Raw genomic sequence first — 277,524 nt, forward strand, 5'->3', positions numbered from 1 at the left:
GAAGCAGCACAGAGTAGCGAGCAAGCCTGCTGGTCACTGCCGCATGACCTGGCTCTACAGAGAGTGGAGATGTGTGCTGGGGGCCTCCTCGCCATCACTGCCCTCCCCGTGCAGCCCCGCATCACCAGGGCAGAGCAGGGTGGGCAGCAGCAGCAAGGAGACCCCCAGCACAGATCTCTGCTCCCTGTGGAGCTGAGTCATGCAGCAGGGCAGCAGCATACAGCTGTTTCCCTGCAAGCCCAGCTCCAAAACTCTGACATTTTGCAAAACATTTCCAAAATGTTTTGGAAGCCTCGTTTCATTTCAGAAATGTTTCTAAGCCTTCCATTTTGATTCAGATACAGTGTTTTGGGTGCTGAAACAAAATGGCTGCTGAAATTTTGTACAGCCCTAATGCTATCATGAAACATGAGCAGTGATGTGAGATGAGTATGAAATTTTTGCAAAACTATGTGTGTATACATCTATTACAGGGGGGCTTTCTCAGGGCCAATTTGCCTTTGGCCCATCCACCTGTTTCTGGGCCAACCACCTGCCTTCTCGTCTGCCATGCGTTGTTGTTATCTAATTCATGATCTTAATTAGGAGGAAGGCTGCCTATTTCCTGCCCCGATGCCAGGGGGTGCTATCTGTGGCTCTGTTCCTCCCCTACACTGAAGCCCAAGCCTTGCAGATAACATTCACTGTTGTCAACATCACCAGCCCCACTCTAGGTCCCAGAATCCTCCAGTTTGAACATCACCTGGATCCCTCAACTCAGGCGGCCTACTCCACCTTCATTCTAAGCTACATAGCTCCCTGAGCTGTTCCCCCTTACAGGTGTGGTCTCCCCCAGGACCTTTGGCTACACTGGCCCTGGCCCACCTCCAGGCCAGTCAGAACCCCAGGCCTCAACTCTGGGCATCCCTCGTGGTGGGCCCCTGGCCCTTTGACCCTTCTGGTCCTGGCCCCAGCACTGACCAGTAGAAAGATTTCAAGACAGGTTCTGAGTCTATAGCCCCACTTTCTCTCTTGGGTCCACCTTCCAGACCCTACTAGGGGGCAACCCCCCTGGTTGTGGGAGCTGGGGTTATTAAGGCACCCCAACCCACCTGTCACCGGGGTGATAACTGGTCTGGCGTTTCCTAGGGGCTCCCATACCACTGGGAGCCCCACCAGGCCACCCACTCCCAGCAGGTTGCAGTTTTAGGTCATGCCCAGGACCAGGAGCCTCGAAACCATCCCCTACAGCTCCTGCACTTACTTCCAGGATGATACATGAAGACTTTCAGCCAGGCAATGTTACTGCCTGCCTGCCAGCAGCAAAATGCTCTGTTTATATACGTGGTCAAAAATCTAAAATGGCCACCACAATCAAGCACCTGCTGGCTGCTTGGCTCTGGTCTTAAAGTGGCAGGCACCAACAGTGCCCTGCTACAACATCTGAGGGATTTTTGTTTTGTTTTTCTTTTTTAACACTGGTTGTTTTAGCTACTTTTCAGAAATGTGCTAGACCTCACAGAGAATTCTGGTTGATAAAGTATTACTCTGAATGTGAAGGACAGGACACATGAGAAATTCCATTGAATATGTATTTGTGCACAGTTTTGAATGTGAAAGTACCAAATATTTAGAAATATGTAAAACCTGGGTGCCTAAGGTTGGGTAGCTAAAAAAAAAAACATGCTGCAAATCCCAAATTTTCTCATGAATAGCTGAAGTGGGATGGACTGATAACCTGATCGAGATTGAGTTTTTAATTGGGGAGGAAGATATTTGAGTTGAGAGGTTGTATGCCAGTTAAAGGTTAGAGTTTTAATCTTGAATATTAATAAATGTTGTGAAGTACTGCATGTCCTAACATTCTAAAATCCAAATAAAAATATAAGCATCACTCCATATCTGCTTCCCCCCATGACACACATACATTTTTCCCTAGGTTAGTAGTATGGCAGAACTAACACATCTATGAAGGAAGAAGAGGGATTCTGTTCTGCTCATGGGTCATCATCATCAGTTTTGTAAGCTAAAATCTAATTGCATAATCCTTGTTATTGGCAATGATCTCAAAGAAAATATGAACTCTAGTTTTAAAATTCTAGACTGAGCTGTAAGGATGGAGGTTAGAAAAAACATCTTTGATTTATAAAGTGAGTAAAATTGACTTGGAAGTCGTTAAGAGAGATTATCAGTACTCACAATGTTATATTTATAGTTGCTTTTCTGACTGCAGCTTCAGTTTAAGCAACAGCCATTGAGGATATGACTATGGGAAAATTGGCTATAGGGTGAATTATGCACCCTGAGCCAAAGGTGAGAGTGAGAGTCAAGGTCAACTATCTGACAGTTGTGCCCATAGCGAAGAGGATTATTGTGATTAGAATGCTCATAAAAAGAGTGAACACTATATTTTGGAAGTTCCTTAGCTTTTAATTTCAGTATGCCTTTTTCTGTTTTCTTTATCACATATAGCTTCTTTCTTAAAACTATTAGTAATACCTCTAATCAGAAACATGTCAAATAACACCACAAATTACATATTTGATCATATAGGTTTAGATCCAGGATTATTATATTAATATACCATTTTCTTTACCTCACATTTTATGATAAATCCAGGATTCTAATTGAAAATTTTACAAAACAACTTACTGTTTGTGGACTTTCAGAGCAGGGGTTGAATTTTGAAGGCCATTTCATCTCTCTATACCTGTCTTGAAACTGGTCGTAGTTTCGTCTCGCTAGCTAGGACTCCTGCAGGGGATCTTGACATCAGAGAGACAAACTAGCGAAATCATAATTAGCCCCAAGCTTGTTTGGTGTAAATTGTAAACAATATATCAAGTTGACTAATTGTAATGAGTCTAAGTACCAGACACTGAACCTTAGGGATTGGCGCGACTTGTCGCCACATTAGCTGTTGATAGTGCATCTGAGCAAGGAGTCCTGTAAAGCGTGCAAGGCAGAAATCCCAGCACTTGAACCCTGCACTGCTAAGGGCCATTTATCAATGCCTTCTAAGGACAGAAATCAGGTGCCTCCAATTCTCTAGTGTCTCTGCAAGCAGAGCAAGTCAGCTACAGAATTTCTCACATTAATCTGTGCAGTTTAGAAGCCCATTTCAAATGTAAACTGGTTGAAAGTTATGTTCAAGGAAATTATATACATTATTTTACCATGACAAAGTATCCAGCAATAAAAGATCTTTCAGTCTAAAAGGATATTTTTTTATAGGGATAACCCAAAATAAAGTCTGCTACTTCTTAATCCATTATATAGAATCGTCCTGTATCTTGTTCAGTTACTTTAAAATCCTTAATATCTGTAATGTTCATTATTATTTACCAGATAGAATTTCCCTCAGTTTAACTAAGCAGTGTTATTATGCTAGTGCCAAAAAGGGCCATATAATTTGGTAACAAACAAAAAATGAAGTTCTCAGAACATTTTTTGCCTGACAGGGTGCGTTTACACGTACATTAAGGCACTTTTCTTAATGAGCATTACATTTAGTACTGCCAATATGAGGTACCAAAGAAATGTGCATTAGGGTGCCTTAATGTGCAGTAACAAATGTGAAAGGTTTTTAAATGACACTTAATGTGCAATAGCCTGTGCATTAGCATAATTACACTTTTTTTATGTGACACTTTACTATGCAGTAAAATAGACTACTGCACATTAAAGTACATGTGTAGACATGCCCACTGACATGTAACAACCACAGGAACAGATATATCTCTTTTTGGGGAGTCACATGTTTCAAAGACATAATGTATATGATGTGAAAAATAACAAGCCAGTTGTCTGTCCAGTCCATTTAGTCCAACTATTGAAAAGGTATAGTTAGGGTAGGGGCAGAGGGCCGGTCGCTTACTGAGTTTTGGAAAGCCAGTGCAGGCTGCATGGGTGGCCCTGCCCCTTGACAGGTGCCACACACCCTGATCACCATTTTGGGACCAGAAGACCTTTCCCCTAACCTTTGTCACCAGAAGTTCCTCCCCTTGCCCCGCAAAATTACTTCTTTCAGTAAGGGGTTTTACCATCTCTGAACAAGAAAAATATCAAATTATATTCCAAAAATCAAATGTACTACAACATTCATTAATTTCATTTCAAAAAATATTTTTGTCCTGATTTACATGTGTTTATGTAGTGTACACAGAGGTGATAGTATAATAGCTTACAATGAAGCCTTACTCTTGTATATTCTGGGAGGGTGGGTATAGGTTTGTGGGGGGAGGGTGTGTATGTGTGGGATTTGTGGGGTGGTGGATAGGTATGGGGGCTATGTGTATGGGTGTGTGGGTGGGTATGGGTTTTGTGGGGAGCTGTGAGTGCGTGGGGGGAGGGTAGCTGGGGAGGGCTATGGCTTGCATGGAGGGGGAAGGTTTGCCCACAGCCTGCCCCACAACCCCCATGGCAGGCAGAGACCCTGCCAGTGCTCCTGCAAGCCCAGGCTCAGTGCTGCTGCCACTCTTGGCCCCGGGGCACTGGCTCTGTGCTCCCACTCGCTGCCACTTGCCCCTGTCTGTCACTGCTAGCCTTCTCCTGCTACTTCCCCATTCGCCCTAACTCCCCAGCCACTCCAGCACCATGTCCCAGCTGCTCCTGCAGTCCAAGCACTGCAGCTAGGAACCACATAATGCTAGAGTGCGGCAGGTGTTGGGGGAGTAGGGAAATGGCTGGCAGGTGGGGGGAAGAGGTAGCGAGCAGGCATGTGGAGAGCAGTGACAGCTGGGCGGAAGCACTGGGCCCATGCCGGTGAACCAGGGCCAGTGCTGGCAGGGTCCAGAGCAGGGCAGCAGGAGTGCAGGGCCAGGCTACCAAGGGCTCTATGGAGATGGATCAGCTCCCTCTTCTCCCTGCTTGAGCAGAGCAGCCCGGACCCTGCACTCCTGCTGCCCTGCTCTGGGCCCCGCAGTGTGGGCCCCGTGCTCCCACCTGGCTGTCTCTGCATTCTGCATGCCCGCTCACTGCCCCTTCCCCCCACCTTCCACAGCCATTTCCTTGCTCCCCCTGCCTGCCCACCCACCAGCCGCCCGGCATCACCTGGTTCCCAGCTGCAGCGCTGGGACTGCAGGAACTGGCCCAGTCAGCCCTGAGGACTGGGGCAATCACCTGCAGTCATTCCCTGCCTCCCCTCCTTCTTATCTATATTTCCCTCAGTGTGGGGAGGCAGGAACAGTCCCAGGCCAGAAGCCTCCAGCAGCCCCTGCTAGGCAGAGACTTCCAGCTGGGGCTCAGGGTGGTGGGGGAGGGCTAGGGGGTGGGGGCAGGGCTAGGCTGGGCTGGACTTGCTGTTGTGGCTGTTTATTTCTGCTGCCAGCTCCCCTGGGTCCTACTTTCCCTGGCCCATGTCATCTTTGACAGGCAGCCAGGGGCAGATAAATATTAATTTTCTAAATATTTTAGAGGCCCTGTAGACCAGATAGAATAGTCTGGTGGGCTGGGTCCAGCCCGTGGGCTGTATTTTGCCTGCCCCTGATTTAAGGGAACTTTCCAAGCTTCCTGGTAGACCATTTTAATTAACCTTCTCTCAGCTCTTGGCAACATCCATCTAGTTGGGGAGAATAACAAATGTTGGAAATCTCTTGTTTGTTAGTATGTAGAGACAGTATTAAGATGCTTTGCAGAAATCATTACACCAGCAATTTCCTATGAAACAGGTATGCTGGGAGCATTTGCCAGTTTCTCATTGTGCTGTTCTGCTACTGACCACAGCTACGTCTTCAGGAACTCTAACCGTTGTCTAATGTAAAAATGCTGCTGGCTTTGAAACATCCAGGAAGAGCCTTTATTTTTTTTTCTATACAGTAACTGTGCTCTGCTCAGAGCATTGCTACAGTAATCATATCTAGAAGAATCACAGGAGAAGCAGAAAAATCCAATTATTCATCTGTTTTAAACAGCTTCCTGGGTGCCAGCCCAGCCTATGTGAACAGTCTTCATTGATCTTTTTGAAGCACATTTCAGGTGGATGAGATGCCTGTGATCCTCAGTGTTGGAGGGTTGGTGCTGTTGGCCAGCACCATTTCAAAAGTTAGTTCAACAGAGGTAGATTATGGCTGCCTAACAGATGCACTGATTTAGTTTCTTATCCCAGGCAGCCTCCATCAGCAGTACTCCTGCGCAGCTCCAGACAAAATTTAAAGCTGATTTACAACTATTTCAGGCTACACCAGAAGCCTGCTACTTTCACTCCTGTGGCATTTTTAACTAGTTCAGTCTAAAACACTTTGTGGCACAAAAATTTAATGGTGCCATTTTTACAGACTTTTGTATTCAGCAATGCAAAAATGTTACAAAAACTTTGAGAAAGATAGCTGACTTCTCTGCACTATATGGCCAGCAATAAATGTGTTTAGGTAGTCTAATTTAATAGAGTGAGACCAACTGGCAGTCAGTAAAGGAATTTTGGGTAGCAGAGACAATCAAAATTCGAATTTATACAGTTTTCACAGGTATTTGAGACACTATAGCAAATAATTTCCATCATCCAGGGAACACAAACTACCATACTCCTGGCCACTAGCTTCTGTAAGGAGTAATGAATGACACAAGGTTAATCGTTTTTTTTTAAAGAGAATGTAGGTAAAACACTCATGATTGATTAACAAGCCATATGTTTTCTAATATGGTTCTATTTTTAAATGCTAGTAAATGAAAATGGTAGCTTTTTAGAGGACATCTACTCTCTCTTTAGGTTCAGCTTAATATTGGCTGTTTAATGATTAGTAAATATTTGTATTGCACCAATCAGTGACGGTCTCCCATGATCCATTCAAATTCTGCTTCTGCATAGGGAGAACAAAGGAAGAACTGAGGGAGCATGAAAGAGAAGACAAGCTTTGTCCACTCCCTGCAAAAGGCAGGGAGTCATGTATCACAAATGCATCCACATTTAAACTCAGCAAAAGGGCAGAGCTCTAATTATATGGTAAAGGAACCCACTCTCCAGAACTTGTGAACCATCCCTGCCTAGCTTGGTTTTTGCAGGAGATGAACCCAAGTGGGTTTCAGAGCTCTCTCTATTTCTTTGTATATATTACTGTAAAACCAACTTAGTTAAGAACCATTTAAATTTTGGACCAGAAGCTGTACGAACATTTTTCATCTCTTTTGTAGGAGCCGGCCACTTACCGAGACCACTTACCATCTAATTTATTTAAAAGGATAAAGTTTAATTTAGAAACAAGGGGAAAAATAACTTTTCAGTAAAAATAATTGAAAATGAAAGAGCCTGCCAAAATAGGTGGCCAAATTCACAGCTTTGTAATACAAAGAAGAATAGAAGGAATTTTATAAGTTTTGGTAACAGACTACAAATGGCTGTAATTTTTAGCATTAGCTTGGTGCTCTATCCCATAATATCCAGGGTAAAATAAAGAGAGAATCTTTTCCTGGGTCTCCTAAAACAGGGATCAGCAACCAAGGGCCCACAAGCCAGATCCAGCTCACCAAGCAACGTCATCTGATCCATGAAGCCTAGATATTGGTAGCATTTTGGCAGCTGTGGCATTCTGCAGAATTCAGCATCAGCCAGGTTCTATGAGCATCAGTGGCAGTTTAATACCTGGGAGAGACAGCAATGGCCATGGCTGGGATGGAAGCATTGACCCACCTCAGACATTGGGGAAGAGAGAGTGAAGAACTGAGTTTAGCAGTTCACGAGACTATCAGAAGATACAAATAAAGTGAATTAGAGGAATGGAAGTGATGGAATAACTTTAAGCAAACCCAGGTACTTGAGAGAAGTTTAAATCCAAATAGCCAAATCAGTGGGTACAAGGTTGGCCACAGTTTAAGTCTATCACTTACGTATATGCCATAACAAAGCTTCCCAACTTTGGTTATGCTAGTCCCTAGACATATATAAAAGACCTATGTATGTGTGAGTATGCATGACCTGAGAGTCTGGGCACCTATACACACCAGAACATGCAGAAAGTTTGCATTACAGATGTACCCTAGCAAACTTTAAATACAGACTCAACTCTAGGGAGTAATAAGATTACTCTGAAGGTTTCATAGCACTCTACTTATGTGGCTTTGAAGTTCAGTGTAATAATATTTAAACAAAAATGGAGAGTCATTTTTCACGTTCAAATTCTGTCAGTGGATCATAGAATCATAGAAGTAGGGTCAGAAGGGACCTTGTAGATCTTCAAGTCCGACCCCTTCCCTGGGCAGGAGGAAAACTGGGCTCAAATGACCCCAGCCAGGTAGGCATCTAGCCTCTTCTTAAAGACCCCCAGGGTAGGAGCCAGCACCACTTCCCTTGGAAGTTGGTTCCAGATTCTAGCCGCCCTTACTGTGAAGTAGTTCTTATGGATGTCTAATCTAAACCTAACCTCCAACAACCTGTGGCCATTATTACTTGTTATCCCGGGGGGCGCTAGGGGAAACAAGGTCTCCCCCAAATCCTTCTGGTCCCCCCAGTGAGTTTATAGGCGGTCACCAGGTCCCCCCTCAGCCTTCTCTTGTGAAGGCCGAACAGGTTCAGGTCCCATAGCCTCTCATTGTAGGGTCTGCCCTGCTGTCCCTGGATCATGTGGGTGGCCCTCCTCTGGACCCTCTCAATGTTGTCCACATCCCTCTTGAAGTGGGGTGGCCAGAACTGGACACAGTACTCCAGCTGTGGCCTGACCAGTGTTGCGTAGAGAGGGAGGATCACCTCCTTAGCCCTACTTGAGATGCACCTGTGGGTGCACGATAAGGTCCAGTTAGCCCTGCTGACCGTGAACTTGCACTGTCGGCCCATGTTCATCTTGGAGTCAATGATGACTCCAAGATCCCTTTCTGACTCCGTGCTCTCAAGAAGGGAGTTTCCCATCTTATAAGTGTGCTGCTGGTTACTACTGCCCAAGTGCAGCACCCTGCACTTGTCCGTATTGAAACGCATCCTGTTTTTGTTAGCCCACCCCTGCAACCTATCCAGGTCTTGCTGCAGTCTTTCCCTCCCTACTAGCATGCCCACCTCACCCCAAATTTTGGTATCATCAGCAAATTTAAACAGGTTGCTTTTCACCCCATTGTCCAAATCGCTGATAAAGAATTTGAACAGCGCGGGCCCAAGGACCGAGCCCTGGGGGACTCCGCTGCCCACTTCCCCCCAGGTTGAATATGACCCAGATAAATGCTTGCAGTCCTTTGAGATCATTGGGAACTGCACATGTACAAACAGCCAATGATAACCTTGACTGGTATGGTGTAACTAGTATAAGACAAAGCGGTATATATACCCATAGTATCTACTTTAGTAATGATAATAACTTTCATTTTTTCATCATTTTTATTTTTTTAACAATACTCAGTCACATGTGAAATTTTTTTTTTAAAAGCCCGGGGAAAGATCTGACTGTTGGATCAGAATGAAATGAAACAATGATTATGTCAGGCTTGCTTTAAAAGACTAAAGTAGGTTAAACTCTGGAAAAAGTGTTAATACAGACTTGTAGAAAATCTGCAAGAAAAGGAGTATTCCCAAAAGTTTGTCTTACTGTTCAAATATATGCTTGGGGAAAAGTCAGCTTCCCATTCAACACCTAGTATTTTGTGAATACTTTCTAAAAATATGCACAATGAGTTTCAAAGTCTGTGTGTGTGTGTGTGTGTGTGTGTATAATATCAAATTCAACATGCTCAGGACAGATTATAAGTGAGATATTCCCAGCTGCTTTCCTTCTCTCTATGGTATGCTCATGTATTCCAAGAAGCAAACATGGTGTTTATTATAACACTTTTATAACACTTTAATATAGAATCTATAAACATTAAGCAACCAGGGTATACCTACTAACTTGTGGAAAAAGGCAGATCCTCTAAGCCAATGGTTTTCAAATGGAGGTGTGGACCCATTTGGAAATTTTGAATGTGGGTGTGGACCCCTGTGGGTAGTCACATACTTTTGATTGATCATGGTCATCTTTTGCGGACCCCCAGGGGTCCACAGACCACAGATTGAAAACCACTGCTCTAAGCCACATTGTGTGATATAAAATTATATAAATTACACATCCACAGATGATCATAAAGCAGCCTAGACTGGTATAGTTTCAGTCAAGAAACAAGGAGAAGGCATGTTGCTTTAACTAACACTTCCTATACCTTCACATTAGTTACCCTTTTTTCTATCTCTTTCAGCCCCTCAGAAAAAGTTATATAGCTTTAGACACCCTTAATAGTTCTTATTTCCACAGGCTACAGTACCACTTGAAATACATGCCAGTCCAGGTTTGAGAAAACTTTTTGGTGGGTGCATCTACACGTTTAATTAGTGTGATGCAATAAACTCTGGCACAGTTCATGCCAGAGTTAACAGCTCCTGGGCACAGCATTTATACAAGCAGCAGTTTGAGCCAGGGTCATGTAGCCCCGGGCTGGTACCAGGCTCAGGGGTTCAACCTCAGGCCCTGGGTTGTAGCACTGGATGCCAGAGGGGCTGGCTGAGGCATGAGTGCCCCCAAAGAGGGTAGCCACGTGGCTAAGCATCAGGCGGGGGTCTGGGCTGACAATCTACACCCGGGTCAATGTTTATACATGAGTTTAGGTGCAGTTATTTTCACCACTGTAAGTACTATCTTACAGTGGAAAAAATTAGTTTGCTGTGATCTAATAGCATCGCATGTGATGCTGTGATGCTTTACACTGCAGCAAATTAGTTGACTGTGCAGTTAAGCACATGTAGATGTACCCAGTAATAGTTTGCACTACAGAATGTATTTTATGATGCAAAAATGCAAATAGAAATGAAAAATTCTGCACTGAGTCACTGAGGCAGTGCTAACTTTTCAACAATAATATTACCAAAATAAATAAGTTGAGTCCCTGTTCACTTCTGAATTAAAGGACTATGAAAAAAGATATGTTTTAAATGTATGCTTCATAATTACAAGAAGTGCTCAGCCACCATATAATAAACAAGAATAAAGGTGTATAGTGTCCAATTTCCTTTATGAAAGTTAACCTACAAATTATATATTTAGGAGTTTTATATTCCAGAAACAGCTGAGGATAGTTATAATAAAAAACAAGATAAATATTAAAATCAAATTGTATGTAATAAGCAACAAACAACAAATTCACCCAACTTTGCCCCCAAAATTAAATCCACCTGGTAAAAACCTGCCCAAACAAAAAGTTCTTACAACATTTCCTGAAAATGCCTAGGATCAGCCTCTGGTGAGCAACAAAGGAGAAGGCGTGCCCGAGCTGAGGTGTGGCAAACCGAGAATAACTGACACATTTTGGACAAAAATATTTGGTGCGCAGATGGTATTTTCAGGAGCTTGCCCTTGGCTGACCTTAGGGATTGCAGTGGAACATAAAAGAGGAGGTAGTCCCTTAGGTATGTAGGGCCAGGTTGTTTAGGGCCTTATAGATCATGACTAGCACCTTGAATTGTGCCCAGTTTATTGGAAGCCATTGCAGACTGGAGTTTTTAGCTGAACGTGAGAGAGGGTTTGAACAAAAAGGCAGCTGTGTGTTTCTTAAGAAATGAAGTGCAGATTTTGAAAATTTCACTGAATGGCTGTGTTGTAATTTGCATCTGCAAAACCTCTAGGGCAGTGGTTTTCAACCCTGAGGGGTCTGCAAAGAATGTCTAGCGGGTCTATGAAAGGTGGCTGTAAAGATGGAAGCCCTGCCAGAAGGGGAAGCTCTGCAGGTGCTGGTGCTGCTCCTGCAGCTACTCCCCAAGACTGCCTGAGCACCAGCAGCAGGCAGCCCAGAACTAGCAGGCAGAGTGCAGCTGGGTAGCTCTACCTCAGTCCTGCTGTTGCTTCACATGGGGCCCAGAAACACTGCAGCTCTGCAGCCCCTCTGCTTCCCTGGTGATATCAATCTACAAACTGGGACAGGCGTGTGTGTGTGTGTGTGTGTGTGTGTGTGTGTGTGTGTGTGTGTGTGTGTGTGTGTGTGTGTGTGTGTGAGAGAGAGAGAGAGAGAGAGAGAGAGAGAGGTTCGTTATATACACAATATCTTTCCAAAGGGGTCCACAGCCCCATTCAAAATATTTTAGGGGTCCCCAAATGAAAAAAGGTTGAAAACCACTGCTCTAGGGTGCATGTGATACTTGACCTGACCTGATGAGTGTGTATGGGCAAATGAGGTGGCACAAAAGTCAATGTGCAGTTGCGTGTAGCCACTTCCAAAACATTGGACCCAATTTTCATCAAATGTTTAGAACAGACTCCATCTTCAGCAGTCAAATGAAAAAATGGAGAATGCCACAAAGTATCAAGGGAGTTAGATAGAAAATTAAAAATTATCAAGAATGTAATCATTTCCTAGTCGCATCTTCTATCCAAGAAAGCATGAACCAAACTAAGTCATGTCTGTTTAGGGTGCTCAACTGGCAGTAACCATCACTGGTTTTTTAGCATCAGGTATTTGTTACTGTAAGTGCTCCAATTCAGATAACAAAAAAAAAAAAAAAAAATGTTTTTTATTCTTTTTTACTCAAAAAACAGATACCATATCTCATTATGTATGAGAATTCAATTCTCAGTACCTTCTGATAATCCCTATTTACAACTCTTTATGGCCAGCCAAAAGATTTTATAATACTGAACTTCATAAAGAGATTAATTCAATCTACAAATATGTGAGTATTTTAGTAATTAAATCCACACGTTTTGCACAGCTATGAAAAATTATTTCATAATTCAATGCATTTGTACTGCAAAGAATTGATTCTAAGCAACTCTTCCTAAATATATAGATTGTGTTTCCCAAATGTATTCAGCCATGTGATGTTTAGTACTAGCTCATTCATATCAGATGAAGTGTGACTGGAAATAAAGCTGGATCTTTTTAAGAAGAAATTGTTCTTTGCTCTATATTTCCAAGCTAAAATAGCCAAGTTCATTGTATTTTTTTGTTTACAATTCATTACTGTCCTTCTTGCTTCTAAGTAAAACTTAATGTAAAGACAATTAATAAAGAAGAAGGAATCATAATACCCTATACTAACTAAATTCAGACTTACGGCTACTCACAGGAGAAATACATGACAGATCTATTGTTCTGTATTAGCAGGATATTGTCCCAGTATATGAACACATGCAAACTTTGAAGGCTTTGAATATTTAAGGCAAGACACTAGTGGCTCATCCCAGTGGGAACCACAGAAAAGGGGAACCTGATTAAATTTAATGTCATTGTCACTTTTTTTTCCATTGCTAAGAATTATATAGGTAGCCATAGCTACCACACTGTTCAGACACCATGACCACAATATTCTCCCTCAGAGGTTGGCGTCAAGGCTGAATTATTCACTTCAAGAATGTGATTCATTACTGGATGTGATTCTTACAGATTAAAAGATTCATCAGTGTATAAAATACATATACATATTCTGGGATCCCATTTAAAAATAATCTATTATTATGAACTTGCTGGGCATAAAAACAGAAAGTTACTCACTTCCTTTAAAATAAATTAGGCTCAAAGGACTCTCCTGTTCTGTTCATAAAACTTCAAAATAATGCAGAAACACAATCACCTCTTGCAGTTTTCCATGTAATAAAAGCTGTGGTTGAAAATTTAGTTAAGTGTGAAGGGTCATTTATGTATCTGTTCTTGAAATTAAGTAAAACATTCAAAATGTTTTCTAAAAGTAGACTTTTGAAAAGCTTTTGCCTGCTTTCAATAACTTGTCTATTGTTTCATGCCTTTAAATGGAAACTTACATACGTTCTACTGTTGAAAAGAAAATGTATGCAATAACAAAAGCACTAGTGAAACACAGTTAACTCCCAGCTACAGCAAACTTCCCTCACATTGTAATTTAACTGTTCCAAAGTAGGATAGACTAATTAGACTCATTTCCATCCCAAATAACTTCTGTGAGCATGCCTCATTTACCACTCACTGAGATACATGAATAAAGAAACGTCTCTATCTACCAAGGATCTACCCAGTATAAAATTGCGGGTATCTCACATTTGAGAATAAACTCTGTGCGTGTGTGTGTGAGTTTTTAGTTCCACCTCCCCTTCCCCATCATCTCCTACCCCCTTACAGGGATGCTACTAGACAGTTGTACAGTTTTCCTGTTTGTTATTTTCCCCCTAAAAAGTACAGCTGGCATGTTTAAAATGTTCTAGCTTATATATGGTTTGAGAAGCTTATAATGGTGTTGTACTCACTTAAGATTCCTACATAAATACACGTGATATCACTTTAGGATTTTCTTAGTTCTCCAGGTACTACAGTGAAAAGATCCAGGTGCACTTATGGGGATAGTTAAGGAGAAACATGGTGCATGTAAATGTACAAGATATGTGTCAGGAGCACAGATGGAAGAAGGGCACATGACCAGAGCATTGCCCTGCCATATATACTTAGCCAATGCCAATTAGAAAATCTAAAAGGCTACTCTAATTTGTGCTAGGAGTTGAACTGGCCTCTTTAGCCATGTATGTCCATTTCTGACTCCAGTTTTGCAGTTTATACTGTTTGTCTACACTCAAGGTTCAAGCTTGAAATTTTAAAAAATCCTAAATAACGTTTTTAACCTTATAGACTTGCATGTATAGCACAGCAGTCTCCTCAAAAAGGACAGCCTGACAGCACAGACACTTGTATTGGCCAGTGTCACTGAGAGATATCTACTCTCTAAAGTATCCTGGGATTTTTAATATCCTCACAGAGCACCTGACTTAAGGTTTCTTTGAAGGTTTCATTGCCATATGTGTAAACTGCATGGCATTTGATTTATCTGCCTCAAAAAAGATAAAGGGCTCAGATAGAGGGATAAAGAGTCATCCCCTCTACAACCCTGAGTGGTTCTAGAGATATTGTGCAGGTAAAACTTAAGCTATCGGTTTTGGCCGTAGCTTGGTTCAGGTAATCAGCAAGATGACACAACAACAAAAGGTTACAACCAACAAAATGTAAAGTGATACAGTTAAGGGTCTAGCTGGCCAAGAGGAATTGAAATGAGTTATAGGATGTTTTATTTCTATATTGCCACTTCAGATCTGGTCTACATCTGAAGTGATGCAGGCAAAATTGCCTTAGCATAAGTGCAACAAGAACTCAGTTAAATATTACCATTTAACTGCAGTCTGGGTGATGCATGAGAAATTAGTTTGGTTTCTGACCATATCCCATTCCACACACCAAACAGTGAGCTGCTTAACAGCCTTAGCAAAAAGGCCAATATTAAAATAGTTATGATGAAGACTGAACTTCTTTCTCCACACCTAAACACTTTGCTCAGGAATGAGAAATTTTGCTAGTGTTTTAACAGCTCTGTAGATAAACAAGAAGACAACAACCTTTGTGTCAGGCATTGTGGCAACTTTCCCTCATTCAAATTAGGTTAATATTTTTTAAAGTATTTAATGATTATACAAGTTTTTTGAGACATCTAGGACTCACTAGCCAAAAATACTTGATCACTCACAGCATCATCTGCAGTTAGTAGAACATCCACTCATTATTTTGGAAAATCAGGCCTGAAGTTTTTAGCGTGGCATCCAAAGTCAGTGGTTTCCAAAATATTCATTTCCAGTTCACTTTAATTAAAGAAATAAACGTAAGGAAAGTGTGCTGAGTTCTCAGAGATTGCAGCATACTAAACCATAGTATTACCAAGCAGAGGAGAATAACATATTTTTCTATTCCTTAGCAAGCTCTCCTCCTCATTCTCCAATTGAATTATTTCTGTGCAGTTTTGAACACGTGAGCTCCATCATAAATCTTTAGCATTCATAAGAAAAGGGTAAGCACATCAGGATTCCTCTCTGAAGTCAAGAAGTTTCCCTAAAAATACCTGTAAGCATTTTGTCAATAGTTACTCAATTAAAGACAATAAACCTACCAGGTTTCCAAGGGTCGCTTACATTGTCTTCTTCAGAGTTACTACTAATGAATACTGTAAATTGGTAAGGATTTCATGGATTCAACATTCTTTTTGCAACAAGGAGAGATTTAACAAAGCAAAACTTACAATGCAAAATCAGTGTACCTAATGGTACACTATATACCCTCAGGTCTGTATTTTTAGATGTTACTGTAATTTCCCAATTATAATCACAGTTTACAATGTCACCAGCAGTACAAAACCCAAACTGCACAAAGAGCATCACAGCTGCCCACTTGCTTGCCCTGCAAAAAGAACAAATATTTTCCCTAAAGCAATCAACAGTAAAATGAGTCAACGTCCCCTTATTTTCAGTAAGAGTTTTGTGCTTTATAGGTATAAAAAAAAAATCCAGTTTTTCAACTGGTAACTCCTATTTTCAAACTTTCCCAGGTTTGTTTGGGTTTTTTTGTCTATCTGATTTGAGAGAGTCTCTCTTTTGTGGGAGTCAAGGGATGAATTTGTGCCCTATTTCAAGTAAATGGGATTTGGTCATAATCCTCAGAACGAGCAGGTTTTGGCACCAAAAACTTGATTCAAAGTCCACGGGAAAGACCACATGAAGAGGGCATCCACATAAAGCTTTCTGAAAGTGTAGAAACCTGCCCTGCTTTGCAAAGGAAGTCTGGCATCTAGTGGACATTCAGCTGCTATATCACTTTACTCTGTTGTAGAGAAAAGTGAAAAAATATATAAAACAAAAATTAGTAGTAGTATTTCAAATCTGATTTAACCTTCAGATTCATATTCAGTAAGCTTGATTTCAATACCCATTATCATCTGTGAAATTAAACCTCAACTGGTAGTAAAAATGAATAATGAATCTTAAATGAGAAAGGAGTCCTTTGCAATCAGAAGGAAATGTAAGCCTACATTTAATTCTTTCAAAAAGTCATGAGGACAGGTAAAGAGAAATTTTGGTAGAAGAACTATGAGTAAAAATATTTTTGATGTCAAAAAATCCACTCTGGGGAGATTTTTAAATCCCTTTTCAATATTAAAAAAGAAAACCCAAAGAAACAAACTCACAAGTTATATTAGTTTTCTGCAATACCAGTTCTTACAAGGAATATAAAGCAACAGTATAAACAGAACATAAGGGGATTCTTCAGTAACTGATAAGAAAGAAAGTAATACAGATTAATGTACAATAACACTGAAATATTATTGGAGGAAAGCAGAGCCTCATCATTCTAAAAATGCAGTGCAAATTTGCCATCAAGAGTATTATATTCAGTTTAGAGGTAATTACAGAATTGTTATTTTGAACTACATTCTGAATGTAATACATGGGGAAAAATCTGTTCCTAATGATCTTGAATCTAACTAATTTATATTTGGCTTTGAGAAGAGTGAATACACATTGCACTTACTTTACATAGATGTTCAGAAAGGATAGGCAGAGGACAAAAGGAGGAGTTGTATTTTATGTAAAAGAGCTGTATGATTGCTCAGAGCTCCAATATGAAATTGGAGATATGCCTATTGAAAGTCTCTGGGTTAGGATCAGAGGGGAAAGCAATGAAGGTGATGTTGTGGTGGATGTGTGCTATAGAACACTGGACCAGGATGATGAGGTGGATGAGACTCTCTTCAAACAGCTAGCACAAGTTTCCTGATCATAGGCCCTGGTTCACATGGGGGACTTGAATCACTCTGATATCTTCTGGGAGGACAATACAGCAGCGCACAGGCAATCCAGGAATATTTTGGAAAGTGTTGGAGACATCTTCCTGTTGCAAGTGTTGGCGTGGCCAACTAGGGGCCATACTCTTCTTGACCTGCTGCTCACAAACAGGGAAGAATTGGTGAGGAATGTAGTCTAGTAGGTGGCAACTTGGGCAGCAGAGACCACAAGATGACTGAGTTCAGAATTCAGAGGAAAGGAAGGTAGGAGAGTAGGAGAGTAAGGACCCTGGACTTCAGAAAAAACAACTTCAACTCAGTCATGGAACTAATAAGCAGGATTCCCTGGGAGGCCAGTCTAAGGGAGAAAGATGTCCAGGAGACCTGGTTGTACATTAAAGAACCCTTACTAAGGGTGCAGGAATGAACCATCCTGATATGCAGGAAGACCAGCAGTTGTTGCAGAAGACCAGCTTAGCTTAGCAGGGGACTCTTCAGGGAGCTAAAACACAAAAAGGAAGCTTACAAGAAGTGGAAACGTGAACAAGCAACTAAGGAAGAGTATACGAATATTGCTTGGGCATGCAGGAATGAAATCAGGAAAGACAAAGCACAACTGGAGTTGCAGGACATGAAGAGTAACAAGAAGGGTTTATTTCTACAAGTATGGCAGCAATAAGAGGAAGATCAGGTAAAGTGTGGGTCCCTTACTGAGTAGGAAAGGTAACCTAATGACAGATGATGCAGAAAAGGCTAAAGTCCTCACTGCCTTTTTCACTTCAGTCTTCACAGGTAAGGTCAGCTTCCAGACTACTGCACTCGGCAGCACAGTTAAGGGAGGAGGTGAGCAGCTGATAATTGTAAAAGTACAGATTAAGGACTATTTAGAAAAGCTGGTCGTATACAAGTCCATTGGGCTGGACACAATACACCTGAGAGTGTTGAAGGTCTGATGTGACTGCAGTCACTAGCCATTATCTTTGAAAACTTGTGGCAATTGGGAGAGGTGCCAAATGATTGGAAAAGGGCAAATATAGTGCCCATCTTTAAGAAAGGGAAGAAAGAGGATCAGGGGAACTACAGAATGGTCAGCCTCACCTCAGTCCTGGGAAAAATCATGAAACTAGTCCTCAAGGTATCCATTTGTAAGTACTTGGAGACAAAGATGATTAGGAACCATCAGTATGGATTTACCAAGGGCAAGGCATGTTTGACAAACCTGATTGTCTTCTATGATGAGATGACTGACTCTGTGGACATGGGGAGACCAGTGGGCATGATATATCTTGACTTTAGCAAGGTTTTTGATACAGTCTCCCACAACATTCTTGCAAGTAAATTACTTAGCTTAGAGACCCAGTCAGATTAATGGACTCTAAGGTGAATAGAAAACTGGGTGGATCATCAGGCTCAGATGGTAGTAATCAATGGTTTGATGTCTAGTTGGCAGCCAGTATCAAGTGGAGTGCCCCAGGGGTCAGTCCTGGGGCATTCCAATATCTTCATCAACAACCTAGAAGATGGGATGAAGTAAACTACAGCAAGTTTGCAGATGACACCAAGCTAGAAGATACATTGGGAAGGGGAGTGATACAGATGTTCTCTCTGCAGTCACCCCCTCTGCCCTGCTCCTTGTGCCTTCCCAAAAATGTGGTGATCCCATTCTGGGTTAGGTGTGGGGAGCAGCAGTTGTTCCAGTCCTACCATTCCCAGGGCAACTGGAAGATTGGGCCAAAGCCTCTGTTCACTTCTCATGCTGAGGACTCTGATGTAAGTAGTGGACAGGGGGCTTGTGACACTGTTGATTCTGCTCAATTCCCTATGCTGAGAATCCAGCAGGCAAAAGTGAGCAACTGCTCCCCACCCTCCCCATCCTGGCTTATGGGTGTGGGAGGAGCAGCTGTACTTAACACCTTCTTCAGACCAGGAAACTGGAGAAATTCTCCCAGGATTAACTTCTACCAGGTGAGAAATGTATTACTTTTTCTCTGAAGCTGCCATTTTTGTTCCAGGAGTAACTGTGTGACTGCCTACACATTTGTGGTCTCTACCAGGAGACTTGTGATTCTCCCAGCAGAAATGTAATGCTTGTATATGGCCTTATTCATGCTGGGTGCATCTACAGGTGCAATTAGCCATGACTAGATTTACTGCACATAAAGCTAAAGTACAGTAAGTAATTTTTGTCAGGTGTCTACACATGCAAAGATCTGGCACTTAATTTAGTGCCAGATCCCTCCAGCCCTGCTCTAGTTGGCTACACCCTCAAGCCTGAGGTATGTGGGACACCTGTTTGGGGTGGGCAAGGCCACCGCTGGGGAGGCCATCCTGGAGGTGTGCAGCACTAGAGCCATGCAAAGCTTTGGGTGCTGGTTTGATTCAGAGGAGATTCAGCTCAATTTGGCAGCCGAATCTCCAAATCCAAATTGAATCAGGAGACCAATTAAAAGGTCCAAATCAATTAGAAGCTCTTTGAATCAATTTAGAAAAGATTCAGAGAGCTTCGGAGATTTGGGCGATCCCCACTTGCTGCCACACGTAGCTGAACCCAGACTCTGTGCTGGTAGTAGGGGGCAGGGGAGGGGAAGCTGGGGAAGGGGATCCCTGCCAGGCCCCATCCCCTGACCCTCGCCCACTCTCCCAGCCCCCAATATGGCTGCCCCACCCAGCCCCAGCTCCCAGCTCTTTAAAAAAAAGCCCCCACTCATTGGCTGCTACCAGGCAGGGGGGGCGATCCCCTCTGCCCCCTGCTGCATGAGGGGCTCTGCCAAAAGCTCTCCGGCCCCTGCCCACTCTCCCAGCCCTGCCATGGATGCCCTATCCACCCCAACTCCCAGCACCTCCTGCTGCTTTGGGAGTTCAGCCCCACACCACTGCCCTAACTGCAGCCCCGTGATCAGGAGGTGCATCACCGCGGCACCAGGAGGGGGTGTGGTGAGCAGTGGCAAGGAGGTTTTTGGCATGGCTTCTCCCCTCTCTGCCACACCAGATCGCGGGGGACAAGCAGGACACCAGGGAACAGTGGTGACCTGGCATGGCAGGAAGCCGAGGAATCATGCAGAAAACCTCCTTGCTGCTTCTTCCTCCGCCCCCCACCCCCCACTGCCATGGCGATGTGCCTCCTGCACATAGGGCTGCAGTGAGGGTAGAAGCATGGGGCTGCACCCCCAAAGCAGTAGCAGGTACTGCAGGCACATCACCAGGGCATTGCGGAGGGGGGGGGGGGGAGAGGTCACAGCGGCAAGGAATCCCCACATGGCCCCACTGTCCCCCGCTCCAGAGGCCCTGGGGGAAGAAGCAGGGCAGGAGCTTGAGCCTGCAACCTGCACCTGCACCTGCCTCAGGTGCAGATCTGGAGGGCTTGGGTCCCCCCTGCCCCACAGGAGTGTGCACAGCAGTGAGGAACCAGCCCTCCCCCTCCCCCAGATGAGCCACCCACAGCCCTGTCCTGCTCCTGGCTGGGGCCCTGCAGCTGCATATTGTGGCCCTGGGTCCCAAAGCCCACCCAGCTGGGTAACAGCCTTGGCCTGCCCCTGCCCTGGGTACAGATCTGGGAGACGCAGCTCCCCCCTTGCCTCCTGGGAGTGCATGCAGCAGTGGGGAACCACCCCACCTGAGCCCACAATGGGGGAAAGCAGGGGCAGGGGGCCACAGACCTGTGTCCATACCCCTGGTAGATGGGGACCCCCTCTAGCAGGGCTGCGGGAGCAGGGGCTTTGGGTGGGAGGCAAGAGGCACCAGCAAGGCTGTGGGGGCTGTGAGTGAGGAGTGAGGGGCAGCAGCATAGCTGGGGGGAGCTGTGTGGGGGCCTTTAATTTTAATCATGGATTTTGGGGGTGTTAGCAGAGAATTTGGGGGGAGGGGGTTTATCAGGGAAAACCAGGATCCCTGCTCATCAGGCCTGTGGCAGAGCACAGCTTGTGCCTGTCACTTTACAGGGTCTAAGCAAGGAATAAGCAACCTTCAGATGGGAGCAGGCCCAATCAGGTGGTCACATGTTAGGCAGGAGGCTTCTTGATTGGTGGAGAGGCTGGGAGTCTGGGTATAAGGCTAGGCCCCAGAACAGAGCTGGCAGTTGCTGCAGGAGCAACATCATCCAGTCAGCTGCTGCTCCCAGAACAACTTGGAGTTTCAGGGTAGGAGCTATGGCAATGGAGGAGGTTCCTGGTCCTGGGTCATGACCTAAAGCTACACAATCTGCTGGGGAGGATAGTGTGGTGGGGATGCCTGTGGCAGGGCAGTCTCCAGGAAGTGCCTGTGCCTCCCTTGTGAAGGGCAAGTATGGGGTTCCAGAAAGCCTCATCCCCTCCTGCCTTACAGGTGACCCTGTGGTAGGGAAAGATTAGGGAAGCACATCCTGACAAAAAAATATAGGGCCAATGCCAACTGAGTAGAGCTTGAGGCATGGTCCAGGTGGGGAGAATGGGGCCTGAAACAGGGTCCAGGCCCACTGAGTGAGGCCTGAGGCCCAAGGCACATTAACACCAGAAGTCCTAGTGTGAGGGCATTGGAAGGTAGAAGCCCCATTGAGGGGAGCATGACAGCCCAGCTAAGGGGCTGGGGAGCAATGATGAATATGGATGCCATCTGCGAGGTATGGGACACGGTATAAGGGGAGGTTCGGAGCTGTATATTTGCCCTTCCCATCAGGGCAATTAAATGGGCAGCCTCCCACTTGGGAACAACTTAAGTTGCATCAAAGGGAAGGCAAGTGGGCAGACTGCCCTACACAAGTGGGTGGCGCAACATCTTCTTGGGATGGCCCACTTGTTACAAAGCCCTACACTGGGTACCTGGACCCTCCCCAGGCCCATTTTAATTGGTGCCTTGGCCAGACTCACTCCCTTGTTGAGTGTGCCTTCGGCCACCTCAAAGGCCACTGGTAGTCCCCCATGGCCTGCCTCAAAATGGCCGAGAACAACTTCCCCTGGTACATCATAGCAGTATGCGTGCTGCACAATACTTGTGAGGTCAGGAGAGAGTTGTTCCAAGAGGTCTGGGCAGAGGAAGCATGCCAAGCAGAGGTGGTCTGGTGGCAGAAGCACAACCTGCAGGAGTAGTGCCAATGGCGTTGCCCACCCCCCCCCCCCCCCAACCTGGTGAGGCCCCAAGTGAGCCACATACCTGCCAGTGGGGCCCTAGGCACCAGATGCAGGAAGCTCTAGTGGACCATCTCTTGGAGTAGTCCCCACTCTAGCCCACCTTTCCCCACTGTCCACACACCCAGTACCCACCCCCCAGCACCACTCTCAGGCCAGGCACATGTTTGAAACAAGAAAGCTTTATTCCCTTCACAATACCCACCCCCATCTCTAAACCTCACCCTCCCTCCCCTACAAATAGAGCCCTTCCACCACCCTCCCCACCCACCAACAATAAAAAACACTCTCCCCAGTATCAACACTATTTATAAGAGTCTCAGTGCCTTTCTGTGAGTTCCAGAGTTGGGGACCATGGGGTGGGGGTGCCTAGAGGGCAGAGCCTGAGGGATGGTGGCTAGCACCCTGGACTCAGGCCACTCCCCCCAGGTCTGGGGGCTACAGCAACTATGGCAAATGGCAGGCTTGTCTGGGGCCATGGTTGATGGCACTCCTCCAGGGTGGGCAGCTACCTGAGTGCAGGGCATGCATCCCCTTGAAATGCCACTCCTGGCACCTCCAGGTTCTCAGGTGTGAGGCATTGGGGCTAGTGGTGGGTCTGGGCCGTGGCAGGAGACCCAGGGTAGGGGCTGGCCATGGATTCCTGTGGGCTGGAGTCACCTCAGGACCTCTTCCCAGGCTCAGGCTGTGAGGCAATGCCTGCTGCGGGGCAATGGGCAGTTGCCAGGAGACCACTCAGGCCAGAGAAAGGGGCCGGGCAGTGGGGGGCATACATGTAACTGCCAGGCCCAGGACAGTGTCCAGGGTCTTGCAGTCATCTGTGGCCTCCACTGCCTGGTACTAGATAGCAATCTGCTCATGCAGGAGTCGCAGGCACTTTTACTCCAGGGCCAAAAGCTTGGTCCTGAGGGCAACATTCTCCTGGCACCAGACTTAAGCCCACTCCCCCTGCTCCTTGGCACCACCACCAGCTGCTGGAACAGGAGGGTCTTGTCTTGTGTGCATCACTGGAGCAGCTGGCGTGTGCAAAGGGCTCCAGCGCTAGGTGTTGGTGACCCTAAAGTGGCATTCCTGGTGGGGCCAGTGAGCTCTCCCCCACATCCAAATGTTGGTCCTGCAGAGGGCCTTTTGTGAAAGTTTGCAAATTTCAGAGATAAGATGCTCTGCACCAGAGGCTTTGCACTGCCCAGCCTCAGATCACAGGTTGGCCGTGCATGGGTGCCCAAGGACCATGGTAAGTCAGGCCAGGCAGGCTCAGGCCCAGGTGGCCACTGGTCAAGCCGCCCACCCTCACTCGCTCCTCTGGGGCCAGTGGTCTGTTGGGTGCTGGCCGCAGGTATCCTGCCTCTGCCATCCCCTTTCTAGGGTGGAACAGGCCAGGCTGATGGCAACACCTGGTGCTGTGGCTTCAGACCCCACTCCCCACCACCATGTGCAGGCCATCTGCTCTGCTGCACTGCCTCCTAGTCCATGGTGCCTGGGCTTAGTGGACATGGGGCTCCTGGACAACTGAGATGAGGAGCTGGCCGTGCCCCTGCCCTCTTCTCTAGGGAGGCGCCACAGGGCCAGACCCCTGGCGTACCACCGCTGCATCCCAAGCATGCCCCTGATGTATCTGCCCCAGGCAGTGCATAAGCTCTTTTTGCAGGCTGAGGGGTGCTCAAGCCACTATGCCATGCTACTGCTGATCCTCCTGGTGACCCAGGCATACCTGCACTCCTGCTTTTGGACCCTGAGCTATGATGGCGTGGGAGACAAGCCTAGGCTGCCCTACAACCTCCACCTGGAGGGCTATCTGTGGCAGTGCTACACATCACTGCACAGCACTGCTGAGCAAGACATTACCCTCCCCCCATTGCAGGACTTACCATGCGTCCAGGGTGGGCAAGGCTGGTAGCTTAGCACAGGGCTCTCTGTTGGCGATGGCATCCAGCTGTGCCTGGTGTCCACAGCCCATGGTGCACAGCAGGACACCACCCAGCCAGCCCCCCTCCCTTCCTGGGGAGGAGCTAATGCTGCTGACGGCTAGCGCTCTCATGGCTACCCATTCCTTGTGGTAGGGTCTAGGGCTGCAGAACTGGCAAGGCATCCATTGGCCAGGCCTTCCCAAGCTGCTAGTGGATGCAGCAGCTGGGGAGGTACTCAGTGCCCGTGGCTCCTCCTCCAGTGACATGTCACTGGAGGGGCCAGACCAGGGCGGGGGCTTGGGCAGGCTTCCCCTGATGTTGAACACTGCAGGGGTGCAACCTGGGTCCCAGGGCACCAAAATGTGCTTCATAAAGTGCATGGTCTTGTGGGCACGACTGCACCAATGATTGTGGTCGGTCACTGCCACTCACTGTGCCCGCAAGGCCTTGACCTTTGTGCAGCACTACCGTGCTAACTGGGAGTGCCCTTGATCCTGCATGCTGCCTGACAGGGCCTCATAAGTGGGTTTGAGTGCCCACCCTGCTCGAACTGCTGCAGCACCTCTGCATTGCCCCAGAGCACCACAAGGTCACCTATATCCTCCTGGGTCTAGCTGTGGCTCTGGGTGATCGGTAGAGGCATGCATATGTGGGTGGAGCCAGCCTCAACAGGGAAGAGAAGGATGACATGCTCATACTACGCTGGCTGTCTGGGCCCCTACATAGCTGTCCCTGTGTTGCCAGCCCTGGACAGCTGCCAGCAGTGCACAGTGCAGGGGCACAGCATGCGACTGGGAGCTGAGCAACAGAGGCAATGCACCACAGCACCTGCAAGCACAGGACAGACTATGGGAGGTGAGCAGAAGGAGGTGCTGGCCTTGCTACTAGAGACAATCAGCCAGCAGCCCTGGAGCAACATCAGGGCTAGGCAGTGGGGTGGGCAGCAAGCTTCAGCCTTTTGTAACACCCACCTGTGGCCAAGCAGCAGCTCTGGGTAGGTAATAGGACAGGCAGAGGCAGCCTCTTTCGTGTCCAGGGGACACACAGGGCCTACTGTGCTCCTAGGGAGTGAACAGGTTCTTCCAGTATCCTGTGCAGTGTGCCCCAGGGTATAAAATGGCTGCAGGCTTTTATAGCCTGCAGCTAGGGGCTGCCACAGAGGCAGCCCAACCCTAGGGCAGGAGAGGCTCCCAGCCAGGAGCCCTGGGGCTGGCCTCAGGCTGGCTCCCTAGTGTCATGGCAGACCCAGCACTAAACTTAGTTCTGGGTCATGTCTACATGTGCATTACTGCACTTTAATGAATTGTAACTAAATCTGATAGCTGCATTTGCAGGTATCAAATTTAGTCATGATCAGCCATTTTTACTGTGCAGTAAAGGCACACACATGTAGAAGTGCACCCATACCAAGCAGTAAACTAGGCTAAGGAACAATAACATGCCTCATGTAGATGCACCCACTAAGTAGTACTTTGCCATTAAATCTGTCTATTGAAAACAACAGGACTACTCTGGGATTTGGGTGCGAATTAAGATGTGTGGAAGTAGAAAATGTGCGCCTTAGTGTATATAAACTACTTCAATATATTTATTAGTTAAATTAACTTTTTACTAAGACGCTGCTTCACAACTTTTTAGAATTAAGTTACAGCTAAGTGAATTTTCCCCAAATCAGTTTAGTCTGCATGCTATTATAATTGATGCATCAAGGTCTCTTGGAGGCCTTCTACTTAGAAAAATATGATTTCATAGTTATTAGGGGTGGAAGGGACCTTAAAGATCATTGGGTCCAGCTCCCCTGCACTTGGGCAGGAAAGACTGCTGGGATCAGATGACCCCAGCAAGATGGGTGTCAAGATGGTTTTTGAAGATCGCCAGGGGAGAGGCTTTCTGGCACCCCATCTTTACCTTTCACTGGGGAGGCACAGGTGGGGCATTTTCTGGAGGCTGCCCCACCACAAGCAGCCCCACCACACTATCCTCCCCAGCAGGGTGTAGTTTTAGGTCCTGCCCCAGGACCAGGTACCGCCTCATCCCCATAGTTCCTACCCTGACCTCCAGGTATTCTAGGAGCTGCAGGCTGAGTTATATTGTTCCTCTGACTCCTTAGCTGTAACTGCCAGCTCTGCTCCTAGGGCCTGGGTTTATACTGAGGCTACCCAGCCCCCCTCCAATCTGGTGGCCCCCTTTCAGTCATGTGACCAACTAATTGGGCCTAACCACACCTGACAGCTGCTCCACAGCCTGCTCAAGCCCCTTAAAGTGGCAGGCACCAAAGGTGCCCTGCCACACACTGGCATAAATGGATACATCATAACATATTATCGTTAACACGTGTAGAGTAAAGAACAATGAGCCATTAAGTTAACTGTCTTCCATCAGCTGCCTTAACAGCAATAGCACAGCTGCTACACTGTGGAGCAGGAATGATTGAAGGGGTCACTGGTGGGATGAGCACCTCTGGGCATTGTCCACCTATGATGGGGGCAATCAACTGTACAATAGCAAAGACATCTGGGAGTAATGGCCCATTAAGCTAATGGGACTCCCGGTACCCCAGGCATACCAGATCTTCCTGAAGGATTCTGGTGACTCATAAGTATTAAATAATGCTGAATGAGGGACTGGTTTGCAGGCTTTTTAGAGCCTAGCTAAGCTAGAATATTGGTCTGATATCTAGACTAATGGGAGACTAGGTGCTGCAAGAAGAAAGGATAAGAATCTGTACTTGTTTTCCATTTTTTTTTCCTTCAAACCTATGGTCTGTTTTGTTTGCATCTTTCATTCTATGTAACAAATCTTTTTGCTGTTTGTCTCCTTACTGATTCCCAGTAGAAAGAGTGATTTATGAATGAGTGATATTCTAGGTTGACTGTCCCCACAAAGAGGAGGACCTACAATTTCTCTTTCATAGTCTGGAAGTGGGGGCCACTTGGGACCATCAGAGATTGCTCACTGTAGCTGCAGAATCTTGTGTAAGGGAAACTGAGATGCTGGGATAAGCTATCTCCAGGCAACCTCAGTATGTTACTTTGGGCAAGTAGCAGAACAGAGGAGAGAAAATCAGGGCTTCAGCAGATCCCTGCAGATGTTTGTGGTCGATATATCAATGTGAATTTAACTGCAGTTGTTATTGCCCCTTTTCTGTATGAGGTGTGGGGTGTAATGCAATAACCAGAGAAAGTTTACAATGTGTTCAAGGTTAATGTTGCTTTAATTACCATAACTTGCATTTTAATTGTGCAGACTTAAAGTTGCTATTAATATAGAATCTGATTGTTTCCCTCACATGGTGCAATTTGTGGGAGGGTCTAGGTTGAGGGAAACTCCTTAGGGTTCACCTGCAGTGTTCCTTCTGAATTGCTCCATTGAAATAGTGGAGTTTGAAGAACACGTGTATTTTTTTTTAGTAATGAGCTTAGGAGCTAGGTGTAAGAAGGCAAGGGAAGTGGGGAGTTCTACAAGGAAACAAAGAAAGAAAAAGAATATTTAAGATAATACTGTTTTCCTTTTTCCAAAAAAATTCCATACTCAGAATTAGAGGGATGTAAGCAACTCTTCCTGGGTTTCTTTACCATTATCATGATGGAAAAGTTATGGGGCTGGGCCATAAGCCTGCCCTTACCATTCCACACGAAAACAGAAATTGCTCAGATGTCTTGTGCTTCTATTTTAGCGTTGTCACTAATGTCCACATCTACCTGCTTGATGAAAGCCAAGTTCTTTTTGTTTTTCATAACTACGTACCTACCTAATTTACAGAGGCTGCTTCTGGATTTCAGGGTCCTGGTGCAGTGTTAGGTGCCATTTTCTCAGTGGAGCACAGCAGACCTCCCCACACCTCAAATTGCCCGAGGGGCCCTGGAAGCGCTGCCCCTCCCCAGAGATTGATGGGGGGGGGGCACTTCCGGGGCCCCTTGGGCAATCAGACATGTGGGGGGACCTGCCACATTGTGCTGCAAAAATCTCCCCCCTTTTCCCCCCTCTCCTTTGCCTTCATGCTTCAGGATGCCAGGGCTTCCCACCTCTGTTTGAAGCTCCCTTCCCCCCCCCACCCGCCCATTTTCTTGCTTGTCCATGGTCCTCATGATTTTTTTTGGGGACTGGGATTTTTCATGGGGGACCTACCAAATTCATGATTTCCATAACAATTGTAAAATCTTAAATTTGGTAGATCCCTATTGATATCACTGTTCCCAAGACTCCCCTTGGAGGAGGATTCCTACCGCAGACTGGGGCTGGTAAAATTCTATAACAGTAAGGCCAGCTTGGGCTACAAGGCAAATGCAGGTGGCCCACTTACTCCGTGTAGATCACTGAACCCAGAACACTCCATGAAGTCCTGAAAAAGTGCCCCTAAAAAATATTGTTGTAGAGATGGCTACCCACAATCCTGCAAAGATGAGTTAAAAACCATACATTCAGAATCTTCTTTTCACTAATGTCTTACTCTTGTTTTTTGTTTTTAGAGAACATCACAAATTATATTTAGCATTTAAAAGGTCACAGTGCAGACTCAGGGGAAGCAGCACTTCATTACACATACATAAATAATAAAGGCCATCTGAGTATGCTCAGGAGTTTTATTTTCCCCCTCCCCCTCAATTGCATACAACTTACTTTTAAATGTTTCTATTAACTTGGCATAGTCACTATTTCTAGTTAAAGATTAGGTTTTAAATTTCAGCTGTTTAAAGGGTTAAACAAACTGTATTTTAGATTTTTTTTAATACGGATAAAATATCCCTATACTTACTAAAGATAACTGAATAAAATGGTCTCCCTTTTAAAATAAAAAAAATACCATATTTACTTGAATCCAAGATGAGGGGTTTTTCCACATTTTAACATGGAGGGTAGGGAAGACTCTTGTTTGGATTCTAGTACAAGGTGGAGGTGGGAGCAGGTGGTTGTTGTGACTCTGACTCTGGCCCTGATCCAGGGGGGTAACCCTTCAGCCTCTGTCTTCCTATTGCTTAGGGTCCAACACAGCTCCAGGCCCATTCTAGCCTAAGACATGAAGCACAGGGTAGCTCCAAGCCCTGGCCAGCCCATGACTAGTTACTAATGTTGCTGTTTGGCTGGGCTGGGGCCAGAGTCAGAGCCAGGGCCAGGAATTGGCTCTGTGCCCCAGGTCAGAACAGGGGTAGAGTCACATCAGATGATAAACCATGAGAGGGAGGTGCAGAGGCTACAATGAGGGGCAGAGTCTTTAGGGGCAGATAAAGACAGAGGCAGAGGGTGAAGAAGGTGCAGGAGGCAGCAGATACAGGCATTGGAGTATGCAAGTGCTGGGGAGAAGACAACAGGGGAGACTAGCCTCCCCCATCCCCTATGCCTGTCCCCCTGCTGCTGTTTTCCCTGCTGTAGCTGTTTTGGGGGGGGGGTGGAATTTAAGATGACCCCTCAATAATTAGATTCTATACATGGAAAATTATAACAAATTGATAATTTTTCCATGTATAGAATCTAATTACTGGGGAGTCATCTTAAATTCAAAGTCATCTTGGATTCAGGTGAATACAGTAAATCATAATTGGACAGACACCAAACAGGAAAGGAAATGTTTTCAGAAAACCAGGTGTCTGAAAATATTTAAATGCAATCTTAACAATAGAACACCCTATCATGTAAATCTATAATACTACCTCAATGAATTGAAAAAGCTTGTAATATCAAACAATTAGTCATACAAATCTAAGTTTAAGCACGGGAGCTTTTCTTAATCTCAAAGTATTTAGGATAACTTCCCAAAATCAATGCTAGATTATAGATTTTGGCATCACGTAGTCAGCATTCATAGGTTCATAGAAAGGTGTGGCTGGAAGGGACCTCTGGAGGTCATCTAGTCTAACCCCTGGCCTGAGGCAGGATCACCCCTATCCAAAACATCCCAAGCAAATCCTTGTCCAGCCAAACACTAAAGCTAAACAGCTAACCCTGTCATACAACCACAAAACATAGCATCCTAACCTGCCGTAGGTAAAGCATTGGGACAGTGGTGGCCAATGTCCTGCTGCTGCACAGGTTATTCAAATGTACTTGAGAGATCCAAGGAAGAGAGCCATTCCTCTGTGCTGCCAAGGAAGGGAAAACCCTCATGCCCATATCAATCTAACCAGGTAAAATTTCTTCTTGACACCAAAAGTGGAGCTCATCCTCCTGCTCAGTGCAAACAATTACGATGTCATAGGGATCACGGAGACCTGGTGGGACTCCACCCATGACTGGACCACAGGGATAGATGGCTATACCCTGTACAGGAGGGATCGTGTAGAGAAAAGGGGCGGGGGTGTAGCTCTCTATGTTAAGGAAAGCTACGTGTCCCTGCAAGCCGATATTGGCGACCAGGGTGGACGGCTGGAGACCCTCTGGGTTAAAATCCGTGGGGAACACGGCACAGGGGACACAATGGTGGGAGTCTATTACAGACCTCCCACCCAAAGTCCTGAGCTAGACCAGGAGTTTGCCCAGGAACTGGCTGAGGCAGCTTGCTCCAGGACCATGGTTGTCATGGGTGACTTCAATTACCCAGACATCTCGTGGGAGGATCGCTCAGCAAAATCTGAGCGGTCGCAGAGCTTCCTCTCGTGCGTGGATGACCTCTACCTGACTCAAGAAGTCTATGGGCCAACGAGAGGCAAAGCGCTGCTCGACCTGGTGCTGGCTACTGGGGAGGACCTAGTCGGTGACCTAGTGATTGATGGGAAGCTGGGTGACAGCGACCACGAGCTGATCACCTTCACCATCCGCCGAAAAGCTGGCAAGTCGGTCAGCAACACGCAAGTCCTTGACTTCAGGAAAGCCGACTTTGACAAGCTCAGGAGGCTTGTCAGTGAGGCCCTAAGGGACTGTGACCGCAGGGAGAGGGGAGTTCAAGAAGAGTGGTCGCTCCTCAAGGGAGCAATCCTCAATGCACAAACTAAGTCTATTCCATCTCGGAGGAAAGGCAGCAAGAGGGCACAGCAGCCCCCCTGGCTCTCCAGGGACCTAGCAGACCTCCTGAGGCTAAAAAGAAAGGCCTACAAAGGATGGAGGATGGGAGTCACCTCCAAGGAGGATTATTCTGCACTGGTCCGGTCCTGTAGGGAGCTGACCAGGAAAGCCAAGGCTGCAACTGAACTCCAGCTAGCTTTGAGCATCAAGGACAATAAAAAGTCCTTTTTCAGATACGTGGGGAGCCGGAGGAAAAGCAGGGGCAACGTTGGACCCCTGCTGAACCAGATGAGGCAACTGACAACTGACACCCAGGAAAAAGCTAACCTATTAAATAGGTACTTTGCGTCGGTCTTTCATCAGCCCCATGGGACGCCTGTGCCTGCTACAGGGCCGGGAAGTCCGGGTGAGGGTGATCCCCTGCCCTCCATTAATGCTGACTTTGTGAAGGAACATCTTGAGAAGCTGGATACCTTCAAGTCAGCCGGCCCTGACAATCTTCACCCCAGGGTACTCAAGGAGCTGGCGAGCATCATAGCCCAGCCTCTAGCGCGGATCTTTGAAAACTCTTGGCGCTCTGGTGTAGTGCCCGAAGACTGGAAGAAGGCCAACGTGGTGCCTATCTTCAAGAAAGGGAGGAAAGTGGATCCGGCTAACTATAGGCCCATCAGCCTGACTTCTATCCCGGGGAAGATCTTAGAAAAGTTTATTAAGGAGGCCATCCTTAATGGACTGGCCGACGCCAACATCTTAAGGGATAGCCAGCACGGGTTTGTTGCGGGTAGGTCTTGCTTGACCAATCTCATTTCCTTCTACGACCAGGTGACCTATCACCTGGACAAGGGAGATGAGATTGATGTCATATATCTTGACTTCAAAAAAGCCTTCGATCTGGTGTCCCATGATCGTCTCTTGGAGAAACTGGCCAATTGTCGCCTTGAGTCCCCCAAGATCCACTGGCTGGAAAATTGGCTCCGGGGTCGGACCCAGAGGATAGTAATTGATGGAAGTCACTCATCGTGGTGTCCTGTGACCAGTGGGGTCCCCCAGGGCTCTGTCCTTGGACCCATACTGTTCAACATCTTCATTAACGATGTGGACACTGGAGTCAGAAGCGGACTGGCCAAGTTCGCCGATGACACCAAACTTTGGGGCAAAGCATCCACGCCAGAAGACAGGCGGGTGATCCAGGCTGACCTGGACAGGCTCAGCAAGTGGGCGGATGAGAATCTGATGGTGTTCAACGCCGATAAATGCAAGGTTCTCCACCTTGGGAAGAAAAACCCGCAGCATCCTTATAGGCTCGGCAGTGCTATGTTGGTTAGCACTATGGAAGAAAGAGACTTGGGGGTCATCATTGACCACAAGATGAACATGAGCCTGCAATGCGATGCTGCGGCTAGTAAAGCGACCAAAATGCTGGCTTGCATCCATAGATGCTTCTCAAGCAAATCCCGGGACGTCATTCTCCCCCTGTACTCGGCCTTAGTGAGGCCGCAGCTGGAGTACTGCGTCCAGTTTTGGGCTCCATAATTCAAAAAGGATGTGGAGAAGCTTGAGAGAGTCCAGAGAAGAGCCACGCGCATGATCAGGGGTCAGGGAAGCAGACCCTACAATGACAGGCTGAGAGCCCTGGGGCTCTTTAGCCTGGAAAAGTGCAGGCTCAGGGGTGATCTGATGGCCACCTACAAGTTTATCAGGGGTGATCACCAGTATCTAGGGGAACGTTTGTTCACCAGAGCGCCCCAAGGGATGACGAGGACGAATGGTCACAAACTACTACAAGATCGTTTCAGGCTGGACATAAGGAAGAATTTCTTTACTGTCCGAGCCCCCAAGGTCTGGAACAGCCTGCCGCCGGAGGTTGTTCAAGCGCCTTCATTGAACACCTTCAAGATGAAACTGGATGCTTATCTTGCTGGGATCCTATGACCCCAGCTGACGTCCTGCCCTTTGGGCGGGGGGCTGGACTCAATGATCTTCCGAGGTCCCTTCCAGCCCTAATGTCTATGAAATCTATGACCCTGAATGAAGGGGCAAGACCCTCTAGTTTTTAGTCCCAGCAGGAGCACTGGCACACCCCAGGCAAAATCCCCAGAAGACAATGGTCTGTTTTTAGAAGTGTGATAATTCTTTCCTAGACAGAAAAATACTGTTGTGTTCCAAGTACAACATGAAGAAACAAGAACTCTTTGATTCTAACTCTGCTTCTCTTAGTCTCCCTAAATAAGTCACTCAATCTATTTCATGCCATTGTCCCATTTTTAAATAGTGGGAAAATATATCCACTCACCAGGACAAGGTGAATCATTTTGGAACCTGGGTAGTTCAGAATGGACCATCACATTTTTTCTTGTAATTAATGCATTTATATGCTGGCAGTGTATTTTAAAATGCTTTGCATCTGCCTATTTAAGAGTCTAGGCCTTGTGGTAAAGTCGCAATGGGTAAATAGCTGTACTGATATAGATAATTGCAGGATTATGGTCTAAAATAGGAAATCCTGTTTCCTGTGACCAGTGAGAGGCAGCAGGAGAGTTTGTGTGGGACTTGTCTATGGTGAGGAAAATTCACTCCTTGTTTATTGAGGATTGATAATTTGTGTCTGATAGTTTCTTTGATTGCAGTTGGTAGAGCTAGAGGGGTCTATACAGTGAGTGTGACAGAGAGCTTGCTGGTAAGGGACTGAGGGCCTGATCCCTGCCTTTGACCTCAGCTGAGCCTTATTTGAGAGTGGGGCTAACTCAAAAAAAAAGGCTTTAAAGGTGGGTGGCAACCATTGGGAATCAATATGCAAATGAGGTGTCCATGGGACTTTGGTATCATAGGAGTGTTTTGCTCTCAAGAGGGGAAGACGTAGGTAAATCCTGTGATCCACGAGGACCTTGCTGAGGGAAGAAGAGCATCTCACTAGTGGGTGCAGATAGAAGTGACAATAATCGCCCAATCTTGCCAAAGCAGTTTATAGCTGTGGCCAAACACAAGAGCACAGCTGCAGAAAGCTTAAAAATGGCCATTTGGGTGAAAATCTGACCTCTCATTGCATGAGGTATCAGATAAAGACATTTCAAAATAACGTCTTTTGTAACTTGTGTCTGCAGAACACCCAGCCTGCCACTGTTTTCACAGTGGGAGTGGGAAAGGGAGCAGAGGGAGTTCAGTCTGGGGGGTTTTCCACGCCCCCACAAGGGGGGGGCGTGTATTGGAGCCCCATCCTAGGTGGGAGGGGGGCTCCAATTCACCCACTCCACCCTTAAGTATCAGATGGGGAGCCCCAAGAATGAACTCCCTCTACTGCAGGGGTGAGCAATTATTTCGGGCGGAGGGCCACTTGCTGAGATTTGGCAAGCCATGGAGGGCCATGTGAGAGGCAGCCGGGGCAGATAAATATTAATTTTCTTAATTTTGGGGGGGCACCGTGGGCCAGATAGAATGGCCTGGCGGGCTGCATCTGGCCCCTGGGCCGCATTTTGCTCACCACTGCTCTACTGCCTTTCCCCCACTTCCATTCTGAAAACAGGAAGCCCTGGCAGAGAGCCCTGGCTATTGCTATGGGAATCTGACTGCAGGCTCCCAAGTCTCTACAGGTTTCAGATGCTCTCCTGTCTTTAGGTGGAAGGTACCCTGTGAGGAGACTCACACAGCTTCAGTCACCAAATTTAACTGGTGTGGGAAGATGGACAATATTTCAGGCACCTCACTGAGTCCTTTATCAGAACAGTGACCTACAGCCTGAAGTGTTTGAGTGGCAGGGGGCAGGGCACTAAGGTTATGCTGGATCATCCACTGTACCTCTGAGTCTGAGTAGAAGGGATGATCCTTATTGGCTGTCAGGATAACAGTAAAGTCCCTTAGGGATTACCTGGTAGCCAGACCCGGGGTTGTCAGACTCAGCAAATATAACAAGCATGTGGTGAACATTTTGAGACCTGTCAAAATCTGAAGTGGTTAAGAACTGATTGTGAAAACCCTGTGTGCAGTTTTTCTTCAACCAAGGTGTAGCTTCCTGAAAGACTTGGAAGTTGACACAGTCAAGGAACGTGGAAAATGAGTTGAAATAGTAATGTATTAAAAAGGAACAGGAATAATACCTGGCAGTGTACCCATGTGTCAGTCTGTGGTTGAAAAGTTCAAAGAATAATTTATGTATAAAGACATAGGTGACTGATAACTGGTGATAATTGGGGGGCACAATTTAAAGGTTCTGGTGGTATACAACAGGGTTCAGGGCAGGTACTCAAGAGACAAAGGAGTTTTGATTTCTATTCTAGAGCTACTTTTAATGTCATGTTTTATGATACTGTGTAATAGCAGGTGGAGACTGTTCTAAAACAGAGCTACACATGAAGAAAACTGTGGGAAAGGGTGTGTGAGGCATGGGGTGTGTGGGCCAGGTGGGTCACAGAGTGTATGGGTCTTTCCAGAGCTTGGCCCGTGCCCCAGTGGTGCGGGACTGGTCCAGACTCACCAGAGCTTGACTGCTGATGGCTCGGATCAGCCCCGTGCCATGGGGGCTATGCACTAAGTTCTGGTATGCCTGGACCATCCCTGTCCCATTGGGGGCCCCCCAATCCTCCAGCTGTATTTGGCTTTGGTGAGGCTGCAGCTGGAGTACTGCATCCAATTCTGGGCTCCACAATTTTAAAAGGACGTGGAAAAGCTTGAGAGAGTCCAGAGGAGACCATGCGTATGACCAGAGGGAAGGAGAACAGGCCCTATGATGAGAGGCCGCGAGCCATGGGATTCTTCATCTTGAAAAAGAGCAGGCTCAGGGAGGGACCTGGTGGCTGCCTATAAGTATAGAAGGGGTGTGCATCAGGAGCTGGGGGAATGCCTGTTCACCAGAGCACCCCAAGGGATGACAAGGTCAAATGGTCACAAACACCTCCAAGACCGTTTCAGGCTGGACATAAGCAAAAACTTCTTTACTGTCTGAGTCCCCAAGGCCTGAAATAGACTCCCTCCAGAGGTGGTGCAAGCACCTACTCTGGACTCTTTTAAGAAACATTTGGATGTCTGTCTTGCTGGGATCCTTTGACCCTAGCTGACTTCCTGCCCCTGGGGCAGGGGGCTGGACTCGATGATCTCCTGAGGTCCCTTCCAGCCCTAATGTCTATGAAATCTATTAAATGATGCAGGGCCAATTCGAGCTTGCCAGAGCTCAGCCCCTGGCCCTGATGTCAAAGGTTCGGTTCCCCAACCCTGGCCTGCCAACCCCTGCTCCCCCATCCCATAGACTTACCTACATGCAGCTGCAGGAGCTTCTCCCACCACCCTGCCTGGTTGTATTGCCAGCTGTGTGTGTGTACACACACACACACATGCATGTGGCACCCCTGCCCTACAGTCTTGGATTGTCATGCATCCAAAGGTGCATCTCAAGCCGGTCCAGAGAGGTGATACTCCCCCTCTATGCGACTTTGGTCAGGCCGCAGCTGGAGTGCTGTGTCCAGTATTGGGTGCTGCACTTCAAAAGGGATGTGGCCAGCCTGGAGAGGGTTCAGAGGAGGGCCACCCGCTTGATGAGAGGGCAGCAGGACAGGCCCTACGAGGAGAGACTGAAGGACCTGAACCTGTTCAGCCTCAGCAAGAGGAGGTTGAGGGGGAACCTTGTGGCTGCCTACAAGCTCATCAGGGAGGATCAACAGCAAATAAGCAGAGCCCTTTTCTCCCCAGCACCACCTGGGGTGACGAGGAACAATGGTCATAAGCTGATGGGAATAGGTTGGAGATCAGAAGGCAATATTTTACAGTTAGGGTGGCCAAAATCTGGAACCAACTTCCCAGGGAGGTGGTCCTTGCCCCTACCTTGGGCAAATTCAAGAGGAGGTTGGATGATCACCTGTCTGGGGTCTTGTGAACCCAGCATTAATTCCTGCCTGTGGCAGGGGGTCAGGCTAGATGATCTGTTCAGGTCCCTCCTGACCCTAGCTACTATGAAACTATGGAGCAATCAAGTTCTGGAACCGCCTTCCAGTGGAAATAGTTCACCACATTCTTGTTATATTCCCAGGATAGGTCTGACAATCAGGTAATCCCTAAAGCTTTCTTGTGCTTTTAGGATAGAGCTTGGTACATTTATGAAAGGATTATTTGGAACCTCTCTAAGAGTAACAGAAGGTTGGTGCAGAAGTTCCTTTCCAATCCTATGTTCCAAACTGTTCTAATCAGATTGATATTTTAGCCTCAGATATGCTTACTATTCAACATGTATTGTTAAGGAACAGCCTTGAAGATAGAGCAGTAAATAGTTTTCTGTCAGGTATCACAAACAGAAGATATATTGCATGAAGATAATTTTTCATCAGTCAACTTACTAGGCTAGTTCAGACTAGTATATATTCATTTTATAGAGCATCAAGGATGTATTATCACAGGGTGTGGTTCAGTAGGTAGATGAAGTGCCATTTTTGTAGGTACTAACTTACTGAAAGCAATAAAGACTGAATTTATTTTTTCACTGGACTGAATCCATTATTTAAACAATGACTTCAGGATAGTTGCTATGTATGGTATAATTACTTTAAGGCATGGTATGATCAGATGCAATTTTTGCACTTCTTTTCAGGAAAATTTTGGTGATTTTGTTTTAATTAAACCATACATGAATGTCAACATGTTTGTAAAATAATCTGATTTACATTCACAATAGAAAAATACTTCATGGAAATGGGTGGGTTTTTAGTCCATTGGATGAGTCTGCCTTAGTTGTCTGCAGCAGTAATTATGGTTTTCAGTTAACAGAAAAGTGAATCAAGAGTCTAGCATCAGCTTTCCATATGCAGTCCCTATTTGCATGCCCAAGTCCCACAGGTATATGCACAAATATCTACATTGGGTATTATATAAATGCTATATATGATTATTAATACATTTTGCAAGTAATATATTAGAAAAACTGTGAGTACAGGTTTTGTAATTTCAAGTCTCTGTACATGATATGGCAGTTGTTAATGGGCTATAACAGGCCAAAGGAGAACCAAACATGAATTGTATATTCAAGAAAAAAATCCTAGGATAACAAATACAGTTGGTATTATGAAAATAACTTCACTCTGAGGTTATTTTTAGACAAAAAGAGGAAATTTAAAATAAAACCCATTTTGTTTTCCAAAACTAGTTCTAGTCTCCTGTTCTTGCCAAGGGGTATTCTTTTTTAACTTTTCTTTTTCTTTTTTATTGTCTCCTGACTAGAATACACTGCCAGTTAAACAGACAGTGGAGATCTCCTTTGGGTAAGAAAGAAAAGTCAGGTCTGGGACAGTTCCAACCTGAAGACCTACTTTGTAATCACAGTACAGTTTACACATCAAAATGTTTTGGATACTCCTGTATTAAGGTACAGTGAGGTTGCTACAGCAACATCATGTACTACATATGACTCGCATCACTAATCCAACTGTAGATGTGTGAGGTTGTTTAAACATTTTATAATATTTCTTTTTTTGATTTATGATCAAGTACAAACCTATCTGCAGCTGACAGCTTGTCTTGTTGCTTACAATTTATAACAAACCAGAAACACCTCCCACTAATGCTGTACAATATTTGGGGGCACGCCCCAACAGATGTGCTCTGAGAGTCTGGGACAAAGACCCTGTGGGTTTTACACCACAATGCTAACTGCAGCAAATGTTTTCAAACTGGTGTTAACTAGATTTTTTTCTCACTCTCTCTTACTGTATAATTATGTAGAATGCTGTACATGTGCAAAGCACCAAACCATAGAAAAGACATGATGTAAAGACAAAAGAATGGTAATTGGAAGAAAATAGACTTTTTAGCATTGACTGTAGACACATGTGGTCTTCTGTCATTTAATGATAAACAACACTTTTGTTAATATACTGTCTACCACTTACTAAAAACATACTGAGCAGCACACTTTTGATTATAATAAATAACAACTCCAACAAACAATGGCAAAGAAAATTGAACAAAGTAAAAATGTCCATATAGACTCCCATCAAGAGACTGTAGAGTTTTAGTATTTTTGTATGTTATGCAATACTACAGAAGATTAACATTTGTTTAGTCATAGAAAAATATCTCTATTACGAATGTATTAAAATTATCCCTGCTTCCACTGAAGTCCAACTGATTTCCATGGGAGCAGGAAAAGATTTAATGTGAACGTTGCTCATGTTTAGATTTTCTTTTGATCTCTTTCAATATACTTAATCCCCTTCCCTTTATTACCTGCCCTCTAAATCCATTTTAAATTTAAGATAGTGATTATGCACCAGACACCTCAATGTCTCAGTTGTACCAAACATCTTCCAGTGGATGCACCAAAATTGAATTCATAGCTAAAGGCCCCTCTACATGTGCAGTTAAAGGTGTGATGGGATCTAATGCATGATCCACACAATCGTGCCTCTTGCCATGCCAAATGTGCATATTAGGAGGGGTGATTGTGAATCAGACCCCACTGCACCTTATTGTTAGTGCAGGGAGAGCCCAATCCCAAGCTCTCCCTGCACTGTAAGACCAGAACGTAGTTGTCCTTTAAGTGACCCTGCAGCCAGTAAAGTAGATCAGCAGTAGGCAGTGTGAATAATCTTGAGTTGCCGTGTATAGTGATAAGTGCCATGTGCAATGGAGTTCTGTGTGTGACTGAGAGTCTGTGTGAGACGCAGGAGAGAAGAGGTGTGAAGGAGTATGTGTGCATGTATGTGGTGCATGGGTGTCTGGTGCTTCTTGAGTCTGTGGGGGGGGAGAGGGGAGTTGTCCCTTGGCGGCCGATCCCACTATTGCTAGCAGTCCCGCTCCCCAGCCGGTGCTCACAGGGTGGGTACTGATGCTCCCACTTGCTCTCCTGTCCACTGGCTGAACAAGGAGTGCAGCCTGACAGGGGGTACACTGGCACTTTCAGGGGGTGAATGTGCACCACTGTACACCCCATATGTGTCGCCCCTGATGTGGTGAATCCTTGTATGTCTATGGGCCTGTGAGGTGGTGAGGGTACGAGTGAGTGCAGAGAGAGAAAGGTTGAGTGCCTGGGAGGCAGATATTTGAGATCTTTCACCACTGATGTGCTTGTAGGATTAAGAAAGACAAACTGCTCCTTTCCCTTTCTGTGTTAGTCTGTGTACCCCTGTCATTGTGTATTGTATTGTGTATAGAGTTATAGTATAGAGTTATAGTATAGGATAATAAGATAGCTGATAGTGTTATGGTTAGTTGTTGTTATTAATAAACCTAGCATGTGTAAACTTAATTTGTGTGTCTTGCCTCACGATTAGTCGGGGTCCAGGTGCTGTATGACAGATGACAGTGTCTGGGTCCTTCCTCACTCTCTGCCCACCCATCATCTGGGGTGGTGTCACTAATTATCAAGTGGTTTACTAATTTGTCCCCAACAGCACCATCAAGAAGCAAAATCCCATGGCTGGGAACCTGTGACAGGAGAGTGCCCCAGGGGTGGCTGTGACACCCCCTGGTGGCTATGTGGCTTCTGCTCCACTTAGCTCTCTGGGATGCCTTCGCTTTTTCTCTTGGCTGCCATGCCTTGCTGGAACTATTTTCTATTGTAGAGGGGAGGCTGCCCCAGGCTCCTTCAGTTCTAATCAGAACATAAATGCCAGCCCACTAGCTGTGCAACAAAAAACTTTCCCTACGCTAAGTCAGTAACTTCCTCACAAGCTATAAGTCATCCTCAGCTCTATATCTGCATCTCTCAAGGACAGTCTGGGTGCCAGTCAGTCCCTTTCTGCAGCCATCCTGCTTGGGAGTTCTTCCCCCTCCTGCCTGCAGGGCCAAACTGCCCACTCTAACTCAGGCCCTGGGTTTATATGCCTCAAGGCCCCACGCCCTTTCTATCATGTGGCTCCCCAGCTACATGCAGGAGTTTCCCCCTTTTAATTAAGGCCAGCCTGTGCCCCTGCTACTGCAACCCCACACAGACAGCCTGGCCTGCAGTATCCTCTCAAAATAACAGGAGCCTTCTGGCACTCTGTTACAGAGTGCCTTCAGCTGATGGGGGTCCTAGCCATGGGGGAGCCCCATGTACCCCAATGGCTGGAGAACTGCAGCTGCTGCAATCTCTCATCTCCAGGGTTGCACCATGCACCCCTGCAGCTGGGAGTCCTGTCAGCTGGGAGTTCCCAGGCTCAGGGCTGCACATGCCCCCCCCCAAGCTTTCCTGATTTAATAGCAGACTGTTTGCATGTGTCAGTGGCATAATGTGTGTTAAATGACTTTGGGACACAGCAAAATAAAACATCTCTGAGGTGGTTTAATTTGCTGCTGAGGGAAGCATCGAGCCCTGTGCATCTCAGGGGTTGTGCAGGCAGCCCCTGGAGGCAACCAGGTGACAGCCTGTGCAGGCAGGCTCCACTGAAGGGAGAGAAAAAAAGCACTGAGCCTGATCTTTTTTTTTTCCCCTCCCTGCAGCCTGCCTGCCTGAGCTGCGTGGGGGCCCAGTGCTTCTCTCCACAACTGTGGTGCCCTCCAGGACCGCTCAGGCTGGGTGCTTGTGGACAAGTGCTGCCTGGGGGGTGCCACTGCTGCTGCTTTGGAGGGAAGCACCAGCCCCCGCAGTTCAGAGTCTTGGCCTGCCAGCAGCTTGCCCTCCCCTCCCCTCCCCTCCCCACCACCAGAGAAGCAGGTAGGGGTTGGGGCCCAACCCTTGTGTACATGCCAGGGGGGTTTACTTTGCCCTAAATTGGAGCAGTGTTTTTAAAGACCTATTGCTTCAATTTAGGGAGAATTAAACTGAAGTAAACCCCTGTGGCATGTACAAAAGCTCTAACTATTAGACCTGGCCAAGCCAGGAAAGATACAAGCTCAGTCTTTAACACTGGGCTAATAGTTGGTGCCATGATGCTGCAGTATTATTCCCAACCCACCCATACATACTAATTAGGACAGGGGTGGGCAACTACTTTGGGTGGAGGGCCTCATACCCAGTTTTGGCAAGCTGTCGAGGGCCATATGGGTAGCCCCGCCCCTTAACAGGTGCCTTGCCCCCGGTCACCATCTTGGGACCAATGTCCCAGGACCAGCACCAGTGGGGCCCAGAGCAGGGCGCAGGCTGGCAAGTGTCTGTAGAGCTAGGCTGGGCTACACCAGCAGGGAGAGCGGGGAGCTGGCCCGGTTCTATAGAGCTCCTGCCAGCCGGGACCCTGGACTCCTGCTGCTCTGCTCTGGGCCCTGCTGGGACTGGCCCTGGCCCTGGCCCTGTGCTCCTGCACCTGCTCACTCCCTGTGCCCCCTCAGCCCCGCAGTACAGGTCAGGGGAAGCGCACAGCCCTGCCCCCCTGCTCCGCAGCAGGGAAGGAGCTGATGCACAGCATGGGGGAAAAGTGGCCCTTCGCCCACCCCGTGGCTGGCACACCCTGCTGCAGCTGCTCGCAGCCCATGCAGAGCTGTCCTGAACAGGCGCAGGCAGCCCCAGGTGGGCTGCGAGCGGCTGCAGCAGGGAGTGCCGGCCACGAGGCGGGCTGCTTTTCCCCACGCTCCACACCAGCTTGTCCACTGCCCTCCCCCACCCTTACCTGAGATTCCAGTGCTGGTGCAGCCATGTGGTCCCAGACCAGAAGCCCCTGCTGGGGCTTCCAACTGGCGGGGTGGGGCCAGGCTGGCCGAGCTGTTGCAGGAGCCCACTGGGCTTCCCCTGGGTCCCACTGCCACTGGGTCCTGTAATCCTTGACAGGAACCAAGAACAGCTACATTTTAATTTTCAAAAATGTTTTAGGGGACCTGCAGGCCAGATAGAATGGCCTCATGGGCCATATTTTGCTCACCCCTGAATTAGAAGGTAACAGTTGCAGCCTTTCTGGAACCATTTCAAAAGGGGAACGTAGAATATACATGTGCCCCTACCCTAGCACACGGATGGGAAACATGGGGCCTGCGGGCCAGATCTGGCGAGCCAGGGACTGCATTTCCCCACTACCCCTGCCTATGGTGTGTGCCGGTCTCTGCACCAGCAGAGCAGTGCAGGGGGCTGCTCTGGAGCAGCTGGGAACATGGGATGGGGCAGCTTGCTCCGGAGCCAGCCGCGACCTGTCGCCTGCATACTCCGGGCAGGGGCACGCGAGCAGGGGATCATGGCTGTGCCCCGGCTCCTTGCCACAGTGACAGCCTGCCAGAGCCGCGATCCCCTGCATGTGTGCCCCAGCCCAGAGCGTGCAGGCGACAAGTCGCGGCTCTGGAGTGAGCTGCTCTGCCCCGTGCTCCCAGCAGCTCTGGAGCAGGCTGAGGGCCCTGCGGGGACCAGCAAACGCCATGCGGGCAGGGGCGGCTGGGGGGTGCAGTCCCTGACCACCTGGTGACTCCCCATCCCTGCCCTAGCACATACAACCCTCTAGCAACAGGAGTTGAGAGCAACTTGCCTTTTCTCCAGGAAGAACAGGTGGCCATTAACACCTGGAAGAGAAACTGTGCTCAACTTGTTTGCCAGAAATTCACTCTTGTTCTAATGATGATAATACTTGATAGTTACATAGTCCTTAGTTTTTACAGTACTTTGAACTTGCAATCTACTGCAGGATTTTCTAGACTACAGTTAACTGCTGTTCACATTTTTCTAAGCCCCAACATGTTCTGTGTGGCTGAGTCTCCACGAGCTTATTTTTCCCTCCTTGGCTTAATTCTTGAATTTTTATTTTTTCTTACATATTTCCTCCTTTCTCCCCTATATTTCAAAATTATATTACCATTATCTACAGCCTCAAACCTGTATGGATGGTACAGCCTGACTCACTGAGTCACAACTATGGAATTATCTGTGCTGCCAGATGAGGTACTTATTTGTTTCCTCCAGATCCTCCAGTTTAGTTTCTTGTATACCTCTCTTAACTTCTGCCCTCCTTCAGTTCTTTACACGTTTTCAACTTCTTACCTTGCCTTAGTGTCTGTTCTGTTCTATAACATGCTTAGCACCACAAGCACTCTAATATTAAGCAACACAACTAACATCTTTACCCTATGTCCCCGTCATCTTCTCTCTAGTGAAGAAGCACGTGCAGTGGAGTCTTTTCCTTGGGATTTTAAAAAATAATATAAATTTGTACATATACTACAACAATAGAACCTACATTTTCTCACAGTATCGGGTTCCTAGCCCTACTGTGAATATGATGGTTTTTAGAATTAACCAGGTTTATAGAAAGCCACAGAAAACAGCTGGAATACCTCTCCAGTCTAATGCAGCTGTTTGTTGTAGCTTTCATTTTAAAGGGTACTACTTCTTTCATCAGCTGCATATGACCACTGATGAGCCCCAGGGGACTGGAAAAGCAGTGCCCTTTAAAATAAAAGGCACAGAAATCAGATGAGTAGTTGATCCTTAATTTGGCAAACTGCTGCAATTTAAGCAGGTTTGGAACAATCTGGATTAGAGGGCTTTTGGTTTTATTGTGTATCTTTGTTAGGGCCCTTCCAGATAGTCAGGTAAAGGCATGATAGGATCTAATGTGCAATCCACACATTCATAAATCCTGCCATGCAATACGTGCATGGCAGGAGGCATGATTGTGGAATCCAATGGGATCCAGCATCAGATCCTATCATGCCCTATTGCCAGTGCAGAGGCAGCCCAGGATCACCATCCTGGGTTCCCCCTGCACTGGAAAGTAGTAAGCTCCTGCAGCTGCAAGTCCCACAGCTAACAGGACTCACAGCCATGGCAGCACCCCACAGCTACCAGGCAGAGAGTCCTGAAGCTGAGGGGACTCTCTGCCCCAGCAGCCATGGGGCACTGCCAGAGCTGAGATTCCTGTCAGCTGCAGGACTCCCAGCTGTGGCAGCATATGGTGCACCCCTGCAGCTGGGAGCCCTGTCAGCTGAGGAAGCTCCCAGCTGCATGGGTATAGACAGTCAAATTAAAGCTGGATAGAAACCAGCTATAAAGTTATTATATATTTTCCAGCTCTAACTTGATAACTGGTTCGAACTTTTTGTGGTGTGATAGGTACTTTGCATGTATGGCTGGTCTAAATTAATTGTGCAATTAACCAGTTAATTGTGTAATACATGTAACATGTAGGGGGGGGTCTTAGAAGACAAGTCAAAGAATTGTCTTACATTTACAGGAGATTTGTGAATATGGAAAGTTTCATTGTCGGAGAAGTCAGCTTGTTGACCACTGTCTTCATTTTGGAGCTTTAGATTACTATAAGAAGGTGTGGATTTGAACACCTTAAAGATAGAGACCTTGAACTTGGTTCATATTCCAGTGTGGGGAGTGGAAGACAGGTCTGGGCTGAAGATCTACTGCATACTCTGTACCAGCTAGAGTTTCCTAAGGGCTGAAGACTTATTATTATTATTATTATTATTAATATCTGTAATCCAGGCAAAAACTACCAAAAACATTAATACTCGAGGCTAAGTCATTGTTCACCAAAAAAGGATAGAGTCCTCCAGCTGGCTAGAGATGGTAGAGAGCATCACTGCTATGACCCTGCAGGATAAGCATGGCATCCTGGAGTACTCTGAAGCTATGGACTGAACGATGCAAACTGAATGTGTACTGTCACTCTTTTTGGTCAGAGCATTCAGACAACATTCAGGGTACCCTCTTGGCAGAAGGGGTCTCCTGTTAGGGTGAGAAACTGATGAGTATGGTATTTCTTTAATGCAGTCTTATTTTCAAAATCTTGTTTCCTTCAACCCAGGATGAACCAAACAAGAAATCGTTTCTATACTCTACATTCAAATCTCATTTCAGGCAGTACAGTGACCAGTAGGCTAGGAATAGACATTAAAAAAGCCTGGGCCTAAATTATTTCAATCTGTGCAAAGCTTGAACTGATTTGAAGGTGGATAGACATTCCCTTTTCATTCCAGAAATGCAGGGACATGCCTACAGTGGCTCAGGCTAGAAGCCAGGGGGTGCTAGAGCAGCCCTCCCTTCCTTTCCACAGAGCTGAGCTGAGGTGGCAGGGGCGACGCGTAGGGGGTGCATGCAGGTGCATGTGCACCCCCTGCAAAATGGCACCGGTAACACTGTCGGCAACACCTGCGGGCAGTTGCCACTCACCACCCACGGCGGCATCAGCGAGCGGTCTGCGATTCCCACTGGCTGCTGCCGACACTGCCGGCTGTGGGTGGTCGCCAACCCAAGGTTGGCACTCGCCACCTGCCTCCCCCCACCATCGCCGTCAGTGCTGGCGGTGGCTGCAGGAGCTCCCCTGCTTACTGCCACCGTGCTCCCACTGCCACTGTGCCCCCCAGCTACCAGGGGCATGCACTGTTCATGTGAGGTGGGGAGTGGCCAGGCCCCCAGCAGGCCACTATGATTAGAGAGGGTTCCCCCCCACCCTGAGCAGCCCAGCAGGGAAAGTTTATCACACCTAATTCAGTGTTTATAACTCCATTAAGAAAACAACAGAAGGACATTACCAGCTACCTGTTGATTCTACCTTTGTCTCATGTGCCACTGCTAAGAGGTAGCCAGCATGTGCTCTGCTAGCTAATGCTAAGAGGTGTCGTGAGGGATGGGGGAACTCCTGCTTAGCAGAGAGTGGGGTGGGGAGACGGGTAGCAAAAGCCAGGCACATGACTGCAGTCTCTGCCAAAGGCAGGATGCAGAGGGGAGGGGCCAGCCCTGCTGTGGAGCAGAGAGCCTGGATCAGCCCAGAGAGCGTGCCGGGATGCTGGAGGAGTCTGATTTAATTTAAACCAGCAAGACGTCTGGCACAGGCATAGCATAAATCAGTTTGAGCCAAATCAGTTAAGTCTGATGCTACACTCAACCAGCTTTATCTCAAACCAGTTTCAGCCATTTTCAAACTGGTTTATATGCACTGAACATCTGTTCTATTACAGTTTTAAACCAGTTTTTGATCACTTAAACTGGTTTATGTGTAATGTCTGTCCCAAGCCGTAATGTCCCTTTTTTAATATTCTCACCCAGCCACATCACTGGTGCTCTTCTTGCTGTGTACTGCCTTTTCTGTTTCTGACTTCTTCTCTTCACAGATACACGCAGTGCCACTAAAACAAAACACTGTCCCACATTCATATTCAGTCCCCAGTAAAGCCCCATCATTCATGCAGGTCAGCTTGTGTTCTTGGCAGTGGTTCTTATCGCTTCAACAGTATTTCACAAAAAAGAAACAGTAACTGCTTCTAGTATTAATCTGAATGAAGGGTAGCTATCATGGCCACCAGCTTCAACAGGGTCTCATCCAACTATCTTCCTCAGTGTCCTCAACCAAAGCAGACTGTACTACCAGTGCCAATTCTTTAAAATAATTTTTTCTGCTCACTGACAATTTCTTGTCTTGCTTGAGTTCAGCACCTGACACCACACTATCTGACCAGTTCGACCATTAGCTACATATTGATATTGAAAAGGACCTGAGAGCAACTTGATCCTTTTGGAAACTAGTAAAGGGCCTAGTGTTGTCTGTACACTTGCCCGGAACTACTCTTTCCTTCAGGAATGCCTCAGACCAGTTTAACATTTCACTCTAGACTGACTTTTTTGGGAGTGAGACAACAGTACCATGCAATTGGCAGTGTTGAATGCTGCAGAAAGGATCAGCAAGGTATCTGCCCTTTATCCACTGATAACAGAAATAATCCATCCATAGTTTTGGTTCTAGCTCCATGCTCCAGTTTTAACTTCCTTATCTGATTTTTCTTCTTTCTGCCAACTCCTTACTTTTCCCCAGTTGCCCATATTTTCATGCTACATATTATCATTTCTCCACTCTTTCCTATTCCTCACTCCATTTCCAATCACTTTTCTTTGCTTCATCAAAGTTTCCAGCAAACCTGTTTGCTTTCTCTAGCCCAACTCAGCTGTCTTCAGTAGGGTTTTCCCAGACATGTCCTCTTTTTTGGACCCCTGTCCTGCATCTGGGCGGGTTTTTTAAATAAGAGCAAATGTCCAGGTTTTCTGCTCTCCTGGACTGGCTGGGAGCAGTGGGCAAGGTGGTTGGCTATTGGGGATCACCTGCTCCCCGTGCGGGTTCCAGCAAGCCAGGTAAACAGACGGAGAGAGAGAGCGTGCTTGCGTGCATGCAATGTAGGACCTGCTTGGGCAGGAGGGCTGGGAGGGCAGGGGTCTGCAGGTCAGGAGTGAGAGGCACCAGCAGTTCTGGGGGGCAGAGGCTGTGGGTCAGGAGTGAGAGGCACCGGCAAGGCTGGCAAGAGAGCAGAGGATGTAGGTCAGGTGTGAGGGGCACTGGCAGGACTGGGGAGGCAGGAAGCTTCAGTTTGGGAGTGAAGAGTACTGCCAGGACTGGAAGTGGGGAAGGATGCTGTGGCTCAGGAGTGAAGGGCACGGGGGACAGGATGGGTGACTGTGGGTTGGGTGTGCAGGGCACCAACAGTGCCTGGGGGCTGTGAGTCAAAAGTGAGGGGCACCAGCAAGGGATGGGGAATAGGGTACTGCGGTTTGGGAGTGAGGGGCACTGGCAGGGCTGGGATCAGTGGGTCTGGAGTGAAAGGCAGCAACAGGGCTGGGGGGGGGGTGCCTTATCAGAGAGGCACAACAGAATGGGCAGGAGCAGGGCACCGGCATGTCACTGCTCCCCCACCCCTCCCCCCCGCATCATATTCCCACTGCCCACCTCCCCCAGTCCCCACAGGTGTCCTCTGTTTTGGACCTCGAAATATGGTAACCCCTAATCACATAATCTAAAAATATTATTTCGTGGTATTCTCTACAAGTTTCCAAATATCTTTTTCATTAGGCCTGAACTATCTATTTTACCCTAACATATGCTCTTTTCATCCTACTTGTTTTGTATTCCCCCCTTAGGGTAAAAAATGTCCTTTTCACTTCATTATTTATTTTCAGTATTTATCAGAGGTTGGCTTGTTTTGTCTCATCTTTATCTTAGATATTTTACTAGTGTTGTTTTCGGAGGCAGTATATCTTTATTGAAGCCTTCTCTGTTTTGTGTAGGTTAAGAGGTGCTGATGAAACTTTGAAAGCAATATGGTATTACTTGTACTTTTATGGTGCTATGGCAAGTCTCGCTTTCAACATCAGGGCATTTCCATAGCTAAGCTAGGGGTGGAATAGCAGAAAAAATGGCTGAAGGTTTAGTAGGTGCACAAAGAGAATGGATTTGCTACTGAGTGGGCTTGTATAGCAACCACAGACATTCTGAAGATCTGACACTTAAGGAAAAACTCCCCCTCCACCCTTTACTCCTATTCAAATAGGGGATGGGGTGCAAATGCTGGAACTAGAAGGTTCTGCAGAAGTTTTGGAAAGACAGTTGGGGAGTGGCAGTTGTCTCCGGATTGACTAATATAATTATTTATTTAGCACTAACAGTGTGTTGTAAAAGGCACAAAGAAAAAGCAAATAGTTTTATGATGAGAAGAATTGCTGTCAAGGGGCCACTTCCGAAGTACAGAAAAAGACAGCGTGGACTCATGAAGCAGATAGAAACTTATTTGTACCAAGGTAGCTGTCCCATCCATATATTTTGTTTTGTTTGTTGCAATTTTGTTTGTTATTTGTCTTTGATTAGAAAACAGAAGGAAAGACAGATATAACTTTGTGCATATGAGAAATTTTTGGTAATATTTGACTCCTGCAGCATTTCCAGTTTTCGGATTGCTCTGTATCTGATAGGCACAATGCTCAGTAACCAGTCAGTCTCCAGACACGCTGGCACCAGGCAACAATGAAGGGGATAATTAACCTAACAAGTTACTTACTGCTGAGGTTTTGTTTATATACCATCTGCCCATTGCTCTTTGTCCAGTTAGACTGTAAACTGTTTGGTGCAGAGACTTGGGGTTTAAGTCTCTGTGAATCCTAGAAATTGAACTTCTGACTATAGGTTTGCATTTGCAGTTTGCAAAAGAATGGAGGCTTGACCCTGATTAGGGCCTATTACAATGTACCTGTTAAATAAAATAAATATTAATATTGTGGGTGGTAGGTATTATGTTATAATCCAGTTCCCTGTGATAGTGCCAGCTTGTGGGTGTAATTACTCCTATTGATCTTTCTTGCACACAGCCTTCTGATGAACTCTCACTGTAGTGTTGAGGCACTAAGTGTGGACTAAAACAAAGACAAGGCTCCTCTTCTGAGGGTTACTAACGTCTTTATTAGTTTCCTTATTTCAGAAGAATGTAGTAATGCCAACTCTCATGAAACAGTCACAAGACTTCCGATTTTCAAATCAAAATAACCCTAGCTCATGATCTCAGGATACAACCCTCAAATCTCAGAATTTTGTTTCTGGTGCATGTAGAGAGCACCCAGCTGGTAAGTCTATGGAGGGGAAGAAGGGGCAGGGGCAAAGGGAAGGGGTGGGAGGGCAGACTGAGGCCCCCACAGCAAGGGACGGAGTGGGGCAGAGGCTGGGGTGAATGGCGCCCCGGGGCTAGGGCCGGTCATGCAGCAGGCAGCTCATCCAGAGTGGGAGGGGGGCACAGCTCCCCACTGTAGCACACACCCCTGGGGGAGTCATGAGGGGCACATGGCCCCCAGATTTGTGTGCAGGGTCGAGGCAGGTTCCCCATGCTGTGGGCTGGGGCTTTGCACCCTGCTGCCTTGCCCCAGGAGCTGTGCAACACCATTGCTGCCCACCAGGTGGGCAGGGAACGCAGGGAGCACTGGCTGCGTGACACGTCCCCAGCTCACCTGGCAGCTCCCAGGGCAAAGGAAGCAGGGCGCAGAGCCCTGAGCCCACAGCAGGCAGCCTGCCTCTGTCACGCAGGGAGCACGTGACCCCCATGCCTCCTCCAGGGATGCATGCTGCTGTGGGGAGCTGCGCCCACCTGCACCTCTGGATGACCTGCCCCAGCCCCAGGGCCCCCTTCTCCTGCCCCACTCCCATCCGAGCCCCTTCTCCTGCCTCCCATCCGAGCCCCTTCTGCTCCACTCCCTCCCTCATCGTGGGGGTCTCAATCTTCCCCCTCCCACTGCCCCTTCCACTCCACCTTCCAGCTGGGTGCTGCCTGTGTGTCTGTATCTATGTGCGTGTCTGTTCCTCAGTTCCAAGCCACAGCCCCCGCTCCCCCAGCCCCGCTGCTGCCTCTCACTTCTGACTCACAGTACCCCACATCCTGCCAGGGTGTGCTCCCTCCCCGGGCTCCAAACCCACCCCCCCCCCCACACACACACCCACAGCCTCCCACACCTCCACAAATAACACCCCGCCTCCACACACACTTCACATATAGCATCTCACGATTTACATGCCAATCTCTTAATTTTTTTTTTTAAGTTTGTCTCATGATTTTTGGCACAGTGGGGTTGTCAGTACTGAGAATGTGTGTTTTCTGCAGCTGGATTCCAAATTAAAGGAGTAGCTGTGGCTAAATTGCCTGAATTTTCTAGGCTACAGGAGCAATTATCTGTCTTTTTAGGTACCTGGGGCAGTTAGTCAATGCTGACATTCTCAAAACCACCACTTAATTGCATTTAACTCTGTAAGCTCCTAAATTTTCACCAGCTGTCATGCAAAAATATTTGAGAACATGTGGCGCTCGGAAGAGGTTCCTGAAGATTGGAAGAAGGCCAATGTAGTGCCCATCTTCATGAAAGGGAGAAAGGAAGATCCAGGGAACTACAGGCCAATCGGTTTGACCTCAATCCCTGGTAAGATATTGGAAAAAATCATCAAAGAAACCATTAACAACAGGCTAACAGAATGCAACTTTCTGAGAAATAGCCAACATGGCTTCATTGTGGGTAGGTCTTGCTTGACCAACCTCATTTCCTTCTATGACCAGATGACTCATCATCTGGACAAGGGAGAAGTTGATATAATTTTTTGGGGACTTTATAAAAGCCTTTGACTTGGTCTCCCATGAAGTCCTCATGGTAAAACTAGGGAACTGTGGCCTCGACAACTTTACGAGGCTGGGGAACTGGCTCCGTGGTCAGATGCAGAGAGTGAGAGTTGATGAAACTGTGTCAACATGATGCATGGTAACCAGTGGCATCTCCCAGGGCTCTGTACTTGGACCAGTACTCTTTAATATATTTATAAACAATCTGAATTTAGGTATCAGAAGTGGATTGGCTAAATTCACTGATGACACCAAATTATGGGGAAGTGTGGTCACACTAGAGGATAGGCTGGAGATTCAGCCTGACCTGGATAAGCTTGCAAGGTGAGTGGATCAAAACCTGATGACATTCCATACAGAGAAATGCAACATGCTCCACCTTGAGGGGGTGGAAAAATCCACATCATACTTACAGGCTTGGCAATGCCACTTTGGCATTGCCACTTGGCAATGCTCACTAGCACCACAACTGAAAGAGACCTGGGGGCCATGATTGACCACAGGATAAACATGAGCCACCAATGCGATGCCGCAGTTAGCAAAACAAACAAAACCCTACTGATGTATCTCAAGCAAGATCCAGGCAGCCATCCTCCTGCTTTACTTGGCCCTGGTGAGGCTGCAACTGGAATACTGTATCCAGTTCTGGGCTCTGCATTTTAGAAAGGATGTGGAGAAGCTTGCGAGAGTCCAGAGGAGAGCCACACACATGATTAGAGGACAAAAGAACAGGCCTTATGAGGAGAGGCTGAGAGGCATGGGACTCTTCAGCCTGGAGAAGTTAAGGCTTGGGGGGATGTGGTGGCTGCCTATTCTAATATTATAAAAGCCTTAATCTGTCTGTCTGTCCATAACACTTTATTTGCGCTCTGATTGGCTGACAAACCCACTGTGGTGGAGAGGGGGGCACCGGGCCTGAACCCCAAGCTGCGGAAGGGAAGTGGCAAGCAGGCCCAGACGGGGAGGGGCACGGGGCTCCATTTCCACCTGCTTTCCCCCCCCCCCAAGCATTCTTGATGGGCAATTGGCTAGTAAGTATATAAGGGGTACATCAGGGACTGGGAGAACATCTGTTCACCAGGGCACCCCAAGGTCTAATGGTCAGAAACTCCAGGAAAACCAGTGGTGATGCGTAGGGGGTGCACGGGGGTGTACGTGCACGCCCTGAGAGTGCTGATGCACCCCTGACTGGCTGTGCTCGCTGCTTAGGCGATGGACGGGGGGGGGGCAGGGGCTGGTGGGAGTGGCCACAGCCACTCCCAGAAGCGGCTACAGCAATCAGCTGTCGTGGGATCGGTTACAGGGGTCCCCCCAGGCAGCAAGATTGGCTGCAGGGGGACCCCCCCCAGTGGGGAGGACTGGTCACAGGGGGGCATGTGCCCCCCCTGACTAAGGCAGCACCAGTTGCCCATGGGGAAAACCATTTTTGGGTGGGACATAAGAAAAAGCTTCTATACTGTCCATGTCCCCAGAGCCTGGAATAGACTCCCTACAGAAGTAGTGGAAGCACCTACTCTGGACACTTTCAAGAAATACTTGGATGCTATCTTGCTGGGATCATTTGACCCCAGCTGACTTCTTGCCCCTTAGGCAGGGGGCTGGACCCAATGATCTAGCGAGGTCCCTTCCTTTCAATAAAAAAGCTGCATAAGTGCTAATACCATGCCAAGGGTACAAAACTGTTCAGAGTCCTAGCTCAAGCCTAAGCCATGGAAGTCACAGTACAAAATTTTTCAAAGTAGGTATTTTCCCACTTATCTTGCTAGTGAAGTAGTGTTTACTCTTTCGGCCCTCAAGGGCCAGATGCTGTTGGGGGCTGATGCCTAGATAGGACCCTGTACCACCACCTCAGCACAGCTTGGTGTACTGAATCAAGTCCAACACCCTCTTGGCCCCGTGTGCACTATCTAGCATGCAGGGCCATGCTCTCTGGCCTGCAGGGTTCCCCACAAGTCCAGAAATCTGGCAGCAGGAGCAGCAATGAATACTGTGCTAATGAAAACCTAGAACTGTAGGCCCAAGCTGAATACAACCCAATACAGAGAACCTGAATTCTGACATTCCCCATCTTTGAGTACAGTACTTGATTTTGAAATCCTGATACAATGCTCCTTTAACACACTGGGGAGGTGCTTACACAGTCTGTACTGTCAGTATTAGGAGCTGTGAGAGGCTTAAGCATGGCCAGCGAAGACAGAATCTTTGGAGATTTTAGCTGTCAAACTCTAGCAAATGTCTCTTGCAAATGTGTGAACGGCAATCTTTTCAAAGGTCTTGTAACTTTGCCCCAATTTGATGGAGTGTCACAGGGACAGCAAGACACAATCTGAAGACTCCCCATCCCTCAACCAAATCCCACATCCTTTTTGTTAAGAATGAAGTTGTCAGAGCTTTCCAAAGAAAAGGTTGCTGCACTTTTAACACTGATAAACAAATTCATTCTCTTGCCTTGTTCCCAAAAGTGTGGCGGGGGAATCAAGAACACCTCCCCCTCCCCCCCCCCCCGACTTAATTATATGCCTAGCATGGGAAGTTTCATCCTACACTGATTAAAAAAAAAAGGAAGAACTATAAGCAACTGAAAAGAGGGTCTTTAGAGGGGATTTGAAGCTGCTTTCCACATACCAAGTGAGGGTTCAGACTAGGTTCCTGGCTGTGCTGGGGTCTGTCTCATCCTTCAAAGAGGGCCAAGTTGGAGTTTCCTAACTAGAGATGAGGGGTCAGTGCTTAGAGTCTACAGAAGGAAACACCTCCCTGGCCAGAGGAGGCCTTGATACACGTGCAGGACAGGTGCTGGAGCCTGTGCATTTGCTCTGTGTTTCATTCCTGCCCATTTTAGATGAGGGCGTTTCACTGTGATGGGTTCTGAAGGTGCCTGCCTGGTCTTGCATATTTCTCCCAGGACAGCGCGCAAACACAGGGGTAAGGACACAAAAACCAGTATAGGCAATCAGAAGCCAGTTCAAATCTGTAACACAACACAAGTTCAGTGCACCCAAAGAACCCAGTCTGCCTGTGTCCTTAGCCCAACACAGCTACAATCGGCACCCCTGTGCACATAAACCGCTTTCAAAATGGCCAAGACCAGTTTAAGACAAACCGGGATGGACCGACTATCAGATTTAACTGATTTGGGTTAAATCGGTTGACTGAACTTCTGTCCCAGATCCAATAGACTCGCCCTGTGCCTGAAGAAGAGTGTTTGTACCCCAAAGCTTGCAAAGAACCATTTTCCCACCGTGTAGTTAGTCTAAGAAAAGAGACCGCATCTACAGCACAGCCTGAGTTTCAAAGCCTCCCTCTCCCCCGCAGTCCCGCCAAGAGCCGCCACACTGCCTGTCCTTAGTGCTTCGTGCTGTCAACTGTGAGGTGTGCGCAGGGCGCAGCCCACCCGCAGGCGCAGCGCCTCGGCCCCGAGCACACGAGGTAGGCCGAGCGACGTCACGCGGCACACAAGCCCCGCCTCCATCCTCCGTGACATTGGAGAGGGCCGAGCCGCGCGCGCAGCCGGTTCCGGCCCGGCGCTGCTGTGAGGTCATCGCTGGGCGCCAGCTGCGCCGCCGCCGCCGCCGCCGCGTTCGCTTCGGGGAGGGCAGCTGGGCCCCGCCGCTGCCGGTAGCCCCGGCTCCGGCGCCGCCGCTACTGTGGGGCGTCTCAGGCCGGCGGAGCCGCTGCGGGATTAGCCGTCGCCGCCTCCCGCCCGCCTGCTGCAGCTGCCGCTGCCGAGCCACGTGCCGCTGCCAGTGCCCAGCAGGTGCGTGCGGGGGTTGCGCGTCCCCGCGACCGCCCCCCCCCCGGCCTGGGACCCGGCCGGGCTGAGCGGGCCCTGGCTCCGCTCTGTGAGGCCCTGCCCGCCCTCCTTCCCTTCCTCTTCCTTACAGCAGGCGGGCAGCCGCTGGCTCGGTCTGTCCCCAGAGTGCACTAACAAGGTCGGGCCTGCTTGTCTTCTCTTTCTGGCCCACAGACGCCGCACCCGTACCCCCACGGGTGGCAGGAAGGGAAGCAGGCAACCATCATGAGTCAGTTTAATCTGGACCGCTTTCGCTTTGAGAAGAGGAGCCAGGTAGGGGAGCAGGAAAACCTGCCCTCTCCCCTACCCGCTGCTCGGCCCCCAGCTGCTTCAGACACTGCAGCAAGTAACGGTGGCGGTGGGGAGGAGGATAATGAGGTGACCGATGACAGCAGCAGGCCGGATACGCCAGCCTCAGATGTGACAGAGAAAACAGGTGAGTCAGGAGTGTTTCCTCGCATGCCAGCACACGGTAATCCTGGATTTGGAAAAGTAAAAGCACCTTCTCTGTTTCCATCTTTTCTTCAGAATTTTCCCTTCTCTGAGGAATACAAAAATAATATCCAACTCTGCTGTAACGTTAGCTTACCTAAAAGTCAGCAGAGAGTAAATCAGGACACATGCTGTCAGGCCAGAACCATCCGAGAGCCAGAGGCTACTCATCTGCCGAATAAGCTACCTGAGAAAAGTAGGCTAACCCAGAGTCTCAGCAGTCATCAAAAGGCCTCATGTCTCCCCTTCCCCTGCCTATGATAATTCAAATGACTTATTTTTTAAATTATATTAATGCTCCAAAGAGAGCCTCTTAGCACCACCAAAGAACAGCAGACATTGGCATTATGTATCTCAAGCTTTTCTGGGGACTACTAGGTTACTGTAGGGATGATAGTATTATGTGAAATCTTAAAATACATGGAAAACATTTCCTTTCTGCTTAGGCCCCAGTTCTGCAGCTCGGGGCTGCTGACACTTATTGCAGGATTGGGGCATGGGACTTCTGGCACAGTTGAGCAGTCCGATTAAAATGTACTACTTTATTCTCTCTTTTTGCACTTATACGGTTTCACTAAGGGTCAAGAGAGTAGGTTCCAACCGCATCTGATAACCTAGACAAACTTAAATCTTTCCTTTGTCATGTAATTTTTCTGTTTAGTACCTGCTGTTAGAAATGGTGAGGGGAAGTACCTGTCAGAGATTTGTTAATAGAAGTCTTAAATGTTGGGAGCTAGTCAGTTTTGGAGCTGCTATTAGCATAGGATTGATAGTGGGTGAGCTGGAATAATTCTGCACTTATTCATTATTATATTTGGCTAGGAAGAGTGAGGCGGAATTTGATAATCGTCTTCAAGTACTTGAAGAGCAATTACAGCAAGGATGGAATTGAGCTTTTCTTCGAGTCCCTATGGGGCAGGACTAGGAACAATGGCTTCAAGGAAATGAAATTTAGGTTGAAGGTTAGGAGGAACTTTCTGACTTAAGAGGGTGGTCAGGCACTGGAACAGACTGCCTAGAGAAGTTGTGGAATCTGCCTCCCTCAGCAGTTTTCAGGAGCAGATTGGCCAGACATTTGGGATGGCTTTGGAATTATCCTGCTTTGAGCAGGGGGATGGGCTAGAAGGCCTTGTGAAGTCCCTTCCAGTCCTACTTTCCTGTCATCCTAAGCGTGTATTCTTTTTTTATCTTATGGTAAGAGTCATGTTGTAGATGTGATGGTCCAGAAAGTATGCGAAAGGCAAGGAATTCTTAAGATGTGATATCTGTATTGGACCAACTACATAGTTGGGATATAGTTAGACAGGCTTATTTAATAGATTTCATAGACATTAGGGCTGGAAGGAACCTCAAGATCATCAGGTACAGCCCTCTGCCCAAGGGGCAGGAAGTCAGCTAGAGTCAAAGGATTTAAGCAAGATAAGCATCCAAATGTTTCTTAAATGTGTCCAGAGTAGCTGCTTGCATCACCTCTGGGGGGAATCTGTTCCAGGTCTTGGGGTCTCACAGTAAAGAAGCTTTTCCTTATGTCCAACTCTTACAGGAGTTTGTGACCATTGGACCTTAGTGTCCCTTGGGGTGCCCTGGTGAACAGGTGTTCCCCCAAATCCTGATGCACACTCCTTGTGTACTTACAGGCTGCCACCAAGTCACCCCTGAGCCTATGCTTCTCCAGGCTGAAGAGTCCCATAGTGCACAGCCTTTCTTCATAAGGCCTGTTCTTCTGCCCTTTGATCATGCGCATGGCTCTCCTCTGGACTCTTTCAAGCTTCTCCATGTCCTCCCTGAATTGTGGAGCCTAGAATTGGATGCAGTACTCCAGCTGCAGCCTCACCAAGTCCAAGTACAGCAGGAGGATGGCATCCTGGGTCTTGCTCGAGATGCATCCGTAGATGCAAGCCAGAGTTTTGTTCGCTTTGCCAGCTGTGGTATTGCATTGGTGGCTCGTGTTCATCTTGTGGTCAATCATGACCCCCAAATCTCCTTCGGTCATGGTGCTAGCGAGTGTAGCGTTGCTGAGCCTATAAGTGTGATGTGGGGTTTTTTTGCTCAGGTCAGGAAAGATGTCTTGCATTTGAAAGCTTGTCTAACTATAGCCCAACTACGTAGTTGGTCCAATAGATTGTATTGTCCTAAGAAATCCTTGCCTATCCTTTTTCAGGCCATTAAATGGAGCATACTGCAATTGTATTTAACAATTGTCTATGTAAGAGTAGGGCCAGATTCTCCTCCTCTGGTTAGGCCTAATTGGGCTTTGGTGCCTATCTGTGATCTTAATGCAAAAAAAAAGAATGCTTTCTGTTTTTCATACTTTAATCTTAAGGTTAAGATAACATGTTATAAATTTAAACACATTTTGGGTTGGTTTGTTTTGTTTTGTTTTTTTCAAGGATTTGAGCTTATTGGAATAGGATCACAGTTATGTGCTTGAGTCCACTGTTCCATCCAAGAGGTAAAGTAGGCTGTGGCTCTGCTATCTTGGTGTGAGTCTAAATGGCATGGGGGAAATGGGATAAAAAGGAGGCGATATTTTAATATGTTTGGAAATGACTTGCTCTTGTGCTGGTTCTCTCTTTCTCAGTCATCTTTTCCTTAATGATTGACAGTTTCATTATTTGGGCAGAATGGCAGGTACTAGTGTGGGTGGAGAGAGGAGGCTAAGGAGGGTGGAGTTTCTTGGGTAGAATCATCTCTACCTTAAAAAAAAATCAGGACAGCATCTTTAAATTGGGCTCGGTTAACAGAAAGCCACTGAAAGAATAATTTATTGTGGATTTTTAGGGATTCTTATTGGTAAGCAGGAACTTTCTCATGGCATTGGGCTTTGGATAGCAGCAGCTGAGCCCAAATGTTACAGAAATACAGGTCGTTACGGCCATGTTGGAGTCAAATGGCTATTGTCTTTTTAAACAAACCTAAATGAAAGTTTGTGTGCAAACAGCTTATGTTTATTACTAGCACTCTTGATAGCTTCATAAATTTGCTAAATCCAGGGAGAGTATTGAAGAGTTCTATTCTTCTGTAAGAGTTTTATTTTATAACTGTAAATCTGGTTGATGGCAGGAAAATGATGAATTAAGATGTTAATGATATAAGGCTTGCAGTAACTTTGATGTGGAAATTACAATGTGAAATTGTACACTAAATTAAATGCATATATATATATTGCTGTTTATGAAATGGTGTGTGGTAGTGATTCCACACATGAATGTTAAGTCTTAAACTGAATACAAACTCAATTTTTTTTTTTTTTTTTTTTTTTTACAGCAGTTGCTCCCAACCTGTCTGAAACTTAATTAATCAAAGCAATTTAAATCACCTGGATCTTAAATACAGTTGTCTTATTTAAATTTGGCTGAAGCTTTATAAAGCTAAAATGAAAAATTGTGCTGTTGTCCTGCTTTATGCGGCAAATCACCCTACAGGATATATTATTACTGGCCCCAGCCTGGCCAACAGTTGTGGTTTGAGATGTCCTTTTGGCTGGCAGTTGAGCCACACAAGTCTTTTAGACTTGCTTGCCCAGAGAGGAGAAAAGATACTGGATCTCCCTGCATGGATGACTAGCTCTCTGATTTGTAACAGAGAAGTCTTGACTAAGTGGACTTGGATTTTATCCTGTTGTAACTCAAGATCTTTTTCCCCTTATGAGATCTCCATACTGGTTATACTAGGCCACCTGCTAGAGCTGAATCATGGTGACTTTTCACTCAGCCCAGGTGCCCCTGTTGCCATTAAGGCCTACTTTCATCTGGTATAAGGTTGGTCAGTCATCTCCCATCCAGCAGTCATGAAATTCCTGAAAAACCTAAACAATCTGAAAGATCCTGTTTAAACCTAGTTCTTCCATCCCAGGTGGGACTGCAGTGTGAACCCATAGCAGCATAATTCATATGTCTGAAGATGGCTTTCTTGATGGCTTTTACCTTGGCAAGAAGAGCATTGAGAAGCAAGTATTGATGAGTTTCCCACTAGCCCAGCTTTTTTAACCATTGTCTCAGTGAACAGATCAATCTGCTGGTGTTTTTTGTCACAGTTTACTCTTTGAAACTTGTGGCATAATTACATGCACTTGATTGGAAAAGGAACCCTGTCTTCCTGACTTACTTCCATAAGAGCTACTTCACAGTTAGGGCGGCTAGGATCTGGAACCAACTTCCAAGGGAAGTGGTGCTAGCTCCTACCCTGGGGGTCTTTAAGAAGAGGCTTGATGCCTACCTGACTGCAGTCATTTGAGCCCAGCTTTCCTCCTGCCCAAGCAGGGGGTCAGACCTGAAGATCTACAAGGTCCCTTCCGACCCTGCTTCTATGATTCTATGACTGCATAGGGCTGGCTTTCAGGAAGAAAAAAACCCAACCCTCTACTTTGTTTACTTAAACAAAACAACTGAAGGTGCATTGATTTTTGACACACTTTCCAGTTGAAGGTGGATAGAAACTAGCTGTTTCGTCAAATTCAAAGGGTAGTAGTCAATGGCTTGATGTCTAGTTGGCTGTCAGTATCCAGTGGTGTGCCCCAGGTGTCTATCTTGGGGCCAGTTTTATTCAATATCTTTATCAGTGATCTGGAAAATGGGATGGAGTGCACTCTCTGCAAGTTTGCAGATGACACTAAGTTGGGTGGGGGAATAGATATGCTGGAGGGTAGGGCTAGGATTTGGAGAGAACTTGACAAATTTTAAGATTGGACCCAAAGAAATCTCATGAAGTTCAATAAGGACAAGTGCAAAGTCTTGCATTAGGATGGAAGAATCCCCTGCACCGCTACAGCCTGGGGACTGACTGGCTAAGCAGCAGTTGTGCAGAGAAGGACCTAGACGTTACAGTGGACAATAACTGGATATGAGTCAGCAGTGTGCTCTTGCTGCCAAAAAGGCTAACAGCATACTGGGCTGCATTAGTAGGAGTGTCACCAGCAGATTGAGGGAAGTAATTATTCCACTCTATTCTGCACTGGTGAGGCCACATCTGGAGTCCTGCGTCTAGTTTTGGGCCCCCCACTATAGAAAGGATGTCGACAAGTTGGAGAGAGTCCAGTGGAGAGCAACGAAAATGGTTCAGGGGCTGGGGACTTGTGAGGAGAGGCTGAGGGAATTGGGTTTATTGAGTCTGCAGAAGAAAAGACTGAGGGGGAGACTTGATAGAAGCCTCTAACTACCTTAAGGGTGGTTCCAAAGAGGATGGAACTAGACTGTTCTCAGTTGTGACAGATGACAGAATGAGGAGCAGTGGTCTCAAAATGCAGCAAGGGAGGTTTAGATTGGATACTAGGAAAAACGTTCTCGCTAGGAGGGTTGTGAAGTACTGAAACAGGTTACCTTGAGAGGTGGTGGAATCTCATCCTTGGAGGTTTTTAATGTTACACAAATTGCCAGTTGTTCAAATCATGAGCAAGACCTTATGAGGGAGGCTAAAGCAAGATGCCACGTTTATTCATTAAGCACTTGGCAAACACCGCCCCCCATTCACGCACGGATCATCTTAGTGGCCAGCCAAGTTGATCACAAGTAGGAGCCAGGCTCCTGCCAATCCATCTCATCAGACGAACCACTGCTCCAGGATGTCATGCAGAACAAGACCCAAAATCAATACATCATGCCCCATCATTTATAGCCTTTTCAGTTCACCCAGTCCTCTGGGCTTTTGCTATGTTATTGCTGTATTCTTCCTTGAAGGTCGAATGCCATTTTTCTCTCTCTGTTCTGGGGCGGATTCTTCTTGTCTTGGTCTTGTATCTGTCTGCATTCTTCAGCCAGTCGCTAGCTGACGTATTCCTTTTCTACAGACACAGTCTCACCCATTCTCTCACACATACACCATACAAAGGTCAAGCGCTTATGTCAAGCTACAGAGCAATACAAAATGGAGTTTCTTAAGGCAATGCAAAACTCAAGAAAATACATAAGATTAAAAGCAATAGGCAAAACGTCTATTTGTATAACATTAAGGCCCATCTTGACAAAGCCCTGGCTTGAACGTGATCTAGTTAAGGATGGTCCTGCTTTGAGCAGGGGGTTGGACTTGATGTCCTAAGGTCCCTTCCAACCCTAATGTTCTATGATTCTATGAATATCTGACTTGTATTCTGCTGTAAGGCTGGTCATTTTATTATGCCTTCAGTAGTTGGTGCTCATTCCAGTATAGTCGGAGTAACTTCAGTGGTTTCTTGAAGCAAGCTCTCCATACCTGATGTCTGCAAGGTATTCATGAGTATCTATATATGCACTTTAGAATGCACTACATGCTTATACCAGCAGTGATGCTACATTTGGCAAACAGGTCCCTGTTTATGTTCTAGAACTCCAAGCCTGCTTCCAGGTGAAATAGGTAGTGCTTTGGGATTGCTGACAACTGGAAAGTTATTTCATAGATTTCATAGACATTATAGCTGGAAGGGACCTCGGAATATCATCGAGTCCAGCCCCCCACCCAAAGGGCAGGAACTCGGCTGGGGTCATAGGATCCCAGCAAGATAAGCATCCAATTTACTCATGAAGGTGTTCAATGTAGGTGTTTGAATCACCTCTGATGGCAGGCTGTTCCAGACCTTGGGGGCTCGGACAGTAAAGAAATTCTTCCTTATGTCCAGCCTGAAACGGTCTTGCAGTAGTTTATAACCGTTTGACCTCGTCATCCCTTGGGGCATCCTAGTAAACAAATGTTCCCCCAGATACTGGTGGTAACCCCCCTGATAAATGTATGGTGGCCATCAGATCACCGCTGAGCCTGTGCTTTTTCAGGCTAAAGAGCCCCATGGCTCTCAGCCTGTTGTCATAAGGTCTGTTTTCCTGACCTCTGATCATGCATGTGGCTCTTCTCTGGACTCTCAAGCTTTTCCACATCCTTTTTGAATTGTGGAGCCCAAAACTGGATGTAGTACTCCAGCTGCGGCCTCACCAAGGCTGAGTACAAGGGGAAAATGACGTCCCAGGATTTGCTTGAGAAACATCTATGGATGCAAGCCAGCCTTTTGGTCACTTTACTAGCAGTAGCATCGCGTTGCAGGCTCATGTTCATCTTGTGGTCAGTGATGACTCCCAAGTCTTTCTTCCATAGTGCTAGCCAGCATAGTACTGCTGAGCCTATAAGGATGCTGCAGGTTTTTCCTCCCAAGGTGGAGAACCTTGCATTTTTTGGTGTTAAACACCATCAGGTTCTCATCCACCCATTTGCTGAGCCTGTCCAGGTCAGCCTGGATTGCCCCCCTGTCTTCTGGTGTGGATGCTTTGCCCCAAAGTTTGGTGTCATTGGCGAATTTGGCCAGTCCGCTTCTGACTCCAATGTCCACATCATTAATGAAGATGTTGAACAATATGGGTCCAAGGACAGAGCCTTGGGGGACCCCACTGGTCACAGGACACCATGATGAGTGACTTCCGTCAATTACTACCCTCTGGGTCTGACCATGGAGCCAATTTCCCAGCCAGTGGATCGTGGTGGACCCAAGGCCACAATTGGCCAGTTTTGCCAAGAGATGATCATGGGATACCAGATCGAAGGCTTTTTTGAAGTCAAGATATATGACATCAATCTCTTCTCCCTTGTCCAGGTGATAGATCACCTGGTTGTAGAACGAAGTGAGATTGGTCAAGCAAGGCCTATCCGCAACAAACCCATGCTGGCTATCCCTCAGAATGTTGGCATTGGCCAACGTAGACATTAGGGCTGGAAGGCATTAAGGATGGCCTCTTTTAATAAACTTTTCTAAGATCTTTCCCGGGTTAGAAGTCAGGCTGATGGGCCTATAGTTTGCCGGATCCACTTTTCTCCCTTTCTTGAAGATAGGCATCACATTGGCCTTCTTCCAGTCTTCGGGCACTACACTAGAGCGCCAGGAGTTTTCAAAGATCTGTGCTAGAGGCTGGGCTATGATGCTTGCCAGCTCCTTGAGTACCCTGGGGTGTGATTGTCAGGGCCGGCTGACTTGAAGGTATCCAGCCTCTCAAGGTGTTCCTTCATGAGGTCAGCTTCGATGAAGAGCAGGGGGATCTCCCTCACCCGGACCTCCCTGTTCCATAGTGGGCATGGGCGTCCCATGGGACTGATGAAAGACCAATGCAAAGTACCCATTAATAGGTTGGCTTTTTCCTGAGCGTCAGTTGTCCCCATCTGGTTTAGCAGGCTCCAATGTTGCTCTTGCTTTTCCTCCGGCTCCCCACGTATCTGAAAAAGGACTTTTTTATTGTCCTTGATACTCAGAGCTAGTTGGAGTTCAGTTGCAGCTTTGGCTTTCCTGGTTGGGTCCCTGCAGGACCGGACCAGTGCAGAATATTCCTCCTTGGAGGTGAATCCCATCCTTTGTAGGCCTTTCTTTTTAGCCTCAGGAGATCTGCTAGATCCCTGGAGAACCACGGGGGCTGCTGTGCCCTCTTGCTGCCTTTCCTCCAAGATGGAATAGAATTAGCTTGTACATTGAGGATCGCTCCCTTGAGGAGCAGTGCTCTTCCTGAACTCCCCTCCGCCTGCGGTTGTGGTCCCTTAGGGCCTCACTGACAAGCCTCCTGAACTTGTCAAAGTTGGCTTTCCTGAAGTCAAGGACTTCAGTGTTGCTGACTGACTTGCCAGCTTTTCAGTGGATGGTGAAGGTGATCAGCTCGTGGTCACTGTTACCCAGCTTCCCATCAATCACTAGGTCACCAATTAGGTCATTCCTAGTAGCCAATACCAGGTCGAGCAGCACTTTACCTCTTGTTGGCCTGTAGCCAGGTAGAGGTCATCCATGCACGATAGGAAGCTTTACGACTGCTCGGATTTTGCTGAGTGATCTTCCCATGAGATGTCTGGGTAATTGAAGTCGCCCATTACCACCATGGTCCTGGAGCATGCGGCCTCGGCCAGTTCCTGGGCAAACTCCTGGTCAAGCTCTTGACTTTGGGTGGGAGGTCTGTAGTAGACTCCCACCGTTGTGTCCCCTGTGCCGTGTTCCCCACAGATTTTAACACAGAGGGTCTCCAGTCGTCCACCCTGGTCACCAACATCAGCTTGCAGGGATGTGTAGCTTTCCTTAACATAGAGGGATGCACCCCCGCCCCTTTTATCTACTCGATTCCTCCTGTACAGGGTATAGCCATCTATACCTGTGGTCCAGTCATGGGTGGAGTCCCACCAGGTCTCCGTTATCCCCATGACGTCGTAATTATTTGCGTTAAGCACGAGGACGAGTTCCTCCTGCTTATTCCCCAAGCTCCTAGCATTTGTGTACAGGCAGGCAAGAGTCCCCTTGGGGGGCTCTTGCCTTGCCCACAGATTGTACCAGGGCTGGGGCAGGGGTCAGCTCTCTTAAGTGCCTTGGCCTGTTGGCTTTGCAGGGGTTGTTCAGCGGGCCAGCAGTGGCGGTACTCCCCCCAGCAGGCTTAATTTAATGCCTGATGGAGCAGGTCAGCCAGCCTGGCTGAGAAGAGCCTTCTCCCCAGCGGAGAGAGGTGAAGGCCATCTCCTTCCAGTTGAGAGAGGCAGCAAGCTGCTGGGAAGATCAAAGAGAACACCTGTGCCCCCAGACCCTTTAGCCCTGCTCCCAAATCCCTATAGCGCCTCATTGCACATGGGAAAGCACTTGAATAAGGAAGAAATCACTTCCCAGTAATGAAAGTTTTTGAGGTGTATTCTTAAAATCGTAGAAATTAGGGGCTGGAAGCGTCGTACTGGTGGCTCACGTTCATCCTGTAATCAACCATAACCTTGAGGTCCCTTTCATCCATTTTGCTGGCCAGGATATCGCCTTCTAACCTATATTCATGTCACTGGTTGCTTCTCCCCAGATGAAGCACTCTGCATTTATCCTTATTGAACTACATCTGGTTTTGCTCCACCCATCTTTCCAGCTTCTGCTTGGATCCCCATCCTGTTCCCTAGCATGACCACTTTTCCCCATAACTTTGTTTCATCCGCAGACTTTGTCAGCATGCTTTACACGTTCTCATCTAAATCATTGATAAAGTTGTTGAACAGCGCATATGCGCTTTCTACGTCCTAACCTACTTTTCCTCTTTATTTGGGTCCTTGTTATCTCATTATTCTTAACAGGTTGAAACTATTTAGTAGAGGTGTACTGATACATTGGTCCCATATTGGATCAGCATCAATATAAAGAAAATTAACAGTATTGGCAATTGGTGGGTTTTTTTGCTGATGTGGCCAATTAATGTTGCCAATAAATGCCCCATGCATGTGTGCAGCTCCTGTGCAGCATGCAGGCAGCTAAGAGCACAGCCCAGCAGTGTGGAGATCAGCTGAGTCCAGCTGGTAAGTCTGTTGAGGGTGGGAGGGGGCACAGATCAAGGCCCCATTGGTGAGGGAAGCAGTGGGGCTGGGGCAGAGACAGGCGCTGCACAGCTAGGAAAGGTGCAGGTTGGAGCCACACGTAGCTTGTATGGGGGGTGTGGAGAAGGGGTGATGGCTCCTGCCACTACATGCACCCTAGGAGGGCATGGGGGATATGTGCCCCCGATCTGCTTGCACGGTGAGGGCAGGCTGCTGCTGTGTACTGGGGGCAGGTCTGCATTGGGCTATTCCTGGTGGAGAGGACTGGGCTGTGTAGTAGTGGCATTGGGAGGGGGGCTACAGCAAATTTTGGGGTGGTTGCAGCCCCTTCCCCCATAGCCCTCCTTCCAGCACCGCCCTCCCCAAGTGCAGCCCAGCCCCCCACCAGGAAGAGCCTGGTGCAGCCCTGGCCCGAGCCTGCAGCAGCTGCCCACCCTCACCCCATGCATAGGTCAAGGGCACACGCTGCCCATGTCCTCCCGGGGTGCATGCAGCAGCGGGAGGCCCCCCACATCCCCAGATGAGTCGCTCATAGCTCCGTCCTGTGCTCCACCCAGCCCTGGCTGTGCAGAGCCTGCTCCAGCCCCACTCCCTCCCTCATCATGAGGGCCTCGATCTGCCTTCCCCACGCCCCTTCCTTTTCCCCCCATGGCCTTCCCCCACAACAGACTTTACCAGCTGGACGCCACTCTCCATGCTGCCTGGCTGTATATCATATCGGTATCGGCCTATATGGCTTGCTAAAAATGAGCCATTGGTACCTGCTCAAAAAATCTCTTATCAGTGCACCCCTACTGTTTAGGCTTTCAGCACCTTTACAAAAATAAGTTTACAATAATTTTGTTTAGTTTGTTTTCCGACTATTAGAAGCTAAAGTTAAGCCTTTGAAAATGATTGTGTTAAGTGACTTAACAGAAATTCTTAACTGGTTGGAATTTAGTTTTCAAGGTGGGTGTTAGCTTCCAGGAAAGAGGTGGAATACAGCTTTTCTTTTTAAGAAAACTTCTGTAAAAAACATCCCAGAGTAGCTAATAGTTTGTGGTTGGTCACTTGAGATGTGAAAGACATTTGTACATGTTCTTGCTTTGCCTTATGTGGACTCAATCTTCCACATTCTCTGTGCGTTGTTAACCATGGATTTGTTGGATGTTCTGTGATTGGTGTCATGTTGCTGGGATTGCTGAGCTCTATACATGTTTGTAGTCCAGTAGAACGCTCACCTGGCTGTCTTAAGCCCTTTGACAGTGGGAAAGGCTTGAAAACTAGAACACGCAAAGCAGCGTTTCTGATGGATTTAGTAATTTAGCATTTTGCTTGGGTTTGCTCAGTCAGTGATTTTTGTGTTAAGAGAAGGGCAGGTGCTAAGTTCAGTGTGTACATTTACAAAGTATCTAGCATGTGAGATCCCTGACTGGGCCATCTTGATGTTTCTAGAATATAAACTGTAGTATGTAACAGTCTTGTGAGTGTTTAAAAGTTGTTCTGTTAGTCTATAGTTAATTATTTGAACGTGAGCTCTTTAAGAAATGTTTTGAAATCTCTAGCACAGCGGTTTTCATCCTGTGATGGGATCCATAGAACTGTCTAACTAACGCGTCTGCAAAAGATAACTGATCAATCAAAAGTATGTGAATACTTTGGTAGGCAAGGTTCTTTGGTTAGATAGATGTGATATCTTTTATTAGACCAACTGAGTAGTTGTGGGGGGGGGGAAAGTTCTGTGAATACCTTAAAAATTCGCTTAACACACACTTAAAATTCAAAGAGTTTGGCACCGCCATTTGAAATCTCTTGGGGTTCCACAAATAACAAAAGGTTGAAAACCACTGCTTTAACAGTCCTCAAGCATTTCTCCCAGGAATGTTGTGATGAATGTATTTTTAAAGTACGAACATACTTCAAACTGAAGTTCAACACATCCTGTATCTTACCTGGTACTTGGGTATTTTTTGATAAATAATTATAGACAATGTTTCTGTTAGTATGCATAAATAGCGGTTTTGTCCTTAACTTGTACTTCTGAGGAGATGGTCACAAGAGGTCTCTCCTCTTGGCACCTTGTTTTTTATGACAGGCAAAACGTAGTTGTCAGTTTCTGTTGGCTTATGACTAAGTGAAGAGCTTTTGAGAGTTACCGTTAGCCTGAGACAAACTTGTAAGCCTTCCAACTACAGGTTACCTAACAGCAGCTGCTTTAAATCACCTCTATTCCTTTAATCATGACAAGCTGCCTGGAATAATTAACTGTTGATGTAGTAATAGCTATTTAAATTACTATAACTTGTTCTAAATATCTGGGAAGGACCTCTTTTGTTATGGATATATAATGCACTTGTTCCTGTTGCGAGGTTTTATAAGTGGGATTGGTGGCGATGTAGAAAGAATTCCCTTTACAAGGGATATAGACCTCCTTTCCATTTGACTTCAAGATTTCTAAAAACAGGAATGATATCACCTTTAATTCTTTTAAGAAGGTATTTTACATAAGGCATTCAGAACAGTAACCATCCCTTTAACATCCCAGGTGTGTTTTCTCTACATTGGGTAGTTTCGAAAGAAATGTTACTGAATGAACAAATAAAATTCTACCTTGTCTTCGGTTGCTTTAAAACTACCATATTTAATCAAGCATAAGATGATCCAGAATATAGAGCAAACCCTCCAATAATTAGATACTATATATTGGAAAGTTTATAATTTTTTAAAATAATTTTCCAAGTATAGAATCTAATTATTGAAGGTTTCCCTTGAATTTGTCCCACTCCCACTGATATAGCAGGAAAAATAAACCTGAGGGGGAGGGGGTTCAGGTAGCTCTGTTGTCCTCTACCCCCTTACCCCTCCCCACCCCCTCTTTTACATGCAAGTGAGGGGCAAATTTGAAAAACACTGACCTTGAAATACAGGTATTTTTATTCATTTGCATATAGGAAATGATTACAGATATCCAGAAACTTGGTTTATCCAGAATGAATGCATTTTATCTTTTTTGAAACTGCTGCAAGTTTTAGCACAGGTACTCCATAAACACACTTTTAAGCAACAGTTTTGTACGTCCTTACATATAGCACAAACTATGTATGATATTAGTTCAAAGCCAAAAGGCTCATGATTTGTTATGCAGTTCATTGGGCTGGGCCCAAGCAGAGTCAACCGTTTCAAGCCACGATGACCCCACTGCTCAGCACTGTGCAGTATATGCGAGTAGTCCAGAGACTACCCCCCTGCCCCCGCACCAAGGATCCATGTGCTAATTATCCCTCCCTTCCCCACACTGCCCTTCCTCCATTCGTGACTGGAACTGGGTGTTCTGGTCAAGTCCTGAGATCCTACAACATTTTATATGCAGATGAGGTGCACAGCAACCTGGTCCACCTCATGAAGCATTGGGCCACACTAATCACATGTGACAAGCTGAGACACGGGTCAGCAGGGATTCTGGGTAAACTGTTTGAGGCCTCGTTTGGTGATGTTTTTCAGACGCTTAAAGCTGGTGAAGAAATGGAAATCATTGGAAATTACAAAGAAAGGCACAGCTCAGTTGTGGATGTGAAGTCAAGAGAGAGACCAAATGTATTCAGTGTAGTGGTTCACCATGGCTTGAAAGGAGTTGGTGCTGAGGGGAACGGAGTGCGATGGGCATTATCATGGAAAAATCATAGACTCATAGAAATTGAGGGCTGGAAGGGACCTTGAAAGACCAGAGAGTCCAACCCACTATCATATACCTTGTTCAGATGGGCTGCACAAACCTATGCTTGTGATTGTGCAAACTTGCTGATGGAAACAGATGTGGGTCACATGTTTCAGTTATGCTCACTGTTGGCTGCATATAATCAACTTCATAGTTGATTTTCATTACTGAACACATGCTGTTTTTGGAACCAGTTTAAGGATAGGCAATGTATTTAGCGAGGGTTTTTTGTACGTGAATATAAAGTATGGGGAGTTTCCCCCCATGCTGGGGGCGAAGCCTCCAAAGCCTCCTTCGGTATTCAAGAAAATTTGGTATTTTTGTTACGTAGCCCAAGGAGTTGTTGTTACCAAAACTGGCATATCTAGATGTCAGGGATATGCTGTAGGAAATAGTATGATATCTACTGTGGTAGCACAGGAGAAGGCTTCTCTTTCCTGATTTTCTTCCTTTATAGACTACTCTAGTTCAGGCTTTTTCTCTCCATGTCCAGCCATTGAAAACATTAACTGCCATTCCCAGCTGCAGGTCACATTTTGGTTTTGTTTTGGCTTTGCTAAAGGGACATCATTGAAATCATCTTGATGACTGCTTTCTACGCAAACCTGTTAAAAATGTTTAATGGCATGCCTTGGGGTTCTTCTCTATACTCCTCTGTATAGGCAGTCCTCGACTTACAACGTTTCAAGTTACAACATTTCACACTTGAAGCGTTTTATAAATTGACACCCTGTTTCACCTTTATGACGTCAGCTTCAACTTTACAACGCTTGATCCAACCTGATGCAACACCAGCAAACAACCTATGTTTTTTGGTTCCCAGGGCTTGTTGGGTACATTGTATGGGGCTGTGGATGAGTAAGAGTGGGGACACAGCTGCTTGTTAGAAAGGTAGCTTTAATGAACAAGAAGTACAAAGGAGCTCATTGATGTTTAAAAGTGCCAACAAAAAAGAAAGGGACAGTAGAGTGCTGATCGTATACCAGAGTGCCAGTTGCAGCAGTGCTGGAGAGGTGAGGAGCAGTGAAGACTGGAACTGCTGGAGGATCAACTAGATTTGGGTCATAGAATAGTTAGAGCCACACACAACACTGAACTGGCTCACAATGAACCACTTCAGAATAATACTTGATTTTCCAGGTGTACACTCTTGAACAGTTCTAGCCATTCTATATATCTGTTTGTTTTGGGTTCAAACTGCATATAAACTGGATTGCTTCATGTGTAGCCATACCCACACCACTTAATTGTCATTATGATGTTGAGTCTAGTTCAAAGTAATTATCCATGTGACGTAACCTGGAATCGTAAATCAGAGAAAATCAAAGTTCAGGTTAGTGGGGTATTTTAGCTTAAATACTTTGTCATTCTAGTGTCAGGACTTGATCAAGTGCAATATGAACTTGAATTGTTCATTTCAACAAAAAGGCTGAAGTTTTTGAAATCATGTTCATTTAAATCTGAGTGGTATTCTAATACAGGAATCGGAACTGGTGGTAGAGGTGATTTATCTTTTATTAGATCAACTAGATCTTTACAAAAAAAAATCTTTATTTGCAAGCTTTTGGCCACAAGCACCATTCTTCAGGCATACAAGTAAAGATCTTTTTTCCTATGCCTGAAGAACCCAAATAAAGACTTTTTTTTGCAAAGATTTAGTTGGTCTAATAAAAGATATCGCCTCTACCATGAGTTCCGATTCCTTTTACCTAATACGACTACAATCTGGATACCATTCTAATATAGGATTTGTGTCAAGGAGAACAGAGAAATCTCTCTTGCTAAAACCTGATGCATGGATTTTTATGTAAAGATGTGAGCTTTATTTTTATTTTTTAATTTTCACTTTTTTTTTTAACTGAGAGATTGTGACTTCTGTGTTGATGTTTAATCTTAATAAGTGCATTTGAATTTATATTTCGTATTTGTTCTTCCTCTCTCTTTCCATGGCTTATGCAGAAGATTCAAGTGTCTCAGAAACCCCAGAAGTAGAAAAGACAACAAAGCTCTCACATTTCAAAAATCGCAGAAATTTACAATACATTGACGTATCCTCTGACAGTGAAGATCAGGAATCACAAAATTGCTCTACTACAAAATACAATAATGTTCTTCAGAGGGATGTTATTGTGATGTAAGTATTCAGAATTCCAGTCTTGTGTAATATTCATACACAGTTGTGAGCCTATGATTTTTATATGGCTATTTAAGATGTTCATTTCATGTTTGCTGTCTAAATACCATGGTGTTTTTAATGTCTTCCACTGATGTTGGGTTTTCAGCTCAAAAAGCTTCAGCTTTTAAAAGAGTTGTTGTCTTTTTTGTGTACTACGTGGTTCGCTGGAGAAATCCCAGAATACCTGGGTTTTGAGAATTCTGGTAAGTGCCATTTTGATAAATATTCAGTGATTTCAAATACCACCAAATGGAAGGGACAAACATATTTTGATTTTTTTTTTTTTTTTTAAAGGTTAGCTGAAATAATTTGTATGTTAGCTTTTACTTTAGTTTGCTTCCTTTCATTCTGTTTTTAGTGAAAGGAATCACTTTCTTCTGTAGTGCAGAAGTGGTGACCAAATCAATTTATATTACTTCTTTATTATAACTTTTCAGTCTTCAAAACTGTATGATCCTTCTCAGTTTCTCTGACCTTAAGGGAGCACAATTCATAGGAAGAGAGGTATTACTTCAACATATAGGGCACTTCTACATGTGCTCTGGGGGTGGAAGGTGCTTTAATTAGAGCGTCTCCTTGACCTGCTCTAAAGTGCTGCAGTGTCTCATGTACCAGTATCCCTGCGCTTCAAAATGACAGTGAGGGAGCTTGAACTAAAGCTTGTCAAACAAGCTTTAGTTCAAGTACCCCCGCCACCATTTTGAAGTGTGAGGATGCTGATACATGTGACGCGGGAGGCTGCTGGAACACAGTAATTGCCCTGCTCCAGCTGACTCAGTTAATAAAGTCTGTTCTGACATTCTGTAATTACAGCGTGTGGGAGCAGCCTCCAGCACGTCTATAGCCGTACCCATAATGTCCAATATACTAGACACCCATAATATCTAATATACTTTACAAGGTAAAAAGTTCTCCACGCAAGTACTTTTTTTTTTTTTTTTTTTTAATGGCTCAATTTTCAGAAACTGTCGAGGTAAGCAGAGTGGGACCTTTTTCTGCTTTCCATCACATTTGCTTTTCTCTCTTATCAACTGTGGTAATGAAAACAGTGTTACCAGATTTGCCCATTACTTTGGGGTGTGCTCATTTAAGGGATATGTTTCTAGGGTCTTGGTAATTCTGTCAGTGTGCTGCTTATGTTACTTGTGTTTCTATACGGAGCTGTACATCTCCCTTTTGCAAATCTTCACCCCCAATGGAGCTATCTTGCAGGACTCAGTTTCAATGGGGCTGGGTTCCTCCAGTCACCAAATCAGTCATAGACACAAACACACACGTTAATGTGACACACCTGACCCGGCCGGGTTGATCAGCATGGACAGGCTGACACCCTCATATGCCAAGAATCAGTTCATCAGAGAAACAATAAACTGCAGTTGGACACAAGCACACAGGTAAACAGAATCCCTCTGAATCAGTCTGGGTGTCCAGCTGACACCCTCATGGGCCAGCATTCAGTTCATAAGGGCACGTCTGAGTCAAACTGGGTCAATCAGCCTGTACAAGCTGATCCCCTTATGTGTTTCAAACAGGGCACGTCCCAATCTTTGGCCTCTTGATGAGCAGACCCCACAGTATTTTTGGGCTTCACAGGGATCTTTAGCTTAAGTAAAAGAAGCGTTGCTGCAGAGCATGTGAGGAAGGAGAAGTAGAAAAGGAAAAATATACCCAGTTACTACCAGTTTGACTATAAAAGTTTTTTATTGCTAAGTATATGAAATATATAATGGTACTAATAGTAATAGGCATGCAAAAGAAAAACAAACACAAACAATTACAATACTACCTAAGTGTTTGGCGAAACTTAGCTCAAGCTTAACTGATACAGTTCAGGTTCAGAAATTTATGCTTAGAGAGAAAAGAGAGAGAGAGCGAGCACTAGGATCTCACCAGTCCAAAGTACTCAGGTTGCAAAGCTGACAGGTAAAGTTCATAGCACAATCCTTGAAGGGAGATGATATGTTTCCTCCAGACTCTCGAGAAGAGCAGTGGAGTATCAGAGAGATTTTTCTTCTTGAAGCATACGCAAACTGCTGCTTTTTTACAGATTTTTATACCCTCAGTCCAGCTTCTTCAAAGCATTCTCAATAGTGTAAATCATTGTCTTTTCTCTTGACAAGGGGTTATCTGGTTTGGAACATCTCAAGAAACTGATTGATACTCAGGAAATGCATATGGTTAGGGAGTAACCAGATACTTGGGAGCCAGCTTGAAATTCCTATGGATAGCAAATATACTGATGGGATATCTCATGGTTTCTTCAGAAAACATAGATAGCTTGCAGCATCAGGGTTTTGGATTTTTACTTGTTGTGAACAAGTCTCAGCTTAGCATGACTTTTCCAGATCTTGCTGTAGTCTTTTAACAGACTTAAGGCAATTATTGGAGTGTTTATAACCTTTGGGCAGGAGGACTTCCACCAGTTGTCCCGGGAAAAGTATGACAACACTTGTGGTCAGGGCTCCAACAGGCTGGATGCTGTGATGAACCCCTTTACCATTGTTCAAATGTTGCCCATACCCCCTCTAACTCGGTCTCTTTGCCTCAGCATTCCCTAACCCGGCAACTGAGTTTTAGCCAATCAAGTTTAAATAGACCTCCCATAGTGGGACCGGGGAATGTACGGCCCGAGATGCCTATTAAACTTTACTTCTGCTTAGAGGTGTGTTGTGGAGGCGGGGGGGGGGGGAGTCTTTTGTAAATCCAGATTAGAACTGGTGTGATAAATGCTGAGCTGGGTATGTGTCAATATGGGCTGATTAGCATTTGGAGCACAGATTACCCATCATGCAATGCTCCCCTGCTTCTCTGGTTCCAGAATTCACTGCAGTCTCTGCTTCGGGCTTTCTGTTCTCCATCTCCCATGTAAATGAATGGTCATCTGGTTCCATCTCAGATGCAAATGAGACCTAGGGCAGTTGTTTCACTCTTGTCACCCTTATCTGGAGGGTCTTAGGTGTGTCTCTCACTGCATCTTAATCAGTTTTGTTTAGGTGGGGGGGAAGGGAGGGGGAATTCTTTGCGAGTCAGACAGACTGCGTCCTGTGCAAGTTTTCTCCAAGAACACAGAGCTGAGATGTAACAACAGAAGCTTGAAAAAAACTTATGAAGGGTGTTTTTCTGCCAGTTGTTGGGAACTGGAGTAGCATAGAATTCAGAACAGGAAGACTTTCCCCTGTGTCTTTGTGGCTTTCCATGCAAACATCAGGTACATGTGGGGATGGAACAGGAGGAAGAACAGCTGTATAGCACATGAGTTGGAGGAATAGGTGCTTGTGGAGAGGGAGGGGAAAAGACAGGTGGTAGAAGGGAGGGGAATACATATAGGGTGATGGAGAGCCAGGAGCTGAAAATGGCAGGAGCAGAGAGGGGAATAATAAGAGTGGTAAAAGCGGAAATCTTAGACCAAAGCAGAAAGGAGAGTAGCAGCCAATGGATATATGTGGTAAAGAGGTTGGGGACGAGAATGGCAGAAGGGTACGTAACCCATTTTCTCCCTCCCCTGGAATAGAGGTTAGACTTCTCTGTTCTATTAATAATCTTAAACTCTAGTAGCATAGAGGTCAGGTGCAGCACCAAAGGTTCCAAGCCTGCAGGTGATTTGTGGGGGTATATATCTGATTTTAAAAAACAACAGTTATTCACTTATACATCACTTGACTTTTAACAAAACAAAATCATGTCAAAACTATCCTAGCTACCAGTGGTTCCATGAGGTCGAGAGGAAAGAACTGTGGTAGGTCTGCAGGTTCCAGTCCTGCTAATATAGCTGACCACAAAGATGCCAAACACTAGGTCATATGGGGAGCGGTGGAGTGAGGGGAGGGAGGGCTTTGGTTGTGGGAGGCAGGGGGAAGAGAGAGCCTATGTATTTATATGGCAGAAAAGTGATATAAAAAAAAAATGTTAAAAGAATATTGCTGAAGTTGTCAAACCAAGCATTCTAAAGTTAGGAAATTTTAGAATTAAAGACTGTCCGGGCAACCTTAATTTGCTCCCATGGGCATATACGTCATGGTAGTCTGGCATTCCATGATTGCATAGTGCGTGTTTCCATAGGACAGCTACCTCCTTCAGTGCACATTGCAGGTTGTATTTTGGAGATCAATCAGAATTGATAGCTAAGGAAGCTACATCTTCTACATTCCTCCTGTTTCATCATTTTCGTCATTGGAATTTTTGTCATTACAAAGAACTGTCTCCTCTATCATTCCCTCCCTGAGCTGTTGCTTTTTAATTCTCCTGTAACCCAGGCTTCCCTCATTCTTCTGCAATTTTCCCTCTCCTTTGTTTCTTTTCCCTACATTGGAATGAGGCTGTATTCTTCTCTGTTCTGCCTGGCTTACAGCAAGGGAACAATGAGAGCACAAGATAATCTGATAGCAGAGAGACAGTTTGGGTATTCAATGTATTGTCAGTTCTTGCCATCAGTAAATACAAGGAGAGTCTTCATTAATATCTCTAGCCTTCTATATCAGGGCTTCTCAAACTTTGTGCTACCTCGACCCCGAGTGCTGGATGGTGGCGGCGGGGGACGGGGAGCTTGCACATGGCAGCTGCCGCCACCATCCACCACTCCGCACCACTGCTTCCCCGCACTGCTGTGCCTACCGTCTGGGAAGTTTGTACCCCCTTTGAAGTTGCTCACAACTCCACAAGGGATTGTGACCCACAGTTTGAGAATCCCTGTTCTATGGGATTAGCTGCCAAATAGTGACTTACTTGTTTGCATAGGCTGAATCAAGATATTTGTCAGAGTGAAATAACTTAGGCCAATTTGGGTGGATTTTTACACAAACCAGGCAAACTTTCCTTGCTTCAGTGTGCAGAGGCAGTAAGCTTTTTAGCAAAACAGTTGAAAAAAATGTATAATGGGGAAAATGTGTTCTTCATTAATTTCATTCTTGTTCTTTGAAATAGTTAAACAATTTTTTGCTGGAACTTACCCAAAAGCTCAGCCTGAGGCTTAATATTTCAGCTTTTCAGTTACTGTGTGGCAAAGATGTATGAAACACCATTTTAAAAAGCTTTGTTTGTTTGTTCATTCATTTGTTACTTATAGTGCCACTGTCTGCTAAACCCAGAATATATTTAGGAAACCCAAACACTTAATGGGTCAGTGTTAATTTAAGATAACTATATTCTGTAGGTTCACCAAGTTCAAATGCTACTTGGGATACTCATATCTTGCTTATAGGCATAAGCACTACTCTCACTGAGGCTGCAGAGCCTTTTTTTATTTTTGTTACAAATTCACAATACCATCCAGAATGCTGTGTGTTCTGGATATGCTCTGCTCTCTCTAAGCATTAATTATACACAGGGATGGATAGTTTATTGGGGGGGAGATAAATTAATCTCTCTTGGTATTTTCTGGTTATTTCCAATGAGCCTGCATACAGCGAGAATCACTTTAAAAAAAAAAAAGAGAGAGAGAGAAAAAAAAAAAAGCAGCATGTGTAGAAACAGAACAATTAAAAATGTCACTGAATAGGACCTGCTTCACAATTGCATGAATCGTAGCTCCAGTAATGAGGTAAGAGTGAATGCCAGCAAGCTGAGGTCCAGGGGAATACTCGAACCTAAGCCTTGTGGTCCTGGGGGCAAAGCGGGTGGGGGCAGGATACCTGTGGCTGGGAAGTTTTTGCTTCTCTGCTTTCCCTGTTTGTCCTGAGCATAAGTTTAACAAGTTTTCAATAGCCTGATGGAAGGCAGATGAGAGCATGCTTGAGTACAGAGTGATTGCACAGCTGGTAGAAAGATAGCCTTTATTGAACAAGCAGTGCAGGAGAGCTTATTGATTTTTTTAAAAGTGCCAACAAAAGGGGCACTAGAGCAGTAGAGCTCTGGCTGTATGCCAGAGTAGCCAGCTGTAGGATTGTAGGGGGTGAAGAGTAATGAAATGTGGGGTGCTTGAGGACCAGCCAAACCTGGGTCACAAACAAGATTGCCAACAATATATAATATTTTACTGACAATCTGCAGACCTTTTATAGACAGCTAAACTGTTATTGACTTTTTTACATAATATAAAGGATGTACAAAGCACAAAAAGACATGTTATTTGTGTAGTTCATAAGCACAAGATGACATTAATCCCATGTCCCCAGAAGCCAGGGACTTAAAAAACAAAACAAAAAAACTAACCCAATACAGGCAGTCTTTGGACTTAGGACACAATTGGTTCCTGAAAATGGCGTCTTAAGTTGAAATGTTGTAACTCGGAACTGATTTTCTCATAAGAAACTATGTTATAAGTAAGGGATTGGTTCCTGAACCAAAGCCTGATACCCTATTTTCACCAAAAATACCACAGAATTTTGTAGTCAATCAATTATAGATGAGTAATATAGCTACATTAATGTATTATATTGTAAATAGCAATCATTGATTTGGAAGGACTTCTTTGAGGTGACTTTGCTCGACTTTTTGAAGGGCTCTTGGCTGGAGTCTTCTCAGGAGTCTTAGCTACAAGTTTTTCTGGAGTCTTGCCTGCTTTCTTAAAGAAAGTGTCCAAGGAAGTTTGGACAGATGTTCTCCAGGGAGATGGGTGACGCAGCAAACTTGTTCGCTGGTGTGGCGTTGCATCAGATCAAGCATTGTAAAGTCGAAACTGATGTCAGAAAGTTGAAACGGTGTCAATTTATAAACGTTGTAAGTCAAGGGCTGCCTGTATCGTTAAATATAGACCTACTGTATCAGCAGAGAAAGTGATCTCTCCCTCCCCGTTGCTGCTGCGCTCGTCTTGCCACAGGGGTCTGGAGGATGTTGGTGGAGTGCTCAGGGACAGGCCCACCCCACAAGGTGGACTGGAGGGAGGGGGGAACATGAGTGCAGACCAGGGACACCCCAAGCCCTTCTCCCTGTGCTTGGCACAAGCTCCTTCCTTGTCAGGCCTACCCTTCCTTGGCTCCCTACCCCTTCCCCTATGCAAGCAAGTGAGGAGGAATCCCATCTCTTGTACCACAGAAGACATGAAGCATTTCCAGAAACACCCAAAGGTCTTGGTGGGCAGCAGCAGGAGGAGCAGAGTTGCCCAACTATCTGTAAATTTTACAGAAATCTATATATTTTTATGGACAAACACTTTTAGTCATGGATGGATGCTCCAGAAACCTGTTAAAAATAATACTTGTTTGAAAGTATACCTGGAAAAACTGTTCCTTGGCCAGATAAAGTTGTTTTCCTAGTGGTATCTTTTTAAAAATAATATATTCGTATAGATACTTTTAACTGAAGTACTGTGAGCAAAAAAACTAAGCTATGGCTCAGGGGTGTCCAACCTTTTTGAATGTGGGGCCGGATCATGAACTTTTTATCACCCAGTGGGCCGGCGAGCCATATTCAAAGGCCTCACAGGAAGTGGTATCATATCAGGAAGTGATGTCATGTGACCTTTGACACCAATGAAGTTGTAGGAAGTAACAATGAAATGGGTCTGGAAATGTGGTTTAAAATCCAAAATAAAAAAATATAAAAGCAACAATGAAATAATACCAAACACTTGACTAAAATAAACACTTTTGCTTCTACTCACTTCTCAATGAATGAAAGAAGCATAATGCAGGCTTGCCCTGGGACACCTGGGTGTACAGCACCAGGTAGAGGAAGCCATGGAGGAGCAGCCAGCTGTTGGCTTCAGCAGCAGCAGTGGGGAGGAGGAGAAGCAGAGCCTCAGGATGCTGCCCGGCTCCGTCGGGGACGAGGAGCCCAATCTTCACACACGACCACGTGCACGCAGCCCAACTCCCTCCTCGCCCCCAGCTCCCCTGGAGGAGGAGGCGGCGGAGGAAGGCGTGAGTGTGATCTTGTGCTTCCTCCTCACGAGTGCACACACGCGTGTGGCACCCCCGCACGGGCTTCTTAGCATCCCACCCGGGGGGACGGCCCCACTGATAGCTGGGCAGCCATGTTTCACACTCGCGTGCTCATCCCCACATCCGTACCACACTGCCCCTTCCCTGCCAATGCAGTGTGGACTGCCCCCGGCATGGGGCTTAAAGGACCCAGCCCGGAACCAGCAAAAAAATAAAAAAGTGGGGAGGGCTTCCTCTGCTGGGGAGGGAGGAGGAGGTAGAGGAAGCGGAGGCAGCGCAGCGAGCCCAGGCCAGCGCTGTGCACTCACACGGGGCAGCGCCCAGGCAGCTCCTGCCTGCAACTTCTCCGTCTGCCACCGGGAAGATGTGCCCTGCAGGTGAGCATGGAGTGGGGCAGGCCCAGGGGCCCCGGGATGATGCCTCCTTCTCCCCAGCCACAGCCCCGAGGGGTAGAGCCAAGTGATTTAGCAAGTGGCGATTTAGCGTGGGGGAAGTTGACCAGAGAGGGTCTGGGGGAGTTTCGTTGCTGCTCCCCTTGCTCCGCGTGTGCCTGGCCGGGCTCTGCTTGCTGCCCATGGTGCTGGCCAGTACAAGCTCTGCCTGGGACTGCCCCACGCTGCACCGATGACCTGCGCTTTTGCTGCCAGCTACTCCTCTTCCCACACGCACCGCGTCAGCAACATCCAGCTGACGCAGTGCATGTGGGAACCGTGTCCCTTCCCCAGCCCTTCAGCAGCCATTAGGAAGCTGCTGAGGGGCTGGGGAAGGGACGAGGGTTGGGAACGAAAGTAAACAGCATTTACTTTCGTTTCCCATCGCAGCACCGCGGGCCACAGAAAATGGCTTGGCGGGCCACAAGGCAGCCTGGAGGCCGTATGTTGGACAAGCCTGATTTAGCTGAATAAGATAATGAGATAGGAGTCTTGTGCGTGGCTGTTTTTTATTGATTAGTACCTGTTCTGTTCTGTAGATATGTATCTTATAATAATGTGTCTGTGAATCCAGTACTTAACTTTGTTTTAATTAGGAATGGGAAAGGTTAAATGATTGTTTAACCGGTAAGCCCAGTGGCAACTGGTTAGCTTATCAGTTATTATTTAGCATGGGAGAAACTTCAAGATTAAAGAAGCCATTGTGCAGAGCACTACCAGTGCGAATTCCCGAGATCCCTACCTATGAGGTTAAAGAGGAAGACATCAAGTGGCCTAATGACTTGTCAATTAAGCAATTAGGTGCTCCTTCACAGGTGCTCCCTCCCTCCCAGATCAGGGATTTACTTGGGCTGTATTGTCTGGGAGCAGCTCCCAGCAGCAGCTCTATCCAAGCTGTTGTGTATCAGCTGGATGTTTAACCAATATAATTAGAGGAGGTTAAAGAGATCATTTTATCCACAATATTTATAGCCCTAGTTTTTAAGTTTTGCTGCATATTAAAAAGTTGCAAATAAAACTTTGTGGTGTTGTTCATATTTTTAATATAGATTTGGTCCCCTGTCCATATGCCCTTTTTTATCTCTGGGACAAATTTTATGTTAATTAGAACTTTTGAGCCTGAAATTCAGATTTGACAATGGCTAATCCAGCTCTGTTTTTGTAACAAAGGACTGATGGTGTCTAGTCGGAGTACTAATAACAGTGATGTCTTAATAGCTGCGTAACAAACACAGTAGATCATCGTTTCCCAACTGGTATGTCAAGGCACACTGGTGTGCCATCAGGCACGTCCAATTGTGCTGCGGCACTTTGGGCTGAAGCCACCCCCCTGCTTGGCTGGCGCCACGCCCCCCACCTGCTGTTACTGCAGACACGCACAGACTAGGGAGCGTGGCTCCAGCCCAAAATGCTGTCCAGCTGGCCAGGCTGCCCCCCCACCACCCCAGTTGGTGTCTGACTGGCCATGCACCACTCCTCCACTCCCACTCCATGTTCAGTGTGCCGTGGTGCTTTTTTATTTAGGTACGTGTGCTGTGGGGAGAAAAAGGTTGAGAAATGCTGCAGTCGATAGGTACAGTAAAAGCTTTGTTATCTGCCACCCATGGGGAATGAGGCGTGCCGGATAACAAAATGTCGGTTAATTGAGAGGCCCAAACAGGCATGGGCTGCTGCTTCTCCCGCTGCATCCGGGGCGTTGCAACCCCTTCCACGGCATCGCTGAATCTCCCGCGGGCCCTGAGGGACAGGGAGGCGGGCCCCGCGCAGCCTGCTGTGCCCCGGGCCTTGGGGGCTCAGCAGCGCAGGCTGCTTTGCCCCGGGCTGTGTGGGCTTGGGGAAACCAGAAGTGCCATGGTGGGCATTTCCAGTTTCACTTTACCTTACAAGCTGGCATGCCGGTTAATGGAACATGCCAGCTTGTACAGTGCCAGTTAACGGAGCTTTCGCTGTAATAGCTTTTCCCTAGATTTTTCCTTCCCTTCACAGTTAGAAATGGGTTTACTGGCATTGTCAAGGTAAGCTTCCGAGAACTATAGCTGTTTTATTTTGTTTTGAGTATGGGATAACATGTAAGATGTGTCCAGGACAGAATTAAAATCTGGCCATGAATAGTACTGAAATCACAAAAGTGACTTGAAAAGAAAGAAACTGGATTTGTGCTGGGGCTTTTTTTCTGCTTTATAATATACAAAGAAGACCTTAAAAAGTCTTTTCTTCTTTAAGAAAGGAAAAAGTGTGGTGCTAAGCTATACTTCCTGTAGTGTTGAGGTTTTGTTTGTTTAAGCAGTCTAGTCTCTTTGAAAGAAATGTAACTGTTCACATATTACTGATGTAAATATAAATTGTCATGCTATATCTTGTTTGTTTTTTGCTGATTATTGTGGTGAAAAATGGATTAAAAAAACAACTGTTTTAACAATCTCTCTCTCTTTTCTGACGTGTGGTAGTTCTGAACAGTCTGACGATGAGCAGCCTCAAGATGAAGTCCCTAATTTGACGTATGCAAATGGTATGGACCAATCGCAAAACATGGAGGAGGAAGACATCATAGATGCTAAGCTCCAAACACTGAAGGAACTCTTTCCACAAAGAAATGACCAGGAATTACTACAAGTAATTAATGGTTTTACTACTTTTTTTTAAGCAATGTCTGTGCCTTCCATGTAAGGAAAAGAATTAGTAAATCTTACTCACAGGAGCTTATCAGCCATTTCTAGTAATCAAAAACTTAGGTATGAGAATCTTAAATCCTACTTCAAAGATTTTTTTGTGGGTGTGGTGTGGGTGTTAACACACATGAGCCAGGCCAGATTATTTTTCTAAACAGATAGCAGAGAGCAGATGTTTAATTCTGCTTAACCCTGTATATTCTAGCAGTGACTAAATGTTTTTGCCCCATTTAAAGGAGATAAAGTAACTCATGTTTAACAGTCATTGGGTGTATACATGCAATTAATTTGGACCAATAAACTCTGGAGCAGTTTGAGCTGGTGTAAACTACTCCCAGGTGCAGAGTCTACATATGCGCTTGGGACAACAGCAATCTGAGCTGGAGCAGAACAGTTTACACCAGGGCCGTTCAGCCCCAGGCTCTGGGTGGCGGCATTAGATGGCAGAGGGGCTAGCTGAGGCACAAGGGTTCTGAAAGCAGGGACCCGTGTGACTAGGCAGCAAGTAGGAGCCTGGCCTCTGGCTGGCTGAGTTGACTGGGCACAATTTATGCCTGCGGTCATCATCTACGCATGTGTTTAATTGTAGTAAATTACTCTGGCCTAAGATAATATTGTCAGGAACAATACTATCTTACTGTGGTGTAAATTAGTTTACTGCAGCCTAATACCATTGCACATATAGATCTAGATGCTTTATTCCACAGTTAATTGGTTAATTGGTCTACTCTACATAAGGTGCACTGACAGCTATAGACTTCTTCTATACAGATAGTCTGAGACTTTGGTCTCAAAGCTTTTTTTCAGTCCTAATCTTTGTTCGACCTTAGCAAACTGAGCTCTAGGCTACAATTTCAGGATCTCCCACTTTACTGGAAGCTTCTGTGTTTGCTCCTGCCTCCTTAACCCAAACTTCTGACTAAACAAAACAAAAAAATGACTGGTCTCAAATTTAAACCCTGCCTTGGGTCTTTATACTGCCATGAAACCCCATCCCTATTTGCTGACTCCCAGCCTCCAGGGTGCATTCCTAGGTCTGTGGCTTCCCCTCTATAGCAGCCCATGCTGGCAGGAGCTCCTCTCCTTCAGGAGTCAAGGGCAGATTGATTCTTTGGCTTAGGAACCAAGGTTTATACCCCGCCCTGAGCTCCACCCCTTCTGGCCATGTACTTTTCTGACCAGACACAGGTATGTCTCTTCAGCTCTGCCAGCAGCCTGCTCTCATTTGCTGCAGTTTGTCCTCCTACTCTGGCCTGTTGGCCTATTGCCATGCAGGTAGCTCTTAAGTCGTTATTTGTAGCCCCTCTAGCTTCCCCTAGGTGCTTACTCTCCTGTAGCTACCCCTTGCTCGGCTGTCTGCATCTGACTGCAGGGCCTTTGTCTGGTGCACTTTTCCTCTTAAGACAACAGGATCCCTTGATTCCTGTTACAGCACCTACTTTTTCTTTTTAACCCCTGTCAGTTAAGTCAATTCAGTCATATCTGCAAATTTTCTTTAATAAATACCTTAACTATTTTTTGGTACTCATGTTAGCTGAGAGTTGCTGTTTTCACTGCATATCAGTGGAGCTGGATTCACTGTCATTACCTGTTTAAAATCTAAGGGGAGGCCCTTCTTTAAAATTATATTTGTAACCGTTGACTTCCTTGTAAGTGCAGCTCTTTGCCAGAAGTCTGTATGGTCAATTAGTTTGCGCTTAAAGATGCTTCTAAAAGAAGGATAGAGAAGAGACAAGAATCTGCTTCCAAGGAAAGCATACGTAAGTTCCTGAAATAGTATATGACATGATCCAGGAAGTCCACTGCTATGAAAGACTTAAGCACAAAATGACAGTAAAATAGTTAAATAGATGGTTCTTCTACACAGTTAAATTGCAGTTAAATTGAATTTTAAGCTTTCATTGATGGGACTGTAACAAGATAAGTATTACTTCTTGGTATTATAAACGTAAAAGTTGATTGCTTGTACATGTAAAGTACAAGGTAAGGAACAAGTCATAGTTACAGTCTCTAAAAGCTTTGTTTCAGTACAATATGTTTAAGCACTTCAAAAGAAAAGTGACATCAGTAATCAGCCTAGCTAATGACTTCATATTATTTGTGCTCTTAAATCTTTCTGTTCATGTTTAAGGAAAAAACAAACAAACAGTAAATTAATAGTTTTTTGTTGCTGTTTACTAGCTTGCTTCTGTTTAGTTTGACTACACCTTGCTAACACTTTTTTGTTTTTAATTCCTAGTTGATAAAGTCAACACACACAATGGATGAAGCAATAGCTGCTGCTTTGACGCACAGTGATGAAGGTATGTAGTAATCTTCACCAAATATGTCTTATTCAGGAAAGAGATTTTTTTTTACCCTCAAGGAAACTTGATGGGGTTTTTTAATTAGAAATTAGTACCTTTCATGCAAAGAGGAAAATATGCAATTATTTCTTTCCTTTCATTCAGTCTGTTTTCAACTTTGCCTATGTTCTTTAGTCTTTTTCTTTGATCACTTAGGATTGCTTTCATTTCATGGCATCCATAAATGGTATACATAATTGCTGGCTTCTCCTTTGTACAGAAACTGCAGGTTGAGTAATTATACAGTAGAGATCTTCTCATCCAGTTTCATAAAACTTTATATCCAGGGGACGTGTGGCTTAGGGAATTGGAATGGCAAGTCTTTTGGCTTTCAAATCCAGGCTATGCTGTATTGACTGCCACTATTTGGGACTAAGCAAGATGTGTGCATGCACGACACTTTAAAGTGGGCTAAATGCTTTTGCACCGCTTTCATGGTGTTGGTGTTTGCATGCTTCAGTGGTGTATTGCTCATTAATTCCAGCCGCTGTAGTAAATTTGGTAGCATAATGTGCCTTAAATGACTTGGGGTGCAGCAAACTAAGACTACTGTGAGGAGTTTTAGTTTGCTGCCCTACTAGTCGTGGAGCGAAGTACTAGGCTTCGTGCAGCTCAAGGGCTCTGCAGGAAGGCAGGAGCCCGTGAAGGCAGGCTCTGGCCAAGAGGAGGCGGGGAAAAAAGTGGCAAACCTGATCTGATTTCCCCTCCCCTCCTCCCAGCCTGCTTGCCTGCCTGAGCTGCACAAGGGCCCGGTGCTTTCCTCTGCAGCTGCAATGCCTCCCCAGACTGCCCAAGCTGGGTGCCTGCAGGCGGGTGCTGCCTGGGGGTGGGGCACTGCTGCTGCAGAGGGAAGCACCAGCACCCCCACTCACAGTCCAGGGACTGCTCTGCCCGCCAGCAGCTCACCCTCCCCTCCCTGCCGCTGGAGGTAAGTTGGTGTGTTTAAAAGGCCCTAAATTGAAGTGGTGTTTTTAAAAACCCACTGCTTCAATTTAGGGGCCCTGTTTTGTCTGCACGCCCTGGATTAGTGGCCTTTTTGAGAGGTGCCCAATGGCATTTATAATAGCTTTGGTAGTCTTGGTATAACACCCAATACAGGTCTGGGAGGAGACAAAAATAACTTCTAGAGGTGATCTCTGGAACATGAAATCATTTTGAGATAGGGTGGAGAAAATTGCTGTGCAGCTATACCACGCGTGAACAGATTTTTGGTTATCTGGACCATCCTTCACTATGGTTATTAATTTTAAAAAAACCCCAAACACTTGAAGCTTTTGTAGTCCAATAACCTGATATTTGGAGACCGAGCATATACAAACTAATTGGTGACTGAAAATGTATTTCAGTGAAACGTGGGTGTCTACACTGGCTTATTGGGACATAACCTAATTTAGCCTTCATGGCTAACCATTGTACAAAACATCTGTTCTTTGGCTAGATGGCAGCTGAAATTTGGGCTCTATCAGGATTGCGTAAACTGGGATTAAAAATCAGTCAGAGTGTTCAGGTATGTTCTTAGTGTGACTAGATGCTCAAAATATTGGTCTTTTCGGTTTCCCTGAACGGAAGTAGGAACAAAAGTGCCTGTTGACAACTTTCTGTCCAAAGCCTCAGGCCATGCTGCTTTTTCTTGTCCCTGGAACAGGTTTGTTGGCTGCTTGGCTGTTTCTCTCCAGGGATCCACACATACACAAACTATCCATCAGAGATCCAGTGATTTATTTAGAGGAGCCAAGGACTGAGGGGTATAGGCTTGGGACTTGGATATGAGACATGTTTACACTATAACAATGAAAAGCAGAGACTTGACTGTTGCTTGCAGATGTTTAAAAAAACAAACCAATCCAAACAAACAAAAACAAACCAAAAATGGCACTTTAAATTGGGTGTGCTCCCACACCAAGGTTAGCACATAACCAGAAGAGGCAGCATGTGTTAGTCGGACCTGGCTCACCCAACATGGGTAAAGTTTGGGCACTTCAGTGGGGCATTTTTGGTGTTTTTATCTAAGAGATGATTGATTCAGCTTTAGTTAAGTGCCAAAAAGCCCCGCTGAAGTGCCTGATCTGTACAGTCACTCCAGAGCTGGGTCAAAGTAATAGGATGTTGCTTCCAGTAAGGCAGCTTTTTTAACATCTGCAAGCAGCTGACATGTCCCTATAGTACTATAACTTGCTTGAATAGTGTGGAATAACCTCAGGAAAAATCAAGGGTTAAATTACACCGTAGGTGTCACCATAATAACTATCCTGTGGCAACTGTTTATTCAATGCAAAAACACTTACCTGCTTCTCTACTACCTGGTGTTCAAGGGAGTTTAAGGGCTATAAATGAGTAGATACTTATGGCAGACTTGGTAAGAACTGCATCTCTGTCCACTCTAAAGCCTTATGAAATTACATTGGTGTAGAGAACTATTGTGTATTATACCAGCATAAATGCATCATGTGTTGCAGTCTTCGAAAGTTGCTGCACTCGCTCACTCATGACTCTCCCCTGATCTGTGCATGCCAAATTACAAGGGGTCATGTAGCTGCTTGCTGTTACAGCATTACTAATGCTGCTAGTTCTCCATGATTTTGAGCCCAGAAACTAGAACCCAAACTACTTATTTTGAAGAGCTGAGCAGACAGTAGTGTAGGTGGGAAGTTGGGTTTTGAGGAACAGCTGATGGGTTCAGAAATGGTATGCACAAAAAAGCAAGCTGTGGGCACATCCCAGATGGTAACTGTTATATTTTTTGGCATTTTCCATATGTGGAGTAGAAGCGAGGGAGTGGAACATGGCTTCATGGTGGTGATTCCTAGCCCATTCGCAGGTAGTGTGTGTCCCAAATACTGTATCTAATTTTGTTTCTCCAGAAAACTCATACTTCGTAATTTTTTTAAAAATGGAATCCTTATCTCATCCTCCATAAAATGGTATTTGTGATCTTGGTAATTGCAGGATAGAACTTGAAGATATGCCTGGTGATAGGCTACGTATTTAAAAAAAAAAACAAAAAAACCCCCAAACAATTTCAAGAAGTAAGTGGAAAATTAGATTAGATTAAATGAGGTTCATTATTGGTATTGAAATGATTAGAATTCTAAGTTTGTTCTGCTGTTTTACAAACATTAATATATTTGCTTTGAACTCTATGGCAAGTTTGATTTCTGGTGCCCAGGCTTTGTCTTTTGACCTTTTTTGCATTTTATTTAAAAATGCAGTTTCATGTCCTTAAATAGAAACTCCCAAAACAGGAGCTTTAGGCAGGAAAATTCTGACAAATTACAACTCTTTCTTTATTTAAAAGATTTAGTTAGGCAGGAGTAAGCATGTCTGAATGTAATGGCATAAATCTTCTGACTCTGGACATGTTTAAAAGTGGAGGTATCTCTAAACACCTGCCTTCCTGCTTCAACATATGGAGATATTTTCTTTTTGTCAGAAATTAGTTGACTGAAAGGAGGGCTGGATAAAAATGAGCAGACTTACTTTGTGGAATAATGGATTAGTTGAAGTGAGTGATGGTACTGATTACTTCTTTTGCTAGCTTTACCTAGGTATATTGCTACCTACAAAGTATTTATGCCCAGAAATGGAGACCTTGCCACTTCCTTAATTTTAAACAATTATAAATTAGCATGTGCTACTTCCTTTGATACTAAAATGACATGTGAAATACTAAAACTGTATGTTTTCAAACTCTGAGTTAATGGAGTAATTATATTGTTTGAGTACTATTATTTCACCCTGTCTTTCAGGCCTGAGCAAATTTAACAATGAACAATGGTATAAATAGAGCTAAGCCGCCTCCTTCCCCTACCCCCCTCCTCCCCCTCCTCCCCTTAGGGAGTTAATCTGTTGGTATTTGACTAAACTTTGTTTTAGACTGATTAGTGTTAGTTAGCTACTGGTAACATTTGCCAGTGTGAGTTGTAGTTTTCTGCTGAAGTTAAAAAACTAATAGACCTGCTAGATTTCTTTTCGTATAGCTAAAGTACCACATGAATCTTTCCAATGGTCTCCATTTTCAGAGCAAAGGAAGCACCCAAGATTATACTGTAAGGAGTAATCCTTCTTTGCCAGGGGGTGAACTATATTGTTTTTCTTTTTTAATTTTGTCACTCAGTAACCATATTTAAGCTGTAATTACTTAAACAAAACAGAATACTTAAACTGTGTTTTTTTTCCTGGTTTCCTAGCAGTCTTAACACCTGCAAATATTTAAATGTTAATGTGAAAGGGTTTTTCCAAGATGCTTCATGTCCAGCAGCAGGTACAGCAAGTTTTTCTACTTTAGGAATTGTAGCCAGGTCATCTAAATACTTAGTTAGCCTGGAACATAAGGGAGCAATTCTAGTTTCCTAGGATATTTATAATATTTAACTAATATATTTGTAACTATAGGGAGAAATGCATTAACTCAGTATAGTAACTCATGCCACCAGCTTCCCCACTGCCTGCAGACTTGCAGCGATGGGAGGGAGGAATTAAAGATGACCCTCCAATAATTAGAGTCTATACATGAAAGATTATAACAAACTTATAAATTGTCCATGTATAGACTCTAATTATTGGGACAGGATCATCTTAAATTCAGGGTCATCTTAAATTTGAGTAAATATGATGGTAAACTCAGAATACAAAATTGGTACATTATATTGCCCATTTTGTTTTGCGTCTCAAACGTAACTGGGAGGACTTGGTAACGTGCATTTACAGTAAGTTGGAGATTGCTAAGGTAAGGAAATACAGGAGACACTGACTTACAGGTTTTTGCAAAAACTTAACTGAGAATTTGAATTGTAGCGGTGAACCTTCTGTAGTTCAGGTCTCAAATAATTAGATTCTTCTTTAGTTAACTTTTTTTATCCACTACAAATAAAAGAGAGAGAGAACACGTACCGTTACAAACACTAAACTATCAGTAGTTATCGCTAAGTAAATAATAGTACAGTGGACTACTGGAGAAGGTTTTTACTTCTTATTTACTTTTGCATTCCAAGTTGCAAAAACCATCAGGACTGAACTTATTATCTAAGTAGAAGTCAAATTTTATGAACAAGCATATTATCCTATTGCTGTTTTACCTGGCTTGACATGGTATTTATGAATAATTAGGCTATATTTGAGAAATGATGTTAAATTATTTTATCATAAATTGTGTATGCCTAGTCATTGACAAGAGATGATGTCATGATGAGCAGTTACAGAGTAGTGTCAGAGATGGTGTTATTAGGATTTGAAGCCTGCCATAACACTTGACTGCTATCTCTGAAAGAGACTTAAAAATTTTTGTCTTGGTTTGCGCATTTCACAAATTTGAGTACAGTCATAAAATCATAGAAAGTTAGGGTTGGACGGGACCTCAGGAGGTCATCTAGTCCAACCTCCTGCTCAAAGCATCCCCAACTGGATCATCCCAGCCAAAGCTTTGTCTAGCCGGGTTTTGAAAACCTCCAAGGATAGAGCTTCCACCACCTCTGGGTAACCTGTTCCAGTGTTTTACTACCCTCCTAGTGAGAAAATTCTTCCTATTATCTAACCTAAACTTCCCTTGCTGCAACTTGAGAGCATTGTTCCTTGTTCTGTCATCTGCCACCACTGAGAACAGCCTAGCTCCATCCTCTTTCAAAACCCCCTTCAGGTAGTTGAAGGCTGCAATTAAATCTCCTCTCAGTCTCCTTGGTTACCTCAGTCTTTCCTCATAAGTCATGTCCCCCAGCCCCCTAACCATTTTTGTTGCCTTCCGCTGGACTCTCCAATTTGTCCACATCCTTTTTGTAGCGGGGGGGCCCAAAACTGGACACAGTACTCCAGATGTGGCCTCACCAGTGCTAAATAGAGGGGAATAATCACTTCCCTTGACCTACTGACAACACTCCTACCAATGCAGCCCAGTATGCCATTAGCCTTCCTGGTTCATATTCAGCGTATTGTCCACTGTAACCCCCAGGTCCTTTTCTGCAGAGTTGCTACCCAACCAGTCAGCCCCCAGCCTGTACTGGTGCACGGGATTGTTCTGTCCTAATTGCAGGACTTTGCACTTGTCCTTGTTGAACCTTAAGAGATTTCTTTTGACCCAGCCCTCCAATTTGTCTAGTTCACTGAATCCTAGCCCTACCCTCCAGCGTATCTACTACACCCCCAGCTTGGTGTCATCTGCAGACTTGCTGAGGGTGCAGTCTGCCATTTTCCAGGTCATTGATGAAGACATTGAACAAAACTGGTCCCAAGACCGACCCCTGGGTTACTCCACTTGACACCGACTGCCAACTAGACTTCGAATCATTGATTACTACTGTCTGAGCTCTGCTCCAGCCAGTTTTCTATCCACCCTGCAGTCCATTCATCCAACCCATACTTCCTTAGCTTGCCTGCTGGAATGTCAGCTTCACAGTTAGCTTCAGAGTTGCTCCTGCACTTAGGATATGTGGCCATTGTAGGCTTCAGTGATAGTGTATGGTGATAGTTGAACCAGCCTTGATAATGGAAGCAGTCAGGCTTGGCAGCATGGAGCCCAACATGAACTAATTTTCATGCCACTGAGAAGTAGAGTAAAAGAGCTTTGTGCTGTTGAAACTACACTGTCTTGAACACCCAAGCTGGCTCAGTTATTTGGCACTACAGTCAAGTTTTCAGTGTAGACTCGCTTAAAGCTGGGGTCTGATCTGTATGCTTTCTAGTCAGTGAAACTGTTCATTGTATAGTTAGGTATGCACATGAAGTTTTGCAGGATCAGCCTTTCATGTGGCAGCAGATGGGAGGAAAATATTATTTACATAGGAAAATGTGTTTAAACATACAATTCCTAGAAGAAATGTGGGGACAAGAGTAGTAACTGAAAATTTCAACTTGCTTTTTGCAATTGCCAAATTTTCTATTTGGCTGTACCATATTTTTCAATGAATGTGAATTAATGGAGCCCATGAGCATCTGGAAAAAGGTAGTTGTTTTTGGTTTTGTTTTTTGAATCTGGATAATTTTCCAAAACAATCGTACGAAAACTATATTGTACAATTTAGCGCTGTTTTAGTTTTAAATAGAGATTTGGTGACTGTTCTACCAACTGTGTCACTAGGATAGTTACAGTGTTGTAAAATTAAAATGACCCCTTCAGTACTTATGTTAAGGATAGAGGGGGGGTTCCGCTTTTTTTCCCCAGTACTTCTTTATAAAACCTGCTTCTGGTCTTAAGAAAGTAATTGGTTCCTCTAACGTATAAAAAAGTTGTCTCTTTTGTTAAAATCTAGTATCTTGAAAAATTTGCATGCTTGACAGCTATTTTAATGTTAATGCGAGTGATTCTGCAACTTGGAGGTAATTTCATATTGTTTTTTGTTCTTACTGAATTTTGCTTTCTTTATTATTCATTTATCTTTAAAGCTGCTTCCCGAAAAAGAAAACTAGAACAGTCTCCTAGAGAAAATTCAGATGATGACGACAATGATGACCAAATTGCAAAAAAGCAAAAAGCTGACTCTGTAAGTGTTATTCTTTCTCTTGTGCAGCCACCTGAATGTCCTGACTTCTAGGGCACCATGCCAGGAAACTCTGTGTGTGGCAGGGAAAAATAGCAAGGACAGTAAGGATCTATTTATTTATTTATTTATTAAAAAGGGATAGATCCTTACTGTCCTTGCCATTTCTAAAAGATCCCTGCTTTTTCCTTCAAACCTACAGGGCCCATGTCTGGATAGTTTTTTATCAGGATTTGACATAATTTAATTGTGCTTTAACACTATATTCTGTTTATTAAGTATTTTAATTTCAATCCTGTCTGCCTCCTTTTTCCCATCAGAAGAGTTCTGTCCAAAGCCATGTATCTTATTCTTAAAACATTACATTAAAAAAAAAAAGTGTGCTTTATTTATATAGGCAGACAAGGTTTCTTGGGTGAATTTGATATCTTTTATTAGACCAACCCAAATGGTTGGAGAATAGTTATTAAGCAAGCTTTCAGGTTCAAAAACCCCTTCGTCAGGCTAAGGACGCTGCAGCAGTTGCTGCGTGCTCTTCCTGGATGGAATGAAAAGTAAAGAAGCCAGGGGCTGGGCTAGGCTGGGGAGTCAGTTGCCAGGCAGATTGTAATGTATCAAAAATCCAATGTCTATGTTTAGTCCATGATCTCTAGTATCCAGCAGGTTGATGAAATGGAGCTCGTAGGCTCGTCTCTGGGATGTGTTGTGTAAATTTCCCTTGAGGATCAGGACTGAGAGATTGGACAGAGAGTGGCCCTCCTGTGAGAAATGTGCCCCCACCGGTAATTGGGTGTTTCTGTCTTTGATGGATTTCCGGTATGCATTCATTGTGGTGCGCAGTTGTTGTCTGGTCTCTCCTACATATCTTCCATCAGGGCATTTGGTGCATTGGATGAGGTATACTACATTTCTGGAGGTGCAGCTGTATGATCCTGGGATGCTGATGGCTCTGTTGTGGGGTGTAGTAATAGTGGAGGTAGTGGAGATGTGGGGGCAGGTTTTGCATTTCTTGTCATGGCACAGTCTGGATCCTTTTGGTGTGTTCTGGGCTTGAGGAAGTTTGCTTCTGGTGATGAGGTTGGCGAGGTTTGGTGCTTGTCTGAAGGCTAGGATGGGTGGCTCTGGGAAGATTTTTTTAAGAATAGGGTCTTTTTCTAATATGGATTGCAATTTTTTGAGGATTTATTTATATACAATCACAACATTTCCAAGCTACTCAAGATCAATTACGTTTTAGACAGCATCCCAAAATTTTGTTACTGGATTAAAATATTTTTCCTTCAGAATTCTAAGTACTACTTACTGCCTTGGGAAATTTTGTCATATTTTGAGTTAGATGTAAAGGAAGAAAGTAGTGATTTATCTGATTTTTGCAGTCAAATTATTTTTCAGGTTACTTTTACTGCTTAAAGAAAGACTGTTTAGATGTAAGCACTGCCTGGTGTCGACACCCCGCCCTGACCTGTTTCTGTAATAGTATTTTGCATTAAGTGGAATCAAGGCCAAAATAACTTCATTTTTTCTGAACCATAGCAGGAAGGGTCAGCATCTCAAAAAGAATGGGAAAAACAAGAAACTCTTGTAAAGAAACTGCAAAATGAATTCCCTGGTTTGGATAAAAAGGTAAGCTAGTATGTGCTTTTTTGGGGCGAATCTCCACTGACGTAACAGGTGTATAGTGTCAAATTTTGGCTACTGGGGTAAAGGAATTTTAGTGATATGAAGCCAGTTAAATGGCCACAGTACATGCACTGTTGCTTGAGAGAGGACATATGGCAGGGAACTTCATATTCTTGGAATGACTTTAAACTGTGGGGAGTTGGGTGTAATTTAAAATGACTAGAACTCTTTGGTCCACACGCTGGTCTTGCATTGACCATAGTTTGACCAAAACAGAACATTTGATCTGCTGTGTGACTGCATGTGAGAATAGTTCATCTATGTTAACTTATTTTTCCTTGGAGAATATTTGCTTTGGTTTTAGAATTAAACACACTTTAATAAAATGACGTTGTCTTGTCTTGCTCAAAAACAAATTGTCAAGTAGATTAATGGGAAGAACTTAAGTTTTTATATCATTAGGTGAAATAACTCGCCTAATAACTGGACACTTCAATATTTTTTTAAAATGTTATAGTGTAAAAGTGGAAAGAGAACTATGTCACTGGTTGGGACGATAATACATACTCAGTTGTTTATTTTGTGATATTCTAAACCTTGGATATATTTCTTCCTTGCATTTTCTACTGGCAGCGTAATTCCTTTAATTAGAAGACTTGCATTTTAAATGGTAGAAAAGATAAGTGTGGCCTTGAACGCATACCTAGTATATAATATAATGATGCATCCAGTGCAAAGTATATGGATTAACCAAGGCCTTTTTCTTTTACTCACTCCACAAGTACATGTTTTTCTTCTGACTCCTATATAGGCTATATTTGTCTAGTGTGATTGCTGTTTAAGCATTTGGTGTTTAAACATGCCCTGACATCAGTTATTTTATACTTAATTGTGAAAAGAGAATTTATGTTATGGTGTTATGAAACAAATGTTGTTTTACTAGGAACTGAGAGATGTACTTCAAGAACATAATTGGGTATTTCATGAAGCACTGGAAGCCTTAAAAGTATTTGCAGAAGACCAAGAGGGTAAAGACAGATTTACAATCCATTTTATTTTATGATACAAAGAAGTCTTGAGGTATAAATCTTTTCCAGTGTCAGGTGTGACAGTCCTGACAGTGGTGTCTTAAAAGTAGCGGGAACATCTGAAATTAGTGTTTAAGGGAAAAATAAAGGAAAAGGTAACAAAGGAAGTTATTTAATTTTAAGAAAAGAAAGTAAAACAACCTGAGTGTCCATCCTTTTAACGGAATATTTTACTTTTCTAATTGAAGTGGGGGTAGGTGTGTATTTTCTCACCAAACGTTCTTGTCATTTTAAAGGTGTTATTAGTTCTACTTTATTCTGAAAGCAGTTCTGAAATATGTAGATGGTGTTTAAGTTGGGAGGAAGATGCCTGTTACCCTTTTAAATAAAAGAGAAAGATAAGCCTTGATTTCCTTCCCCCCCTCCCCCCCCGCCTCTTCCCCTCCACCCCAAATTAAGTACTTTATAAATTGCTCATAAGACAATGAACAAGCATTAAAAGCAACTAAAGTAAATCAGTTTATCCTACTACAGCATTCTTTTAGTATAGGAGTAATATACAGAAAGCATTAAGACTGAAAAATGCAAATAATATCAGTGTTTAATTGAATACTTAGTATACTAAATTAGATAAAAATAAGTCTAATTTCTCCATTGATTAAATCTGTAATCCATTACAAATGAAGTGCTTTGTTACATATTGTATTACTGCTAAGTGGTCCCAGTCAAACTGGCTATATTATAGTAACCTGGAGACTTAGCTTCTGCTTCAAATAACTTAATGCATCAAATTCCTTAATTAAAATCTAATTTTCAATAATTGACTTTTTAAGTTTTGTTTTTTCCTTCCCCAGAAATCACCAGGGTAAAGTAATACCTTTAATTTCATCCCTTTTATGGATATGAGAGTGCCATTGTATTGATATTGACTGAAAGATAGCTGCCTTTTCTTCTGGATGTTGGATTTGGTGGGAGCAGAGCTAGGAAAAGAAAAAGCATCAGACTGTTGGTAGTCTAAAAATATTTTTAGTTGAGTTGAGCTCAAAGGAATATTATTTCTCAAAAAAGGACTTGCTCCCACTTTCTTTCTTTAAAAAAGAAAGCTGCAGTATTTGTAAAGCAGGGTTTTTCAACCTTTTTTCGTTGCTGTACCCCCGGCAACCAGTCCAGAAGCATGGAGTCCCCTGGCTGGTCGGTGGGGTGGGAGAGGCCCCTGGCAGCTGATTGAGGAACAGGCATGGAGAGGAGGTAGGAAAACCAGCAGCAAAACTGGGAGCGCCCCCCACTTTGCTCCGCTGCTGCGTACCCCCTGGGAGCCTCCCAAGTACCCCCAGGGGTACACGTGCCCCTAGTTGACACCCCTGTTGTAAAGCATTAGGATTATTTAAAGAAATCAAAAGTTTGTAATTGAACTAAACATCTTGACGCTTAGCATAAAAATTCTGGAGATATTGTTCCTCTGACTTCTTAAACAGGTACCTGCTTTTGTTGTCCCACCCGTAATAACTGCTTTGAGATGCAGCAAATTGAAACTCGAATCATGCTTTCTGTGGTGAAAGCCACACAGTAAACCAGGCTGGTTTCGTTTTTTGCCACCATAAATGGTTTTGGGAGGGAAACGCTTTGATTTAAACCAAACTTATGCTAAAATGCTTAGACTGTTGTGTGCTTTAACACCTGTGAGATTTCAGCAAACTTGTTATGTTATAGTTTTGACCTCTTGATGCAGTTCATTAAACTACTGTGCTTCTGACCTGGTTTAATTTCTGCTATTTATGGATAACATAATTTAGACAATATTCTGAATTTATATTAATATAGTGAAAGCACGTGTTGGTTAGAATTCTGTTTTTATTGTTATTGATAGTTTTGTACTCATTATACTAGTTATGACATCTAGTACAAGGATCAAGTTCTTGATGTTCCTTACAAAAACTAACTATGGGGCAAGCCAAAATTTGTTCCGTGCTAGATGTAAAGAAAAGTGTTGACCCTTGCATAAATATTTATTTTGAAAAGCAACTGTTCTTAAGCATTTTTGTTTTTACTTGGTACATTTTAACTTGATAATTACTTTTTTTTCTACGTTGCATACACAGATGCACAAAATCCTTCCATAAGTGAAGTTTCTAATTGGAATGAAGTCTCCACAAATAGCAAAAATGATCAGAACAGTGCAAAGGTGAAGATGAAACAGAAATCTTCTACAAAAACTCAGAATGGCTTTAGGAAAAAAGATAAAGGCAAAAAAGGCATTTGGAGTACTAAAAGAGAAATGGAAGATTCAGAATACGAGTCAGCCTCAGAAGGTGGTAGCTCCCTTGATGAGGACTACAGCAGTGGTGATGAAGTGATGGAGGATGGCTGTACAACTAAAATACTTAACTTCCTGCAAGATGCTTCACTGGGTGAACTCACTTGGATCCCTCAGTGTTCTCAGAAAAAGGCTCAGAAGATAATAGAGCTCCGGCCCTTTAATAGCTGGGAAGCTCTGGTAAGTCTGCATTCTTTTTTTTTAATATCCCCAGTATGTTTATAGTCAAGGTGCCTTCATTCTAGGGAGGCATAGATAGGTGGCCTTATCCTGATTAGGCTAAAACACTATATTCATTTTAAGCCAATAGCATTTCAAATAGTGTCATATGACCTAATTTTGAATGAATTAAGGGGTGATTTTCTTGAAAAACCCAAGCTGATTGGCTGACAACACTGTCACTCACTCTTTAGCACAGAAACTTGGTTCATTTCACAGCAGAAGAAGAAATTAGAGCTTTCATTTAGGAAGGAGTTGTTTGCTAGCCTGTTCTGATCTGTGTTAGCTGAAAAACCATGCAGAAGGCAAGAATGTGGCAGAACTCTTACTGCAGTTACTTTTTAAGAGCTGCAGCAACTTCCAGGGTAGCTCCATGATTGAAGATGCCAGCATGGATATTTTAAGCTTCACCATAGGAGAAGCAATTCTTCTCATCTGTTTTCTTTTAATATTGCAACTCAGTCTTTAGCATGGTTTTGCTGGCTAAGCAGTGCGGCCATTTTATGGAATGTAGGAAGCAGCTGTTTTGTAATAATAATTTAAAAAGCGCATCAAGATGGCTAAAAGAGAGTCTGTAACAGAAGGGGAATTATTATCCACTGGTAAGTAAACTATGTATGTACCCTTAGTGGGGCTTTATTTTCCAATATTTTTTTTATAGCATGTCTGTTTTCTTCAATTTTTTTTTTTGTGCGTTTCATCAAAGTGAAAAGCATCAAACCTGATCTGAGCACTACTGTGATAGGAAATTCAGTGTACTCAGGGAAGAAATGTGGATTTTAGACTCGTTTGACTGCCTGGGCTTCTACAACAATAAAGCTTACAGGCCATTTAAAAAATATATATATTTATATTTATATTTTTTGATCAAGTATCCTTTTCTTGGAAAAGGATGTGCCTTGTCCTAATGAGCTTTCTTTTAATATGTAGGTATATATAATTGTCTTGAACTTTTGTAATATAATGTTAAACGTTCGGTACTTTGTGAGCAAAATGTTGTACCTTACAACAGTAAGTAATCTAGATCGGGTTTTAAAGAAAAAACAGCATATATTGCTGGAAAAAAAAGTTTGAAAAATAGTGCAAATATGCTGCAGAAGAAATCCGTTTTGCCTGAAGCCTTTGGCTTCTTAAAGAACATCTGTCATAAACCAGTTCCTTTTCAAACTTGTTGGGCTTTGCCTGAGCTTAATTCTTTGCAGAAGTATTTGCTAAGGGGCTGTTCTTCTCCCTTCTATTTGCTAAAATATTTGAACACAATCAAGTTGTATGGGCCTGTTTAGATTCAAAATCTTTCCTTCATAAAGGTTGCTTTTGTCAGTACAGACATGTTATTTAGCTGCTGTCACTACATGCCCAGAGTGTAACTAATATACCACAAAATACAGTTCTTAGCAGATGTTTAATACAGAGGTAGTTTTAATTGGTTTTAAAAGATCAGTATACAGTATAACCCAACATTTTTCCTATAAGTTATACCAATTTAATAACAATTTAGGTTTTGTACTATACTAACTGTATATAAGATTTACCTTCATATTTCTCTCCCCCCCCCCTCCCCTTGCCTTTCCCCCCAGTAACTTAATAAAGAACTAAAAGCATCTGTCCTTGTCCAGTGTAGAAAGCACCTTGGAATCCAGGGCCAACAAGATTAAGAGCTCACAGTATGTCATAAAGTATCCTGAAATTGTGTTTTATAAAAACAAACAAACAATCTTCATAACTTTGGAATCTGGATAGACTTATATTTTGGTCACTTAGTAGTAGTGATTGTTGTATAGTAAGAATAGATGGAAAAGTTAGTCAGTTTCCAGAAAATTCTTTTAAGAGTTTGTTCTGAGAACAAGTCCCAGCTCTAAAATGATATTTTTTCCCCCTTGTGAACAGCCACAATCTTGATACCGTTGTATTAGGCAGTTGTCTTCTGTGCAGTATAAGATTAAGGAACATATTGTGTTGACTCTTAAGAATATTTTTCAGTTAATTAAAGGTGAGTCTTGAAGCCTGATTGAGGCACACTGTACAATTGTCTCTTGATGAAAATGCGGGGATCTTAAGTAGTTAATGAAAAATGCACAGTAAGAAATAAATCTGGTCTTCATTAACAGCAACATATAGTTACAGTAGCACAGATGAGAAGTGACTCAGATAAATAATAATAATAATAATGGGTGGGGGCAAGTTTCTGGTCACAAAAATGGCTTGCTGTGGAAATTTTTCAAATGTGAACGCTAATTAAATTATATCTTCAGGACTTCTTTTGAAATGCACATTCATTACTTGATAATATGGGTATGTTGAGCAGTACTTTCTTTCAAATAATATCTAGTCTAGATGCAGCCTGCCTATTTCCTGGATACTTTAGATACTTAATGTATTTAATGGTTACACACTAATATGAACATAACAAACTATTGACCAGTCAAAGGTATTGGGACATAGGTTTTCAAAACTGGGTGGGTGGTTATGTCACTACTCATAATTTTTGCTGTGTGAAATTATTGTATTCTTTAGTTACAGGAATTGCAGGATTTTTAAGTCCATTTTTATTTTTTATTTTATTTTCCTGTTGTAAAGTTTTGAGGGGTAATTGAATTTTTAAATTTGCATTATACCTGTTAATTTTGAATTCTACTCTGTTCAGTTTTGTTGCTTGCTTGTTTTATTCAAACCTTTTTATGGATCAGTTTAAAGCATAACAAAACAAATTACAGTCATTTATTTTAACTATTAATTTGGCTGCTAGCTCTGCAACTTGCAGAAATTGTGCCATTTACTCTCCAAATTCTATATTTGCAAATATTGTCGTCTTTCTATTAGTTTTTTATAGCTGTTTCAGACTTTATCTGAATAATATGTGCTACAAGCTCACATGGTTTTTACACAACTATACAAGCATAATATCCACTGTTCTTTATTTTTTCATTCCAGTCATTTTGAGCGTTGCCTTTTGCCAGTCTGTCACCAATTTGTTTTTATTTCTTTTACAAAATACTGTTGTGCCATTTTGCTAGCTGTGCCAGTAGACTCGTTCTATTTCTATAGAATACGAAAGCTGCAGTCTTAACATTAAACGATAAAAGGTACAGCTAAATTCAGGGTTATTTTTAAGGCACCTCTGTGCTCTCCCAAAACTTGGTTCCTCTGTGGGTTGAAGTAGTATGCTGTACAACATTGCCGTGGAAGCCTAAGTTGACATAGCATCCTGGGGTTGTCTTCCACGCTACGACCTTTAGTGATCCCATCTCACTCCATCATGCACCTACCAGCCCCACATCTGATATGTTACTCTGTATATGAGGCCCACCTTAGGACTGTCTTTTGCAAATACTGGTGGAGGAGGAATTTTTTTTCCAGCTAGAAATTTCCCCTTCATTTTATTTTTACTCTTATCCTTCTACTTCGAATAAAATTTGGTCATGCTGAAGGTTAGGAATTCCTCATATCTTTAGCCCTCCCTTGAGCAGAGCCTTATGATACCTTTATACTTTCAGGGAACCTTAATTTGTAGTCCATTTGCATCCTTTTAAGGAAAGGAAGCTATTAAAACTAACATGGATAGGACAATTTCTTGCATGAGCATAAATCATAGGCTGGCAAGACCAAATCTCAAGATGTCTGTATACGTTTGTTCCTGTGGAGTCTTATAATATTATTCATTTTTTTTATAAGTGCTATTTTTAATGGGAGGGAGGTTGAAAAATAACTCTCTAAAGCAAAATTGCTAAGAAGTTTCATCAACTTAAATGAGAGTGACTGTATTTGGAAATTTACAAAATATTCTTAGGCAAGATTTTTCTAACCCCATTTATGGAATTTTTAATGAAATTCATTTTAGTATATGTATAACACATCATGTTTTAATAATCAATAGTTAAACACAATTTTAATTTTTTACTGTACAAGAACAGATTTAGTGAATATGAAGATATGCTCAGCTGATCCATGTAGCCCATGGTCTTACCATCTTTTATCTCTCTTCAACCCAGTCAGTATTCCCAAAGTCCTTGATGTTTTTGTTCTCTGTTCTGAATTTAACATTGGGGTCAATCCCACAAATACCTAGCATAATATTTGTTACCAAGAGTAGTTTTCCCTAGATGTGTGACTACTGATTGAACTGGACATTAAACTGCAGTAAATATAGGATCAGCCCCTATGCTATAGTGGTCTTAGAAGGACTCTGTCCTTATAAGTATTAATACATATCTCTGCTTTGTGCAGGAGAATTCTCATGACTACTTCTGTTGATTTGGAACCTTTTGATTAATTTCAACAAGAAATTTGACAGACATTTAAGATGGAAGTAAAAAAAACTGGACAAATAATTATCAGTTAACATTGCTTAACACTTCCTGTTACATGCATATTTTCCATTTGCATGCAACTTGACCAAATTTGGACCATTTAAGCCAACATTTTCTAAGCCAGGTGTGTGTCTTAGGCCAGGTTTGTTTTTGTTTTTGTAGTTTCAGTCAAAATGGCTTGAAGCTAGGGAAGAATATATTGTTTTACACATGTGGAGGGACAAATATAAAAGTCATCTTATAAAGCTGTACATATACAACCTCAAAATTTGACAAGGGACATAACCTTGTGTCAGGGATGCATCTACCTGTTGCTCTTAAGAACTGTCCAAACTTTAAGCTTTAGAAAAAATAATGTAACAGGCTTAGAGAGTTAGATTTTAGTAGCTAAGTCCCCTGAAGACTCTATTCATGCTGGTCATGCTGTAGCAGAGTTGAGTAGGGATTTCCCTGTAGTGTTGATTTGTTTCAGGCTGTGCCAGTTCTGGATACCTGAATACAGGGCAAGGTACCTGTCTGCCGTTCGTCTCATTACTGGAGGAAATTCCCTATTTGGATGCCAAAGGGACAAGAGCTGGACCTGAAGGTACAGGGAATAGTAGATGATGTGAGCTGAAGGCTGTTCATAAAATCGTAGAAAAGTAGGGCTGGAAAGAACCTCCAGAGGTCCTCAAGGTCAATCCCCTGCTTGAGGCAGGATCTTCCCTATCCAAACCATCCCTTTAAGCCCTTGTCTAAACTATTCCTACAACTGTGCAATCAATCCTGTCTCACAACTATAAAGCATGTTGCTCTAAGACACTAAAAATACCCTAATCTACCACAGGTAAAGTGGGGGAACAAGGGCTCTTAGTATTCTGTTGCTGCATAGGTTGTTAAAATGCACTTGAGAAATCCAAGAAAGAGGGCCACGTTCCCTACTACAGAGGAAGGGAAAACTTCACACAGTTTGTACGATGGGGTAAAATGCTTTCTTAATCCCAGATGTGGTGATTGGTCTGACCCCTGAGTGAATAGACAAGACCCTATAACCAAGAACCTTTGGGTTTTAGTCTCAGCAGGAACACTGACACACATTGACAGACCCCCAGTCAGAATCTTCAGCTTTTTCTGCAGGCAACATCCAGTGGTTCTGGAAGATGGAGGGGAAAAGAATCTCTTGACATGTCACAGCTTGGTCTCATGTGAAAAACAGCAAAGCTCAGATACATGGAAAACACTGAATACCCTATATTGAGTTTTGCAGTATGGGGATAGCAAGCATTACTCCACACTTCGCACCCTCTAACTCAGGGGTGGGTAAAATATGGCCCACAGGCTGGATCCAGCCTGTGAGAGACTGTCCAGGCTATGGTGGGTCCCTCAGTCCCAGCTGGGCCACGCGCCTTCCAGCCCATGGTGCATCCCTCTGCTCCCAGGCACACAGTGGGGCTGGGGTGACTCAACGGACAGACTCAATTTCCTGGCATCCCCAGTAGCTGCAGCTTCTTCCAGCTGCTGCTGCCACCGACCCCAGTCCCACAGAGACCAGCCAGGATGCATGTGGGCACAGCCCAAACCCTAGGCTGAGCTCACAGCCCCTAGCCTGTCCCGCCCTGTGGGGGTTGGGGTCCGTGCAGCACCCGCCCTGGCCATGATAAACTGTAGCAGCAACCTGGGTACGGGCTCTGGTTCCTTTTTTTTTGCCACCGCCACTTATTGTGGCTGAGGCGGGCAGGTCCAGAGCAGGCACTGCAAGGACCCTGACCCCCTGGGGCTGGTGTTCAAACGGTGGCTCAGACTCTGTCTGTACTAGTCTCCATGGGTCCAGGCCTGGTGGCAGTGGCAGCAACTGGAAGGAGGAGCTATGAAGCCAGGCAGCAGTTCCAGTCCCTCCTAGGGGTAGAAGGGTAGCCTGGAAGTGGTGCTGGTGGCCATGGGGGCCCAGGCGTGGAAGTGGCAATGACTACTTCTGGCTCCTGCCACTGATTCCAGCCCCATGGATACTGGTGCAGGCAGGGCCCAAGCCCTGGGCTGAGCACACAGCCCCGCCCCGCATGGGGGACCATCACTACAATGCGCACTCTGGACCCACCTGCCCCGGCTACAACGAGCAGGGGCGGTGGGAAAATGCAAGACCCAGTGTCTGTGCCGGGGCTGCCCTGTGGCTCCTCTGCACTGCTGCCACTGGGCTGTCCCAGGCCTCTGCCCAGCAAGGATGAGTGCCCACACCAGCTCCCTGCTCACCCACAGTCCCATCCCACGTAGGGAGGTTTGGTGAGTTTTTGCGTGGGGGAGAGGGGGCTGACCTGGCCTGTGACAGCTCCCCAAACCTCCCTATGTGGCTCACAGGCCCAAATAATTGCCCACCCCTGCTCTGAGTGAACAGCTGGAACTCCCATTTCTGTATCCCCTCCATAAACTTATGCCAGCTTCTTTAATCATCTTTTATAACTAAGCCAGTTGTGGGGTTCTCTTTCATTTTGCTGCTGAACTCAGTCCTCTGCAATATCTACCTGTTCTAGGCTGCAGAGCACTTCTGGTTGGTTGGATAAGGATCTGGGGGAGACTGGGTTAGTCAACCAGTAGGGTACAGGGAAGGGAGATCTAACATAGAACTGGGATGCATGGGAAGAACTGGGAACTAGTAAGAGCAGATGATAAGATTGGATAAGGAGCTCAATTTGGGAAATAAATATTTGAAGTCCGTGATTGAGGTTACTGGAGCCAGTGTGGGAGGGAAAGATACGGGCCAAATGAGTCAGGTAGGGGGACTGATAAATCCTATGCAAGGGTATTTGGCGGGAATAAGAAGGAAACTGTATATTGGAGAAGGAAGTTAATACCAAGAGTGTCAACCAGGAAATCAGTGGGGTGGGAAGCCAGAGGGTATGGGTATTGGAACTAGCTATATGAATAGAATGGGACTGGGATAAAAAAAAAGGCAGTAATCTGAAGGTGCACTGACAGACATGAGAAGAAACTCCCCCTCAAAAAACAGTACTTTACCAGAAGAGGCAGTGCGTTATTTCAGCTTGGCTCCACAGTTTCTGTATGGATTGGGCGCTTCAGCTGATTCAAAAAAAGTGTCAAAAAGCTCCGCTGAAGCGCCTGATCTATACGTCTAAACGTTGGGCAAGCCAGGTCCAATTAACTCAGTGCCTCTTCTGGGTGTACACTGTGCTCAGTACAGGGGCACACTGAACTTATTTTAATTTTCACGTCTGTAAGCCAAGGAAAGTAGCAAAAGGAGAGGTTGGAAGGTATGAGACAGCAAAGGACTGAGTTTGGGGAGAGTAGACAGAAATTGGAGCCTACTAAGCATGTTGACCTACAGAGTCAAGAATGGGACTCCAAGATCTAAGTCTTTCCTTGTCTTTGCTGTTAGCAAATATCAGTGAACCTCATGGGGGACAAGTGTTCAGTCCTGTATCTGTGGTGGTCTACATATTCAAGACAAACTTTAATTCCTATTAGCACTTCCATAAGCTAAAATGACAGGCTGTGTAGGGGTCTCATGGTTCGAGTCCTGTTAATGAACCATATGGAAGCTTCCATATGTATCTGTTGTCTAGGGAACAAATAACACGTTAACCTGACCACTCTGATAGGGCCAAATTTTTCAAAAATGTAAATGGATCACTTATCCAAATTTCTGCAAGTTGGAGCCTAAATCTCAAGTGACCCTGTAGGACTGCCCAAAGCTAATCACCTTGCTTCTTTTATATGATACAGTAATAGCCTGCTTTTCATATAGATCACTTAGAACGCACGCTAAAATGCTTCTTGTTGTAACTTGGAGATGAAAGCTAACAAGCTGACATGAAACAGAATGGGTGGTTTTTATAACAGATGGCTTCATTTTCAGTGCGTTTATTTATAGATTACAGGATTTATATTCATGCCAACCAGAGCTTTAGGCATTAGAACAACTGCTGGAGAATTTTATAATCTCTTATTAAAAAATATGTATTCCAAAACTCTTTTTATTTAGAAGTGTTTTTTCAGAAAAATATTTGCAGGCACCTACATGTAAGTCCTAGTTCTGTTTTAAGTTAAGAACTTTCAGTAAACTGTGTTCCCCTCTCTTGTTTAAAAAAAAAAATCTCAAGCTAATAATAAATATCCTTTTTATTGGACCTTTACTTAATCAAGAAATTACCAGTTCATTTAATTCCAGTTAAAGAAGAAACTCGTTTGTTTTTTATTTTATTTACATTGTTTATGGGTTAGCTCTGCAGTTATGGAGAAATGGAACCATTGGCACTATTTAAATTTTAATCTTAGCAGTTTAGCATTTTACACAAATTGAGTCTCTTGTAAGAAGAGAATGCTTGAAGAGGATACTCCACATTTTATTAAGAGTGTTGAGACAACTTTTAGTGGGTCACCACATTAAAGGACATTCAGTTTTGAATGCATCCATGGTGCATTATCAAGTCCAGTCTTGGGCAGTTGCAGGTAATCATGAAACTGATGTTGGGAATGAACACACACATCACTACGCCACCTCACTGCTTATCAGTGTTGCATCCATCCCCACCTATTCTGTGGGTGTGGTAATTTTAACTGCTTCCTTTGGGGTAAAATGCTGTGGCTTAATTTCCACTTATCATGTAATAGGAGCAGATGGATAAAACTGTTACCGTAGATTTAACAGAATTGTAGCAGTTCCTGTTCTCCCTCTTACAAGGATGATTGTGTTTCTGTGTCCATCCTGTCCAGAAAAGTTCAAAAGGATGTCTACTATCCCAGTTTCCTACACACCACATCTCAAAGTATCCCTTAGCAGCTTAAAGAAAACTTAAGACCTTTAGTACAAAAGACCAGAACTCTTTTTAAAAATACCATTTTAAAGAGGGAGAAGAGACCAAGGGTGCTGCCATTTCTTCAGATCCTTGAGGTGAAGCATGAGTCTGGAAAATATTTGTAAAGCTCCTTGTGTAGTAATGTATATAATTGACTCAGGAATACCTAAATCTGCATGTTCATATTTTGAAAATGCATACTGTAAAAGAACTCTTTTCATTATTTTCCCATCTTTAAGCACAAAATAGGTTTCAGTTTAAAGCTCTGAAATGATTTCCCACTTGACCTTGCCCTAGTGTGGATCCCATTTGAATTCTGAGTGGCTTCTTGCGGGCTCAAAGTTTGCCTTGTACCCATTTAACTATAGAATTGCTTCTAGTTATTAGTGAGGTAGTTAAAATGAATGAATACATAGTGTGCAGATAGGCTAGAACACGGGTGAGGGGTAGGCAGCCTTTTTGGGTAAACAGGCATGCCACAAATTAGCCCCACTCCCTCCCTGAGTGCCATTCAGATGCCTTTCCCTTACCCAGTCTGCTGCTCTGCTTTCCACTTCCTGTCCTGTGCTCCCTGACCAAGCTGCTGCTCTTCTTTCTACTTCCTGCCCTGTGCTCCTTGGCTAAGTTGCTGCTCTCTTTTCTGCTCCCCACTATCTGCCACTGTTCAATCTGTCCCCTCCCAAATCTGCCACATACCACACACAGGCTGCCTATGCCATTTGTAACACACGTTTCAGGTTGGTCACTGCTGAGCTAGAACATGATGGATCAACCTGGTTGTTGTAAGCAGCATTGGGAGTTGTGGTTACCCTCTTCCATCAGGACTAGATGAAAGCATGTTTCTCTGAAAATGGATTTGTTTTAGAAAGATACTTAACATTTGAGCTTGAATACTTGGAAATCCTCTTCTGAAAGTTGCTAGAAATTGTATAGTTATTAAATATTGGTGATAATAAAATGAAACAATGTTGCATAGTCCTGATTGATATGTAGAAATGGATGAAAAGCTGTTATATTTGCAGGAATTGCAGAAGTTGAAAGCAACAGTGGAAGAGAGAATTTACAAAACATAAGAAATGTGCTCTTCAGTGAATCAGTCTCTTCAGTGACAATCCATAGTGAAGTATTAGATAGGAGATAAGCTACATAAAGGGTACAGTTAACAGACTTTAGATGATGTGATTAAAGCAGTCTTCAGATTCAGCAAACATGAGCATGGCTGAAGTTACCTCGAGCTGAGGCCGAGGGGCACATTTTTGTGGATGCTTTAGAAAGATAATTTTGGCAACTCTTTTTAAAAACCTGGGCAAATCCTTAGAGAGTTGTTGTATACCTTAGCCTTAAGTTAGTTGCTCTAGTTCCCATGTTTACTGTATCAGAAGTCAATACTGATACAATTTTATTATGGTAAGAACTAGCAGTTTATTTTGATAAACATTTGTCAGACTTAGTAAGATGCAGACCCTTGGATTCCAATTAAGATGCAAGCAAATGTCCTTAAACCATCAGTGAAAATGAAACTGAAAGGGATAAATTAATAATGGATAATATGTTTAGATCTACTAGCTATGTGCATAGTTAAATGGCCTTTTTTATTTGAAGAGTGCTTGAAGTACTGAATGAATTTAATTTCTTAAGCTTATTTTAAATGAGGCACTTTCTGCATATTTTCCCAAATTCTATTTTTAACTCCTTTATATAAGTCTAGGATTATAGTACATAGTGTCTGGAAATGTCCCTTGCTATTGCAGGTACAAGTGCAATATGAAATGTTTCATAAATGGATCAAGCTCCATGTTAGAATTAGCTAGACTTTTTTTCCTTGTTCCTTCCTCTATTCCTATTGGAAACGTTCTTCTAATGTCTGTCCTAAATGCATTCATGGCTAGGTTATACCCATTAATTCTTATGCCAGCATTATCACTTAGTTCTCTTCAATGCCTAGTGTTCTTCATAAGCTGTTTACTTACTCTTAATGTCTTTGTTTAAAGGTGGCTAATCATCCAGTTCCCAAAAGACACTGTCCCTTTAGAAATAAGTATTGAAATTATTATTTGAAATAAACTCTGCTAATAGTGGAATAGTTTTTTGAACCCACCTTGATTCTTTGTGTGGATTAACTATTTGCAGATATTCTGTCCCAGCATGATGGAGTTACAGTACTTCATTTAGTGTCTTTGTGTAGTAGTGTTAACATTCATGTTTATTAATAATGAGGATAGAAGTATCCATAACTTTTTTTTTTTTGAAAGCAACACATGGTGCCATTGCTAGAGCCCAAAATATTTCCATAATCCGTGACTCTCTCCTAGAAGAGCAGTGCAGCTAACACCCCTGTGCTTGTTTGTGGCTTCCACTCCATCATTGTGTATGAGAGCTCACTAAAGAGGTTTGATGTATGTGGGAGCCATTGTCAAGGCTAGTGGCATGCTGAGGCTTAAAGCTAAACAAAGTTATCATGTTTCTAGTTCTCTTCTGCACGTACTCAGTGCTTTGGAAGACTTGAGTCTACATAGCCTAAAACCCCAATTTAAGTTTAACAGCAATTAATTCTTAGTTCAATTGCTTTCCAGTCTTGAGTCAATTCTCTGTTGAAACAGGCTGTTAGAGCAGTGCTCTGATGCTGGAAGTTGAGAGAGCCGACAGGTGTTGTCCCTGGATTCTGCCCCCCACACTCCTGTTTCTCCTTAAGGCTTCAGCAAGGCAGGTAGAGGATAACATAGATTATTGAGCCACTCCTCTCTTGTAATCAGTGTTCATCTCTTTGAACTGGAGATGAATGCTGTCAGCAGGAATCTGTGGGTTAGTAGTTAGGGAGTCTGTTTGGAGCTGTTACAAATGCAGGTTGAGGAGCTGTACCTGGCAGAGGATCAGGTGAAAGTTCCTCGCCCATGAAACTTTTTGCTTCTGTCTCCAGCAGTTCTTTTGCATTATACTACCTGCACTGAGACTGAGGCTTCTCTGCCCAGTTATCTTTTCTGTCAAGCCGGGGCTGGGGGAGAGAATACCAAAGTCTTCCACCTTTCCTATTTGCATATTTTGCAACATTATTTTCATTAATTGATGTGTGAAAGTGTTTAGAAGGGTTTTTTTATTTGGATCGGTCTATTGTGTGCATAGAAACTGCAGGGGCCTCAAATATATACATCATATGTGAAAACTGACAAAAGAAAAGTCTCCAGAAGTAACTTGCGTAACATGGATTTGCAAATCTTATTGCCAACAGTGTCATCTGTTGCTCAGCCATGTATTTCTCCATGTTGTTAAACATGATATACCTTACAGGAGATCTGAAAGATTAATTGGGTATAGAACAGCAAGATCCAAATGATTCAACCTGGCATCCAAACTATTTTTTATTTATTTATTTTTTTTTAAGTAAAGTAGCCATGATAGGTACTTCAGGGCAGATTGCTCTTGTTTCTTTCACCCCAGGCTACTCTTCCATAATGAGCAGAGATGACCTGTATCACTGTACACCCTGTAGAGAGCAGGCCTGTTTCATGAAGAGGAGGGAAGCGAAAGGGAGCGACTATGTGTTTCACTCTGGCTTATGGTCTTATGGGGACCCTAACCAGGTGGCATGAGAAATACGTGAGTTGCTGAAGGTAAACCAGGCATGAACTTGGTTTGTTTCATCTATTCTACATTAACTGCCTGTGTGCTCATTCTTGCCCCATCCGTGAGCACAAGGGTAACTTTTATGCTGCTTTCATAGAGGTATAGACTACCTTGTATTTACCACAGGGTAAGAGTAGACATGGGCAGTTAGCATATTGGCTGTTCTGTTGTGGAAGTTCACTCTGTTGCTTAACTTTCACGAGTGGTGAGTTTCACGTGGAAAATCTTGGCAACAAAAAGTAAAAAGGGCATTGGGAGTGATGTAGGCTAAGGATGAGTGTTCAGTTTCAGGAAAATGTGTAGCACTGGAAAATGTGGTGAGAGGGAGCCTGCAGGTGTTCCAGCTGTACTACTGGATAGCACCAAAGTCACCTCAAAGACAAGCTCTCCAGCCAGGGGGGGACAGGGAGCCGCTCCTTGGCCCCTCAACTCCCATGGCAAACTAGATCTGTCTCCAGCTGATACCGTGTAGGAGTCAGCTAGAGGTAGATGTGCTGCCTTGGCCCACATGGTGGTTTGGATGACCCAGAACTGTGCACTGGACAGGGCAATTCTCTGAGAGCGGTATCCTTCTGGGACAAGTCCAGCTGCAGGAAAATTTTGACCAACCCCGAACCTCCCACCCTGTACAAAACTTTGCATCACCCAGAACTGTGCATGGGGTAGGAGGCAGCATAGGAGGACCCACAGGGCTTCCTGACAGCTTCTGAGTGGCCTATTGGAAGTTACTCTCCTCTTCAGTGGAGCATCATGGGGTATTGAGGGTCCTCAGGAGCATACAGCTGTTCATCCTTTCCCAAGAGCAGGGCGATCTTCCTTGGTGAAGTGCTTCCTCCCTGCCCCATGGAAGAGTTCATTATCTTCATGGAAAAACAGCTTGGACATCTATGCACTCTGCATTTCTCTCATCATAAAAAAAGTTCTCTTGGCACAAACATAATAATTGTCCATAATCTTATCAATGTTTTGTTTTAGGAAAAACCTTACAAAACTTTCAAATGAATTGCAAGCCAATATTTGAACTTCTTGAAGCTCTCAGTTTTACTATTTGGGTTCATTTGGATGTTTTTTTCCTTTCCTTTAGGTTTCAAAAATGAGCAAGACAAACGGTTTGTCAGAAGATATAATATGGAATTGCAAAACTCTGCTCAGAGAAAGAGATGTGGTTCTAAAACTTATGAACAAATGTGAAGATATTTCAAATAAATTGACAAACCAAGTGACCAGAATCACTGAGGATGGTGGATGTGGATGGAATATAGAACAACCTTCTATTCTGAATCAAAGGTATTACTGCTTTTTAAAATGGATAGTTTGTCTGATACATAAAGGGCTGAGATGAGCTTGAGAGCCAGTATTATTCTGGACTGCCTAAAGTTAACAAGTCAAGTTGATCATTTAATTTAAAAACTGAAGCAGCTCCTGAAAGGAGGACTAACCCTAATCTTCTCAACTTTGCAAAGGCATTCTTTGATTAAAAAAGGGAACTAGTTAGTCAGCTGTACTGATGACCTCAGGGATTTTAATGTAGGGGAGACCCAGAATGCAAAACTTATTTGGAACTTTTTTTTTTTATGTCAGAATAGGGAAAACTTGTAGAGAAGGGTGCCAGGTTTAATTGGGATAAAGCACCTCAAACACAATATTGTAAATGGGTAGAGAGAAATGTAAGGAAAGGGCTTCTTAGAAAGGTACATTTAAGAGTGGAGTGAGAATTGCCAAAAGTTAGACATTGAAATGGATATTAAAGTGAATAGCAAAAAGTTTTTGAGTCATATAAACATAAGAGGAAAAAGGGTGGAGGTCAAGAGTTGGTGGATCTGTAGCCTGCATACAGAAAAGTAGGACATCGTCTTGTACTTGTTAACGTATCTCTAAGACTGACCACCAGGTGAGAGATTGCTTGCAACTTTTTTTCCTACTTTCCCTGTAGTTGTGATGGCAGTGCGAATTTGTTAAAGAGAACTAACTATTTTTTTTCCATTTATTTTCAAGAACAACTAGTGTTCATGCATATTTTCTCAAATACCACCCCCTCCCCTCCCAAATAAGGTATGCACCTTGTTTTGGGAAGGCAGAATGAAGGAACAGAGATTTTTCCAGAATTGTGGCTCAGTCCTAACTGCAGAAGCAGAGGATGCTCTTCAGAGTCAGCCAGTGCTAGAGCAGTGACTGTAAAAGGGTTAACACTGCAGCTCTAACCCCAGACAGTGAACTTTGCTTCTCCTCCCTTGCTACCAGCCCCAAGGAAGGAAAAAGCAGAGCAGCCATTACAGGTCTCCATGCTGCTTCCATTCCAGCACAGAAAATCAGCTACCCTTTTAAAGACATGCACCCCAGTTGTGGAGGGCTGATTTTGGGGGAAAAGGTGCATGTCCTATGCCAGTAAATATAGTAAATCAGTAATACAAAACTTATAAAATTATAAAGGGGTAAAGCAGAAAACCACTAGTGTTTCATTCAAAATACAGGTTTCCCTTGCTTTTATGCTGTACATGTGTTTCTGGAAAATGGCACGTAACTCAAATTCACATAAAGGGCACCCACTTTACAACGTAACAAATAGGGATACGTTCCAAGATCTCGACTGTACTGACTCCCAGACCCATTTCTGCCACTTTTTTACAAGACAGTGTTGGTACTCACCAACAGCAGACAGTACACTCAAGCACAGGGCACTGTCATAATGGGGATGGCAACTACAGAAATGTGTCACAGACAAGCAAGGAGCACAGATCCACACAGATGGTGTGTGACACTTCTACAGTGCACCACACAAAGCAGCTGACTGCGGGCTTCCACCACACCGATTGCATAAGAGTGAATTTACCTCGCATATAATGAATTTTTGGTATAAAAAGGGTCATCGCATAAGTATAAATTTGCACATACAGAACCCGCATAAAATGAGGGAAACCTGTAGTTACTTAAATTAACCAGAAAACTGTCTGCACAGAATGGTACTTTGGTATTTAGTGAATAAAGGGTTGGGGAGTTATGAAGATGATCACAAACTGATAAATGGGCCTTTAATAAAAGAAAAAGAAAGAAACATTACTAGTTCATTTAGCATAACTACCACATTTAATAACTTTTGCATTGATAGTATTCATTGTTCATAAAGAAAGGACCAAAAGATGTAAAGTTTATAAACTGTCTTGTCTCATTAGTTTGGAACTCAAGCCATATCAGAAGATTGGTTTGAATTGGTTAGCACTACTCCACCAACATGGATTGAATGGCATTCTAGCTGATGAAATGGTAAGTCAAAAATGGAAAATTTTAAAATGTGTTGCTCATTGTCACCCTATCAGTTGCATAAGTGATTGGTACATGTCCTATCTCCATAAAAAGAAAAGAATGATTTATTGCTGATTCAATAAAACTTTGTCAGCAGAACATTAGTTAATGCTGTGATACTTTTTTTTTCAGATTCCTTTCGTTTGTTTTTTTTTGGTTTTTTTTTTAATGCCAGTTATTGTAGGATTCAGGTGGTGATGTTGCCATGATGGCCCAAGAAATATGGGAGAGGCAAGAATTTTTGGATGCGATACCTTTTTTTGGACTAACTGCATGGTTCGCATAGGCAAGTTTTCGGGGATCCCCATACCCTTCCTCAAGCCTCTGAGAGAAAAAAGACACAGTGGAGCTAAATAACAGAACCAAAGCTTGTGTCAGAAATCCCATATGTAGATAAAAACAGGATGTAAGAGAGATTATTAGATAGCCAACAGTCAGGAGAGATGCAGTAAAAAACTAAGAACAAGATTGTTCAGGAGGGTCGTTATCACCTGTGAAGTGCAGAGGTTAGCCAGTGTCAGATAGCTTTTAATGGATTATGAAGTCATTGTCTTAAGTCCCTGGTACTTATTGTCCAATGGCTAATTAATTTCTGTTCACATTCTCATTTTGTAAAAATGTTGGATATATTTCCTTTGAGCACAGGATCAGTGAGGTCAGACAGTGATTTTTCTATCCCCCTGCCCACCCCCCACCCCCTCCTGAAGAAAGTTCTTCTACCTGTGCTCTGGTATCTCTATCCTTCTTTTTTTATGATGGTCATTCATGCTAGTGCATAGCCTTTGTCTAGTTTCATTTACCCACATGGTTAGGAGGGCATTTGATGCACTGGGTGCGGTGTACCACATTCTGGAAGAGCCATGTGTGATCCGTGTGTTCCACTGGTCTTGCGTTTATTCTTAAAGTCCACTGCTGATGAATTAGCAACATGGAGGTGGTGCCTGGGAATATTTTTCTCAAGTTCTAGTCCTTTTCATGTATAGGCTGTAATGTGTTATCATTCTTACAGGTTCAAGTGTGGGATGGTAGGTGACAACGAAGGGTTAGTGGGTTTTTTCTCCTGCGTTGTACTAGGTTACTGTGGATGGGTGGCTCTTTCAAAGATACAATCTGTTTCTCTGCTGGAGTGTCCTTGCTGGATAAAGGTAGTTTTCAGCTTGGCGGGATGGCTTCATAGCCTTCAAAGGATTCACAAAACCCAATAAGCTAGGATTGCTGTAAGGGGACGATTCTTATATCAACTCTGGAAAATGTCTCGTGCTTGGAATCCTTCTTTTCTTTGACTAGCTCATAAACACTTCAATATACTTTGCAGTGGTGGGCATATTGAGAGTTGCTCTACTTTCTAAATAATAGTATGACTGACAAGGTTGCAGGTATGGGAAGGCAAGTGGAGAGGCATAGATCTAAACATAAAATAAGAATAATCTAAATGGATAGTAATAAGAATAGTTAAAAAGGAGAATAATCTCTGATGTTGATTTAGGCTTAAAAGGAACAGGATTATAAAAATGATTTAAAGGTTATTTGTACTAAGGTGAGTCAAGGATTTGAATTTTGTAAAGCATAGTTGATAAATCTTAAATTTGTTTTCATAACTCTTTCATCTGAAATATGTATAAGCACTTGATAGTAACAACTCATTCTACTTCTACCTTTTAAGATTTAAGATTAGTATTTTCCTACTCATCTTGTGATTGCATTAATTATATTTAAATTGTGTACACTTTCTCCTAGGGTTTAGGAAAGACGATTCAAGCTATTGCATTCCTGGCCTATCTCTACCAACAGGGTAATAAAGGTCCTCACTTGATTGTTGTGCCAGCTTCAACTTTAGGTAAGTTAAGGATTTCATGAGCAGGTATAAGAAGATAATCTAATTCACTTAGCTAAAGAATAAACCATCTAAGATTTACATAATAGAGCACAAGTTTGCATCTGAATTAAAATGTAATTGTTATAGTTATGTTCAGCTCTCCATCAATTCATGTTTGAATAATTTAACCTGCATGTATAATTCATGCTGTTTTTATTTCAAAGATGCACTTGCATTGAAATTACAGGTATTAAATAGCTTTTTACCTTTATATAGGTTATAAGAAGATTATTTCACAAAAATATAGCCACAGAGTTAGTACAGTGTTGGTGTTCATTCTATTCTGACTGACTTTTTAATTGGGAAAGTGTTTATCACAGCATTAGATTGATTTAATTCATGATGTACTGCTCTTGCTTAGAGCTCAATATTTTTTTTCCCCTAAAAATATCATACACTTGTGGTGCAAAATCCGTTATAAACATTCTCGGACCCTGCAAATATGACGGGCGATGGGATATTTTCAGTTTTTCAAATCCTAAATCTGAAGTACCAAAGGTGTTCTAGTATAAAAGGTACATTGGTATAGCTATTGGAAGAGAAATTGTACTAATAACTGGTTCTAACCAGAGTTGCCAGGTTTTTTTTGTTTTCATGTCTACTAAGTTGCTCAACTTTCTTCCATAATATGAAGAACCTAAAATTCCTTTAATCGCAATTTTTTTCTGGAAGTTCACAACTCTTGTTTTGTCCTACAGTCAAAACAGTTCCTAGCTGTTGCTTAATTAGGAGCATTTACACTTTCCAAGTTGTAAATGATCTTTTACTGTAGACTTTTTCTTGCTTTTCTAAATATTTTTAAACATTTTCTAAAATAAACTAAAAGTCATAGTTTTTAAAAGGATGCCTTTTCCTTTACATCTAAAATATGTACAGTAAAAAGGGTTCATTTTTCACTTTAAAAAAAGTGAGTTTTAAGGCTGGAGAAAGATGGCAGACTGACAACCCTAGAGATTATTACAGTCTTTAGCCAAAGAAATGGCACATTATGGACAGTGAAAATTACCTATAGAGTTGTTTTGATTATATGCTTCAGTACTATCAGGAGAGGCTAGAGCAAATTGCTGCTTGTTGTGACAGAGTAATTGGTCTACATGCCCATTCAGTCCTTGGCCCTGGCTCTTACTCCAGCTAGAGAATGCCAGTTGTGATAATTGGTGTTTAGCATCTCTCCTTTAAGAATGAGAGATCACCCCATGTATTGCATCCTTCCAAACAGTATCTGTTTGACTTAGTAAAATTGTCAGCTATCATGTATGATGGTTGACAATTTCACTCATCTTCTGATGGATTTGGTTATGAAATACTCCAGCACTTCTTTGCCAGTTCCCTGAGGCATACTGTTTCCTGATGAGGACTGTGTTAAATAAAGGTCTCCAGGAAATAATCAACTTTGAAAAGTCCATTAACTAAGAAAGTATTACTAAAAAGTTGAAACTTTTTTTAACTGAACACTATTTTAGCACAATCGTTATCACAGTGATGATCAAAAGCAATTTGATGCCTCTAAATGATCTGGTTTCTAAACATAATGCTCCCTAACCTGTTTTTTTAGTGATTAACTGCTTTTGAAGCCACAAACTTGTATGCATGAGCATTCACTGAACATAGAAAATCTTCTGAAAAAGTTGACCCTCACTTTGTCAGCTGTTTTTTGACTGCAGAATTTGTAAATTTGGGGATTTCAAGTAGTAAGAAAGTATTTTCAAACTCTTGCTTCAGTAGGATTTTATTTAGGTTTGCATTGTTAAGTGAATTGTCTAGTTAGTGCTAAAGAAAAGTAGGATGTTCTTTCTGACTGTGTGGAAGAACCTAGTGCAGTATTTTAGATTGACAGTTTTCTAATGATCTCTGTATAGATAACTGGATAAGAGAAGTTAATCTGTGGTGTCCGGATCTTGGTGTCCTTTTTTATTATGGTAAGAATATTTTTAGTTTTCAGATTAAAGGCATAAAATTAATAATTAATTAATTTTTAAAAAGTCATTATTTGGGCTGTGCTTTTTGCAGCATAATAAAACACAAATTACAGCAGAGCTTAGCATGATTTAAATGCAGGTATTTCACTCACAGAAAGCTTTTAAGTGTATTTCTTTTGTCCTTGTAGGATCCCAGGAAGATCGGAAACATCTCAGAATTGACATTAATAATAAAGCTGTAGACTTTAACGTGATTGTGACCACGTAAGTCTTGCAGTTAAAAGAATATGATTAAGTTAAAGCTGAATTCTACTGACCTCTAGTGGTGTTAGACAGCTTGATCATTCTTAGGAATGTAGAGCTATTTAATTTTGCAAATTATTGAGTTAGGCCAACTTTTTATTTTGCTTGCAAGTGACCAGTTTCAAAGCTTATGCAGTCTTGTAGGGTTCCTTTTATGGTGGTAGAGTAAAAACCACTCTGGTCTGTTACTTTCATTGTAATATTGCTCAGCACACTTTGTTCAATATATTAGGAGCTGCGTTTAGACCTACATAAGGAGTCTGATCCCCACATGTAACTCAAAAATAAAAAAAAAAGGAAGGAGTGCATAACATTGACCATTGTAGTGGTGGTGGCATTGTCATTTGGTAATACAACACATTATCTTTTGACTGACAGCACAGGGAAGAGATGCATGAGGAGAATTTCTTAAAAGGGAGTTAGCTGGCAGGGAGTTCAGTGAGTAAAGCTATGTATAGACACATACCTGGTGCTCTTGACCACTTTCCTATATATGTATGTATCTCTGTGTTCTGGGCTGCATCCTTTGATTCGAAACAAATTAAAATAAAAAGCCTACAGATTGTATTCCTCCTGAAATTTTGTTATAATCAATAGTATTTATTTTGTGTGATACAGTGCATCAGAACATTTATTAGAAAAAATATGTAAACTCACCAGATGGTTCTCTGAGTTGCCAGTAACAAGTTTATGCTGAAACAGAAAGGCAGCTTTACCTTAAAGCTGCCAAAACCACAGGGTCCCAAGCCCTTACGCACACCCTTCGGGCATTCGTGGAAACAGATACTAGAAACTTGCCAAATGCAAACGGTGTAAAAAGCCAAAGCAAGTTTAACCCTTCCCCCTGTGCCTTATAGGGTAACGGTAATAGTAATAAATTCAACTATTGTAAAATTTAGGTAAGTGCACTGGTAATCCATCTCTAAGAGTGTACCTATAATCCTAACAAAAATCTATTTTGTGGACAGTAATTTGAAAGATGTTCATAACTTTGTTCTCTCAAAAACAACTTTTTCTAAACCTTGTTGAGCTCTCAGCAGAACATGCCAAGTTTTAAAATCACAAGTTTTGTCTTGAACAGTAGTCAACTATGACCTGTCCTTAAAAATAAGAGAGGAAGAAATAATGAACAAAGTAATCAGAATTCCTTGATGAGACAAGTGTTTTCATCTTCACTGAATTCCAGTGTCAGTAGGGTTTTAGTCAGATTATTCCCCTGTGTATTACTTTTATAAAGTTTATTCTATACTTAAAGGTGTATATGAAGAATTTCAGCTTGCTTGTACATATGCTGCAACTGTTTGTCAACATCAGATTGTGGATGTTTTTAACAGTACTTTTTATTTGGGACATTTTTCAATATATTTGAATGGCTGTCATGTTTTTGGAGCTTGTAGTTAGTTAGACTTCTGTTAATACAGGGTAAACTACAATGTTAACATTATATGATTTGTTCTTCTGATAGGTATAATTGTGCAATTAGCAGTTCAGATGACCGAAGTCTATTTCGTCGGTTGAAACTTAACTATGCAATCTTCGATGAAGGCCACATGTTAAAGAACATGGGTTCTGTACGTTACCAGCACCTTATGACAATTAATGTAAGATAGGTTTTAAAATACTATTCCTTCCCACCTCCCCATGTTCCTTTGTTGTAGCCCAAACTGTCTTCATACTCACTAAGTAATAAACTTATAGAAAGACATTCCATGAAATAAAGGAACAAAACTAGGTATAAATGCATGCCAGAATGGGGCTACAACTGCTTTCTACTTTGGGAGCTTCAAATAGAGACTCACTTAATAGTAAATACAAAGCATCTTCTTACTGCTGTATCCCAAATGTACTTAAATTTTAGAATATTAAACAGGTTCCCCCCCACCCACCCCCAGCTATTGTTCTCATATATAAATTACCAAAGCTGTAGCTAGAGAAGAGATTCTGGCAAAACAGAACAGTGTGGGAGAGAGAGAGACATTAAGGGTTAAGGATGTTAATGAGCTGTTTGAAAGGAGGTCATAGTCCGAAGTAGGTGTTGGAACAAAATCAATGAGCTTTCAAACATTATCTTTCAATGAATATTGCTTTTGAGAGAACGTATAGTTCTGGTTTAGTTCTTGTACAGAGCCTGCTATAGTACAGGTTTCACTTGATTTATGCAGTACATGTATTCCTGGAAAACAGTGCATAACTGTTCCCCCTCGCATAGGGGGAACCCACTTTACAATGTAACAAATAGGGATACATTCCAAGACCTCGACTGTACTGACCCACAGGCCCATTTCTATCGCTTTACAAGACAGTTTTGGTACTCACTAGCAGCAGACAGTGCACACAACAAGCACAGGGTGGTGGTAAATGTTGCCATAATGGGGATGGCAACTACAGAAACACGTGTTGCTGACAACAAGTGAGGAACTCTGATCCACGTAGGAGACTATATATTTTGGTGCACGTCACTCCCACAGTGCACCGCACAAAGCAGCTGACTGCAGGCTTCCACCAAACCAGTCGCATAAGAGTGAATTTACCTAGCATATAACAAATTTGGGGTATAAAAAGGATCATTGCATAAGAGTGAATTTGCACATACTGACCCTGTATAAAGCGAGGAAAACCTGTACTTTGCCATCTACATATTCAGCTTGATAGAGCTAAGTATCTGAATTCAAGTAGACAAGAATTTTGTTGAAGTAGGCAAATCTTGTTGCAGATGCAAATGTAGACTACAAGTAAACTCTTATTCCAAATTCATTTTGCAGTTATGGAGAGAACCAAACAGTTGAATAGCAAAAACTTCTATGTCCTGTCAGTATGGTCTAGACTAGATCTGTGGTTTCCAGGAAACAAAGTTTGACCTGAACACAGGAAAAGAGTTTTGAAGTCACCAAATGCCTAACTCCATTCGGAAATACTGTATCTACTCGATTTCCAAACGGAAGGGTTTTTTTCCCCCCTATTTAACATTGGGGAACATGAGATGGTGGGGGGAGAGCCCCTCATCTTGGAATCAAGTATGAGATGGCAGGGGAGAAGGCAGCTGCTGCGGCTTCAGCTGAGACCTTGACCCTGGCTTGAGGCTGGAGCCACAGCTGCTGGCTAACCCCTCAATGTCTCTCCACCCCATGTCTCCTTCCTTCCCATCATAGCCTTGGGACCCTTGCTTCCCACTACCCCTGCAACCTCTCTCCCCTTTGCTTGTTACTTCTCCCCACTGAACTCTTGCCCCATTCCCCAGTGCTTACCCTTGCTTCCACACTGGCAAGCTCCATCCCTACTCCAGCTGCAAGCTCCATCCCTACTCCCATTGCAGCAGATGTTTAACGTATTATAAAAGTTTGAGAGAGAAAAATGAAAATAAATACATTTTCTTGTGTAGTTTCTTTGCATAAGTTGTGCTTCTGAAGTTGGATATATTGATTTCTTCACTGTTAATTTTCATTTGATTTTAATGACTAGTGATTTTATTTTGTTTTTTTCTCTGGTGGATGAAATAGGCAATGAATCGTCTGCTACTAACAGGAACTCCAGTTCAAAATAATCTATTGGAATTAATGTCTCTCTTGAATTTTGTTATGCCACATATGTTCAGTAGCAGCACAAGTGAAATCCGGAGGATGTTCTCTTCAAAAACAGTAAGTACAGTGATAGGCTTACAATAAAAACATTTTTGCAACAGAATTTTTCTTGTTTAATTTTTATGGAAACTACTGTAGTCACAAAAATATTCATATTCACATAAAAGCAAACATGATATAACAATTGGAATACAAACATATTGTAATAGGATGTCCTGGAACTTCATAGCTTTCACTTATCCCAAAAAGGGCATATTTTCTCTTGAGTGATTGTCTCCTAAAGTTAGAGCTCCTTAACCACAATTACTAGATTAGAGAATTTCTATAAAAACAAACTGACTTTTTTTGCATTATTTTTCTTAGAAAACTGCAGAAGAACAAAGTATATATGAAAAGGAGAGGATTGCACATGCAAAGCAGATAATAAAACCATTTATCTTGAGAAGAGTAAAAGATGAAGTAAGCATGCACTTTAGCTATAATAACACATACAAAATTATTTTCATGCAAGAAGTTGAGAATATTTTTGAAGGCTCTCAGGTTACAGCGGAAATTAGTTTTAAGTAACTTTACAACAATGTGAGACTTTTTATGAGGGGTGGAAGGACCTTCTGGAACACCTGCATAACATTTTCTAGGATCCCTCTTCCCACTACTTTACTCTATAACCAGTCAGTCCACTTTTACTTTTTGACTAGAAGTCTGTGACTTTCTCCCCTACTTCCTACCCACCTCTGTCAGGCATCAGTTACTTCTCTCAGGTCTTCTCCCACTCTTCTTATGCACAGGTTGCTGCCACTACTAATTTCTGTGCTTTGGCTTCCCTTACTTTCTGCTTTTGATTACAGCACTGTGAATTATCCATCTGGTGTGAATGGCCTCCCTGAGAATTGGCAGCTGCTACTTAGCAGAAAAGTAAATGGGTAGCTGTACTTATCACACATTTCTGTTATGCTTTTTCCCAAAAATGTAAGACAATGTGCTACATATATAATGTAGCCACAAACGTGGATTTAAAATATCTACATCCTTAAGGTATCGTTCAATTTTTAAAAAGCTAAAGACTATTTGAACGCTTGTCTTTTGCATGTGAAATTCACTTCACTGTCCCCTTCTACTTAGGAGAAGGGGTGGGCAAAGTCCAGCCCGCAGGCTGGATCCACCAGCAGTGGATTCCATTTCGCAGCAGCCCCTGCCCACATGGCTGGGGCCGATCTCCATGGAAACCCCAAACGCAGCTACGCTGTGATAGCATAAGGCTGGGGTTGCCATAGAAACTGACCCCAGCCGGTCCAGAGTATGCAGTCTGTGGATCGCGGCTCTGCCCTGGTCCTGGCCAAGCTGCCCCCACTGCAAGATCCCAGTGGCTCTGGAGGACCCCCCTGCCCTGCCCTGCCCTGTACCCTGCCAGCATGTCTGGGGCCAGTCTCCATGGCAACCCCAAGCTTGCTATCAAAGCGCAATGGGGATTTCCATGGAGACTGCCCCAGCCATACACGTAGGGGCTGCTGGGAAATAGAGTCCGGCTGCTGGGCAGATCTGGCATGTTGCCCACCCCTGACTTGGAGGTTTCCCTGCATGTATAAACAGGATAATTTCAATCATGTTAGCATTCTAACCTATAGAAATTAGATCTATTAGCTTATTTTCTTTCTTTCTATAACTTTGGTGATACTTCCATACTACTTGGTGTCATTGGTTACAGTTAATAAGTAAGCCATATGTAGAAATTTGTCTTAGAAGTAGCAAAGTGGTTTCCAAGTAGTCCATATGTTTCTTTTTAACTTTGAAGTCCCCAGACAGTTTTACTGAACTGAATTACTGAAACCTTAGCCAAAACCACTTGTGCTGTTATTATTGGAAAGACTTGTTTACTTTTATTGGGCTCTGTATCAGGCCCCAAGTAGTTGAACAAAATTGTTGGAGCTCACCCTGTGAGTAATTCAGTATATTAGACCTCTAATTAATAATAACTTTTACTCAGTGTAACTGTTTGTATCTTATCAGGTTCTTAAACAGCTGCCTCCCAAAAGAGATCTTATTGAGTTGTGTGCAATGTCAGAGAAACAAGAACAGCTCTACTATGACCTCTTGAACAAGATAAAGAAATCTATTGACAGCGAGGGTATGTGAAGGCCTGTTTGTTTTTGTTTCTCTTTTTTTACTAGGTGTGTTGCAGTTGTGCCAAATATTACTTGTACATTCATTTTAAAATAATGTCCAAATTAGTTTTGATACAATTTTGCAGGTTCAAGTAGTAATTAGCAGATGAAATGCTGAAATCTGATTGGCATTTCATTAAGTCTAAAAATTAATACACATGCATCGTGCTGCATTTCAGTATATTCCTGTTTTTGGTCACAGAGAAGAACTCGGACACAGGCAATGTCATGATGCAACTGAGAAAAATGGCTAACCATCCTCTCTTACATCGTCAATACTACACGGATGATAAACTTAGGATTATGTCAACTCTTATGCTCAAGGTAAGATACTACAATTCACGCATGTGCTGTGGCTCCTTGAATAAGAAAGTTTTAATTTCTTGATTGAAGAAAATACGTACTTGAATAAGCTTTTTTTTCCTGGTTGTCAGTAACTAGCGTTCTAATTGTATGGTAAGTATTTTTAAATAAAACTTTGAAATAACCCATGAGAGCAGCCTTTCTTGGAAAGAAATGCTTCTAGCTCCTTTTTGTTCATCCTCTGCAAGTTTTTTTTTCTAGTTGAGTGTTTTCCTCAGATGTCTAGAAAGCAGTTGAGTCTGCTACCATATTTCTTGAGGGACTGAAGAGGCTAGTAGACTCTGGGAAAGTCAAGCAGGGAAGACATAAATAGCTGAATTATTCAAAGCCAAGTTCAGGAAAAAAAAGTATCGTGAAATGTTATGGTTTAGGTATCAGATCTTTTAAAGCAAAAAATAAAATACAGAACTATTATGGAAACAGTATGCATTTTAATAAAAAATACAACTACAACCAGGGTTCAATGCCCACTCCTTTATGAACCCTATGCAAGGAGCCTAACAAGTGTGGGACAGGAGACTGATGGAAGTGTGAAAAACCATACCTAGTAATAAAAGAGATAAGGTTTTCTTTTCTTCCTGTCTGAGCATGACAGTCCTCTGCCCACACTACATCCTATGATGGGTGTTCCCAGTTTCCTACCATCTGCCCAAGAATCAAAGTCCTTATTAAGAAATATCATCAGGGAAAGAGGTCCGATATGGGAGTAAAAGGTACCAAGGCTTGATGGTGAGTGGCTGGTAGCTGTTGTGGTAAAATGACTCTTGGTAGTTCTTTGTAGTTGAAGATTCTCTAGATCCTAAAACCACAGTAGGCACTGATATTCTGATACAGAAATCAGAATATCTCCCATAAACAGAAGTTGTACTGATGAGCTGCCTGCTTAAACAAAGCCGTAGAATTCACAGCATTTGTTCTCTGAAGAAATTTTTGGATGCACTGTATCTTCATGTTCTTGCTATGTATTGAGATGGGTGGAATAGACCTTCAGTGTGTAATACATTTTAGATTTGGGGTTTTATCTTTTTAGGAACCCACACATTGTGATGCTAATCCTGACCTCATCTTTGAAGATATGACCGTGATGACAGATTTTGAGCTTCATTTGCTTTGTAAACAATATGCCAATGTCAGTGACTTCAAGCTAGAGATGGACCAGATTTTGGATTCTGGAAAATTTAGAACTCTAGAACATATTCTCTCTGATCTTAAAGAAAAGGTTTGTAGTAAAAGAATATTATGCCTTGATTGTATTGCCCTATTCACAGCTTTGCTTACCAGCTGACAAATTGAATTCCTATTAAGCAGCAGCATCTACCATCTAAGTATTTTGTTACTGTATGAGATATTACAGTCCAACTTGTCACAAAATCATATTTTATTTATCTAATAGTACCAGTATGTATATTGCATGTGCAATGCTGGATAGGTGAGAGTAGTATGTATTCCAATGACTGGATGTTTAGATTTGCTAGGCATTCACTGCTAGCAGTAAAAACTAAATGCCTTGTTGCCTTTATCACTGTGGTAGTAGATGATACTAAATCCTACAGTGCATCTTAAGCCATGCTAATATTCAGTTTTAAAATTCACAAGAAATTTTATAAATACTTATAGAATATTTATCTTTGATCAACAGTTTAGCTCAGGGGTTGGCAACCTACAGTCCACAGGCTGAATCTAGCCTGCAGAGGGATTGGATCTGGCCCGCTAAGGTCCAAGCTGGTCCACATTTTACTAAAGGTACAACAGATTTCCCCAGCTGGTTGATCTGGTCTGTGCTTTGCCACTTGCCTCTATCTGCTTCAGCCAGCTGCCTACAGTCTATGTGGAAGGCTGCTCTTCCTCCATACAGCATCTGTTCACTGTTGCTGAAGGGCCAGAAAGGAATGGTGGCCTGTGGCACCGGCTGGGTCTAGGTTGCAAGGTGCCAGGGTTGTATTGGCAGAAGGCAGCTGACCCCTGCTTTAGCTGCTTAGTAAAAGGGCAACAATATTAATTTTTTTACACAATTCATAAACTTAGCAGTAACTCCTCTACAAGTGAGGTGAAACAAATATGTTAGAGTACCCACTCATGTGCTAGACAACATATAGAAAACCTACAGAAGACACATCCCTAATGTGAAATACATGTCTAAAATCAAGTGCTTGACTAATCAAAATGTAACATGCATTAATAATTGTCAAGAAAGATCATAGGTTGGAAAGTCAAGATTTAAGGTATTGACTCAGGTTAGACACAGGCACATTTGTCTCACAGCATACAGCAGGCTCTCATCCACATGGAATGGAGAATGAGTTCAAAATCAATCTATTTTACTAAAAGCATCGTTTTTGTTTTTTTCTGTTTGCATATGAAATTAACATCTCTTGCTTTTTTATGCATTTAAAGGCTGAAACACAGGTAGATTGAAGTAATTTAGATTTTCAGTGCCTGAAATTAGTTAATCTAAACATTATCTAAAAATTTAGACAGGAATGAGTGATCATTTTTGTGTTAATGAATGTTAATGTCTTGTTTAACTGGCTTGGGTTTGTTTGTTTTTATTCCAGGGTGATAGAGTTGTTTTGTTCAGCCAGTTTACTATGATGCTAGACATCTTAGAAGTTCTTCTGAAACAGCAGCAGCATAGATATATTAGGCTGGATGGAAAAACACAGATTTCTGAAAGGTAGGTAAAATCTATACTTGCAGAAAAGGAAAGAGAATACAAATATACATGCTCCCTATAAACATTTTCCCTACAATTAGTTAGAGTTGAAGTCCCCTTTTAAGTCTTTTGTATGAGGTTCTTGGAGATTGAAAGTTTGGGTCAATGGGTATATAGCTGATATCAACGTACAGTTTTCTGCAGTACCAAGGCTGAAATTTGAAATCACCAGTGTTTAAAATGGCCCCACGCTGCTTATGACACATGCACACAAGTGTACGTGTGCACACGTGCGCGCACACACACTCACACTTAGTGTGCAAAATTCTGTATTCCTAGCTAGGACTTTTTTTGCAGCTATTTTTTTGGTGTGTCCCTAGAAAAAAAAGGCACGTGATGCCAGATGGGAGGTTATTTTTAGAAAAATCAGCAGAGTGTCTTAACCTCAGATCTTGTTCCCTGAAAGCACTGCTGATGCTTCCAAACCAGCTTAATACTTCAGGAGCTAAAATGTCTTTTGGCTCTGAGACGCTGTGTGTGTGTTTTTTCTTCTTCCCCTGCCCCTACCTCCACCTTGAGAAACCCTGCAGGTTCTCTTGGCTCCAGCCCGTGTCTGCTGTCCAAGGTTGGTAGGAACACAGGACTCCAGATGAGGCTTTGGGTACCAATCACTTTGCATGGATATCAACAGAAAAGACTTAGAAAATTGTCATGCCTCCAATTGCCTATGTCTGTTTTGTTGAATGTTGAATTTTTTGAAAACTGTGGAGTAGAGTTTCCTCACTTGGGTAATCTGTACTTACTTTAGTGATTAACTTAGCTCCTTTGATAATAGCAGAATTGCTACTGTATTTCAGAATATTCTGAACATTGTCCTGGTTAAAAACCTTTATCAGTTAAGACTTCTGCACTGGTACTGTTGGCATCAGTATCCCTTCTTACTGCTTGTAAGGTTTGACCATTAGTTTAGAATGAGTCCCCTTTGCTCATTGTCTCTTTTATTGGTAATATTGAAATCTTAGCCAATAATGGAGGTACAAAAAAATGAAAATCCCCTTATATTTAGTACTCTGGTAATGTTACCTACTTTGCTTTAGTTCTGCAGTCCTTTCCCTCACCCTTGCTTTGGAAAGCTTTTCTTCGTCTGCATATTAAGTTTCTGTTGACAGATACCCGAGGCACTTCTGTGGATTCCCCTGGACTGACTCTTGAGGCACACCAGGGAAGGACCCTATCTTGTTATAGAGCCTGCTTTCCAAATAGGTGTTTCCCACCTATTTTGACACCTATATGTCCTTTTTATGTGCAGTGCAATGTTGGTCCTATTGGCTGCATGAAATGCCTTATTACTAGGCTTGGCAGAATTTAATTTTTATTTTTTAATAAACTTGATGGATAAAAAGTTCATTTTTAAGCATTTCTTTTTATTTTTATTGTTTGTTTGTTTGTTTGTTTGTTTGTTTTTAATTAAATTGACATAAGGATCTTCTGGATGGCAAAAAAAAAAAAAGCAATTAAAAGGCCAAGAAAACACAAACTTGTATCCTTTCTCACTGGAGTCTTTTTTCCCCCACGTACCAGTCTCACCAGTAGGCTGCTTAGCCTCTTATTACAGTCTCTCTTGGTTTCTCTGCAGTTGAGTTGTCCCACTCAGACATCAGGCACTCCCCCGCCTCTGCTTTGCACGCCTTCTTCCATAGCTGCTGGTTCCAATCTGGCTTAAATATTCTTTCCCCCTCCCATTTCCCCCCCTTTGGTAGGGGTTTACCTAGCCTGTTGTCTCCCTCTAGCCCACTTCCAGGCACCTGTGAAGGAGCAGCTAATTGCTTAATTGACATGGGCTGCCTGCTGTTTTCCTCCTTAAAAGAGACCTGCCCTCTATACTCTCATCTGCAACTCTTTTCTGTTCTTCCCTTCTCTTCAGTTATTAACGATGGAAATATTTTTTTTCTTTTGGTCTGTGAGTATGAGCTGAAATTAATGTTTATTGATGTTTAAAGATTAAAAAATTGAATCCTGCCAAGCCTACTTATTATTAATGCCTTTATCTGTTTAGTCTAGGTAGTCAAACCTTCTTAATAGATTCCTTCAAAGGGAGGCAAACTATCACATTAAGATGCCCTTAAAGTCTGTCAACAGAATAACACTGCAGGGAGGAGCATCTTCTTGAAGAGGAAGAGGGTCAGCATGTTCCTCTAGCCTTATCTCTATCGTTGTCCTCTACAGTAATCATTTTAAAGCCTTTTGGGATCTCCTGTCATTTCTTTAAGGTTGTCTGAAAGTTCCCCTGATGGCTCAAGCAAGCAAGCAAAACAATCCTGTAGATTTTTTTGATATCCTGTGATGCAAGGCTCTGAATCACCTGCCCATATGCCTATCAATGATGTTGATCTTGAACTTGCATGCAGCTTGTAGCAAAATCTGGTATCTTCTAGAATTTCAAAATAAATAGACTGCAGGTACCTAGTCAAGTGAAGGGTTTGAGTTCTTTATTCGCTTGGTCTGTACTTCTGTGGTTGTCATGGTGGCCCATAAAAACAGCAAATGTCTGGCCATGCTAGGTCTTTGTCCAGAGGCAAGAAACCCAAGAAGATTAACCTTATTTTATTGAAGATTTAATTCTCCGACATTAGCAAAGATTTACCTGCAAAAGATTCTCGGAATTTGTTGCGTCGTCTTTGATGGACAGATTTATGAAGTCTGCCATGGAAATCTTTTTCAAGGAGTGGTTAGGCTCAGGTGATGAAACCCAAATTAGGTTGGGATATGCATCTCTACTTTTTGTGGAAGGCTTGTGAGCCCAAGCAGAGTCCCAATAACACACACACATTCTAGAGCTTTGGGCTGTTCACCTAGCTTTTTGTCCCCAACAGATAATGCAATAATCGTGCACTAAAAAAATGCAAGGAGCAAGATCACTCGTGTATCACTTCCAGGATGGTCTGTTTCGTATCACTTAGCAACTCTCTGTGCACTATGTTCTGAGAACAGTTATTTCTGCTGATGTGAAAGCGCTCTTTCACACATGAATGAGAAGTGACTTGATACTAGTGCATGTATTCTAGAAATGGAGAAGTTACTTTGTGCACCTTTTTGCTACTAGTCTTGAATAGGAAGGAACCTAGTGTTCTGCTCGGGAAACAAAAATGTCCCAGGTCTTTCACAGATTAATTTGATTCAGTTTAGGAAGGAATAGTCTGTCTTCACCTTACCCTTCTCACTTTTAGGTCCCTGGAGAAGGCCCAAATGGTAATAACTCCAGCTTAAATATGTCACTAGTATTCTGATCTGATGCTCCTCACAAGCAGACCGCCACATATTTAACTTTCAAATCATCCAAACACTTCTTGTGTGGGGTCTGGGATTTCAGCTGGACCTATGTCAACATAAAGGTTATCTGGCTAAGCCCTGTTGGGAAGAGCTAGAAAAGTGTCCTTCGTTTAGAGCATAAGGTTTCTAAATAGGAAAATGTAGGGACGCTAAATGAAGATATTTCTGCTTGTAATCGGCCTTTAAATTCTTTAGTTTCAGATATGTTGGATTATGTTATTGTCTTTTGAAGTCCTCTGAACTAGTTCACTTGGCTGCTCTGCATCAGCATACTGTTTACTCACAGAAGGTGACTTTGGTTTGCAGGTCCCCCCCCCCCCTTAAATCTAATATTAAGGAACATAGTTCATACATTTCCACCACGTAGAACTGCTCACTACCTGGAACTTTGAACAAACATTGAAGTGTCACTGTATAGGGTGTGAAATACTTTGAGACTTGACTTTCCATGTAGTATGTATTTAAGGGTATAATTATGCTCAGTTCTTATGTCTGAAATTAACCAAAAGTGTCTTTGGAATTCCACACAAACCAATGTTTACGCAGCGTATCTTTTCTTCTTTAACTGTCATGATGCTCTCCTGAGGCTGAATGCCACATAATGGATGTTTTTAGAGCTATGTCGTACCTATCTGGGACATAGTCTTAACTGATGCATTAAATTACTATGTGACTTAAGTCAAAGGGGCAACTCCCTAAATAGGTGACAGGAAACATTAAAGCAGCCCGTTCCTTAAATTATCCTTCCCTGTTCCATTAGGGTTGTATCAGTATCTGTAGTTTGTTGTAGGGGAACGTATATTTCCGAAACCTCTAGGGCAGCTATTTGCAATTGATATGATCAAACTCCAATTATTTCTTTCTGACAGATTCTAGATCAGAGGACTAGTTTCACAGACCTGGCTCCAGTTATTATTTAAATAATACTCCTATTTCCCTTCTCCTTGAGGCAACTGCTAGTCAGGTCGGTAGATTGTATATGAAGCAGGAGCTACAATTCTATACTCAGACTTCATAGATTTCATAGATTTTTAGGGTCGGAAGGGACCTGGTTAGACCCCTTGCTCCAGGCAGGAAAGAGCTCTGGGGTTAACTAACCACAGCCAGATCCCTGTCTAATCTCTTCTTGAATACCTCCAAAGTAGGGGAAAGCACCACCTTCCTTCGAAGCCTACTTGTATGATAGTGGATGCTAAAAGATTTCCCTCTCTCATGTATGAGATACATACCTGCAATGGGAACTGTATGGGCATGAGCATCTCAAATTCCAGCACCAGTAAGGGTGGTTAGCTCCTGTTTACATCATCATCTCTGTCTTCATTTAGACAGTTCAACATATAAGATTGGATCCTGGGGTGGAATTTAATGGATAGCTTGGTAAATTACAGTAATGTGTACAGCAAAAGCTCCATTATCCAGCACCCATGGGAAATGTGGGGTGCTGGATAACCAAATGTGCCGGTTATCTGAGAGGCATTTTTGCCTGGTTGGGCAAAGACGTCCTTCCCGCCGCGTCTGGCACGTCTACATTTCACATTAACTGTGCCACCACTCCCCTAGTGTCAGTGTGTTGGGGAAAAGGGAGGGGGCTCCGCACAGGCTGCTGTACCCTGCTCAGACCGGGCTGTGGGATTTGACAAAATCGGAAGTCCCACCTCCGGTTTCCCTTTTGCTGTGTTGACCGGCGTCAACTGGCATGCCGGTTAACAAAGTGCTGGTTGATGCAGCTTTTACTGTATTATCTTGGATCTGTATTACTAACTTTAATATAGACTATTAAACTAGAAAACATTTTACACAGGCTAGAAAATCAACTTCGAAGACTAAAATTATATAATTTATGAGCCAGCACCGGTTTGTTGCGGGTAGGTCGTGTGTGACCAATCTCATTTCCTTTTACAACCAGGTGACCTATCACCTGGACAAGGGGGAAGAGATTGACATCATACATCTTAACTTCAAAAAAGCCTTCAATCTGGTATCCCATGATCACCTCCTGGCAAAACTGGCCAACTGCGACATTGGGTCCACCATGATCCACTGGCTGGGGAATTGGCTCCATGGCCGGACCCAGAAGGTGGTGGTTGACGGAAGTAAATCGTCATGGTGCCTTGTGACCAGTGGGGTACCTCAAGGCTTTGTTCTTGGACCTCTTTTGTTCAACCTCTTCATTAACAATGTGAACATTGGAGTCAGAAGCGGACTGGCCACGTTTGCCGATGATACCAAACTTTGGGGTAAAGCATCCATACCTGAGGACAGGGGGGCAATCCAGGCTGACCTTGCCAGGCTCAGGAAATGGGCGGATGAGAACCTGATGGTGTTTAACACTGAAAAATGCAAGGTCCTCCACCTTGGGAGGAAAAACCCGCAGCATATCTATAGGTTCAGCAGTGCCAAGCATGGCTAGTACTACGGCCAAGAGGGACTTGAGGGTCAGGACTGACCACAAGATGAACATGAGCCTTCAATGTGATGCTGTGGCTAGTAAAGCGAGCAAAACATTGGCTTGCATCCCTAAATGCTTCTCAAGAAAATCTCAGGACGTCATTCTCCCGTTGTACTTGGCCTTGGTGAGGCTGCAGCTGGAGTACTGTGTCCAGTTTTGGGCTCCACAATTCAAAAAGGATGTGGAGAAGCTTGAGAGAGTCCAGAGAAAAGCCATGCACATGATCAGAGGTCAGGAAAACAGACCTTATGACAAGAGGCTGAGAACTATGGGACTCTTCAGCTTGGAAAAGCGCAGGCTCAGGGGCAATCTGGTAGCCACCTATAAGTTTGTAAGGGGTGTTCACCAGGATCTGGGGGTACATTTGTTCACCAGGGTGCCCCAAGGGATGGTGAGGTTGAACAGTTATAAACTACTACAAGACAGTTTCAGACCTGGACATAAGGAAGAACTTTTTTACTGTCCGAGTCCCTAAGGTCTGGAATAGCCTGCCGCCAGAGGTGGTTCAAGCACCTTCAAGAACACCTTCAAGAGAAACCTGGATGTTTTTCTTGCTGGGATCCTATGATCCCTGCTGGCTTCCTGCCCCTGGGGGAGGGGGCTGGACTCGATGATCTTCCGAGGTCCCTTCCAGCCCTAATGTCTATGAAATCTATGAATTATGTGCAAATTGCATAAATTTAGTCCATTAATAACAAAATCTGTTATCAATTGTACTTTTAATTATTTCAAATGCACTTGAAATAATAATATGAATGACCTAGTGGAAGTGCTTATTGACAGCACTGATATCAATATTACTGTTTAATCTAGTCATGTCTCACTTATGGAAGGACTTTATTATTATTTTGAAATAAACTGAAGTATTTTGTTTTCTTTTTCTTAAAAAGAACATCAACCTTTTAATTAAGTATTGAGTATCATCTCTTGGGTTTCTTGCTATCAGTTAAAATCCTTTTTCATCCTATCTAAAATTTCTCCACTCTTATCTCTATGGTCTCTTTGATAAAATACCCATTCGTTCTGTTGACAGACATATGAATCTGGTGTTTGTTTTCACTTATTCCTTCTCCCTTCATGTCAGGCTATAAATGCTTCCTGTTACCTTCCTCCATGACATTGATACAGCTTGCTTTCTCTCTGTCCATACAAATAAGATTCTTGGTAATCAAACAAAGATGGTAATCATTTCTTGTCTTGGCTGCTGCAGTCACTTCCACTCTTGTCCTCCTGATACTTGCACTTCATACAAAACGCAGCCACCTGCCCCTGTCCTGCCACTTTCTCCAGTATGATGCATTCTGGTTTCTTATTTCTACCTGTTAGACCCTCCTCAGTTCTGTCCCTCTTCCCTGTCTGCCATCATGGCCACAAACATCATTCTCTTCCCTTTCCCATTGATGCCAAGCAAGGCCCTCATTTGCTTCTTTCACAGTCTTTTCCATGTGCTCTACGGTACCATCTTTTGTACGTAGAATGTCTTTTCAGAGTTTTCAAGGTGACTATCCTGTCCTCATTCAAGACTTTCTTCTTTGCACCCTCTTGAGCCAACTAGTAAGAGCTCATGTCAGAGATGGAGAGGTACTTTAGTCGATACCATGCATCTGTGCATGTGTGTTAAACACCAGACAAAACAGAAAAGTGTGGGGGTGGGAGTGAAAAGTTGTCAGTCTCTCCCCTAACTGCATCACTTCTAAGTCAGATTTTTCTTTGTCTGGAAAATAGCAATATTTTTTTTTTCACAAGGCTTGATAGTTAAATTATCTAATTTTACAGGATACATCTAATAGATGAGTTCAATACGGATATGGGTATATTTGTTTTCCTGCTCTCAACCAAAGCTGGTGGCCTTGGAATAAATTTGACCTCAGCAAATGTTGTCATTCTTCACGACATTGACTGCAACCCTTACAATGACAAGCAAGCAGAGGATCGATGTCACAGAGTAGGTCAGACCAGGTAATGTTGGACTTACTATTATTCTGTTAAAAGCAAGCTGCTGGTATTGGATACCGTACAAGGTATTACCTGAAAACCAAGGTTTTGAATCTTCAAGGCATTTTCACATATCAAATCTTAGTTGGACCATTCAGTATTTTAAATGTAGCACGTATCCCTAGCAAAGCTGAAGTCATGCTTCTGTTTTGCTGTTTAGAATTTTCTCATTACTTTTGGTTTACAACATGGTATATTTAGTACCTTGTTTTGTTTTGGACCAGATGTGATCAGGTTAAGCTATGCTAGAGTGTGGTTGGGGGAGGGGGAGAGACTTTTCCCATGTATATTCTAATCAGAAATGTTCATTCTTGAACATGAACCCTTCAAACATAAATTACATACCCTGCCAACACCATTTTGTCCTTTTACAGTTCTTAAAAGTGTCATTGTGCGCTGTCAACTTTATTCTCTTGTGATTTTAGAGAAGTACAAGTCATAAAGCTAATCAGTAAAGGGACTATAGAGGAGTCCATGCTCAAAATCAGTCAGCAGAAATTGAAGCTAGAACAGGATATGACTGCAGCAGATTTGGGTGAGTTTTTCTTGAGCATAATAGTACATTTCATACTTCACACTTGTTCTGTGATCTGTTTCACCTTCTTATAGCGATAGTTTACTCTGACTAGTTAGTCCTTGATTCAGATTTCTTCCACTTTCCAGCCTAGCTTCCTCTTGAATTTCTGCAGTGCACTTTTATAAAATAGAAACCAGTATAAAAATTCCAAAAGCCTTATTGTGCAGGTTATATTTAGAGTCAGTTTTCCCACTCCCCTCACCTCCCTCCTTTTTCCGCAGTTTTACTTGAAGTTACTGCAGAATTCAGTACTGGATAACTAAAGAATAGAAATTGAGCTTTAAAAATTAAAATAATAATAATAATTGTATGAGAAAAATGCACCTAATGTTCTGAATGGTAGAAGAGCTATAGTGAGATCCACTCAAGGGAGAGTAGCGTGATTTAGCCTTAACTGCATTGATGAATGTAGCTGTTTTGTGTGAAATGTTTTAATGCATTACTAATACTTACTTTTTACTCTGCAGGAGAAGGGAATATTCCAGCAGATATAGCCACTTTATTAAAAGCTTCACTAGGTCTCTAAAATGTAAATAAATTGTAGATCTTATTTAGGTGAAAAAAAGCTATGATACACATCCAAGAACTTTTACATTACTGATGACATGAGTTTTATGGACATTTTTAACTTTTTTGTAATTTCTTTATTGTATTTCTCATGGTATTGAGGATTTTTAAGTGATAGAATTCTCCAGATGCTTGACAACAAAAAATATGTAAATGCCATAAGTTGTAGTGCATAAAATGCGATTAATTCTTATTTGAAAAAAGTTTTCAAAATGGGGACCCTAGTTAGTGACCATTTTAACAGATCAGCTAATGTTTAAGATTGTCAGTATTTTTGTAATTATTTCTACCTCCAAATATATATAACTGTCTGTTTCACTGGATTATGTGTGTAGATTTTTTTACATGTGCCTTATTTGACAATGTTCATGTTGGTTTCTGCTTGTTTTGTTTTATTGGATGTACTGTACTGTTTTTGTATCAACTTGTTCAAATAAAATTGCATAGATTAACAATGGATTTTTTGGTTTGTTCAGTTTTTCTATTGAGAACAAAATCAAAAGTACAAAGCAGCAGTTATCATTTAGTAAGTCTTTTAATTGCAAGTCATTTTTCCAAAAAATGATTAATGCTAGTGTTTCTTTTTTACTATGTTGGAAGCATTAATAGTTTCTTGCCCTATAGCACATTATTGAAGATCTAGTCCTACAAAGACATTTTTCATCATGAAATATTTCCATGTTTGTAAATAAAGTTTGGAGGGAATCTGAACTCGGGTCTCCATCCTACCAACTTGGAGAAGTCCTGCTTTAGGTGCTGAAGTAAGAAGGCACCTATGCTGTATCTGAAGAGAGGGCTTTTGATCTTATGGTTTAATAAAAATTGAGCTTCATGTTCCTAAGGAGAAATGCTGAGTGTGAACTCAGGAGCATTTTCCCTTCCTGTGTGAAAGATGTGTCTTTTGAGTTGAGTATTTATTTAAAATGATCACTGTGCATAAGCTGTTTTCTTAACAGGTCCAGGATGTTCGTTCAACTTTAATTTACCTGGTTCCTAGAACACATGGGTAGGAAGCATTGCCTGAAAAGAGTTTAGCTTAGTCCAGTATAGTGCCACAATAAGGTTTGAATTGCACTTCTCTAACTTACCTCTTCAGTTCACATGGTAGTACCTGCTCTGTTGGACTGTACAAAGTCAAAGTTACAGTTCTTGTTGCATCTGCTGTTGAATACTCTACAGTTAACATTTTTGTTCGTTCCTGTTGAAATGTAGTTAGAGAACCCAGGAAAGACCATGTGACCCAAAAGTTTGACTAGACATAGGTTGAGAGATCACAGGTAAATGAAGTTGTTGCCAATAACATGCATCTGGCACGTTACAGTTATTTTCTGATTGTGCTCAGCTGATTTATGGTGCCATAAAATGGCAAACCAGCCACAAAGTTATTCCACAGAAAACGTGGAACATCTTTGTGGATTGTCTGTATGGCATCATAAATTGAATAAGTAGCACCCCCATGCCAATGCGTCAGTTGACTGTCACCATTGGCATGGGGGCAGAGGTTGCCCTCGGGACTGGGCAAGCCATGGTCCTGATTTGAAAAAAACAACCTGCTTCTGGAAGAGAGTGTTGCAGGGACAGCAGGTTAAAAGTCTTTTTTTGCGGGGCAGGGGATGAGCTTAGAGGCTCTGGCTACTGGGAAACCTGGCAACCCCTGAGACCAACAACCTTTCCTGCCTTCCTCTACAGCTTCCATGGGGGCTATAGGGCAAGGCACTTAAAATACTAGGTTGTGGAGAGTCAGGATGAACATACTCTTTTTAGATGATCTGGGACATGGGGACCCTAGGATGGGGGAAGAGGGTTTCCTGATTTCAGGGTCCTGGTCGTCTGGGACTTCTAAAAGCCAACAGGTGCATCTGGGCTATCCTGGGGAGGGCCTATAATCAGCTGGTTCTCTTACTTAACCCTAGCATCCCCTGCTCTGGAACCTGCAGAGGGCCTGGGGCAGCCCTGGGTCCAGGATGGAGCCTACCCCCTACCCAATGGCAGAATTGGGCTGGGGGTCAACAGTAGCGCAATTAGGACTGGAGGAATCTTATGCCACATTGCAAACACTGTGCCTCCCAGCATGTGTTTGAAATGGAGGAATTTTATGCTACAATCCCAATTGCACCTTTTTTTTTTTAATGTCAGTTAGGAGTCTTGGAGTTAGATTTGGGTTCTGTTTTCCATTCTTCCCATTTTTTATAAACTATAAACTACATGAAGGTCTATATGTGCCCCTCATGCAGAATAAGGAGATTGTGCATCTTTGTGAAGTGCTTCAAACGTCTTTATACAAGTTAAATGATAATCAGAGGTTGATGTTTTTGTTTGGAGCTTATTATTGGGTTCAGTGGGCAAGTTGGGTGTCTTGGAACAATTCCAGTTTATCTGTTCTGGTTCTCTTAACATCTGTCCCTCCTGTGGGTAGGGAGCAGGGGGTGCTGCTTTTACCTTTCTTTTGCTGACTTCTGGCAGCTCCATTCTCCCATTCATAAGCACAGCCTATGGTGGTTTGCTTGTATTGTAATAAATTAGTATTTCTTTTGGTGCTATTTACTCATGACCAGATAATCTGGGGTGTTGCCCATCCACCCAGCCAACCCTGCTGGGCTGGCCTGTGTCAAAACTACCCTTCCCCACAATCCCCCTGCCGCCACCTGTAACAGCTCACCAAAGCTCCTTAAGTGGCCCCCCAGCCCAAATAAATGCCCACCCTTGGCTTAGGTGGTCTGAAGAATAGGTGGAGTGGAGAACCAATAAAAATGGGAACAACCCCAAGCTCCAAAAGAACCCCAGACTAGAGAAACTGAGGTTGCAGTGATCTTGTTTCTTTGTAGGAATCTCTGTTATTTCTTGCGCTGTCTACAGTAGTCTTAGATCTTTGAACCCCGTCTGCTTCATTGTCAGTGGAACTCAGGGGAAAGGCACAAATAAGTAATAAGGGCATGAGGAGGGAGAGTGCTGATCCGGGCAGTCTAAGGGACTTGGATTGAAGTTCCACTTCTGGAAGTGGAAATCAAACTGTTATATTTGAAAAGTAGGCAAGGAACACCAAATAAAAGTAGGTTTTTAAATAGAGACCTATGTATCTTGTATAACTTTTACCTTTTTCCTCCTATTATCTATCTGAACTAGTACCCTTTAGCTTGAGATTCTGATATAAAGTATTGTCAAAATCATGTATTATCTATTAAACGTGCTTAGTCCCACTCCATTTCCACACCCATGTGCGTGTGCACACATGCATACATGTACCTGCACATACCTACCTACCTACCCACCCACTACAGAAGCAACAATGAAAGCGTAGTAAGATAAGTTAATGAATGTTTTTAGTACGAAGAAGACTAGAGTTTGAACATGGAAGGAAGGATGCAAGTTAGCAAATGTATTACTACATTCTCAATCTTACCTTTATTTGCTTTTTTCAAACATCTTTCCATAAGCAAAGTTCAATAATGTGTTTTGTTTTTTTTTGGTTTTTTTTACAGAAGTAAAATACAGTAGATAATCAAAATATGTAATGCATTCAAAATTTAAGTATGACCAGTGTTATAATCATGGAAAACCAAAAAGTTACTCTTATATTCAGAGTACCCTGTTTTATAATTAGCTGCTTACCTGGTTTTCATGAGCTTTACCTTGCAATTTTAGAACTGCATTAAATAAAATTTGTTTTCTGTGCTAGTGACATGGATTGAATATTAGGTGTTTAATTTCTGTCTAAATGAGTTGCCCAAGCAGATGGGACAGATTGAATGAAAATGATGCTTATGTTTCTTGTATACTTTGTACCTTAATAACTTCAGAAGAGCTTAGCCAAAGTGTAATGTATAAAAATATATTTAAACATACAAACATTTTAAATCATAAAATTGTCTTTGGTCTTTGTTGAATCCAAGCTGCAATAGCAGGAAGTGCTTGAACTCTTCTTTTAAGGACCCAGATATTAGGGTTGCTGTCTTCCAGGTCAGATTTAAGGGACAGAAGTGTTGTGCTGCACACATCCCAGTAAAAATCAGCCCAGGTTACCTAGTGAAGACAAAAAAGATAAAGCAACCTAACTAAAATAGGAATTCTGTTGTTTGATGTCATTTTACTAACATTATGAAATAGAAAGTGTAGCGTGAATCTAAAGTGCAACTGCAAAAGCTACACTTCAAACCATCTACACTAAACAGCTAAATTGTGTTTAAGGAAAGAGGTCTAGTTCAAGTACAGAACAGTTGTATGCTGATTTATTTTAATTTGCAGCTCAAGGCGTTGGCGTTAGATGGATAATCAAGATATAGGTAGATCCTGTCTGTGTTACAGATTTTAAGTGTTATAACTTGGGCTGTGAACAGATGTTACAGTTGTACTACAAACACCTTTGTAACCCTAAAAATGTTAAGGGGACAGATGTGCCCTCTTTAGTATTACAGAAAGATTAAAGAGAAGCTGGACTGAATGATAGAATTTCTCATTCAAATGCAAACAACTGAACTATAGTGAAAGCAACACAAAAAATTGCTGAGTATTTACTGCCAGGGTGCTCCATTAGTGACCATGTTCATGTTATTGCTGCTTTACCAGATGTGGCCCATGAAGCCAGTTTGAACAGCTCATCACTGGCGTGTTGGTGTACGTGAATATTCCTGCTGCTCTTCCTCCCCTCCTTGCCCCTTCCTCTGATTTGGGGGGTGTGGGGAGAAGTAAATGGCAGTGACTTGGTTCCTGGAAACTGGAGCCCTGTGAAAATTTAGCAGCTGGAAAGGGAAATGCAATGGAGACCTGCCCTTGGCAGCCCCATGCATGTATGCATGCCCATGGGGCTTTGGCTCAGCACAGGTCTGACTACAGCTCCTGGGAGCAGATAGATTATTTCAAAGAAAACCTCACTGTTCCTGAGCAGAGCATGCTCCCACTCCCACAATGGTCCAAAGCACGTGGTTCTCCCTTTAGGAAGCACTGAGACGTACAGTCATAGTAAGGTACTATGCGAACCAGTGAGCATCTGAAAGAATTTAATTATCTTGTGTGATATTATGGTTGGTCTTGTAATTTGTTTGTAATGTTCCTAAAGTTATTCTTACAGAATTTAAAATAATACTACAGAATGCAACTTTTTATGTTGTATTAATAAGCCTAAATTTACTGAAAAAGCATGTTTTCTTTTTCATATTAATACTAGGACATGCTAAAGTATAAAACCATAATGCTTTTCTATGTAGCCCTCAGCCCATTTCTGATTTTAAAGGTTTGGCCTGCGTGCTTAAACAAAACAAGACCAAAAAAAAAAAGGTTCGTGTCTTTTGTCTCACTGATATTTTCTGTTCATCTAAGTCAGCCCATGGATAGATGTCATGCTTTGTAGTGCTACAAAAATGGCATGAGAACTACAGAAAATGTCCTGTTTGAAACAGGTATCCAAGTTGTAGCTGAAATGCAGCTTGAAACAAGAACTTCTCTGTAGCACTGTTTTGTAGCATCATATGTAACATTATTCAGTTTCATGTCACAGTACTTGGGTCTCTTGCTCCTCTGATATCCATCCCCAACCCTATTCCAGGGAGAGTGGAAGAGTTTCTGGATCCTTGACAGTGTGTTGGGGGAGCAGTGCTGCAGTCTTGCCACGACAGAAGCTGCAAGTCTGCTCGTTGTGGTGAGCTGTGGAAGCTTGCTGCTGCCATGGTCTTGCTGTTGCTGCAATGGAAGCAGTAAGCTGTCATATCGTGCTGTTGCCCTGGTCAGCTGAGCAACAGCATGCTCTTGGACAGCTTGCTGCCTTCTATGAGAAGCTGACAATCTGGCTAGTGGTCCCCATCCTCCAATAGGGAAAAAGCAAATTGCCAGTGATCAGGCTGCCTTGCATGGGAATGGAGAGCAGAGGAGAAAGTCCCTGTCACCCCATGGCTAAAGAGTACACTTTTGTGGCAACTTGGTATTGCCCCGGCCAGGGGGGCTGTGAATTTGTGCCCCTGTAGTGCTATATTGTTGTAATGCTATGAAATGCTGAGGCTCTTGCTACAAATGGTCATCTGCCCACAGCTTCATCTTCTGACTCAGCCATAGTGGTAGGCTTGTATGTATACTCGCAATTGGGGCCAGAGTAAAGTTCCTGTCAATCCCATTCCCATGACTCATAGTGAAAACTATACGGTTCCACCCCTGCCAACAATTCTGTCCCAATTCTGGAAGCTTTGGTGAACTTTGGGGTACATGGACACCCACCCACTGAGTGTATGGAATGTGCTATAGGCTTCAAGCAAACCTATAACAGCCTGTTCCCAATTTCTAGCCCTTCTGCAACCCACTTCCTATCTACCGCTTGTAATTAGAGCAAATCACAGAAAGAGGCTAGCAGTCTGCATCCTGTTTTATAGCAGGAAGTTACTCAAATCTTGAGAAACACAATGTGGATAGCATTCATAGGGGATGTGAGGTAAGACAGAGCCGGGAAAGAATGGCTCATTTGGGTTGGACTGGGTGATGGTGACCCACAGGGATGCCCTCTAGGAAGGGGTGCTGACCTGAACTGTTTTGAAACTATTTTAACGTTTTTTTTGGTTTTTTTGACCAACAATTTCTAATAAGTTTATTGGTTAGCCAGCATGGTCAACATCATAATTTTCAAAACTATTTTGGAAAGAATTCTAGTCTGGAAACCTGGGGCTTTTAAGTGATGGATAAAAGATGTTTTTTTCTCCAATTAGGTAGAGTTGATTGGCAAATTAACATCCTTTTGAAATGTGAGCTTTAGCAAACAGCTGGGATACCCCAGAAGTACCACAACTCTTTGCAGCTCTGTATACCCCCAATTACCTCAGTAAGCAAGAAACCTAATCTGCCTGCTTCTACTGTACCAAAATAAATGTTCTCTCCTGCCTGCTTGGCTCACTAAATTGGCAGCTCTTTTAAAAAGTGGGATGAAGTGGGGAGGGTTGGAACACTCACAGATTCTCCAACCAGCCAATTTTTGTTTCCTAAGAATTTTTCCAAATCTTGTAGTAGTCCAGGAGCTGTGTTTGTGAGGAGATCATCAAATACTCTTTGCTGCAAAAAAGCACAAGAAATTAGCACGAGTTTTAAATCCCATTCTGAAGCTTTTTGAATGTACTGTTCTATGAAACAAAAACAATAAAAATAGAGGCATAACAGTTTTTTCAATAATAAACACTTTCTGAGCATGTTCTTATGTTTCCTAGTCTGGAGGTCATAGTTGGTCTACATCTTTGTGATAGAAAAAAAGGTTAGCATACAGTTAAGGATTAGTAAAACAAATTTAGCAATTCTCAGGCTGTAACTGTAGTTGAACAGTTGTACCTCTGGTTGCATGAAAATAACGTACTGTTATATTCAATAAGGCTGTTGTGATAAACTGTCTGATACCAGATTCTCAAAGAAGCATTTGTACAGTGTCCTTTCCAACATGCCTAAGTAATTAAACTAAGGGAATCCTCTGACTTGAAACCAACCCAGACAGCAAAAGGATGTTTGAACCACCAATTTTGGGAGACTTATGGCAACTTGCTGCTGTTTCAGATGCCAATCAGTCCCCTAATGTCAAACTTAGTAAGCTGCAAGTTCTGATCCAGTGGGAACACATCTACATGTGCTATTAAAGTGAAGCAGTAAGTTCTGGCACTAATTGCACCAGAGTTTATTGCTCACAGGCACTGCATTTACACATGTGCATGGGACCACAGCACAATAAGCCAGGTCAGAGCAGCCCCTGCTAGCAGGGACTCCAGGGGGTCAGCCTGCCAGTCCAACCCAGCTCAATGTGTTGCAGCTGGCAGGCAGCATCTACACATGCAGGGCTGCAGGGTAAAACCAAACAAACAAACAAATAAAACCTCCACAGCAGGATAGTACTTGTATTTACACATACTATCCTCTGCAGAGTTAATTAGTTTTCTGTGGCCTAACAGGGCCACACATGTTAAACACAAGACATTTACTGTGGAGCTAATTAGTCTACTCCATAGTAAACGTCTTGTGTAACTGCACCCTGGTTCACCTAGTCTAGTTCAGTTATCTGCCTCTGACTGTAGCTAATGCATAGCTGTAAAGGGCACCCACTCCTGTTTAAAGAGAAGAGATTTCCAAGCACATTTAGAAAAAATAGATTAGAATGCTTCATTTAGGTACATCTTACATTTCTCCCTCCTGCTCGTGTCTTTTGTCCTTGGAGGAGTAGAGAATGTACTAACAGGGCACGTCTACATGTGCATTAATGAGCCATAGCTACTGCACATTAAATTTATTACTTGTAATGACAGGTACTAACTCAATGTGCAGTAACTGGCACTAGCACACACTTTAGTCATGCCAATGTGCAGTAGATTAATTCTACTGTGAATTAGCACACTAGCATGACTTTTGCCATGACACTAATGTGCAATAGAACTTGTCTACTGCACTAAACTCTCATTCTTAATGAGCTCTTTTTCTAAGCAACTTTTGCGTGGCCTCCTGTAGGTTAATACTATATTGGGTAAAAATGTTTCCTTTTATTAGTTACCAAGTAGATTTCATTTTAATTGGATATTGTGTGCCAGGTTCACAAGGGTGATCTGATTTTACAAGACCTTCATAAGATTCAGTCTTTTAAGAGTCTTTCTCATGCCCACTTATTTGTCCCTTTCCTAAACTAATCTCTTTAGTCTCCTTCTAGAGAATCTTCTGAACCCATTGGTTTCTAGGTTTGTTTGACCAGCGGACCACTGTCAAACCTCAACATGGGATCTGAGCATCCTGCCTCCTTATCATTGAACTTTTAAATGAAGAGGTAGAAGGATAAGGAGGCAACATTCATGGACTACAGTTTGGGAGTCACTGCTGCAACTAATTCAATTGTTCATCTCTCTAGTGTTTAAAATCATACAGCCTTGAGGCCTATCTAGGAACAGGCATAACATACTTGCACATAATTTCCACTCCTTCAATTTATTTGCATTTTTCTTACAATGGTTGTCTCCTATGTTGACTTGTATGAAAGCATGGTAATTGAAAATATTTACAGCTCTTCCTGCAGAACTATTTACCAAGTAAGTGTTGTTACTGCAAAAGGAAAGGCATGTTAACTGCTTTGTTTTGTCTGAGGCATTGCATTCAATGGAATTTTTCTGTCTGTAATGTACCAATTCTTGAAAACTACCTCTGACCCGTTCCAAAAATTCAGAGAATGTTCTAAGTCTCAGTGGGGAAAAAACCAATTGGGCTTAGTGAGAATCAGAAACCAGAAAACAACTTATTTCCACCAATTCGGACTTTTCTCTTAGACTTGATCAAGAGGGAAGGCAATGATGTCACAGGGCCTTGAACAGGCAAGCAGAATTGCTCTGAGTCCTGAGTTCAGACAATGAGAGGTTAACATGTTTTGGATTAATGTGGAGGATCCTTTCTGGCTGCAAATAAGCGTTGTGTAGGTCAGATTTTAGTAGGAATCAGGCTGTTGGAAGCTACTTGCTTTTCTACCCACTCTGCCAGCCCCTTCTCAGTTGGGCTTCTTTTCCCCTACTCCATCCCTTGTCCCCAAGGTAGGAACTTTGCCTTCACTCTAGCGAGCTCACCACCACACAGCCCTATACCCTCAAAGGCAAGTACTGGCTGAGTGTACAGCTAAGCTACATAAGAAAAAAAAATCTTGGGTATAATTACTAGCCACTGATTACTAGCTACTGTTCTTGCCATCTCTCAAGCTAATACCCTCCAATACAGAAATAGCACAAATGACATAGAAATTACTTTAGTATATTAGGAAATTACAATAGAGTACAAGTAGTACTAAATGGTATTGGGTACCAGAGTAAGAATGCTACATGAGTTTGATCTGACTCAATAAATGATGATTTGCTATTAACACTGTAGATTAGTAAACTTCAACATCACGCATCTTCCCTATTTCTGCTGTGCTCTAGTATTTTGAATGTCTCTACTTGCATTGACGTCAGAGATTATTATTGTGTAATTTATTCATAATCTGTCTGATTAATTCTTTGCAATCTCATTGTCTCAGCTGCTCAGTATTGCAGAAGAGAGTGAGGCAGGTTCCCCTTAACTTTCCCAGTGGTCCATAACTTTGAACCAAAAGTTTAGAATTGTCCTTCACATGAATTTTCCGGGAACATGAAACCATTCATCTGAGAGTAAAGACCAGTGACAAAGTAACCTTTAATTACATATCTGAAATAAAAATTGCTGGTAACTTTGATGTTCAGACCCATTCACCTTGAACTAGACTTTCCTTGTATCATTTATGTTAGCAGTTTAATCCATTCTGCATTTGTGGATTTCCTTAGAAAGGAAAATGAGTGAGCTATACGTAATACATATGCTGAAGGTTATTGAAGAAAATTACTCCTTATTTTACCATTTTTGTCTAATTCTTCCTATGTTACATCCCAAATGTGCCTGGTATTTCACCATTTCTGCCCCAAAGAGCTTTACAAAGGAATTGACTTGCCTTTTCCTACTTTACTCTCAAAAGTCTTTCACTCTTTGATGCAAACTTTAAACATCCCATACATAAGCTGTCACTTGAGCTTGCTTATGTGTAATCTTGCTTGCTACTTGTAAGGCTGTTTCTCCTTTGTGTGTGGAAAGATAAGGAATGTAAGGCCAGAAGACATTGTTTACTAGTAGCATTATTTGTCAAATTCATTCTTTGGCTTTCCCTTCCTCTGAGTCTAGGTTTCGGGAGGGTCAGAGGAATTTGGGAGTTACTTTGTTTTATAGGTTATTTTCAAGTGGTAAGGAGGTGGTTGGGGCTATTTTAATAAAGGTCAGTTTTGCATATTGGCTCTAAGTGAAGTTCAAACATCAATTGTAAAGAGATGCCCATTTTATTTCATAGGTAGAAGAGGCAGCCATTGTTACAATTATTTATTAGCAATTTATCTGTATTTATTTCTAAGTAACAACCAGGAAATCATAGATTATAAAACCAGAAGAGACCGTTTTTATAATCTATCTTGACCTTTTACATAGCACAGGTCATAGGATTTCCCACAGTTCCTTTTTAAACTGGACAGAGCCTGGCTTTTAGGAAAAAAAAACATCCAGTCTACATGCAAGAAGATGCATACTACCATCTGGCAATGTAAGTTGTTCCAGTTGTTAATTACCCTCTCCATTAAAATTTATGTACTTCTGATAAATCACTCTTACATTGCATTGCTTGGACCTGCCTTGGAAAGCTTTAAAATGTAATTTAATGAGAAGCAATAAAACTTAGATTTGTTTAAAAAAAGCAGCCCCTGAAGTTTACACTCCCATCAACAGGCTAGAATAAAACATCTTATAGCTCTTGGTTGTTTCATAGTTTCATAGTTGGTAGGGTCGGAAGGGACCTGAGCAGATAATCTAGTCCGACCCCCTGCCATGGCAGGAAAAAGTACTGGGGTCAAATGGCCCCAGCAAGGTGTTCATCTAGCCTCCTCTTAAAGACCCCCAGGGTAGGAGCCAGCACCACTTCTCTGCCGCCCTGACAGTGAAGTAGCGCCTCCTGATGTCTAGTCTGAATCTACCCTCTGTCAGCTTGTGACCGTTATTTCTTGTCACTCCCAGGAGTGCTCGGGGGAACAGGGACTCCCCCAATGCCTGCTGGTCCCGTCTGACTAGTTGGTAACAGGCCACTAGATCCCCCCTCAGCCTTCTCCTGTGGAGGCTGAACAGGTTCAGGTCCCGTAGCTTCTCCTCGTAGGGTCTGCCCTGCTGCCCCCGGATCATGCGAGTGGCCCTCCCCTGGACCCTCTCCATGTTGTCCACATCCCTCCTGAAGTGCAGCTCCCAGAACTGGACGCAGTACTCCAACTGCGGCCTGACCAGTGCTGCATAGAGGGGGAGGATCACCTCCTTGGACCTGCTTGAGATGCATCTGTGGATGCGTGACAAGGTGTGGTTAGCCTTCCTGACCGCGTCCCCACACTGTCAGCCCATGTTCGTTTTGGCATCAATAATGACTCCAAGATCCTTTTCTGCCTCTGCGCTGACGAGAAAGGAGTTCCCCAGCCTGTCGGTATGCTGCTGGTTCTTCCTCCCCAGGCGAACTACCTTGCACTTGTCAGTGTTGAAACCCATCCTGTTCTCATCCGCCCACCCCTGTAACCTGTCTAGGTCCGATTGCAGCCTATTCCTCCCTTCTAGCATGCCCACTTCCCCCACAACTTAGTGTTGTCTGCGAATTTGAACAGGGTGCTTTTCACCCCCTCGTCCAAGTCACTGATGAAGATTTTGAACAGTGCAGGCCCGAGGACCGAGCCCTGGGGGACCCCACTGCCCACATCCCTCCAGGTCTAATAAGACCTGTCCACCACCACTCTCTAGGTGTGGCCCTCCAGCCAATTTGCGACCCATTTGACTGTGTAGGTGTCGACACCACAGTCCCCTAGTTTTTTAATGAGAATGGGGTGAGAAACAGTGTCAAAGGCCTTCCTAAAGTCCAGAAAGACTACGTCCACTGCTACCCCTGCGTCTAAGGATTTTGTGACCTGGTCATAGAAGGCCACCAGGTTGGTCTGACAGGACCTGCCTCTAATGAACCCATGTTGGTTGCCCCTAAGCATAACCTCCCCTGCTGGCCCCTTGCGGACATGCACCAGGATAATTCTCTCAAAAAGCTTACCCAGGATCAAGGTAAAGCTAACTGGCTTATAGTTTCCTGGGTCCTTCTTCCTCCCTTTTTTGAAAATGGGAACCACATTGGCCCTTTTCCTGTTTGTTTGAAGAACCTTGGCATTCGTATTTTTTCATTCCAGATTTGGCATCTCTTGCTTTTAAATACACAGACAATAAAATTGCATTTGGCAACTAAGAGTTCTTAAGGGTGAATGGCAAGTCTTCTAGGTTGTCTTGGTCCAACAGTGCCATGTAGCATTCATGTGCTGCAATATTAGAAACAAACTTTGCTGAATTGCCTTTGAATCCATAATCAGTGACTTGAGATCATTCCAGATCCTTGTAATTGACAGATGTCTTTACTTCCTTAACAGGTGGAGACAAAATCAGATCCTGTATACTCATCTCTGCATATTCTTTCTACCTCTTATCTAGGTACCCTCAGCAGGATTCCATAAGTAGGGCCCGTTGCATCATTTTGCTCACATTTAAATGACCTATTTTGTTTTTGTAATGCATGCAACCTGTAATATTAACTCTGTGCTCTCTGAGGGGCACACTGTTCTATATCATTTCACAGATTTCAGTTTTTTGGTTTTATGCTTCATAAAATAAAATGAATTAATTGCCATGTAAGTGATTTAATTCTTGGGCATCTCTACTCTAGAATGCTCAGTCTTAAATTGTTTATAGCAAATGCCAGGTTTCACTTGTACCACAAGGTGGCAGCAGTAGAATTCAGAGTCAACAAATTCCCAAGAACAGTCATAGCTTCCTCCCCAGCTCTTACTTCCCTGTCATCCTTGCACCCTCAATCTCCAAAAAAGAGATAATTTGAGATGTATGGAATTTTCCTTCCTTTTTTAATCAATTTGGTGACACCTACCACAAGCCAGGGCAGTCCAGGCCAGCATCATGCAAGTGTCCCTCAGAGGCAATGGTCATCATTACTCACTAGGGCAGCAGTATCACCAAGCCCAAATGTTTAAATGTCCAAAGTCAAGTCTGCCAAAACTGAGATTAAAAAAAAAAAAAAAGATTTTGGATGGGTTGCTTTGTTTCACCTTTCATGTTTTGACCCTTTACAGTTCATGCTTTCAATTTTTTCCCTGCAACTCTGTAAAAATCATGAGCTGACAAGGTTTCTGTAGAAATGTGAAACCTTAAGGAGGGATTCAGCGTTTTAATGTATTAACACAAGTGCAGAGTGCTGCACCTAGGGCACAAAAATATCCAGCACGTCTACTGGCTAGGAAGTGACCCTCTCAGCAGCATAAAAGCAGAAAGGGATCTCGGAGTCATAGTGGACTCCAAGATGAACATAAGTCGTCAGTGTGACGAAATCATCAGCAAAGCTAACTGCACTTTATCATGCATCAGCAGATGCATGACAAACAGAGCCAAAGAAATGATACTTCCCCTCTATGTGGCATTGGTCAGACCGCAGTTGGAGTACTGCGTCCAGTTTTGGGTGCCGTACTTCAAGAAGGATGTTGATAGACTCAAGAGGCTCCAGAGGAGGGCCACTCATGTGGCCAAGGGCTTACAGGACAAGCCCTATGAGGAGAGACTGAGGGACCTGGACCTCTTCAGACTCTGCAAGAGAAGGCTGAGAAGTGATCTTGTGGCTGCCTACAAATTCATTCATGCAGAAAGGGATTGGAGATGCTCTGTTCACCAGGGCACCTCTTGGGGTAACAAGGAACAATGGTCACAAACTGACAAAGAGCTGATTTAGACTAAATATCAGGAAAAGTTACTTCATGGTAAGGGTGGCCACAATTTGGAATGGGCTTCCAAGGGAGGTGGTGCTTTCTTCTATGTTGGGGGTCTTTAAGAGAAGACTGGATAGGCATCTGGCTGGGGTCATCTGACCCCAGCACTCTTTCCTGCCTAGGCAGGGGGTTGGACTCAATGATCCCTTCTGTTGAGGTCCCTTCCAACCCTAGCATCTATGAATCTATGAAACTAGTAGCTTCAAGCCACTCTAAAATTATGGCACATGCACTACATATTTCACCAAGAATTTTGAGAATTTAAACATAAATCTGTTGACTAGTTTAATTCTATTAACTCTTCTGAATGGTTCATGTAAGGCAATAATGTAGGTTCTTTAAAGTTTGCAGTTTGAAAGGAAATCTAGTGCAGATGCTCCATTTAGAAACTCAACCAGTTTGGACTACTAACTTACATGCTTACAATTTTGGTTGCAGTGAGTCCAAAGAATGAGAGAGACTGAACTTCAGTCAAGAATTCCCATTGGTAGAAGAACTGATACAACTCTTTATTATTGCTGTGGTGGCATGTTGTATTGGGAATCAGTGCTCACAGTACAGGAGGAGCCTGTCAGGCACAGAACAATTGAGACTTGGGGCCATGTCACATCCTCTTCACTGGTTCACTGCTTATTTTGTATTGCTGTGGCAACTGAAAAGCAGCTATAACTCTGGTTAACCAGCCAATGTGCACAAAGAGCTTTGTACTGTTCTAGCAACTAGAGAATGTTGGTGAATCTGGATCTAAAAGCAGTTGATACTGTTGTCAAACGATGAGAAATCCTATGTGGCATCTTTTCATTAGGATTTCTTTGTAAACATATTGGTATTTAAAGAGAGTAAGTATTGTAGGGATGTCACAACTACTTCCAAAACAAGCTTCATGGGGAAGTGAAAGTTAAGGTTAAACTTATGGTAATTGTATATAATCTTCCTTCTCTTTTCTCATCTTCTCTGACTGGTGGTTCCCAAACTGATTTGATATTGCTGAGGTGTAGGTGCAAGAGAACTGCTACAAAGAAAGCATTGCTTTACTCTTTGCTACATCAGTTCTGCTATCATGCTACATCTCTGGAATAATTTGGAACTTCCTTTCTACTTCCCAAAAGTGGGAGTCAGTTTCCCTTCTCCCAAATATGTCTGTTTACTTCAGTATCCAGCCCTCAATAAGTACAGGCTGTATAAAAACGTGCTTTGGTTGTGTTGGAAATTGTCGATGCCCTGCCATTGCAGTGGCAGAGAAGTAATTGGCCAAGTCCAATTGTCTTTTTCAATATGTGTTTGTAATTCAAAACTGAAGCTGTATATAAAATTAGCTGAACAGAACAGGAATGAGTGAGCTAGAAGTATAGAAAAAATAAGGTGGCTGACAGCTGTTACATTTTTTAGTTAGTTTAAATAAAAAATCTAGTGCAATCTTGCTAATTCATTGTTTGTGATGAAATGCAACTACAAAGCTGTGAGTGAGGTAGCAGAGCTGACCTATCTTCCCCCATTTAGTAAATACATTGATATTAATATGTGCATACATAACACCTACCATCCAAGGCGAGTCAGGGCAAAGTAGATGATGCTGTTCACTTTGTCCTCTGAATTCTGCTACACAGTGAGTGCATCTACATGAGATGTTTATTGACTAATTAGCTTCACAGTAAAATTCATGTGTCTACCAGTGCACTTTTATTAGGCTGGAGTAAACTAATTGACTCTGCCACACAGTAGTACTTGTAAATGCAAGTACTGTCCTGCAGCAGAGTAAAAAAACTCTGCAGCAGTGCACATGTAGATGCTGTCCAGCTGGCTGGTGCATGATGGTGATTCAGTGTGGAGGCTGCCTGCTGGCTACCGCTGAACTAAAAACACCCTCATGCCCCATTCAGCCCTCCTGTAGCACATTGAGCCAGGTTCCCTGCCTGCCAGGACTGCTCCAAACTGGCTCAACATGCTGCAATCCCAGATGTATGTGTAAATGCACACCCAGGAGCAGTAAACTCTGGTGAGATAAACATCCGAGTGTATTGATATGCATGTGTAGAAGTGGGACCATGGGGGAAGGTAAGGGTAGAAGAAAGTTTTGTCTGATTGCTCATTAGCAATGAGCTCATTAACATGGAGGGAGAATTTCTAAGGCAACCTCACTACCTAGTGACCAATTTGTGATGTGGCATTTGATGTAGGTTAAATCCAAGACAGCAGGGACCACTGTATAGCTGTCACAGCAGATAGTATACTTGGCAAGTATACATCCATCATTTATATTAGTCTGTTTTAATTCAGTAAGCACATTACTTTCACATCATGATCCTTCTCTGCCCAGGGCAACATTGACATGAAGTCATCAATGGTGTCCACAATGGCATCCACTAGTGCTTGTTCCAAAGGTGTTTTACCAGCCACACCTGTGGAGTTCAAATGTAGACAGAGAAAACAGAGCGCATCAATACAAATATTTGTTAGGTGATTTGTACAAACTCGGACTATCTGGGGCACCTGGGAATCCCTCTTTCTGCTGCTGATACCTCACATCCTGCTGCTATCTCAGTTCAGTCCTCCCTAAACCAAGCTCCTTCCTTTTCTTTTCCAGCCAGTCTGCCCTACCTGTTCTCACTGACAATCCCAGTACCACTTCTGCATCCCCAAACTCACCATTGAATCTTCTTTCTCCTAAGTCTTTATTTAGCATCTCTAGAGTCCATCACTTTCCTGTCTTATCTTGCCAATACCCGTCTTTCTACTTTGGTCACCTTTAGCTTTAGTCATTATAATCTTCTCTTGCCTTCTCCCAACGTGCCTCCTTCCATTGGATTAAGTCACCCCAACTCCAAACCCTCGAAAAGCTGGCTTCTTCTGAGTGTACCATACTCCTTTGCCTAACTTCATTTCCCCCCATTTCTCTTCCTGTTGCCTACAATTTAGCCTGTCTTTTTACTTTATTCCTATCTTGATTCCCTTTCCTGCTATCCTCTTCATGCTTACCTGGTACAGGCTCATTATCATCATATAAAAAGCAACGTAAAGGTGCATGTTTTAGATTAACTATATTGATAATAGCATTCATTGAATTGACCTGTGGCTCACAAAAGCTTACATATTTCTAACTCAGTTACTCAGATGCACCTCTACCCTGCCTTCTACCTGACTTCAACTAACATGAACCTGTATTGTCCTATTCAAGGCTCAGTGTGTTTTAGCAGCACTGAATATAGGTTCAAGCACAAATAACAAGAAAAATAGCAGTTCAACATTACCATTTTCTTTGGCCAGGTATCTTGCTATAGCAAGGCTCTGGTGAATGATAACTCCATCTATTTCCAAAATTGGGACTTTTCCAAATGGGATAGCTTTAAAAAAAAATGAAAAATGGAACATATTAGAGCAACTGAAAAAATTTAATAACAAAGCTACTGTCGTAATTTGCACTCATAATACTGCCTTCCCTCAGAAAAATCTTACAGCACTTACTAGTTTCAGAACCTCGGTGAAGAACTGTGTCACAAACAGATGAAGACACAGGGTTAAATGAAATGCCCAAGATCATTGTGCAGGGTAATGGTAAAACTGAGAATGGAATCCAGAAGTCCTAATGCTGTGCTCTGACTAAACCTGTTCTAGTCCAATCTGCAATTCTGCAGCCAACTGATATGCAAGAAGAATTTCCAGTGGAGTTAAATTTGCCGATAATTTGCTCTGCTAATTAAATGGAGCCTGGAGGCTAGGGAAAGTGTCAACGTGGACTTTATAACTCTGGGTATGTTTGTGGCCCAGTGAGGATGTGGCCTGGAATGCCAACAGCGGAGCTGTTATTATATGATTACTTTAAAATTCAGGCATGCACATATGCACACACATTCAAAGATAATACCTTGGAACTTTTTTCTTCCATGATTTCTGTTGCAGTAGGAATTGTGTTAAGATTATCAGCTGATAGCCCACCAGAAGGAGAAGAATGGTAGTGGAGTATAGTACATCCTGGTAAGAGCAAGTAGCCTTTAACACTGAAATATAAATAATGGCAATGACTGTGATGTGGTGGTGCAGTTTTTCTTAAAGCAGGGAGTAAAGTGCCAATTCTGAAACTGAACTGCGGTCTTTTCCATTTACAAATTTTTGTGTAGAGGAGAGGAAAGGACCTTCTCTTCAGTTCTGCTTCTAAATTAAGCAACTCTTGTTTCTCAACCTGGCTTTGATGGTTGTGTGCAAAAGGTTATTCTACAAGGGACTTAGTTGCACTTAACTAGTCACTAACAGCCTGACTTCCGACAAGTCAATTGAAATCTGGTGGCTGACCTATCAGTGGTCACAGAATGCATGAGCTGTGAGGGCTGGCCCCTCTAACTGGCGGAGGTGCAGGGCATTTACTGGGCCCTGGAAGCAGATTTGTCCTGGGCTTATAAGACCCTTAAAGCTGCCATTCTAGACCAGCTGGGTCTCTCAGAGGAGGCCTGTCACTGCAAGTTTTACCTGGAGACTTAGGACCCAAATGCATAGCCTTGAGCCATGGCTTAGAAATTAAAGGGCTTGCTCACCCACTAGCTAAACTCTGACTTATGGCAAGATGAAGAAATAACAGAACTGCTGACCCTAGAGCAGTTCTGTACCATCCTACCTAGTAGAAGCCCAGAGGTGGTTGTATTGCCATTTGGTGACCAGCTTGGCAGAAGCCACCTGGAAAGTAGAGGACATCATGGGGGCAGTGTTAGAGTGTCTAGATCCCTTGAAAGTCCAGCAGGTCCCTGGAAGCCTGGACTGTGGAAGAAACAGGCAGGGTCTCTAAAGAGGCATTTTGTAGGGGCACTATCTCTTTCTCTTCCAAGACTCCAGCCAGGTGGCCCCTCCAAAGAAGATAGCCATCTGCAGCATCTCTGCAGCCCAGGAGGAGGAAGGGATGCTCTTGTGACTTGTTTTTAATGCAGGAAGAAGAGCCATCAATATTGAAATTGTCCTCAGATGGATTGTAGGTATGCCCACGCCTATGCCTTAGAAGCATGGTGGGAGAGCCCAGACCAGAAGGGATATGTAGTCCCAGTTAAGACAGGGTGTGTCTATGTTGTGGGACTCATAGACTCAGGCTCTGACCAGACCTTTGTCCATGAGTAATTTGTGAATCTGGCAGACTTCCTGGTAATTGAATGAGTTTGTGACACGTATTCATGGAGATATCCAAGTGTACCCCATAACACAGGTGAGTTTGACCATAAAGGGACAGGAAGTTAACATGACGGCTGTGGTGGCCAGGCATTTAGTTTACCTTTAGTTTACCCAGTGGTAGTGGGGTGAGACTGTGGTTCAATGGCCAAATTGCTGTGATTGACTCAAAGAGTCAATAGAAGCCAAAATGACCCTAATTCTACTGAGCCAGAGCTGGAGGACATATTTCCCTTCTCAGAACCAGAGCTCTTTGGACCTTGATCTAGATCACACCATGAGTTGCAGCAGGTCAGGTGGAAAACCCTCTCATGCCAAAGGAAATGCTCAGGGAGAGGGACTGAGCATTCAGTGCAATCTGGACCACCTTCCAGAAGATTCAGAGGGTTGGGATACCCCAGGAGTTCTTCAAGAGGGGGGACTGGACTTCATTCATGATCAAAGGGAAGACCCGGTATATGTACCTCTTTATGGCCAATTGGTTCTGATCAATGGGTTATAGTAGATGCAAGATTGACATCCCAGGACCCCTGTTTTGCCTTACAAGGGAACTTGTTGATGAGAGTGATGAAAAACAATGACACAGGGACCTGGCAGTCCCAACAGTCCCAACTAGTGCCAAACAGTACCACAGTCAGATGTTGAAACTAGCCTATGGTGTACCATGAGGAGGCCATTTGGAAGTGGAAAAGATCCAGGATAGAATGCTGGCAAGGTTTTTCTGGCCTGGGGTATACCAGGGAATGAAGGACTATTGTGCATCCTGCCCCAAATGCTAGCTGGTTGCTCCCTGCTCCACTCATAAGTCTCAGCTGGTAGCTAGTCCATTGGTCAGTGTACCCTTTGAGCATGTGTCAGAGAGGACTTGTTGGGACCACTGGAGCCAAGCTCAAGAGGGTCCAAGTTCATCCTGGACCTTGTTGACTATGCCACCCACTACCCCAGGACTGTGGCAGTTTGTTTGGCTTTCGCACAAACTGGCCTCTGAGCTTTTACAGATATTCTTCCAGATGGACAGTCACCACGAGTTTTTGACTGACCAGGGCAAAGGTTTAATCAGATGCTGAAGGGGATGTTGAGAAAATTTTTCTCAGAAGAACCTCAGAATTGGAACTAGTTACTACTGTATATATTGCTTGCCATTCAAGAGGTTCCACAGTTCTCCATGGGCTTTTCACCCTTTGAATTATTTATGGGAGGCAACCCTGGGGCATGTTAGATCTCTTACAAGAATCCTGGCAGGCCCTGGGGACAACAACACAGAACATAATCCAATATGTCCTGAAGCTAGAGGAAAGCCTAGACCTGGTGGGTGCCCTTGCAAAAGGAACAGCAGTATTATAAAAATGCCTAGCTCTAGATTTATCAGCCAGGGAATAGATTATTACTACTTCTCCCTTCCTCTGAGAGTAAGTTGCTGACTAAGTGGCATGGCTCTTTTGAGGTCAAGTGAAGGTAGGTGAGGTAAATTATGAAGTTCACCTAGTAGGCAAAGCAGTGGGATTTGCAGATATATCATGTCAACCTGCTGAAGCCCACAGAGCAGTAACTTAATCTACTGTTCCCCAGTTGCTGTGTACGTGTAGATGGTGTTACTTTACTGTGCATTAAATTAGTCTAATGCATAGTTAAGCACATGTGTAGATGTGCGCACTGAGCCTGCAACTGTAAATAGATCAAATAAGTTACTTTATTAGTAATTGTTTTTGTAGACCGAAATCATATACAAATATATCTTTTAACAACTTCAAAAGGGGGGAGAGAGAACCTAGTATTTCACAATAAGCTGTTAAAACTATTCCATCTGCTCCTGTGATAGTATGAGTTAACTGAGTAACTGAGTTGCTACAACTGCTCTTCTGAATGAAACAGGGTGCAGCAAGTTGTTACTCTTTAGCCAGGCCCAGGAGCCAGCCTTCTTCCCTTTCCTACCTCAAACTAAACAAAATAACAAAATATCAGTAACCCCCCCCCACCCCTGCCTCTCCTATCCAGAACAAGGGCTTCACTGCAGCACTTTAGGGTTGCCTTTCTTCTCGGCTTCCCTCCTTCCCCAATGTCATTCACTTTGCTGTGAGACAAGTTGTACCACTTAGGGCAAAATGACTCTGCCCAGCTCCTCCTGGATCTGCAGTCAAGGGAAGCTGGAGGCTGGGGCCAGCACCTGTGCAGGATACAGTCCCAGCCCAACCCGGCCTGGCCCACTAGTGCACCTTTGGACAGGACCAGGACACGTGGCTCTGGGACCGGTGACTCCTGTCCAAAGGTGTGCGCTAGCTGGTCGGGCTGGGTTCGTTCTCCATGAGGGTCAGGCGGCAATGCACAGCCACAGGGATGTGCCTACAAGAGGGCCATGGCACAGCCCCGCAGCTGTGCTTTGCCACCTGACCCTCATGGAGGACAAGCCCAGCCCAACCCAGCTTGGCCAGCTAGAGTGTGCCTTTGGACAGGAGTTGCAGGTCCCAGAGCCATGTGTCCTGGTCCTGTCCAAAGGTGCACTAGTGGGCCAGGCCAGGTTGGGCTGGGACTGTATCCTGCACAGGTGCTGGCCCCAGCCTCCAGCTTCCCTTGACTGCAGATCCAGGAGGAGCTGGGCAGAGTCATTTTGCCCTAAGTGGTACAACTTGTCTCACAGCAAAGTGAATAATCAGGCACATGTGCTGAGGTAAAAATCCCTAGCACAAATTTGTGCCACTCTTATTTGAGCTGGTGCAAGTGCACGTGCCTGCATGTGTGGATGCGCTCAAGGTGTCCAACTTCATTGCTGGGTCTTGTCTCAAGTCCTGAAGGTCTCTATTACCAGACAACCCCCTCCAAGGGGATGTGTACAGTACAGCACCTTCTATTTCACCAGCACCAGGGTGTCCCCAGCACTTCTAGTAAGTTCTACTTGAGCATTCTCTTTTTATCCTTACTTCAATGTGAAGAACTAATTATTCAGCCATGCCACCCAATTTCCTGCATCACTCTGTCTGTCAACATCAAGATACATGGCATTTTTAACAAACTCAGTAACTAGCTTGTTTTAAAACCCTAGCATAGATAATCAAGTTAAATTGCAACACCATATTAGCTGGTCAACATAGCTTCCCCTGTTTTTCCACATGAGCTGGAATGGGATGGAGAAGTCCAGTGGTGTTTCATCCTCAGAGGGAGCTAAGACAGGTATCAAAAACAAAACCTCCAAATCTGGTATCACTCCTTGCCTTCCAAACTTACCAGCAAAAGTCCATGAGTTGGTCCAGAATAAACTGTGTCATGATACTAGAACAGACCAGATCAAGCCAAAAACATTAAAGGTGCTTAAAAATGCTGCCTGACTGAATATGAAGACTTTTCTTCTGGGGTTGTTTTCACCTGCTCTTTTTTATTTTGTAACCATTTCTATTTAGCTTTCTCCTTTTCTTTCCTCAACATTTCAAAAGTTTTCTTTCTTTTTGCACAGGTGCCTGATTTGTTCCTTATATAGCCTGGCTCCTACTTAATTTGCCTTTCTTGAGACACCAGTTCCTCCCTATACTGCTTTTGCCAAGCTGACTTTTCTCCATTTTGGGGAGATTTCTACTTTCAATATTATTTTTCATAATTCTGACTCTTCTGTCCTTCTCTGCTTTGTTTCTGCTTAGCAGTAGTGTAACCAAAGAGGGGCAATCAGGGCAGGAGCTCCAGGCACCGACCTGGAGGAGAGCACAAAAATACCAGCTGCTACTGGAGCCACACAATTGTGCCAGCAGCCCAGAAGCCAGGAGTCCCCACTGCTCCCATTATGACTCCATTTCTTGGTATGTCTCCCATCATTTTTATTTTGAGTGGAACTCAGCCTTCAGTTGCATGTCCATGGCTCCCATTGTCTTTTAATGGAAGTAATTTGTTACTATGTGAAGGAGAAATGGTGAGGGAGTTACATTCCTGCAGAAGAGAGAACTCAGCCAACATGCTGTCACAGCTTGCCTTTGAGTTGTAGCATATCTAGTGGTGGCTGGCTACTGCAGCACTCGGTGACCCAATGTGCAGGGACAGCTATGCTGCTCCATCTTTTTTGTAAATGACTCCTATATTAACTAGACCTAGCCCTCTCTTCTTGGCATCTTACAAGAGAGTGTGACTATACTGTAAGGCCTTTAAATAAACAGCTATGATTTTTTTAAATAAGGAAAGTAAGGCTAATCCTTGAAACAGATTCCCCATTTTCTTGGCATAAATGCATCAATGAGCCCTCCCTAAAATGAGGAATAGAGAGAGCATTATTCCTATCTATGCTGACTTATACTCCTACCACCTCACTGACATCAGGATAGATTGCATGGGAGGAAGGTGGTTAATGCAGAATTCAGGCCAGTAAAGAGTGCCAAAAAACCACGAGTAATCAGGAAATGAGTAAAAACAGGGACGTGCAAAGCAACTTCTGAAAGCCCCAGTTAAACATGATCAAGAATTAAGAAAATAATCTGGATTGTCAGTGTTTGCTTGTTTTAAAACCCTGCTCCCTTTTTAATTAGACAATCCTTATTCTAAGCTAGTAAATCAACAAAAATGTCCACAACTTATCTATGGACATGTGGTCTGTACATTAGAATAGAAATGAAGCAGCTGGGAATTGCAGAGACAAGGAAAATGCATCATTTCTGTTGTACTTGTGCTCAGGACTACTCTAGGCTTTATACTGGTGCCTAGTTGCTGAGCTTTAGCACAGGTAAAGTTAGGAGTGAACAGGAAAGGCTTAGCAGACCTAGACTTACCACAGAAGAGCCTATGTTGACCACAAAATATTTAGTTGATCCTTTTCTTAAAACAAATTAGTGTCAGTAAGATTTGGAAGGGTTTTGTGGGATAGCAATTTTTTCAGATACATAGTAACAAATTGTTCTAAGTAAACATATAATATGACCCCCATAGTTAAATGAAGAAAGGACTGAAGAAAGCCTTTTTTAGGATGGCACAGGGTTTGTCTGCATGGCAGCCATGGGGTGCTGAGTCTTGGCACCAAGGGAATAAGCCCCACCTATCTTCTACTCAAAATTGAGGCAGTGAAGACACCCTGGAAGGTGCCAGTGGTGTTCTCAAGAGATTTTCACTGCCTCATTTCTGGGGGTGGGAGGCATTGAACGTTATCTCCAGCCTACTGAGGTTTTCCTGCCAGCCTACTACCAGTTACCAGCTCTGACTCCATCTCTCTCTCTCTCTCTCTCTCTCTCTCTCCTGCTGATGTAACAGTGCAGAAATTAACTTCAGTGTAACCTGCATGGCTAATCAGGATCATATAAGCTGATAACAAGTTCCTCCCATTAAAGTAGCAGTGAATATTTAGCATTGTTTTAATACCAGGCTTCTAAATAACCACATACAATACATTAACACATTTTAAAGTGTTCCTTCAATTTATTCTGCATTGCCCATTCAGTTGAGCTACTGCTATAAATACAGACCTGGTCACGGGACTTACCACAACATGAACGTGCTGCTTTTACAACACTGTAGGTGTGTCTACATGTGCAGCAATAGATTCTGGAGTTTATTGCTTCTGAGCATGCCATTTAAATGTGCACCTGGGAGCAATCAACTCCAGAGCAATAAACTGCAGAGTTTATTGCCATTTGAATGTGCATCCAGGACCGCAGCACGTTGAGCTGGGTCACAGCAGCCTTGGCTTGGGGGGGAGGTCGGCCTGCCAGCCTAGGGCTGCTCCCCCTGGGTTGTTACAGAGGGTTTGGCTGGGGCATGAGGGTGTTTCAACATGGGGCTAACTGGCAGGCAGCCCTCACAAAACATCTTTGTGCCTCAAGCCAGCTGGGGCAGTGTCTACACGTGCACTGCTGTGGAGATTTTTTTACTCCACAGCAGGATAGTACTTGTATTTACTAGTTAGCTACACAGTAAACATCTCAGCATCTACACATCCATCCCTATTAGGCTGCAGTAAACTAATTTACTGTGCAGCAGTACTTAAATTTACAAGTACTATCCTGTTGCAGAGTAAATTAGTTTACTCTAGCCTAATAGGGGCGCATGTGTAGACACTGAGATATTTACTGTGCAGCTAATCAGTCTACCGCACAGTAAACATCTTTTGTAGATGTGCTCAATGAATACATCTTAAAGTACTACTCAAAGTTGTTTGTAGTTGGATCAGACTTGAACTGTACTCAAAAAAGACATGCTGTAGTGCTGAAGTCACCTCAAAGGCAACAGCGGTGTAATTCTTTGACTGTCTTCAAAAAATAGTTAATACTGTATCAGATCCTAATTCAGCTACGGCTGACTTTAAACTGTGCTTCATCACAGTTTATAAATGCTGTTGCTCCTGCACTGTAGACAGGGCCTCTTTTACAGGATTGTAGTATTTTCCTTTGATATAAAAATATCCACACATCAAGCACTATTAAAAGTCAAGGCACTGTGTGGGGCCACAAGGCTCCATGTCCACTCCAGAATGAAAGAGCATTTTAATTAAGTTAGAACAGTAGTTTTCAACCTTTTTTCATTTGAGACCCCTAAAAAATTTTGAATGAAGGTTCAGATCCCTTTGAATTGTAAGTGTGGGTGTTCACATACTTTTGATTGATCATAGCCATCTTTTGTGGACTCCTCAAACATGGTCTATGGGCCCCAGAGGTCCACAAAACACAGGCTGAAAACCGCTGTGTTAGAGAACAATTATCTTGTTCTCTTATTAGGAGTCACCTGATAGTTTCATAGTTGTTAGGGGTAGAAGGGACCTTACAGATCATCAGGTCCATCCCCCCCTGCACTTGGGCAGGAAAGACTGCTGGGATCAGATGACCCCAGCAAAATGGACATTGAAATGCTTTTTGAAAATCGTCAGGGTGGATGACTATACCAACTCTGGGGGGAGCCCGTCCTTGTGTCGAGACTGAAGCAATCTTCAATCAATTTGTGCCCATTATTTTTTGTCCTCCCCTGGGAGGCCTTGGTGAATTAGGTTCCTGATAAGTACTCAGAACTGCTCAAAACAGGGATTGTTTGCTAGATCTAACAGAAAGGGAAGGCCTCTCAACCTCCAAGGTATAATAGCTTACTTGAAACAAATGATAAAAAATAACACCCCAGTTGGTCTCTAAAGGTAGGCCAACAAAATCAGGACTCCTCATGCCTACCACCTGGGGGTGTTTATGTGTATGTACATGCATATTTAAGCTACTTCTCTCAGAGGCAATGCAGGCCTCCACGGAACAGAGTTCATTTGTATAGTATGTTTCCCATTGGGGTCTATATGTGTTTTCTTTCCAGGCCAATGTAGCAATTCTTTTATGACCCACCCTATTAGGCTGTTCACCTGTGCATGACAATCAGGCCACAAACACCACCCCATAAGACATGTCAAGTCCTTTCTGTGGTGCTTGCCAACTGCAGCCTGCTGTACCGTGGACTTCCTGCCTCACTGATTCTTGCTGCTGGATTCTCAGAGATCCAGCTTCCTTTCATCTCCTTCACCCCAGTAGCCAAAAGAGCCACCATTTCTTCTTCACAGCCACCATTTCTTTTTTCTTCATTCTTAGATCCTTTTCTCCCTCTTAGACTCATCTATCACTTCACATTATTCACTTATCTTTATTTCTTCAGCTTTATCCTGAGCTTTCATTTCAGCAGTCTCCTGATGGTAGTTTCAACATTCTTCCTTTTCCATGTCTTGCACTCGTGATATGATCTGCTTCTCCAAATTCCCTCCTATTCATGCATTAAAGCATAGTGCTGCTGAAGATTAAGCTAGCATGAGGTTGTTTTAAGTACTTTCATATTCTGCAAGGCTTCATTCACCAATGGCGCAATCCAGGAGCGTAGCTCATGAATGTCAAACATATACTGACGTATATTTTCACTAACATATGTTTTACATAATGTAAATGTAACCTTTGGTTACAATGTAGGGTTTAACACCAACCATTAAAAAAAGTTTGTTTTTTAGTAAAAAGCTTTCAAATTATAAGTGAAAAAAAAATTCTTGGGTTGGTAAACCTGTTTGACTGAAGCAAAGGTTTTGCAGCATGCTGTCTCAACACCAGGGTTTCTCTACTCTCCCCATATCCTGATGCCCCTGACCCCATACTGCACCATACTGTCCTCCCCAGCCACAAATCCCCAAACAATGATTACTTTCTGCCTACTTAAATGGCAAGCAGTGCTACAGGCAGTGACAGAATGCAGCAGCAGCAGCACATGGCTCATAGAGGAGGGGTCTATGGGCTACAAAGCCCTGAGAGAAAGCTTCCTGCAGGCTGCTTTGCTCCTGCTAGGACATCAGTTGGTGCTGCTATGCTCTGGCTGTCTTTCAACTTCCAGCTTTGTTAGAGGTAAAGGTTCAATAAAGCTGTTATTGCTTACTGTTTGTAAGGATTACTCTTGTTTTTTACAGACTTCATGGACAGGCATTCTTATGCTCGTTTTTTATGCTCAGTCCCTAAACTTATGTTGGCAACCCTGGACATGACACTTGGTGGCAGGGAGGTGAGTTAAAGCTGAGTCCCTCATTCATCCTGCAGCTGCTTGCCCAGCCACTGCTTGCCCTACTCATAGCTGCCAGCCGGTGGCCTGAGTCAGATTCAGCCTGTGAGGAGCCCCACAGTTCAGATCCAGTCCAGGGCACAAAGCAAATTTGACACCCCTGACCTAGTTTGTATCTGCAGTTAGATTGTCCAGAGATGGAAAAATTATTACATCCAGTATTTGTTTTCTCTTCTCTCTATCTCTGACTTGAAATAACAACTCCCTTGAAACAAAACAATTCTACTTCTCATTGATATGAATGTTTAAACAACTGTGGGAAATGCATTGTACCTAATGTCAGATACTAGATCCATGTTAAACAGAAATGTCCTTGAAAGCTTAAGAGAAAGGAATTTAAGTTTTGAAAAATAACTTATAAAATCAATAGAATAATGTTGTAGTAAAGATCCTGGTCTTGACACTCAGGACATTAGGGTTCCATTCCTGGTTCTGTCATAGACTTTTTTGTGGGTCCCTGGGAAAGTCATTAAATCTCTGCCCCAAGTCTCCAGGTGTAAAGTTGGAGACATGTCCTTTCCTCCTACCCTGTGTGATTTACAGAGATTGTATATTCTTCAGGGCAGGGGCTCATTCTTTGTTGTGAAGAGTCTACTACAATGACTCCTGATCAAAGTAGGGACTTCTCTATGCTATTGCACTACAAGTATTGCTAATAATAATGAGTTCTCTTTTTAAGTGACTGCTCAGTATAAACTCTTGTTCTTGTGCAAAGTCAAAATGTTCTGTATTCTTTCATCAACAGTGTATAGCGATGGGTTAATCAAGAAAAGGGATGACCATCCCCTAAGGACTTCTTGTTTGCTTACTGCTGTCAGACACAAAGTCTCTGAAGATTCAGTTGTTCCACTGTAGCAGAATTAATTTTCATCACAATAATTACTCATTCAACAATTTGTCTTTCAAGCATATTTTCTGCTCTTGAGCATTCCAGGGAAAGACATGATAAATACTTATTGCTGTCACCGAAAAAAATGTCCCTTACTACTCCTACGCAAGGTTCCTATTATTACCATTGCTTTTCCATTCAAATGTGCATATATTATAGCTGTTCATGTTGTATACTTCCGGTTACCTTGATGTTTCAATGAAATGGTAACATTACATTCCTTTTCAGTGTATGGAAAACATTATCAAAAGTTTTGCTCAACCATTAGGGCTGTGTGAGGCTTCAGACCATGCTTTGGATCTGGAGAAGCTTTGGACACTTCAGGGTCTGAAGCAGCATGTCCAGATCGAAGCACTGGCTTTGTTAGGCTTTCTGAAGTGGTTCAGAGCTTCTGAACCCCTTCAGATAAAGCTTCAGAGCTGCTTCGGAGATCTAGCCATAGGGTATAATGGAGAACCAATGAAATGTCTATAACTTTGTTGGTTTTTGTCTGATTTGGATGAAACTTGCAGGGGTGGTAGCCTCTGCTGAGAGCATGGAGCTTGCCAAATTTCAAGAAGATCAGTGCAGAGGTTTGGTGGGAACTGCACCTCAAGTTGCTGACAGGCAAAACCTGTGACATAGATGATACTGTGTGTGTTAAGGTGCGGCGGGGTGAAAACTGGAGGCCTGCTAGCCCCTGCTTAGGTCACAAAGCCTACCAGCTGTTAAGAAGATCGGTGCAGGGGTTCTGGGGCCCTGCACCCCTAGCGCTGACAGACAAAATTTGTGACATGGGTGCTTGTGCAACTGACTGCGTCTCTCTTGGGGCACTTGATTGTCTGTATTGATTATTTCCTCTCCTTAGTCTGTGGTTTTGTAGGTGTTAATCATTGCTCATTAACTTATGTACTAGCTAGTTAATGTGTATTGAGCTGGTCCCTGAGTGAATCATGATTAATTGGCAACAGGTAACACAGTAGCTTAGCAGCCAGGCCTGAGGTAATCCTGTTCCACACCACCCCCGTGCCCCAAGACAGACATAGTTGCACAAGCACCCATGACATGAGTTTTGCCTGCCTGTGGCTAGAGGTGCAGGGCCCCAGAATCCCTGCACCTATCTCCTTGACAGCTAGCAGGCTTTGTGGCCTCAGCAGGGGCTACCATCCCTGCAGCTTTCACCCTGCTGTGCCTTAACACGCACAGGGTCATCTGTGTCATGAGTTTTGCTTGTCCACAGCTTGAGGTGCAGTTTCCCCCAAACCCCTGCACTTATCTCCTTGAAACTTGGCAGATTTTGTGGCCTCAGCAGGGGCCACCAGCCCTGCAGTTTTCACCCACCCTGTCTTGTAACACATACTCATGACATCAGCTTTGCTTTCAAGAATTTGGGGTACAGTTCCCCCCACACCCCTGCACCAATCTTCTTGAAACTTGGCAGGCTTCATTCTCTTAGCAGAGGCTACCAATCCTGCAAGTTTCATTTAACTCAGACAAAAAACAACAAAGTTGTAGACATTTAATTGATTCCCCATTATACCCTTTGGCTGGATCTCTGAGGTGGCTCCGAAGCTTCGGAGCCACTTCGGCTAGATTGAAATGGGAACCCAGTGTGGACCTCCAGATTGGATCCCTGGCATCCAAAGTGGCTGGATCTGAAGCCAGATGGAATAGCTGCCTACTTGCACAGGCCTATCAACCATCACAGTATCTTTAAATACAGTTTATTATGCGACAGTGCAGGTCATGAACAGAGTAGAATTCTTCTAACAATTTAAGTATTTTCAATATTCACATTTAAATGGAATTTTTCAATTTGAACTCTCCATGGCATTTTTTATTCCAAAGTGTGCTGCAGGATCTAGAAGGAAGAGATTCGATCTCTCCAGCTTTAAACTTCCATACTTAATGAAATGAACATGTCAGCAGGGCCAGGTCAACTTCATCCCAGGTTGCTGAAAGAATTGACAGAGGAAGTCTTGGAACCCTTGGCAATGATCTTCATAAATTCACAGGAGACTGGCCAGTTACCAGAGGACTGAAAAGGGGCCAACACAATTCACCTCTTTAAAAAAGGCAAAAAGGAGGACCTAGGGAACTACATACTAGTTAGTCTTATCTCACTACTTGGGAAGTTACTGGAGCATATCCTAAGGAAGGTGATGTTTAAGCATCTGGAAAAGAAAAGGCTGATCACAAGCAGCCAACATGGATTTATAAAAAACAAATTGTATCAAACAAGCCTGATCTCTTTTTGAAAGAGTGACTACATGGGTACATAAAGGAATACAGTAATATCTGGACTTCAGCAAAGTTTTTTGACAAGGTCCCAAACAATCTTTTCATAAACAAATTGGAGAAATGCAGGCTGGACAAAATTGCTATAAAGTGGATAGACAACTGGCTCAATAACTGCAAGCAAAGGGGTATTATTAGTGGGTTCATGTCAGAATGGCAGGAGGTTATGAGTAGAATCCCACAGAAACACGTCCTGGGTTATTAATGATTTGGATGCTGGCATACAAAGCTTCTTAAGGACGTTTACAGACGATGCAAAACTGGGAAGGATTTTGAACATGTTGGAGGATGGAGCATAATTCCGAAGGATCTCAACAGATTGGAAAGCTGGGATGGAGTTAACAGGATGAATTCAATGCAGACAAATGGTACACCTCAGGAAGAATAATCAAAAATACAAATATAACATGGGCAGCACCTGGCTGGATGGCAGCAGTACAGAAAAGGATCTGGGAGTCTTGGTAGATCAGACTCCATAGGAATTTGCGATATAATGCAGTGACACAAAAGATGAATGTGGTTTTGGGATGCATCAATAGATGCATCATGTGCAAGATGCAGGAAGTGATAGTGCCTCTCTACGCAGCATTCATTAGGCCTTATCTGGAGTACTGTGTGCATGGGAAAGTTGCAGAGGGTCCAGAGACAGGTAAAAAAGATGATAAATGTCTTGGAAAGCAAGTCGTACAGGGAGAGGTTGAAGGAGCTAGGCATTCAGCTGGTGGAAAAGTTAATGACGTAGTGAAATAGACTGCCTAGGGAAATTGTGGACTCCCCATCACTGGAGGTGTTTCAGAAAGGGTTGGACAGTAGGGCTGTGCAAAGCTTCAGGTGCTAATTCAATTTGAAGGAGATTCAGCCCAATTTGGCAGCCGAATCTCTGAATCCAAATTGAATCGGGAGACCAATGAAAAGGTCCAAATTGATTCAAAGCCTCCAAGTCGATTTGGAGATTCGGCAATTTGGGCAGTCCCCACTTGCCACTGCAGGGAACTGGACCTGGGCTCCATGCCAGTAAGTAGGGAGTAGGGGAGAGGGGGGAGGCAGGAGGAGGGGACCATGGGGGGACCCCCACCAAGTCCCATCCCCTACCTGCTCCCCCAGCCACCCTGAGTGCCCCCCAATCCCCACTCACTCTCCCAGCTCCATCAATGGCTATCCCGCCCAGCCCCAGTGTCCTGGCTCTTTAAAAGAAGGAAAAAAAAAGCACTCCACTCACCAGCTGCTGCCAGGTGAGGGGGCAATCCCTGCTGACCCCCACTGTCCCATGCTGTGTGGGGGGCTCTGCCACGAGCCCTCATCCCCTGCCCACTGTCCCAGCCCTGTCAATGGCTGCCCTGCCCAGCCCCAGAATCCCAACACTGAATTTTTTCAAAATAAATGCATTGCGTTCTGGATAGATTTCCTGTGGTAGAAATATTCTGCTGCCATTTTTGATCCATTATGGGATTTGTTGTGAGAGGCACTGAAATTACAAGATTTGAGATCAAGCTAACAACATTCCATGATTACTCTCCTGTCATCCATCTTGCTTTTTGCAGTGAGTGCTATATTCAAAGTGCAATTAGGCAGCAGTGGGGATGGAAAAGGAAAGAAAAAAATTACTGCAGATCTTCACAATCTTGCTATTAATAGGAACTGACCTGTGTACTTGCAGTCAATATCATGTAGCTAATGATTCTGGACAATCTGGGAAGATAGCCTGAATAGTACTATGGTAATATTAATAGAGAAGGATGAAACAGAGTAGTTTTTTGTGTATGACCTTTTTTCTGGAGAGTCTTCCTGAAGCACTGTTTCTGGGATCAGACAACTACCACTGTCTGTTGTAATTAGATAGCAGCAGGGATAAATCTGCAGAGATAGTGGTGCAGTTGCACCCCCCTTCAACAGTGTAGTATATGCAGGGCTTTTTGGTGCAGCTGCTGCATTCTCTCTGCTCTGGAATGCAGGGGGTGAATACTGCCTCTGTTTCCTCTATCCTCCCCCTTCCTCCTTACCTGACACCAAATGACTTGGACCACTCTATCATTTGCACCTCCCTTTTTAAAATCTTAGATCCATTCCTGCAGCACCAGAATACTGGTAGTTGTCCTCTGAATAGAGAGGCACGGAGCCATCACTCTTTGGATGTTATCACCAGTCACTCGTTAACTGTACTGATGTTGAGAGATCAATTGTCAGGGCAATCAATATCTGATGTGAGCAAAAAGCTGCTGATGTCCCAGCTCACAAAACTTGGCAATGCAAGGTCAGGTGGTGACCATTCTGGCAACTGTTTGATTTAACTCCTCTTATCAGGTGGAGCAATTGGGACCATTCCCAAGACATCTTCTATGTATTTCTCTAGAATTTTCATAATGCTACCATAGCTCTTCTGTTTTGTTTTAATTCTGGGCCCTTGAGAGTCTGGCTGTGCCATTTTTTCTTTCATTGGGTCTGATATTTACTTCTATGGCTTGGCATTCTGATGATGGCAATTAGGATGGGACTAATGTGTTCCTCTTCCAAGACACTAAGGAAATCCAGGATCTCTGGACAGATGTATAGGGAAGCAAATGGCATGGTTGCTATGTGACTTTTTAATATTATCTCTGCTTTGTGGGGCAGGAGATTTTCTGCTTTTTTAAAGGTTATCATCATCATTAATAATAATTAGTAATTATTGTTATTAATAATAATAATAATGCTACTTATTAGCTTTATACAAGAATAATATATAATTTGTTGCTCATCTTCATTAATGAAGTAAAATTCCAGTCCATGGAATTGATGTGGATGACAGAACAAGGAGCAATGGTCTCAAGTTGCAGCAGAGGAAGTTTAGGTTAGATATTAGGAAGAATTTTCCCACTAGAAGGGCAGTAAAACACCGGAACAGGTTACCAAGAGAAGTGGTGGAAGCTCTGTCCTTGGAGGTTTTCAAAACCCAGCTAGGCAAAGATTTGGCTGGGATGATCTAGTCAGCGATGGTCCTGCTTTGAGCAGGGGGTTGGACTAGATCAGGGATCAGCAACCCCCGGCACACGTGCCAAGCATGGCATGCAAGGCCATTTTCCTTGGCACTCACTGGGGCCAGGGAGCCAGCAGCTGTTTGCAGCCTCACAGCTGCAGCTGGCCCCAGCTCTGGGTAGCTGCTGCCACTCAGGAGACTGGGCTGCTCCCAGCAGGCAGCTGGGACACTGCAAACCATGCTGGGAGCAGCCCAGGCTCCAGCAGCTACCCAGAGCTGGGGCCAGCTGCAGCCAGGAGGGTACAAACAGCTGCTACCTCCCTGGCCCCAATGGGCACAGTGCCAGCACCTTCTGCCTTCCTGGACCCTGGAGCCAGAGCTGGGGTGGGAGGGCAGCAGCTGTTTGTAGCTTCCCAGCTGCAGCTGGCCTGGCTCTGGGTAGCTGCTGATAACCATGGAGCCTGGGCTGCTCCCATGGAAGCCTTTCTGCAAGCAGCCCAGGCTCCGTGACTATCAGCAGCTACCCAGAACCTGGGCCAGCTGCAAACATCTGCTGCCTCTCCACCTTGGCCCTGGCCCCAGCTGCTTCCCAGCCTCAGACCCAGCCCTGGGCTCCAGAGAGGCAGCACATACTAGTAATGCTCCCCGCTGTGCTGCCCTCACCACTTCTGCAAAGCAGCATTGGAATCCAGTGTGGCAGGGCACAGTGGGGGGCGCAGAAAGCTGCTTGCTCCCAGCTCCCCGCTGCCCTGCCACACTTCCCCTGCAGGTGGGGGCAGCAGTGAGGGGCACATCTCTGCACTGCTGCCCATGCTACTCCCATGCACATAGGAAGTGTGGCAGGGCAGCAGGGAGCTGGAAGTGGGCAGCTTTCTGCATCCCCTACTGTGCCGTACTGCACTGAGGTCCAATGCCATGTACCCCCTGCCTTCATTTTGTTTTTCTGGCATGCCGGCACTCTGGCACCTTCCAAGGTAGGCATTGTGGGGTTTTTTGGCAGTCTGGCCAAAAAACGTTGCCTACCCCTTGACTAAATGATCTCTTGAGGTCCCTTCCAACCCCAGGCTTAGGGAGATGGGGGCGCAGGTGGTCTTCTCATCCATCCTCCCAGTAAGAGGTCGCAGTAGACATCACAGCACCTGCATCAGAGAGGTCAACCTCTGGCTCAGGAGTTGGTGCCATAGTGCAGGATTTGGCTTCCTGGACCACGACCCACACTTCCTGGCAAAGGACTTCCTGGGGGGCAATGGACTTGACCTCTCAGCGAAAGGTAAAAGTCTTTTCTCCAACAGGTTGGCTGATCTCCTACATCGAGCTTTAAACTATCTCAGACGGGAGATGGGGAGGCAGAAGAAGGAGAACATCAGGGACCTACAATCCATGGGACATCCAGCAGTACACCACAGATAATCAATAACCAGATAAGCAATAAGGGGCCCGTTGGGCATCAGAGCCAGGGGGCAACAAAGGCACCAGTAGCAGGGCTCAAGTGCCTATACACTAATGCTAGGAGCATGGGGAACAAGCAGGATGAACTAGCACTCCTGCTTGCAGAAAACACTTACGACTTAGTGGGGTTAACAGAAACCTGGTGGGACTCTACAAATGACTGGGCGGTACACATTGAGGGCTATAAGCTTTACAGAAAGGATAGAGTGGGGAGGGGTTGCGCTCTATGTCAAGGAGCATTATACATCAACCCTTATCAAAATGGAATCGGAGGAGGAGAAAGTAGAAGGATTGTGGGTTAGGATACATGGTGGTCAAGGGGAAAGGGATTTGGTGGTAGGGGTCTGCTACAGGCCCCACACCAAGGGGAAGAACTAGATTTGGAACTCCTGAGGCAGCTCTCAGAGACCATAAAGACTAGGGAAGCGGTAGTCATGGGGGGACATAAACTACCCTGACATCTGCTGGGAGACGCAGACAGCAAAGTCCCATCGTTCATGCAGGTTCCTATCCTGTGTACAGGACCTCCACCTGATGCAGGAGGTACATGGTCCCACTAGGGGGAATGCCTTACTGGACCTGGTATTGGCAATGGGGAGGATGTGGTAGGGGACCTACAGATCAGTGGTCACTTGGGGGACAGTGATCACCAAATAATAGAATTCACCATAAGGCATAGAGTAGGAAAGGTAACTAGTAGGGTGGAAGTGCTAGACTTTAGGAAGGCTGACTTCAGTGAGCTCAGGCGTTTAGTCAATGATGCACTGCAGGATAAGAGATTTGGCGAGATGGGAGCCCAGGAAGGGTGGCTGTGCCTTAAGGAAGCGATCCTTTGGGCACAGAGGGAGACGATCCCAATGGGGGGTAAAAAGGGGAAAGGGGCCAAGAAGCTTCCTTGGCTGATCAGAGAAATCCAGAACAGCCTAAGGGCAAAAAAGGGGGCATATAAGCAGTGGAAACAGGGAGAGATTACTAAAGAGTATACCTCCTCAGCTCGCAGTCGTAGGGAGGCAGTTAGAAAGGCCAAAGCTACCATGGAGCTGAGGATGGCATCCCAAGTTAAGGATAACAAAAAATTGTTTTTCAGATATATAGGGAGTAAAAGGAAGGCCCAGGGCCCCCTGTACTGAACTACAGTATCCCATCCCTTCCCATCCCATACTGGTGAACAAATTAAAAGGCTGTGACTTGGATGATTACACAGTCCAGTGGGTGGCAAATTGGCTAGAGGGTTGTACCCAGAGAGTAGTGGTGGATGGGTCGGTATCGATGTGGAAGGATGTGGGCAGTGGGGTCCCGCAGGGCTCTGTCCTTGGACCGATACTCTTCAATGTCTTCATCAGTGACTTGGAAGAGTACTCTGTCCAAGTTTGTGGATGATACAAAACTGTGGGGAGAAGTGGACATCCCAGAGGGCAGGGAACAACTACAAGCAGACCTGGACAGGTTGGACATATGGGCAATAAAACAACAGAATGCAATTCAACAAGGAGAAATGCAAAGTGCTGCACCTAGGGAGGAAAAATGTCCAGCACACCTACAGCCTAGGGAATGACCTGCTCAGTAGCATGAAAGCAGAAAGGGATCTTGGAGTCCTAGTGGACTCCAAGATGAACATGAGTCGTCAGTGTGATGAAGTCATCAGCAAAGCTAACTGCACTTTATCGTGCATCAGCAGATGCGTGACAAACAGAACCAAGGAGGTGATACTTCCCCTCTATCAGGCACTGGTCAGACTGCAGTTGGAATACAGCGTGCATTTTTGGGCACCACACTTCAAGAGGGATGTGGATAACCTGAAGAGGGTCCAGAGAAGGGCCACTCATATGGTTAAGGGCTTGCAGGCCAAGTCCTACAAGGAGAGACTAGGGCACCTGGACCTCTTCAGCCTCCACAAAAGAAGGTTGCGAGGTGACCTTGTGGCTGCCTATAAATTCATCAGGGAGGCGAAGGGAATAGGTGAGGCCCTACTCACCAAGGTGCCCCGGGGGTCACAAGAAATAATGGTCATAAACTAGCGGAGAGCAGATTTAGACTGGACATTAGGAAGAACTTCTTCACAGTTCGAGTGGCCAAAGTCTGGAATGGGCTCCCAAGGGAGGTGGTGCTCTCCCATACCCTGGGGGTCTTCAAGAGGAGGTTAGATAGGCATCTGGTTGGGGTCATCTGAACCCAGCACTCTTTCCTGCCTATGCAGGGGGTCAGACTTGATGATCTATTGAAGTCCCTTCCGACCCTAACATCTATGAATCTATCTATGAATCTAACTTTCTGTGATTCTATGATTCTACTTCAAGCCTAGGCTTAATCAGGAATTTGGGATTGCTCCACCTAAGTTCCCTGAAGGATCAATCTCTTCGAGGAGGCAGCACCCAGTGTGGCAGAACAGGGCAGGGAAGCTCCTTCCTGCTGCAAGTCCCACACCACCTTGGCAAGGTGCCCCCTACCTGCCTGGCAGCAGTGATAGTGGCAGCACAGAGTTGTGCCCCTTGCTGATGCTAGATGGGCAGTGGGTTCCTCACCATGAACAACATGTGGCCCCAGAGGCTGGGGGGACATGGCGACCACCTGCAGGTGGGGCCAGCAGTGGTGGCAGTGGCAGGGGGCATCAACGCCATCATCAATGCTTCTGTCTGGGGGTGCACTGCCAATTTCACGGGAGGCATGTCCACACACGTGCACCCCTTTGCATCACCAATGCTTCTCACCATGGCAGCATGGAGCTCCCAGTGGTGACACTAAGCTTTCCTGCCTGCCCTGCTCTGCTCTGATGTATTGGGTCTTGCCCACTGGGTTGCGGAGGCCATGCAGGGAGGACACCAGGGTGGGGATCCTGAGCCTGCAGCGGGAAGCCCACACCTGCAACCTCCCCACGGGCTCCACTCCAGCCATGTCACTCATGGGGGAGGGAGAGCTGGGCTGCACACTCTGGTCCACCATATCAGCTACTCCCTGCCTGGCTGGGGCTCAGGTCCTGCTGCATGAGGCAGGGGGCTGTGTACCCTGGGTCCCTGGCCCCATAGCCCTGGCAGCTGGGGCCCCACTCTGGCAGGGCTGGAGGGGGTAAAGGGCTGTGTGTGAGGAGTGAGGGGCACTGGCAAGGCCAGGGGGCTGTGGGTGGGGAATGAGAGGCACCAGCAGAACTGGGAGGCTGTGGCTTGGGAGTGAGGGGCCTGGACCTGTGTCCTGGTGAGTGAAGGGGGCAGGGGGAGCTCTGATTTTTCCATGATAAAAAAACCCAAAATCAAATACCAAAATGTATAGGTACTTAGAATGTATTTTATTATATTTATTGAGGCACTGGTAGGCTTCCAAATTGCTTTAAAATTGTAAATATATCAATAAAACATTGTGTTTAATTGATACCTGTATATATAGTGGCATTTCATTTTAATCACAGATTTGGGGGGGTTTAATCAGAGAATGTGCAATTTTTATCAGAGAATTTGCAATTTTTTTAAACAGGGAACCAGGATCCCACTTACCGGTGAACCTTAATCCAGATAAAACTGAGCTCAGGCTGGGAATCTGAAAATAAGAAACCAGAAGAAATTGTGGAAAAGTTAGTAATTTACATGAGGAAGTTGGTCCCTCTTTTGTCATTGTTTTTTTTTATCTATGGCAGGATGTGGCTCCCAGCTTTGCAGAAGTTGGATAATAGGCCTGTGCGAAGTGGCTATTATTTGCTTCAGATTCAGATTCAGGCGATTCTGGGGACAGTGATTCAATTCGGTGATTCGAATCACTGTCCCGATTCAATTTGGCTGAATCAGCCAGGCCCATGCGCTGCTCCTCTCCAAGCCTGGCAATGGCTGCTCCAGCTCCCGACTCTTTGAGGAAAAAAAGCCCCGACTTAGTGGGTGCTGCTGGGCAGGGGGCGATCCCTGCTGCTCCCCACAGCCACATGCTGTGTGGGGGCTCTGCATGAACCCCCCAACCCCCACCTCACTCCCCCAGTCCCCCAACAGGTGCCCCCACCTGGGCCAGCTCCAGCTCTTTAAGAAAAAAAAACCTGAAAAAACCCCTGGACTCACCACTCCTGCTATCCCGCTGCCTCCCATTGCTCTGCACCACATGGGGGGCTCTGCATGAGCCCCCAAAGTCCAGAGGCTGCAGCAGGAGCAGAGAGTCCCAGGGCTTTTCTCCGTTTTTTTTTTTTCTTAAAGAGCCAGAGCTGGCCAGGGTGGGGCACCCGTAGGAGGGGTGGGGGGAATGAGGGGGAGCCAGGGGGCTTGTGGCAGAGCCCCCATGCAACGTGAGGCAGTGGGGGGGGCAGTGGAGATTGCCCCCCTGCCCAGCAGCACCCAGTGAGCTGGGGCTTTTTAAAAAATTACGGGAAGTTGGGGCAGGTGGGTGCAGTTATGGGGGTGGGCTGGGGGAGCGGGCGGGGGGGTGGTGGGGGCTTAGGGTGCTGAGGGCCAGGGGGGCTGGCAGGGGTCCCCCCATGGTCCCCTCCCCCAGCCCCCCTACTCACTGCCTTCCAGCCCCAGACCAGTACTTACCAGCTCAGAGTGGCTGCAGTTCCCTGCTGCAACCACCAGGGACTGCCCAAATCATCAAAGCTCTCCGAATCTTTGCCAAAGATTCGGAGAGCTTTGAATTGATTCGGACCTTTAAACTGGTCCCCTGATTTGATTCAGATTCAGAGATTTGGCCACTGAATCGGACCGAATCTCCCCTGAATCGAATCACCACCCGAAGCTTCACACAGCCCTAGTGGATAGCCCTAGTTTAGACAATCGTGTCTCCAGGTCTCATTTCTGTGATCCTGTATCACCAAGTGAATGTTTTATTCATCCTAGGTTTCATTTTTATTTTTCTTTAGGCCTGGAGTTGAAATATACTTAGCTCTGGTATGCTGATCCCTGTTCGTCTTTGCTGATAACTTGAAGAGTTTAGTGTGTTGTTCCAGGTATGCTAGAACAGTGTGTACTATGCACTTTCCTTTTCTTCCTGATGAAATCTGAATGCTTTCCATGTATAAATAGACTGCTTATTTGAAGGGATTTGATTAGGCTGCTTTAAAATAATATGGTAACAAAGCAGCAGTTGTTTGAGATATCTTACAAAGGTCTTGCTGACGGTTAAGGTTTTGTATATTAATGTATACAATTCCTTCTAAGTAGTGAGGGTAAATCTTGGTCATTGTATCCAAAATTAATATCCAACGGGTATTTAGTTTTGATGCCTTACAATTAAGTTTAAACTATATTTAGTACAATAACACTATTCATAAAAGTTTAAATAACCTGTAAAGTTGCATTGTAAAAAGTGTTTATTTGTACAAATTAACTTTGAAGGAATCCCAGATGCTTTCCTTTAAAGTTCATTTGGTTTTAATGAAATTATTCATTGATGCTATCACAAGATAGACCATTGTGAGTTCTTCCATGGAGATCTTTGCAAAGTCACATGAATTAAGATACTGCAGGTTAAAAGGAGTGCCAAAGTATGTGTAACATATTTGACACTACTTACATGCTTGTACATTTGCACTAAAATTCTAATCCTGTAAACCAAGAGCAGTGGTTGAAATGAATGACATCTTATCAAATAATGCAGAAATGTTACTACTTAAAAATCAGTTAATTTTTATAGCATGTTGAATTTTGTAATATATAAAATATAAAACATTATTATACTTGTTTGTCTTTACAACTGTAGGATTTTTCTCTCTAAACAGTTTTATAGTGCTTCTAGTGATATATCTGGTCTTTAGAGGGCCAAAAGACTTTTTTTTTTCCCCCTTGAGAGGGAGAGATTTGTCTGGCATGCATTAGTCTGCTCTGAACCTACAGAGTACTACAAAACAAGAATGAATCTAGGCATGGAAGGATGCAAAGGGAGTAGTCAGGAAGAAGGTTGAGAGGGGTGTAGGAAGTGGGAGCAGGTTGTGCAAGGTGTTGAGCATTTTAGCTCTCATCCAGTAAGGCGCTTAAGCACGTATGCAACTATATGTATGTGCCACATGGGAGTGTTTGTACGATCAGGGTGCAGGGTCCAACAATGGGGTTGAAAAATCAGATAAAGACTATCGGATCTATTGTCCATATTTTAGTTGTGGCTGTCTTCCTTAATGAAGACTGATATAGGGGCCTGATCTCACTCACGGTCCCCTCAGTAATAGCAGCACTGAGTCAATAGCTAGGAACATAAATCCAACAAATTATCATAACTAGATAATGCTGTGGTTGTACTGACAGTCAGATACAAAAGTTAGTCTGCAGTGAAGGAAAACAGATTACCTACTGTATTTACTTGAATCCAAGATGAGGTTTTTTTTCCTCCCCAAACAACATAGGGAGAGGGGGAAGTTTAGTCTTAGGTTTGAGTGCCAGCCCAGGTAAGGCAGTGGCTCAGCTTCAGCCCCAGGTTTTAAGTTCAGGAATGTATTGCTAACTACTAATCCTTTCATACTATGTCTGCACTGTGGTACTCAAACCAGGTTCTTTTCAATTTAAAAAAAATCATCCCTCTTAGTAAAGGATCTACATGACAAATTGTGCCATTATTGATGTTTCTGCATCCCCCTGGCCTTGGGTAATCTGACTGATGCTTACGTGCGCTACTTGGTACTGGCATTGATTACCACTATTTGGCCTTTTTCTGCTGGATCCTTTTTTTACTGTGGACTCTTGGGAAAACTCCCCTTTACTGCCCCTTATACACATTTCTCTAAGTGAAAGAATCTGTATGGTCTGCCTTCTTGAGATATAGCATTAAATCCTGGCAGTTCATCCTCTACACTTAGCTAAAGTAACCAGGATAAAATCAATGGCCACATCCAGACAAGAGCACCTTATACCACGTATTTCGATGTTTTTTGTGCTGCAAAGGCATGCTACCCATGCGTGCGCTGCTCCATTTTTTTCTGCAAGTTTTTTTCACCATTGGGCAGCATGGGACTTGCAGCAGTAAGGAACTTCCCCACTCTGCTCTGCTGTGCCAGATCCCACTCACTGAGCCATGGAGCCTCTAAGGAAGGGCATCAGGGCATGGAGCTCCAGCCCATAGCAGGCAGCCTGCCCCAACCCTATGCAAAGGTCAGTGGGGCATGTGCCTCCCCTGGCCCCCCAGGAGTGTATGCAGCAGCAGGGAGCCAGCCTCCCTCCTCCCCCTTCCCCCCTCCCCCCCCCCGACAAGCTGCTCACGGCTCCATCCCGATCTCCGATCCCCTGTGGCTGTGCATTCCAGTCCTGGCCCTCAAGCCCCACCCAGGCTGGACAGCAGCCCTAGCCCTAGCTTACCCAACTCCCTCCCTCCCTCCCTCCTTATGGGGGCCTCAATCCCCCTTCCCCCCTCCAGTCTTTCCTGAGGGAGCTGCTCTCCAGGCTGCCTGGTGGCCATGTGCATGTGTGAGCATGCACATGACATCCCCTGTCTGACTGCCCTCCTCCTGCTCTCCGCAGCTGTTTGCAGGCTGGAACTCAGCCTGCCTGCAGAGAGCTCTGCAAAAGTGTAAAATCTGTGTCAGGGAGATCAGGGGGCTCATGGCAGAAATGCAACTGAATTAAGCAGTTTGAGACAACCACTAAAAACAAAGTGACAGCCATAGAATCATAGAGAAGTAGGGTTGGAAGAGACCTCCAGAGGTCATCTAGTCCAAACCTCAGCCTGAGGTAGGATCATCCCTATCTAAACCATCCTATATAATCTATACTCTGCATAAGACTACTGTCAACCCTGACACAACACAAGACATAACACTCTAACCTGCCACTAGTAAAGCAGAGGAACCATGGCAGTTGATTTTTCAGCCTATGCATTATTCCTCTTATTCATTATTTCTGTGGGTTTGGACAGATTACACATTTACACCATAGATTATTTTTCAAAACCTATGTAAATTACCCTTGGATCCAGGGCAAAGAGATGACCCATAATTATGCACTGAGTTGTGTTATAGTACTTTGTCACAAGTAGCAGGGGAACAACTAAAAGGCTACCTTTGTGCATAAAATTCAGAGAAAGGACTCTGGCACCAGTTCAATATATATAGGTAAAGTTTTACTCCTGATTTTTATGACAGTAATTTTATACTAGATTCAAGTAAGCTACTGCAGTATAGTATTATACATTGTCTATCAAGTCCTCCTTTGTATTTGTGTAAAGCCTGACATATTGGCATAAATGCATTGTATATCCACGCTCCTCAAGAACCTGTAAGACCATAAAGAGTGGTTCCTTTTTTGCGCCTTTCACTCCCAGATTCATGAACAGCATGTGCCCCTGGTGGCTGCGGCATGGCTGCGCAGGAGCCTGGTGGCGGTAAGCTGGGAGCTCCTGCAGATGCCACTGGCACTGTCAGCAGTGGGGGGAAGGGGGTGGTGAGCACTGACCAGGGGTCAGCAACCACCTGCAGGCACTGCCGGCACCATCAGCAGTGATCGTGGACCGCCCGCAGATACCGTGGAGGTGGGGTGGTGAGAGGTGACTGCTCGCAGGCACTGTCAACAGTCTCAGTGGTGCCTTTTTGTAGGGAGTGCACCACCACACTCAGGGGGTGCACATGCACCCATGTGAACCCCATATGCGTCATCCCTGCCCAGATTATTCTCTAAAGTTATGTAAGGGTGAAGTTGCATGTTTCAGTTAGAGTATACTAAATCTGTGGAATGCTAAGCAATGTTAAAATTAAAATGTGCTGAAAGCCATCACACATTAACTGTTAATACCATTTCTTGCCTGTATAGCTCTGACTGGTCACTAGAGGGCTAGAGACCAGAAGTGTGTCTAGGAACAGGACAGCTGCACTGTATTCCTGCTCTGGGTGGGTAAGGGGGTGGAATGGTACATCCTGGGATACTGAACACCTGCAAATTGCTCATTTTATCTCCATGGAGCAGATTAAAATTACCCTAACATGAGCTAAGTAGCACTACCCAGAGTTAGTCCTCACCTGAAGTGGTGTGAAGTTGACATGCTCAGACAGCACTTGACATGAGTTAATAAGCCTTAATATGTAGGTGTTTGCATTTTAACTGCCTGGTTGGTATAGTATAGTATAAGTGTAATATGTAACTTCACCCTAAGGACTGCAGTATCTCCTTTGAGACCAATTTTTTCTAAGAGTTCTAAAATGTTAACACTTGCCTTATCTCCAATAGGTCCTTGACAGGTAGCAGTTCAAATTCTGAGGCTAGGACCCAGCTTGGGTCAGCATAGAAGCCAGTGGAACCTATGGTAAGTTATATCAGGGGAAGGGACCTGATCTATGCTAGGGAGCCAAAGGGTGCAATCAGCCATGCTGCATCCAGGAGCAAAATTTCAATTGACTTCAATCAAGCCAGGACTTCAACAAAAAACAGAAAGAGCAAATGTGCACCCATTTTTTATTGATTTGTGTTATGACAGGATTTTTAATATAGATTTGGATAAAAAAAATCTGTTCTACTCACTTGGTTTGATGCTGGACCAATCTGCCCATTCAATCCTGTAGTCTTCATACTTTATGCCTGAATAGGCAAATAGGTAGCGAATGATTTCTCCTCTTCCTCTCAGATTGAAGTATGTAAGTTTGTAGTGTGACATGGTGAAGCTCTGAAAGAAAAGCCATGCTGATTATTTAACAGCCTGCCATATTTAAAGCCTGCCATATTTATTAGGGCTGTGCAAAATTTTGGCAGCCATTTTGTTTCAGAGGTGTTTCGGCCTGTTTTGTGTCCTAAACATCGACTTCAAAATGAAATAGAAGGCTCCAAAACTAAACAAAACCATCCAAAATATTTTGGATGTTTCAGAACGTTTTGGAGGTGGGCTTGTGGGGAAACAGAAACTCAGAAGAAGGAGGGGGAAGAGAGGAGGGGAAGGGCTGCCCTGATATTGATATCTGTAGCTGGCCATTGTCTGCGATCTGTCCCCGAGGTCCCTTCCAATCCCAGTGCTCTGGGGGAGGGACAGAGAAACAGCATGTAACAGTCTGTGAAGCCTTTCTCTGCCTTTTGTGAGCTGTCTGTCTGGAAGCAACAACATGTGAAAAGTACTGGCTGGCTTCCTCATGGTCAGTCTCTTGCTAGTCTCTCCTCTTGGAAAAGATTAGATACACCAGGCTTGTCCAACATACAGCCCGCCAAGCCATTTTATCTGGCCTGTGGCGGCAGCGGTGCCACTGAGTGCAGAGCTGCGGCAGTGGCACGGAGTGCGGAGCCACCACTGCAGAGCACAGAGCTGCCGCCGCCGCGGGGCAGCGGCAGCAGTGCGGAGCACGGAGCTGCAGCGGCGGTGCTGGTGGCGTGCAGCGCAGAGCCGCTGCCACTGAGCTTGGAGCTGCCAGCGTGGGGTGGTGGTGGTGCCAATGGCAGAGTGCGGAGCCACTGTGGCAAGGCCGCAGTGAGGCAGGCAGGGCCAGCCCGTGTGCCCCAGCTGGCAGCAGGGGGAGAAGAGCTGCTTACCTCCGCGGGGCCTCGGGGAGCGGCCCCACGCGGGAGGCCAAGCAGTGGCTGCTGGCACTGCCAGCCCGCACTTGCCTCCTCACCCGCCTGCTTCAAGCCTGCCCTGCCCTGCCCTGCCCTGCCCTGCCCCACAGCAAGGTGGCACCTGCTCCCCCGGCCAGTCTCCGCGCCCCCCCCCTGGGCACTGTGGCTCTCTGGGCCCAGCCGCCCATGAACTAGGCCCCGAGGGGGCCGCTTCTCATGTGCTGCTGGGGATGGGAGGAGCCCAGCCGGGTCTGCACCAGCCAGCAGAAGCAGCACTGGAGCCACATGCCGCTCGGGACGGGATGAGTCTGCGCTGGTCAGTCCCAAGCGGCACATGGCTCTGCCACGGCTTCTGCTGGCTGGTGCAGACCTGGCCAGCCTCCTCCCATCCCCACAGCACATGGGAAGCTGGCTTCAGCTGCATGCTGCTTTTCATGGCTGGTGCCAACCTGGTTCTGGCCAGGCGGGTCCTACAGCACCATGTCAACCCGGGCATGGCCCCGCGGCTTCTCCAGCACCAGGTCAACCTGGCTGTAGCCAAGCGGCTCCTGCAGCACCATGTCAACGTGGGCATGCATGCCATGTCAACCAGCACCATGTCAACCCCTGCAACTTCATTGGTGTCAAAGGTCACATGACATCACTTCCTGATATGATACCACTTCCTGTGATGTTTTTGAATATGGCTTACCAGCCCACTGGGTGATAAAAAGTTGGTGATCTGGCCCCACATTCAAAAAGGTTGGACACCCCTGAGATACACCTTTCCAATATATTACTGATAGAAGATGTATTGCACAGAGAAGATATATTACACCCACACCCACACACACACATTAAACAGGTAGAAAAAGATACATTACACATAGAAGATATATTACATGCGCATACACATATATTAAACACATACAAGACACTACACTTGATCTGAGCCTTCAAGAGGCTGAGAAGCAACACATTTTCCAGCACAGCAAACATTTTGAAGCATTCTGGAAAGGTAGGTGCCCGGTCATCTGGCAGGGGAGAGAGAGGGGCTAGAGGGGTTAGGGGGAGAGCTACAAGTTCCTCCCCCACCCCCAACTTAGATGCACCCTCTTCCCTAGCAGCCATGAGGCTTCTGCTGCTAGTGGCAGCAATGAGGTGGGAGCAGTATCAGCACCTGCCCCATCTCCACTAACATCAGCAATAATAATAACTCCCAGTACCACCAGCATGACAAGCACCAGCATGACAGTCTCCTCCACCCCAATTTCAGTTCCCAGCCTGAGCCTTCTAGTGCTAGAGGAGGAGCTGGATCTGGAACCAGGGGAGCTCAGTGCCATAGTCAGAGAAGTTCTGGGGAAGGAGGGGCAGTCTGAGTTTCTGCACCCCTCAAAGTTCCCCCAGAGCCAGGTCTCCTCTGGAAAGCACTGTGGAGGAGGTTGAGGTTGTAGAGGTAAGTGGCTCAACTGAGTCAGCTCCTCCTGTTGTTGTGCCTCTTCCTGCTGAGGAGGGGGATAAGGCAGGATCTGCACCCGCACTCCAGAAGCGAGGGGGTAGTATAGTGTGGGATCATTTCGAGGTGGCAGATGATCCCACGTAGGCTATTTGCCTGCACTGCTGATGCAAAACCAGCCTTGGCAAGGACAAGAAATACTTCAGCACCACGGAGATGCTGATGCATCTCCGCAGGCACCACCCCCTTGCCCTTGCTCCTCAGCCTGGCACCAGTGGGAGCATGCGCAAAAGGAAGTCCCCCTCTCTCTCCAAAGTCCCCATCCCTCAGAAGCAGAGGCAGGCCACCCTGGAGCAGTGGGGGAAAGGCAGAGAGGAAGGGGAACACATTCCCAAGGTGAACGAGATCACCCAGAGCATTGGGGAGATATTTGCTGTGGATGGCCAGCCCTTCTTAGTTGAGTAGTCAGGGTTCAGGAGACTCATGGTGCTCATGGCCCCATCATACCACATACCTGCATACATCACCTTCACCAGGACAGTGGTACCCTCCTTGTACGAGGCATGCAGGGAGTACATGAGGGAGGAGCTGCACAAAGCAGGTCCACAGGTGGCCTTACACTTCACCTCCAACATCTGGAGCAGCCGAGGTGGAGATCATCAAGGCATGACAGGAAAAAGAGGGGCAGGTGGTTGGCCCCAAAACAGGTGGACAGGCAGAGATCTAAACAGCACCAGGAAGGCCCCCTGTTACAGACTACCATCCCTGCTGGTTTGATTTTGCTGCACCTAAACACACACAAAACCACACAAGTGTCATGAGTTTTGCTTTGAACAGTTTGAGGTGCAGCTTCACAGAAACCCCTGCACCTATCTCCTTGAAACCTCAGAAGGGGCTACTATCCCTGCAATTTTCATCCAAATTAGGTAAAAAATGACAAAGTTATAGGCATTTTAGTGATTCCCCATTATAGCCTATGGCCAAATCAACGAAACAGAGTCGAAACTCCAAAACAGATTGAGCTGAATTGAAATGGAACAGTGATCTGAAACACCAAAACGAATCACTGTGCCTCTGAAATGGCCGAATCTGAAACCAAAGTGAAACATAGCCATTTCACATAGCCCTATATTTATACAGAGGAAAATATGCTTATGTGTTTTCTTTCCCCAAAATCATTTTAAGTCTCTTCAACCAGAACTAAGAAGTATTGGCAAAATTGTGTGTAGGCCTTTCTCTTGCATTCCTGTCCTTTGGGAGTGATCCAATTGATTTCAATGAGACTACACACCGTTAATGAATGCAAATATTTCTAGGACTGGGGCTTTATGTAACACTTTGATACAGCATGTCTGCCATCCAGCCAGTGCTATTTATTTTCATGACTCTAAAAGTTATTAAAAAACAACTTGCAAATAGTTAACAGACTGTTCATGTTATTTAATGTTTTGGTTCTATTTATTTTTGTTTTCAAAATAGCAAAGTGAACTCTTCTAAATCAATTTATTTAAGAATTATGACTGTCCCTCAAGCACATTTTAAATTGATTTTTTTTTGTATGCTTTACATTCCTCTACAGAAACTTTTCACTGGTGGAACCAATTTAATGTACTTTTAAAACATGGGTAAATATACTTCAAGACTAGATTCTGTAAGCTGTGCCTCCAGGCCTAAGCTTGGCCTATGTAACCATGACAAGCTGCAAAATGCAGCCGAGCAGCAAAAGGCCTCAAGGCCTGTGCCTGGGTGACTAGCTACAAAAAAGGCTAAGCAGAGAAGTCCTCAGAAGCCTTTGCTTGGCTGACCACAGCATAAGTCCTTGCAAGTGCTATAACTGACTTAGCAGAACAGAAAAAACATCCATCTGTCTCACTAGACACAATCAGACAGAGCACAAGGTTTCAGTAAGAACAAGGCAGCCTTGTTAGCCAGGGTTAAAACAGCATTCTACCATGGGACGAAAGGAGATAAGAGGCCTTCCCTACAGTCCCCATTACTTTCTCAAGGATATAAATCCTAAATAATTGGCATTTTCTTGGCCCATAAATTATCTAGTTTAATCTAGTTAGAAATTGGTTCTGGATGTCTCAGTGAAACAAAGATATTTAAATAAAACCAATCAGAGACCACTCATTAAAATATCAGAACCAGTTATCTATAAATAGTAGACACAGAGGCCAGGGACAGACATTACATATAAACCAGTTTAAGTGATCAGAAATGGATTTAAACCTGTAACAGAACAGATATTCAGTGCACATAAACCAGTTTGAAAATGGCTGAAACCAGTTTGTGATAAACCTGGTTGAATATAGTATCAGACTTAACTGATTTGGCTCAAACCAGTTTATACAATGTCTGTCCCAGACCCCTTGCTGGTTTAAGATAAACCAGACACCCTCAGCATCCCGGCATGCTCTCTGGGCTGGGCGGGGTGCTCTGCCCTCTGCTCCCTGGCCAAAGCTCCTCTGGCACATATCTGCAGACACAGCAGCTTCCCGGTGCCCCCCTCCCCCTCCCCTCTCACCACTCACTGCTTAAGCAGAGATCCCTTCCTCCTCTCTCCCACAGCATGGACCATAGACAGCATGCGGTATGGTAGCTAGTGCTGCATAAGGCTCCAGCAGAACGCAGACACAGCTGGGTTTGCCTGGTTTCTCAGTGCGTGCAATGCGTAGGCGGTGCATGTGCACCCCCTCACAGCAGCATTCCCCATTTAGGTGGCAGGCGGGGGGGGGGCAGGTGGGAGTGCTGGTGCCCCCCTGAAAGCTCCAGCCAAAGGGTGGGGGTGCAAGAGAAATCCTGCTGGCACTTCCAGCCAGCATTCCCTCTTAGAGCCAGCTGAGAGGGAATGCTGCTTCCAGGTTGGTCCACACAACCGCCCATGGCGGGGAATTCAGCCCCCCGACCCAGTTGTCATGATTGGCCATTCCCCCCCCCCCCCCAGTTGCTGACTGGCTGCTGTGGGGGCAAGTGCCCCCCTGACTCAGGAGGTACCAGTCGCCCATGTCACTGCTCAAGCAGGAAACCCCCCTCACCCCTCCCATCTCCCACAGCACAGACCCCAGCCTCATGGACCCTAGGCATGTGGTATGCTAGCTAATGCCAAGAGGTCTCTGTGTGCATCTCACTGGGACAGGCAGGCAGACAGAACAGAGAGGCTACTGCTTTGCTAACTGGGTAATAAAGACTCCTATCACCTCTGGGCTGCCTTGCTGCAACTGTCAGTTTGCTGCAGACAGTCTGACAAGCAGGGAGGGAGATTGAAAAGCTCTGTATCATCAGCAGATGCACACTCTGCACACACACCCTTGCCTCAGAGTGCTAGCAAGGGTCTGGGGGCTGACTACTCTCCCGCCCCTTGAACAGCCAGCAGGGAAAAGCCTGGGAGCAGAAAGTCCTGCCAGAGCCTGGCCACACCCCACTGCCCCTTCAGCTCAACACTGTGGAAGGGAAGGGAGCACTGCTCTAGCAACCCCCTGGCTTCTAGCCTGAGCCACTGCAGGTATGTGCCTGCATTTCCTCAGTCCAGAGGGGATGTCTTTCTATGGTTGGAAACCAGTTCAGCCTAGCCATGATAGACTAACCTCCAAAGGTTGAATCAATTCAGGCTCAAGCTTTTTGAATGTCTGTTCCTAGCCAGACTGAAGGAGGCTGGGAATTTCTACATGACATGTGCTGGGCCGCCTGAAGGAATCTCCTGCTGTGGAGACCATGAGCATGATCAGCTTCACTTTGCAGCAGTCAAGACCTGTGCCATAAGATTGAGTTTATCCTCAGGACCAGTGTTGCCTTTTCAATCAATCAATATACTTCTCACATTTGTTGGAATTACCCAAGAGTCTATTTGAATTTTCCCACCACCCAGCCCCATTAAAAATTGTTAACAATTCAGCCTACTGTTACTAAATATAAAGCCATTACAATCAAACAGAGCTTTAAGAATCCATATGAATAGAAACATTGTGCAACAATTCTGCAGTCCTGAGTTTATTACCAGCCCTAAGTGAGATTGTTTATGAACTTTCCAGTCATTTGGGGCCAATTTTAGCCATGTTATGTGTTTGTAGGAAACTCTGCATCTTGATGCTTTTGCATTGTTAAACTCCAGACTAGGAAGAACTAAATGCTTTGGTATGATTTGTAATTTGTCCAATCTCAAGATCGAAGCAAGACTGTTATGATGAAGTAAATCTCCATGGAACTTTTGAGGGACAAAATGTGATTCCTACTTCTGAAAATTTCTGTTTCTAATCTTGTCTAAGTCTAACCCAACCATGCAGCTGGCCCAATAAAAGCTATCGCCCACAGAAATCCTAGCCTTAAAAGTTAATGGTACAAGGAAATTCTCCTCAAGCCAGTCAACCTGGACACAAAAGTACCAAGTATGGATGACTAGCTTAAAAAAATAAAAACATGAATAACTATTTCACTAGGAAAATAATATCACATTTGAGGTGGTGGCCAGGTAGGAGTTCTGCCTTAGGATATGAAAAAGGAGCCACAGCTGAGTTCAGCATTTTGTTTGTGTTTCTCCAGAGCTGGAAAAATGTCCTTGTGGCAGAAAATCTCCTTTAACAGTGTAAAGTATAATTATACATTAGATTTTGTAGATCTCTTTTGTTTGTTTGTTTTTTTCTAGGCACAAATAATGTCTCATGCTTTCATTTTTATGGGGACCAAACAACCTTGTCTCCCTCTGAAAAAGCAACATTAGAAAAATGTCTGTCTTTTTAACTGGATTTATAATTAATTATTATTATTCAAAAGTTATTATATTGTTTGATATATATTTATAAAGAAAGGATGTTTGAATCCATGCAGTATTATTTCTTTTAAAGGTCTTTTAAAGTACTTTTCAAATCACTTATGTGTAGTGCCACAGCTAACACCTGAAATACCACCATTGTGACATGGGACTTGGCTGCTGCTCTGTAACACCACTCAATAAAATTGTGATGAATAATAAAGGTCTATCTAATGGGAGCTAAAGAGAGAATTTAAGGTAGACTGTACACAGTTTTCTAAGAGGCATTCTGTCCTGGGTGTCAGAATCAACACTGTAGGTAAAGAATTTGGGGATTATTCCTACTGTGCCTGATTACGTTTACAAGGTGCCATGCTGTAGATGTATTAACAGACCCTCAGGAAAGAAAGATAATCTTAAGGCCCAATGATGCTCACACTGACATAGGTGACGATTCCTTTAAATGATAGGCAATACTGTAGTGGCCTTTAATGAGTAGTATTCAGGATTTTGGATCACTTCCAAAGTACTCTCATCACTAATCAGTTTGATTTAAACCTACACAATGTTAAATCTTGGGATCAGTAATTGTTACAAAAACACTCCCACAATAAGCTTCCACCAACAGCTTGCAGTTCATATATATGAAGTATTTCAAGATAATGAGGCCATTTCGTTGTCAAGTGAAAGAAAAGTGATGTTTATTGTGCAGAAGCACTGAGGTGAAAAATCTGTACTAAGTGTTTAGATAGTTAATCTTAGGCAGGTTTCATCGAAACTGTACAGCACAATTAAATAACAAGGGTGGGTCCTTCAAGTCCTTGGGATGGGACATTGCCAGTAGGCAGTTCTTTCCCCTCCATCTCAGTAATGAATTAATATTTCAGCATAGTGTAAGAATGCTATTGGCATAGAAAAGATAAACCTGATGTCCCAAACTACCCTTAGCCACTGATATAAAGGAACTCCCATTGATCTTAGTGGAAACAACGCTGAACCATAGATCTGTACTCTTTGGACACCTGCAAGAACCAGCTGGGCCCAACCCTCTTCATTTAACTTTGCTATATGGTTTGGAGTGTTTGACAACACTAGCTATACAAATATTTAGTATTAACCTTTCATATTGGTGCATCCACTTTTATCTGGCAGAGAAATGCTAAATTATTTTTCTTTTCCACTTCTTTCTTTTCATAAAAATCAGACATATCCTTCTTGCTGCCTGGCATAAATTGCTAGATCATCCTAGACTCTGCCATATTCCAAAATGTATATATGGCAAATTTTGCCAACTAAGAGACCAGGGAGTTGATGTTTTAGTGAACCCCTCAATCACTGGGGCTGGCTACTGCTCTTAACTAAGGGTATTCTCTCCTAATCTGTGAGGCCTTCCCAAAAGCACATGATTTTCTCAACCAAGATTTTCTTGCCTGATCTTCTCAGTAAATTACAGTGATCAATGCCAAATTCTGGAGTTGAGCAAGCCAGAACAATTTGTAGTTGAAGGAAGCCTGTCATGCTATGCCAAGTAAGTGTGTCCTTCCTTAAGGCAGAGACACAAGTTCCCACAGCTTCAAACCAGGGGCCTTAGCCTGACCAGTACAGCTGCTCACCCTAGCCTGTTTATCATATAGCTGAGTGTCCAAGCTGGTCAAGGCTGTCCTGAAACCTTCAGCAGGGCCTAGCCCTCTGCCTACTCACTGGTACCAGAGTGGCTGGCCAGGGTCAGCTGACCCCCTAGTTACTTCATATAAACCTGTGACTTGGAAAAGGAAGTGTTTGAGCAATAGGGCTCAATCTGATCTCTGATTATCTTGACTTGTGTTCCACATCTACTCTCAGTTTGATCTCCATGCTCTCTCTGATCCTTTGGCTTCCCAGCTTGGCTTGTCCCTAGACCCTGTTTTCTGCTTGATCTCCTGGCTACTTGGTCTAGCTTGCCATCTGACTCCACACTCTGCCTGGAACGTGGTCCTCTAGCTTCCTGACTTGGCTTGCTTCCAGATCCAGGCCTTGGACTGGTTTCCTGACTTCTTGACCCTGCCTGTACCTGGATTCATGGATTGTAGTGGGCTGAAAGAAACCTCACAGATCATCGAGTCCAGCTCCCCTGCGCTGCTTTAGGCAGGAAGACAACTGGGGTTAAGTGACCCCAGAGAGGTGACTGTCCAGTTTCCTCTTGAAAACTTCCAGGGTAGGTGACTGCACCACCTCTAGATGGAGTTTATTCCATAGTCTCATCACCCTGACCATGAAAGTGTTTTTCCTGGTATTAAGCCTGAAGCGGGCTTCCAGGAATTTGTATCCATTGGCCCTGGTCTTCCCCAGGGGTGCCCTAGTGAACAGTTGTTCACTGAACTTCTGATGCACTCCTCTGGTATAGCGGTAAGCTGCTATCAAGTCCCCTCTCAACCTTCTCTTCTTTAGGCTAAAGAGGCCCAGGTCCCTCAGCCTATCCTTGTATGGCTTGCCTTACCTATGGTGTCCTCTTTTCTGGACCCTTTCCAGTTTTTCCACGTCCTTATTGAAGTGTGGCACCCAGAACTGGACACAGTACTCAAACTGAGGTCTCACCAGTGCTGAGTACAGCGGGAGTATCACTTCCTTAGTTTTACACGAGATGCATTGGTTGTTGCATGCCAGTGTGTTATTTGCCCTGCTGACCACCACCGCCTCACACTGGCGGCTCATATTCATGTGATGGTCAATCATTACCACGAGGTCCCTTTCAACTGTGGTGAAAGTCAAGCTGTCACCACTGAGCCTGTATGTATGTTGAGGGTTGTTTGCCCTCAGATGGAGCACCTTACACTTGCAAGTGTTAAACTTCATCTGGTTCTGGTCTGCCCAACTCTCAAGCCTGTCCAGGTCTGCCTGTATCTGCAACGTATCTTCTGAAGTGAACACACTGCCCCATAACTTTCATAGATTCATAGATGTTAAGGTCGGAAGGGACCTCAATAGATCATCGAGTCCAACCCCCTGCATAGGCAGGAAAGAGTGCTGGGTTTAGATGACCCCAGCTAGATGCCTATCTAACCTCCTCTTGAAAACCCCCAGGGTAGGGGAGAGCACCACCTCCCTTGGGAGCCCATTCCAGACCTTGGCTGTCATCGGCGAACTTGGCCAGTGAGCTTTTCACTCCTTCATCCAAATCATTGATAAAGATTTTGAAAAGTGCCAGTCCAAGCACAGACCCCTGAGGGACACCACTGGCCACTTCATGCCAGGATGACACACATCCATTCATGAAAACTCTCTGGATCCTACCCTGTAGCCAGTTTCCCACCCACTGAACCGTCGAGCAGTTAATCCCACAATCTTCCAATTTTCCCACAAGGATATCATGGGATACAAGATCAAAAGCCTTTTGGAAGTCTAGGTATATAATGTCTACCTCATCTCCCATGTCCAGGTGGTGAGAGGCCTGGTCATAGAAGGAGATGAGATTGGTAAAACAAGACCTACCTGTTACAAAGCCATGCTGGCTGTCATTCAGAATCTTACCTTCCACAAGAGTATCACATATAGATTTTTTAATGAGATTTTCCAAGATTTTCCCTGGGATAGAGGTTAGGCTGATTGACCAATAGTTGTCCGGGTCCTCCTTCTTCCCCTTTTTGAAGATGGGTACAATGTTGGCCCTCTTCCAATCCTCAGGGATTTCCCCTGTGCACCACAAATTCTGAAAGAGCTTTGCCAGGGGTACTGCGATGACCTCAGCCAGCTCCTTCAGCACTCTCAGTTGGAGTCCATCTGGTCCTGCTGACTTAAATGTCTAGCTTTTCTAGTTGGTCTTGCTCCTGCTCAGCATCCACAGTGGGGAGGCTGTCATTCCTGGCATCCCCACTATGAGCCTTATCTCACTTGTCTTTCCCCTTGGTCCAGTGAAATACCAAAGAAAAGTGGGCATTCAGGAGTTCAGTTTTTTCCTGAATGTCAGTTACCAGCTGTCCCGAGGTGTGAAGCAGGGGTCCTGCACTTCCATTTGTTTTCCTTCTACTGCCTACATACCTAAAGAAGGACTTCTTATTGTCCTTGACTCCCGTGGCTAACCTAAACTCAGTCAATGCCTTGGCTTTCCTGATAATTTCCCTACAAGTGCTGGCCACTATTACATAGTCCTCCTTGAGGACCATCCCTAGCTTCCACTGTGTGTACACCTCCTTTTTTTAAGAGGACCACAATGTCCCCATTAAGCCAGGAGGGCTTGCCATCCTTCTGCTACCTTTCTGCTTTGCAGGAACGTTTTTCTTTTCTGCTTCAAGGATTGCACCTTCAAGGGCTTCACCTGTCCCACAAAGGTAAGCGTGTGTTTTCTACTAGGTTGGCGGATCTCCTCCAGCGGGCTTTAAACTAGGCTCGTCGGGGGGAGGGGAGTACGAGGGCAGGGGAAGCTGTGGACCACCAAACCATGTGGCACCCACAAGGACAGCCCAGCCTGAAGAAAGAGAGCATTGGGAACCTGAAAGCCGTGGGGAGACCAGCACTACAGAACAGGTAAGAAACAAGAAGGTAAGAAACAATGGGCCCCTTGGGACTCGGAGCGGGGGGGCAGCAAAGGCACCAGTCGCAGGGCTCAGGTGCCTATATACTAATGCTAGGAGCATGGGGAACAAGCAGGATGAATTAGCGCTCCTGCTTGCACTAAACACCTATGACTTAGTGGGGCTAACAGAGACCTGGTGGGATTCATCCCATGACTGGGCGGTACATATTGAGGGCTATAGATTGTATAGAAAGGACAGGTCGGGGAAGAAGGGGGGGGATTGCACTTTATGTCAGTGAGCAATATACATCAACCCTCATCAAGACAGAATCCGAGGTTGAGGAAGTAGAAGGATTGTGGGTTAGGCTACATGGGGGGCAAGGAGAAAGGGATTTGGTGGTAGGGGTCTGCTACAGACCCCCACACCAAGGGGAAGAAATAGATGCGGGGCTCCTGAGGCAACTCTCGGAGACCATAAAAGCTAAAGAGGCGGTAGTCATGGGGGACCTAAACTACCCTGATATCTGCTGGGAGACGCAGACAGCAAGGTCCCATCGCTCACGCAGGTTTCTAACCTGTATACAGGACCTCCACCTGACACAGGAGGTACACGGTCCCACTAGGGGGAATGCCATACTGGATCTGGTATTGGCAACAGGAGATGACATGATAGGGGACCTCCAGATCGGTAGCCATTTGGGAGACAGTGATCACCTTATAATAGAATTCAACATAAGACGGCGAGTGGGTAAGGTAACTAGTAGGGTGAAAGTGCTAGACTTTAGGAAAGCTGATCTCAATGCACTCAGGCGATTAGTCAAGGAAGCACTACAGAGTAGGAGTTTTGAAGGGATGGAAGCCCAAGAAGGGTGGCTGTGCCTAAAGGAAACGATCCTTTGGGCACAAAGCAAGACGATCCCCAAGCGAGGCAAAAAAGGGAAAGGGGCCAGAAGGCTTCCATGGCTGACCAGAGAAATCCAGGGCAGCCTAAGGGGCAAAAGGGGAGCACATAAAAAGTGGAAACAGGGTGAGATCACTAAAGATGAATATACCTCCTCTGCTCGTGCTTGTAGGGAGGCAGTTAGGCGGGCCAAAGCTACCATGGAGCTGAGGATGGCAACCCAAGTAAAAGACAACAAGAAATTGTTTTTTAGATATATTGGGAGTAAAAGGAAGGCCCAGGGAGGAATAGGACTGCTGCTAAATGGGCAGAAACAATTGGTGACAGATAGGGGGGACAAGGCTGAACTCCTCAACAAGTTCTTTGCCTCAGTGTTCCTAAGTGAGGGGCACGACAAGTCTCTCACTGGGGTTGTAGAGAGGCAGCAGCAAGGCGCCGGACTTCGTAGATCCTGAGGTGGTGCAGAGTCATTTGGAAGAACTGGATGCCTTTAAATCGGCAGGCCCGGATGGGCTCCATCCGAGGGTGCTGAAGGCACTGGCTGACATCATTGCAGAGCCACTGGCGAGAATATTCGAACGCTCGTGGTGCACGGGCCAAGTCCCGGAGGACTGGAAAAGGGCTAACGTGGTCCCCATTTTCAAAAAGGGGAGGAAGGAGGACCCGGGCAACTATAGGCCAGTCAGTCTCACCTCCATCCTTGGTAAAGTCTTTGAAAAAATTATCAAGGCTCACATTTGTGAGAGCCCGGCAGGGCAGATTATGCTGAGGGGAAACCAGCACGGGTTTGTGGCGGGCAGATCGTGCCTGACCAACCTAGTCTCTTTCTATGACCAGGTTACGAAACGCCTGGACACAGGAGGAGGGGTGGATGTCGTATACTTAGACTTCAGGAAGGCCTTCGATACGGTATCCCACCCCATACTGGTGAACAAGTTAAGAGGCTGTGATGTGGGTGACTGCACAGTCCGGTGGGTGGCGAATTGGCTAGAGGGTCGCACCCAAAGAGTCGTGGTAGATGGGTCGGTCTCAACCTGGAAGGGTGTGGGCAGTGGGGTCCCGCAGGGCTCGGTCCTTGGACCGATACTCTTTAATATCTTCATCAGCGACTTGGACGAGGGAGTCAAATGTACTCTGTCCAAGTTTGCAGATGACACAAAGCTATGGGGAGAAGTGGACACGCCGGAGGGCAGGGAACAGCTGCAGGCAGACCTGGATAGGTTGGACAAATGGGCAGAAAACAACAGGATGCAGTTCAACAAGGAGAAATGCAAAGTGCTGCACCTAGGGAGGAAAAATGTCCAGCACACCTACAGCCTAGGGAATGACCTGCTGGGTGGCACAGAGGTGGAAAGGGATCTTGGAGTCCTAGTGGACTCCAAGATGAACATGAGCCGGCAGTGTGACGAAGCCATCAGAAAAGCCAATGGCACTTTATTGTGCATCAGCAGATGCATAACGAATAGGTCCAAGGAGGTGATACTTCCCCTCTATCGGGCGCTGGTCAGACCGCAGTTGGAGTACTGCGTGCAATTCTGGGCGCCACACTTCAAAAAGGATGCGGATAACCTGGAGAGGGTCCAGAGAAGGGCAACTCGTATGGTCAAGGGCCTGCAGACCAAGCCCTACGAGGAGAGACTAGAGAAACTGGACCTTTTCAGCCTCCGCAAGAGAAGGTTGAGAGGCGACCTTGTGGCTGCCTATAAGTTCATCACGGGGGCACAGAAGGGAATTGGTGAGTATTTATTCACCAAGGCGCCCCCGGGGGTTACAAGAAACAATGGCCACAAGCTAGCAGAGAGCAGATTTAGACTGGACATTAGGAAGAACTTCTTCACAGTTCGAGTGGCCAAGGTCTGGAGCGGGCTCCCAAGGGAGGTGGTGCTCTCCCCTACCCTGGGGGTCTTCAAGAGAAGGTTAGATGAGCATCTAGCTGGGGTCATCTAGACCCAGCACTCTTTCCTGCTTATACAGGGGGTCGGACTCGATGATCTATTGAGGTCCCTTCCGACCCTAACATCTATGAATCTATGATTGTATCCTTGAGCAACGACCACTCTTTGTGCGCCCCATTCACCTTCCCTTCCTAGTCCCACATCGCCTCCCTTACTAATGCTCTGAGCCTGTCAAAGTCAGCATTTTGAAGTCCAAGACTTTAGTCCTGCTGGTTGATTTGTCAACCTTGCAGTGGATGGTGAACCTTATAATTTCATGGTCACTGTCACCCAGGGTACCCTCAGTGTTCAAGCCACACACCAGATCATCTCCCCTAGCCAAGACCAAGTCTAGGAGGGCGATACCTCTGGTTGGCCCTTGCACTTCCTGGGTCAGGAAGAGCTCCTCAATCACAGTCAAGAAACTGCATAAACGATCTGACCTAGCCAAGTGTTCCTCCCATTCTATGTCCGGGTAATTGAAGTCATCCATGACAACCAAGTCCCTTGCACGTGCAGCCTCTGTCAGTTCTCAAAAGAACTCCAGATCCAGCTCCTCTCCTTGGTTTGGTGGCCTGTAGTAAATGCCTACAGTTAGTTTTCTCTCACTTGCCCCTCTCCCTCCCCCCTCCCCCTCCCCACCATAGCTTGACCCAGAGGGTTTCAAGCTGCTTATCTTTGGAGCCAATGTCATCCTCCAGAAAAGTGTACTGTTTATAGATTCATAGATCCATAGATGTTAGGGTCAGAAGGGACCTCAACAGATCATTGAGTCTGACCCCCTGCATAGGCAGGAAAGAGTGCTGGGTTCAGATGACCCCAGCCAGATGTCTATCTAACCTCCTTTGAAGACCCCCAGGGTAGGGGAGAGCACCACCTCCCTTGGGAGCCCATTCCAGATTTTGGCCACTCCAACTGTGAAGAAGTTCTTCCTAATGTCCAGTCTAAATCTGCTCTCTGCTAGCTTATGGCCATTATTTCTTGTGACCCCCAGGGGCGCCTTGGTGAGTACAGCCTCACCAATTCCCTTCTGCGCCCCCATGATGAATTTATAGGCAGCTACAAAGTCACCTCTCAACCTTCTCTTGTGGAGGCTGAAGAGGTCCAGGTGCCCTAGTCTCTCCTCATAGGGCTTGGCCTGCAAGCCCTTAACCATACGAGTGGCTCTTCTCTGGACCCTCTCCAGGTTATCCACATCCCTCTTGAAGTGTGGTGCCCAAAACTGCATGCAGTATTCCAGCTGCGGTCTGACCAGTGCCCGATAGAGAGGAAGTTTCACCTCATGTAGAGAGCTACCCCTCCTCCTTTTCTCCCTACTCTGTCCCTTCCACTCACTCCTGATCCAGGTCTCCCCATGTCCTCTGACTGGCCCCTGACTGGCTGCCCATGACCTGGCACCTGCCTAATTTTAAATATTTGGAGACTACCTCATTAACCAAAAATAAATAAATAAATATATATAAATAACTACTTCCCTTTCACCCTGCCCTAATTAATTTAATCTCTGACTCTTTACAGAATTAGAGGAAAGAGAGAGTCATTAGGTTTGGGTTTTGTTTTAAATGCTTGGAATCTAGGGCCGTGTATAGATGAAATGGGGGTGCATATGCTCAACACTTTAAAGCAGGTTAAATGCTTTCGCACCACTTTAATGGTGTTGGTGTTTGTTTCCTGTCTTATCTAACTGTTAAGTAGATATGCCTTGGCGGCATATTGCACATTAATTCCAGCCACTGTAGGAAATTCGGCGGCATAATGTGCCTTAAATGACTTGGGGCACAGCAAACTAAGACTCCTCCAAGGATTTTTAATTTGCTGCCCCTACAGCTGTGGAGCAAAGCACTGGGCTCCATGCAGCAGCCCGGGAAGGCAGGCTCCACCGAAGAAAAGCGGTAAGCCTGATTTCCCACCTGCCCCCGGAGCCTGCCTGCCTGAACTGCTCTGGGGCCCAGTGCTTTTCTCCAAGGCTGTGGTGCCCCCCCAGGACCACCTGAGCTGGGTGTCTGCAGGCAGGTGCCGCCGGGGGGGGGCCTGCCAATGCCGCAGAAGGAAGCACGCCCCCCACCCCTCCCAGCCCAGGGACCCCTCCGCCCACCAGCAGCTCACCCTCTCCTCCCCACCACTGATGAGGCAGGTAAGTATGGGATGTGTGCATGACATGGGGGCTTTAAGGGCCCTAAATTGAAGCTGTGGGTTTAGAAGCCCACTACTTCAATTTTGGGCCCCTGTTTCATGTACACAAACCCTAGATAGGCAGAAATTATGATTCTTGGTTTTAAAGCTTCAAATTGGACTAGGGTACCTGAATGACAGACTCTCTCCCTGGGTATCTCAGAAGTGGTACCTGTGCTAAAGGGGGAAGCTGCTGGTAAGACATTTTCCAGGTGATTTTATTCCCATATTGTCCCCCAGAGCCCAGTTACATTAACTTTCAGGGCAAGGCTCATCTAGTTTTCTTAAGATTTTTTAGGGGAGGATTTCAAGAATCAGGTGTTGCTCAGGGGATATTACTATTTACAAAGTTTTCATATGAGTTATATTGTACTGTAAGTCTACAATGCTGTTTATCTTATTATGTTTTTAAGGTTTGAACAAGCACCAAGAAAGTCAGACATGAGTCTTTAATATGTATTTAAGCAAGAACCCAGAATTTTCAAGAATAAGATATGACTTTTGGGTTCCTCTTTTTTTTTCTCTCTCCAGCTTCAGACATTTAGTGTTTGACTATTCAGGACCTACTAAGTGCCTGTCCTCTGAAAATTAAGCCTTTTTAATAAAAGCCTTAACTTGAGTGTTTTCAGTTAAATCTCCCCAGGTAAGTTACTGACAACTTTTAAGAGTATTAGTTTCACTGCAGGAGATAGGAAATGCAGACTGGCATAAAAGGGGTTTTGGTTGTTTTTAATTTATTATGACTACTATGTATACCGTTGTTTGACTGTTATGTTAATTTCTTGCTAAAGGGTAACTAAGGGTGGAGGTCAGTCTTCAGTAGTTTTGCTTGTCTGTGGGAGTCCAAGTCATTGGTTTCAAGTAATCCCAGTGCTGAGAATTGACAAACAATACAGGTGGCAAGTCCCTTCATGTATTACCCTGCTATTCTCTGATCAGTGGTCTGTCCAATAACCCAGAAGATAGTTGTGCAGGACTGAGAGACTTGAAGCTGAGAAAAGGTTTGGGCTGTAGATGGTTGAGGTATTTGGGAAAAATGTGGTCTACTTAAACAGTTAGATTCCTTAAGACAGGAATGCATGAAGTCCATTTGTTATTTTAACACTTTTAACTCTTATTGTTATGTTCTTATGGATACATAGTGCATAGGGAGGCAATGTTTTAGGTCCATAACTCTCAGCCTCTTTAGAGTCATGACACTGCTTCACCACTCCTTAAATGTAGTGGCATCCCAGTTGAGAACGACTGTTCTTGGTCCCTTCATTTATTTACTAATTCGGGCCTGACAGAAAAGTCTGTAACAGGGGTCAGGTCTAGTTGGACTTGCTGAGGAAACACAGTTGGTAAACAGGTGGTATATCATGGAGACCCATTATAAAATTAGGGTGAATGGTGAGATTCACTTTGAAAAATGCACAGTCTAAGCTTGTTACTTGAGAGGGTTGGCCATTCAGAGAATGTGGGCCTTGTCATGTGAGACACTTAGCACATCTTTTATCTGAGGTGTAACAAACATTACCATCCCATATAAAAAATGAGTACATGTTCTGAGCAGTCAGATAGTTAATGCTTACTGTGATCTCAGCCCACTCTGGATGGACTTGGAGCTGCAGATGGATGTGCCTCCATCTCCTGTCCCATGACATCAACCCTGGCATGAGGCACCACAGCTTGCACATGTGCCTGCGAAGACAGGCAAGTCCTGCTCCTGGAGCTCATAACCTCTCTGCTGCATATCTTGATACTGCTCAGCCCACGAGCACCTGTCCCTGACAAGCCCGAGTGGGCTGGTCCTTTGCCACTGGCAGTGGGCAAAGGAAGGCACTGAAAGCTGCGCCCAGGAGAGGATGCTGCTGGATCCACAGGATCTCTGCTGCTGGCAGAAGAGTAATCCTGGGACCAGTTCAAGACTCCAGTGCATTGCCAGGGCTGGGACTAACAATCAGTGATCTCTGTTCATATTTTATCTGTGGAGCGGTCTGACAGTAACTGAACACATATTACTCAATACAATCTGGATACACTCCTCCTGTGAAAAGTCTTAATTTTGCTATGATATAATCACACATAGCATGCTCTTTACCTGCTTGTAGTTTGGAAAATGTATAGAGTATCCACATAGCCTTTGCAAACATGTCTGATACCTCGACTTTAACTAGTAAACAGTTCTGAGGAACAGAAGTCGAGCGTAGACACGCTCTCAAGAAGGTGCATTCTTGACAAGCATTGTATAAGCTTTTGGAGAGCTTTTGCCAGAACTGTGTCAGTTGCTGAAAAACAGGAAGTTCACCTTCTGTGACTTATCAGTTATGACTGTATTTTGAAGCACCTTGGTGGGAGAAAAACTAATATCTTCTGAGAGTGTGGGAAAGTGCAGTAGTGCAGTCTCTGATCATGAATTTAAGAGGAAGCTTTTCTAAAGCCTAATGAGTGACTAGTGAGTTGAAGGACACTTTTTTTTTTTTTTAATGAAAAGGCTAGTGGGGCTACAAATTATTGCTTGAGTTATCTCTGTTAGTAGCATATCAACCATTGACCTCTCCTGGGTGACTAGCAGCAATTTGGGAACATCATCAAAATATTTTTTCCAGCCAACTTTGGGATGAATGGAACTCATATTTTCTCAGGCTTAGAGATGTGCCGTGCTTGTTTGTAAAACATGGAGTTCTGAACACTTCCTCTAGCCTCTAATTGCCTTGTTTTTAATTTGCACTGCAGAGTTTGCCCGTTCTGTGTAACGTGTTGAATAAATGGCATAAAAAGTTGCACAGATTAATCTGGATTTTTCTTTCTTAGTTGCGATCTTAGTACCATTTCCAATAGAACAGCCTTGATGTTGTATCTTAAATAATTTGTACCACATCAAAGGCATGTTCTTTGAAATGGATCTTAAACTGTTACCCTACTCTGAATGTCTGTCTTACCTGGAATCAGTTCATGTTTAGGAGACAATAGGCACTTTTCATGTAGATAAAATGTCTGTTTCACATAATGAAAAATGTATCTGTGGCTTCAACTAACCTATCTTTCCCCTAGCTTTGGGAATGATTCTTTCTAAAGCCTTTTTAAATTTGGAAGTCAAATTATTTCACTTGCAGAGGAATAATTGTTCTAACATTGTAGTGACAGACAGACCAACAGACTTGTTAAACAGGAGTGGAAAAACTTAATGTGATGTCTAGATATAGAAGTTGCAATGTGGCTGTAACTGGAGCCTGACTTTGAATCTGTGAAATATAAATGACTGAATTCAATTTGGTCTGTGCCCTACAAAGGGATTGTTATAATAGGATAACAGGTACTACATTTCGGCTCTGAAAAGTAGTAGCATAAGTATGTTGCACTGGGTGCCTTTTGTATTGCTTCATTGATTTTCAAATCCAATTTGCTTGGTTTGCAAGTACATATTTTTTTCTCTGATTACCACCTCTGCAAAAAATCTCAGGTTGAGCTCTGAGCATTATGCCATATTCTTTCCTTCCCTTGTATATTCATCAGTAATAAAATATGGTGAGCCAGATTACATCTTCAGCAGCATTTGAGTAAACCTCCTGACACCCCTGCAAATGATACCCAAGAATTCTGATTGAATAAATTATCTGACTAAACTAGGCAACTCTTAGGATGTTTATAGTTGTGCTCTGGAGGGTGGGGGAAGGGGTGGTGCTTTAATGAGCCATGGCTCTTGGAGCATCATGTGTATCAGTGTCCCCATGCTGTAAAACACTGGCGGGGGCACTTTAACTGAAGCTCATTGAACCAACTTTAGTGAAAGCACCCCCGCCTCAATTTTTCAGCATGGGGATGCTGATACACATCATGCTGAAGTAATTCTGGAGTGCATTAATTTCCAGGCTCCAGCAGACTTGATTAATTGAATCTGTAATTACAGTGTGTTGGAGCAGCTTCCCTGTACGTGTTTAGGAGCTTAGACTCCAGCAGTGCTTCTCATTGATTCATTTTTTGTAAAAGGGGCATTCTGGAGCTGTTGCCCCAATAGCTGGGAGTAATTTCCCCATCTAGACTTCTCCATTTATATTAAAGAATAGGGTAAGAGGACACAGGCAGACTAAGCTTTCATCAAAGTCTAATACTGAGTGATACACACCTCAGATTAAATCCTGCTTCATTTTATCACAGCTAGCTGGTTCATGTCAATTAAGTCAGCAGTATTTGAACCCAATAGTAAGACAGACTTAAGATGAATTTCTTCCAAACAGGAAGAAAATATAACTAAGCTCTATCATTGAGAAACAGCTGAGTTGAGCGTGCAAATGTGTCTCTGGTATTTTAACAGAAGATATTGTTTTTGTAACTCTGAACTGGTGAATTATATTTGACATTACTTAATAAAAAAAAGTTCAGAGGCAGCAGAAGCAGCTGATACGAGCAGGGTATAGACATGTGCTTGACAGACCTACTAGCAATTTGTGCATTCTGTAGCCGACAGAACAAAAACAAATAAAAAGAGGAGATCTTAAATAACCCCCATCAATGATTGTAGCTTTTCAGTTCACATAGAAACAAAATCATAGAAAAGTTGGGCTGGAAGGGACTTCAGGAGGTCCTCTAGTTCAGCCCCCTGCTCAAGGCAGGATTATCGCTATCTAAACCATCCTAGACTAGTGTTTGGCTAAACTATTCTTAATCATACACATGAAAGGGTCAGTTTATTTTTAAATCAACCTTAAAGTTCAGCTTTAGGGCCATGCAAACCAAGGCCATAAAAGAAAAGGTGGGGGGGAAGGGGCAGGGAATAAAGTGACCTATGAGGGAGAAAACATGGGACTCTGTTCCTGGCTTGGCTTGCAGGTTGACCTTGGATAAGTCGCTCCACCTTTCTGTACTTCAGTTTCCCTTATCTGAGATCATGGAAATTCCTTTGTAAAGTTCTTTGAAACCTCTGGTTAGAAGTGCCAAGAGGAAAGCAGAAATTAACTCATCTTCCTCCTCCTCTTCCTCCATCTCCCAATTTTATATTCTCAATGAGCCTAGTGACTGGATCCCTTTAGCTAATTAGTCATGAAAAATGTGAATCCACAGCGTTTAAGTCAACTGAAGTAATTTCCATGAAGTGTGGGTGCTTCTACACATGCACTGGACTGCACAGTTATTACTGCACTGTCATTTAGTACTTGTTTAAGCAGTATTACTGCGCAGTCCAGATGCTGCACAGGTCTTTTCCCACACTTCTAAATTATAATAGGGTCAAAGAAACATTGATTTCTTTTATGCTGCATGATGCATAAATGCAAGATGCTGCATTTCCCTACTCAGTGGTTCCAACCTAGTAGGTATATACGCACATACCTAGCTAAGTATTAGTCATTAATGAAACTAATTATCAGATTTATATGTCTTCCTACTCAAAAGAGGCTCAGGGCAGCTTACTATAAAAACAAGATAAATTATAATGACAGATAAAAGTATTAAATAAAATTATATGCGATACAACAAACTCTCTATCCTAGCGGTCTGCAACCCGCAGCCTATGAGCTGAATCCAGCTCATGGAGCCACTTGATCCAGCTTGCAGATGTGGGGAGTTGGTGGGGTGGTGGGGAGACTTCTGCAGCAGTTGCTATCTCATGCCACTATGGGGAAAAGCACCAGTTACAGGAACTCTCCCTGTGTTGCTGTTGGAAAAAGCAGTAGTGGCACCTGGGTCCTAGGACCCCCCCACTTATCTGGGACTGGAACAGGGTCACTCTGGCCTGCAACCTACCAAGGCTGCTGACAGCTGCTTCAGACAATGTATTCTGAAATGTATTCCTGGTTGTTGGCTTTTCAATGTTTACTTCAACTCCCCTTGAACCACCTTGTTAGCATGCAATGACCCTGTTGGAATCCACTGTCTGCTGCTGACTCAGTGTTGCCAAATTCTCCCCCGTACTCCAGTCACATACAGGGAGATGGAATGTAGAGGCACATACGGGGACATGCAAAGTATTTGCTGAACTGAGGAGGATGGCAGTACTGTAACAGTATATTACTGTTGATGTCTTGGATCACAATGCTTTATTCAGATCCAATACAAGATTCCCTTTCTGACCTCAGAATTCAGCATAAGGTTTTCAACTTCAATCTGAACAATGGTTACAATTTTGCTTTCCTTTAGTTTTGAACCCAGCTATTTCTCTGGAATCTATTTTATACCTTTGCACATTTTGATTGGCTAGTCGCTGGTCAGACCCAATTTAAATTTTGGTTTAGCTTGTTTTGTAAAGCATTCCAGATAATTTCTTTGAGCATATAAAAAAAAAACCTGTATGAGATACTTGAAACTGTTGGGTGCTAGGCAACAAAAAGTGAAGTAAGCTATCTCAGGAAGCATGCAGCAATTTATCAATCTACTAAAATATTTGATTGAACAATTTAACTTTTTGTGTCTTTTTGAAGTACTCTGTGATGGAATCATTATATAAAACATAAGCCATTCCTATTACTGCCTCTATCATTCATGCCTATAAAATGTTTACCTCTTCTTGTAATTTTTTATTTTATCCAGAGAATTAAGTATTCAATTAACAGATCTTTGTCTGCCGTAGCTCAGCATAGCTCCAAGCTGAAGTCAGGCCAGCTAAAATTCTGGTTCCATCAACATACAAAAGTCATGAATTGTATTAAATATAATTATTTCCTAATGTAGTTTTAACTCTATGGCACTTCTAACATAAGTCTGCATTACATTTAATTGCTTCTACCACTTACTTGGCCTCTGATAGTCATGTGCCCCTGCTAAGAAAACTCACGCCCTCTTGCACCTGATGGAGTGTAGCATTCAGGCCACAAAGATTACACCATTCTCCATGTTCCATTTTATATAACTAGATTATCCCAATTTGTGCTTTTAGACTAAAAGGCTCACAATTCATGGAATGTAAATATTGATAAAGATTATATAATGAAGAGGAATTTAAAAAAAACCTTTCACATGGTAAACTATGAAGAACTTGAGTTTATAGTTAAAATGCAACTAAAAATTATTTCTCCGTACTTATGCAGTCCACTGCAAAAACCACGGATGCTATTAGGCTCATATTAACAAAAGACCAGTGGAAAAGCAAATTGGAAGCAAGGAGAGAATTTGAACATTGGAAAGCAGAGGTTTAAAACCTTCCTAAAACAGAAGGAACCATGGAAAATAAATGTTGTTATTCAAACTCACTCCCACATAACAATGACCTATTTATCTTTATTAAATTTCCTCTATTGAGCAATACAGCTGGCCCCACACATACCATATGTTAACATGTTCAGCCTTGGAGAATTTCTTATCATCTTTGGCCATGACAATACTAAGCAGGTGATTGGCATCCAAACTGGGAGCAGAGCCCCACCATATTTTGAACCTGCATGCTCTGGCCACCATCCTGAGATACATTTATGTAAAATGTTTACTGCCACATGGTCTTTGATTCTGGTACAGTGTTATTAGAGATAATTATCAGGAGATGGTGAGAAGGGGTCCCTGAAAACAACTATGGTCCCAGTAGCTGCATCATGTAACAAATGACCTAAAGTGACCAGAAGGACAATTGCCCCTGAAGGCTTGTCTACCATCTTTCCAAATTATACAGTTGATCCAATAAAAGATGTTACCCAAAACACCTACTTTTCACATATTTCCTGGATTATCATGGCTACAATGTCATTCAAACCTTACTATCAATAACCAGGTTAGTTGAAAAGAGTATATAAACAGCTAAGTTTCTTGGCACCCTGATGTCATGTATTTTTCCCATACGTCTGAAACTGGTATTCATAAGCCTTTCTCTGTAGATGACCAATGGGAGAGTACCCATTGCACTTTATACACTCCTTTGCTCCTTGTGGAGAGCAAAATATGGGCACATGTATGCCTTTATTGATCTCAGCATAGTTTGGGGACACTCTTTTCAAAAGCCATCTGTTTCATTCAGGTGTAATTATGCTGGTAAACTGTAGTTTGCCCACAGATTATTATTTAGCTCCACCAAACACTGAATTACCACTTGACTGGTTAACACCAAACTGGCTAGTCGAGGGCCTGGAGTGGTCTATGTAGCCATTTTCCAGTTGGCAACATTAACCTGGTTCTAGACTGGTACAGTTTGCATGTCCTAGCATTGGAAAGTCAGCCCAAGCTCTTAAATATGCCCCAATGTTCCTCACATGAAAATTCAGTAGCGACTGCTGATCATTATATCAGCTGCATGGCAACACGAGCTCATTATATTAGCTTTTTTTGTACAGAAGGAGCTATGTGGAAATCTGGAATCTACAGCAGCTCTGTTTGCCATGTTACAGTATAAGCCAATTCCTATAGTTGTTGAGGCACTGTGAACATGGAATATCTGTTCACTTGCATATCAGTTCAATCTACATAGCTTAGACTAACCAGTAAAGATTGAATCAGTTCAGCCTTGGGCTTTTTGACTATCTGTACTGAACCTATAAGTGGTGATAACTAATATACAACTGCAGGCTTATTATCACCCAGGACATGGGTAATGTAGACTTCAGGTCAGACATGGCCCAATAGGTAAGAATGCTGGCTGCCAAGGTCATTAATAAGAAAAGTATTACAAAAGTGGAAATTTCCACTACCACCAGTGACATTAGACTGAATCATCTCAGTAAATGGAAGCTTCTGGGAAAAAAATGCTGGGAACTAAATGACAATATGTGGAGGTTTTGGAAATTGTATGACTGCACTGATATGCATAACTAAACAGATACAAAATTGTACTCTATCATACTGTACTATATCATACTGTACTGAAGTTTAAATGGAATAGTCACTAAGTCATTCTTTTTTTCCTTTAAACAAATGAAGTGTAGAAAACAAATATTTAAGTTTTCCCTTCTCTGTGTGCTTCCTTCCCTAATAGCATCTGCTGAAGTAGGCTGTTGTCTATGAAAGCTCATGCCTCTCTGAACCAGTTAGTCTCTAAGGTGCTGTCCTGCCGTATCTCCTTCCCTAATAGTGAATTCCTGACACACTGTATTTCAGAGTTATATTTTTCCATTCACAAAGCATAGTTACATATTTTTAGTCTGGATAGATTTTATTTCAGATCAAGGACAACTAGAAGAATGTAAGCACCCTCATGCTGATCTTTTGACAAGGCTAACACCACTCTGGGTACTACATTTCTGAAACACAGGAAGCCATGGCAGAACACAGGAAGCCATGGCAGCGCATTTCAAAAGAAAGAAAAAACTTTTCACTTTAAATCCCGGTTATTAAATTCCAAAGAAAACAATGCAGCTAAAGGAAGCAACATGTGTCTTCTGCATAACGGTGCTGGAAAGTAGGTGTATTGCAATGCTGGAAAGCAGTACAAATAATGTTGGATGAATAGGAAGAAAGAGTGTTTGGAGAAGATGGATTCCTGAGACAGGATTGAATAGAAAATGACCTGGAGGGCACTTTTAATGCTGCCTTAGACATCACTTAATTCTTCTGACATTAAACCTATTTTAGTGTTGGTTTCATTAGGCATAAATTTCAACTTTTATTTACAGTAAAATAGTGTTTTAAAATGTTTTACCTTTAATAAAAGGCTTTCCTACAATTTAGCTCAGAATGGGATCAAACATTGCATTCTGAGTCTCCTGCCACTGTTTGGTTGTATTTGCACTTCCTGCACTATGGCTGTGTTTCAGACAAATGTTCTGATTATCAGAATGGTTCAGTTTTAATGGTATTAGTTCAATGGTGACAAAAAGGAGCCATTTGACTCACTAGCCTAATGGACTGGCTTAGGAAACCAGGACTTGGGAAACTGGGTCATAAGTTTTGCAAGTATTGCAGTGAACTTGCATGTTTGTCTAGATCACAAAACCTTCAGCAGAGAAGACAATTAGTATAGTAGAAATGTTGCAGGTATGACAGAGATACACTTGCAAATTAATGTAGGAATGGCTGTGTATAGCTAGCAACTGTACCTGACTACAAGCAACCAGAATTAGTTTCTCATAATGATTTCTAATTAAATTCCCCAAACTGTAAAAGTGCAATATTTAAGTATTTTTGAATAAATGATAAAAAATAAATCCTTATTGCAACAGTAAATTTATAGAGACAATAAGAATTGAGAAAAAGGAAAGAGAAGTCAACTTCTTTGGTTGTATGCAAATTTTAAATTTCACTTACTTCAGTTTCAGGAATGTGTAGTCCTGTCTTCAGTGAAAAGGAGCAGTTTCTCTGACTTGAGAAGGATATTTATAATCAGATGAGTCACAGGCCACTCCCAAGAGATTAGATTGTCCAGTCATAAAGTGTTTTACATCATTACATCCAGACACATCATTTTTCATAGATGATAAAAAAATAAACCCTAATTGCAGCAACAGATTTATAGAGAAAATAAGAATTGAGAAAAAGGAAAAAGAAGTCAACTTCTTTGGTTGTATGCAAGTTTTAAAAGTCACTTACTTCAGTTTCAGGAATGTGTAGTCCTGTCTTTCATGAAGAGGAGCAGTTTCTCTGTAAATCTGTTTACAACTTTGACTGGACAATCTAATCTCTTGGGAGTGACCTGTGATTGATCTGATTATAAATACCCTTCTCAAGTCAGAGAAACTGCTCCTCGTAGATTGAACCAATAAGCAAGTGAACTGACATCCACTTTTGAATCCATAAATGTAGCCACGTGCCTGCAGTGGCTCAGGCCAGGCGCTGGGGGGAGCTAGAGCATGTTTCCTTGCTCAGCTGAAGCAGACAGTTTGAGCCAAGGCCAACCCACTCTGCAAGGAAGGGTTTATGAGGGAGGTGCAAAGCATGCTGGGATGCTGGGGTACTGTGAGTTAACTTGAATCCGGAGGGATACTTGAATTGGGACAGAAGTTCAATAAACTGATTTAACCTAAATCAGTTAAGCCTGATATTACACCCATCTATCTTTATCTTAAAGCAGTTTTTAGCTATTTTGAAAGTGGTTTATGTACACTGAACTTCTGTTGTGTTATAGATTCGTACTGGTTTCTGATCACTTGCACCAGTTTATGTGTAATTTCTGTCCCTAGCCTAATTGATACAACTAATGGCTAGGCTTGATGTATAAATTGTCAGTGCTCTTTTAAGATCACTGGAAATAGTATAATTTTTACCACCTTGAGGATCTTGTTCCTCTATTAGCCTTAACTTTCTTGCACTCTGAACTTATGGAAGCCATTCAGTTTTTCTGTGTCTCAGTTTATCCCATTGTAACTTGACTATAGTAATGATAGCTTATAAAAGAGGAAGTAGTAATGCTTAACTTTAAAAAATGGTTTCAGATCCTTATGGGACTGATGTTAAGGTAAGGAGCATTTAGAATACTACTACTGATCTTCTATAGAGCAAATTGGTATTTACCACTCGTGGATTTAAGTTGCTGCTTCTGAATCACAAATAGGCTTGTCTGGTAAGTTCTTCCTTGTTCTCTGGCACCATGCTCTTTTAAGGCACAGCCTGTTGTTCTTGTCTATATATTTGCTTTTTTCAAGTTGAAAAAGAAGGCTATAATTGCAGCACCATGGTTGTAAACATACTTCTCTAGCTCAGAATTCTTCATCCTTCAGCATTTTAATTCTATCAATTTGAGTAACTCTCTACAACTTCTGTGAACTTATTTTAAAGTTGCAGTAACTATCTCAAGCCATTTTTGATGCTCTATCCTGGCTGGCAGTGCAATTTTTCTAGGCATTCTGTGCCCACCTGGCCTCATGTAAATGCTCCCTGGCTGCCTTGGAGCATGTGCCCAGGGTCTACCTCAGAGGCTGCTCCTGCAGCCGCGATGTTGAGATGTGTTCTCCCCGAAGGATGCCCTGACACTCACCTACCATGATTTGGATCTTCCATTCAGTAGTGGGGCTCCTTCTTGTAGTGGTCTGTGGGTCAGGCGTTACTCCGAGCAGGTGTTCTTGGGGCTCCACCTCCCCTACACCCCAGCCATGCACCACCCTCTTGGAACAGCCAATTGATGGTTAGCCTGATTGCCCTCTGGCGTTGCTTCCCACACCTTCATCTACGCTGGTCCCCGTTCTCTTACTTCACTCGGGTGTATTCAGGGTGGTGAGCCGTCCGTGATGGTGTGCTGGGTCCCCCTCTTTATGCAAAGGTCCCCAAAGTGGTCCAGGCTTGCTACGCCCTTTGAGCATTGCTTATGACCCTTTTTGCCTGCCCTAAGGATTAGAGAAAATTAAGAAAAGACGCAATTAACTGAAACTCTTGGGAGGGGCCTCAGCCAGTCCCCACTCACATGTCCAGCCCCTGTGGACTTTGTCATCCCTTGATGCCTTCCTTCCTAGCCTACGTCCCTCGCCATCCAGGGCTGCATCTCCTTTAACTAACTGTTGGGTCAGAGCCCTCCAAAGGGTCCTTCCCCAGCCTCTCCTCCTTCTGGTCATGCAACTCTTGCCTAGCTTGGGAGATGGCTCCACAACCTGTTCCCTGCCATGTCCCCATAATTGTTTCCCCACTGGCAGCTTTTCTCTCTGCCAGGCAGCATTCCTTGATGATTTCATCCTCTCACTCCAGTCCCAGCTGCAGATAAAAGTGGCTGATGAACTGCATGTGTGTTCTGTCCATCCATGGCTCATCCAGACCAGCTGTTCCTATAAAAGGTAAGTTTGCCCTGTTCTCAGGGCTTTTCTTTTTCTTGTTACAGCAGACTGTTTCTGCCTCAGGCCATGCCATAGGAGGGGTCTCCTGCCCCTTTCCCTTTGTCCCCCTGGAACACATTCATAAACATTGTGAATAAAAATTGAGACCCCCTTCATGGTCTACACAGACACAGATTTGTCTGTGTAGAGCTTGTCTGGAGCACTGTTTAACAGATCCACTTGATGAGACTTGCTATGGTAACAGGTGTAACATCTTCCATATAAGAATGTTTGAGAGACTTAAATCAATGTTTGCAAATTTTGTTCAACATTCGTCACCAGTGCAGAATTAACCAGAGCATTTTTCTGCATGATGGAGGTGCTAAATTCTAGGGTTCATAGCATTATTTATCTGACACAAAACTGCTAAGTGCTGTGCACAAAGGGGAAAAGCCAGGCTTACCCTCTAGGCCTGGGCTGCAGGTAATTTGGGTCTCACACAAACCTCAACCCCAGCCCAAAGCTGGCAGGATTAGAAACTCCCAGGTTTCAACCCTGTTTAAAACCACCAGGCCTAATTCCTGGGGAGTCAACCCAAGAAATCAATGCCTTCCTCCCTGGTATTAATCTTCAACAAAGAGGGAAGAAAAGGAGGAGAGAGGCGTTTCCAGACAGTGGGACAATTCTCCCTCTCTCTCTTCTCTACCTGACTTTCCCTTTTCACTATCTACAAATTCCTTCTCTCTTGGAGGAGACTTTGTTCTTCAGCAGCCCCTAGCAGCTTCTGCTCCTCTCCAAACCAGCCAGGCTCACCTTATATCCCTGCACATGACCTCACCCTGGCCTTGACTAGTCAGGGAGGGCCACACTCCAGTCTTTCTCTTAACCAATCTGCCTTAAAAGTCTTTGCTCCCCCTGGCCAATCAGGCTAGAGGACTTTATATATTTTTCTCAAATACAAGGCCCCAGCTTTCCATATGCACAGCACATGGTCAGAACAACAGGGGCCATCTTGCCCACATAAAATAACCCCCCCCCCCACAATGCACAATCAAAAGAACATACTTTGCCATACACAACCTAAGTATGTATGCTTGTTACACCAATGTGTAAGAGCTGAGGCCATCCTTCAACCCCGCAAGCTAGAAGAGAGAGCATAGGAGTGGGGGTGGACATGTCACATTTTTTCTGTACAAACAGAACCTGAATGGTTGAGCTGAGTGGAGGTGGAGATTGCACCCAGAATGACAAAACTCAGTAGTGTCAACTTTTACTGGTACAGGTGTGAAAACCTCATAAGAGAGGCTTAAAAATCTCCAGATTCTTTTTAAAAAAAAATAAATTTGGGACACGTCTTCTTTTTGAGTCTTCCTGGCACATTGATTTTATTTTTGCAACAAGTCGGGATAGTAACTTAATCCTTTGTAAGAGGTTTTCATTTGGTGTCCTGATTCCAGTGTTTTGGATTCTCAAAAAATATCCAATTTTCACAAAACTTTTGTTTAAAACAGAAGGATAAGACTGAGGAGTATTAGGGCTTAGAAGGCAACCAAAATAGAGAAGGGCAGATGATTATTTACTTTTTTTTTTCTCCTTGCGGTTGTCAATACGCAAAATAACCTCTAATGCTCATCAAACCAAGATACAAAGGTGTCAAGAGACTCATTCCACCATCTCTCTGCTGACTCCCTCGTGCAGTGTTAGCTTTGGTGCGAAAGATGTTTTAAACAAAACAAACTGTTTAAAATAAAGGAGGGGGCAGTTCAGATAAAAATGAGTCTCCTGAAACGTTCATGTTTACAGCAGGATACTGAGAATCACAACTTTGTGGGACTGGGTTGTGGCTTGTGTAATAAGTGTAACCTGGCTACACCAAAGGGTGTGCCCTATTATCAATAGGATGGGATGGATAGGCAGGAGGGGGTGCTGTGAAAGGGATGCCAGAATTTCACGCAGATCCCTCTTTCCTCTATAGAGTTAGCCCAAGCCCAAAGTTTTTAACTATATACAATTTATTGAGATATAATATACATAAACATAAAACTAAATATCATATGCATATATTTACACAGTGAACACTAACCAGTAACCAAGGTCAAACCCTAAATAACATTATTTACAACATCACACTATAACATTTCAATTACAAAATATAAGGCGCAAACATGAACAATCTTAATAACATCTATTCCTTAATATAGTCCCTGACCCATGGCAAGAGATAGTCCTCCTTCCAATGACGTCCCTTGAGGGGTGTCCAGGAAGCACCTGGGGCCCCTCCCCTTAGGGCCTTGATTAGGCAGGGGGTTGCTCACCCAGCCCCTTCTCTGGGTTTGCCTGCCCCAAATGTCTTTCCCCGGTGGAACCCAAGGCCCCAATAACTCACGCTCCCTCAGGTGGCAGAGGTCAAGGTGCAGCTCAATCAGGTTTCCTCTGCTGGAGCGCCTCTCCAGGCCTCTCCCATGCCACTGGGCTCATCCCCACCCTGTGCCCTGCTCTGGGCACCGAGGGCTCAGCTCCTCTCAGCTGCAGCACCACCGCTGCTGGTTTCTGGGTGCTGGACCTCATGCTGCAACACTACTATTTCCCTGTGCCCTGGCTTTGGCACCGAGGGCTTTTTAGCACAGGCTGGGCCCTTCAGGCTCCATCCATCCGTCCTCACACTGGGTGGCTAACCCAAGCAGCCTCCGCTGCTCCCTAACTCCCAAAGCTTGGATCCGTGCGCTGCCCTATGCACCATGGGACTTCGCCGCTTGCCTGGAGATGGGGCCTGAGCTGTCTCTCTGTGGCCCCCAAGGCCCTGCCAGGGTTGCAGGCTCAAGCTGCTGCTTGCAGCTCCCAAAGCCTGCCTGGGCTCTGTGCACCAAGCTGTGCACTGTGATGTGCCTGAGCAGTCACACTTCGCTACGAGGGCTGAGTCTCTGTGCACTGTCCCTGTGCACCATCAACAGCCTGAGCAGTCTCACACCACTCCCAAGGCTGCTCCTCCAGTGGCCGTTTCAGAAGCTTTGGGCTCATTGCCCGCTGAGAGTGAGCTGCCCAGCTTTTCTTGGCTCGCTCTTCTTGAGTCCCTCGCGGCATCTGCCTCTCGTGCTGGGCACACAGCTCCTTTTATATTCTCCAGGGCTCCGCCCCTGAAGTCTTCTGGACCTGACAGTTTACAGTCTTCAATCAGGTCTGGAGGAGCTGTTCTCCCCCTCAGCACAGGTAAGGGGCATGATTTTATTTCTCCTGCTGCCTCCTGATTGGTGGATGGGCTCCACCAATCAAAACAGCAGGATCTCAAGCCTGGGACTCAACCAAAGCACTGAAAGGTGAGCCTGCTACATAAGCTCTCTACTATATCTGTACTTTGGTATGTCTATTTGGAAAATGCAATTAACAATACTTAGTTTATTTATGAGAACAGTTTAGTGGTGCTCAATGTTTTGGCTATACGGGCCAGTCTGAGGGCTGTATCCCCTTCCAACTGCCCTCTGCCACTTGCATGCCTGACACATGCCCTCCTGGTGCATGCCCTACCTGCTTGGTCCCTCCTGTCACTTGCTTCCCTGTGCCTGGATTCCTGGCATCCACCCCTGGTACCTGTCCATGACGTGTACTTGGGTCCCCCTTCTGTTTGACCCCTGTACCCCCTCTGCCTCCACCACTTAACTTTCCCTTGCAGCTTTGGCTCCAGCTAGGGCCCTGCTCCTGCCCAGGGCAGGGAGCACGGAGCACATGCTGCCTCCAGCTGTAACCTGGCCATACAGAGGCTAGCTTGGCCATGCAGCAGTTGTTGTCGTGGTAGCAGCTTCAGCCCCAGCCCTGGAGCCAGAGCTACCATTCCTGCTGTGTGGCCAAGCTGAGGCCAGGGGCTGTAAGGGTAGCTGCAAAGGGAATGTAAGTGGCAGGGGGTGGGGGTGGGGGTGGCAGTGGACAACAAAGGCAGGGTGGGGAGCAGAGGCTGCAGGGGGCAGGTGGTGGGGTAGGGGAGCAGTGGCTGCACTCCAACTCTTAGGAAGGGTAAGGACCATAGAGAAGTAGGGTTGGAAGGGACTTCCAGAGTTCATCTGGAAAAATAATGCAGCAGTGCAACCAGCATGGGTTTGTAGCAGGTAGGTCTTGCCTGACTAATCTGGTTTCTTTTTATGACCAGGTCACAAAATGCTTAGACACAGGAGTAGAAGTAGATATCATTTATTTGAATTTTAGGAAGGCCGTCAATACAGTATCTTACTCCATTCTCATAAATAAATTAAGAGTCTGTGACTTAGATGACTACACAGTCTGGTGGGTTGCAAATTGGCTTAGGGGTCTCACCCAGAGAGTGATGCTGGATGGGTCAGTATCAACCTGGAAGGATGTGAGCAGTGGGGTCCCACAGGCCTCGGTCCATGGACCTGTACTCTTCATCATGTCTTCATCAGTGACTTGGATGTGGGTGTGGAGTGTACTCTATCCAAGTTTGGGGATAACACTAAATTGTGGGGTGAAGTGCACACTCCAGAGGGTAGGGAATGACTGCAGGCAGACCTGTATAGGTTGGAAGAGTGGGCTGAACACAACAGGATCCAGTTCAGCATGGACAAATGCAGAGTGCTGCACCTAGGGTGTAAAAATATTCAGCACACCTACTGGCTGGGAAGTCACCCTCACAGCAGCACAGAAGCAGAAAGGGATCTCAGAATCATAGTGGACTCCAAGATGAACGTGAGCTGTCAGTGTGATGAAATCATAAAGTAAAGCTAACCCTACTTTATCATGCATCGGCAGATGCATGACAAATAGATCCAAGGAGGTGATACTTCCCCTCTATGCAGCATTGGTCAGACCACATTTGGAGTACTGCATCCAGTTTTGGGTGCCGTACTTCAAGAAGGATGTTGATAGACTGAAGAGGGTCCAGAGGAGGGCCATTTGTATGGTTAGGGGCTTACAGGACAAGCCCTGTGAGGAGAGACTTAGGGACCTGGACCTCTTCAGCCTCCGCAAGACAAGGCTAAGAGGTGATCTTGTGGCCGCCTATAAATTCATTAGGGGAATGCAGCAAGGGATCGGAGATGCTCTGTTCACCAGGGCGCCTCTTGGGGTGACAAGGAACAATGGTCACAAACCAACAGAGAGCAGATTTAGATTAGATATCAGGAAAAACTTCTTCACAGTAAAGGTCGCCAAAATTTGGAAAGGGCTTCCAAGGGAGGTGGTGCTCTCCCCTACCTTGGGGATCTTTAAGAGAAAACTGGATAGGCATCTGGCTGGGGTTATCTGACCCCAGCACTCTTTCCTGCCCAGGGCAAGGGGTCAGACTCAGTGATCTGATGAGGTCCCTTCGGACCCTAGCATCTATGAATCTATGAACCCCCTGCCTGAAGCAAGATCAACCCTCTCCAAACCATCCTATACAATCCATAATCTGTAATCTGGGAGCTGGAGCCACAGCCCAGCCACTGCCTCGCCTCCTGCTTGTACTTCTTTCCCTTTGCTAAATGGGGGGGAATGCATCTTAGAATTGAGTAAATATGATAAGTATCTGCTTCCCATAAGATCCATGAATTCATGCAAAAAGGGTTGAGGATCTTAACCATGTGAATTAATGAAAAACAAAAACCAAACTAACTGCTTTGTTTGGGTTTAAAGCAAAGTTTATATAAATAGGAGTACAATTAACAAAGCTACATATAGGTGATGCACGTGTTAACTGTTTTATTTTCTCTCTCTTCTTACAGTGTGGCAAGTTCATCTAAAAGGAAGAATTCAGGCCAAAGTTTAACAAACATTTTTCTTTTAGCATGGAAGTTTTGGTTGTTTCTTTAAGTCATAGTAGTACCTTTCATTTTTTTGTGAACGCTTAACCCCCACTTCACATTTCAAAGCCCAAAAATTAGTTTGTATTCCATGAAAGTACTAAGTTAACAGTTCTCAGCTCTGCCTAAGAAAATATTTATTTCTCCTGCAGTGCAGCAATTTTTAAGTAAAGTTTGTCCGCTTCTAAATTTGTATTTAATTTTTCTTTACACTTTTGGATAAAAGGTTAAAATAATTGTTATGTCTGAGATATAGGAATATAATAATTGGTGCCATAGGTTTTGAATATGCTTTGTTTTATACATGTTGTGTTGTGTGGCATGTATATGTGTATGTCATGTTATGCATGTTTTGCTTCTTGCAGAAAACATTACTTTTTGTTTGCATAATTATTGCTAAATGAAGTGGTGCCACATTATTTTTTGTTTGTTTTTTTTATAGTGTGCCCAATAATGCAGTGTTGTTGATTACTGCAAATTCATTTGTTTTTCTTTTCAGATTTGCAAAGGTCTTTTCAAAGATATACATACAGGTTTATGTTTTTGCTGCCTTAAAAGTAGTTATTGGTTCTTAGCAATTCTTGTTGGTGACTTCATTATATGTCCAGGTTTAAATTTTGAATTATTTACTACTGCATTCTATACAACTTCTTTTCCTTTTACGTCTTTGTCCTTTAAAGACAGCACTTGTTGTTTACAAAAGAAAAAAAGCATTTGTTGGTTTTAGCAAAATAAGAAAACTGAGGCACAATGTTTGCTAAATTAAACATTAACTCAAATTATATTTACTAACTTAGGTGAACAATGTTTGCAAACAGGCAAGCAGTGCTTCTCAGTAGGAAAATGCTTTGCAAGAGGCTGAGACAAGACTATGTTGAATTCCCATTTCTCTCTCCCAGTGTATGCCACAAACGAATCAGTTTTGGTAGCCTAATAGAGACATACTTGCTTTCAAACTAAGCCTCACCTTGTGGTCATTGCAGCAGAGAATGAGCAGAGGGCTGGGGGGTGGAGGTCCAACACCTTTGGATAAAGCAGAGTTCAATCCCCCACATAAATATCCATGGGGTGTTTTGTCTAGTCAGGTGCAGGGAAGTGCTGAGCCTGCTGGCCCAAGTTTTCAGGGACACATTTCTTCAATACAAATATTGTATTAACCTAATCCAAGATGACTTCAAATTTAAGATGACCCCTCAGTGATTAGATTCTATACATGGAAAATTATAAATAAAAATTTGTTATATTTATTGGGGGGTCATCTTAAATTCATCCCCAACACTACTGTGGTGGGGAAACGATAGGAGGATAAGGGGCCAAATCCCCCACTTGGACCTCCACGCCTGTGTTGGTCCCCCTGGCATCTGCCCCCCTGTTGCCTGTCCCCCCACCTGTTGCCCTTCCCCATGCCTTTGCCTGTCTCCCAGCCCCAATGCCACCCCTGCTGCCTGCTTCTCTTGCTGCTTACCTTCTACGGCAGTGTGGCTCCTGCTCCAGCTTCAGGGTAGTCAGCAGTGGCAGCCCTGGCCCTGGCCTGGTTCTGGTCCAGCCCGGCTAGGCAAAAGTAGCAGCCAGGGGGGAGGGGAAGGCAAATCCATGGTGGGGGCAGCAGGACAGGTGGCAATGGGGAAGTAAATTGTGTAGTCTCACTTGCACTCCTCCCCAAACCACATACTGCAGGTCTCTCCCATGCCGGGGGCTGGGGAATCAAACTGGGAGCTGGGGAATTGAATAGGGAGATAGGGAATTGGAGAGGGGGCTGGGAAATTGAACCGGGAGCTGTGGGAATGTTCAGGTCCCTGAACATTCCCCTAGTTCCCGGTTTGATTCCCCAGCTATCTGATCGCTTCCCCCAGCTCATCCCAGGGGGATGTGGGATGCCAGCAGGCTGCTGCTGCCAGTTGGTGATGGTGGTGTCTCTGAGCTATTTCCCCAGCCAGCAGCCTGCTGAACCCCCACCAGGCAAATCGTGGGGTGGGTCCCCCAGGAAGAGCTGGGGGAATGATCAGAGAGCTGGAGAATCAGGCCAGGAGCTCTGGCTGACAGGTGGAGCTGTTCCAGCTCCCAGACACCATGCAGTGCCCTGCTAAGCCGTGCTGCACCTGTGCCACATGGCAGCTGCTGCACAGGTGCCAGGCGGGGGGCGTGATCCCCACTGCCCCCCGCTGCCCTGTGCTGTGCAGGGGAGCTCTTCCATGAGCACCCAGAGGCCCCAATTGCTACTCCTGCATCTGGTGAGTGCGGGGCTTTTTTTTTTTTAAGTGTTGTAGGCTGGGGCCAGGTGGGGGACTGGGCCAGGCAGCACAGTCATGGGGGCTTTTCCCACAGCCCCTCCTACTGTGCTTGCCTCTGCCTCGACGCAGGGAGCTGCAAGGTTTATGTCCTGCTGCCACTTGCTCAGCCAGCAGGGGGGGGCAGGTGTGATGCAGGCGCGGCTCACTCTGGGTGGTGGCAGGGCACAGCCCCCACTCGCAGTGTTGCTGTGCCTGCATCAGTGCTGTGAGTGGGGGCTCTGCCTTGCTGCCACTTGCCAACCAGCATGGGGGGCACAGGATGCAGGCATGGCAGCACTGGGAGTGGGGGCTATGCTCTGCTGCCTCTTGTTCCCTTCCACCCAGCGAGCCGTGTCCGCATCCCACCACCCCCACCCCAGCAGGGCAAGCAGAAGCAAGGCAGAGCTCCCACTCCCAGCGATGCTGTGCCCACATCCCACACCCCCACCCCAGCTGGGCAACTTGTCCTAGCCCAAGCCCCAAACCCTCCACTTTGAAACCCAGGGGAAACATGCCATCCTTTACTTCCCCTGTGCAAAATGAAGTTTCTTTTCTACCTGGGAGAACTTTGAACTCTCCTCTGCCTGAAGAAGGGTGTTTGGACCTGAAAGCTTGCAACAAAAGATATGTTTTTGCTACTATTTAGTTGGTCTAATAAAAGATATCACCTCTAGCACAAGAATGTTATCTGCTTCTGCACATGGATACAGTTCTATTCTGACACTTACTGTAGAATCATGCAATACTTAAAACTAGTGTATTTTAGAAGTGTTTTGTGTGTCAGTGAGATTGGTCATGATTGACTGTGTCCTTGGCTAAATGTGTGAGACAAAAGGAAGTAAGGATAGGAGTGCCTGCAGCAGGGGAACAAATGAGGCAAATCGCAATACTGAATCAGTTCAAGCTGCATGCCTTTTGAGTTTCACACATTTCCCTTCCCCTTGCAAGAAAAAACACACAGCTTGGTCTGATTTCGGTTTGATTCAAAGGCCTTAGCAGACAAAGCACTTGAAACTGTATGAAGTCATAGGCCCCACTTGGAGAAGGGTACAGGCCTCCTGGGAACTGACAAATATGAGACTGTGACCCATGAAAACAGACCATATGTGAGGACATGAAATATTTTAGCCCTGCCAAGGCTTCCATGGGGAAGCTGGATAACCACTTGCTAAATGAGGGCTATCCAGGAGATTTTTGTTGTTTGCAAGATGAGCTTTCCTGGAAATGCTTTAGTTTGCTTTATGAAAGCTGGTGGTCACAGAATAATTCTTGTCCTCCCTGTAGAGAGGACAGAAATGCTGGTGCTGAATTGAAGTCGGACCTGCCAAGTTAATCATAGTATTCACATAGAAGCCTGAACCTTGATATTGAAACTTTGATGTAGGGTCAGTCTCCACTTTTCCTTTTCCACAGATTCAAAAGGAAACAATAGCCTGGTCAGTTTCCTCCTTCCTTATAGCACCAGGAAGGGTGATTTGGAGCAAGCTGCTATATTCTGGTACTAGTGATGGCGACTATTTCTTAGCTTGATGCCCAAAAGTATTGTATCCAAAGAGCCATGGCAAAGCCACAATCAATGAAATCTTTTTCATCCATTCAATACAGAAAAACAAAAATTGTCCTACCTTCTCCTCTGAATGCAACATATTGTTTCCTGGATGATTCAGAGTTGTTCCCAAATGCAGAGGGTCATTTAAGTCATATAGAAAAAGCATGACCAAGAATTTATCATCAAATAACTGAAATTGTCCATAGTTGAAGGGAGTCACTTTTAAGTTTAAAAAAAAGACAATCCCAAATGAAATCACTTTGTCAGAAATTTACTGTGTTCCTGCTAGTTCTTCCTACTTTGACTTCAAAGCAAAATCACACTTCAGCTTGGTTACTTCCATATGAAGACTGGAAATCGCTTTGTTCTTCTTTCTTCAGCATAAAAAACAAATATGCTTGTGAACAAACTCATGTTATCTGTTTCCAAACAGAAGTCATGAAAGTGTACTTCAAACTTTTTTGCAACCACATATTCATATATCAACTGGATTCTGTCTCATCTCACTATTGCCTTTCTTGGAAACATTTGAAAAGATCAAGATTCTGGTGGGGAAATCACTTTAATTCAGTTCTGAATGTTTCATCATCACTAGAGAGTGTTTCATCATTATTTCTACCCTGCAATTTCCCATTCAGATAGGTACTATAAAAAAGTATCTGTTCCTCTAATAAATATGTTTCTTTTAGCTTTTTTCTAAGCTATATATATGTAACATAATTTAAAAAAACATGAAAAAGCCTTCTGACTTTGACATTCAGGTCACTTTACAATGTATTAACAGTTCAGCCTTAGTGAACATTGACTTAATCACTGATGTTGCAAAACTCCATGTTTCTATGCTGTTGTCTGTATTTTGATGCACTTGACTGCTGGAAAGCCCAAGTACTGCTATAGGCAGACTCTTGATGGTAAAAGGAAATAATATTTAAATAGCAATCCATTGAGGATATTTTTCCATAACAATGCACATCCATAATTCTACCTAGGGTCCCAAATTAGAAAAACCTCCAAAAATTAAACCAGAACTTTTACATTCTTCAAATAAATCTACTTTTTGCTGTTCAGTGACACAATTTTAGGTCAGAAATATTTTCTTGACACAGAAATCTCAGGATTGTAACCTGTCAAAATTGTGCAGACATCCATACTAAGTTTCTAACATAGATGTGTGTATGTGGGCTGGTACATTGGTGGAAAATATTTGATTTGTTCAGATAAATTGTGGCTACAATTCTGTCCACTATATTACAAGTGAACATAATTTCCATGATCCACTGCTGTGCTGAGGTCATAGGAAACTCTTTTGCAGCAGTCCTAACCCTTTCACAGTCTCTTCCAAATTCTTAGCCCAAAATAGTGACAGTTCCTAAACAAAGATTAACCATGTTAGTTCCTCACTTTTCCTCACAAAAAAATGTTTCTGAATTTGAAGTAAATTCCTCCTTTTAGTTTTCTTGTGGAGTTCTAAACCAAATCAAATGCACATGGGGACATAGACTTCTGTCATATATGTTCATTAACTTGTTTCTATTTTCTTCCCCCTGTTGTGTCCCACCAGGCAAGATGATACAACTCCATTTCCTTTAATCACTAGATATACAGTGTTTAGAAATGCAACTCCTTTCCACAGACTGTAGCTTGGGTAATAGAAAAAATATAGGAATATGTGTCCTATATTTTGTACATAGTACATCACATGGTTCTGATTTTTCCTGTGAATGGCTGGCTCATAGATGAATAGATTGAGAGCAACTCAAGAAACAAGGAGTCAACCTGGGGCAGGAGGAGTGAACACAATCCAGGTACAGGCCATGTCAGGAAGCCAGACACCAGATTTGGTCATTTACACTTTTGAGACACACTTCTGTGTTGCTCTCACACACTTAGAGACGCCCTTGAACTGCCAAACCCCTCTCTGTTGTCTGCTGCTTGGCCTCTGAGAACAGGATGCTCCATAGATTACCTCCCTGACCAATGGTGCCTAGGTCTTGTGCCTAGTTCCTCAGGTTAGAAAGCTCACTTAATTTCTCCACTGTGAGAATGTCCTTCCCTGAACAGCTTGAATAGTCAGCTGTTGTTCTTACTACAGGCCTCTCTTTTTAAAATGTAAATTTAGAATGGTCTGGAAGTGTCTGGCTTACTAGCCTCAGACCATGTCCACAAGGGTGTAGCTGATATGCTACAAAACATACTCATATCAGACAATAATTCTCAGTGGGTGTTTCAATGCATTATGATATGTTGAAAAGTGATACTGGGTTTAAGGAGTCTATGAACAAACAAGGCTCTAGAGAGAAGTGAGCAAGATTTTATTGGCGAAGGGCTATTTGTGGGCTATAAGGTTTTAAAATGAGGTAGGATTTTATTATGAACTATCACACACAATAATCATTTTTAGCATTCAGAAGTACACAAATTGACCCATTATTCTATAAACTAGGAAATAACAAATGCCTACTTTCTTTTTCCAAAGAAGCAAAGTATGAAAAATGTGGTATTAATCATGTGAGCACTGGCATGGCTTACAGTTTTGACAAAGTTTGTTTCACACCAGTTTTTGTGCTATATAGGGTATTTTAATCATGAGCAGTCACAAGAGAATATGTGCCACACCCCTTTCAGACCAGTTGTCTGTTAGAGAGAGTGAATATTGACCTACCTCATGACTTTGGTTGCAAACATTTAGCTGAATATCAGTGCAGCAGATGACACACTTCTTCCATTGCTGAAGCTATCTTTGACCTTGATTTAATCAATGAGAACTAATTGAATGTAATGGGTAGAGTGAGTGCCCCGAATATTTTGTATTAAACAAGGTCTCCAAATAAGGTCTCTTTTGTTTGAACCCTGAAAGAGGTGGAACTCATACTTCTCTAACTGGCAAAAGTCAGGAGCAATTCACTGGCACTCCCCTGGGAGTCTGCTCTCAATGCTTTTTGTGTGTTTTATCCAATAACTTTTTTTTAATGGAATTGGCATAAGCAGCTGTGGGACAAGGAACTAAACTCAAGTCTCTGTCTTTTCATTACTCCACCACCAATGCAGAGTGAGCCAGTCACTTGTACCTAAAGGAATCACTTAAGTGCTTAAGTTCAAGAAGAACTACAAAATTCTAAAACTCTTGATTCAGAGGTGATACCTTTTATTAGACCAACTAAAAACAGCAAAAACATTTCTTTCTTTGCAAGCTTTCAGGCACACGTGCCCTTCTTCAGACTGAGGAGAAATCAAAGATTGTAAAAATCCTCTTTGGTAGAAAATAAACTTCATTTTGCACAGGGGAAGCTGAGGCTGGATGCATGTTCCCCTGGGTCCTTGAGAGTCTCTTTGTGTGATTTGCTCTTTGATGTGCAGATAAGGCTGATTTTTCCTGGAGGTGTCAGATGTCAGAAGCAGGCAGGGAGGTATAGAAATCTTTCTTTCTTATTTAGGAATATATCATTCCAAAGTTCAAGAAAGAGTTTTGGGCTGTGATTCCCAATCTCATGTAGGCATTTAAGTTTGGAAGAGGGGCAAGACTTAGCTAGTTCAGTGAAGTGGGCAAAATTCAGGTCTTGATCCAGGGGGTATCACACGTCCTCAGCTCTTGTAGAAGGCAATGAAAGCACCTAGTCCAGATGTGGCCAAACAGCAGCTCACAAGCTGCATGCAGCTTGCTGGCATGGTACTTGCGGCTCTCCCACTTCTCCCAGGACCGCCAGCTCAGAAGTCAGGCTGCTGGGGTAGGGGCTGCAGCCGCACCACATACCCTAGGGCACGCTCCCTGTGGGGAAAGCTGGAGTGGTTCAATGCTGTGGTGGTAGTGGTGTGAGGTCAGGGGGATGGTCCCCTCCACTTCAGGCTGCTCAGCACCCCCTTCCCCTGCCACTCTCCAGCCCTTGAACTTCTGTGGAGGATCAGATGTTGCTCCCAGGGTGAATAACTCTGGCCACCCCTGACCTAGTACTTTGTAGAGGTCCTTAAAAAGATTTCTCATTCTGTTTGACTATGAAACATCTGCAAATTACTCATCCTAGCTTAGTTAAATCTGTTACCCAGCTCCATCATTTTGACTAATCAGGCAAAAAGAAATACTTCTCCTAAAGTGGCACCATGACAAGAGCCAAACAGATGATATTTTTTTCATTGCAACTGGGTGTGTCTACACATACAATTAATATTATATGAGTTTATTGGACAGTAATCTACTGCACAGTAAACCAGATCTGGGCAGGTATCTACGTGTAGCCATTTGGGAGCAGATTTGCTTCTTATGGCAGTAGCCTGGTCCAGGCCTCTTCTAGCCCTGCTCTGCCCCACACCCTGCAGCAGCCTGGCACAGCTGGAGGCTCCGGCCACAGCTGCCCAGGTGCCAGGGACACTCTTTAAAAGGCAGCCCTGTGTGGTGCTCCCTGGCCTTCTGTGATTATGGCCTGAAGCAGTCTGCAGCGTACTGCCACAGCCCTCTACAATTCTGGTGGCAGAGCCTGTTCCCACTGTGTGATGGCTGCTCTACGCTCAGACCCCAGGAACAATGACCTGTGCCCCATGCTTCTGCTTGCCACCCTGCTTGCTGCACTTTGCCACCACAGTGAGTGCCACCTAGCCCCGGTCTGTTATGCTACAGGCTGCGGTTGACCACCATGGTGCCTTCACTAATGTGAGTACCACCTGGGCTGGCAGCACTCACAATGCCCATGTCTTCTGCAACTCTGCCCTGTCAGCCCTGGTGGAGAATGGCCACTTCATGCCAGGGGTACCAAACTTCCAGTTGGGTGATCCCACCCCGCCTCCTCATCAGGGACCCCACCTACCCACTCCTCTCCTGGCTCATGTGGCCCTACACCAGCCAACTAGACCCCCACCAGGCACTTTTCAAAAGGTATCTGAGCCAGACTGCACGCTGTTGGAGTGTGCCTTCAACCACTGGAAGGGACACTGATGCACCTTCACCACCCACCTCCAGGTCATAAAAGCTAACATCCTCCTGGGTCAACATCACAGCCTGTATACTGCATAACATCTGCGAGGCCCAGGGGAGTTGTTCAATGAGGCATGGGTGGAGTAGGCCCAGCAGGAGGAGGACTCCTGGCAATGGAAGCACCAGCTGTGGCAACAGCAACAGCAACAGGCTCCCACCACTGAGGCCCTAGGGAAGTCACACACCCAGCAGCAGGGACCAGGGCACTGAGTGCAAGAGGCACTGGCAGAGCACCTACTGTTGCACTCCCCACCGTAGGCCACCTGGACAGCCAGCCATGAACCCCAGCTCCACTGCGTACCTTCAGTACCATACTCACCGCAGACAGTTTTCTGCAAAGCACTTCATTTCCCTCCACAAACAGAACCCATCCCCCTGCTTCCGAACAACATAGCCCACCTCTCTTCCCTCTGGAACAACAGAGCCTCTCCCACCTTCCCTTCTGAACCACAGATCCCACCACTAACCACCCCACCTGTCACCAATAAAGCAGCCTCTTCCCTGTGTAAATTATGTGGGCCTGAGGTTCATGGCTGGCTGTCCAGGTGGCCTACAGTGGGTTGTGCAGCAACCAAAAAAAAAGGAAGGTTGTATAAACAAGCTAGAATTATGGATGGTCAAGAATGTTTTCGGGGGGGGGGGGAGGTTCCAGAACTGGAGGCTGGCCAATTCTTAGACAGGCACAGTACTGTTTCATTCAGACAAGAAAGCAAAAAAAAATTGGCTTAGTTGCCTAATAGAGAAATCTTTTTCCTCAGCCTTTTATGGTCTGAGGAAAAACATTTGCAGTCCACAAAGAGAAGACTCTGAAATGAAATATGGAAAATCCTCAAACAATTGCAACTCATACTAGAAGAGATCCAATTCTTAAAGAGACCTTTCCAGAACCACCCATCTTAGCCTTTAAACAAGCACCAAACCTCACCAACCTCATCACCAGAAGCAAACTTCCTATTGCCCAAAGCACACCAAATGGATCCAGAACATGCCAGGACAAAAAAATGTAAAACCTGACAACACAACTCCACCGCTCCCACAATAACTGCACCCAACAAGAGAACCATCACCATTCCTGGATTTTACACCTTCAAAAATATAATACACCTCATCCAGTGCACTAAATGTGCTGATGGAAAATATGTAGGAGAAACCAAACAACTGTGTACCAGAATGAACACACAGAGAAAAATCTATCAGACAAAAATACCCAATTACCTGTGGATGCACACTTCTTACAAGATAAACCATTTTTTCTCCAATCTCTCAGTTCTAATTCTCAAAGGGAATTTACAAAACACCTTTCATAGACTTGCCTACTTCATAAATCACTTCATAAATCTATTGCATACAAAAAAACATGGTCTAATATATAGAGATTGTATTTATCGCACATTATAACCTGCCTGCCATCTGATAATCCCAGGTAACCTTATCTGCATTTTTACCACCTACATTCTGTCACCACTTCAACATTCCCTCTTCTCCCTGCCCCCCACTTTTCTCATACCTATTACCTTCCATTCCCTCTGAACCTCACCGCCATGCATTTTCATTTTCATAAACCTGCATTTTGCATATTGGCTCTTGTTCTACCCAGGAGAGCAAACACAGCAACACCAGACTCTTCCCTATGCCTGAAGAAGGGGTTTTGTGCCTGAAAGCTTGCAAAGAACAATTTTTCCAACTATTTAGTTGGTCTATAAAAGATATCACATTTACCCAAAGAACACTGTCTGGCTGTGAAATGAGTAATTCAGCATCTGACTGCTTTTTAGTCCCAAGACTTTCTAGGTAAGCAAAGTCTTAATTGAGATAAGAAGTATGTGGGACTTTTTGTGTATAAGCTGTGTCTTGTTTTAGGTTTCCAGCATATGACTTGTGTTTATCATTTCTTTTAACAATAGAAACATTGTTGGCTGTTGAAATACAGAGCAAAACAAATCCATAGAATTATATTCGTTCTAATTTGCAAGCAAACTATTTGTCACCTGGAGTTTAGCTTCTCAATTGACTATAATTTCAAGATGTTTTTGGTGCCGTGTTGTATTGTTTCCTGTTTCATTGCCTTCCTGCTCATAATAGCTCCTGATGTTCCTCTAAAACATATATACCTAATTTCTTCCTAGCCACATTGAGTACAATCTCCTTTACAAAGAAAAGATCTTTATTCTTGGCAATTTACTACCAATACTGATTTCTAAGAGACTCAAGGAAGTCTGCTATTTCCTTGTTCAAGATATATAGGCATGGACCAACACGTAGGTTATCACTAGTGTACTGATTGCACAGTGTATGAACTATTAAATAGAGATGGGTGTGCACCTCACAAACTTCCCGTTTCTAGTGAAATACAAATATTATGTTTGCAGTTATGTTGAGAATTACTCAGAATCATATTTGCCCAACAACCCTTCCCTGGCCCACACTCAATTCTGAATTCTGCTGATGGCATTGTGTGCCAAGTGTAGTGGGCGCACTAGCCGCGGCGTGGTTTGTGCGCAGCTTGCCAGCTTGAGCAGGATGCTGAGCCACTGGTGGAATTCTTTCCACCAATCAGGAGACGGTGCCCCTCCCCTTTTCCTGATTGGCATGTTTATGATCTGGGGGCAGAGTTCCAGGGAGGAGGGGTCCCAGCAAAGTTTTCACCATCTCTCACTCTGATTGGACCTTTTGTGATCCAGAGCGGAGCCCCGGATGGCTATAAAAGAACAGCATGTTTGGCTGGGAGAGGAAGCCAGCAAGGGACAAGAAAAGCAAAGCCAGGAAAAGCTGGGGAGAGTTGCCCCAGTGGGTGATAGCCCTAGGCTCCTGAAGATGCCGCTAAAGAAGCCACCACCAGAGCCTCAGCCCTAGGAGCAGGGAAAGCCTGCTTGCGCCCCATATGGTATACACCCCGGTGCACGGAGCCTTGGCCCTGGGAGCAGTGAGAGACTGCTCAGGCCTTATCAAGGGGCACCTGCCCTAAGGTGCTCTTGGAGCATCACCAGTCCCTTTCCTCCCACAGGGACACCATGCCTGGGCCCAGTAAAGCAGGCCAAGCCCCATCCCTTGCCTCTACAGGAGGCGGGGCCTTAGAGGTACATAGGGCTGGACCCCACCCTACAAAGCAGGAACCCCCTGCAGCGTGCCAGAGCAGCACCTGGGTCTACATGGGGGAGGGGTAACAAGCCTACCGCATCCCCGCTCAGGACAACCATGAGTTCAGGGAATAGAGGCTTCACAGGGGTGGGGCCAAAGAAAAGGGACCCCCCCACACACTCCTCTCCTTTCAGAGAACTGGGTGTGTGTGTGCCCTACAAAATGGGGAGTTGCACCTAATATTTTGTAAACTGGTTGTACTATGTGAGTTATGTTATATTTTAGCTGGTAAATAATTTTAAGGTTGTTATTTCTATTGGAGTCTATTTTTCTTGTTTAATTTATTGAGTATTATATTGGGAATCTGGTACTTACCTACTTCAGGCCCACATGGCACCCCTCTCTTTGCACCATTCCATACAGGCACCCAGGTCCCCACCCTCATTTCCCTGGCCACGTGGGTGCACCATGCCACATGGGTGGCCCAAGCCATTAGCTACCCCATCTGCCACACCAGCACTGTGGGCTGTGCCATACGGCTGCCATAGGGCTGTGCAAAGCTTTGTGTGGTGATTCGATGCAGAGGAGATTTGGCCCAATTCAGTGGCTGAATCTCTGAATCTGAATCGAATCAGGGGACCAATGAAAAGGTCCAAAAAGATTCAGAGAGCTATGATGATGTGGACAGTCTATGGTGGCTGCAGCAGGGAGCTGCAGCCAGACTTAGAGCTAGTAAGTAGGGGCAGGGGAAGGAGGACTGGAGGAGAGGGATGGGACCATGAGGCGATCCCTGCCAGGCCCCATCCCCTGCCTTCTCCCCCAGCCCACCCCCTCCCTTGGCTGCCCTGCCCACCCCAGCTCATGGTGCTTTAAAAAAAGCCCCAGTTTACAGGGTGCTGCTAGGTGGGGGGGCAATCCTCACTATCCCCCACTTCCCCACGCTACATGGGGGGGGGCTCTGCATGAGCCCTCCCAACCCTCCCCCTGGCTGTCCCACCCACTCCAGCTCCAACCCTTTAAGAAAAAAGAATTAGAAAAAACCTGGGACTCACTGCTCCTGCAGCAGCCTCAGGGCTTTGTGGGGCTCATGGATGAGCCCTCCATGTGGCATGGGGCAGTGGGGATTGCCCCCCCCCCCCGCCCCGGTAGCAGGAACGGTGAATCCCAGGGTTTTTCTCATTTTTTTTTCTTAAAGGGGTAGAGTTGGGGTGGGCAGGGCAGCTCTAAGGGGATGGGGTCTGGGACAGTGGGGGGAGGGTCAGGGGGCTCATGCAGAGCCCCCCATGCAGCATGGGGCAGTGGGGGGCAGTGGGGATTGCCCCCCACCCAGTGAGTCAGGGCTTATTTTTTCAAAGTGCTGGGAGCTAGGGCAGGTGGGGCAGCCATTGCTGGGCTGGGAGAGCAGGCCTGGATGATTCAAAGATTCAGAGATTCAGCAGCAGCCAAATCTCCGAATCAGATTTGGCTGAATCGATTCGGGACAGTGATTTGAATCACTGAATCGAATCACTGTCCCCTGATTTGGCTGAATCCAAATCTGAAGTGAATACTAGCTGCTTTGCACAGGCCTACTGTGTCACACTTCCAACACCCTGGGGTAGAGCTAGAGGAAGGAGGGGGAGCCTGGAAACGCTGGATACTTCTGCAGCTGGAGGGATGGGGGAAGTGATGGCCAGGTGGAAACCCTGGGACCAAAAATTAATAACATCTCTTGATCTGCATGTGGCCCCTGGGCCACCAGTTGGACAGCACTGATTTTTTTTTATTTTTAAGGAGAGTTTGGAAGGGACCTAGAACCTTGGAAGAGACCTTGGGGCATAAGCAAATTTCTGACTAATAGGGCTTACAAAGAAAATTTCCTTGGAAGACATTTGCTAGCTGCCTTCCATGAGTTTGTTGAAAATTCCTTTGAAACAGATCATAGTGGCTTGTGTCAAGTACTGGGATCTGAGTTAGACTGGAACATGTATTTGATGCAGGATTGCAGCTCCTATGTCAATAGGGAAAGATAAGAATGATAAAAAAGTACAAGTGGAAATGATTCCTGTTTTAAAACATGTAAAGGAACAGTGAAATAGACAATCACACTGCTCCTGATTAATATTTTTAGAATCATAGAAGAAGAAAACAAAAATGATGGAGATGAGTAAGTACCTCGATACATTTGCTGGTTTGGCTTATTCAGATGTAAATAAAGCGTTCCTCATTCCGCTGAAATTGTGTCTACTTCTGACGTTAATAAGAGGGATTCAGACATTTTAATACTGGCTTTATGCTCATCTAATGTGAACTGTTATTTTTATTCTTAGCACATTTAATAACAAATTATCAAGGATCAAATATTTCCAGGTTATGATGTACCTAAACCAATAGGGTTAGAAGATAGAACTCCTCAAGTGACATAGCATCAATATGAAATAGAAGAAAAATTTGAATTGGCTTACTGCTACTGCAATGGCCCATTGGATCATCCAGGTATTTGTTTTATCTCACTGTTCTTTACTGGTTTAGGTGGTATTGGAGCATTAGTTATGTATTAAGGCTCCAATCCTGCAAGCAAAGAAGTGCATGCTTAATGTTACTTCATGTAGTCCCTGGTAGAAATTTTTCTAACACTTTTCCTACAGAAACTCCCAATTCAATAGATTCAAAGCACTCTGTGGAATACCAGAAAGAGCCAAACAGCTTTCTACCTTCTCAGCTGTCTAACTGGTGAGTGCATAAGACAGCTGCCTCCCTGCCTCACTGCCTGTGTGCATTGCTGGAAAGTGACCAAAGTGACCTGGCAGCTGGGTGAGCTGGCACATGGGCTGGCTTCTTCTTCAGCTTTCTGCTCCAGATCCCAGGATGCTGCCAATTTGTCCCAAATGCCAGAATTTCCCATGAAACAGAAATTTCCTTTTATGGCCAATTCTAACAAATCATAAACATATGTTTAAATTCTTGCCGGATCAAGGATTAATTAGTTCCCTCTGTTTTACATATTATTAGTGATGCAAAATATACTGAAGTTAATTTTCTAAAAATATTTATGGAAAAGCATCTTGAATTCACATACTGGCTTCATGCCCAAGTGCTTTGTTGAATCATGGTCTAAATGAAAAACCTGCCACCCAGGGCCCAGAACTCCATGGTTACACTTCTGGTAACCTGAATCTCTTAACAAAGTATTTAGTATGGTACATTTTTTCCAGAATCATCCATACTAAATACTTTGTTAGGAGTTTCAGATTACCAGAAGTGTAACCGGGAATTCTGGGCCCTGGGTAGCAGCTGTACATGGGGTGGGGGCAGTCACCAGCAGAAGCTTAACAGGACAAGCTGCTGCAGGAATTAATCTGGAAACCACCACTGAAATGTGTGTCAAGTGGCAATTTTAAAAGCGGAAATTCAGCGGCAAAGAAAAAGGAGACAGAACTCTCTCACAGCAGTGGCTTCTGCTTCCCTGAAAGCAAACCTCTGACCAGCACCAAGCTCAGGGCTGCTGCTTTTCCCACCATACCTTTCTTAAAGTATTTTCTTGCCTTTCTGAAGGCACTGTACTTGGATGCCAAGGCCACAGGGGACAGGGGGCATGAGACTGAAGATTCCTTACTAGGGTCAGTGTTGTAGGCATGCTGCTTCAAAAATGTCAAGGGCAAGGATTTTTTTTTTTTGTATCTTTTATTGGACCAACCACACAGCTGAAAGGGCTGTTGGACAAGCTTTCAGGCAAGTGCCTTTTCTCGCTACCTGTTATTGTCTGGCATACTGTAGCTTCCAGAAAACTGTTTTATCCACATGTATGTCTACTTTTGTTTTAGGACTAATGTGATTTATTCTAAAATAAATACCTTCATGAAGTGAGTCCATTTTGTAGTCCACGAAGAAAAGACATTTTGTTAATTGCACAGAAAAGAGCGAGACTTAAAAGTAGAGTGTACAATATTAATAATGGATATGTCAATGGCAGACCCTACGTGTTAAAACACCTTAGAAGCCTCTGGAAAACACTAGACACATAGGAAATTGGCAGAGTCTGGTACAACTGATCATGTGGCATCATTCCAGAGGTACTGAATCATTTGAAAATGATGCCATTTTTATATATACCCCGTTTCATGTCCAAAATGCACGTAACTGGACAAAATTTCTTGTCTGTCTGCTACCTTTAAATGTCTAGCACAGCATGTTTTATAAGAAATTAATACAATTTCTAAGCAGTGAAAAATGAATTGATTTTATAATAAGCCATGAAATCAAATAGACTTGAAGGTGTTGAGAAAAGCTGGTGCCTGATTAGAATCAATGTCATTAACAGCTTGTTGGAACACAGCAGCCATTAGCATACAAGTCATTAGCTTTCATTTAGCTGTACTTATTCCAACTATTCAGTAAGTGTCAGTCAGAAAGATCTGACACTGGAGCATTTTAGTTATTTTTGGGGTCTTTCTGAAATACTGTATGAAACCTTATTGTTATCTTATGGTGAGCAGATTCCTTTCATGGTAGAAATGGGACTGCTAGAAACATAAATGTGTGCTTAATTTTGGAGACAAGTTGAAGTGTTTTGCTGAATAGGAATCATGTGCTTAATATTGAATATTAATATTGTTCACATGCTTTGCAGGGCTCTAAATGAGGGACTAAAGTGGAAAAGCACACTGAACAATAGTGTGCAAAAGGACTGCAGACAGTGAGTTCCTTATCCAAATCAAATTTATCTCTTATTGTATGGGCAGGCAAAATATTTACACTGGTACCATCATCATTACACTAGTGTAAAAAATGTAGTAGGCAAATGGCACAAACCTCAAAAACAGCAGGACTCAATTCAGTCAAATGTTACATCTAAAAAAAACAAGAGTAAAGCTTTCCGGTGTGGCCTATACCAGTGTTACGTGTCTTGTGTTCACAGCGTAGTGCAAGGGAATGCTTGCTAAAAGCAGATGTATGAAATGCTCCTCCATTGCCTTGATATTAGGCTTGGTTATTGAACATGCTACCCCAAAATAGTTGCATATACGTCAGTTTCTAATCCTGGTATAATTTATACCAGTATACAAACCAATAGCAATTACACCAGTTTGTCAGTATCTGTCCGTTAGGCCACTTCCAAGTAAAGGAGAATCTGGGAAAATGCTGTTTTTAACCATTTCTTACTAGGATACTTTCCTTTATGGTAACTTCCATAAACCAGTCTAAATACCTACAAGAGGTGGGTCCATGATCCCTAGGGCCCCTCTTTAAGTTTCCCTGCTTCCACTGACTTGCTTGCAAGAACAGGATACAATTTAGCTGATTCTTTTTTAGACTTTTAGCAGTTGTGGGACAATATGCAGAGCTCTTAATACGTGGAGGTTAAAATTACATCTTTGTGTACCCACTTCGCCTACTGAGCTTGAGCATAGTATGTTTCACTCTCAAAGATGGGTAGGAGGTGTTACTTGACTTAGGATGACTTTGATTCATGGAATTAATTATGAAGACAGAGAGAAAAGGGTGAGTTTATAGTGACACTTCTGAGGATAAATAGCAAAAAAAAATTGTTATACTATATGTAAAAAAATGTTACATGTAACTATATGTTTTTCCTATATAACTATACTACTTTTTCATCAAGTTCAAATTCCCAGGTTCTCAGTACTTTGCATGATATTGAACTCACTTCATGTTATATTTCATATTTTCTTCTTGAGCTTTTCTTGTAACTGATTTTTGTCTCTTTCCATTTTTTTTATTGCTCCAACCAGTCTGTTTGGGATTACTTCTGAGATAATTTTTGCTCGTTTTAACATGTCACAAAACATTCTTTTTTCAGTATTCCTTCATGGTTTTATCCTGAAAATGGTAAAGTTAATGGAATTTTCTGTATTGATTAGACCAATGAGACACAATCGCAGGTAGTATGGTTATTTTGATCGCTGATCAAATTGTGTACTTTTCTAGCTCAGCAAGGTGTATCTGTGAACCAACCAGCACTTGCATTATTAGTTGTGTCTTAAAGTGTCATGAAGTACTATGGGACCTGCTTCAACAGCTTAGAAATTAACTACACAATGGCAGCATCTACTTGTGCTACACATGGCAATCAAGAAAAGTCCTAGATGTTCGGAAAAGGGCAAACATAGCTCCCATATTTAAGAATGAGAAAAAGGAGGATCCAGGGAACTACAGACCAGTTAACCTCACCTAAGTCCCTGGAAAAATCATGGAGCAGATCCTCAAGGAATCCATTTCTAAGCACTTGGAGGAGGAGAAGAAGGTGATTAGGAAGAGTCAGCATGGATTCACCAGGGGCAAGTCATGCCTGACCAACCTGACTGCCTTCTACGACAAGATGACTGGCTTTGTGGATGCAGAGAGACCGGTGGATGTGGTGTACCTTGATTTTAGCAAGCCTTTTGATACGGTTTCCCACAACATTCTCCCTGGCAAGCTAAGGAAGTATGGGCTGAATGAATGGACTGTAAGGCAGATACAAAACTGGCTGGAGCATTGGGCTCAGAGAGTAGTAATCAATGGCTCAAAATCTAGCTGACAGCTGGTATCAATTGGAGAGCCCCAGGGGTCGGTCCTGGGGCTGGTTTTGTTCAATGTCTTCATCAGCAACCTGGAAGATGGCATAGAGTACACCCTCAGCAAGTCTGCAGATGACACCAAGCTGGGGGGAGTAGTAGATACACTGGAGAGTAGGGCGAGGATTCAGTGACCTAGACAAATTGGAGGACTGGGCCAAAAGGAATCTCATGAGGTTCAACAAAAACAAGTGCAAAGTCCTACATTTAGGATGGAACAATCCCAGGCACCAGTACAGACTGGGGGCTGAATGGTTGGGCAGTAGCTCTGCAGAAAAGGATCTGGGGGGCACAGTGAACATTAAGCTGAATATGATCCAGCAGGTTGTTTCCCTCTCTTCAGCACTAGTGAGGCCACATCTGGAGACTGCGTGCAGTCTTGCACCCTCCCCCCCACGTTCCACTACAGAAAGCATGTGGACAAATTGGAGAGAATCCAGTGGAGGGCAACAAAAATGGTGAGGGGACTGGGGGACATGACGTATGAGGAAAGACTGAGGGAACTGGGCTTATTTAGTCTAGAGAAGAGGAGATTGAGAGGGGACTTAATAGCAGCCTTCAACTACCTGAAGTGGGGTTCGAAAGAGGATGCAGCTAGACTGTTCTTAGTGGTGGCAGATGACAGAACAAGGAGCAAGGGTCTCAAGTTGCAGCAAGGGAAGTTTTGATGATTATATATGGAACAGTTCTGCTTGAGTAGGTCTTATGCATATTGTCATATTAGACATGGGAAAATAGGTTTGGATCCATATTTTTGGCCAAAATATATGTTGACAAAAATACTGTTTTTTTTAAATGGAATTACACATCAGAGGACTTGGTCTGCAGTCTCTCTCTCTCATTATAGGAAATGTAACATGACTGGGCATGTCTACACAAGTTGTTTACTGTGCAGTTGATGAATTAGCTGTGTAGTAAACATCTTGGTGTCTACAAGTGCACACCTATTAATCTGGAGTAAACTAATTTACTCCAGAGCAGGATAGTACTGTAACACTGCACAGGATGCCCTGTTCCCTACAGGGGCATAGGCAGCTGCCAGGAAGTCTACAGTTGGCTGTAATCCCAATCAGGCACTCATGGGCAACCTGGTACCTCCTGAGTTAGGGGGGCACTTGCCCCCCCAGCAACCACTCAGCAACCAGGGAAGGGGGGGGGTCCCCCCACAGCCAACCGCGCACACCGACCAGAAACAGCATTCTCTCTAAGCTGGGTCTGAGAGGGAGCGCTGCTCGGAAGTGCTAGCAGCACGCTGAGAAGGGCCAGGGATGTGCCCAGAAATGCCAGCAACACTTGTCCTGGTGCCCCCTACTCCCTGGCCAGTGCTCTCAGAGGGAGCACCAGCACTCCTGCCTGTCCCCCCTGCCCACCACCTAAGTGGGAAGTGCTACTGTGAGGGGGTGCATCAGTGCTCTCAGGGGGTGCATGTGAACCCCCATGTACCACCTACACATTGCCACTGCAGGCACTGATGCCTGATTGAGGAACAGGGCCCTGATGGAGTATATAAGGGCTGGGTCCCTGAACTGCAGGGCAGCAACTTCTGCCTGGAACATCTTGGAGGTAAGGGCTGGGGATATGGAGAAGGAGGAGGCTGCCTGCCAGCTAGCCTGTACTGAAGCACCCTTGTGCCCCAGACAGTCCCTCTGCAGCACGATGACTCAGGGGGACCAGCCCCGGGTTGGCAGGATGACTCCTCAGGCCCCCTGCTAGCTGAAGCTGCTCCAACCTGGCTCAACAGGCTTCTCATGAATAAACTGCAGAGCTTATTGCTCTGGAGTTTCCTGCTCCCAGGAGCACATTCAAACAGCACACCCAAGACCAATAAACTGCAGAGCAATAAGCTCCTCCGTTTTTGTTCATCCATCATAATTGCACATATAAATGCACCCGCTGACAACCTCACTTCTCCAGCCTAGAAAGTATCTGAGCAGGAATGTGGGTAAAACCAATATCTTTTATTAGACCAGCTAAAATAGTTGGAAAAATTTCTTCTTTACAAGCTTTTAGGTACAAGCACCCTTCATCAGGATGAGGAAGCTTCTGCAGTTGGTCTGTGCTCTTCCATCAAGGATTTACCCAGAGAGTCTTGCCTGCCTATGTCCTTAAACCAACGCAGCTACAATCTATACCTCTGAGCAGGAATATGTTTTAGAGTATTGTGAAACTTCCAATATAAACCTTGAAAATTTGGCTCGGTTCAGTAGACTTCATAAACTAGATTCAGGTTGATTTCTGTACAAAAACTTGTGTTGTATGAACTATAATTTCATGGAAAACTGAGTTCAGTGCCAGGTAAAAGCAGAGAGAGTGCAAATATACCCCTCTGAGAAAGCTCATGATGTTTCTCAAAGCTCAAGGCTTTCCCTTGGTCCCTATAGTACTTTTTTTTTAGATGCTAATAACCATATTTTTCTGAATATATTTTCCAGAAAATCAAAAATGTAAATGGAAGGGGAAAAGGAAATATAAGAAGGAAAAGATCTCAATAACATTTCACAACTGAAAGTAAGTAGAGTCACTATTTAAATTACTGTTTTCCTTTAGTTTGGCAGAATACATTTAATACAAATATAGCATAATAAATTTAATTTAATTCAATTTTTAGAAGTAAAACAAATTACATCATTCAAGTCTGAATTATAAATGCTAAATGCTGAAACTCAAAAAGAAAATATATGTAAAAATGAAAACTGGGCCAACATCCTTCTTCAATGATAGAGCCTTGTAAAAGTAGGCAACAACCATCCAGTGAGGTAAACTGGTATGTGTTTGTTTGTTTGTTAACTTATTTGCAACACTAAATGGAAATAGTACCATAGTTACTTGTATACTGCTCACCATCAAATAAGACAAGCAACTTCTTCTGGAAAAGCAGAATGGAGATCAGATTTTTCCAGAATCTTAATGCCACTACACAGGTTCAGCATGGCTGAATGCTGACCCCGGGCAGGAGGAGTGCAACCCACTCCTCAGCATCACTCATTCTCTAACTCGGGGGCGGGCAATTATTTTGGGCGGAAGGCTGCGTACTGAGTTTTGGCAAGCCATCAAGGGCCACATGACAGGCAGCCAGGGGCAGATAAGTACTAATTTTCTAAATGTTTTAGGCCCGTGGGCCAGATAGAATGGCCTGGTGGGCCACAACTGGCCTGCGGGCTGCATTTTGCCCACCCCTGCTCTAACTTAGGTTGAGTGGCTATTTTTAACTTGATTTAACCTACCTGAATGCTTGTATGCAGTCTGAGAGGAAGGGATCTGGAGCTAGCAGTCAATCAGCAGCTGGAAAAGAATGTGCAAAGAAAACCTGGGAAAAACATGAATGCCATCATGTTTGTGTGGTCCTGCATCAAGTGTTTCTGGCTTTTGCCAGCTGAGTTTCTGGGTGATGCATCCTAGCAAGGATTCTTTCCAGTGTTCACATTTTGGGGGTTGGGGAAGCCACAGGGACCCTAGAGTTCTTGGAAAGTTCTGGGAGTGAAGAAGAGAATAGACAATTTCCAATGAGGTTACAACTGGAATGAGTTCAGTACTCCATACAGCAGCATTCTTTTAGCATATGCTTCTGCTAGTCTTAAAAAAAAATTATGGAGTAATATCTACACAGCAGCACTACTTCCACTCAATAGTCTAGAAGTGAACTTCCCCCAGCCAAACCAGGGCTTCATGATGGGGTGATCTTTAACTTTAAAAAATCACCCCACCTGGAACCAGGGTGTTCAGCCTTATACAGCCTGCAAACCAGATTTGGTCCTCAGAACAGTGTCAACTAGCCTGCAGGACTCCTGGAAGGGGCAAGTCTAAGGGGGAGGGGACGGGGACTTAAGGGTGGTGGGGCGAGAACAAGAGTCAGGAAGAACCCAGGAGTTGAAGGAAGAAGCAGGATGTTCTTTATGTCTGCATCCCTTCTGCTATTCTGATCTTCCCATGTCCAGACCAAGAGAAGCTATAACTATTTCATCACCAGACACTGAGAACTACTATTTATAAATTAACCAGAGCAAATGTAACATGTTCTGAGTCATAATTTCACAGCAGGATTACTCCCCATGTCTCTGTCAGGTTCCTTTTTCTTCTCCTGTAGTGCCATCAATTTTCTTTTTTATTTTCTCTCTCTTCTCTACCTATTGAGTTCCCAAAAGAAAGACCTTTTCTGCTTGTTTGAGGATCCCAATAATGTTATACAAATAACACATTCATCCTTAAACAACATGCAGTCTGGGTGGCTGCATTCTTTATTTTGTTTTCTAATCCTAAACCTGGAAGTGTTGAAACTTTCTTTTCTTCAAATAAGAATCTTTCTTAACAAAATATAACTTAAAAAAATTAACCATCTTGTCTCAGTAGAGTAATACTTAAAGCCAATATGTACATTACAACTTAAGGTGATGTATATTCTCCAGTCTCTAGAAAATACCAAAATAATTATAGTAGAAGGATGTGCTGCTCAAATATATTTCCCAAGAGATTTTTTTTTGTCAATCTAAAACCAAAGAGGAAAATGAAACTTACAGAGAGTTTTTAAAAGTAGAACTTAAGTACAAAATACTCTCTCTCCTTCTCCAGGTAGCCTAGAAAGTAGAACACTGTTAAATTTGGCATGTCTTTCCATAATCTGTCATCCACTGAAAAACAAAATGTTATTGGTGATGCTTATGAATTTCTTGTTCCTAATTTGCTCCGACTTCAGTCCTTCAAAAGCCAAATTGGTTATACTTAGGATTACACCCAAATTGAAGAGACAGGTGGCTGATTTTGCAGGCAGATCTCAGGGCCCACCACCATTTTCATGAACTTATTGTGGTGTGTGTGTCGTGGTCGTCCCCCCCACCCCCACCCTATTGTGTCTAATTGGTTGAGGGGCCCAGGCAGTCCTACCCCTCCCTGCAGATTGGTAGATGGGCCCAAACTGCAGCTTAATTACCCTAATTAAGACCACAAACCATTAATCAATGTGTTATTAAGCAGTCTAAGCATTTACTTAAACTCTAAACTGAAATGTCTTATGAAATTAAAGCTATGCACAACATTAATTGTAACCAATGCCATGACTAAATTTTATTAGATTATGCTGTGAAAAGGAGTTTATTCAATGGTAACCCTGAGACTGGCAATTCATGCTAGCCATTAAACACTAACGTGAAGCATCTGCTGACAGTGGCTGGCTTACAGTCTCTCGTTGTGGGGTGAACACTTGTCTATACACTGAGATGGCACTCAGGTTTTTTGAATGCAGAGGCAGTGTTTTGCCAGGGCATACAGATATGGAAACCAGTCACAAACAGAGTCCCAAAACACAGGCACATGCATCTGGCACTCTGACAAAGTTCACGTAAGCAGTAAATTCCTTCTCATATTCTTTCTTCCATCCCGGGATTAATTTCAGTATCTGAGGGTCACAACTCAGAATAGGCATCTGGTTGGGGTCCAAAATGTGAACAGCACTAGGGGGGCAGTGGTTTGTCTGAACTGTGGTGTCAGTGACAGGTTGTACCTGTAGTACAGGTTCAGCTTCACAGCTATTGCCTGGACTAGGTCCCTTCTCCACTGGGTTTCACATTAACATGTGACAATTATTGTGATGCCATGTCTTCAGCCCAATTACCAAATACATCACTTTGTTGTGTGCATGGTAAATCACAGCCTGCAGGCCTTGAAACCACATTAGAAGCTCCATGAACCAGGTGGCATTTTCCATCACAAACTTCACTTGATCTTGAACATCTCCCCTGACTGGTCCCCTGTCTCCTCAATCTGGGGAGCCCCCAATCTGAGGCACCCTGCACCCCAGCCAGCTACTCCCTAGCTAGCTGGGGTGCTGTGTGCCTTGAGACATGGGAGCAGGCACTCCTGGGCTGGCTGCTCCCCCATCTCCGTGTGCCTCAATGCAGGGGCTGTGCTGCAGAGCCCCCTCACTGAGGCACTTGGGCCCCTATCTTGAGACCCTGTGCCCCAGCCAGCCAGGGAACTGCTGGCTGGGGTGCAGGGTGCCTCAGTGTGCAGGCTCTGCAGAAGAAGAAAGAAGGCAACTGTCAGCTGCCTGCTCCACCATCTCTATGTTTGTCGTGGAACACACCAAAGTTCCCATGCATAGTTTAAAGTGCAATGCATGCAATTTGTGAAAACACAAAGATGTTTGCAGTGCCACAAACCACATGTGCCTGCACATCTGGATCAGGCCATGAAGTTCAATAAGTACAAGTGCAAAGTCCTGCACTTAGGACAAAAGAGTCCCATGCACCAGTATAGCCTGGGGACCAACTGGCTAAGAAGCAGCTCTGCAGAAAAGGACCTGAGGGTTATAGCACACACTAAGCTGAATATGAGCCAACAGTGTCCCCTAGTTACCAAGAAGGCTAACAGCATACTGAGCCTTCAGATCTAGTAGTGTTACCAGCAGATTGAGGGCGGGGATTACTCCCATCTATTCAGTACTTGCGGGGCCACATCTGGAGTCCTGTGTCCAGTTTTGAGCCCCCCACTACAGAACGGATGTGGAGAAATTGGACAGAGTCCAGCAGAAGGGAACAAAAATGGTTAGGGGGCTCAGGCACATGACTTATGAGAAGAGGTTGAGGGAACTGGCCTTATTTAGTCTAGAGAAGAGAAGACTGAGGCAGGATTTAATAGCAGCTTTCAACTACATAAAGACTGGTTCCAAAAAGGATGGAGCTAGACCGTTCTCAGTGGTAGTAGATAACAAAACAAGGAGCAATGGTCTCAAATTGCAGCAAGGGAAGAGTAGGTTAGATATTAGGAAAAACTTTCTCTCCAGGAGGGTGGTAAAGTACTGGAACAGGTTACCAGACAGGTTGTGGAATCTCCATCCTTAGAAGTTTTTAAGACCTGGGTAGAGAAAGCCTTGATTGGGATAATATAGTTGGGGGTGGTCCTGCTTTGAACAGGGGGTTGAATTAGATGACCTCCAGAGGCCCCTTCCCAACTAGTTTTCTATAATTTCCTGATTTTCTACTTCCTTGCCCCTACTACTAGTAGTTTACACCTGTGCAGATTTAGAGAAAAACTGTATCATTCTGATTTGTCACACAAGTGAACAAGACAGTGAACTCTCAGGGCCTCTGCCTCTTCTCATTGGGTATTTCTAGGTCTGAAGTAGGTATGTGGAATGAAGCAAATTAGATTCTTTTCTTTCCCTTGAATGTAATGGACTGATCTCATTCCCTTGAAGGTAAGGGATTGACTGATTTATTTTCCTGAAGTTCTTAAGGGATAGTCTACAATTCAATCCTTTAAGGAGAAAACAATAAATGTACAAGACTAACGATTAGTTCAGTTGTCCAAAGTGAGGTTCTGGTGAGAAGACAGATCCAGAAAACAGAAGAAAGAAAGACATTTACATTAACTTCAGAGTACTAACAGTCAGGAAAGAACTTGTGTAAATGTGTTTTTAACTGAGCTAACATCTGTACCACACCAAAAAAAAGAAAAAAAAGAATCTTGCCTTTTCCTTGTTTAAAGATTTCCCTGGCCTCTTTCAAAGTCTTGAAATAGTGATGTCAGAGCAATGTTGTAGTTGTGGTGGTTCAGGAATTATGCAAGAGGCAAGGATTTTCAGGGTGATATCTTTTAATGGACTGACTGTATAATTGGGATAAAGTCAGACATGCTTTCAAATGCGAAGTGTTCTTCAGGTCTGAGGAGGGAAGGAAGCACAGAGGAGCTTTAAAAACAGTGGGTAGAACTGTGAACTTGTTAGGGGGAGAAATTCCTGGGTGTAGCAGAAGAAAAGAATCTTGATTACTGGACCATCAAGACCTATCATTGGTCAAAAGGGATGAGGGTCATTATCCCATTGCTCCCAGATTTTTTGGCCATTTGTGTGCATCATGTTGTGATTACACATTAGGTATGACAGGCAGGGAGAACCTGCTCTTTTGTAACTCTATCCAAAAATACCAAAGCTTACTTAGTCTCTTTAAGAATCTGGGGCAGCTGCTACCTATAAATATGTTTTCTATTGCTGTTGCTGTACCCACTGCTATAAGGGGCGCTCCCTCTTGTGTCTACAATTGGTGTAGCAAGACATCCCCTAACCATGCACAGGTAAAGGAAGGAAACAAAGCCAAGATGCTGCAGCTAAGCATATTTCTAAAGGTATTATGTCTGCTTACCAAGCATTTTTTACCATTAACAGACCCACTGTTTCCTACTTTATAACAAAGGGCTGTTTCAAACATATCTGCAACCATCAATGACATGTGGCATTCAGTGGCTAAAATACTCTTTCCTATTAATGGCACTCCAGGGACTTGTGTAGCACTCATTGAAGAGTTAGGGTTATGATTAGGTAAAAGACGTTGGGGTTCTTTTGGGTCACAGATGTGCTACGCAGATGTGTTATTATCACTGTTGCTTGTATTTAGTTCTAAACTCTACGGGGGAACCTTACCTAGATTTTTGAGTTGTGGTCAGAAGGAAATAGACTAGACAACTTTCTTCCATAAGCTTTATGAGAGAGACAAGGAGGAGATGCAAATGGATGAAAAGCTGAGCAGGAGAGTCACAGTAAATATAAGGGACACACCTTTAAGTGAAGGAAAGCTGTAAGACCCCTGAGAAGTGAGAGCGATGATCCTATGGTTTGTTAATGAAAGTGAGCTGTGCTGTCATACGATGCTTCTTCACCTGCTTTTGTAACATCAGGTAATGGCTGCTGGATGACTACCAACACCAGATTTTACCACCATGTTTGGTAGTTTGCAAATGTGTTGTTTATCTGCAAAACCCATAATACATGCTGGTTACTTTATTTACATTTGGTTGGGAGAGTTATGCTGTAGTTGAGATTCAGATTTTCAGTACTCCCTCAGTCCTTACCTTTCACCAAGAAAATGCTACTACTCACTCTAGAGACCTTTTATGGAAATTCCATCCTGATTTGTAATGAGACCAGGCCAGAACTCTGGACCAGGCTAGTCCTAATGAAGAGATCAGGGTTAGTCATTCCCAGAATAAGCACAACCTGCAGCAACCCTAGAGCTGTGCCCTGGTCACAGCTTGGCTAAGTGAGACAATCAGAGCAGCCAGTCCCCTGAAGCCACAGATAGCAGCCCCACCTGCTCCAACCCTTAAGGCTAGGGACAGACATTCAAAAAGCCTCAGCATGAATTTATTAAATAAATTTATTAAATCTTTGCAGGTTAGTCTAACCTGCCTAGGCTGAACCAGTTTGTAACTGGACAGACATTCTCTCTGGACTGAGGAAGTTCAGGCACATGCCTGCAGTGGCTCAGGCTAGAAGCTTGGGAGTGCTAGAGCAGCGCTCCCTTCCCTTGCACAGAGCTGAGCTGAGGGGGGCATGGCTAGGCCCCGGCAGGATGCTATGATTAGGGAGGGGCACCCCCCTCCTGTAGCAGCCCAGCAGGGAATGTTTATCACTCTTAACTCAGTGTTTATCACCCCACTAAGAAAACAACAGAAGGACATCACCAGCTATCTGTTGATTCTGCCTTTGTCCCATGTGCCACAACTTAGAGGTAGCCAGCATGTGCTCTGCTAGCTAATGCTGAGAGATGTCTGCGTAATGCAGAGGGAATGGGGGAATGCCTGCTTAGCAGAGACTGGGGAGGGGAGGGGGAGATGGAAAGCCAGGCAGATGCCTGCAGAGACTTCCAGAGCTGCAGCCAGGGAGCAGAGGGGAGGGCCCAGCCCTGCTGTGGAGCAAAGAGCCCCACCCAGCCCAGAGAGCATGCCAGGATGCAGGACCGGCCCATCCTATCCTGAGGAATCTGCAGCCACAGGGGCCCTGCAGCCTTGGACACTCCACCGCTCCACATTGCCACCACTGACTTCACATCTGGTCGCTCCTTGCCCACCACGCCGGTGGCTTCTTCAGCCACTCATCACTTCTCGCCCCCCTCCCCTACTCTACCCCATGCCGCCACCAGCTTCTTCACGTCAGGGGGCCCCAAAAAAATTGTGGGACAGCCCTGCCAGGATGCTGGGGGAGTCTGGTTTAGCTTAAACTAGGAAGGGGTCTGGGACAGACAGCATATAAACCAGCTTGAATCAAATCAATTAAGTCTGATACTACATTCAACTGGGTTTATCTCAAACCAGTTTCACCTATTTTCAAACTGGCTTATGTGCACTGAACATCTCTTCTGTTACAGGTTTAAACCAGTTTCTGATCACTTAAACCAGTTTATGTGTAATGTCTGTCCCTAGCCTAAAAGCCAGACCAGCCTACAGTCTCTTTGTCTGGGTGAAGGCAGAAGTTCGGTCTTCTGATTGTTTGTGTGTTTTCTTACTGGTCTTATAATTTTGATGTCGACTTCAACTTCTTTTGATAAGACCCTTGGCATTCCTTGATTTCACTTTTCTGCTTGTGATTTTGGTTTAACCTTTGGCTCAGGCTTTTAATTTATGATCCCATTTAACCCTTACCTTGTCTCTACCTTTGGCTTTTGACCCCAGCTTGTCCTGACTGTGGCTATGGATTCTGAATCCAATTCCCACACCAGACTCCTCTGGACTCTAGCTCCCAGGGGAGCTAATCTGGACTCCACCTACGTTTCAGGTAACTAACCCTTAGCTTTGTTCCCCGCCCCGTGGCCCTGTGCATAACACAGTTCTTACAAACAGAAGGATAAGTGTTCCTTTGAAGAGCCTGGAACATTTGATAGACATACTTTTTGTATTTTGTGTGGCTTGCAGCTTTGGGTGGGGAGTGCAACTACTAAGCTCTCCTTAAATCAGCTAACTATCTGCTGAAGAGATCTGTCAACTAAGACCCAAAAACTGAAACTATCATAAGATACATTCAATAAAAAGCAAAGGACTTTGGCTTCATCAAATGATTTTGTGTAAAAAAGAATGCCTACAATAAGAAATTATTTTTCTTTCTAAATTGAAAAGCAAATGCCAGAATGTAATGGCATCAAACTTTGCTTTAGCCTTTGGATTTTCTGTAATGCACATGAGAGGCTTGTTATTTGCTCTGTCGTGGTTGATATGGAAAATGTGCACTTATTTATATATCATTTAGTTTCTTACCATAAAAAGGTCCAGTTATGACCTTTTAAGAGCTTTATTCCAAAATTTTCAGTGGAATCTGTACTTTTTTGTGGGCCTATATTTATCTCTTTTTGTACTTTGGGGTTGTAGGGCAGTCGACTAGAAAGATGTGCAAGATCGATACCCACCTACTAGGGATGCTTTTGAGACAAATCAATTTCCATCTGTGTTGAACAAAGAATGAATAAGTGATCATTTATTATTGTAGGAGTTTGATCCCTAAGCAAGGATTTGAGAGACTAAACGCTCCATCCTTTCTTCTGATGGATTCTGTGTGCTAATTTTTTCTCTATTTTTGCAATACACTTCATAATGAACCTAAGTGCAAGTGGGGAAGAGTTAGCTCCAGGCCACAGCTAGAATAGGCTGTTTCAGCCCTCAGGGCTACAGAAAGAGGGCTCTTCTTGCACAGGCTCTTTATAAGCCCAGAGCAGATGGCAACAAGCTGTCCGGGCAACAAATTGCCTTTCTGTGAACTTACTGGGAACTCCTCATCTAATCCAGACTTCAGTTTCTGACCTTAACTTCTGGCTTTGGTCCTGCAACCCTAACTTTGGTTCCAGACCTCGGCTTCTGACTCCAGCTCTGCCCTCTCAACTCTGGCTTCTGAACCCTGACTCACCACATGGGTAACCTACCCTGACTGCCATTACAGTTTTCCTCTTGTAGACTCTCAAACATATTGGTGCAGTTTCTACCACAGTCATTTGGAATTAAGTATGCATATATTTTATTTGTTGATCTTTATATATAAAGAAACCACCCAGACATAGAAAAGTCCTAACAAGTATATTTACTGAATCTAAACAGTACACAGAGGCAAGGTCTCATGGCAAGGGTCTAAGGGTACACTTAGAGGGCAAGGTCTCATGGCAAGGGTACACTTTATATTTACCATATTACACTTTACCATATTAAGGGCATTTTAAAATAGAAGTGTCTACATGGCAAAGTCTGTTAATAAGTGCTAAGTGCCTTATAGGGGAGTGTCCAGACAAGTGGGAGCGTGCAGTTTGTGGTGCCTCAAAGCAGTTCCTGTGGCTACGAGGCAGCTCTCCATTGGGATGCCCAGATTGGTCCTGTGTCACTCCAGCTGGGCCCTTATCTCACAGGGAGCTTCCAGACACCCATAGAGCCTGGGAGACAGTGACATGGGGCTTGTCCAGGCTGGCAGAGGCCCAGAGCTGGAACTTATTCTGCCACTAGAGTCAGCAAGCTAAACACAGCAGATTTGGCAGCTCCTAGCCAGACTCCTGCTCACCAGTCCTCTAGCACAGGGGTGGGCAATTTTTTTGGGTGGAGAGCAGCTTACCGAGTTTTGGCAAGTGGTCAAGGGCCACATGGGTAGCCCCACCCCTTGACAGGTGCCCCACCCCCTGGTCGCCATCTTGGGACTGAAAGTTCTGCCCTTAACGTCTGACCTTTGCCACTGAAAGTCCCTCCTCTTGCCCCTGGAAGTACTCCTTTGGGGAAGAGGATTTGCCATTTTAGGTGGGAACTAAAACAAATTACATACTACAAATCAAACTCCCATAATAATATATTTTAATTTAATTAAAAAATATATTTTTGTCCTCATTTGTGGGCATTTGTGTTGTATATGCAGAAATGATTGCATATGGGGGTTTGTGGAGATGTGTGCGTGTGTGGGTGTGAATGTGGGTATGGGAGCCATGTAGTACAGAGTGGCTGGGCAGGAAAGTAGGGAAAGCGGCAGGGGGAGTGGAAGTGAGCAGGAAAGTGGGGCCTGCACAAATGTCCCAGAGCCAGCACCAGTGGGACTCAGAGAGGGGTGGTAGGATCATGGGGCACGGGTTGGCAGGGGTCTGTGTAGCCAGGCTGAGCTGCACCAGCAGGGAGAGGGGGGAGCTGGCCCAGCTCCATAGAGCCCCTGCTGGCCAGGGACCCCATGCTCCTGCTGCCTTGCTCTGGGCCCTGCTGGCACTGGCCTGGGGACACCGGTGCAGGCCATGCGCTCCCACCTGGCTGTCACTGGCTCTCACATGCCCATTCATTCAGTGACCCTGTCCCAGCCCCACTGCACAGGTGGGGAGCAGCGCACAGCTCCGTCCCCACGCTTGCCCGTGGGAAACGAGCTGGTGCTCAGCACAGGGGAAAAGCAGCCTCCCCCTTTCATGGTCAGCTCTTCCTGCTGCAGTCACTCGCAGCTTGCATGGGGCTGTCCTGACTCTCCACCACATCACTGCTGCCCCGTGGGGCAGTAGTGGCAATGGAGAACAGGCACAGGCAGCTCTGTGCAGGCTCCGAGTGGCTGCAGCACAGGACACCAGTGATGGGGAAGAGGAGCGGCCACTTTAGATAGATAGGCCCGCAGGTCGTATTTTGCCCACCCCTGGTGCATATTAACCATTAACATGCAACTGCTCATAACACATGCTAACTTCAGCACTGCCTAATATTTCTTAAAGTTAGCATGTGCTAATTCACAACATGTAACTACACCCTAATACTTGCACAGTGAAGACCACTGGAAGGTTCAGAAAATTTTTTAAGGGATATTACCTTACTTCTATATAATACAATTGCTCTGGGTTGTGGGTTTATTCTTTGGTTCCCTGAGGCAGGTTTTATGTTAAATGTTTTATTATGAGGATTATAATATTTTTGTTTAAGTCTGTTCATTTGGAAACAGGAAATGATGGTTGCTGACTTTTGTGCTTGAAGAAAGAAGAATTACATAGAATCATGTGCAATTACAGTGAGAAAAGCCCAGGACTAAAAACTATACTATGATAAAGAAAGTTCTTATGCTGGAGCTCACATCTTTGCTTGGTGAATGGAAGAGGATAATAAGAGAAGCCATTTACTTCTGCTGAATAGATGTACATTCTTGCATTATAAACCACTTTGCTACCACTGATAATGTGTTTAAATGTGTTCTTAAGTACCGTGTGGCAAAGTGGGGCTCCCCACCTAGCCACAGTGCTAGGTTCCCCACTTGCTATTGGGCATGCCCCCCACCCGACTCTTCTGCCACGCCTTGTTCTTAATTAATTAATAGCTGTTAATTAAGGCAGGAGGCTGCCCATTTTATGCCCCGATACCAGGGGGCGCTATCTGCAGCTCCAAACCTTCCCTACACCACAGCCCATGCCTCGCAGATGGCATCCAGCTGTTACAGTGCTCCTGGTCTACCACTGGAGCAAGCTTAGGCCGTGCCGTCAGGCCTCAGTCACATGCCCATTCATACCGGCTGCCCCTCATTTGCGTCTCACACACTCCACCCTCTCTCACAGGGTCTCTCGTCATACCTCAACGACTCATCCTGCCTTGCTCCCTCTTGGAGTGGGCCCCTTAGGCCATAGGCTTAGCTAGTCCATCCCTTGCGTGGCAGACGTACCGTCTTTTGGGCCTCTCCCACGACCCTTACTGGAGTAGTGGCCAGCCAATTACCCAACCGGGTTTAAGCTTGCTCTAGCCCCTTCCAGGGGCAACTCTATACACATATAAACATACTAGGCACTCAGCCCTCTGGTTTTACTCCCTCCCTACTGGGACTCTTCATCTCCACCCCTTTCTGGAGCCACCCCTCACCAGAGCATTCTTATCCCCTCACTTGGGGCTCCACACCACCCCCTCACCTGGGGCTACTCATCTCTGCCCCCTTCACTCGGGGCTCCACACCGCCCCTTTCACTCAGGGCTACTCCCTCACTGGGGTCCTCATTTCCGCCTCCCTCACTGGGGCTCTACACTGCCCCCTCACTTGGGGCCACAGGACTTCACTCCCTGGTGGGCTCAGGTGGCCATAGCTGTGCTTGGCCCCACTCTCCCTCATCAGGATCTCTCGGGGTCTTGCACTTCACACAGGGCTCAGATGGCCACAACCATGCCTGGTCCCCACTCTCCCTCCTTGGGGTCTCTCAAGGTCTTACACCTCACAGGGCTCAGGTGGCCTCAGCTGTGCCTGGCCCCCAAATACCTCTGATGGTACACAAACCCACTCGAAGGTGAGAACTAGGGTTAAGGCTCCCCTACCCACCTTTCACTGGGGTGATCACTGGCTTGGCATTTCCTGGGGGCTCCCATGCCACTGAGAGCCCCACCAGGCCACCCACTCCTGGCAGGGCACAGTTTTAAGTCATGCCCAGGACCAGGAGCCTCCTGACCATTCCCTAGAGCTCCTCCCTTACCTCCAGAATGTTATGGAGCCTTCCAGCCAGACAATATTAGCCTGCCCTGCCATCAGGAAACTGATCTGTTTATATGGGCGGCCAGAGATCTAAAATGGCCGCTGCAATCAAGAACCTGCTGGCTGCTTGGCTCTGGTCTTAAAGTGGCAGGCACCAACAATGCCCTGCCACACACCTTCCCCCTAAAAATGGTACCTGGGGAAGGTTTCCCCAGCTGCTCCTCCAAAGCAGGCTCCCCTTGGAGCCTGTGACAGTCCTCAAGTGGCGAGCACCCCCAAAGGTGCTCTGCCGTGCACCTCCCCACTTAGAATTAAATATGGGGGGCTTCACTTGGCTGCCTTCCCTGCCTTCCCTGCCCCAGCCTACTGCAGCCCCTGCCACGTGGCGAGCACCTCAAAGGTGCTCTGCCACATACCACTACATATTCCATCAGAAAAAATAAAAACTCCTGATTATATGAACAGTATATTATCAGTACTGCAGATACAGTTTGACATGTCCTGTACTTATATGTGCCTGACTGAAAATAAATGCAACGGTTTCCCATATGATCCTAGCTTTTGCCCAAATTTGCAAATAAACAGAACCATTTTAGTTCTTTGTGTTTTAATATAGACACAACCATCAGAGTAGGTCAAAGAGAGAGGATGTCCATTAATTATGGTGTTTGTATGATGCTGGGAGTATTGGAATCAAATGACATATCAGAAGCAAGTTTTGTATTTTCAAGCCAGGCCTATCTTTATCCAGTGTGTATGTGTGCATTTACATGCATTTTATGTGTGCAGTGTGGAAGTTTAAGGTGTGCTGTCTTGGGAGCACATGAAGTCTAGCTAAGGGGGCATAGAAGACAGATAAATTAACATAAACAAACAGGGCTTTATTAAAACATGGCAGAAACACAAGGGAGACATTATAGAGTCCATTTCCATGCAGGAGGCTCAGATTTTCCTAAGTTCTGGAAAGTCAAGTATGTTTTGATCCTATGTATTTCCTCCATACCATTTTGTGAGTGGTAGAAAAGGAGCAGCCATTGTACAAACAAAGCCATTCTGCTCTTCCTCGCCAATTCTGGATATGGGAAGGAAAGTGAATGATAGGAACTTCTTTTCTTCCTAGAAGGCATGCAGCAGAATTGCCCACTTTCACTCTTTGGTCTTCTAGAAGGATGTGGCAGACAGCTGACACAGATCTATGAGTTTAAGAAATAAATATTAGGCCTTCCAGCCTGAACAAGTTTTCTTCTATTAGGTGTTGATGTTGCTCCACCTGCTGGTAGACAAGTCTTGCTGGAGCCCCATAATGCCTAAGGCTTACACCACTTGTTTACATACTACAACTTCAAACTCTCCCACAGAATAAATTCTCATTTCACCAGCAAATAATGAGCCAGGAGATACTTAAGCTCAGAATTGGGAGAAGAGGAAGACATGCAGAACTCTTTAGCAACTTTCTTTTACTTTGCCCATTAAACAAGTGTGATTACAGTTCTGATATTTTGCTGACTTAGACAAAAAGAGAAAGGGTGGTTGTTTTATTCTGAAGCCAGGCAGAAGGCAGGGTAGATTTGTGTGGCAGGGCACTGTTGGTGCTTGCCACTTTAAAAGCCGTGTCAAGTAGCCAGCAGGTGCTTGATTGCGACAGCCATTTTAGAACCATGGCCAACTATATAAATAGGGCAGTTTGCTGCTTGCAGGCTGGCAGAAACATTGCCTGGTTGAATTGCTGAATGAAACATCTGCAGGTAGGAGCAGGAGGCTTGTGATCCTGGGCATGGCCTAAAGCTGCACCCTGCCAGGAGTAGGTGGTCTGGTGAGGCTCCCAGTGGTGTGGGAGCCCCCAGGAAATACCAGGCCAGTTACCACCCCAGTGGAAGGCAAGTTGGGGCACCTTAATAACCGTAGCTCCCACATGTCTAGTGGGTTCAACCAGTTCTGGGGGATTTCAGGCTCATGGGAGTCCTGAGGCAGGACGGAAGTTGGCAGAGGGACCTGGAGCAGTGCCCAGGTTCTTCGTGAGTCCTGTGGCTTCAGGGACCCTGAGAGGGGGCCAGGCATGGCTATAGCCACCTCAACCTCACAGGGTATAATACCCTAGGGCAGAGGGCCAGGCAGGGCTACAGGTGGGGCAGCAGACCCCAGTGAGCCCCAGTGAAGGGGGAGTGTGCAGAGCCCCATTGGAGGGTGGGGTGGGGTGTTAAACTCTAGGACCAGGCAGGGCTGTGGCCACCTGAGCCCCAAGGAGTGGAAGACCCCAGTATGGAGTCCCAGTGAGGGGGCAAAGGGCTTGGAGCCCAGTATGTGTTTGTCTGTCTGTTTGTGTATATGTTTTATGAAAGACCCAATGCAAACCACTGGTGGATGCTGTCTACAAGGTTTGGGCTGCGGTGCAGGGGAGGATCAGAGCCACACATAGAGCCCCCTGGCATCAGGACAAAAATGGGCAGCCTCCTGCCCAATTAGAACCAATTATGAAACAACAAGGCGTGGCAGACGTGGCAGGTGAGTGAGGCAGGCAGTTAGCCCAGGAACAGGTGGGCACACCAATGGTGGACTGGCCCCGAGAAGGCCCCCTGTTACAATTTGTACTTTTAGATAGGGACCTATCAAATTTTGTGATTACATAATTTTCGTGGAAAATGCAAAATCGGGCAGGATCCATGAAAAATAGCAGGCTCACTGCAAAAAACAAACAAACAAAACTTACCAGCAAGCAGAAAAAAGGGTGGGAGCCCTGCAGTCTTGAAGCGGGGGGGGGGGGGGGGCAGGGGGAAGGTTGGCGGGAATGTTAGCCCTACTTCTCTACAATCAAGATACACACAGTCCATACCAATTTGACCATGGGGTAAAATTAATCCCTGACCCCAAATATGGCAATCAGTCTGACCCTGAGTGGAGGGGCAAGACCCTCTAGCCCAGAACCTGTGGCTTTTAAGTCTCAGAAGCATTGGCACACCCCAGTCAAAATCCCCTTAGCATATGCAGCCTACACCCAATGTTTCTGAGGAAGCTTAAAAGAACCGTGACACATGTAGCAAAAAGGGGAGGAGAGGTCAACCAGCAAAGCCCAGAAGCATGGGAAATACCCACAGTAGAACATAGCTACACCTATACCATACCTGTCCAGTGGCTGTCCAACCTCTTCTTGAACACCTCCAGTGACAGACAGTCCACAACTGCCCTATGCAGTCTATTTTACTGTCTTTCTGTTCTAAGTGAAGAACTTTTTTCCTGATATCTAATCTAAACTTGCTTTTGCTGCAACTTCGAGCCATTGGTCAACATATTACTTACTGTAGCAAAAAAGAAAAGGTGCTTTCCCTCTTTTTTATAGCAGTTCTTCAAATATTTGAAGACCGCTACCATACCTTCTCATGTGCTTTTTCCGCAGGTTGAATATGCCTAGCTCCTTCAGCCTTTCTTCATATGTGTTGCTTCCAAGCCCTTTTTCAGCTTTGACCACCTCTGGGTCCTCTCTAACTTTTTCACATAATTTTTAAAATGTGGATCCCAGAACTGCACGCAATACTCTAGATGGGGACTACCTGGTGCTGAGTAGAGGCACTATCACTTCCCGTATCTTGCATAATTTCAATGTCCTTCAATGGTTTGAACTGCTTTGATTATTTTTTTTTATCTCTTTCCTACCCACCTTACTTTTTTCAGCAGTGTCCCCTCCTTTTCCCTTCCATCTTCCTTACCCTTTGTACTCTAATCACTGTTTTCTATTTAGAAGCTTTGTTTTCTGCAGCTCCTTCACAGCATTTCATTAAGTAAGTCTACTGCTTACAAAAGCTGATGCTACACATATCTGCTTTACTTAGTCTATAAGATACAAATTGATCTTACCTGCTCCAACATGAAGTACCTTCGTGAAACTACTAGCTAAATTCATCTTGGAGTATCTGGTCTAGCAAAAAGGTTATAGGAAGCATCCCAAAGTTAAAGAAATTAATTACTTATTATGCTTCCTGAGGAATTCCTTGCCACCTATATTGGAAGCCTACTGCAGACTGTAAAGATGAATTAACAGAAGCATACATAAAAAGGGAAATTTTGGGAGGTGGTTTGACTTTTTCAGTTGAGAACATGCATTTGAAATTATTCCTGATTCATATGTCATGTTACCCAGGAACAATTACTGACAACTTTATGTTTAAGCTAGAGATACAAGCCCTGATTCTTATTTTTCTTATAATTATTTTATTACTAATGCTTCTCCATTGATGTAAGTGCTCTTGCTTTTAAAGAATGAGATCAAAATCAGTCACATTTAAGCCACATACACGTTTATGATTTTCACTCAAGTAAAAGAGCAGATTCAGAAAGAGCAAGAATCCCCTTACAAGGACATCATGTTTTGGTTTTAAGGATAATGTAAAGATCAGCTGTCAATACGGTCTCTATGGGGAATAAAAAAGAGCTCAGGAAGTTGAATATTTAAATATGAGTCTGTGTTATTTCTAGATCTTGTGTGAATCTTGACCGTTGCAAGCTGCTAATGATTAAACTTCATTGTCATTTGATGACATTAGCTTTAATGAGAACTGAGAATCTAAATTCCTTAGGTTTCCTTGAAAATCTCATTGAGATGAATATCAAAGAGGAAATTAATTCCACACCTTAGCAACTCTCCCAGTCTCCCTTCCCTAGCAAAATACCCCTTAACAACTCAAGGAAGGATCTGTTGAAATGAAGCTGGTGTCTGAGCACTGAATATACATCAGGGCTAGGCCCAAGGAGGAGGTCTCAAAAATATTTTGCTTTTATAACCACTCTCTTGAAAGCAGCATATTTAGAATATGCTGGATCACTACTGTAAAAATCTACAGTGCAAGACCTGCATATACAGCTGAATGTTCTGCACTACCTCTGGGAATGGCAAAGGTGTTTTATGCTATTTTAGTTCCCTGGAGTTAACACTTAAGAAGTGCAGAAATTTTTCTGTTAAGTGTTCTGGGCTCAGGCATTATTCAATGGTGCATCATTGTAGCTTACTATGTACTCCTTTTGGAATTTTTCCTGTTGCCACTTTATCTGTTCAAGGACAAGCTAGAGGTTCTCACTTTGTATCCAAGGAGAGGTGCACCAGCTTAATTCTGTAGAAATTAAGCCTTTGGAAATCCTTCTTTTTCCTGTATTACCCCTAATTAAATCTGAACAAACACCAGTGGCTGAGGTAAGGCCATATATCAAGGTACCCTAAGTTTTTTCCATTCCCAAAGTCCTTCTTTCTGTGCTTCAGACTTTCACCTTTTAGAATGAAGTTCTTCAACACTGGCCTCTCCTCAAAGGGTGATTTGCTCTTGGGGTGTTTTTTAAAGCATTTAAAGTGTGAAGATGATTCAGTTGTCAAAACAAATTTCAACTTTTGGAACAGCTTGGAAAACTTCAGTATGGAAGATGAAAGCGTGACAAAGTTATACATCTGTGTGTTTGTCATAGACATTACTTCTAAACAAAAAACTGTGACTTGGTAAGCTATTTTATGAGTGTGGTGTGAAGTCAAGGCCACTCTTGCCCAATGGAAGTGGGTAATGTGAAGCTGGTTGGAAATTAAAATGTCTGCCTTACACAGAATTCTAATTCTGTAAAATCAGTTTTCATGCCAAAAGGGATTAAAAAGTTGAAATAGCAACATTTTATTGGGAAACTCAGCTGTTCAGTCTAACACTAAACTGCATCCCTGACTTGCTACATTGTCTGATGACAGTTATATTTTGATATCCTCATGTCTCCATTTCTCTACAGATCAGGTTGGACTGTATCTATGTCAACTCTTTTTATTTATATTTTCCTAGTGATTTATTTTTATTTTTAAATTAGGGGAAAAAAATCAAAATCTTTCAATAGAAAATTTAACCAAAAGGTCACTCATTCAGAATTTGTACTATTTTGTTTGGGTGGGAGAGGGGATGATGGCAAATTCCTGGCCAGCTCTAGTGGTTTACCCATAATTTTAGTCTCACTATGATCATTTTTACCCTCATCTACCACATTTAGAGCAAAATCCTTCCATCTTTCTTTAATTTATTATATATCTTGTAAATACAAGTACTGCTATGGAGTAAAAAACTCTGTGATGCCCTGACTCCGTGGGGCACAAGGGTGCTTCAGTGCAGGAGCTGCCTGCCATACTTAAAACAGCAATAAAATCCAGAGTTAGTTGTCCTGGAGTTTATTGCTCCTGGGCACACATTCAAATGGCACACCCATAAACTCCGGAGTTTATTGTTTTGCATTAATTGCTCATGTAGATGTGCCTGTTCACTGCTATTTTAACCTAGGATAAAACACTATTTTCATAGTGTAGATTCATCCGCTGGGAGTTCGTGTGCAATGATAGCACAATTTGAAACGCACCTCTTTCCCCACAGTGCTTCATCATGCTAGTCCAGTCTGTAGGACTGAATAAAGACTTCTACTCTTTCATGCTCTTTACATATGTTTCTAAACTATATGACCTAAGATGTATACCTTGGTCCTCTTACTCTCCACTCCTATTGATTCTCCAAGGCCCTGGAGCCAGCTAGTTGCTCCCTGGGTTCAGTAAAGGATAGGGGCCCCAGTATAAGGTCATGTTGCCAAGAATACCAGGAGAAAAATAATCTATTATTTTACATTGTTGTCACTAAGGCTATCAATACTTGAATTGATCAAATAATATGCAAATATTCAAAGTTAACTACAGGTCTTATCTCTTTATCTAAGACCTGAAGTTTCTTGCCTCTACCTACCATCCTGTTTAGTATGCTTTGAAATAGTTTTATGTCAACAAAAGCCTTAGCCTAGGTGTCCAGAAATCAGCTGAGTCTGGTGGGATGCTCAACAGAAACTACTTGTTTTGATTAAATTATTCTGATTGATTTTTAGTTCAATCCTGCAAGCTAATGAACATGTGTTCAGCTGCTTTCTGACCTGAGACAGTTGTCAATGGTCATTGCAATCAGCACCACATCAATAAGCCATTTTGTTGTCTTTGTGAAGAGGTGATTATGTAGGAGTGCTATTACAGGTAATGGCAAGAATTGTTACAGTCAACATTCAAGATTTTGGTAAGGCAACTCATTAAGTAACAATCCTTGTTAATAAATGCAAAATATTTAAATACATATTGTAGTGCTGCAATAAATCCAGTTTATGCACATTAAATGTATTCTCCCTTCATCAGCAGATTCACTAGCCCAGTGGTATTCAAGCATATTGGCTGGCAGGCCGGATGAGCAGTGCTGAAGCTGATTGGTGGTCCTGATCTGGCATGGGGCAGTTGCAGTAGGGCCTCATCCGGTCATGTGGAGGGGAGCAAAGGGCATTCCAGCTCCAACCTAGCCCTGCCAAGAGGGGGAGGGTGGCATGGCTCAGACCCAACCCAGCCCAGCCCTGTGGGATGGAGGGGATGTGGCCCAGCTCTGCAGGAGAAAGGGGACATGGCCCAGCCTCAACCCAGCCTGATGGGGGTGGGGGGAAGGGGCATTGCCCTGCGCCATCCAGCCTGGAGGGAGGGGTGTGGCCCAGCTTCATTTAGTCACCATGGCAGTGGGAGGGGCATGACCTGGCCCCTACCTGCTCTGTCGGGGTTGGGATTTGGGAATTTGACAGTGGGGAAGGGTAGCTGTATTTATTGCCACCACTCCTGTGCAGCCAAATTTCCTGATCTGCAAGGAAGCATAGCAAATAATGGATCATACAGATAAGGTTAAGTAATCAGTGTTCCCTTTGCTTTGGTCTTCACTAAAATCTTAACCAAATATTTAAAGGAATTAAATCTAACAAGGGAAAAGATTAACATCTCTGAAAATAAAAAGATATTTAGAAAAGCTAGATGTATTGAAGGACCTGAAAAAATTCAGCCTAGATGAACAAGGCAAAAAAAATCTTGGAATATTTAGTGGTTAAATTCAAGAATTCATGAGCTGCGTCTACACAAGATGCTGACTGCACAGTCATTACTGGGCAGTCATTTAGTACAGTAACCAGAGTTACTGCACAGTAGTGCCAACAAACAGCTTTGTGATGCTACACAGTAGCTCATGACTACTGTGCAGTAGCGTCACATCATGCTTCCTGCCACACCATGCTACTGCGCAATAGTCATGGACTACTGCACAGTCAGCATCTCATGTAAACATAGCCATGGAGAATGTGAGAGATCCCAGAATGCTGGAGAAGCCAACTATTGTATCGGTCTTTAAAGAAGGGGAAAAGGAGGACCCAGTGAATTACTAATCCAGTCAGCCTAGCTTTCATGCCCAGAAATATACTGAGACAGATTATTAAAGTGTCGATTTATAAGCATCTAGAGGATGATGTTAAATTCAACTAACATGGATTTATCAAGAACAAATCAAGTGCAACTGGCTTAGTGGATTAAGGGAGGTGTGATATCTCTTGACTGTATTAGGGTTTGGACACCGTCTCACATGACATTCCCATAAGTAAACTAGGAAATGTGTTTCAGATGAAATCATCATTACATGAGTACAGAAAGAAAAATTAGACCACCAGCAAGCAATGAAGATGATAGAGGCTAGAAAGCAAGGTATACTGTAGAAACTTGGTATGTTTAGGTTAGATGAAAGAAAAATAAGGAAAGATGTGATAGCATTTTCAAATATTTGGGAGGCTGCCATAAAGAAGATGGAGAAACACTGTTCTCTCTTGTCTCAGAGGACAGATTGCATGATTCAGCAGACTAGATTTAGATTAAATCTCAGGAAGAATTTCCAAGCTGTAAGACGTGGCTCTCAGCTGCCTGACACTTTTTCAGGTTCTGGGAACTGGGAGTACGACCACCTCCCCTTGTGAGGTCTGCTCCCTTTTGGGGTCTCTGGCGTGCCAGCTGGAGGAGCTCCAGGCCACAATCCAGAGACTGTGCACCATCAGGGATGGTGACCGGAAGATTGACTCCTACTGCTAGGCCCTTCATCCCCTGGAGACGGAGGGTAGACTAAGGTCACCTTCCAGGACAAGCGAGGACTTGGGGACCTCCCATGCTATCCAACCAGGGGGTTGGACCAAGGTGGTCAAGGGCCCCAAGGCCTGCCACACCAAGATCGCCCCCCCTGCCCCCCCCACTGGAGCTTTGCAACAGGTACAAACATCTTACAGCCCCAGCAGAGCCTGCTAAGTTGCCAGTTCCAGTAGGCAACACAAGCTTAACTGCAGCTACCGCCCCCACTCTTCCTAAGGCAAAACACAAAGTGTTTGTCGTGGGAGACTCCATCCTGACGAGGACAGAGGGGGCAATCTGCCGTCCTGACCCCTTAGCCCGGGAAGTCTGCTGCTTCCCGGGAGCCTGTATCCAGGACATTGCGGAGAAGATCCCTCAGCTCTTCCAGCCCACTGACCACTACCCTATGCTCCTTATCCATGTGGGCACCAATGACATGGCTCAGAGCGCTCCCAGCTGGGTTATGAAGCAGTACAGGGATTTGGGAGTGGGGCTTAAGGGATTGGGGATTCAGGTGTTGTTTTCTTCAATCCTCCCAGTCTTGGGCTATGGGCTGAGGAGAGAGAAGAGGATTGAGGTAGTGATAGCAGCGCCACAGTCTTTGGTTCATCAGGAAGGCTTCAGCTTCCATGACCACAGTCTGCTCTTTGGAGAGAGAGAGGCAGTGAGCTGCTGGGAAGGGACGGCCTCCACCTCTCTCCACTGGGGAGGAGGCTGTTTTCAGCCAGACTGGCTGACCTGCTCCACCCGGCTTTAAACTAAGCCCGCCAAGGAATGGGGGGACTACCGCCACTGCTAGCCCACTGAGCAACCCTTGCAAAGCCAGCAGGCCAAGGCACTTAAGGGAGCCCACCCCTGCCCCAGCTCTGGAATGAGCTGTGGGAGAGGCAGGGGCCCCCAAAGAGACACTTGCCTGCCTGTACACAAATGCCAGGAGCTTGGGGGATAAACAAGAGGAACTTTATTGCAGGAGGTCCTCTTGCTCAACACAAATAATTATGGCATCACAGGGATAACAGAGACCAGATGGACTCCACCCATGACTGGGCCACAGGTATAGATGGCTATACCCTGTAGAAGAGGGATCGAGTGGACAAAGGGGGTGGGGGTGTAGCTCTCTATGTCAAGGAAAGCTACGTGTCCCTGCAAGTTGACATTGGCACCCAGGGTGAACAACTGGAGACCCTCTGGGTTAAAATCCATGGGGAACACAGCACAGGGGACACAATAGTGGGAGTCTATTACAGACCTCCTACCCAGGATCAAGAACTTGACCAGGAGTTTGCCAGGGAATTGACTGAGGCCGTGCGCTCCCGGTGCATGGTTGACATGGGAGACTTCAACTACCCGCACATCTCATGGGAAGAGCGCTTGGCCAAATCTGAGCGGTCACAAAGCTTTCTCTCATGCGTGGATGATCTCTATCTGATGCAAGAAGTCTACGGGCTGATGAGAGGTAAAGCGCTGCTCAACCTGGTACTGGCAACATGAAACAACCTAATCAGTGACCTAACGATCGAAGGGAAGCTGGGTGACAGTGACCATGAGCTGATCACCTTCACCATCTGCCATAAAGCTAGCAAGTCAGTCAGCAATACAGAAGTCCTCAACTTCAGAAAAGCTGACTCTGACAAGCTCAAGAAGCTTATTGGCAAGGCCCTAAGGGACCACAGCCCAATGGTGAGAGGAGTTCAGGAAGAGTGGTTGCTCTTCAAGGGAGCGATCCTGGATGCACAAGCAAAGTCTATTCCATCTCGAAGGAAAGGCAGCAAAAGGGCACAGTGGCCCCCATGGCTCTGCAGGGAACTAACAGACCTCCTGCATCTAAAAAGAAAGACCTACAAAGGATGGAGGTCTGGATCCACTTCCAAGAAGAAATACTCTGTACTGGTCCAGACGTGCAGGGAGTGAACCAGGAAAGCCAAGGCTATGACAAACTCCAACTAGCTACTGGTATCAAGGACAATAAAAAGTCCTTTTTTAGATATGGGGAGCTGGAGGAAAAACAAGGGAAACATTGGACCCCTGCTAAACCAGATGGGACAACTGACAACAGACGCCCAGGAAAAAGCCAGCTTACTAAATGGGTACTCTGGCCTCAGCCAATTCCCTAGTGAGCTCCTGGTCAAGCTCAATTTTTGGGATCCACAATTCAAAAAGGATGTGGAGAGAGTGCAGAGGAGAGCCATGCGCATGATCAGAGGTCAGGAAAACAGACCTTAAGACAGCAGGCTGAGAGCTATGGGACTCTTCAGCCTGGAAAAGCGCAGGCTCAGGGGTGATCTGGTGGCCACCTATAAGTTTATCAGGCGTGCTCACCAGGATCTGGGGGAATGTCTGTTCACCAGAGCGCCCCAAGGGATGACAAGGTCAAACAGTCACAAACTCCTCCGTGACTGTTTTAGGCTGGACATAAGGAAGAGCTTCTTTACTGTCCGGGCCAACAAAGACCTGGAATAGACTGCCACCAGAGGTGGTTCAAGCACCTACCTTGAATACCTTCAAGAGCCATTTGGATGTTTATCTTGCTGGGATCCTATGACCCCTGCTAACTTCTTGCCCCTGGGTCAGAGGGCTGGACTCGATGATCTTCTGAGGTCCCTTCCAGCCCTAATGTCTATGAACCTTCCTACCTACCTTCTTCCTTACTGTTGCTTTCTGCCTATCTTCTGCCTTGCAGGCTTAGGAACAGCAGAAAGCAGAGCTGGACAGTGTAAAGCATTCTGGCAGTGGATTTTGCTGCCAGGGAGGGGTGGAGCTTCCCCCCGCCCACCCCCAACCATGTTTTTTTGCCACTGAAGCCCTTGTACAGAGGCTGAAAAAAATGCTGAATTTGGCATCAAAAATAGAGGCGAGTTCTCCCCGACATAGCAGTAGCAACCATCATTGCTTGTGCTCTATGACACACACTCTTCTCTGTAGAGAAGAGAAGGCTGAGGCAGGACTTAATAGCAGCCTTCCACCTCCTGAAAAGTGGTTCCAAAGAGGATGGAGCTAGATGGTTCTCAGTGGTGGCAGATGACAACAAGGAGTAATGGTCTCAAGTTGCACCACAGGAAGTTTAGGTTAGATATTAGGAAAAACTCTCTCACTAGGTGGGTAGTAAGACACTGGAACAGGCTACCCAGACAGGTTGTGGAATCTGCATCCTTGGAGGTTTTTAAAACCCAAGTAGACAATGCCTTGACTGATATAGTTGGGGATGGTCCTGCTTTGAGCAGGTGTTTAAATTAGATGACTTTCTGATGTCCCTTCCACCCTAATTATCTATGATTCAAACATACACACATATATCATGCCCCCCCCCTTTTTCCCCTCCCCCCCACCATGCCAGCAATGTGTTCCATAGAGGCAGGCAGCAAGATTGTCAGCCAGCACCTTCCCGACCATGTTTTGGTGCCCCTCTGCTTAGGTGGTGCCCAAGGCACTTTCCCTGCTTGCCCACCCTATGTTATGCTACTGGAAGTTATAGAATCTCCTTTAGAGGATCTCTGGAAGAGGCTGAATCAATCTAGGATGGTTTAGAAACAGCAAGTCCTGCACCTGTGCAGAAAGTTGGATTAGATAACCCTTGAAGTCCCTTTTAGCCCTATGATTCTGAAGGATTTTTTTTCTTCTTGATTCTGCTCAACTTTAGCAAGGCCTCATCTGAAATACTGTGCTCATTTTAAGACACTATGCTTTAAGAGATAAAGACACATTGGAGAGAGTCTGTATGAGGGCAACAAGAATGATAAAAGATTCAAACACAATCTATACATTTCACTGAAAGAAATGGGCTTGTTTAGACTAGAAAGAGAAGACTGAAATGACATGATAAGTCTTTTAGTTTGTAAAAGTTTCTTGTAAAGAGCACAGTGATGATTTGTTCTTTAGGTTCCTTGGAAACAGAACAGGAAGTAATTGGCTTAATTTTCAGTAAAAATATTCAAGTTAGATATTAGGAAAACTTTGCTAACTATAAGGTAAATTTATGCACTGGAACAAGCTACCTGCAGAGACTGTTGAATCTCAATTATTAGAGATTTTTAAGAACAGACTAGCTAACCCCATCATTGCAGGTTTTTTGAGAATAACATAGATGAGGACCAGTGATCTAGGAATACTTGAGCAGGAGGATGGGTTAGAGCAGGGGTGGGCAATTTTTGGGGCTGGAGAGCCACTTAGGGAGCTGTGGTGAACTGTTGCAGACCACGTCAGCACCCCTCCCCTTCCCACACAACAATTTACCAAATCTCCCCAAGTGGCTCTGCCCTGTGCTCAGCCAGGCATATGGGCTGGGCCATGGGTGGGCAGGGAGTGGCATCTGGGGGCAGGGTGGGCAGACAGCCTGGGCTGGGATCAAGATTACTGGGTGGTGACAGTGTGGGGTTGGGGCCTGGGAGAGATCCATGATCTGCTCCTCACACACCCCTGTGTCAGGCACCAGTTCTGTGGGCAGGGGCATGTGGATAGTGGAGCATGGCTCTGCCTCAGGCCCCAGCCTCCTGATGTCACTACCCAGAGATCCTGGGATCTCCGTGGAGACTGTCCTGGGATTTGTACAGGCAGGGCACACTCAGCCGGGCAGAGGGGATGGGGCCCAGAGTGGGCAGGGAGTCTCTGCGAATGGGGCAGGTGGGTGGGGCTGGGGCTGAAGCTAGGATTGGGATTGCAGGGCCATGATAGTGTGGGGCAGAGGCACGATTCACCCCACATATGCCCCTGCCCATGAAACTGATGTACGTCAGAGGGACATGTGGGCAGTGGCTCTGCCCCGGGCCCTAGCCCTGCACTGTCACTTCCCTGTGATCCTGATCCTGATCCTGGTGGGACTGGCTGCATGTGCCACAGCCTGAGCTGGCCCCTGTGCCTGGGCTGGGCAGGGCTGAGGGTCCCAAACAAAATCCCTTGGCAGGCTGAATCCCCTGGGTTAGAGCAACCCAGCATTTCCTATGATTTTCATGCATACAGCAAGCCAAGCAGGCTCTTGATAACTCTTGATTCTATTTCTCTGAAGTGGAAGTATTGGATATCCCTCATAAAATAATTTAGAAGTGTTGGAAGTTGCCAGTGATCTGGGACAAGTAAGATTTCCGATTTGTAAATATTTTCTTTGTAGCTTAGAAAAAAAATGTTAATACTATTTTGTAATGCTAATAATTCTAATATTGCAGGCTAAACTGTAGCTATCTTAAACCACCAGTGAGTTTATCCAGAGGAAACACCAACTGCTAGGTTTATCTACTTCGTTCATTAAAATAGTGTTGTGTTCTTGCTTCATGTTTGAAATCTGCCTTAAGCAAAAAATCAATACAATTTCCAATAGTGTGTGGGGGTTTTTTTTACCTCTCTCACGTGTGTATGTTTGTATATGTACACACACACACACATTTTCTCTTGCTCTGGCTCCTATCAGGCCCTGACTACTGAATAGCTTGTTAGGGCTATTTCTTCTGTAACACAACGTATCAATCCAGTGACTGCATTTTCCTTTATGCTGTCCTCTAGCCACTATTTAATTGGTTGTTAATAACAGCATTGTTTTACATCTTCCAGAGCCTGTAGCATCATTAACCATGAGCAAGAATTGACTTTGTAAAACAATTGAGACTCCTGGCATGAGTATCAGAAAAGAAAACTCTTTCATGCTGTTGAATCTATAGTTGGTTGAATCTTTTTTGAGGTTTCTGTACCTTTCTTTTAAAGTCTATTGTCTCTGTTCAGTCATAGCTACCTATACCTTTTATTATTAAGGGGTTGTCGATGTGCTGTTCAGACACTGCTTTAAGTCTTTTGTACCACAGGAAGCAGTCATGTTGTTTCAATTGTTAGTATTCTCTCTGAAACATGCTGAACCAATAGTCAATTGTGGGGCGGGAATACATTTTATTTGGAGGCACCATGCATCCATTGAAATGGAGGGAAAATGATCATGTGTTGAGGCATTGAACTTGGACTGGATTCAGTTTTCATCTCTACCCAACTTTTCATGTGATTTCAGGTTTGTCTCTGTGCCCCGATATTCATTCTCTCTGCCTTTGTGCCCTGTATGTAGAATGAGGACAGTAATACTCAAATATTATAGTCATGGGGGCAATCTTTTTGTTGTTGTTCATAGATTCATAGATGTTAGGGTCAGAAGGGACCTCAGTAGGTCATCGAGTCCAACCCCCTGCCCTGGGCAGGAAAGAGCACTGGAGTCAGATGACCCCAGCTAGGTGCTTGTCCAGTCTCCTCTTGAAGACCCTCAAGGTAGTGAAGAGCACCACCTCCCTTGGAAGCCCATTCCAGATTCTGGCAACCTTTACTGTGAAGAAGTTATTTCTAATGGCTAACCTAAATCTGCTCTCCATCAATTTGTGACCATTGTTCCTAGTTACTCCAGGGCGTGCCCTAGTAAATAGAGCATCTCCTATTCCCTGCTGCCCTCCCGATGAATTTATAAGCAACCACAAAATCACCTCTCAGCCTCCTCTTGTTGTGTCTCTACACCACATTTGACCATTTTGTTACACATGTTTCTGCTCATTTATTGTACTTTGTAAGTGTAACAGGGGCCTTCCCAGGGCCAGTTAGATATTGGCTCGCCCACCTGTTCCTGAGCTAACCGCCCGCTTCACTCACCTGCCACACGTTGTTGTTTTATAATTGGTTCTTATTAGGTGGGAGGCTGCCCATTCATGCTCCAATGGCAGGGGGTGCTATCTGCAGCTTCGATCCTCCCCTACACTGCAGCCCAAGCCTCACAGATGACATCCAGGTGACATAAATACTCCTGGCCTACAGCCAGACCAATCTTAGCCTTTGTTGTCAGGCCTCACACACACACACACACACACACACACACACACACACACACAGATTCATGCCACTCTCCTCTTACTAGGACCTCTGATGCTCACTCCACCCTCTCTCACAGGGTCTCTTTCATGCATCAACAACTTATACCACCTTGGTCCTACTTGGAGTGGGCCTCTTCAGCCATAGGCTTTATCTAGCGCACACCTTAGATGGCAGACGTACCGTCTTTTGGGCCTCTTCCGTGACCCTCACTGGGTAGTGGCCAGCCAATTACCCAGCCAGGGCCAAGCTTGCCAAGCTCCTGGAGCAACTCTCCACAAACATCAGACTCCCAGCCTTCTGGTTTCCCCCTTGCTGGGGCTCCACATCTTTTACCCCCTCACTGGGGATATGGGGCTTCCCTCCCCGGTGGGGGCTCAGGTGGCCATAGCTGTGTCTTGCCCCAACTGCTACCCACAGTGGTGTGGGGGCTGGGAGTTATTGAGGCACCCTGACCTGCCTTCCACCAGGGTGGTAACTGGTCTGGTATATTCCTGGAGGCTCCTGCACCACTGGGAGCCCTACCAGGCCGCCCACTCCCGGCAGGGTGCAGTTTTAGGTCATACCCAGGACTAAGAGCCTCCTGCTCCTACCTGCAGATGTTCTCATACAGCAGCTCAGCCAGGCAATGATCCTGCCTGCCTGCCAGCAGTGAACTGCTCTGTTTATAGAGGCGGCCATGGTTATAAAATGGCCACCACAATCAAGCACCTATCGGCTGCTTGACTCGGCCCTTAAAGTGGCAGGCGTCAACAGTGCCCTGCCACAGTGAGCTCTTTCAATATACATGTGCCTTCAGGCTGTGGGTGTTGCAACAGGTGTTTCATAGTCTGAGGCTCTGTGTTACAGTCACAACTGGTTGAAACCATGTATAGCCCCACTTTTTTATTAGCTCCTTGGAGGTCTGGCTCTGGTACATAGGTGGTTGAGACATTACCACCTTTGACATGGTTCATCCGCCCCTGGTGCTAAGGACTTGGCTGCTGGAACATCCATTTTTCCACTGTCAGGTATTTTTTTCAGTCTCTTGTTCAACATCTGTAGTCGTGTCTCCTTGGGTGTGGCATCGAGAGGTTTGGTGCTAGTGAGGAAGCTCCTGCATGACTTCAGATGTTTGTGTGCTGTAGGATGGTCATACAGCAGGTGTCTCACATCTTAAGTTTGTTTCAATCATGCTCTTCTGGTGTCAGACAGAAAGATGCTAGCCAGCATATTTAAATTGGTAGGCTTCAGACATCCCGTGATGCATCAGCACCTATGGTTCAGAAAGGGGTCAAGGCACTTAGCATGTACAGATCTCTCCCATACAGGGCATGCATAATAAGCAGAGGAGAAGCTGAGAGCCAGAGCAGTGGTTTGGATGGTTGAGGGGCTAGCTCCCCATTTGGAGTTGGTGAGCTTATATAGAATGTTGTTTCAAGTGCTCACCTTTGCTTTTGTCTTCATCATGTGTTCTTTGTATGAGAGGGTTTGATCAAGGGTAACTCCAAAGTAAACTGGGTTTGGACAGTGGGATAGCTGGGTCCCAGACCATGTAAAGTTAAGCTGGCAGTTGGTCTCATGCTTTTTCAGAAGGCACATACTTGTGTTTTTGCTGGGTTTGCATGTAATTGGTTTTCAACGTAGATTGAGGTTAGGCCAATTATTGCCTCCCTTAGGGATTTTTCAACATGGTCAAAGCCAGTGTTTTGAGATGTTATGCATAGATTGTCTGTATAGATTAAACATTTTGTTTTTAAATCAATTGATTGGTCATTTGTATAGATGTTATATAACAGCAGTACAAGTATACTTCCTTGGGGGAGGCAATGACTCTTGAAGACACTTCAATGAGACCCAACACTGACTCTGGTGGCCAGAGAAGCCAGCATACAAGAGCACTGATGGTCATGGCCCTAGAAAAGGGGTATCAAAAAGCTATATAAGATATAAGTAATAAAATATAAAAGTGAAATCTTGATCCCTGGTCATCGTTTAGAAAGATCACAGAATGTTTTTTGCTACACTTGACATAATTGTTACACTGGATCAGACTAAAGATGTAGCCCAATGTCTTAATTTTGATAAGAGTCCAGAGGAGAGCCACACACATGATCAGAGGGCAAGAGAACAGGCCTTATGAAGAGAGGCTGAGAGCCTTGGGACTCTTCAGCCTGGAAAAGTGCAGGCTCAGGGGTGACTTGGTAGCAGCCTATAAGTACATAAGGGGTGTACATCAGGATCTGGGGGAACATCTGTTCACCAGAGTGCCCCAAGGGATGACAAGGTCCAAGGGTCACAAACTCCTCCAAGACCATTTTAGGCTGGACAAAAGGAAAAACTTCTTTACTGTCTGAGCCCCCAAGGCCTGGAATAGACTCCCTCCAGAGGTGGTGCAAGCACCTACTCTGGACTCTTTTATGAAATGTTTGGACTCTTATCTTGCTGGGATCCTTTGACCCTAGCTGACTTCCTGTCCCTGGGGCAGGTGGCTGGACTCTATGATCTTCCGGGGTCCCTTCCAGCCCTAATGTCTATGAAATCTATGAAAACAAGTAGCGAATGCTTCAGAGATGAAGTGTATATCAAGAGGATATATGCAGAGAAATGTGTTCCCTCTCATACCCTCTCAGTTACCAGCCCTTGTAAGCTTAGGGGTATCCTGATCTTTAGGTTACAGCACTGATGGTGTTTGATAGCTTTGGATGGTTCTTTCCTTCATAAAGTCATCCAATCCCTTCTTGAAGAGGTTATACTCTTTGCCTTTGCAGTGTCCTGTAGCAGTGAGTGTCTCAAGGTAATTATCAACTTTATTACTAGTTTTAAATCTTCAGTCTGATAATTTAAGTGGCTGACCCCTGGCTATTGCAGTATGAGGCATAGTAATTAGCAGTTCCCTATGTACTTCTTTCACGAACACTTAAGATTTTATAGATCTCTAGCTTATTTTCCCTTAGTCATGTCTCTTCCAAAGTAAAAGGGTCCAGACTTTTTCAGGCTCTCCTCACATGGAAAAACAGCTCCATACCTCTGATCATCTTTGTTATGCTTCTGTGTACTTTTCCTGGTTCTACCATGGGTGGATTCAGAATTTTGTAAAGTGGATGCTAGAACAATGACTGGTACTGCAGCTGCACATAACAGGGGCCAAGACTTCCGTCACTTTAATAGAGGATAGCATCTGGCTGATGCAGCAAAGAAGGCCAGGCTGGCTGTCCAGAGCAAGTGGAAACCCACTGTGTCTGGTTGGGAAGCCATGGGATAGGAAGGGGTGAGGGTTTGGGGGCATAAGCCTAAGTCTAAGCAGGGAGTCTGCCCCTACATGCTGCAGAGCGAGGAGCTTTTAAGAGAGAAGGATGCTGGGGACAGATAAGCAGGCACCCAAACTACTGTAGGAAGCTGGGATGAGAGGGCTTCATGTTGAGGGGAGGCTTTCAGTTGCAAGCCTGGCTGTTAAATCCTTGCAAAGTACCCCTACCCCTAAGTGGTACTCAGCTATTTTTTCTCAGCCAGCCCCCGCTGACCTCTCCCATGCTGGCATCATAACAGGGGGGAAAGGTAGGCTGCCTGGCAAGCTTTTATTGTTAGTGAATGAAAGAACATGTTTAAATAATAAGATAATAGATTAGAATGGAGATATGAAAGTGAGCAAACAAGAATAACTTTATTATAAAGAGATAATAGTAAAGAAGATTAATAATACAAAGATTGTAGAATAAAGACATTCAGCATAATACAATACAGGTTAACACGGACAAGGACTTATACAAAGAACACAACAACAAGTTACCTATCCTTCCCCATGAGCAGGAAACCTAGTTTTCACTCATTAAAAAAAAAAAATCCCCAATTTTTGGATTTAAAAAGGTAACCCAAAATCCATATTTTTCTGTGATCAAAATGAAGCACGATTACATATAAATATATAGATATAGCTCTATGTAGATATATAGATATATATAGCAGTGTTTCATTTTGATCATGGAAAAATGTGAATTTTGGGTTACTTTTTTGAATCTGAAAACTGGGGATTTTTTCTTTATCGGAGAAAACCAGGATCCCTGCTCATAAGTGAGCTCCTAAGATGAGAGAGAATTAGTCTGATACAGTGAAGGAAGCAATGAGGAGTCAGCTCTGGAGTATTGCTCAACAGAAAGCATTCAACTCACAGTTCACGCTTGCCACACACAGGCCACACACTCCCCTCTCACACCCTCAACTTTATGTCCCTGGGGACTTCTCCCTGAGACACAGAGGTTGTGTCTAGGATTTAAAATCACTCACCCCTCACATTAGGATACATGTGCACACCACAGGAAGCAAATAAACTGTCAGGCAGGTTCCCAAGCATTGAATCTGAGCCCGCACAGGAACAACTGGAACTCTCCTTGTGGGGAAATGAACCAGAGCAAAGCACACCCATTCTGGGTCACCCAACCTTTTAAGGCCCAAAATCACCTCATTCTGACTCAGCAATCACAATCCAATGATCAGCTACAGAAACTCACAGAAACTGGACAGAACTAGCCCAGATTCATGCCAAAACTAGGTTTCAGTAACGCACATGCTTGGTCGATAAGACTAGGCCATAAATTCAATAGTTTACCACATTCCAGCAAGTTCTTCACAGAGTCCAAAATGCACATGTGCAACGGTTTCATTTTTCATGCAGATGCAGTAATGCCTTCAGAGTGCAGCAGAGTTAATCATTTCAGAACCAACACAGAATGATGTCTTCCACAACACCCAAAGGATGTGTAGCTTGTGGGCAACATTATCCCTGAGTGGGGAAGACTTAGTTTGTGAAGCGGCTTGCTTATGTTTATGTTATGTTTTGAGCTTGATACTGGGGGACTGGGTTGTGGCTATGGGGAAGGTATGGAGGCCACAAAGGGGTGCCTGGTGGGGCACTCAATAGGCAGGCAGCCTAGCCTAGAATCAGGGACTCAGAGTGCTGAGGCTGGTGTACTGAGTTAGGCTGAAGCTACAAGAGCTAAGGCCAGGGTCAGGGACCCAGAGGGCTGAGGGCTGGGAGTAAGCTAAAGCAGCCTAGCCTGGGGTAAGGGACCCTGGAAGGCTGGGGGAAAGAAGGCCAAGGCCAGGAGGACTAAGGCCATGGCAATTAGGTGGAAGCCATAGCAGGCTTAAGCTGCAAGAGCTAAAGCCTGGTGGAAGAAGTAGAAGCTAAACTAGGGCCAGGAGCCCAGGGAAGAAGGTGAGCCTTGCCAGGACCAGGTGCAAGGCAGGCTGACTGAAGTACCAGGGCCAAGGACCCAGGGAAAAGAAAGAGCCTTCTCAGGGCTGGGGGCCCAGCAGGCTGACCGCAGCATTTGATGGACAAGCCAGAGGGCCCAGCGGACAACTTAAAAGTAACATCAGATGAAACAAGGAGCATGTGTTCACACTTTAAAGCAGGTTAAATGCTTTTGCACTGCTTTAATGGTGTTGGTGTTTGCACGCGTCAGCAGCGTATTGCGCATTAATTCCAGCCGCTGTAGCAAATTCAGCAGTGTAATGCACCTTAAATGACTTGGGGCACAGCAAACTAAAACTCCTCTGAGGAGTTTGTTTGCTGCCCTACAGCCTTTGAGTGAAGCACCGGGCTCCATGCAACTCAGGCGCTGTGCAGGAAGCCCATGCAGGCAGCCTGGTAGCAGCCAGGGAAGGCAGGCTCCACCCAAGAAAAAAAAAAGGGGGGCAAGCCTGATCTTTTTTTTTTCTCCCCTGGAGTCTGACTGCCTGCCTGAACTGTGTGGGGGTCCAGTGCTTCCCTCCACAGCTGTGATGCCCCCCCGGGACTGCCTGAGCCAGGTGCCTGCAGGCGGGTGCCACCTGGGGGTGGGGGCGCTGCTGCCACGCAGGGAAGCACCAGCCCCCCACCCCCGCAGCCCAGGAACCACTCCACCTGCTGGCAGCTTGCCCTCCCCTCCCCACCAGGTAAATTCAAGTATGTGCATGACACGGGGGTTTAAAGTGCCCTAAATTGAAGCGGTGTTTTTAAAAACCCACCACTTCAATTTAGGGCCCCCATTTCATCTACGCACACCCTTAATGAGGCTCAACTGTGTACAGCTGCAAAAGTGGGTGAATACATTTCGCCTCCCTAAACTTGTGCCAAAGCTGGTGTGGAATATCTGGGGAACCAGGCAGGGAAAAGGAACCTTCCTGCTGAGGGAATTTCTTACCTGCGTCAGTGAAATAAAAGAAAACAAAAAGTCCTCAGCTGCTGCACCTGTGGTGTGGTCTGCAATGGGCATGTGACTGCACCACCACACTCCCTCTGGATCTGCCCGAGTTCTACCATATCTATCATATCATCTTTCAGATAGGGTAACCAGAACTGCACACGGTATTCAAAATGTGGTTACACCACATATTTATACAATGATAAATGATGTTTTCTAGTGATTCCTAAATAGTTTTCTTTTTGCTTGCCATGAGCCTTAAACGAATGCTTTTAAAGAATTGCCTACAATGACTCCAAGATCGCTCTCCTGAATGACAATGGCAAATTCAGAGCCCACAGAACACATGTATGACTAGGTAGGGTTTTTCATATTTAATGATGAATTTTATCTGCTACTTTATTGGTCACTCACTCAATTTTGTGGGGACTTTCTGCAACTCTCCATAATAATTTTGTATCTACAGACTTTGCCACCTCACTACCTTACTCCCTTTTCCAAATCATTTATGAATATATTGAACCACCCAGGTTCCAGGATCTTTGAGCAACCCCACTGTTCACCTTCTTCCAATGTGAAAAATAACCTACCCTTTTGCTTCTTGTCTTTTAACCACCTTCAAAGGTGGCACGGGAGGACCTGACCTCTGCCATCATGACAATTAATTTATTTAAGAGTCTTTGGTAAGGGACCTTGTCAGAAGTGTTCAGAAAATCTAAGTGACCACATTGACTGATGTGGTTAGGTGTGGTTAACCTAGGGTTCTGTTCAAATTCCAGCTGTGGTAATTCTGTTTCCTTCGCTGAAAGTCCCTTCGGCTTTGATTAGATTCAATATTCTTCACAAGCTGCCCTAACCTGTTGAACAGCTGTCACTTTTTAATCCAGTGGGGATCCTTTTTGTAGGCAGATAAAAGGATTCTTGTGTCTAGTAAACAACATTAAGTCAGTTTGTTAAATTTGCCAGCCACTTTTGGAACCTGTGGGATGAAAGGTGCTACGTAAATGTAAAATGGTATTACTCATCCTAATGTCTTTCTGAAAGTACATACTTTACTCCTGTATTTAAAAAATATCCCAGACTATTATTTAATCATCTTTCTGGTGCTCCAGTTGTTGTTACAACTATTATGATTATTAATATTGATTGTTAAGTCAGTCTCTTTGTGTCTTCCATGGGGCCTTGAGTGTCCTCAGAAATGTTCCTTTTCTTCTGTCCTGCAATGTGGCCATAGAATCCTACTTAACTTTTTCAGTCCTTTGTTTCTGGTATGTATTAATGGGAGCTAAATCCTGGAAGGTGCTGTCCTTAGTGGTGAAGTACTCAAAAACATGCTTAGCTAAGATCAAATAATTGACTTCCTGAATTGGGGATGTCTTGAAGGATTGAGCCCCAGTACTATATCTGACTGCACATATTTGAAAATCATCACAACTCCATGTGTCCCCACCTTACATGTACAAACTGGTACAGCTAAAGTGAGATGGTCCAAAACTTAATCTTTTTTTAAACCAGGTTTTGAGATTTGAAAAGTTGCTTTGTTTTAAGGTTCAATTTTCACCTGGATCTCCACTTGCACATTTCGGTGAAATGTCATGTGCACAGAATGATTTTTCCTCAGACTCCAAATCCAGTTCAAACCAAAAAGAGCTTTGTAAAGAAGCATTTTCTCCTAGACTTTCCACTCTGACCTGCAGGATAAATAAGTTTGGATACTTAGATTCTAGACCTGGAAAATTCATACATTCGTTATAATTTTCCATGTCTAGAATTGAATTATTGAGGAGATGTCTTAAATTTGTCCCCCAAGTGCTGTACCAGGTAAAGCCATGGAAGAGGGACAGGCAGTGAGGAAAGAGGTAGGGGAACAAGGAAGGCAATGAGGGGAGCAGATGGTGGGGTGGGTCAAACAACATTCCTCCTGCCATCTGCCCCTCCCTCCCCACCCCACTGTTGCTGCCACCACTATTACCAGGCTGGGCTGGGGACAGGCTCCTTGCCCCAGGAGGCTGCCAGTGCAGGAGCAAAGGTAATCAGCAAGCAGGACAGAGGCCGGGTTGGGGGGGGGGCTCAAGGCTGTTGGAGTAGGACAGAGGGAAAGGGTAGTGGGAATGCAGGAGGCAGAGGTGGTGGCAGGTCAGGCAGCAGCTGTGGCATGGGCCTGGGGCTGGGGCTGCAGCCAAAATCACAACAGCTGCCTGCCTCCTGTTTCCCCCTCCCTCCCTCCCCTTCCCCCCCGCCACCCGCTGCCTCCTATTTGGTTTCAAGACAAGGAACTCTTTCCCCATGTTAAATGTAAATGGGGGGAAATAACATAATCTTGTAATCGAGCAAATACAGTAACTCCATAGTGTAGATATTTTTATATTTTCCATCAAAATATATTGTAATTTTTTTTCTATTTTATTTTAACATTAAAATATCATAATTGTAAAGAGAGGTCCTCTTTACAGTACTAGTAACATGATTGTTTATGGTCTTTTAATTACCTTATTACCCCAATTATGTTGTTGTCATATTCATAACCAGAGAAAACATCACCTTGTGAATCTAAGTGTCAAAGTATAGTAACTCTAATATATTTTCCATCATTTATTACATTTATATACATAAATATACTTTGCATATTTAGCTTCTTTTTGTTATTGAATTTCCACTGTCTAATATTATTATAAGCAGGGTTAGTAACCCCAGTCACTATTGAGGCTGACACATGCATGTCTTTATAAGGTTCTGTTTTCTTATAACTACCAAACTTTAACCAAGTGGACAAAATATTCAGCTCACTCAAAGAACACTGCTGTTTCTGTGCACTGAATAAGGTAGGGAATCCTGTTGGGGGTGGGAAAGAGAAACAATATGTGATCATGTGTTTAAGAACTTCTTATCATAATGCAAATATACAAGGAAGCCCTGAATTAAGATTGCACATGTAATCTTAATTCTGGCATTTCCTGATTTTTGTGTGTGCTTGATTTGGCAATAGTAATATTCTTTTAACACAGTTGTGTGTATAAAATAAATAATTTGATGTATTTATAAAAAGACAGGATAACATAAATTAGATGACAATCAATATGGTAAATTCTGATGATATTTGATATGCTGAAAACACTATAATTATTTTGTCCAGCTCTGGATGCACTCTCAGGTTTCTGAACATTACAGATAGAGATTAATGATTTTCTGATCAGAAGACCACTTGAGACCAAAAATTCTGTCAATTACTCATAGGGGGAGAGCTCTGCATATCACCCCCAATTGGGAAAATGGGATATTGAATGTCAGGTCCAACACAGGCCACTTAGATAAAAATTTACCCATGTATAAAGTTGATGTAATAGAAGTATTTTAAAGACATTTTTATGGCATCCAACACTTTCCTGACACTTTCAAATACCTGTAATTAGTTCTGCCTTATCAAAGTGAGGATTTATAAGACCATAAAATGTGACAGTGATTAAAAAAATGTACATAAAAACAGCCATACATCTGCTCCCTTAGAGCCAGCAGAAACCCTAGCTAATTTTTAAGTCCTCTCACTGATCATAGAATCATAAAATAAAAGGATCGTAAGGGACCTGTAAGATCCTTTGGCACTTCTCCAGATCTATTCACAACACAGCGGCTGATGTATGCCAGAGTTCTATTTGCCCGGCTGGTGACTTCATCGCACTGTTGGCTCACATTCACCTTCTGGTCGATTGTCACCCCAGGTCTCTTTCAGATGCAGTGCCAGCCAGGGGACCACCACCCATCATATAGTTATGGTGAAGGTTCTTCCTATCCAGGTGAAGGACCTGGCACTTGTCTCTATTGAACCTCATCTGATTGCGTTCAGCCATAGGACCAGTCTGTCGAGGTCATCCTGGATCCTTACCCTGTCCTCAGATGTGCCCATATTTCCCCACAGCTTGTTGTCATCTGCAAACTTAATCATTGCACTTTCCATTCCCTCATCCAAGTCATCAATAAAGATGGTAAAGAACACAAGTCAAAGCACTGATCCCTGGGGGACACCATTGGAGATGACCCTCCAGGATGGGGTCATCCCATCGATTACAACTCTCTGGGACTGGCCTCTGAGCCAGCTGCCAACCCACCTCAATGTAGACTGATCTAGGCCAGTACTTTCCAACTTAACTGAGAGAATCTCATGGGAAACAGTATTAAAGGCCTTGCTGAAGTTTAGGTTGATGATGTCAACCCATGAATGCCACATGCCCCCAGAGGCTGGGGGAGCACTTTGACCGCCCATAGGCGGTGGCAGTGGTGCCAGTGGCGGGGGGCATGGCAGTGGGGAGCTCCTGCAGGCAGCCACAGCAGTGTCAGCAGCAGGGGAGGTGTGGGGAAGAGAGAGAGGCAAGCTCAGGCAATTCATGTGCACCCCCGTGCACGCGCTATGCATCGCCAATGTGTCAACCTCATGTCCCAAGTCCAGCTGGTTAGCTACCTGAACATAAAAAGACACTAGGCTTATTAGGCATGACCTCCCCTCAACAAAGCTGTGCTGGTTCCTTCTCAATACCCTACCAGTTATGGGCTTGTGGTTGATGGCCTCCTTGACAATTTTTTCAAAGATTTTTCCCAGGACCGAAGTCAGACTGACCATTCTGTAGTTTCCAGGGTCATCACTCTTCCCTTTCTTAAAGATGGGTACCACGTTAGCCTTCTTCCAGTAGTTCAGGACCACTCCTGAGTTCCACTACTCTTCGAACAGCAGCACCAGTATGAGCTCAGCCAGTTCTTTGAGGACTCTTAGATGCAGGTCATCTGGCCCAGCAGACTTAAAAACCTCCAAATGTTCTAATCTCTCATCTGTTTGGGACTGATTTCACGTGGACTGCTGTTTTCACCACATTCTTTGGGCCTCTGGGCAGGTGATGAGTTCCCATCTGATTTCAAGAATACTGATGTAAGTATTTAGGAGCTCTGACTTTTTGCAAAGATCCACTGTGGGCTTCCCCCACATATCCTTATTCACATCCTTATTCAGTATGGGCCCCAGAGTGGAACTTGATTTTTTCTTGCTCCCTATGTACCTATAGAAGGACTTTTTGATGTATGTTATTTCTCTTGCCAGCTTGATCTCCATGCAAGCCTTGGCTTTTCTTGTCTCATACCAGCAGACCCTAGCCCTATGAGTGTACTCCGCTCTGGATGCTGAACTGTTTTTCCATTGCATGTATGTTCTTTTTTCTTTTTCAGAAGTTCCCTAATGTTCCTGTTGAGCCAAGCAGGTCCCTTGGCCCCTTTCTCTCTTTTTGCCCGTGTGGGGATGGCCTCTTTTTGAGCAGTGAGAATTGCCTCCTTAAGGAAGCCACCGTTCCTGAACTCCCAAATCATCCAGTCACGGGTTGCAAAGGGCCTACTAACTAGACTCCTGAGTTTACCAAAGTCTGTCCTTCTGAAGTCTAGGACTTCTGTTCTCCTGACAGGATTCCCAGCCTTTTGGTGGATGGTGAATCTAATTACCATGGTAAATCTGATGCTCAAGCCCTTGTACTATCCTGCTTGTCCATGGATGAATTTCCCCCACAATTGTATCCCCACAGTTGTGTCCACTGACTTCAGTGAAGAACGTGGTTTACGGTTCTTTACTCTTGCTAAATGTTTTGGGAAGGAGCTGAGGAGATACCTGGAGTTCAGCAAAGAATGATTATACTGATGAATTAC

The 277,524-nt window shown here is 44.3% G+C and overlaps 2 protein-coding genes across 8 annotated transcripts; one reads left to right on the top strand and one right to left on the bottom strand.

The window, feature by feature from the left end:
- Window positions 1-55,703: 55,703 nt before the first annotated feature.
- Window positions 55,704-136,715, top strand: SMARCAD1 (SWI/SNF-related, matrix-associated actin-dependent regulator of chromatin, subfamily a, containing DEAD/H box 1). Of its 5 annotated transcripts, none has more exons than XM_006265264.4 (24): window positions 55,707-55,902; window positions 56,113-56,374; window positions 72,344-72,518; window positions 83,256-83,421; window positions 85,717-85,780; window positions 93,194-93,291; window positions 94,822-94,911; window positions 95,852-95,936; window positions 98,036-98,430; window positions 112,269-112,471; window positions 114,355-114,445; window positions 116,222-116,321; window positions 118,220-118,279; window positions 118,468-118,543; window positions 120,048-120,183; window positions 122,080-122,217; window positions 122,524-122,619; window positions 124,168-124,285; window positions 124,525-124,646; window positions 125,716-125,904; window positions 127,241-127,359; window positions 134,894-135,076; window positions 135,538-135,647; window positions 136,157-136,715. In XM_006265264.4, exons 2-24 carry the CDS (start codon window positions 56,164-56,166, stop codon window positions 136,213-136,215), a joined length of 3,084 nt encoding a protein of 1,027 aa, XP_006265326.2. In that variant the 5' UTR covers window positions 55,707-55,902; window positions 56,113-56,163; the 3' UTR covers window positions 136,216-136,715. The 5 variants fall into 5 exon arrangements, with proteins under 5 accessions (XP_059578310.1, XP_006265326.2, XP_019343628.1 ...); XM_019488083.2 differs by having other exon boundaries at window positions 94,825-94,911; XM_059722326.1 differs by lacking the exon at window positions 118,220-118,279.
- A 2,924-nt stretch (window positions 136,716-139,639) lies between these two features.
- Window positions 139,640-208,147, bottom strand: HPGDS (hematopoietic prostaglandin D synthase). Of its 3 annotated transcripts, none has more exons than XM_019488088.2 (6): window positions 208,089-208,147; window positions 181,254-181,395; window positions 153,871-153,963; window positions 152,912-153,021; window positions 143,181-143,279; window positions 139,640-140,276 (listed from the first exon to the last, which is right to left on the bottom strand). In XM_019488088.2, the coding sequence occupies exons 2-6, from the start codon at window positions 181,384-181,386 to the stop codon at window positions 140,112-140,114; spliced, it is 600 nt and encodes a 199-aa protein (XP_019343633.1). In that variant the 5' UTR covers window positions 181,387-181,395; window positions 208,089-208,147; the 3' UTR covers window positions 139,640-140,111. The 3 variants fall into 3 exon arrangements, with proteins under 3 accessions (XP_019343633.1, XP_019343632.1, XP_019343631.1); XM_019488087.2 differs by lacking the exons at window positions 139,640-140,276; window positions 208,089-208,147 and adding exons at window positions 141,529-141,929; window positions 175,341-175,383 and having other exon boundaries at window positions 181,254-181,385; XM_019488086.2 differs by lacking the exon at window positions 139,640-140,276 and adding an exon at window positions 141,535-141,929.
- Window positions 208,148-277,524: the final 69,377 nt, after the last annotated feature.

Source organism: Alligator mississippiensis, chromosome 2, assembly GCF_030867095.1.
Source record: "Alligator mississippiensis isolate rAllMis1 chromosome 2, rAllMis1, whole genome shotgun sequence".
In the NCBI taxonomy this organism is placed as follows: domain Eukaryota; kingdom Metazoa; phylum Chordata; order Crocodylia; family Alligatoridae; genus Alligator; species Alligator mississippiensis.

Excerpts from the sequence above, each read along its gene's own strand:
- SMARCAD1 (XM_006265264.4), top strand. The coding sequence starts at position 56,164 with ATGAGTCAGTTTAATCTGGACCGCTTTCGCTTTGAGAAGAGGAGCCAG. Across the intron at positions 83,422-85,716 it reads ATGACCAGGAATTACTACAA|TTGATAAAGTCAACACACAC; the intron begins GTAATTAATGGT and ends TTTAATTCCTAG. Across the intron at positions 125,905-127,240 it reads TCTCTGATCTTAAAGAAAAG|GGTGATAGAGTTGTTTTGTT; the intron begins GTTTGTAGTAAA and ends TTTTTATTCCAG.
- HPGDS (XM_019488086.2), bottom strand. The coding sequence starts at position 181,386 with ATGTCACACTACAAACTTACATACTTCAATCTGAGAGGAAGAGGAGAA. Across the intron at positions 153,022-153,870 it reads ATACCTGGCCAAAGAAAATG|GTGTGGCTGGTAAAACACCT; the intron begins GTAATGTTGAAC and ends TGAACTCCACAG. Across the intron at positions 141,930-143,180 it reads ATTGGCTGGTTGGAGAATCT|CAACAGCAAGACCATGGCAG; the intron begins GTGAGTGTTCCA and ends CTTCCATTGCAG.